The sequence below is a fragment of the Phyllostomus hastatus genome, unplaced genomic scaffold (assembly GCF_019186645.2).
Source record: "Phyllostomus hastatus isolate PE091 unplaced genomic scaffold, TTU_PhHast_1.1 phas_contig_1, whole genome shotgun sequence".
Taxonomy (NCBI): domain Eukaryota; kingdom Metazoa; phylum Chordata; class Mammalia; order Chiroptera; family Phyllostomidae; genus Phyllostomus; species Phyllostomus hastatus.
The window spans coordinates 4,142,763-4,431,120 of record NW_025333498.1 but is presented as its reverse complement, the minus strand read 5'-3'; the positions used below and the strand labels follow the sequence as shown (position 1 = coordinate 4,431,120).

General features: G+C 37.6%; 2 protein-coding genes and 3 pseudogenes across 6 annotated transcripts; 3 read left to right on the top strand and 2 right to left on the bottom strand.

Annotated features, from left to right (window-relative positions):
* The first annotated feature begins 10,249 nt into the window (after nt 1-10,249).
* On the top strand, nt 10,250-10,696 carry LOC123813571 (annotated as a pseudogene).
* A 1,864-nt stretch (nt 10,697-12,560) lies between these two features.
* LOC123813413 lies at nt 12,561-12,979 on the top strand (annotated as a pseudogene).
* Nucleotides 12,980-106,232: 93,253 nt separating this feature from the next.
* On the bottom strand, nt 106,233-106,877 carry LOC123813460 (annotated as a pseudogene).
* Nucleotides 106,878-152,284: 45,407 nt separating this feature from the next.
* Nucleotides 152,285-233,765, top strand: GLS (glutaminase). 3 transcript variants are annotated; one of them, XM_045820550.1, is made up of 18 exons: nt 152,285-152,954; nt 166,195-166,291; nt 166,647-166,768; nt 171,473-171,602; nt 172,325-172,404; nt 175,010-175,173; nt 183,677-183,735; nt 191,453-191,485; nt 191,569-191,627; nt 195,083-195,149; nt 195,710-195,760; nt 198,121-198,297; nt 200,332-200,463; nt 201,997-202,089; nt 226,720-226,781; nt 227,887-227,963; nt 228,052-228,115; nt 231,075-233,765. In XM_045820550.1, exons 1-18 carry the CDS (start codon nt 152,545-152,547, stop codon nt 231,229-231,231), a joined length of 2,034 nt encoding a protein of 677 aa, XP_045676506.1. In that variant the 5' UTR covers nt 152,285-152,544; the 3' UTR covers nt 231,232-233,765. The 3 variants fall into 3 exon arrangements, with proteins under 3 accessions (XP_045676506.1, XP_045676669.1, XP_045676597.1); XM_045820713.1 differs by lacking the exons at nt 226,720-226,781; nt 227,887-227,963; nt 228,052-228,115; nt 231,075-233,765 and adding an exon at nt 203,070-203,207 and having other exon boundaries at nt 152,286-152,954; XM_045820641.1 differs by lacking the exons at nt 226,720-226,781; nt 227,887-227,963; nt 228,052-228,115; nt 231,075-233,765 and adding an exon at nt 203,129-205,772 and having other exon boundaries at nt 152,287-152,954.
* Nucleotides 233,766-237,247: 3,482 nt separating this feature from the next.
* On the bottom strand, nt 237,248-277,092 carry STAT1 (signal transducer and activator of transcription 1). 3 transcript variants are annotated; one of them, XM_045835565.1, is made up of 24 exons: nt 276,936-277,092; nt 273,575-273,703; nt 272,521-272,665; nt 271,038-271,136; nt 264,357-264,446; nt 263,232-263,310; nt 261,984-262,075; nt 261,620-261,771; nt 259,161-259,319; nt 257,466-257,558; nt 255,931-255,990; nt 253,846-253,875; nt 253,660-253,753; nt 252,401-252,442; nt 251,115-251,198; nt 250,572-250,670; nt 249,292-249,427; nt 247,842-247,891; nt 247,052-247,146; nt 246,159-246,304; nt 244,484-244,669; nt 243,430-243,505; nt 242,435-242,537; nt 237,248-239,025 (listed from the first exon to the last, which is right to left on the bottom strand). In XM_045835565.1, the coding sequence occupies exons 2-24, from the start codon at nt 273,700-273,702 to the stop codon at nt 239,011-239,013; spliced, it is 2,253 nt and encodes a 750-aa protein (XP_045691521.1). In that variant the 5' UTR covers nt 273,703; nt 276,936-277,092; the 3' UTR covers nt 237,248-239,010. The 3 variants fall into 3 exon arrangements, with proteins under 3 accessions (XP_045691521.1, XP_045691578.1, XP_045691657.1); XM_045835622.1 differs by having other exon boundaries at nt 243,430-243,502; XM_045835701.1 differs by lacking the exons at nt 237,248-239,025; nt 242,435-242,537 and having other exon boundaries at nt 243,138-243,502.
* Between the last annotated feature and the right edge of the window lie 11,266 nt (nt 277,093-288,358).

Genomic DNA, 288,358 nt, shown 5'->3' with positions numbered 1-288,358 from the left:
ATGTTTCAAGTCCAATCACTAGTCCACTGCTAGGAATGGACAGTTTGGGGTTTAAAGCAAAATGCTGCTTTCCCTGGGGAAATTTCAAGGAAGGTCAAAATAAATGGGGCAGAAAAGGTATATAATGAATTGCTTTCTTCTCCTCAGCCATCCTGGTATATTCTTTGTCTACCTGGGTGCCAGGGCATAGCCTTTGCCTTGTACACAACTCACATTCTCAGGGGAGGTAAGGCAAAGAAGAAGGGGAGAAAAGTCTGCCATACTCTTTAACAATCACTCCAGTGCATTATGAAGCAGATGTAGATCATAAGGGTGCAGTATGAGGATGCTGGGTTGTGGTGTTCTTACACAGCAAAGCCTACTTGCACATCGGCAAATGTACATCAAGTTGCACAAGTAATTAATATCGGTGCATTTACTTTTTCTGCATATATTTGAGGAATTTAAGAAATATGATTAACATGATATTTTATCAATAGTTAACATTTCTGAAAATGCTACAGATATCTTGAAATGTAACTAGTTAACACAGAAAGAGTCTAAAAGAGAAGTGATTTTTATGTCTCTCTAGAGTATAGTTACAGTGTGCATTTTGAGGTCTTTTGTTCTGTTGATCTTAGATCAAATAAGAATGAAGAAAACACCTCATTATTCAACAGTTGGTGAGCACAGAGAAGAAATATACCAAGATTTAGAAGTTTTTCTCCAATTCTAGAGCAATAGTAATATTTGATATTTGTAATTCAGGCTATCAGGATAAATGAATACAATGTGCTATTTAGATGTAGTAATTTTCTAATAGGATGCAAAGCTGCTAATAATACCAAGTAAGGAAACACCAAAGAGAAGTATAGAATGTAACCAAGAGGTCAGATTGCAACTAGGAGAGATGAGCAATATGGGAATATTATTTCTGACACCAGGATAATTTTGAAGGAGAAGTCCTTATTGAGCCAATCAAGACTTGCCAGTGGCTTTTAAGCCCTGCTCAGTGGACCTGTAAGCCATTTGTTGCTACCATGGTTTTTTCTTTGTCCACTGTCCATCCTCAATGTCCTCTCCATGCTCTAGGAATGACAGGACAACCTGGAGAGACACTTCTTCAAATACTTCCCATGGACCTAGACTGACTGAACCAAACCTTCACATCTCCTTTCCGAGGTGACAAATAACCAAACAAATGCAGTCTTAAAAAATACACAAAAACCTCATATTGGTTTGCTGAAAAAAGATAGCCTGATTTTATTTAGAATATTACCTTATTGAAGGAGCTGATAAATTTAAAATACAGTTTAAGGCATTTGCTTACTCAAAACAAAAGTAATGTTTATTATTAAAACAGGGGAAAATACAGAATAGTCCCCTCCCCCCAAATTAAAATATCCTATTATCCCTACCTCCTAAAGATAATTCACTATCAAGATAGCAAATTTGGGCCCTGACCAATGTAGTTCAGTTGCCCGGGCATTGTCCCAATGAGTGAAAGGTTGTTCGTTTGATTCCCCATGAGGGCACAGGCCTGTGTTGCAGGCCAGTCCCTGGTTGAGGTGCATGCAAGAGGAAACCAATTGATGTTTCTCCCCCTCTCTTTCTCCCTCCCTTCCCCCCTCTCTAAAAATAAACAAAATTTTTTAAACAAAGATTTTGTGTACACTTCCAATAATTTTTCCTATGTATATGTGTGTGTGTATATAAAACACCTTTATAACATATACAATATACATTTGTAACATTTTTTGAATTAAGATTATGTTTGGGAGCTCATTTTTTCACTTAATATAAGATGAATATTATATGTCATTAAATGTATTTTTCCAAATTTCTCTGGCTACATAATATTCTATTTTACAGATAAAATATGATTTATTTATCTGCTTCTAATGTCCATTACATTCTATTAATTTTTATATATTATGAAAGTGAGAGAGAAAATGCATAGTTCCTTCTTATTTCTCATGGGTAAAAAGCAAGTATAGGGATGACTAAGTTGTAGTTAGCTGTGAGAATAAACAAAAGTGGTCCCCAGTAGAGACTGATTTTTACTCACTATCACTTCCAGAACCTTGATTTTATTGAGACAGAAATGCTCCCAGCTTAAAAAGAAAAAACCACATGAGCAAAACCCCTTTTGTTTCCCATATAAGTAAGGTGATGTGATCCAATTCTAAGCAGTGAGAAATCAGCAGAGTAGTTGGTAGAGATACACAGAAGGGCACCTTTTTGGGAAGAAGGGCAACATCAGTTTGGAGGTGCCTATTTTTCTTTGCTTTTTTTCCTTGGTCCTGGCTGAAAAGTATGCAGATCTGATGATTAGAGGTCTGGCAACCATTTCAAGAACAAAGAGGCACACTGGTGTTGTCACAAGAATTTTTAAGGCATGCCAATACACCTGACTATTTAATCAAAGGCACTGATCTCTTTCCCCTTAAACTGTCTTAAAATAAAAAAATGACAATAGCTAATACAATAGCCATCTGGTGTGAATGAATCAAAATTATACATTTTTTTTGTCAGATAAGCAAAAAAAATATTTTTGTGTGTGTGAGCTGCAGAATTCTAGTAATTAATTTATGTGTGCCATAAGATGAAAAAGGTGGAAAGTCTCTGCCCTAAATACTTCACTGAGCACCTCTAAAAAAACCAAGAGCATTTTCCTCTATAGTCAAGACTGGTAGGAGAGGCAGAGACACAGAGCAGGCCGGTCCCACACCCATGTGTAGTGGATCAAAATTGGGAGGGATATCTCAACAGCAAGGATTTCCAGCCCCACAACAGACTCCCCAGCCCAGGGTTCCAGTGCCAGGAAGATAAGTCCCCATAACTTCTGGCTGCAAAAACCAGAGGGTGGTGGGTAAGGCTGTGTAAGACAGAAACTGCTAGAGACTCAGGCTGTTCCTCTTAACATATCCATGCACAGAATTACTCAGACTCACTTCTTCTGAATTTCAGCAACAGGGCAGCAGTTTGAAAGGCACCAGAGACATAGGAAGAGGAAGTGAATTGTCTGGCATCAGGATGAGAGTTAGGTGACAGCTTTCTCCCAGATAGAACTGCTGGCAGAGGCCAATGTTCCTTTTCTGAGCCCTCCCCCTACAGAGCTGGAAGGTGGTGCCATGTATGATATTCCATCAACCTGGCTCACACAGGTTGCCCCACCCTGGTGACCCCCTGAGTCTCCTCCCTACCTAAATTTTGGGCCTACCCAAGCTGTTTCCAAAGGCTTTTCCATGCAAATGTCTTGTCTTGGCTCATGCTTCAGATTTTCCTAAATCCTCTTAAACAAGCAGCATTTGGCCTCAGAAAGCCCCATACCTCTTGCTAAGTGGCCCCTAGCCTGGCAATAGCAGCAACAGATCTTGGTTCACAGCTTGTCCTCCCTTGGACTCCTCCAAGCCTAGCACGCAGAGCAGCCATCTTCAGATCACTTTGTAGCTTATGCCTGGTGGCCTCAGACAGAACAAAGGTGGTGGATGACCTTAGTCTGTACCTCCCAGGATGCCCCACAGTCTGCATACCCAGTGGATGACTACAAACCATGTTGGAGGACAACCACCAAACCAACTCCAAAAGTGACACACTCAAGGGGCAGACTCAATAGGCACCAAAGCCCTGCTGAAGTGAGTTCTGCTCTGTGGAGTGGGCCCCTGCATAGCCGATCCTCTGCAGTGGTTGGAGGTTGGTGGTCAGTGGTCATAGCAGTTCATTGAAGGTGATCAGCCTGGGTAAATTTATTCTATTGACCTGTCCACAGCAATCAAGGCTCAACTATAAGAGGAAGATGTACACAACCCACATGGTGGGCACACCTTGAATACCCAGCTTGGGTGATAAGGGAGGCTGTGCTACTGGACCCTATAGGACATCTACTATATACCAAGCCCAGGAGTCATAGCAGCTCTACCTAATATATAGAAACAATCACAGGGAGGCTTCCAAAATGAGGAGACAAAGAAACATGGCCCAAATGAAAGAAAAGAACAATTTTCCAGAAAAAGAACTAAACAAAATGGAAAGAAACAGTATCTCAGATACAGAGTTCAAAGCACTGGTTATAAAGATGCTCAATGAACTTAGGGGAAGAGCAGATGAACTCAGAGAGAACTTCAACAGTGTAAAAAAGGGCATGGAAAGCATAAAAAAGAACCAGTCAGAAATGAAGGGTACACTAACTGAAATAAAGAACAATTTGCAAGGAATCAACAGTAGAATGGATGAAGCTGAGAATCAAATCAGTGATTTGAAATATAAGAAAGGCCCCACTAAGCAATAGCAATCCTGAGAAAGAAGACCAAAGTTGGAGGACTTATGCTACCTAATATCAAACTATAAGACTGTAGTAACCAAAACAGCACAGTACTGGCATAAAACAGACATATAGATCAATGGAACAGAATAGAGAGCCCAGAAATAAACCCACAGCTTTATAGTCAATAATATTCAACAGAGGAAGCAAGCACTTACAATGGGTTAAAGATAGCTTATTCAATAAATGGTGTTGTGAAAATTGGACAGATATGAGCAGAAAAATAAAACTAGACCACCTTCTTATACCATGTACAAGAATAAATTTAAAATGGATCAAAGACTTAAATGTTAGACCTGAAACCAGAAAACTCTAAAGAAAACATAGGTAGCAAAATTTTAGACATTGCTTGTAGCAATATTTTATTGGACATATCTTCCCAGAAAAGGGACACAAAAGAAAAAAATAAACAAATGGGACTACATCAGACTAAAGAGTTTTTGCACAGCAAAAGAAATCATCAACAAAATAAAAAGACAACCCACAGAATGGGAGAACATATTCTCCAATACATCTGATAAGGGGTTAATATCCAAAATTTATAAAGTACTTACAAAACTCCATATCAAAAAAAACACAAACCACCCAATTAAAAAAATGGGCAAAGGACCTGAATAAACACTTCTCCAAAGAGTACATACGGATGGCCAATAGAAATATGAAAGGATGCTCAATGTCACTAATCATCAGAGAAGTGCAAAGTAAAACCACAATGAGATACCATCTCACACTTGGCAGAATGGCTACCATCAATAAATCAATAAACAACAAGTGTTGGCAAGAATATGGAGAAAGGGGAACCTTTTTTGCACTGTTGTTGGTAATGCAGATTGATGTAGCCACTGTGGAAAGCAGTATGGAAGTACCTAAAAACATTAAAAATGGATCTGCCTTTTGACTAGCAATCTCACTCCTAGGAATATATATGAAGGAACCCAAAAAAACTAATTTGAAAGAACATAAGTACCCCTATGTTCATTGTAGCATTATTTACAATTGCCCAGGAAGCAGCTCAAGTATCCATTAATAGATGAGTGGATAAAACAACAATGGGACATTTACACAATGGAATACTACTAGGCCATAAAAAGAAGAAAATTTTATCCTTTGTGACAATATGGGTGGACCTGGAAAACATTATGCTAAGTGAAATAAACCAGTCAGAGAAAGACAAATACCATATGATTTTACTTATATGTGGCATCTAATGAACAAATTGAACTAGCAAGCAAAACAGAGACAGACTCATAGGTGGAGATCAGATGACAGCTATTTGATGGGGGGAGGTGAGTAAAAGGTGACTAAATGGTAATAGGAAAAATATAATAAATATTTTTTAAAATAATGAATTCGGGGAAAAAAACACCCAATCAGAACAGCAAGAAGGAAAAAGAACCCCCCAAAATGAAGATAGCGTAAAGAGCCTCTGGGACAACTATAAGCATACCAACATTCACGTCATGGTGGTACCAGAAAGAGAAGAGAGTGAGCAAGAAATTGAAAACCTATTTTAAAAAGTAATGACAGAAAACTTCCCTAACCCAGTGAAGGAAATAGGCATACAAGTCCAGGAAACACAGAGAGTCCCAAATAAGATGGTTGCAAAGAGGCCCACTCCAAGACACATCATAATTAAAATGCCAAAGGTTAAGGACAAAGAGGGAATCTTAAAAGCAGCAAGAGAAAAACAGTTAGTTACCTACAAGGAAGTTCCCATAATACCATCAGCTGATTTCTCAAAAAACACTTTGCAGCCTAGAAGGGATTTGCAAGAAATATTCAAAGTGATGAAAAAAAAGGACCTACAATTAAAACTACTCTACCCAGCAAAATGATCATATAAACTTGTAGGGCAGATAAAGAGATTCCCAGACAAGAAAAAGCCAAAGGAGTTCATCATCACCAAACCATTATTATATAAAATGTTAAAGAGACTTATTTAAGAAGATCAAAACTATGAATAATAAAATGGCAATAAATACATGTCTATTAACAATTGAATCTAAAAAACAAAATAAGGAAACAAGTGAAACAGACACAGAATCATAGATACAGAGAATATTCTGATGGTTGCCAAATACGAGGGGGATCAAGGGGATGGGAGAAAATGGTGAAGGTATTAAGAAGTACAAATTAGTAGTTACAGAATAGTCATAGGGATGATACAATATGGCATAGGAAATAGAGTAGCTAAAGAACGTGTATGTGTGATCTATGGATATTAACAATGGGGTGGGGATTGCCTGAGGGAGTGGGGGGCTGGGTGGAGGGGGCAAAGAATAATTGGGACAATTGCAATAGCATAAGTAGTAAAATATAATTTAAAAAAACAGCTAAATTATACCTATTTTTGTCAGATCAGCAAAAAAATTTTTTTTGGTGTTTAGCCTTAGAATATTAGTAATTAATTTATGTGTGCTATGAGATGAAAAAGATTGAAAATCGCTGTTTAGGGGATAAAGTACTCTCAAAAATATGTGGGCCTCTTGTGAATTTCATTGTAGTTCACTCCATTAGATAAAAGCCACACCTGCCAAAACCTTTCTCTACTTTGTACCCCTGCAGAGCCTACTGAGGGACAAGAAACTACCAGGAGGCTCTAGTGTTTGCTTTAGAAGATCTGTGAGGCGTACTCTGAGTCTTTTTAAAGGACCGAATGTGTGATTGAATAGTACTCTGAGGAACCACTTTTGATCTTTGAAAATCTCAGCAAAAGGTTTTACAGTCACACTGCTTTGTCTTTAGATTTTTATCTCCCAGCGGTGCCTTGGATTTGAACTTTACTCGCAATCATTTCTTTCTTTTTATCTTTTATTTTTTTCCTCACCTGATGACATTTTTCCATTGCTTTAAGAGAAAGAGAGAGGGAGGGAGGGGAGAGAGAGACACACACACACACATACACACAGACACACGCATGGGAGAAACATTGACTGGTTGCCTCCTGTATGTACCCTGACCAAACAAAGATCAAATTCACAATCCAGGTATGTGCCAAACCAGGAATTGAACCCACTACCTTTTGGTGTACATTACAATGCTCCAGTTGACAGAGAAACACTAGCCAGGTATGATTTCTAAATTTTAAAAACTTTTGCTGTCTCAAGAGGCTGAGCATTTTCAAAATCATAAGTTTAACAGCTCTCAATTTATCTCTTTCCTTTGATACCTTGCTATAAGCAGGTTGTACCTTTAACACTTTGTGTGGAAAGCCGCTTAGCTAGATCATCAAGTCTATTAGGTATATCCTCTGCTCTCCACATAACTGAAGACAGCAGTATTGCTGAGATTTCTGCCACTGCTAACAATAATCTTTCTCCTTGTGTTCCTCACTTCTTTTTGAATCTTTACCACCAGCTTTCTCAAAGTTCAGATTTCCACTAACAGTCTATTCAAAGAAATTTTGGTTTTCTCTAACACACTTCTCAAAATCCTTCTAGCTTTCACCCACCGCTTGGTTTCAAGGTTACTCACAAATTTTTAGGCATTTGTTATGGCAAAACTACTGGGTTTCATCAGAGAAGAACTACTAGGATGGAGATATGTATACAGAGAATTTGATGTTCCTGAATTGTAGGAGCTGGTTATTGTGGAAACAGTTTCTGTAAAGCTATTGTATTCATATCTGAACCTAGAGCTTGAAGTACAACAGGCAGGCAGAGTCTGAAAAGGATGCTGGAGATCAATAACAAGCCAAAACCCATGAGCATGCTGTTTGAGTGCCATGAGTACACATTGAAATCCATGCCAATTTTTATTGCCTCTACCTTTTGGCAGGGTGAGTATCCTGCAGAAGTGATATCTCATTGTCACAGAGCTTAAACTAATACCTGGCTCAAAAGTAAGATGCTGAAGAAAAATCTCAGGGAAGATGGAGCAACTGCTGCCTCACATCGATGAGGTGAATCCTCAGGTCAACAACAAGGTGTGAGAGCTACAAAATGGCTGCAGCTCTCGAGATCTCCCACGATAATCTATCGTAGGATGTCCTAAATGGAAACATACAGGAAAGGAATTCTAGGGAAAGTGGTTCAGAGTGGCTAAAATGACACATTCTAAATCACTATAATCCATCATATCTGTAATCCAGCCAGTGGAAGAAGGAAGAAAATGAAGATCTTACACTCCTTTATTTAAGGACATTCCATCAAAGGAATTCCTAACCCGATGGGCTAAAACCTAGCCTCTCAATTAAGCTGCAAGGGAAGTGTGAAATGTAATCTTTATTGCAGTGCTCACAGGCCCAGGAATTCTGTTCTTGGGGAAGAAGGGTGGATATTGAAAACAACTCACAGTTTCTGCCACAACCCGCTTGGCTCCACCTCTGGAATGTCTTTTCCTCCTTCTCTCTTGGCAAACTCTAGTTCACCCTTAGAGACTCAATTATTATCCTTCCTGCAAAGCCTTTACTCTATTTTCATATTGGGTTTTATAAATTCCCCCATCTTGACACTATCTTGTTTACTCCTTTAGAAAATTTTAAGATCATTGTTCTGGGAACTGAGGATTTGGCAGGGACCAAAACAAAATATTTTCATTTGCAAAATTTATTACACCATAATTACTTAGTATCCTTTGTACTCTAAGGCTGCCACCAACTGAGATAAGAAGGGTAAGTAAGATTCATGGATAACTTCAAGCATTTCTATTCCTAACTAAATTCGTAAATCTGTTAACCATGATTAAGATGAAATAATTGGGTAAGGCTTTGAAGTACTTCATGTTCTTTTCTATTAACCACAAAGGTAATGTTTATGATTTATAAATTATGTCTCTTCTAAAGAGTCATGAACCTTAAAAGGACCTGACCTAAAAAGGAGCTGATCTAAATTTAGAAAAGAAATTTAAGTCTTCAATCAAAAGATTATTTGCTCCAAATTATGTGCCAAGTTAGTGTCAGGGCTAAAAGTGGAATCCAAGAGTATTGATTCTTAAACATGTGCCCTTGACACATTGTATTTTTGTGAAAAAAGTCACAGTGAAAATATATGTCAATTATGTTTATAGAGCCAATCTTTTAAAAAATTATGGCATCAAAATTTAGGTTAAAAAAAGCCTGTTGCCAAATTCATTTATTAGTTCTAATAGTTTTTTGGTGGAATCTTTCGAGTTTTCTATAAATAGTATTGTGCCATTTGCAAAATAGTGACAATTTTACTTTTTTCTTTCCAGTTTGGATAACTTTATTTCTTTTTCTTGTCTGACTGCTGTGGCTGGGACTTCCAATACTATGCTGAATAAAAGTGGTGAGAGTGGACATCCTTGCCTTGTTCTTGATCTTAGAGAAAAAGCTTTCAGCTTTTTACCATTGAGTTTTATGTTAGCTGTGGGTTTATCATATGTGGCCTTTATTGTGTTGAGATATGTTCCTTATATACACACTTTGCTGAGAGTTTTTGTCATAAATGAGTGTTGAGTTTTGTCAAATGTGTCTGTGTCATCAATTAAGAGTATCATGATTTTTATCCTCCATTTTGTTTATGTGGTATATTATGTTTATTGATTTGCAGATATTGAGCCATCCTTGCATTCCTGCACTAAATCCCACTTAGTCCTGGTGTATGATCTTTTCAATGTATTGATAAATTTGGTTTGCTAATATTCTCTTGATAATTTCTACGTCTATGTTCATTGAGGATATTGGCTTGTAATTTTTTTTAGTAGTGTCTTTGGTTTTGGTATCAGGGTAATACTGGACTCATAGAAAGAGTTTGGAAGCTTTTGCTTCTCTTCAGTTTTTTGGAATAGTTTAAGAAGGACAGGTATTAATGCTTCTTTGAATGCTTAGTAGAATTCACCTGTGAACACGTCTGGTCCTGGGATTTTGTTTGTTGAAAGTCTTTTGATTACTGATTCAATTTTGTTTCTAGTAAATCAGTCTGATTGTCAGATTGTCACATAGTTTTAAGAATTTATCCATTTAGCTTTTGTGTCTCGGCCACCAACATGCCATCCAGACTTAGGAAGACCAGGAATCTTCGGGGCCATGTGAGCCATAGCCACGGCCGCATCAGCAAGCACAGGAAGCACCCGGGAGGCCGAGGTAATGCTGGTGGCTTGCATCATCACAGGATCAACTTCCACAAATATCACCCAGGTTACTTTGGAAAAGTTGGTATGAGGCACTACCACTTAAAGAGGAGCCAGAGCTTCTGCCCCACTGTCAACCTGGATAAACTGTGGACTTTGGTCAGTGAGCAGATGCGGGTCAATGCTGCCAAAAACAAGACCGGAGCCGCTCCCGTCATTGATGTGGTGTGATCAGGCTACTACAAAGTTTTGGGGAAGGGAAAGCTCCCAAAGCAAGCTGCCATTGTGAAGGCCAAATTCTTCAGCAGAAGAGCTGAGGAGAAGATTAAGAGTGTTGGTGGGGCTTGAGTGTTGGTAGCTTGAAGCCACATGGACGGGAAATCATTAAATGTTCACAAGTGCTTTTGTCTTCTGGTCTGGGTGTAGGTTCTTGGCACCTCTACCTGTGTGTTAGAAACCTGCAGGTTCTAGGAGTTAAAGGTATGAGTGCCTGGGCTCCTCTGCCAACTCCCCTGAGAAAGAAAGTATGTAAGAGTTAGCACCAGAGCTTAGAGGCCTTGGTCTGTTACCTGACTTGAACTTCTTGTTTATAAAGTGAAAATGATGGCTGTTGGTGGTGTGTGTGTGATAAATATAAAAGAGTTGAAAGGCCAAAAAAAAAAAAGAATTTATCCATTTATTCAAGGTTGTCCAAGCTGTAGGCATATAATTGTTTGTAGTGTTCTCTTAAAATGCTTTGTATTTCTTTGATGTCAGTTGTCACTTCTCCTCCTTCATTTTCAATTTTATGTATTTTGGCCCCCTTTATTATTTATTTATTTTTCTTTGGTGAGCCTGGCTCATGTTTTAACTATTTCACTTATTTTTCAAAGAACTAGCTCTTAGTTTCATTGACCTTTTTGTTTTCTCCTACTGTTTTGAGTCTCTAATTTATTTGTGCTCTGATCTTTATTATTTCCTTCCTTCTACTCCCTTAGGGGTTTGTTTATTCTTTTTCTAGTTCCTATAAGTGTATGTTTAGATTTTTTATTTGAGATTTTACTTGTTTCTTGAGGTAGGCCTGTAGCACTATGAATTTCTCTGTTAGAACTGCTTTTGCTATGTCCCAAAGATTTTGAGTCATTTTGTTTCCATTTTAATTTGTCTCAAGATGTTTTTCAACTTTCTCCTTGATTTCTTCATTAACTCATTGGTTGTGTAGCACTATGTTGAATAGTGTTTAATAAATGAATTCAATAAAATTATAGGATACAAAATTAATATTCAGAAATCTGTTGCATTTATATAAACAAATAACAAACTGTCAGAAAGAGAAATTAAGAAAGCAATTCCATGTACAATCGCACCAGAAAGAATAAAATATCTAGAAGTAAATTTAACTAAGGGGATAAAAAACCTGTAACCTGAAAACTAGACATTGATGACAGAAATTGAAGAACACACAAATAAATGGACGGTTATACTGTGCTAATAGCTTGAAATAATTAATGTTGTTAAAATGTCCATATTGCCCAAAGAAAACTACAGATTCAATGCAATTCCTATACCAATAGTATTTTTCACAGAACAAATAATCCTAAAATTTATATGGAACCACAAAATATCCCAAATAGCCAAAGAAACCTTGAGAAAGAAGAAAAACTGAAGGTATGCTCTCTGATTTCAAACTATACTACAAAGCTATAGTAATCAAAACAGTGTAGTACTGAAACAAAAACAGATACATAGATCAAGAACAGAATAGAAAGGCCAGAAATAAACTCATGCTTATATGGTCAATTAATCTACAACAAAGGAGGCAAAAATATACAATGGGGAAAAGACAGTTTCTTCAATAAATGTCATTGAAAACTGGACAGATATATGCAAAAAATGAAATTAGACCATTTTCTTATACCATATATAAAAATAAACTCAAAATGAATTAAAGATTTAAATGTAAGACCTGAAACCACAACAATCCTAGAAGAAAACATGGGCAGTAAAGTTTCTTTAATACATCTCTTAGCAATATCTTTTTGGATATTTCTATGGCAAAGGTAACAAAAGCAAAACTAAGCACATGGGACTACATCAAACTATAAAGCCTTTGCACAGCAAAGGGAACCACCAAGACAAAAAATCAACCTACTCAATGGGAGAAGAAATTTGCAGATGATATATCTGATAGGGGTCAATATCTAGAATATGTAATAAAACTCATATACATCCCTTTCTGGCATTCAAGATGTCAAAGCCAGGATGTGGCGAGTCTTCTGGTGGGAAATTCCAGATTTCCCTTGGTTTTCCAGTAGGAACTGTGATCAACTGTGCCTACAACACAGGAGCCAAAAATCTGTATATCATCTCTGTGAAGCAGATCAAGGGATGACTGAACAGGCTTCCTGCTGCTGGTGTGGGTGACACAGTGATGGCTACCATCAAAAAAGGCAGACCAGAGCTCAGAAAGAAGGTACATCCAGCAGCAGTAATTCAACAATGAAAGTCATACCGGAGAAAAGATGGTGTGTTTATTTTGAAGATAATGCGGGGGTCATAGTAAATAATAAAGGTGAAATGAAAGATTCTGCCATCACAGGACCAGTTGCAAAGCAGTGTGCAAATTTGTGGCCCAGGATTGCATCTAACACTGGCAGCATTGCATAATTCTCTAGTGCATTTGTAAAGAAAAAAAATTAAAAATTATTTCCTCCTCCCCCCAAAAATCATACAACTCAATATCAAAAAATAAACAAAAAACAAAATAATCCAATTAAAAAATAGACAGAGGACCTTAATAAATATTTCTCCAAAGAAGACACACAAATGGCCAACAGACACATGAAAATATACTCAACAACATTAATCATTAAGGAAATGCAAATCAAAACTGCAATGAGTTATCACCTCACACTGTCATAATGGCTATTATCAAATAAGACAAGAAATTACAAGTGTTGGTGAAGATGTGGAGAAAACAGAAGCTTTGTGCATTGTTGATGGGATTGTAAATCAGGGCAGCCATACAGAAAACAGTAGGAAAATTCCTCAAAAAGTTAAAAATGGAACTACTGTATACCCAAGCAATTCCACTTCTGGATATTTAGTCAAAGAAAACAATAACAATAATTCAAAAAGATACTTGTACACTTATGTTCATTATAGAATTGCTTACAATAGCCAAGCAATGGAAACAACCTAGGTGTCCATCAATAGATGAATGAATAAAGAAGAGGTAGTACATATAAACAATGGAATATTAACCACAACAAAATATAAAATCTTGCCATTTGTAACAACATAGATGGACCTACATAGTATTATACTAAGTAAAATAAATTGGACAGATAGACAAATTAAAAGACAAATATAGTGTGACTTTACTTGTATGTGGAATTAGAAAATAAAACAATGAGCAAACAAAATAAAACAGAAACAAACTCATAGTTACAGAGAATGAACTGATGGTTGCCAGGAGGAAGTAGGGGGCTGGGGGCTTGGTAGAAAAGGGGAAGAGAATTAGGAAGTACAAATTCCAGTCATAAGATTTTTTTAAAAAAGGGAACTGTTACCTGAATAGTAGTATGTTGGTACACATATGTGTATGTGATAGTGTTATGAACATTTTCTTGTTCAAATGTGAAAAAAGGTATAGGTAATTTGAATATAAACATATTAGGTAATATAGTGGTAATATAGACTTGTAAAATGTCAAGTTAAATTTTAAGGATGACACATGACTCTTCTTATCAAGGTCTATGTAGCCCTTTCCTAAAATTACATGGATTCTATTAGAGATCTGCTTTATGTTAATTTGAGATCTATAATAGTGCACACACACACTCAAAAACTGAAAATCAAAGTTTTAATTAAAACTGATATAAAAATTAAAGCTATTATGCACAATTTTGAGCAGCCACAGAATTCTAACAGACATCCTTTCTCTTTGAACCTTTGCTCCCTCACACCAACAGATGTAGTCTAAAGCACATGACCCACGTTCACACCTACGCATTCAGCTGCTCACCTGCCCCTCTCCACAGTTCTGACACATTTGTTCCACTTCTTTCATCACCATAGGAGATAGTGTGAAGGAGAAATGAAAGTCAGGAGCACAGATGCAGATCATATAAATATGTGTACTACACAAAACCTATTGGAAAAAATCTTTCAATGAAATAACATTCATTTATTTCAGAAAAATTAGCTTTCAATAGAATCAATGAAAACAGCCAGCTCCTTCAGGCCAAGTTCATGAGACTAAAAGGGAAGATTGTGATTCAGGGTTTAATCCAATCTATTTTTCAAAACAATATATCTGAGCAAATACAATAAATGGATGATTTCTTGAGAAAAAGGGTTTAAAACAGTACTATTAAATTAGATCTCAAAGTCCTAAAAAAAAAGAAAAGAATTTAATTTTGTTCTCATGGTACAAGAAGACTCTAAATTTAACTCAAGAGAGGTTTTGTCCTGGAGCCTGAAGTCTTTCTCATTGTGGACTATATTTAGGTCGAGGGTACAATTAGATCAAATATCAGATTTCTAAAGTACATAAGTATAAATCATCATCAACGCTACTGCTAAAAATACATAAGCCAGGAACTGTGGCAAATCTGAAATACCAAGTAAGATAGATGTTATGAAGTCTCTCTGAAAGTAGTGGCCATTGACTGTTACTGTTACTGACAAAGCATTTTGTATTTTATGTAATAAGTGCTCATTTATCAAGAATCTTGGAGGTCCTGGCAAGCAATAAACTTATTAACAATGAATAGAAAGATTCACACTTTCTCCACTGATGCATAGAAATAGCTCATCTTTGTTGCAGGCTAAGACTATAGGAAGTGAGTGGGACTCTTTTCATTACAAGTGTCAGAAAACCTGACCCAAACTTGTTAAAAGTAAATTTGTTGTCTTGTGTAACTGAAAAGCCCAAGTATAAGGCCCATGCTTCGAGCATAGCTGAGTTCAGGCTAAACAAGTCACTAGTGCTTGGTTGCTCTATATTCTTTAACTCTACTTTCTGCCAGGTTTCAGTATCAGGTTCCCTACAGTCGTTCTTCAGTCCTTCCAACCTTTCAGGTTCAAGGTCAAAAAGGAAGAGCAAGTTGGATTCCAATCACAATGGCTAAGGGAATATGATTCAATGACTGCGTTAGGCCTAAGGAGAACGTTTCACCTCTGAATAATGACAGAGGTGTAGTCTTGCTTAATTAAGTACATGGACTAAAGAGTAAGGAAAGAATAAAACTCAATATAAAAATTGGGAGCTGTTATTAGAAGATGAAGTGGATGGCATGCCTGTTATAGGGGGAACAATTGTGGCCATGGAGATAATGTTTTACTGCCTCTGTGAGGACCAATTAACAAGTAATCTTAGATCTAAGGTGATGATAAAAATGCATGGTGAATCCACTGTTTATAAGGCAGATATGCCACTAGATCATCAGTTTCTTTGGCTGTATGACAATTATACCACTTACAACTCAAGTTTTTTTGGTGAGGACTTGTAAACCAGTATATGTAAAAACATACCTGGTTAATAAATGTCAATTATCTTCCCATTTCCCTTTGAGTCAAATTTTCCTTTCTTATGTTGGGAGCTTTTCAGAATAGAAAGTATGTCTGATTCATTTTTTTAATCTCTAGAACCTAAGAGAGCACCTAATGCATAGTAGAAATTTAATGTGTGCTGAGCAAACAGATGTTGGATATATTTTTTACTTTTTTTAAAAAACACTCGCTTTTTTTTTTTAAAGTGACTTTATTTATTTATTTATTTATTTTTAGTGAGAGGAGAAGGGAAGGAGAAAGAGAGGGAGAGAAACATCAATGTGTGGTTGCCTTTTGCATGGACCCTAGTAGGGAACTGGTCTACAACCCAGGCATGTGCCCTGACTGGGAATTGAACCAGTGACCCTTTGGTTCACAGGCCCACACTCAATCCACTGAGCTACACCAGCCAGGGCTATTTTCTACTTTTAAAGGACTTTCATAATTAGGCCTGAAAAAATTTAAGATTAGGTTGTAGGATTAGCTCCTGCAACAAAGAAACCCCAATACGTAATGGCTTAAAGAAGACATGTGTTCATTTTTATCTTGCAAAGCAGTCTAGAGCTTCTGGACTGTTGTTTGTAGGAAGACATCTCTGCTCCCATAGGTTATGCAGCTTCCTTCTGTTATTTCCCCTGTTTTCCTCATCGGCACGTTGAAGCTAGCTGACCACCATCAAAACTGTGTTCCAGCTCATGGGAAGCGGGAAGAAGATGTGAAGGGCAAACAGTTTCCTTTTATTATTTCTTCTTTAAAAAATATTTTATTGATTATGCTGTTACAGTTGTCCCATTTTCCCCCCTTTATTCCCCTCTGCCCTCTACACCCCCTCCCACCCACATTCCCCCAGTTTAGTTCATGTCCATGGGTCATACATATAAGTTCTTTGGCTTCTACATTTCCCATACTATTCTTAACCTCCCCCTGTCTATTTTCTACCTACCATTTATGCTACTTATTCTCTATACCTTTTCCCCTTCTCTCCACCTCCGACTCCCGCACTGGTAACCCTCCATGTGATCTCCATTTCTGTTCTGTTCTAGTTGTTTGCTTAGTTTTTGGTTTTGTTTTAGGTGTGGTTTTAATAACTGTGAGTTTGCTGTCATTTTACTGTTCATATTTTTTAGCTTCTTTTTCTTAGATAAGTCCCTTTAACATTTCATGAAATAAGGGCTTGGTGATGAACTCCTTTAACTTGACCTTATCTGAGAAGCACTTTATCTGCCCTTCCATTCTAAATGAAAGCTTTGCTGGACAGAGTAATCTTGGATCAGGTCCTTGCCTTTCATGACTTGGAATACTTCTCTCCAGCCCCTTCTTGCCTATAAGATCTCTTTTGAGAAATCAGTTGACAGTCTTATGGGAACTACTTTGTAAGTAACTGTCTCCTTTTCTCTTGCTGCTTTTAAGATTCTCTCCTTCTCTTTAATCTTAGGTAATGTAATTATGATGTGCCTTGGTGTGTTCCTCCTTGGGTCCAACTTCTTTGGGACTCTGAGATTCTTGGACTTCCTGGAAGTCTATTTCCTTTGCCAGATTGGGGAAGTCCTCCTTCACTATTTGTTCGAATAAGTTTTCAATTTCTTGGTCTTCCTCTTCTCCTTCTATACCCCTAAATTTGGGTGTTGGAATGTTTAAAGATGTCCTGGGGGTTCCTAAGCCTCTCCTCATTTTTTTGAATTCTTGTTTCTTCTTGTTCTGTTTAAATATTTCTTTCTTCCTTCTGGTCCACACCATTGATTTGAGTCCCAGTTTTCTTTCCATCACTCTTTTCCTTTATTTCACTTAGCATAGCCTTCATTTTTTCATCTAATTTGTGAGGAAATTCAACCAATTCTGTGAACATCCTGATTACCAGTGTTTTGAATTGTGTATCTGATAGGCTGGCTATCTCTTCATTGCTTAGTTATATTTTTTCTGGAGCTTTAATCTGTTCTTTCATTGGGGCCATTCTTTTTTGTCTCAGCATGCCTGTTATGTAGTAAGGGGTGGGGCCTTAGGTGTTCACTGGTGTGGGGCAGCCCACATGGCTGCTTTGTGATGCTGTATGTGGGGAAGGGGTCTGAGAAGCAACAGTGGCGCTTGCTCCACTCTCTGCCAGATTTCAGTCAATTCTCCTGCTACCCACAAGCAAATTGGGCCCTTCTGGTGCTGATTCCTGTGTGGGTGAGTTTGTATATGTTTTAGGACTCTGTGGGTCTCTCCAACAGACTCTCCTGTGAGGATGGGAGTTTCTCCCACTGCCACCTCAACCCCCACAGGTATTTTCAGTCAGTGGTTTGAGGCTTTATTTCCCCAAGGTGGAACACTGGGTTGTGCAGCCTATCTCACTCCCCAGTTGTTCCTCCTAGTTTATCTGCACTGGAATGTGGGACCACCTGGTCCTCTAGCCACTGCCTTGCCAGCCAGCTGCAGCCTTGCCCACCCCAGTCCTCCAGCCACCGCCTTGCCGCAAGTGTTTTCCTCCTGCCTGCCCGTCTGCCCATCTCTGCCCCTCCTACCTGTCTAGATGAATGTTTCTTCTTTAACTCCTTGGTTGTCACACTTCCATACAGTTCAATTTTCTGGTTGTTTTTTTGTTTTTAAATAGTTGTTGTCCTTTTGGTTGTGCGAGGAGGCACAGTGTGTCTACCTATGCCTCCATCTTGGCTGGAAGTCTCCTTTGCCCATTTTTTAATTGGGTTGCTTATCTTCTTAGAGTGGAGTTGTGTGAATTCTTTATATGTTTTGGAAATCACACCCTTTAAAAGTAAAAAGTTTTCTTTGTCTGGTAGTAGAAGGGGAAGTCAGAGAGACTCAAAGCATAAGAAGAATTTGACATGAAGGTGGTTTTCTGTTGTTAAGATGAAGGATCCATAAGGCAAGGACCTGAGAATGACCTCCAGGAGCAAAGCATAATTGCTAGCTGACAGCCTGCAAGACACAGGAATCTGTCTTACAACTTAAAGAATATGAATTCTGCCAACAATGTGAAGGAATTGGAAGTGGGTCTTTCCCTAGTTGAAACTCTAGGTGAGGAAGTAGCTGGCCAATAGCTTGATTTTAGCCTTATCAGACCCTGAGCTGCGAGACTTTTGTTATGAGATACTAGAGATATAAATTTGTACTGTTTTAAGTCACTAAATTATTGGGTATTTGCTTGTTTTTGAGACAAACACTATGAAAAAGACATGCATTTTTCCACTTCTATGGTACTCCAATAGTGGAGTTGTTTGGTGGAACTCTGACTTCCACCTGTATTAGTTGCTTGTTGCTGTTGTAATAAATTTTCACAAAATTAGTAGTTTAAAATAACACAAATTTATTCCCTTATAGTTCTGGAGATCAGAAGGCCTAAATGGGTCTTATAGGACTAAAATAAAGGTGTTCATAAAGTTGCATTCTTTCTGGAGGCTCTAGGGAGAATCTGGTTTCTTGCCTTTTCCAGTTTCTAAAGGCTACCTGCATGCCTTGGCTCACTGGCCCTCCCTTTACCTTTAAAGCACATCATTCCAATCTCTACTTCTGTGATCATACCTCCTTTTTTTGACCTTTTTGTCTTCCTGCTATAAAGACATTTGTGATTACATTGGCCCCCACCTAGATAATTCAGGAGGCTCTTCCCATATCAAAATCCTTAACTTGCCTTGACCAGTGTAGCTCAGTTGGTTGGGCATTGTCCCACAAAGTGAAAGGTCGCCAGTTCAATTTTCGGACAGGGCTCATGCCTGGGTTGGGTTGCAGGTTCAGACCCCAGTCAGAGTGCACATGGGAAGCAACTGATTGATGTTCCTCTCTAACATTGATGTTTCTCTCCCTCTTTTTCTCCCTCCATTCCCCTCTCTCTAAAATGAATAAATAACCTTTTAAAATAAAAGATCATTAACTTAATCACATTTACAAAATTTCTTTTATGATATAAGGTAATATATTCATAGGTTCTGAGGATTAGGGTGTGGACACCAGGGGCAGGGGTTGCTGGGGGGAGCATCATTCTGTCTATCACAACCTCCTGCAGCAGAGCACTGTAGAGGCTTTATAAACGAAATTGACATTTGAATTATAGCCCACAAAATTGGGACAGCACATACATCCTGAACATAAGAAGTTTATCTATATGCTAAATTAAGAGATCTAAAGAAGGAACCAGAATCTTAAAATATAATATCCAAATTTCTAGGATATAGTACAAAATCACTCACCATGTCATGAAAATTTCAACTCAGGAAAAAACAATCGACAGATGCCAACACCAAGATGATGCAGATGTTGGAATTATGAGATGGGGATTTTAAGCAGTTATTATATAAATGTTTTAATATAGAATTACAAATATCTTAAATCAAATGAGAAAATGGAAAATCTTAGCAAAGATTTATGGAAGATACAAAGAAGAGCCAAATGGAAATTTTAGAGTTAAAAAATATAAGAACTGAAATTAAAATCTCATTAGATGTATATTTTGACTGTACTCAGGATTTAAGTTATAGAGGTGGCTGACTGAGGACACTGAGAGGTGAATGTAATTGAAAACAGTCTATTAAGGGGCATGCCATGCCATACAGAGCTACATGAGGAAGTGCCAGGGTCAGTCAGGAGGCAGGAGGAGTGAGGAGAAAGCACAGGCACAAGCCTTTACTGTGGTTTGGGTAGGAAAGTTTAGGAATGAATGGTTTGAATCATTCCAGTGGGCTCTGGGTATAGCAGTAGTCTCTAGTTGTCTAATGCCTGGTCCTGGAGTGATCTAGAGCAGGGGAAATACTGACTTGGTGTGTACAAGTTAGATGAAAGAGGTGGTTGGGAGCATGGACTCTGGGTTGGTTGGTTGGCATAGGAAAAGCACCTGGTTGTGGGGGGGGGGTCATTTATTATCTCTAGGAATTTGTTAGCTCTGAGAGGGAAAGCATTTCCCTATGGAAAATAAAAAGCATACTTAAAACAAAGGCTCAATAGCAAAATGAGGGTGTCAGAAGAGTCAGTGAACTTGAAGATAGAGTGACAGAAAATCAATATGAATAAGAGAGTGAAAAGAAATTTAAAAAAAATGAATGAATCCCTAGGGACCTGTGTGATAGTAGTAGAAGACCTAACATTCATGTTATCAAAGTTTCAGAAGAAGAAAAAGAACACCAAGCTGAAAAATATTTGAAGAAATAACTCCTCAAATTTGGTGAAAGATGTAAACCTAGAGAATCAAGAAACTGAGTATACCCCAAACAGACAAACTAAGGAATTGACACCCAGACACATAATCAAAGTTCTAAAAATGAAAAACAAAGAAAAACTTTTAAAAACAAAGAAAGACAATGACCAATCAGGGAATAATGATTCAAATGACAGCAAATTTCTTCTCAGAAACTTGAGGGACAGAAGAAAGAGGCAAATATTCCCCAGGTCCTGGAAGAGAAAGCACTACCAACTCAGAATTCTTTATTCAGTAAAAATTATTTTTTCAGGAAAGAAAGTGAAGAAATGCTAAGAGAATTTGTCACCAACAGATCTTCTCTAAGAAAATGGCCAAATGAAGTTCTTCAGACAGAAATAAAATGATAATGAAAGGATATTTGGAATATCCTCACAAATGCAAAAAAAAGCAGTAAAATTATATGGACTGCATATTGTATAATATTATCAGAGTGACAAAATTATAGTAATGGAGAATAGATCAGTGGTTGGAAGGGGGTTAGGATTGGGAGTGAGTATGATTATTAAAATATAGCACAAAGGGATTTCTTTTTGGTGATGGAGCAGTTCTGGGTTCTGATTGTAGTGACAGTTACAGAAATCCACAAATGAGATAAGATTTCAAATTTCACCCTCTAAAAAAATGTATGCAAAGAAAGACTGGTGAAATCCAGATGGCAATTGGCACAGGAAGAAATTTAGTTAGTTCAGTGAGATCATTCTGTGCATATCCCCCTCCAATCTACACACATATGTGCATATGCACACTTACACACAGGCACACATAGTTGCCCGAGTTTCAGTATTTCCCTGGTGTTTTTCTAGTATTGTCTTTCTAGCCAGCTTAGATTTTTCCGTGCTTAGCATTCAGAAAGATCTCTCAAATTATCCCTCTTTTCCTGTTGGTAGTCTAACCCATTTAACTCCTCTTCCCATTCCCTCATCTCCTACCCCTTTTTGAAACCCTCATGCTTTCACAAAATTATAGCCTCTGTTTTTAATAATTATATTGCTAGCAGCCTATTTAACATTCCGTCATTTTCTGAAGTCTTATTAGATGTGATGGGTAAGAGGACACAGGCTGAAGCCTGACCAAAGACTAAGTGATGTCAGACAAAAGGAGTCACCACAGTGGTGCCCACAATCTCACTGCTATATTCCTGAGCCCATATGTCCTCTGGAGAGGCATGGGGGAAGAACAGTTCCAGAAAAATCTGAGGATACCATGGCAGGATAAGTGGAAGTTGGAGGAGAGAAGGGAATGATAAGAAGTTATCCCATTTATGAGAATAGTATACAGCTTAAATCCTTTGACAATCATTCAAACTAGGACTGAGAAAGGATAAGAGAAGTCAAGATAACAGAATAAACAGAAAACTTCTTACAGCCAGACTATTCCCATCTTGTTCTGAGGCTTGAAGGAAAGGAAGGATCAAGGATGGCAGACCAAGTTCCAAGGCTGCTGGGAGAGGGAATAAAGAGAGCTTAGTTGCTGTGGATGACTCTGCGAATCCAGTCTGTATAGTGAGACACCTTGGTGTAGTAGCCAATATCACCTCTCAGAATACACCCATCTGACCAGGAGAGGATCCCTTGGAGCTGATTTTGGCACAGAATCGGGGCAGCAGCTATTTCCTGTTAGAAAGAGGAGAAATGGGTCAGGCAGAATAGCCAAAACAAAGATAATCTATTACCAAGTCCCTATCTGAGGGGCCCAAAATAGAAAGACTTAGGTAATGAAGACTGGAAAAAATGTGTGGTGGCTGCCTTGGGCCCATCCCACCCCTCACCTTAGGCCACATCAGAGGAAGCCATAAAGAAATAAGAACATTTTGTGATGTTTCTGTCCTGACATCTAAGTTCATTTATGATTGGAAGGAGGACACTTATTCCTTCCTGGACCCCCATTTACCTTGATCTTTTCTTAGATGTAAAGACAAAAAATTGGATTGGGTTTTGAGAGATACATGGGCCCCAAAACCATCTCAGACAAAACTTAGGAAGAAAGGGACAGAGGGGAAAGAGTTACCTTACATGAGTGCATGCTCTCCAGAGAAGATCCCGCACAGAACATGTTCTCTGTGATTTTAACAGGAATTTTCCTTTTAGGGGACTCTTGACAGTTCTCATTAGAGAACCAAAAGACAGTCTGGTTTATCTGGATATCAGGGTCTGTGTCTGATTGCACATGTGCATGCAGAGAGAGAGAGAGAGAGAGAGAGAGAGAGAGAGAATGAATTTGTTTCTCTTTGATGCTTCACATATCCATCTCCTTTTCTTCTGTCCTTACCTCCCTCTTTTCTGTTATTAACCTCTCCATTGTTCAATTAAAGAAAAAAACAAAATTAAAAGGAACCAGAGAAGAAGAAAAGAGATAATGGAATGAGAAAACCAAGGTCTGATTCCAGTATTGTAAACTGCATTCCTTGGGTTTACACATGCATGCTTTTCTTTGTGAATGTTTATAAGTTTCTAATAAATGAACTGCACGCAGCATTTACCAGCAAGATTGCTCTCCAACCCCTTCTCCACCCAGACATCCTTTCACCTTCACCTGGGTGATGAATGAGGCAAGAACACCGGATTCCAGAGACCTCCAGCCATAAATAGCCATGCTAACCCTGGGTGTATCATGTCAACAATTTGGGTCTCAGTTGCCACATTAATAAAATTAGAGGTTAAGATATGTAAGTTTTCAGGCCCCTTCCAGCTCTCACATTATATGATAGCTAATAGTTATATGATAATCCTCACTGAGTGGTTACTCAAGGAACACTAAGGGTCTGTCTTCAGGGCCACTCACAGAAATTCTCCCATGTCCAGCCCCAGCCAGAAACAGTGCACATGTCCCCTCTTCTGACATCCACAGGATTGGGCAGATCCACAAGCTTCACATGATTTAGAGGATGTATCAGCTTGATGAGCATGAGGTCATGCTCAGCAGAATCCCGGGTGAAATTTGGGTGTTGGATAGTAAACCTGGATTTTAAGTTCCCCATTGTGTTTAGGAAACCCTCCTCTTTTGAAGCAGCAATGTCTATCTCAAGAAATCTGAAACAGGCCATGAAAGATTAGTAGATGAAGGAGACATTCTATTGTTCATCTCGCATCCTTTCTTCCCCTAACTTGCTTTGTGACTTGGCATGAGTTCCATAACTTGCCAAGACCCCTGTCTCCTTGCTGCAAAATAAGCAATTTCCATTGCAGTTCCATAATTCTTTGATGTGCACCACATTGGTTTATCACCTTGTCCTCGGCTTCCCCAATTCCCCCTGTCTATATCATCTCACTCAAGAATCTAACTCATAACTACATAGATCTATTTTCTGCCTCCTTCCAACCATTTCTCAGGTTTCAGAGTCCCCAGATGCATGTTTCTTAAGGGCTGAGCCTCAGTCCCCTCTGAGCAATCCCAGTGACTAAAGGGAAAAACCCTCCCTCCAGGACCCCCATCACTCACGGTAAGAAGCAGTGGGCTGCAGTGAGAGCCCACTGTTCGTGGATCATGGTCCCCAAACAAGGCTCATATTCTGAATTCAGGAAAATCAAAAATGTTGGTGCAGGTTTCGTGTTCATTTGATTGAATTGCTGAACTAATTTTTCTTGTGCTGGTATTAGTGTTGTAGTTTCTGTTGTTATTGCTGCCAGATAGGAGAAAGGAGAGGAGAATCTTAGAGACAGGGGTTTAGATTCCAGAGGACGGTTCTGAGATGGTTTAAGTGGAAGTACTCTGAAATTGTCAGTGGGTTATTGATATCTAAGGTATTATTGAACCACTTCAGGATCCTTCTGTTATTTTTCCCTTTGAGTTCCCTCTGTATTTGTGTCCTCCCTCCTATTCCTTTCCTTCCTTCCTTCTTCTTGGTTCTTCTCTTCAAGCTTCCTTCTTAGCTATATATAGCAAAATCATACTTTTTTACTAGCACCTACCATACATTGTATCAATTCTCACAATCTCATTTCAAATCCTCTCTTGCTCCCAGGGAGCCAGAGGAAAACCAGTGGGCTCTAGATATTTTTGAGTGTTCTAGGAAACTTCCAGTCACTGAGGCCCTGAATTCTTTTTCTTTCTAATTGCTAATCTCTCCACCCCTCTTACCTAGACCCATTTCCTCCAGTTCCCTCCAATGTGACCTTTTCAGAATTTTAAGACAAAAATAGGAACCTGCACTCACCAGTCACTGTCAGAAAGGTGAATACTAGAAAGAGGTAGTTCATATCTGTTGTCTTCATACCCTCTTCCAGTGAGAAGACCTGGGGAGTGAAATGATAACCAACCTGATCAGCTGGAAACTTTGTAAAGGGGGAAATTACAAGGATGGCTGGCAAGTTTAAAGGGAGCAAGGTGCTGTTAACTAAGGGTGGAAAGACATCAAAAGGAAGAAAGACAACCAGACTGTATATCTTGAGTGTCTACCCTCTTATTGTAGTCTAGGCGATTTCTCCAAGGTGAGATTCCTGACCCCTCCCCTCAGAGGGATATATTATAAGCTAAGAGCTTTGCTCTTCTTTATTAGCAAAGAAAAATCTCCACTGGCCGATCCTGTCTGCCTTAATCCACTGTTTCTAGTAATAATTCAGCCCCCTGGTTCCATTAGGCTTACTTAGCTGTCCTCACCTAGTGTGGCTGATCTCCACCTTTCTGCTTAACACTTACCAGCCCTCAACTTAAAAATAAACTCCCTCCTCTATGAACTACAGACCCCTTCACCTAACACACTGAACCCCACCCCTATGTCACATTGCCCCTTGTCCTCATGTCACACTGGCTGTACCCCCATGTCATCCTCTCCTCATGTCACACTGTCTCTATTTTATGTCATCCTCCTCCTACTCCTTAGATACCACTGACCTCTCCCTGAAAATTTGCAGTAGTCAGTGACAAAAAGGGTATGCTCAGCATAGATCTCCCTTGGAACGGAATCAAAGGAGTATTGAGTAAAATGGCTTTTGTCACATAGCAAATTTCCTCAAATCTTAGTGGCTTAAAATAGTAGCCCAGTGGCTTAAAATAGTAGCCCACTATTTACTCATAATTCTGTGGATTGCCAATTTGGTATGGGCTCAGCTGGATGGTTCTGCTGTCAGTAGGATTCAGTCATGCGTCTGTGATCAGCTGACAATCAGTGGTCCCATGAATATGACTACTGGTTGTATAGTTGTTGCTTGGAGTGATGGGGGTAAATGGGCTATGTGTCTATATCATCATCCAACAGGCTAGCCAAGATAATTTGTATGATAGTAATTGCAAGGTCCCCAAGATCAGAAAAATGGTAAGTCCCAATGCCCAAGACTTTTCAAACATCTGAATATATCAGGCCAAATCAAGTTGCATGGCTAACCCAGATTCACAGGTGGAAAAGAATCTACTACTTTTTTTTTTAAAATGTGTTTATTGATTTTAGAGGGAAAGGAAAGGGGGGAGAGAGAGAAAGAAACATCAATTGAGAAAAAGTATAAAATAATATTGCAGGATAACAGACGTAAGAAAAAATAATCTTGGAAGAAAAGAATTTCTTCTTGTCATTTTATTGTATTAATTTTCAAATATAAAAATTTTTTTATAAGTCTGGTTCGATTCCCAGTCAGGGCACATGCCTGGGTTGCGCGAGCCAGGTCTCCAGTAGGGGGTGCATGAGAGGCAACCACACTTTGATATTTTTCTTTCTCTTTCCCTTCCCCTCTGTCTAAAAATAAATAAATGAAATCTTTAAAAAAAATTTTAAGTATTTTACAGTGAACACTGCCATACCCACCACCAATTTTCTTCAACCAGCAATTTACTATATTTGCCACTCTTAGCTATCCAGCTATTCTACCATACAAATTGTACTCAATCTCATCCCCTTCTTAATCTCCTGCAATTTGGCCTTCTCTCCTACTTCTCTGAGAGCTCCTCCTTTTTCTACTACCATCACCATATAACTCCTGAGTGGCTGCAATAGCAGCTTTCAAGTTGACCTTCCTTGACAGCCCATCTCTTGATCCAATTGATCCTTGATCCTTGCTTCATTTATTGTGCTCTTGCTTAAAAGCTTGCAGTGGTTTCTAGGGCCTATCGCTTCATGTCTTACCTCCTTAATAATCTAGTACAATGATTATATACTAGATAATGATGCCTGACTCTGTAGAGATATAACACAATGAGAAGAGTCAGAGTTCCTGGGCAATCTCAAAATCAGCCCATGTCCTTGGGAGATCAGATGGTATACTTCTTATCTCTCTCTGACCAACTCTAGTCCTTGTGTGTCCTAACCTCTTTTTGTAAATTGACTGTAATCTTCGGCTTTTAACTCTCTTAACTTGGCATCCCCATAACACACAGTCGAGCATCTCCCAACTGCACTCCATAGGCACCAGTTTCCACCTGGACCTGAATACCTTCTTTTCCTGGGTTCCTTGTCAAAAACCCCTTAATTTTAATTTCTCTAAGGTCATCTGTGTTCTTGCATTTGAACAAGGACTGTCTCCTCCCCCTGCCATTTGGTCAAATAGTGGTCCTCACTGTTTTCAATACATTCCTCTGACTGGCTGTGAATCCTTGCCTATATTACTTCCTGGTTCATAGCCACAAGAAAGGATTCCCAACCATTTTTTGATTTGGCTTCACCCCTCACTACACCAAGGAAGACCCTTCTCCTCTTCCTATCTGTGCCAATCCCTGTCTGGCACCCACTGCACTCCACTTGTCCAGAGTGGGTTTTAAGAGCCCCTCAAATTCCAGTTTGAGTTCACTCTCTTAAAAACTGTTCCTTAGTGCATTATTTTTCTCTTCTTTACTATGGACTTTCCACTCTAGGCTAGCCAGTTTCTTTGGTATATTTCAAATTGGCCATTTCCATACATGCTTCCTTTCATTCTTTGGCTCACTGTACTGACAAATCTGGAAGCACCTAACTTACCCACTCTTAGTCAGAGATTCTGCCTCTGCCCATAACCCTTGCTAAGTGGCTCAAGTTTAGATGTCTAAGGGTAGAACCTGGATCCTCAGAGATATCTCCAAGATCAGTGAAGCTCAATGCCCAGCCACAGTTCTGTCTGATCTGGATCTGACGCTTCTACACACATAGCTCATCCTATTAGACAGAACTTCATATGACTCTGGATGGCCTCAGACTTAAGAAGCTCCATTTACCTGGCTATGACCTTGACTTCCCTAATGGCATGATTTATATCTGATTCAGTTCTGTATCTCTAGATCCTAGCGTAAAACCTAGAACCACACAGATTTCATACACACACATATACACAATTTTTTTTTGATGAATGAGGAGATAGCACCTGTGTATCTTCTAACTTAAAACTCTCCACAACCTGCCACATTGACCTGACCTCCAGGTAATCCAAACTTACTAGCTTAACCCAGGTCACTTTCTTGTGAGGTACAGTGGAAATAGGATTCTCAGAGTATGGTCTTTGATCCCAAGGGCAGGTATTGGACATTACTGGCATAGATTTAATATTTTTTTCTTTTAACAGTCTCATTAAAGTATAATGACATATAATAAACTGCACATATTTAAAATGTACAATTTGGTAAATTAATGAGCACATTCCCAAGATTCCTTATGACTCTTTTTAATTCCTCCTTCTTTCTCTCCCACCCACCACCATGTCACCAGGCAACCACTAATCTGCTGTCTGTTGCTATAAGTTAATTTAAATATTGTAGGATTTTATTTTTTTTATTGTAACCCTCATTTGAGGATATGTTTTTTAATTGATTTTAGAGAGAAAGGAAGGGGAAGAAACAGAGAGAGAGAGACAAACATCGATGTGAGAGGAGAGTGAGACAATGATCAGTTGCCTTCTATGTGAGCCCAATTGGGGATAGAACCTGCAACCTAGGTTTGTGCCCTGCCTGGGACAACACTGCAACTGAGTCACCCAGTCATGGAAAATATTGTAAAAGTTTAGATAAAAAGTTTAGATAGAGTCATACAGTATGTTCTCTCTCTCACTTTTTGGTCTGGTTACTTTAACTCAGCATAATTTGAGATTCATACATGTTGTTGAGTGACTTTAGAGTTCCTTTATTTTCACTGCTGACTAGTATTCCACTGTACTGATATATAAAATGTATTTATTTACCTGTCAATAAACATGAGTTATTTCCAGTTTCAGGTTGTTGCAAATAAAGCTTCTATGAATATTATATATGTGGGTCATTATTAAATATATAAGTACATATATGTCTTTATGTAGGCATGTTTCCCTTTCTTTTGGGTAAATAATGAGATGTGAAATGGCTGGATCATATATAATAGGTATATGTTTAACTTTTAAAGAAACTACCAAATTGTTTTCCAAAGGCCTTTTCATTCTCATCTGAAGTGTATGAGAGTTTCATGTCCTCTATATTTTCACCAACACTTGATGTACTCACTTTTTTTTTTTAGGTATAATTGACATATAACATTGTATTAGTTTTAGGTATAGAATGTGATCAATCTTAATTTTAGCTAAAGATTTAATTAAATCTTTCAATTTAATTAATCTTTTAAAAACCCTCACAATTGAGATGTGAGGGTTTTTTGTATATTTTGGATAGGAGTCCTGCAATGTGCCTAGCAGCTGGAGGAATGGAACTCATAGTCCATCCATCTACTTCTTCTCCTAGGCCTGCTTGTTATTTTATTTTCTTTTTCTTTTTCTTTTTCTTTTCTTTTATTTTAATTGTTCAAGTACAGGACCTACTTGTTCTTAATTTTCTATCCTTTCCCCTTCCAACTCCCTGACCAAACATCCATAATATTTATTACTGATGAGTCCTTTATATTTTTATTTCAGGATACTTTCTACACAAAGTAGATAACCAGGTATACTACCAAAGCTCTTCACATTAGGAGAGTTTCCTTTCACTGCTGTCTTGTAGGGGCTATCTTTGAATGGGGCTATAATGTAGTGATCCATTTCTAGCTTTACCATATACCAAGCTGACATATCTGTGTACCAAGCACAGGTTTTTCTTTTCTATGAGTTGATCATTATTATATCCCCCTGTCCTCTCCTCTTTCCCCTTCTCACAAACAATCATAAGTTGAAGGAGAGACAATGGTGCCATAGTAGTGGATGACTATGGAGTGTGTGACATCTATTCATACAGCTTACTTGTCTACTGGCCCTGCTCAGGACCAATACTACTGTGTTCACATGACCCTATGACTTAGTGGATCTGACAGAACATGTCTTATGATGAACAGTTCTCACTGCATGATCACTGGATGTCCCAAGATCAGGTGTTCCTTCTCTACCAGGGCCCAGCAGTATATGGGAAACTATTTTTTGGATGGTTTCTTCTGCTGATTGGCATAACATTGCTCCAGAACTCTACAGTCTGCATGGTGATTCTCTTACTAGGGCTTGCTATAAATCCCACAAAATGTCTTTCCCTACCATAGATACCTCTCATAGCATAGATAGCCAAGTAACAAGGCTGCTTGTGTTATAGCCTGAGGCTTCTTCAGAGCTTTTTCCTGTTCTGGACTCCACTCAGAGCCAGCAGCCTTACATGTCACTCAGCAAGTGGTTTAGTGCAGTATTTCCAAGTGTTGAATATACTGACTCCAGAACCCAAAAAGCCCAGTAGGCAGAATGAATCTTTTTAATGGTGGGGTATGTGGCATGTACCAGACTACTAGATATTTATGTGGTGAATCTTAGAATTTATCTTTTACCCTTTAGAGCACATGTATCTTACCAAGGTCACCAATATTCTTGCCACTTCTTAATCATCTTCTCTGATTAATCTGATGTAGTAATTATCTGTTGCTCTGTTACTTGGCTATCTATGCTATGAGAGGTAACAAGCAGCCTTGTTACTTGGCTATCTATGCTATGAGAAGTAAATTACCTTAAAATGTAGCATATTAAAACAGTGTTTATCTCATAGTTTCTATAGGTCAGGAATTCAGGAGTGGCTTAGCTGAGTGATTGTGGCTCAACGACTCCCATGAGGTTTCAGGTAAGATGTTGTCCAGGGCTACAGTCATATGAAGGCTTGACTGGGGCTAGAGGATCTGCTTCCAAGATGGCTCACTTAAATGGAGTTTGGCAGGAGGCCTCTCAGTTCCTTTTCATATGAATTTCCCTGTAGGGCTACTTCAGTGTCCTTATCACATGGTACCTGACTTTCCTCACAGCAAGTGGTCTAAGAGAGAGCAAGGAATGAAGGTGTATCTTGGAAGTCATACATCTTCATTTGTGCAAAATTCTATTTGTTAGAAGCAAGTTTCTAAGTCTGGCCCACATGCAAGTATAGAGGAATTAAGCTCCTCCTCCTGAAGAAAGTAATATGAAAAAATCTGTGGTCATACTTGAAAACCACCACATATAGCATCAATTAGTGGATCACTCTGATGATATGCAAAATGTCCAGGCAATCCAGATTTTGGGGTGTTATTATGATAGAGGGCAGAAGAATTAACCCCAGGCAAGACTGTAAATATCTGAGTCATGCACCTGCATTTGTTTCCCTTTCTTGATAGGAATTAAAATGAATGTGTTAATATTTGCCAATCAATGCAAGGTACCCAAGGCCATATTAATCTGTTCCAGTAGAGATGTTATATGTGACATAGGAGCTAGCAGTTAGGGCAGCTATTTGGTTGTTTATGATTCCTCAGGATGAGACATTTTTATAAGGGCCAGACTGGTGAATTAAATGGGGATAAAAGAGGGCCATCCCCATGCATCCGTAGGATAACACTAATCTCTGCCACTAGGTGAAAGGCAGACCATGAGCAACACCATGCCAAGGTTCTCAGCGCTTTCTATGTCTCTCGTCTCCCCCAGTGTGGGATGAAGTACACATACTTAATCTTTCACATTTTCCAGTAGTAATTATTGGTGTTTTGGGCCTCCATGCATGGAATTGTTTATTTTTAAACATTAAATTAGTCATGAAATATTTAAATACTTTCAGGTTTTCTCTTGAAAAATTGAAAGATCTGGCTATTGTCATTTTTCCTGGTGTTTAGAAATGAATGCTCAGTTCAGAAGGGGTATGTGCTTTTCAATTGTATTAGGTTCTCACCACTCCTAATTATCTTCTACACTAAAGCTAAGGTACAGTTATCATTCATCAATGTATAAATAGGACCATTATTCTTAAAGCTTAAAACAAAGTAATAGAGTTTTTATATCCAATTCCATATAAAAAGTGGGAAGAATGAAATGTAGACAGAGTAGTAAACATTTCAATAAAAATGAAAAGAGTGATGTGGAGAGGCAAGAGAGAACAAAGATTATTCCTAAGCATTTAATATGTAATACACAAACAAATTATGACTGGGGACACAGAGTGTGACTCAAGATATAAGTGCCCTAAGTTTGCACTCCTTCCTCTAATTCAGTAAAGAGGAATACATAGTATACTCAACTTACTGCTTAATTTGCAAAATACTTATTTCTTTTATAAAAATCTCTATTTTGCACTACTGTGCATCACAATTTTAGTTTTTGTTTTTTTTTTCTCCATAGACATCATACCCCCAAAATACATAGTCTCACTTCAACTTCCAAATTTTGCCCTTTGGGAATGGAAATACAGAGGGACTCATTGCTAGTTCATATGTTTTGTAACTGTTGCTTCCTTATTTGCATAAAGAAGAGTTTTACAATTCTAGCTCAGGAAACAATGAAAATCTTAGCTAAGGACCCTCATTCTCTTTAATTTTGATATAGGAAGTGATTTATTGTTCCAGTTGCTTTCAGTTGATGGTTTTGTAACTATAATTACAACAGTAATAGTAAAATTTCATATTAGTAGTTTGAATTCTGGGATGTCCTAAGCTAGTAAATATACATGATGCCTAGAAAAATGTAGTATCATCAGGTAAAAGTATCCAGATATTTTTTTAGGAGACCAAATTTCCATCATAGTCTTTCATTAAGCTAAGCTTAAGTGGCAGTTACAGTGCTGGTGTATTTGTCAAACTCTTGCGATGAAACAAGGATGTTCTTATATTTATCTGAGTCTGGGGCATATTTGTCTTTTTCTATCCATCACCTTTTTCCATCTGCATTCAAGCCAGCTATAAAAATAAGGCAGTTTTTGAGCCCATCATCCACTGATAGCCAAGCAGGAAGCTTTTGGGTATGAACCAGACTGGGGATGACTCATTGGAAGCCAAATGTTTGTATTAAAAGCTACCCCTAAAATGTCACAAAAGCAAATATTTATAAACATGTTTAAAAAGCATTGTAGAACTCTTGGGAGGAGGTGATAAAATATTGCCACCAATTCCTAATTGCATAATTTTGATAAAATATTGCTTTATTACCAGGAAGCCTGGCCCAGGCTCTAAGCCTACAGAAATGGAGTTGCTGTGATTGGTAAAAGTATACTGACTCACAGTACCTCTTATTTTGAAATATGGCTCTATTTTGATAATCTCAGCCCAATCTGTATTTTGAGCACATTAAAAATTTATATACTGCTTGTGAAAATTTTAAATTTTCTATTGATATATCTTAATTGTAATTTATACAAATAGAGGTTGCAAGAAAAGAGGGGGTAAAAATGCAAATTTATTTTTTACTGAGCAAACTTTCACCTCAAATGGTGTAAGTGTTTATTTAAATTCTGTACCTTGACATTACCTATTGTTTTAAATACTCTTCTTTAGCCCTGATGCAAATAAAACTGGTTTTCATTCAGACAGATATTTTTGGCACACATCAGGTTTCTGCCTAGACTTATCAGGCCCTCATTTGAGAACCTAGAGCCCACCATGACTCAGGCTGATTTGAGGCCTATGGGAAGTCAGTTCCTGGTAGAAGTCTGAAAATGAGGTGATGGTAGTGTTGGAAAGTTGATGTTTTTCCATCTGATCGCAATTTGAAAGGGAACCAGGCGGGCAGGAGGCGTTCAGGCCAAGAGGCCAGCCTCCTGCTAAACCAAGCTGCCTGCCCTTTTTTTGTGACTCCCCACAGGGTTCTTTGCAATGTTGACATATTTTTTAAAAGGACATTGAATCATTCAGGCATTGATGATTGAACTCATTATTGAACTAAGCAGCAAAAGTCTTTCAGAATTTTGTCTTGTATCCAAAACAAAACAAAACCAAACCAGACAAAAAAAAACAATATGAAGCACTTAGAACTGTGGCTATAAAGAGGTGCAAATTCAAAGGCTGGTGTCAAGGAGAGATAATGTAATCTTCAATCTCCATATTTGGGGCTGGTGTTATCTATCTGTAGCAAAAACATCTTGACCAGATGAGTGTTTGGGAACTATGGTTATAGATATAGCCCTGCTTCCTTTAGCCAAGATCATAAGAAAATATGCTAAGTGAAATAAGCCAGGCAGTCAAAAACAAATACCATATGATCTCACCTATACATGGAACATAATCAACACAACAAAAAAGTGAGCAAAATAGAACCAGGGACATGGAAATAAAGAACAAACTGACAATAACCAGAGGGGAGCGGGGAGGGAGATAACAGGGAAAGAAGGGGAAGGGTCATCAAGGAACGTGTATAAAGGACTCAGGGACAAAGACAATGGGGGTTGGGGGACTGAATATGGGAGGTGGGGGGCAGGGCAGGGGAGAGTAATGGGGGGAAGGGGACAACTATAACTGAACAATAGAAAAAAGAAAATGGGTTCTCCAGATAAATACATTTCCTAGATTTCCAGGTTTCCCCTATTAAATACCAAAATGGACATGTAGCATGAGCAAAAATTAAACCTTTCTTGTGTTGAGTCACTGGGATTTCAGATGATTGGGTAACTGCTACAATACATACACCTATCTTTTCCTCACATATTCTATTTTGTTCATCCTCCACATTAATAGCTCCAAACCTCATGAAGGCTCAAAGCCACCATTAGTCATCTTCAGACCCTTACATCATTTCTTCCTTCCCTCATAAAGTTGCTCAATGGCAGTCCAGGTAGACAGATGCATGTGATATTAAACTGGAGTTATTTTCATCCTTCAGGCTAATTGAAATGGTAGGACATTTTGTCAGTGTTAGAATAATATTTTAAATTAGAAATAATTAGCAGCATTTGGATAACAAGGAATTCACTTATAGTAAATGTTCCCAAGTGTGATTAATATATTTGATCTCTGTCCCTAGTTCCTGACACAGTTTCTAAAACTCTTAGAATTTCCTAACAGGGGTGATAGGACAGTCTTTTGTATTAATAACAAGCATCTTTCAACCCTTCCTTAGTTGTGTATGTGAATGACGTGACTCTTGGAGGGCCTCTAGATAGCTTCAGGATGAGGGATGTTTGCCAGAGGAACCACCCATGTGATTAGAAAGTTAGAACTTTCAACCCTACTCCTATGACCTTGAAGGGAGGGAAGGCGGGCTGAAGATTGAATTAATCATCAATGGTCAATGATTTAATCAATAATGCCTATGTAATAAAACCTCTTTATAAGCCCCTAACCAATAAGCTTTAGAGAACCCCCTGGTTGGTGAACACATAGAGGTATTGGGAAAATGGTATGTGCCTGGAGAAGGCATAGAAGCCCTGCGGCTCCCCACCCCACTCCACCCCATCCCACCTTATACCTTGCCAAATGACTGTTCCATTTGACTGTTTCTGACTTGTATTCTTTGTAATAAACTGGTAATAGCAAGTAAACTCTTTCTGAGTTATGTTAGCCATTTAACAAATTATGAAACCTGAGAAGGGTGTCATGGGAACCCCCAATTTATAGCCTGTCAATCAGAAGTATGGGTGTCCTGGGACTTGTAATTTTCATTTGAGGAGGGGGCAGTCTTGTGGGAATGGACCCTTAACCTGTGGGGTCTATACTAACTCTGGCACTTAGAGACAGAATTGAATTGTAGGAAAAGCAAATGGCATTTGGGGAGTTGGAAAATTGGTTGGTGTAAAGAAAAAACCTACACATTGGGTGTTAGAAGCATTGTGAGTAAAAAACAGCTCACCAGGTTTTTAAGACTGCAGTACACTTGAATATCTATCAGGTTGCCAAATCCATGTAAAAAAACATACATATAGGCTCTAGTCTACTGGATAGATCAGACAAGACTCAGCTTACTCACAGATACATGGAAACAGATCAAACAAGTAGCATGTGTTTGAAAGGAACACTTTAGTTAGATAGGGAGTGGGGATTTTTTTGACAATCGTTCTGAATATGAGTCAGAGTGTGGGTTTGCATGGGTGAGTGTGTGGGTGGATACATCTGTGGGTGTCGGAGACAGACAGAGATAGATGGCTGCAGTTCTCTAGCTAGTAAAATTATTATAACAGTAAAATAAAATTAAAGGCACAGAGCTTCATGGAGCCCTTTAAAATAGTTTTAAACTAACAGTGTCTACAAACAGGTTTATTTAAAATACCAATTGCTTCCCACGAAGGATTTAAATTATCCCTCCTCACACTATACCAGCCAATTTTCATTTACCACTTACTTGAAATTTGGTAATTATCACAAATGAAGCCCTATACTAAATCCTGGTAGTCAAAAGTTTTTTAAAATGTGAAAATTGAGGTAAATTGGCTGCATTTCTCATCTAGAAAATGACCTTCAGCTTTTCGCAGACCAGGAAATAACAGCAAATAGCTTGCCTAGGAAGAAGGAACTAAAACAGATAAATAGGATAAGAAGAATTTTATCTAAAGCCATACAAGATGAATTCTGACATGTTTACATACATTAAGTAATTGGGCAATACAAAGATGTCAAAGCAGAGGTAACTGGTGATAAAATTGTTCATCTGGTGTTACCTGGGAGGGTAATGATGCTGGCATCTGCATAGAAACTCCGTTTAACCAAAAACTCACAGCTTCTTACTGCATTTGTCAATCTCATGATTCCATCCCTGGACCCTAGCAAGTGTGCATTAAAGGGCAAGTCCAGGGTCTACAAAGGTACTAAGAATATCACTTGAAACTAAAGCAAATAATACCTGAATGAAAGAGATGATGGAACAATATGCACAGGGTATATAGCGTCATTCAAAGTGCAATTCACATAGCTGAGCCTCCATGATATACCCTCCTGCTGTGCTTGCTTCTAGAGTTACAACCCTGCATCTGCCCTCAAGGAACTCAGCCTTTGAGTTAAACAGTTTAGGAAACTGATAAGCACTGTTTGTGCCAGGTGCTATTACATGCCAAAGGAGGAAATAGTTATTAATTCTTCATTGACCAAGTGATTTTTTCCCAAAAGAGAATAACTTTTTCTAATTTTAAAATAATACATGCTCAATATAAAAAACTCAAATACAATAGAATATCTGTTGACTTAAGGAGAATTCATTTACAACCATTAGACACTAAAGGAGCAAAGGATCTGTACTTCATTTCACACTCCCTCTTTGTAAACTAACTTCTCCACTCTGTCATTCATCACTTGTCATTATTAACTGGTAGAGAATAAGTGATACAATGTACTGGCCTAGCAGGGCAAGAGACCCAATTCAGTCTTTGTCATTATTACCTTTTTATGTCTATATACAATTAATTATACCATTAATGATTCTCACATATTGCAAGCATAATATAAATTTATTTCATAAGCTACTTGGGCTTGGAAAAATTTTCAGAAACTACAGTTGCCTTTTTTTTTTGCATTAGTAAGATTACTCCTGAACTCATAAGAAGGGAGTTCTTACCTCTCTCTATTCTAAAGTCCTGATTCTTTACCTCACCCTTTCCCTTAATAGCTAGGAACTCATTCCATACAACCGGTCTGAGGATGACTAATGGTGGCTTTGGGCCTTCATGAGGTTTGGAGCTGTTGATGTGAAGGATGAACAAAATAACAAAGAGTATGTGAGGAAAAAATAGGCGCATGTATTGTAGCAGTTACCCAGTTCACCTGAAATCCCAGTGACTTAACATACGAAGGTTCAATTCTTGCTCATGCTACATATCTATTACAGGTAGGGAGGCAGTTTTACTCAACAACCAGGATGATGGGGCCTCTGCCATCTTGTGGCTTCCCTGGCTCCTTGGCCACTGCAGCTGGGAAGGAGAAATGGGAGAATGTCAGATGGGCTTTCCATTACCTCTGCCCAAAAGGAACACCTGTGACTTCTGCTCACATTTTATTGGCCACGGCTAATCCTAAGGTCTTCTAATTTCAGAGCTGAGGAATTTAGAGAACAGATGGAAGGATTGGTTAGAACTATCTCTCCTTTAAACCTAAGTGTGCATTTCTGACCATAGGCTGACATCTTTCAAAATCAAGTGATAAATTGTTTACTTATGTCAATTTTCTACTCTATTGACATGAATATTTCAGTGTGAGATGTACGCAGAGAAGAATGTACCTTACACATAAACACAATTTTCCATATATATAAGGTAATTACTATATATATAATAGCTTACTATTTTTCATAATAGGTATTGAAGAAGGAGGAAGATGATTATGGAAGAGAAAATAATACCTGGCCCTGATTCCTTACCACTAATTCTGATTTAGGTTGACTAAAAGCAGCAACATGCCTGCATTTGTCAGGGTAGACTAATTTCTATAATAGTTATCCCTGGTCTTTGGAATTCTGGCTAATTTTTTTGTTTATCTGAATTTTATAGTTTTTGTATAATCTTGGTGATTTAAGACAATAGATTTTAATTGTGCAATAGTTCAGTGTGGGTATTTGACAAGAGACTTTCCATGAAGTGATTCAGGGACCTCAGCTTCTCCTTCCTGAAACGCTGTCACCTTCAACAGTCTCAGAGTCCTCTGCAGATCCCTCTGCATCAGCCAGAAAGACAAAGGAAGAGAATAATGGGGAGGATTAGGGTCCAGGCTTGGAAACAGCATATGTCATTTCCACCCACTTTCTGTTGGCCAGAACTCATGGTCACAGTTACCTTCCAGGGAGCCTGGGGAATGTACTCTGGCTCTGTGCACAAGAGGAAAAGAAATAGGTTTGGTGACTGTCTCTACAACAATGTCCCTCACATGACAAACACATATACATATATACATCCATACATACATAGAAAAAATCTAAGGAATCTGACGAGTTGGATGTGTCTAGGAAAAAAACCATTTTTTTCTGTTGCTATGTTCTTAATATTTTCTTAATTTATACTTATATGTTGGTTTTCTTCAGGTTCTTCATTTTGCTTTCTTTAAAAACCAGTTTTCAAGAATTATACCCTGCTTTGCTGAGAATACACAGAAATAAACATGATGACACTCAGCTGGTTGGAATGTAAATTGATATAACCTTACTGGAATGAAATTTGTCTATATGAATCAAAAACCTTAAAAGGAGTACAGTCAATAATTCTTCTTCTAAAAGCATTTCATAATGTACAGCACCCATTTATGATAAAAACACTCAGCAAGGTGGAATAGAGGGAGCATACCTCAACATAATAAAGGCCATATATAAGAGACCTACTGCCAACATCATACTCAATGGACAAAAACTTAGAGCTTTCCCACTAAGATTAGGAACAAGACAAGGATGCCCACTTTCACCACTCCTATTCAACATAGTACTGGAAGTCCTAGCCACAGCAATCAGACAAGAAAAATAAATAAAAGGCATCCAAATTGGAAAGGAAGAAACAAAACTGTCACTGCTTGCAGATGACATGATAGTGTACATAGAAAATTCTATAGACTCCACCAAAAAACTACTTGACCTAATAAGTGAATTTGTCAAAACAGCTCGTTACAAAGTCAATACTCAGAAATCAAAGGCATTTTTGTATACCTACAATGAAATATCAGAAACAGAAATCAGGAAAAAAAATCCCATTTGATACAGCAACAAGAAAAATAAAATACTTAGTAATAAACCTAACCAAGGAGGTAAAATACCTGTACTCAGAAAACTATACAACACTGAAGGAAGAAATTAAGGAAGACACAAACAAATGGAAACATTTATCATGCTCATGGATCAGAAGAATTAACATCATCAAAATGGCCATACTACCCAAAGCAATTTATAGATTCAATGCAATCCCTATTAAAGTACCCATGACATATTTCACAGATATAGAACCAACGTTTAATAAATTTATATGGAACCATAAACGACACCAAAGAGCTGCAGCACTTTTGAGAAAGAAGAACTAAGCAGGAGGAATCACAATACCTGATAGCAAACTATATTACAAGGCTGCAGTAATCAAAACAGCCTGGTACTGGCATAAAAACAGGCACATAGACCAATGGAACAAAACAGAGAGCCCAGAAATAAATTCAAGTCTCTATGGTCAATTAATATTTGACAAAAGGGCAAGAAGCATAAAATGGAGCAAAAATAACCTCTTCAACAAATGGTGTTGGGAGATTTGGACAGGTACATGCAAAAAAATGAAACTTGATCACCAACTTACACCATACACAAAAATAAATTCAAGGTGGATAAAAGACTTAAATATAAGTTGTAACACCATAAAAGTCCTAGAGGAAAACACTGGCAGGAAAATCTCAGACATTCCATACAGCAACATCTTCATGGGTATGTCCCCTAAAGCAAGGGACATAAAGGAAAGAATAAACAAATGGGACCTCATCAAATTAAAAAGCTTCTGCATGGCTAAAGAAAACAGCATTACAATGAAAGGAGAGCCAGCTGTGTAGGAAAACATATTTGCCAATGACACTTTGGACAAGGGCTTGATCTCCAAAATATATGAAGAACTCACACGACTCCACTCCAGGAAGACAAAAAACCCAATTATAAAATGGTCAAAAGATTTGAACAGACACTTCTCCAAGGAGGACATACAGAGGGCCCAGAGACACATGAAAAGATGCTCAATATTGCTAGCTATCAGAGAGATGCAAATTAAAACCACAATGAGATACCACCTCATACCAGTCAGAATGGCCAACATAAACAAATCAACAAACAAGTGTTGGAGAGGATGTGGAGAAAAGGGAACCCTAATGCACTGTTGGTGGGAATGTAGACTGGTGCAGCCACTGTGGAAAACAGTATGGAATTTCCTCAGAAAACTAAAAATGAAACTGCCCTTTTGACCCAGCAATTCCACTGCTAGGATTATATCCTAAGAGCCCTGAAACACCAATTTGAAAGAACTTATGCACCCCAATGTTCATAAAGCAGAATTTACAATAGCCAAGTGCTGGAAACAACCTAAGTGCCCATCAGCAAATGAGTGGATCAAAAAACTATGGTACATTTACACAATGGAATTCTACGCAGCAGAGAGAAAGAAGGAGCTTATACCCTTTATGACAGCATGAAAGCAACTGGAGAGCATGATGCAAGTGAAATAAGCCAGGTGGTGAGGGACAAATACCACATGATCTCACCTTTAACTGGAACGTAATCAACAAAAGAAAAAAGCAAACAAAATATAACTGGAGTCATTGAAATGAACAACAATTTAATAATAGCCAGAGGGAAGGTGGAAAGAAGGGTTTTCAGGAACTACTATAAAGGACACATGGACAAAACCAAGGGGGAGGGTAGAAGCAAGGGAGGGAGGTGGGTTTGGAGGGGGGGAGAGGTTGGAAAAAAATATGGACAACTGTAATTGAAAAACAGTAAACTAATTTAAATAAAAAATAAAAAATAAAATAAAATCGTCTAAAAAAATTCTTCTTCTAGAATTTCATCCTAGGGAAATAAGCAGATAATGTAAACAGATGCATGTATAATTATGAAATACTTCCATGACATAAACATCCAGGAATTGAAGGTAAATTAATAATGCTACTTCTAATAAAATATTATGTAGCCATGAATAATGCCATAGATGTTTATTTAGTAATATCAAATAATGTTCCTTATATATTAAGTAAAAATATCAATTTATAAATCTGTCTACAACATTCTCATTTTGATTTTTTTAAAAATTATATATATACACACAGTATATATTAAATCAAAATAGGATATTCTAGACAGAAGATTTATAACTTGATATTATATATGTACTATATATACATAGTTTTGCTTATCTGTGTTTTCTAATTTTTCTATATAAACAAGTATATTTTTCTAAAAAAGAAACTTTAATTTTAGATAAAAAAATGAAAACCCCTAATGTTAAAACAAAAACAAAGTTTTAATCCATAAGCATCTCAAAAAAAAGACAACAAAACACCACCTGGTTATTCATACTGGCTTTATTTTCCAGATGGCGACCTTACCTGAGCACCTGGAGGAGTCCCAGCCACTGGATGGGGGCAGGGGAGCCAAGTTCTTGGTAGGACCTTTCCTCAGTGCCAGGCTTGAACAAATTATAGAGTCCAGGCATAGCTGCTGCTCTTCATTCTTCACCTCCCTCACTCTGACAATGGTCTGCTTTCTTTTCTTTGAGTAGGAAACAGGCAGAGGCAGCTGGCTTGTGATATTTTGTGTAGGCACGTGAGTTATATGCAAATCACATGCAAAGACACTCAGAATCCTTTCTCAGATGGTCCAAGTTAAGAATATTTGTCTCGAGTTTGTATTATACTTAAAAGAAGGCATATACATCTCTTAGTTAATTTCTTCCAGAGTAAGTCAAGCTGCTGTCAGAAGAGGTTTCAGCTATTTAAATTCACTCTTCATTTTGGAGTCATCCATGCATGCATACTTACAAAAATTAAATGATTTTCAAAGATAGAATTTTTCCAGAGCAATTGAATTCAAAGTAAGTAAAGAGCCAGAACATAATATTTTTATCTAAGAATCAACATCCTTTATAGTTCAAATAACATGTAATATGGATTTATAACAACTGAATGATAAAAACTTCTAATTGCTTTTAGTATTAATGTGATTTTATGAACTGTAGACTTCACTGAGCAAAACCAGACATGTCTGTCACTCACACACACATATACACACCTCCCAAACTTTATTAATTCCTGTTAATATTATACCAAGTATATTCATTTAAAATTAATTCAAAATAGCATGCTTTTAAAAAGATATTACCTACAGTAAAAAATCAAAACTAATCTTGGTTCTCTATTAAAAAGTCCACTTTTAGTCAATAAGTATACTGTCTTCAGAAAACTATTGTGAAACTCAGCGGGAAAAGAAACACAGAGTACACTAAGGCATTATTTTATTTGCTAAATTATAACACCCTATACTAGCCCAGGCTGCTACTTGGTTTTTCAAAGCAGGTTGAAAAGAGGAAATATCAGTAATGATTTGTAACTCATTCTGATTGTATGGATTAGCAGTCAGCTGAGAATTCTCTCACTGACAGGAAAGATGTTAGCTCTCATAATATTCTGACTAGGATCCCCTGCTACTGCCAGTGGGCATGGCACTTTTCCACCGCTGAAATCAATGTGTGAGGGGGGTTTACTGTATTGGGCAGAAAAAAAAAAGAAAGGTCACCAATCTCACCTGTGAATTACCCTATAATAGTGTTAGGCTAGTGGGAGGGGCTAGTACAATTATAAAGGTAACTGAGTGTACAGCTTGTTCTCTGATAACCAGAGGTCAGATAGTAACAGGTAAGATAAAAGTAAAATTTGGCATCTCAAGTTTATTTTGTTTTGAATCTCTTTGACAAAGAAGCTGTTTGATGGTTTCTGTATGGCAGTAACACCCACTCATCTTCCCACTTACCCATGTCACCCATCCTCCGATCCCCTCCCTTCACTCCAACACTTACCTTTTTGCTCACTACCACAATTCCCCCACCTACCAATCAGTGAATCCGTTATGTGCTCTTGAACCCTTTTACCGTTACATCATGCATCATGGTTGTGTGTGTTGTGTAAGCATCTGTTTCCTTTCATCTCTTGAACATGCTTTTCTTTAGGTAAACAGGTTCTTTGGTTAACCTGTGTGCCTATATTGTTACATAATGTAATGAGTAGGTGTGTGTACCGTAGAGAAAGATGGGTGAATCTTGAAGGTGGTTTAAATCAACCATCTTTATATACAAAGTACAGACTGTATGTATGTAGATATGTACACACCAAAAAGTATGTAACTCTTATGTTTATCTGTGTTTAGGTTCCTGGGTTGTACTTATGTGTGCATAAGTCTGCATCTATATACATCTGTTGTGTGTCTCAAGGCATAGCCAATAGCTTCCTATAAAATATGACCATCTGTTTCCAAATCTCCCTACCTCACAGTATTATTCTCTTTTGGGGGGGAAATTTTAAAAATTTTTATTGTTGATATTGTTACAGATATCCCCACTCCCCCACCCCTTTTGCCTACCTCCACCCATTTTAAACAATTTTAACTGTACAGTTCAGATGCATTAACTACAATCACAGTGTTGGACAATCACCACTACCTATTCCCCAAAATTTTCTACACTGCAATGGAAACTCTGCAACCATGAAACAATAACTCCCTATTCCCCTCTTCTTGCAACTCTTGATAACCTCTAATATACTTACTGTCTCTAAGAATTTGCCTATTTTAGATACTTAATATAAGTGGAGTCATATAGTAATTGTCCTTTCTGTGTCTGGATTATTATGCTTAGCATGTTTTTACTATTCATACATGTTGGAACACATAAGAGAACTTCATTTTTTTATGGCTGAATAATATTCTCTTACATCTATATGACACATTTTATTTCTCCACTCATTTGTTGATGGACACTTGAGTTGTTTCCACTTTTAAGATATTGTGAATGATGCTGCAATATATATTGGCATACAAATATCTATTCAAGTCCATGTTTTAAATTCTTCTGGGTATATACCTAGAAGTAGAATTGCTGAGTCAAATAGTCATTTTATGTTTAGCTTTTGGAAGAATCACCAAATTGTTTCCATAGTTACCACATCATTTTTACATTACCATCAGCAATGGATGAGGGTTCTAATTTCTCCACATCTTCACCAGCATTTGTTATTTTCTTTTTTTTTTAAATAATAGGCACGCTAACAGGTGTGAAATGGTATCTTATTATACTTTGGATTTGTGTTTCCCTAATGATCAGTGATGCTGAACAACTTTTCATGCTTATTGGCACCTGTATATCTTCTTTGAAGAAATGTCTGTTCAAGTTCTTTACCCATTTTTAATTGGGTTGTTAATTTTTTTGTTGTTAAATTGTAGAAGTTCTTTATATATTCTGGATTCTTTATCAGATCTATGCTTTGCAAATACATTCCCCTATTCTTTAGGTTGTGTTTTCACTTTCTTGATAATGTCCCTAGGTACACAAAAGTTTTTAATTTTGATGAAATCCAATTTATTTTTTTCTTTTGTTGCTCATGCTTTGGTGTCATATCTAAGAATCCATTGCCAAATCCAATGAAGATTTACTGCTATATTTTCTTATAAGTGTTTTATGGTTTGAGCTCTTATATTTAGGTCACTGACTCACTTTGAGTTTATTTTTGTATATTATGTGAGAAAGGGGTTCAACTTATTTCTTTTGCATGTGGAAATCCAGTTGCCCCAGCACTATTTGTTGAAGATACTTCTTTTTGCATTAAATTGACTTGGCACCCTCGTCAAAAATCAATTGGAGTTTATTTCTGAACTCTCAATTCTATTCCACTGGTTCATATGTCTATCTTTACTCCAAAACCACTCTTTTTTTTTTCCATTACCACTCTGTTTTGATTACTGTAGCTTTGTAGTGAGTTTTGAAATCAGGAAATTTGAGTTCTCTGCTTTTTGTTCTTCTTTTAAAGATTGTTTTGACTAGCCGTGGCCACATTGCTCAGTTGGCTGGAGCACCATCCTGTACACCAAAAGGTTGGAGCTTCAATCCTCTGTCAGAGCATGTACCTAGGCTGTGTGTTCAATCCTCAATTAGAGCACGTACAAGAAGCAACTGATCAATGTTTCTCTTTCACATTGATGTTTCTCTCTCCCTTCCTCTCTCTAAAATCAATAAACATATCCTCAGGTGAGCATTAAAAAAATAAAAGATTGTTTTGGCTATTCAGAACCCCATGCAATTCCATTTGAATTTGAATATTAGCTTTTCTGGGAAAAGGGCTATTGCAGTTTTGATAAAGATTTTGTCCCTGTAGATTGCTTTGAGTACTACTGCCATCGTAACAATGTTGAGTCCTGCTATCCATGAACATGGCATGTCTAGTCATTTAGGTCTTTAATTTCTTTAGGTAATGTTTTATAGTTTTCAGTGTAGATGTCTTTTATCTTTTTGGTTAAATTCATCTCTAGGTATTTTATTTACCATCTCCTTTTAAGTGACTGAATCCTCCCCCATTGTAATTATTAGGTTATAATGTGTTCATAGTGCATAGAAGAGTTCCTGGCACATAGCAGACATTGAATAAGTGCTACTTGAATATAAGAATCTCTAAAATCATAGGAACTTAGAACTTTGAGGAAACACTCATACCAATCCCATTCTTCTAAAGATGAGGAATGATGTTCAGAGAGGCTAAGTGAATTGCTCTTATTAGCTAGTGGTAAAATCAGAAGTTCATATCTCCTGAGAGTTTTCTGTAGATCAAAATGTAAATATTAAATTACAAGATTCTGTCTGCTGGAGTAAATAAATGGGAATGTTTATAAACTTGGATGCCTGTCTTTGGGTATGGAGATTTTTCAGTATCTGGTTCCCATTTCTCTGAAATGAATCTGAAAGAATTGGTATAGCTACACAAGTAGCTTGCATTTAAGACCAAAGAATAGTGCACATATTTCAGCAAATGAGGTTATTCAAGTGGACACACAGCTGAGTTAACAATGATCTGGAGATATGTATCCATGAGAGCATCATATATAAAGTCTCTCTGAGTGTGTGTGTATGTGCGTTAGATGAGATAACTGAGTGTCATTTTGGAAATCAATTTAACCCATTAGATCTTTCCATGCTGAGAGCAGATGTCCCTCCACTAGATTTTAACTCCTAAACAACTTTTTTCATTTAGAATTACTTCCATTTATATAAAGAGTGGAGAAAAAAGAAGAGAATGGTGTTCTTTCTTACAACTGGAGTATTCTTTAATGTACTTTAAGAAAAAAAGAATTGTTTATTGACTTTCTGGATCCTTTACAAGGTAAGGGCAAGTCAACCCAGAACAATGTTTAGTCTTGCTTTATTTTGGTCTTTTTCCATAGCTGGTCAATCCCTCTGTCATTCTCTTACCTCTTCTGATATAGGTTTCTCCCAAAGATGGGTCTGTAAATTGTCTGAGTCAATAGTGCTACATCAGCAACTCTGAAATTTGGGAGCTATAGGAAAGAATTGCTAGCTGTCTACTCAATATCCATTTCTCTTCTTTTCTTTACTAATAGCTCCTCAATTTCACTGTAGGCAATAATGTAGGCAAAAACAAGACAAGAAAACAAATGAACAAAAACTATATTTCCCATTAGCCTTTGCAGCTAGAAGTTGTCATTAACTCAGCTCTGGATAATCAATCACGAACAAAAGTTTTTGTATGGGGCTTTCAGGAATAATCTTTGCAGTGGAGCTGACAAATGCCTTTTGCCCTTTGTGCTCTGCCCTTCTTCATAGCTGGATTCTAGATGTAATTCTGGAGGTGGGGCAGCCTGTTATAACCATGATAACCATGACAGAGAGGTTCAAATGTCACAGAGATATGAACACTGACATCACTATGCTGCTAAACCAATGCCTAATACCACCTACCTCTTGTTATATAAGAAAAACCCCTAATTTGTTTAAACCATTGTTTGGAGGATATCCTTAACCAGTAGCTTGACTTAATTCTTAACTGATACAGGAGCTTCAAATACAAGATGAGATAATTTGAGTCAATAGAGTCCTATGTACCTGTTGGCAAATTAGACAGATTTACAGTAAACATTAGGGAGGGATTCTAGGTAGTCACGATAAGAGTAGAGGCATAAATCTGAATCTTCCAACATATCCTCCCCGTCAAAGAAACAATGACAGCCACAACAACAAATGAAACTACATAAATCTATATCTTCAGCATAACTAGAAAATAGAGAATGTCCAAATTTCAAATTAAATGTAATAGAAAAACACTAAACTCCAGCAAGCTGCTTCCCATATTCCTGACACAAGCCTCTCAGGAAAACAGTCAGTTTGGAGAAAACTGCAGAGAATAGAAAAGGGAAGCTTGTGGTGAACTTAAATTAACACCAGAAAAAGAAAGTCCACCCTAAGTTTGAAGATACTTAAAAAGCATACTGGTAGATTGAAATACTTACTATAGGGAAGGCACTTAACCATGTGTGCAGGGTGCAAAAGTAAAGCTTCTGGGTGAAAAGGGTCAAAAGGAACATTAGAGGATTCCTCCAAAAATCATGTGAGGTGGGGGAAAAACTTGGGAAGGATATTTACAAACCTGCCAGATTCTCTCTCCTTCTGAGATGGAAGGAGATCCAATTCCTTCTCCTATCATTCCTCTTCTATACAAAAAATTATAATAAACTTTAATTTTAAAAAATTATACTTTGCTACACTGACAGGAGAGGGTGCTCTTGAACTAAGAATCTTGCAACTACCTCAAACCTCCAGTCCCGTTGAAAGAAATGCAGATCACTCTCCATTTAAGCAAAATTACTAATATAAAATAAAAAGAATATAACCAATTCAATTAATAAAACTTCCTCCCCCAAATAATGGCAAAGTGGAAGAAAACTATAACACAATTCTCCAAACTGAATTATATATCCTCAAACAAGCATTTAGGAATATGAAAAACACCTTGAAGAACAAATTCAAAACCTAAGTAGAGAAATAGGCAAAAAAAACCCCCCACAAACCAAAACAAAACAAAAACAAAAAACAAAAAACAAAAAGAAATGAGAGTTGATTGAACTCAGAGAAGAAATAAAAGGAAAAAACAGAATATTCATTATGATGCATTACCTGTAATATTTTACATAACATGTACTAAGACATGATGGTGGAAAAGCTACATGGTAGAGAAATCATTTGAATGTACCTTGAATGATGGCATATATAGTATGTACATTCAAATGATTTCTCCATCATGTAGCTTTTGGGGATTTGTCTTAATTGGATATGACCTTTGAGGTATGCAATAAATGGTGTCTATTATTTTTGTTATTATCACCATTACTAGCAATTGGTTGAATAGAGCAAAAGCGTGGAGGAACACCCATGTAAATGTCTGGAGCAAAAATCACGGAGTTTAGCATCCTGAAGTACCCACCTAGTCCAATGAGGAAACAGATTCAGAGAGGTAACTTGGTGGCTCAAGGCTCCTTAAAGTCAGTTGGTGACAGAAGAAAACGACAAAAGCCTTTCTTTTTGTCTGTCTCCTCTTTTCTTCCTCTTGCTTCAAAAGACTAGAGGCACTTCCTCCTCTCTGAATCCACCCTCCATCAGCTCCCATGCTATGACCTCCCCGCTGAGCAGGATCTCTCCTTTATATTTACTCTCCTCTTTTCCTCTGACCCATTTCCCCAGACACAAGCTGTGCCCAAGTCACTCTCATTCTAAAAAGCAAATAAGCCAAACCACGTTCCCTTGATTCTGTCACCTGGGATTTCCCTCTTATTATTAAACTTCTAAAAGTACATTATACTAGCTCTCAGCTCTTCCTCCCTATTATTCCTGGAACACTTGCAATCTATTTCTCCCTTCATTCTCTCAGAAAGCCACTTGTTCAGAAACTGTTGGCTACCATCTTTTAGACACTCTTATTCCATATTTTTTTGAATCCACAAGCTTTTTTCTCCAGTCAGTTCTACAGCTATTCATTCTCTTGTTCTGGTTTATATTCCTTCCTCTTAAATGTGGTTGTTCCCCACTCCTTCTCTGTCTGCCCTCACAGCTGCCAATTGTAAATATCTGCTGCTTGAGTGGCTCTCCTGCATGACCTGCTAGACATCACCCCTAGGTTCAGGAGGCACTCACAGCTCAGCATAACATGAAACTGAATTCCTCACCCTCTTTTCAATTCTGTACCTCTTCCCAATCTCCAACTCAGCCTCAGATGGTCCTTGATACCATCCTTTCTCTTATCTTCTGTCCAAAATCATTCATAAATTCAACTCAAAGCATTTACTGAGTACCTAGTATGTGTAGGCAGTGGCCATAGGACTAGGGATAGGAGGTGAATAAGACCCACTTTCTACATTTGCACTTATGAACCCAGTGAAAAGTCCTGTCCCATCGGCATATAAAATTTTCCTTCCATCACCACTGTCATCCTTTTTATTCCCACTGTCACTTTTCAAGTTCAAGTCAGCATTATCTGTTTTCTAGAGTAATAAATCAGTCCATTAAGAGACTTCTTTGAAACTAGCTTGGTCAAACTGAGTTGATCTGTTCTCCTTGTACATTTTGTAGTTTAACCCATTTGATACTACTTCTGTGTTTCCCTCTATGTGGAATACCACATACATGGATGTTTTCCCTGATTTCAATATTCTCCCTGACTTCCTGAGCCAGAAATGTTTCTTGCTCTGAATTTGTGCAGATTTGCCCTCCGTAGATTTATTTTACCAGTCACCTCTACTGTCCAAGCTAGGAGCTCCACTAGCTATTAGAATGTACAAACCAGTTTTACGTGATAGGAAAGTGGATCAGTGATCAACTTCAAAAAAAATTATTCTATCATTAGCTTATTTATATAATATCTTTTTTTCTAAAGGTTTGGGAAACTAAACTTCTGGAAAAGCTGAATATGCTAGGGTTGCTAAATTGGTTCAGTGCTTTAAATGAAATAATAAGTTACTTCAAGAAAGTTACAAGTCCTCCAGACAACAAGTTTCATTACCTAGAAAATAGAAAAGTTGTACTAAAGGTTCTTCAGTCCTCTCCCAGATCTGACATCCTAAAATTAAGGTTTCTAGGTGATTTGACTGGGTGGCACAGCCTGTTCATAGACTAGTCCAGCACCCATCCCCAGCCTCTTTCCTTTACCTGCCTTCTCTATAGAAGTTGGAAAAGCTAGATATCCCCTTTACCAGTCTTCCTTGTAGCTAGTAGTGGCTGTGTGATATAGTTCTGGCCAGTGAGATGTAAGCAGATCTCTATTAATGGGAATCCTGGGAAGCCATCTGCTTTCTAGATGAAAGAGAAAGGCTCAGATGATATCACTCCTATGGTAGGCAGACTTCTCAGATGGCCTCCTGGTGTATACATGCCCCATATAATCCCTTCCTTCTGAGTATGGGTGGAACCATGGGATATCCCCCCCATGATTAGGCTACCTATCAACTTTTTTTTAATTTTGCCTTTTTATTAGTAAATCAAAAGGGAGATTATCCTGCGTAGGCCTGGCATAATCAGGCGAGCCTTTCAAAAGAGACTTTCTCCTGTTGTTCCCTTAGAAGAAAGCTAAGAACTATGTAGTGAACTGCTTTGAAGCAGCCTCTAGAAACTGAAGGCCTCACCCTTAGAAACTGAATTCTACAAAGAACCAGTGAATTTGAAGTAGGATCCTGAGCCTCAGCTGACATGCAGCCCAGTCAACACCTTGATTGCAGCCAGCTGATTTCATGAACAGAGAACTTAGTTAACCAGTGGCCATACTTTTCACCTACAGAAACTGTGAGATAATACATTTGTGTTGGTTTAAGCTGCTGTGTTTGTGATAATTTGTTACACAGCAGTAGAAAACAAGTACAATCCTTTCCACCTATCATGAAGGCTTGGCACTTTAAAAAGCTATCTGTGATCATGAAGGAAAGAAAGGTCAAGCAAATCACAAAACCCCTCACTCTGACCTCTTGTACCTCTAAACCAAGGTTAGCAGATGCTTTCCTCCAAACATTTTTTTACACCAGAAAAAGAAATGTCTATTTTTATAAGGCAATATAAATTAGTATGCTCTTCTTTTACTTGAAGTTGAAAGCATTTCTAACTGATAAAGCAACTTCCAAAAGCAGCACGAACAAATTCTTATTTATTCATTGGCAAACATTTATAAGGAATCTATAATGTTCCAAATATGGAAAAAATACCAGATATAAAAAAAATTGTTGCCTTCAACAGGCTCATACCCTAGTGATTGAAGAGGGGCAGAGGGAAATGGGAGAGGGAAAAGGCAAAGAAATCAGGATACAATTAAAATAGAGAGTGGTTAAGCTATGATAGGTATAAGCAAAAGGCTTTAGGGAAGCTCAGAGGAGGAATACCAAAGCAGACCTGGCCAGGAGGTAAGAAGGGCTGGATATGGAGGTTTAGGATGTGAAACAAAATTATGAGGATGTATGAGTCACTTAGGAGCAGGAGATGAGGCTCAGGGGAGCCTTGGCACAGAGAGTAGAGGTCAATCAGTCAAATAATCAACAACAACCAAAGCACCTAGTGTGAGGTGTGGAAATGTACCAGATGCTACAGGGAGACAGATGTGGATTACTTGATGCTGGCCCCAGGTTCTTATAATCATCCCACATTCCCCACCCCCAATGGAGTATTGCCAGTGCTCTTCCTTGTCAACTAGGGAAGTGCAAATGGCACCTGCCATTCTGTTCTGCTTCCTGCTTCCCAGATTAGTGCCTTTGGCAGCAGTCCCAGATGTAACCACATCCAGATAGCGGCTTACCCATGGGAGAATCTAGGTCAGAATCCTTCAGGAATGTGCTGTGCACAGGAATTCAAAAAAAAGGAGAAATGGATCTGACAGGGAAGACAAGACTTTCAGCCTTTGAAGTAGAACCTTCAGGCCTTCAGGCTCTGTCAAACCATGTCATCTCTCCTCTTGACTTATGAATCTTATAGCCTTGGATTTCCCTTGAAAATTAGAGAACTCCTGTGAATCTCTTTTAAATAAATAAATAAATATGGCAAAATAACAAAATGTAAATTCCGAAGTAGAGCCCAGAGAAAAACACTGGAGGTAAAAGACTAAGGCAGGTAGGGTTGCAGGAAGTTGAAGGCAACAACAAAACAAATCTTACCTCATCCATTGACCTGTTTTTTCATATTTGAGGAATAAAGAATGTTTGAAATGCTAAAAAAAAGGAGGTAGCTTAGAGACAGGGGAAACTATACATTCTTCTCATCACAGAGGACACCTTATCCAACCACCCCTGGTTTTCCCAGGATGCTGGGGAACCTTTCTTCACAGCAACTTGTGAAGAGCTTGCCCAAAGCTTAGGAGGTTTTTTTCCCCCAACTTAAAATTGTCAGATTTACTGAGGTTGAATAAATAATACAGTAAAATTCACCCATTTTTAGTGTACAATTTGATGGGATTTGACAAATAATTATATATATAGTAGTGTATATATTTATGGCCTCTAGATCCTTATTAGTCACAAAATTCTACACCACAGGGAAGACTCAGGACACTTCTATCACTCCTCAAAGCTCCCTACTTCCCCTTTCTAGTCAACTCTGTCCCAATCCCCATTGTAAGTACTGACTAATTTCTAGCCCTAAAGTTTTGCCTTTCCAGAGTGCCATATAAATGGAATCATGCAGTATATAGCCTTGTGTGCCTGACTTCTTGCACTTAGCATAATGCAAGGCCAATATTTAAAAGCTTTAATGTTGTCTGCCAAGGCCATCTTTCCTTGTGATCCAAGGCTAAGTGATTGAGTATCAATGTCCATGTTTGTCTTAGCAAATGCACTGGAGTATGACTATGGACCCTAAATCAACCCCCCTGAATACCAAGCAGTTTCTCTTTGTAATCTATTCTGATATGTTGGCTCAAGCTACACAGGTACAGTGCAAACACTATGGCAGTGACCGTCAAAATTATCCAGAGCTGCCTATCATCTTAGATTTAAATTTCCTCCAGGGGTGGCAAACTTCAAGAACAATGAGTAATGTAAATGTGTAAAGCTTACCAGTAGACAGGGATGGAAGCTGAGGCAAACTAGAATGAGCATGGTAGTACCTATGGTCATTTAAGATCAATTTAAAAAAGCAAACACTTAAAAACCAATGAATATACATATCCTTGAGATTGATTCAATCCTTGGGTCATTATATTGCAATTTCTTTTATATAATAGCCTTCCAAAGTTTTCAGCTAGTATAACAGATACCCCAGGGACCCTGACCCATATCCTTTCACTCTTACCAGTTCAGTGTGCCAATCTGGCTTTCTACTGCCATCATGGCATTTATTTTCTGTAGGATTTCTTGAAACTCCAGCACCTGATTTGCCCCTGTGGGCCCTAAGAAGAAAGATGCATTTGATGTGAACCCCAAGAAGGAATTTATCTGCTGAGATGGATGCCCCATGGTCAACTGAGAGCCTGAATTTTGTGACTAATAAGGATCTAGAGGCCATTTGCTGACAGAGTCTCCTCATGCACTCTGCATACTGGGAAGAATCTCAGGCTAAATTCTCAGCTTCCCACATTATGCTCTGCTTGTTTTCTCTGTCTGAGTCAACCACGGCAGGGAAACCCTGGTTTTATATTTCTACCAATGGACTGAAACCTGCTCCTTCTAAACAGAACTCCATAATGATCAGTCATGAAGCATAATACCGACCAATCAGGACTGTGTGGATCAGGTCAATCAGGAGCGTAAAAATTTAGATAACTCATTTACATAGAATAGAGCTAATTGGGAACCTGAACTGGAAATTTTACTATAAAAGGTGGCCTCTTCTTTGTCTTGGCAGAACTCAATTTAAGTAGCTACCTAAAGCTGTGTCTCCTGGACTATAGCTCCTTTTGTTCAAGTAATACTTTTTATCTTTTATTATAGTCTAAAATTAATTTTAGTTTATAATCCCCTCCCACTTGGCAAGCAGAAGGTAGCAGGAGACTCATGCCCTTCTAGAACAGCTTTCAACCTCCACTGATGGAAATTTGTGTGTTAATATCCCAATTTCCTCAGCTTGCTGGGTGGATAATTGAGGTGAGTATTTTACACTGTCATACAGAATTCCCAAGTGGGATCAGAGTTTCTATTACCACAATGGACTCTTATGTGACAATATATCCAGCATAAATTTCCTTTACTTCCAGAATAATTTCCTTGTCTTACTTCTCCATTTCCTACCACTCTTTTCTGAAATCACCTGCCAGAAAAACCACTTGTATGTGCATTGTCATTTCAGGGTCTACTTCTGGAAGGAACACTCAAGTTACTGTAGCCAGTGAATACTTGAGTATCTTCAAGGATGAGGGACTTACTGACTCACAGAACCCTTGAGATTGTTTTGATAAATCTCTAATCCATAAAAATATCTTCCAATTACTGAGATGAAAGTGTCTTTCTATGACTGGTACCTAGAAGTTCCCTCTATGGGACCATATACTATTGCCTGAATTTGTTTAGAAAAAGTGTCACTCCAACAAATTCAATAAAAAGGAAAAAAAGAAAGAACCATTTAGCCCAATTCTGAAATTGCTTAATTATTCTTAAATATATCAGATATCTCACTTATTTATGCAAAAAAAATTGTTAGTTTGTACAAATAGCCAGTAGTGACAGTCTGGAATAAAAAATGCCCAGGAGAAGGAAAACCCCAAGAAATGTGGGGGTTGGCAGATGATATGGAAGTTTCCTCATTATGTGAGATGGAAATTAGATACACTTTGAGTTACATGTTAAAAAAGAAGGCTCAATTCAGAAGACTATAGAATATAGGGTCATCTTGTTTACATATATAATACATATATTATCTATAATTTATAGTCCTTATTTTTTCACTTTGGGAAAGGATATGAAAAAATGTAATATGTCTCATTTTTAGCTTGACAGTTTTCAGGCATTTTTGTTTTCCAGTCAAGTGTATAATACTTGTTCTACTACCCAACAGGGCATCAAACACTTTGTAAGGGTACTGGTAGGGTATCAATTTCTCAGCTTCTTTCCAAGACGTATGTTTTGGGCATACTGTATACTATCTATATTAAATATTAAAAAGAAAAAAGGAAAGAAAGGTTCTGAATTGTCTGATTTGTATCCTGATAACATCTCTTACCTATTCCTTCCCATCTTAAGAAGGGTTTCAGGAGACCAAAAAGTTGAGTAAAATTAAGTGCAAAATAGCTCAAGAAATAGATTTCCAAGCCCTTATGAACATTCCTCCTGACATTATGCTTGAAATAAAGTACTTATTAGAGAATTAGATGTACTACTTTCTAAATTTTGTGAGTACCTGAGGACATCTATGGCCATTTTTTTCACCACCTATTCCTGGGAAACATTGAAAGGACTGATTACTTGCTAATGTCTTTTATTATACAAAATTACTCAGTGAGTATGCATTCCAGAGTATTTATGAATAGTTTTAAATGTTTCTTAAAGAGAGATAAACAAGTGATTATTGAATTCAAGTCTACACCTCTTCTTCCCACTTCTCTATCTGATATGATTACAATAAGTCTGAGTCGTGCATATCTGATCATCTTCTGGTTTTGATTGTCAAGCAATTAAACAGCATTTCCTACCCCTACTCAGACCATAATTTAGAAGATTCTTTGCAGTGACACTTGGTACAGTTTAATTATAATGTTCTTCAATCCACAAAGCTATTTAAAGAATGATGAAAGCTGTGCATTTTCAGTCTTTTCTTTTAAAAACATTCAGAAATTTATATTTGTTCCTGATCCTGCACTGAAACATGATAACTTGCATTGTGCATGACTTCAAACAGTAACATTTTTTCCTTTACAGAATGACTGATAGTTTAAAATAAACATTTTTTTCCAAGAAAGAGTGTCCAGCACAATTACACTATTTTGAAACTGCTCTTCATTACAACACTAGAAGAAAGCATGTAAAATTTCACAATCGTCTATATTCTGTTTATAGAAAATATTTTTTAATTTCAAGATGAAATTCTCGTAGGTGTTTTAATTCAGCATTGAAATAAAGAACTGTTTTTTCTGGACATATTCTCCTCCCTTCCCTGGCAGTTACTGGTACCAACTTGCTCTTAATTATCTCTCATTCAATGCTAGTCATAACCACCCGCCTACTTCACACTTAGGCAGGCCAGCCCACAGTACTCACCCCAGCCCCCTCTGGCTGAATCATCTTCTTCCACCCACATCCTTTCCCACTGTCGTTTCCTTTTTCACTTCAGTGCTCTTTTTAGAAGGACATTCTTGCTTTTCCAAAGCTTTTTTCTTCGTTCTATATTATGTTCCTTTTATATTTTAGAAAACCACAACTCTTAGGAAATTTTCTTCCCATCACTGAAAAGAGCTTGTGCATAATACACCATAGAATAATTTCATTAGCTATTCGTTAATTCTTGTGTACCTTAGGGTGAAATAAGATTTAGGAAACTGGAAATTTACCACTTACACTCTAATGTAGAAAAGGTGAAGTCATTTTTGGAAGTTTCTACCTTGGCAGGGACAAAGGTAATCCCAGGCCTGAGCAATTTAAATAGTCAATCTACAGTATGACATACTTGTTTTCAACATTCTGCTCTCACTGATGCCTTTTTTTTAATACTAAAGTTAAGTCCTTTCAAATTGTTAACTCTCAAGTCTCCATTTTTACTTAGGCATAATTGCTAACCAAATGGCTCTTACAAAGTATGAGAAGCGAGAGCTCTAGGATTTGATACCTAAAGGTATCAGAGTATTGACCAACCAACAGAAACACTGTGCTATGTGCTAATTCCAGCCTAGGCCATGAAAACACAATTAAACATTTTATCCCTGCATTGTTTAAATTAAACTAATTTCAACATTTTCAGGAGCTATCCATGCATGAAGATAAATTTCTGGGCATGTACAGGATAATGATTCCTAACACAGTGCTCTCAGGGACCCCAACAAGCAAAGGGAGAAAGGAGGAAGCCAAGTTCAAATGATCACTAATGGCCCCACTGGGAGGGGGCCCTTCTTTTGTTAGAAGTTTACAGTTAAAGAGATACACTTGTTCCAACTCCTCATTTTATATGAGAAAAAATGAGCTCCAAAGCCCTACATGACTTGCCCAAAGTCATTAATAAATGAGTTTTAAAAAAGGAGCAGAACTCAAGTATGTCCACTAGACAAAAGGAAACCTATCTTTATTATTTCAACATATCTTCACAACCCCACACAAAGTCATCATGATCCTTATTTGACAGATAAGAAAACCAAGGGTCACAAAGATAAGTAATGATCCCAAGTTTACACACCTAGAAATTGATGCTGCCACATGGACCTTCTTGCCAATGTTTACAGCTAACATTGTATAGCTTTGTGAGCTATACAAGGAAGCTATACCACACAGGAAGAGCCAGGCATTGAACTAAGCTCTTTACTAGATCATCTGACTAAAGTCTACAACAACCCGTGATGGTGTTATTTATGTATTGATAATGTTATCATTATCTTTATAATAAAAATATGAAATTTTAGGCTTCTTTTGTGCCTTTTCTGCTGTTTTGTTATTTTTTGTTTTGTTTGTATCTTTAGACACAAAGACCAGTCATAAAACAGGAGGTAAATGGGTCCTTTCACATAACATTTTCTGGAGACTAAATTGTCAATATGCTTTAGAAGACAAGAGAGTAATTATATTTTCACAACCCTTAGCATTTTCCCTCTATGGACTGAATGAAAAGCATTTCTGAGGGAAGATAGATGAGGGGCCAAAGGTGGTAGACCCACCTATCTTCAGAAGTTTGTCAGGAAAAATAAACTGTAAGGTGCTTTGCTTTTACTCAATGTTTGATTGAGTAGTAATACTGAAATGAAAAGGGAGGTGTATTTTTATTATTTTAACTTATCTGCAGTTATCAGACCATACATGCAGCACAATTCTCACTGCTTTACTCAGAAAATAAAGAACTCCATTTAAATGAGTCGCTCACTTGTCTTTCTAACAACCTATGCATCAAAAAATAGGTAGAGAAAATTGGGAAATATAAGTAAAAATAATAAAAGGTAATGTATAGTTTCTTTGTAGATTTGCAAATAGTCCTTCCAAATCATAGTAAACCACATTTTTGACATGCACACATTAGCTCAGTACTCACTTTATTCAGCCATCCACCTGAAGGGGTTCAGAATAGGCCTCCCAAGATGTGCCACTATGTCAAGCTGTAGGCAATAGAGACCTGTGCACTCCTGAGATACTTTTATCACTCCCTTGAAGTTAAATTATGGGCCTTGCCCATATATACATACAGGACATACATGCAGCACAGGCCTTGCCCATAATGAGCTATCATCAGAAATAACTTTTTAAGACCTACCTACAGGGCAGGGCAAACTTCTAATTACTGCACCTTTGCTCTTCTTATTGTCCTGCAAATGACCTTCCTCTCCCCTGAAGCCCCAAGGTACATTACCTCATCTTTGGCTCAGGACATCATACATATCTCATTTTCCCTTTCTGTCTCTGAACTGCTCAGCCCATGTATGTGTGATTTCCATGTATACATATGTAATTAAATTCGGTCATTTTCTTTTGTTAATATGATTCATGTCTATTTTAGTTATAAAATCAGCTGGAAGAACCTAGAAGAGTACAGAAAAGTTGCTTCCTCCCCCACATACCTCTGTCTCCAAACCTCAAATGCATCACCCAATGTCTGGAACACATTCCCCTTCTAAGTGCTATGAGCTCATGCCTTTTCAATTGTTTGATCATCCCCTAAAATTATTACCTTTCAAGATGCTTTTTTTGTGCTAAATAGAAGTGAGGGTGATTTCCTTTGGAATATCTGTCTGAAACAACCTTTTCAGACTGTATTTTCTCCACTTGTAAAAGAGAGTCTGGATTAGATCATCATTAAGGTGTCTTCCAGGTCTTAAATTTTATGCATTTCTAGTGTGCTGTATTAAATCCACAAACGTGTATTGAATACCTGCTAAATGTTAGTCACTGTGCCAAAAACTGGAGGAAACCAGGATATTGTAGTCCCTCCCCTCGAACACCTATTCTATTGCAAGTGTTGAGGGACTCAGAGATGGCTAATTATCATTCAATATTAAAAATGACAAAAATCAAGGGATGTGCATAAGGATGGAGTGATTAACTCTGCCTGGGTGGTGGGTAAGTAAAACACAGAAGGTGACATCTGAGCTGAGCCTCGCAGAGTGAGTTAATAGGCAGAGACAAGGAGGAAAGAATTGTCTAGGTAGAAGGAACAGCATAAGCAATGACATAGAAAGTGAATATCTGGTGGAATAAGGAGAACATAGGTGAGAATAATAGTGGAGCAGTAGGACTAAGACCATAGTCTCTGAAATGTTAATTATCTAGTCCATTAGTCATCTACAGTGACCATACAAAATACCACAATGTGGGTGGTTTAAACAACAAAGTTTATTTTCTCATAGCTCTGGAGGCTGTAAGTCCAAGGTAACATTGTTGGCAGGTTTGCTTTCTCCTGAGGCCTGTCTCCCTGGCTTGCAAACAGCCATCTCCTCACTGTATCCTCTCAGGGTCTTTCCTCTGTGTGTGTGCTTCTGTTGTCTCTTCCTTTTCTTATAAGAATACCAGTCTGGTTAAATGAGAATCCCACCCTTATGACCTCATTTAACCTTAATTACCTCAGTCACATTGGGGGTTAAGGATCCAACATATGAATTTAGGGGTGGAGGTCACCATCAGTCCATAATATTGAACAACTGTACTATTTGAAAAATAGTGACAGAAAGCCCCAGGGAAGCCAGGGTGGCTCCCATAAGGTCAGGGTATTTAAACTCAGTCAACTCATTCACAAGAGAACCCTTACAATGACTGTGTATCTGATTGTACATTTAATTTTTGAAAGCTACTTTGTTTATTTTGTTATTTAAGAACTGAAATATATTGTATTTAGAACAAAAATCTATTGTATGGGAAACCTACAGGGGGAAGACATCAATAGCAATAAGAAATAATTGCTGACATTGTATTTTTCAAAGGTGGTCTCAATAATCTTTTGTATCCCTTATGCCCTACTCCATTGTAACCTTGTACTGTCCCCCCCAAAAATGAGATCTAAATTTCATCCCATTGAATCTGAGGCTGACCTAATGACTTGTTTGTTACTGATAGAATAGTGCTGTATGATTCAGAAGCCCCTCTTTGGGGCTTTTCCTCTCAGAACCCAGTCACCATGTTGTGAAAATCTCAAGCCATGTGAAGACACCATGTGGAGGTGGTCTGGTCAATAGTCCCGGCTGAGCCCAGCCTTTAGCTATTCCAGCCCAGGTGTGAGAGAGGTAAATAAGATGTCCTCATGGAACTAAATTCTCCAATCCCAGCTGTTCCACGCTCTAGTATTAAAGTCACTCCTGACCATTTAAGTCTTCCTCGCTGAGGTGCCAGGAATCATAGAGGCAGGGAACAGTTCTCTCCACATGCACTCTCTGATCCTTAAGAACATAGTAAAATGATTTTTATTTTTGCCACTAAGTTTGGGGTGGCCTATCACATAGCAACAGCAGTAAACTCATACCATTAAAACACTGAGAAAATAGATTTTTAAGTAGTTATAATAAATACATAGGCAAACCAAAAATATATTGTAGGTCCTGTTACATAGCCCTACACACCTCAATATTGTTAACACTGAAAAATTCCATATTTACAGTACAGCATACTATTTGATGCTCACAATGATATTACAGTCTCATTAAGAAAATGTTAAAGTCAGTTCAGAATACATAATTTTAAAATGCAGGGGAAATATACCATACATTTTAGAAAGACATATCTCAAATTGGTTAATATTTAAAAATGCTTTAGTGCTTTGAAGGGAATATAAGTTTCCATTATCAAGAAAATTAAAAAAACATAAATGTTTTTATTCTTTGATAATACTGGATAAATTTGGTTTCACTGTAATTTTTAATTTAATGTACTTCATATTTATTGGTGCTTGTGTTGCCTGCCAAGAGTAAGACTTGGGCCCTGGCTAGTGTGGCTCGGTGGACTGAGTGCCGGCTGGTAAACCAAAGGGTCATCGTTTTGATTTCCAGTCAGAGCACGAGCCTGGGTTGCGGGCCAGGTCCCCAGGAGTGGGTGTGTGAGAGGCAACCACACATTGATGTTTCTCTTCCTCTCATTCTTCCTCCCTTCCCTTCTCCCTAAAAATAAATAAATAAAATTTAAAAAAAAGAGAGAGAGACTAAGACTTGGGAACCAGCACATTATTACTTATGTATGACTTTCTCTTTTCAAAAGAGGATTTGAGGAGGTTTTGATGTTTGCTTGACCAGCTTTATATTCACCTCATCCATCATACTGTGTATGATGGAATCATTAAGAAATACAATGGTAATGATGTTAAACTATGACCTCCCTAGATCAGGGAGTAGGCCCTATTACTTATGTGTGAATCCCTGATATTTCCTGGTTCAGTGCTTTGTGTGTTACAGACATTCAAAAGAGATCTGGTGCAATGAATTGAATTGACAGGATGTGATCAGATCTTTAAATAACTCATGCCTAAAATTTCTCTCCAGAACTCTCCAGAAAAATCAGCAAAAAGATCTGAAAAAATTGTTATCTTCAATACAAAAAAGCCATGTAAAATACCACCCACTTCTAAAGTGGATATACCTGTGCATTAAAATACACACTTCACACTTTTAAATTTTATTTCCATGGAGTTTCATACCATTAAAGTGGTATTATAAAGAGCCCAATCACAGTTCAGGGCAGGACTAACACTGAATGAGGAGGATTGTGCATGTGGTTACATGTGGTTGTGTGGGCTTGTACATGTATGTATATTTACAAAGGAAGGAGAAATTAGCAGAAATAGGACTTCAGTTCTCACAATCCCATCACAAATATCCTTTGTGAAGAGCAGACAGTGACTGGTGCAGGCTGATGACTGGCCCTAAAGAGACACAGGGCTCTGGCAACCATGTTAACATCACGAGTCCCTGCTATCCCTTTTTTCATGGAGACCAGCAAGGCCAAAGTCCTCATCCTACCCCTCAAAGGCTCTCACTATGAAGTCCCTGCAGCTCCATATAAGAACCCCATTCATCTTAGAATGGCTGGGCCCCCAACTAGAGACAGGTCAGGTAGATGGTCCCTCCCAGTTGTTCTGTTCTGCAACTCAATAGCTTGTCTAAGGATGAACTGTTGAGTGAAATTTTATCTTTGATGATAATTGACTATATTCAGATAGTGAAATCATAGCTGGAATGCAATTTAAATTCAATTCAAAATGTACAATCCTCCTCCCCCCACCCCCCCCCCCCAAATATATATAGTCTGTCTGGAAAAAGTTCAGCCTTTATTGATATAATGAGAGCAGTCTGCACAACATTGATGTATCCTGGCAGCCAAGCAGAGTGGACTAGAATGCACATGCATGAACAATGTATACTGTGTGGTCATCACATTCTAAAGGACTGAGCAAGAAAGAAACAAATCTGCATCAAATTTTGTGTTAAATTTGAACATTCCTCCACAAAAACTATTGGGATGATTCAGAAGGCTGAAGCTATGGGCAACTGGTGATTGACAGCTTCATCATAATCACAACATCACACCTGCTCATGCATCTCTGCTCATCCATCCTGTCTCATGAAGAATTTCTTGGTGAAACACCAAATCACCCTGGTGACTCAGTCCCACTACAGCCCAGGTTTGGTACCCTGTGACTTCTGGCTTCTCTAAAAATTAAAATCACCTTTGAAAGGGAAGAGATTTCAGAACAGTGAGATTCAGGAAAATACAATGGAGTAGCTGATGGCAATTGGGAAAACTGTGTGAGGTCCCAAGGTGCCTGCTTTGAAGGGGACTGAGGTGTTATTGTCCAGTGTTTCTTGTATCTTGTGCCTTCTTCAATAAATGTCTCTATTTTTCATATTACATGGCTGGATACCTCTGACCAAGGAAGATAGAGAATATATATATATATATATATATATATATATATATATATATATATATATAATTTCTACCTCCTGTACTTTATAATCCAGTGGGAAAGACTAGCTAGCCATAGTAATTTTTAACTATAGAAGTCAGATGCTATTCAATAAGTATGAGTAAAGTGCTAGGTAGAAAATCTAAGGAGGGAGGCCATTACTTCTGATATTGTGGAGGAAGATACAGATCTCACTTTTGATAAATGGCCCTTATCAGAACAATTAGCCCTATTAATTTGTAAAATGCTTTTAATAAAATTATTTATTGAATGTATATAATTTCTGAGGTACTAACACTATGCTATGGACTTAACTAATTGTACTTCTCATTTTACCCTTAAAAGAGCCCTAATAGTAGGTGCTATTTTTATCCTTGTTTTATAGATAAATAAACTAATGTTTAGAGAAATGACTTACCCAAACTCATACAGTTAGAAAATGGCAAAGCCAGGATACCAGCCCACAACAGTCCAACTCCATAGTTCAAGACTTAATTATGAAATGTATCCACCTCCTCTCTCTCTCTCTCTCTCTCTCTCTCTCTCTCTCTCTCTCTCTCTCTCTCTCTCTCCCCCTTCCCCCTCTCTTGCTCTGAATTCCATTTTATACATGAAGAAACTGAGATAGAAAGAAGTCAAATGACTTTCCTACTTCCTTATCATTGGAATTTTTGACAAAGAAAGTCAAAAGATTTTAAAGCAAAACTCCCACATCGAACACTATCTTCAAAGAGTATATCCCCCAAGTTCAGAGGATTTCAAACCAGAATTTTCATTGCTCAATGTCAGGAAAATATCTGTATTTTTTTGCCTCTCTAATATATGATTCTAATATTTAAAAATATTTCTGTGTTCTAATTTCCCTCTACTACCAAGAAAGAAAAGAAACTTAACATAAGACTTACTTTGTAACTCAAGATTTATCAGCCTTTATCTATACAACAAAGCATTAGTTGTCAGCAGCTTTTCTAGTTAATTGCTAATTAATTATATATTTCAAATTGCTTGTAATATGTTTCTGAAAAAAAGACTAGAAAGCTTTATTGGTAGGTTACAATTATAAGATTATACAGTTACCACCAGTAATTTAAAAATAATTAATGAAAGCTCAAGTTTCAAAATGACAAGAACATTATTTGAAAAATGTTAATTTCTAGCTCACTGGAGACAGCAAGAACCTCTTCAAATATTTTATCTTCAAAAGTTTCCAAATTTCCTATACTAAAAAACTCACTGATCACAATTTTCGAACGAGATTTCTTTGGCACATCAGTGGCACTATGAGTTACATACCATGCATACCAACCATTCCACTCACCTGTAGTAGGAACAAGGAAGCTTCTGTAGCTTATATTACTTTTGAAGCCCAGGAGACATCACCTCTCTCCATTTGAGAACAGTTATAGCCCTCATCTGGAAGACCAGTTTATCAATTTACTCTGGGTTTCCAATTTAATCAATAAATATACAAGCACAGCAAAATGCCCCCCCCCAAAAAAAATGTACAAATGGGTATCTGGAATCCCAAATTGGATTAAGCACAAGAAAAAGGTAAAGGAATTTGTTACCACCAAACCAGTATTACAAGAAATGTTAAAGGGTCTTCTAGAAGAAGGAGCAGGAGGAGGAAGAGAAGAAGATATATACCTCAAAGAATAAAATGGCAATAAACACATACCTATCAATAATCACTTTAAATATAAATAGCTTAAATGCTACAATAAAAAGACATATAGTTGCTAAGTGGATAAGAAAACAAGACCCATATATATGCTGTCTATCACAGATACAACAGAGAAGGTAACATTTTGGTCTACAACAGATATACATATATACCTATTGTAGACCAACTGATACATACATACAACTGATACATATATATCTGTCTCAAAACAAAAGATACACACAGACTAAAAGTAAAGGGATGAAAAAGATACTTCATGAAAATGGAAAAGAAAAAAAAAGCTGGGGTAGCAATACTTATAGCTGACAAAATAGACTTTAAAACAAAGGGCACTACACACTGATAAAGGGAGTAATCGAATAAGTGGATATAAGCCTTGTAAACATTTATGCACCCAACATAGGAGCACCTAAATATGTAAAGCAAATCTTGATGGACATAAGAGAGATTGATAGAAATACAGTTATAGTAGGGAATTTTAACACCCCATTGACATCAATGGACAGATCTTCCAGAGAGAAAATCAGCAAGGAAATAGCAGTCCTAAGTGACAGTAAATCAGATGGATTTAATTGATATCTTCAGCTCATTTCACCCCAAAGCAGCAGAATATACATTCTTTTCAAATGCATATGAAACATTTTCTAAGAGATACCGTATGTTAGGACACAAAACAAGTTTCAATAAATTTAAGAAGACTGAAATCATATCAAACATCTTCTCTGACCATAATGGTATGAAACTAGAAATCAATCACAAGAAAAAAAACTGGAAAAAACAAGACATGGAGGTTAAACAACATGTTACTAAACAATTAATGGGTTAGCAATGAAATCAAGGAAGAAATCAAAAGATACCTTGAAAAAAATGAAAATGAGAATACAACCCAAAATCTATGGGACACAAGGAAAGCAGTCCTAAGAGGGAAATTTATAGAATTACAGGCCTAACTCAAGAAACAAGAAAAATCTCAAACAATCTAACTTTACACTTAAAGGAACTAGAAAATGAACAACAAACAAAACCCAGATTGGATTAAGCAAAGAGCAAAGAGGAAATTTATGTATATGCTTAGGGCACCCTCCACAAAAAGCCAAAAACAGCATATAAGTAGTCATTAGAGGAAAAAATAGACTTCAATGAATTATATTATACTTATTTTATAAACCAGATTACTTATTTTTTTGAAATACATATGGGGCAGTCATTATAACCTTTTCAGTGGTTGAGGTACAGTATTAAGCAGAAAGAAGATTTCATGAGAAAGCCTTAGAAATAGTATGTTTTCTTTCTTTTAAGGTAGTCAATGAACTGTAATCTTTGATATAATCTATAATAATTCATTATACTTTAAACCTAACTATCCCCTCCCTGGAACCCTCTTCACCTTTAAGGATAAAATAAAGACTAAGAGTGTGCTTTACAAATTACTTAGTGATTTTTTAAAAATCAAAGTTTAATGGGTTTTTTTTTAGACTCATGGTGCAAGTACTAAAACTGCCCAACCAAAATGTCACCCCTCCATGACCTTGAAACCAAAATGTTACCTTCTTTTGAAGGCACCCTTCTTCTGTCTGGTCTCTAAGATTTCACAAAAGCTGCTTCATCTGCCTGGATCCTTCTCTCCTGACCTTCCCGTACCAATTCACTTGGCTTTTACCCAACTTCCAGCATTCTCTTCAGTCATTCCCCATCCAGGACGGCTTCTCTGTCCTCATTCCCTCCTGCCCCCAGTCTGGATGTGGACCTTTATCACCCCTAGAGTAGAGCATTAAATGAAATTAAGTTTGTTTTTTCTTAACTTGAAAGCCACCGTTTAAAATGTGTTAGTAGTAGAAACACTAACTTACCTTTGGAGCAGATTCTTTGGCTTCAGGAAAATCACCAGAATACCTTTAACAACATGATAATAACCTATTGTTCTAGTAGAAAAATGTAAGTCACCATTATTCTGAAAGGTAATATTTCAGACAGAAATGTTATATGTGCAAATGACCAATGTACACTTTGCTGTCCTTAGCATAAATACACCTTGCAGAGACAGAGACGGATCATATTATTTTTTTCCTAAATATAGATTTAGTCATGCCCCTGAGAATCGCCCTCCTCTGGATTTTATACAAAAATTTTCTCATGAACTAGTTCAGAACAGTCCACATCAGGATCCGGGTCTGGGCCTTCTCTTAACGTTATGCTAAAGTAAAGACTTGAAATGGCCTCGGAACACCTTTACCCTGGCTGAACCGTTGGCAATCCATCCATCGGTTTTTCAATTGAATAATCCAGACTTTGAAGTATCTCTGTTAAACTGTTACCATTGCCCTGTCTGTTCCTCTGAGGCTAAAGACTATCTGGTGGGTGAGTGTAAAGAAAATGAATGTTTTCTCTGTCAGTCATCCTAGGATGGGAGATGAGGCCAGTCTGGGAATGAACTGGGTGAAGGGGGACATCTTAGTTATAGGCATAGGAGAGGTAAGCATAACAACTGTACTTTGAGACTTTATAGTTTGTGCACCTGGAGTTTTGGGGGATGATTGTGATGGCCTGAAAAATACTCAAGAGGCAGGTGCTGTCAGTGGACAGACATACCCCTGCCCATCTGTGAACATAGAAGTTTGCATTAAAAGTCATTAAAGAGATACATCAACCCAGAAGCTGTCATTGTCTGGGTCACTTTTTTGGATAGAATGACTGAAGAGCTGGCCACAATCAGGTGCCTGAGAATCAAAACTGTGGATCTTAATATGCACTTGTTACTGTAAATGAAAAGATAAAAAAAATACCCCCAAATTCCAACTATAGTCTGTGACAGGAAGATCATTCCTATAGCCAAATCTCTGGAGGTCATTATGTCAGTTCCCAATGACTAATATTTGACTTCAGAGCCAGAGGACCCTGCATAGGACCATGATACATGAGCTATGTTTGTCAAAACCAAAATCCAATACTCTTTCTACTGTTAGTTTACAGTTAAAACTATTTACTTAAAAGCTTTTTTCATTACAAGGCTTCTAACATTTGAATGTATAACCTTTAAAGGTAATTTAGAATCTATAAACTCACTTCCATGAAATCCATAGTATTTTCTTTATTCTACTCAAGTCTATGAGGCAGGCAGTGATATTTTTACAGTACAAATGAGGACCATATAGGCAGAGAGATGTTATGTGATTTGTCTAATTTGCATCCTGGTGTGTGGCAGAGTGGGGACTCAAACACAATAAACAGTTGCGCATTTTACCATGATGCTCTACCAAGAAAGCTAATTATCTGTTTTTCAAATAATCCAGATGTATTTCATTTATTTTTTATACATCACTTTCTTTTAGATTGGTGGTATTTTATTTCCTAGTTTTGGTGGTAAAATGTTTTCATGTATGTGTAACCCTTATTCCATAAACCAGTATCAATTGGTAATAAAGATTTATAGGCCACAAAAGCTCCACAATGGGAAGATGACTGGAGTTACCTGCCACATAGAATAGTCTCTGACATACAATAACAATTTATTTATATTTAATATTGATGGGAGATCCTAAGACTAACAAGTCACTTTTAGTGGCAGCTGAGTTACAAGCTATTTTTTGCCTTTCACTTGGATTATCCCTAAGCTTTCAGTTAAGTGTTAGAGTGGGCTTGGCTATGCTACAGGGAATTAAGAGACTATGTACAAACATCTAGTGTGAAGAAAAAAAGAGACAGAGAGAGAGAGAGAGAGAGAGAGAGAGAGCACACAGAAGCAGCATGGGAAGGAATTTGCAAGCCATCAAGAAATAAATTGTGAGACATGGAGCTATAACTTCTAGATAAGGATGGCTAGACAATTGGTCAGTGACTATCTGGATAGATTGTAGAACATGGAAGTGTTCCTTGGAGATTTATAGAAATTATTCAGGAAGTAAATCCAGTAAAAGAACAGATTTTTCAATTGTTCCTGAGGAGTATTTCATTATTTTGGGGAGTATTTATGGAAAAGTATGTGCCTTTTATACTCTAAGGGAACTTGGATTCCATTCTTCAAACTCACTTTGTCTTTTTTATAAAACCATGAGCTTGCTGATAGTAAAGACTATGTCTTCTTATCTCTGCACCATCTCAGTTTCTAGCACAGTGTCTGGAACATAAAAGATGTCAAAAAAAAAATGGTTGCTGAGGTACACATGCATGGAGTCTTTCATGATATTGTCTTCAACATGATGGAGTTTACTTGTCAATAGTCTTATTTAAAATTAGTTATGAGAAAGACACTGAAATAGAATTAGTAAAATGCTTTGGTCCTCTTTGATGTAAGGATATTGCTGTAACTTTCAAATTGGAAAGTGTTTTAATCACAGATCCCTGCAAAAAGGTGCAAAATCATCACAAATTGCTAGAGAATCAGGAAACTAGAAGGGACCAGATGGCCATGTAGTTCCCTCTCTTTTGGTATGAAGAAATTGAAGACCAGAGTGATAAAAGTAACTTGCACAGTGTCACACACCTCACCAATGATGAAGCGCAGGCTAGAAAGGATCTGTTCTGATTCATTATTCTTCCTAGTACATCATATGCTTCTGTTGGATTCTATTCCTTGCATGAGTTCATGGGTAGATGGACAGTTGACAAAGTTTATTTGTGTCTTATGTTCAAAAAATACTCTGAAACAATAGTTGCTGTAGAGATTTTTTTAAATCATCATACTCTTATCAATGTGAGAATGTCTAGACTGTAGAAAATTTTTATGAGTTTATTTGAGCCAAACAGAGGATACACCTGGAAGCAAGATCTCAACAGATTGAGAAAAATGCTTCCAAGAAATGACAGTTTGCAGCTTCTCTTATACATTTGGAATTAAGGAGGGAATTTAAGGAAGATTGCAGGAAGGCAGGAGAAAGCAAGGCAGGGATCAGATTACAGGATAGTTAAAAAGATTATTTGTTCTCTTGAGGGTGGTCCTGCTTTTGAAGGAGGGCTTGGAGAGGGTGGTCATGTTTTAAAAGGAGGGGTCTGAAAAGAGGTGTTTCAAAGGTGCGTAACCTACATGCACAGAAACAATGAACACGGCTTGCTTAAGGCAGAGATAGACCTTTTACTAAAGAAGCTGTATGCCTAAGGTGTGACTAACCCACCATGACTGGCCCAGTTAGGAATTTATGATAGATCACCCTGGGTAATTACTTTCCATGGAACCCACCCCTCTTTTTTGGTCACACTACAAAGTCCTATAATAGTGGTTCTCAAAACTGGTTGCAAAAAATATCTGTGTAGGGGCCCCACCCCAGCCCAGTGGGGCTCGGGCATTGATACTTTTTTTTATGTTTTCCCAAATGATTCTAATTGTAGCCAGGACTGATAATCATGACCCTAAAATAATTTTATTAATTGTCCTTACCCATTTTCCAATCCTTTCTTTCACATTTTCACAACTTCTCCCTCACACTCTACAATTAACTAGGAGACGCTGAGAAAGTAATGTCTTCATTTGAGTTTCACTAATAAAAAGTGGCAACTGCCTACATTAGTGAAGTTCTATGCTAAAAATATTTAATTTACATTAAACACGAGAGACACCACTACCTGCTGGGACAACACAGTATTGCATTATTTTACAGAATAGGTTTCCATAGAATCTCATAATCAGTGAGAAGCATATAATTCATACCTCAGACACCAGAGAAATCTTTACCTATAGATGTATGTCCTCTCTGTTCATAGTCTCCAGGGAGAAGTATTTCATATTTTCTTTTGTTATTAGCCACACTACTAAGAATGTTCTTCATTTAACCTATTTAATTTTAGCTGCTGTCTTCAGTAGAAATGGAGAACAATGAAGAGATTGCTTATTTACTTATCTTATGTTTAAATGTGAAGACTTACAAATTTTCCTTTGTTTCTTCAGGCTAATAATAAATAACTAGTCATTATGGCCTATATTTTACAGCTTTTTATATTTTTCATTCCTCTTCTCTGAACATAATTAGACAACTGTATAATAAAATAGTTATTTGCTTTAACATGTCATCCAAAAATAAAAAATGCAGTGAGGTCATCATTTTTAAGTATCATTGCATTTACACTCAAGTACTTCCCATTTTTCCCTTGTTTTTCAATTTTAAAATGTAAAATACAGTCACTGGGTCATAAATTATAATTATCTTGCCTTGTATTTGAAGTCAGAATGCAAACATAAAGCTTTCTTCTTTTGATAATTTCTGTATTTTACACACAGCATTAATAAGGCTCTGGGTATAACTGAAATGCACAGATTGTACCCATAATACCATAACTGTGCAGAAACCTTATTTCCTTTAATCTGACCTTTTCTTTTTGTTTTTGTTTCCTTTGATTCAAACTAGCTTCACCCAGCACCCTGACTCACCCACCTCCCTCTCCCTTCCTTAATCATTAAGCCCTCAGGACAACAAGGTTCTGGTCAGCATCCAATAGTCTTAGAACAAGGTCTTGGGTCTACTGACCATAGAGACAGAGTTTTCGATTAAACTTAGGATAACATCTTGGCCTTGGTTGTGTTTCAGTTCCAGACCCAGGAAAGTGGGACAATTCCACTGAACAAATCTTTCAGACAGAATTGCACCATGGCTGACATCAGGATCAACCAATCAATAGAGACCATGACACTAACTCCTTTGGTTACCATGATTAATGACATTTTCCTCTCTATAATCCATTCTCTAGAAGCCATCAGGAAGCCAAGTCTTTGAGCTTTAGCTCACCTGTGACTCAGGGCAGGGCACCAGATAACCCTTACTTTTTGGGCTGCAAACTCCTGTTTGTGTCTTATTGGACTTTGGTGACCACAAGGCAAATGGACCCCTTCAGTTTGATAACAATACCCTAAACATAACAATTTTCTCAGAGTATGTTGTCACTGAAGCACCAACTCAGATAAAATTAGTCATTAACTTTTCAGGCAGCCTTTACATATTCTTTACGTAGTGTTTTTCTATACCCATAGTAATATTGTACCATTTTTATCAACTAGTTAAAATTTCATTGTATAAATAGAAGCTGAATATATTCATGTCAAAGATAATCATTCCTTTAAAATGTTTCTTTGTCAGGTATTCATTAAAGTAGGTTTTACATCATAATGACAGTCACTAATATAGGGCAAACATCTTATCCATTTGGCAGGTTTTTTTAAAAAATTAATTTTATTAACACTGTATCAGCCTATATTATGTTTCCTTAACAGTACAAAGATCTGCTTTATGAATGCACACAATTAGTGGGCATACAACATGGAATAATCTTTGTATCATATAAATATAAGAAGCCACAAGAAAGATTATATTGTTCATGGATGCAGCAGAAATTATTTATTAGATGTATCCTCTGGCACTAATTCTATACTTTGTAAACAATGCTTTCACTTTCTTAATATTGGTCTTCAGGAATTCATTTTGTGATTAATTTCCTAAAAAAAAGTCTTCTTCCAGTTGCTGTTTACCACTCAGGGCTGCATGAAGCACTGGTGTCCTGCTTCAAGACAAGAGGTAACAGGAATAAATAAAGCTCCAGCTACATTTCCTCCAGATCAGATATGTGAATGTTTGTGAGCATTGTAATGGGTAGCGTGGGTGACACAGAATTTCGCCAAAGCGCCTACACAACTAGCAGCCCTTCTTCAGAAGGCACAGCAGACAGCATTTTGTCTCATTTCAAAGCAGTTCACAACCTCCTCCAATTTACCAGTTGAAGTTTTCAGACACAACGTTTTTAATCTAAAACTGATGGAATATGATGAATTTTTAGGAGGGCAATATGACTTTTAGACAGTTGAGGGGGAAATATAAAAGGACACAAATGAGGTTATAGCTGTAAATATCTCTGAGTTCTCTGAAGGAGTAAATTAAATTAGAAATAGCCTTTATATATAGTTACATAAACACTGATAGTCATTAATTTGCACTTTTTTGTTTTTGTTTTGGCAAGTCAAAGCATATATGAAAGTGAGAGCTGGCTTTCAATGTTGTAAGCTGACATTTTTCCAAATTTACTGTCATTGCTTAAAACATATTGGGGTGTATCTTTTAGAATTGCTTTTAATTCCAGTGGCATATTCTTTTCTATATCCAGAGAATTATCAATCTGCATTCTTTGAGAGGAGATTTTATTTTATTCTATTTTATGTATGTATTTGTTTTTATTGTGGTAAAATATAACACACATAACATAAAATATGCCATTTTAAGATGAACAACTCAGTTGTGTTTAGCACATTCACAATTACCACCACCTAGTTCCAGAATATTTTCCTCACCCTAAAAGGAAACTCCCCACTCATTAAGCAGTCACTCCACAATTACCTCCTCCCCTAGTCCCTGACAACCATTAATCTGCTTTCTGTCTCTATAGATTTGCTTATTCTGGATATTTCACATAAATGGAACCATGCATATGTGTCATTTTGTATCTGGCTTCTTTCACTTCACAATGTTTTCAAGAATCATCCATGTTATATCTGTATTTCTCTGAAGCAACAGGAACTCACATGGAGCCTAGTCTGGTCATTTGGCTGGATGTGCACTCTTTGAAAAAAGTTTAAGTGATATTATATAGCAATAAGATGAATTTTCCTATATGTCTCAGGTTTTAGATTTATGCCCTTAAATATATAGATTCTATTTACAATAAAATACTCATCAAATAAATACCACAGTAGATGATTACCTACTACTCAGAATACGAGTATTGTTTGATTACTACCATGTAGACTTATAAGGTTCTCTTTGGCAGGGGTAGGAGTTGGCAAAAGGATGTTACACTGAAGATATTATACTTGTTAACGAAATTCAGCCAAGCAAATTTTAGATCTAGTTGGCTTTATTAAAAGATTTATGAACTGGGTAGCATCCACCTACAAATTAGAAGGGTCCTCTTGATACAGGGGCATGTGGCTAGATCACTGGGCGGGGGGAGGAGGGACGGGGGGCCGGGCGGAGGGGGGGGGACAGTCTGAGGAGGAGCAGGAGAAGCCAGGCCCCAGATTGGAGGCAGAGGTTGTTGCAGCAAACACCAGAGGTGGTGGGACTGAAACTGCAGCACAGCACATGATAAATTTTCCCTACCCCCAGGTAAAGGGTAAACAAACTTGAGCTAGCCCAAGGTGACACCGCACCCCAGGAAGACACACTGTACATGGCTAGTGAGAGTGATTGACAGAGGCTAGCTCTCCTACCTTCTTCTAGTTCCTGATTGAAGGGGAAACCAGAGGTCACAGCAACATGGGTACTGTGGAGTTTATCAAACAGGGGGAAGGACAGACCTGTCATTCTAGTCTGAAAAAGGATGAATTGCCTGGGAAGCAGGATGCTTTTGGAGCACATGGAATTTGGGACTGGGAAATTTAAACAAAGGTTAGGAGGAGACTTGCCCCTTCTCCTTCCCCTCACTGGCCCTGCAGGGGGCTGGAGTGTTCCTGGGCTAGTGCACTGGGAGACCATGTGGTCTGGCAGTGGCCCCAGGTCCCAGAAATAAAGAAAAGCTGCAGCAAGATGATGGTGGTGCTGGACCGCACATGTGCACTCCAGGGATGGAGCCTGAAACCTGAGAGCAGTCTGCTCAGCAGCTTTGTGCTCTGGCAGGACAGATAATAATGGAGGGGGATCTCTGGGCATGGATTTGGATTTCAGTCTTTTTGGGAACAAGGGGATTTCTGTGTTTTGTGGAAGAGAGGAGCCCAGAGTTGGAGAGCCCCTTGCTCCTCCAAATTGTGCAACATTTTAATAAAGACCTTTTTCCTTCCTCACCAACTTTTGTTTTATGCCTGTGTTTGGCAGTGGGCAGCTAAATCCCACTTTTGTTTGGTAACACTCTGACCAGGTATAAAAATGGAAGGTTTTTATAGGTAGAAAAAAATTGGATTATAAAAGTTAGAAGAGTGAATATTTCAAGCAAGGACACCTTCCCTTAGGGCAGCAATTTTCAACTGGTGTGCTGCAAGAATTTTTAGAACATGCAATACCTGACTATTTAGTCAGGGGTACTGGCCTGTTTTCCCTTAGAATGTCAAATTTGAAAAATGACAACAGCCAACACAACAATAGCCATCTGGTGTGAATAAATCAAAATTATACATACTTTTTTATCAGATTGGCAAAAATATACAATATCTGTTTTGGTGAGTCAAAGAACTTTAGTAATTAGTTTATGTGTGCCCTGAAAGGAAAAAGGTTGAAAATAGCTGCCTCAAGGGAAAGCAGGAGGTATTATCGGGTAGATTATCTCACAACGTTTATCAGATAATCCCAGATAGATTGGTTTAAAATTCCATTCCAAAGACGTGCTAACACTGCAATTAGGTTAGTTATTAAGTTTTGGGTTAGTGGTGTGGCTTAGCAAAAATACCTCCATTTGGCCTGTTGTTCCTTTTCTTTTCTTTTTTAACATGCTGAAACTATGACATCGCCTTAATGAACAGTATGAGGTATCTGTAAATGAGATCTGTAAGGCAAATGATTCAAATTAGATTTGGGTAGTCTCTTTGTAATACCCCTCCCTTTTAATTCTTTACTTTCTAAGTTCTCTTATGATGGTGAAATACCTAGTTAATAAAATAAATTCACTCTAAAATATTTATGATTTAATGAACTTAGAAACTAATGAAGAATCCTTGCTTAATTTTACAAAATTAATTGACTTTTGATGTAGAAGTGGACAGAAATGTGAAGAGAATTTTAAGCCATTTCCATTTCTTTAACATGATTTTTTCTCCTTTCTGTCTGTCCACTTACTTCCTTAATCATTAAACCCATAGGACATCAGATTCTGGTCAGCATCAAACTGTCTTAAGAACAAAACCGCAGGTGTGTTGGCCACAGAAACAGAGTTCCAGTCAAGCTAAAGTTAACGTCTTGACTTAGATTGTGTTTCAGCCACAGGTCCATGAAAGTGGAGAGTCCTACAGACCACACCCTCATGAAACCAGATAGAACAATGCCATGACTGACATCAGGATGTGACACAATGATCCACTACACTCTACTCTGGCCCCAACCAATCAGTAGAGCCCATGACCCCAATTCCTTTAGCCACCATGATTAATGATTTTCCTCCATTATAACCCATCCCCTGGAAGCCATTGGAGAGCCAGGTCTTTGAGCACTAGCTTACCTGTGATTTTGGGCTTGGTACCATTTTCTCAACTCACAAACCTTTACTTTCTCGACTGCAAACTCCTGTTCACGTTAGATTAAGCTTTGATGTACGCAGGCAAACAGACCCCTTTAGTCTGTTAACAGAAGGATCCTTCCTTGTCCCTTCAAATACCACTACATAGACCAGTATGTTTCTCTAACTTCTATGTGTCTAAGTATCAATGGGATATTTTTAAAACATATAAATTCTTAGACCCCAGAGATTCTGATTCAATTTGGGGAGGATCAGAAATCTAAACTTTTAAGAATTATTGCCAGTTGGTGGTACTCAAACTTTAGTGGGCCTCAAAATTCCCCTGAGGGCTTCTTAAAACATACTTTTCTGGACTCTGTTTCCAGAGTTTTTAATTTGGTAATGTAACCTCTGTTATCTATATATAGCCTAGCAGGTAGCCTAGCAAATACTTTTATTTAGAATTCATAACTTTGCTTAGGTTAACTTGTAAATTTGCTTATTCACCCTAGATTTTATAGGGTTTGTGTAACCATATCCTGTAATTTGCTTAGAGTTTAACAGAGAGTCTTAGACTTAATTAGTTAAACTTCCTTTTGTGTCTATGCCATCCCTGACATTGATGATTGTCAGAGTTATTTTTCAGGAACAAGTCTAGGATGAATTGCAGGACCAGGGAGCTGATCAGGTTGAAATTGCCTGAGGACAGCCAAAGAGAGGAACCTCTAGTGACCTCCTCATGAACTTATCTCCTTATACCTTCACTGTAATACTGAAATCTCCTTAGTGTTCTGTCATTTTTGAACATGCAATGTATGTGTAGGGTATGTTTTCTAACTTCGCATGCACAGGAATGTCCCTGCATATACATGGGATGATGAAGTTCACTTTAATGTTTATTTAAGATTTCCTTGAATAAAGACAAATCCAATCCTTTGTTGGGGGACATGCTGCTTTGGGAAGTGAACCCTGGTGTGCCCTTGATTACCACTCGTGATAAAGTCCCTTCTTATAATATTATCGTGTAGATGTCTTTGGGCAGGCAACTATGGAGTAGTTGAACCTGGTTTGGTCTGGTAACAGTAGGTCTGAACTGGGGGATGAGGATTTACCTAACAAGATCTCAGGATCATGTTGATGTTGCTGGTTATAGAACATACTTTAAGAACCGTTTTCTTAGGTTATTTTAAAATAACTGTGCCTTGGCACATTTGGAGACAAGCTGATAAACTAATACTTCTGAAAATCAGACTACAGTCTGTGTGGCAGCTTCTGATGAAAGAACAAGGCTTTCACAATGGTGGGGTAACATAAAGCTCTGTTCCTAGCTGTGGAAGCATCAATAATTTTTATAAACAATTTTAATAGGGTACTATTTTTTTATATTTTATTGTTTACTTTATTACAGTTGTCCCTGTTTTTTTTCCCTTTGCCCACCTCCACCCAGCCCCCCTCCCCTCCCTCTGGCAATCCCCTCACTGTTGTCCATGCCCATGGGTCATGCATTAGAAACAGAAGCAGTTACATGGAACAGACTGTCAGCTGCCAGAAGGAAGAGGGGAGGTGCAGGATAAAAGAAGGTGCAGGGAATAGGGTATTGTCTTAATTTTAAAAATCATTTAAGGATGGAAACTAATGTATAAAAACAATATTTCTTTTGATTTTCAAATATCCATATCAAAATTTGTAAATTATAATTGTAGATTTCATGTGAAATAATATATCAAAAAACCTACTGAAGCACTAAGAATATAATTGTCTAATGGCTTGGGGTTTCTATTAGAAAACTGATTCAGGAGTACAGCCTACTGGATGATTCTGATATTGCAAAGGAAAAAATTGTCACTGAAGTTTTAGCATTTAATATCTTTCTTTTATGTAGTAATTTCTTTCTTTTTTTAAAATTCTAGTTTTTTTAATGTGATTTATTTATTTATTTATTTTTAGAGAGGAAAGGGAGAGAGAGAGAGAGAGAAACATCAATGTGCAGTTGCTGGTGGTCATGGCCTGCAACCTAGGCATGTACCCTGACTGGGAATCGAACCTGCGATGCCTGGGTCGCAGCCTGAGCTCAATCCACTGAGCTACACCAGCCAGGGTGTAATTTCTTTCCATGTTTCTTTCCAAGTATAGTATAATGGAAACATAAGCTTTGAAGGTTCAAGATATTTCTTTGCCTTTTGACCTTCCTTGCTTGCTATGTGACCTTGGGGGAGTTACTTAAGCTTCAGGTTCCTACTCTGTATAATGGGTAACACAATAATTACTACCCAGCAGTACTGTTGTGATAACTAGGGAATAAAACATTTAAATTCCCAGCACAATATTGGATTTATTGTAGAACCTACATCCTTTACACGCATGTACACACACACACACCCATATGTATGAAGGGAGGGATCCCCAAAATGGAATTATCTTCTAGAGGGTGGGCCCCTTGTACTATAAGTTTCCCCTGCTAGGTGAGTGTTCTAGGAACCCACCTGTATCAGTGTACCAGTTGGCATTGTTGTGAGAGGTTGCATTAGCTTTCAGTGCATTTTTTTAAGACTCTTTCTATGTGTTTGCCCATTTCATGATGGGTGATTTATAAGCACACCTGCCCACACTGTGCAGAGTGTTCAGCACTTTTTGACCAAAAACAATATGACCCATATTCACCACTCTCCCTGTTCACCTCATCTCACCCCGAGTGACTTTTCTGTTCTCAAGGATGAAAAAAAAAGTTCTCAAAGAAAAATGTTTTGTCACTGTGGAAGAGGTAAAACAAAAAACAGCAGAAGCACTAAAAGACATCAAAATTGACAAGTTCAAAAACTGTTTTAAGCAGTGGAAAAAATGTCTTGATAGATGTATTGCATCAAATAGAGAGTATTTTGAAGGTGACTGAAGTTTAAACATGTAAGAATAAATACATAATTTTTTATTTAATAAATTCTGTTTTTTTTTGGGGGGGGTCCCCCTTCATGTATATACCAACAAATAGACAAGAAAAAAATCACCTTCTGACCTTTTTTTACACAAGTTCCCCAAAATTTAATTCTACTTCGAAGCAACACCATTTACCAGGACATGTGCAGACTCCAGGTTGGTGCTTCTCTGTATTTTGACTTCTGATAGTTCTAGGTGACAACAGAGAAATTCTATGTCTTTAATTAAATTACAGTAGGCTGGAGGGTGGGAGGAAGAGGTCAGATGTTAATCAGCTAACAGAATCAAGGGCCAAAACTAACATAAAGATGTTCATATTCCTGTATGTATGTTGAAACTTTGAGTCAACTTCCAGATGGCTATGTAAAGAGAAATAGCTGACTGTCAAACACCACTGCATCCTGCTTATTAATGAACTTTCTGGACTGTTGTCCACAACCAATCAAAGAGTAGTAAAAATATCTTCCTTACAGCCTATGCACTTATTCTATAATTGTCCCCACTTCACCTTTTCCTGCCACCCCCTTATTTTTAGCCAATGTAAATTCTTTCAAAACAACTTACATCTTTAAAAGATCAGCTCCAGGACAGTAGGCACATTTATCTTTTCCTTCTAGCCCTGCTGCTGGTGGTTCAGACTGTATGTCTCAGGACCTGGTCCTTTTTTTGGCTAGCATAGGTCTCAATGAACCCTTTATTTCAGAAAAGCTTTTGGCCATGAAGGTTTTTGCTTAATGTATGCTTTAATGAATTATAGAAGATGAGGCACTGGAAGAGTAATATTTTTGCTGGTAAAAATAAAGTAAAGCATTCCAGTGAAATAATTTCCTGTAAATATGTAATTTAAGTAGAATCCATACTTGGTGCCTGACTCAATTAATTCCTTGTTGTTTAAACTGGGAGAGGACATTTGTAAACTGGTCTTTACCTAAGATAGGTAACAGAAAATGAGACTGTGTTAATGTCAAGGACCCCAGATATACGTAGGAACTCACAACTTGAGGCCCCCAAATCTCTCTTGTGATTCACGGAGTGTGCATGGTGGTCTCATGTGTGGTTGGGAACAGGCCAACTCATGTTTTCTGCTCTGGCTTCTTGATCAAGCAATTCAGAGGTGTGATTCAGTCATCTATAATAGAACCCAAGAATGTACATTAAAAGAAGTACTCTGGGAGATTCTGATGGAGGCATCCAAGAGTCACACAAGGTAGGAAAAATCCTGCAGTGGGAACGTTGCCCCAAGATCCAGTAGGAATTGGTTTTTCTGCTCCTACTAGCTGTAATGATTGGAACAGAATTGAGCTGTACTTCTACGTTCAATGATAACTCTCATTGGTAAAACAGAGTATCAGTTATAATTGCTAGGGGGCACTGTGGTTCAAGGCAAGTGTTCTTTTGATTCTAGTATTGCAAAGTACACCTGAACTGTGGATTGAACCCACAACCTAGGTATGGGCCCTGACCAGGAATCAAACCCACAACCTTTTGGTTACAGGACAATGCTCCAACCAACTGTGCCACACAGGTCAGGGCTCTATCAACATTCTTAAAACAGAGTTAGACTAGGGCTTTGGGAAGGTTCACATGAAGAGGAAACTAATAAGAACTTGATGTTTTGAATAGTTAAATGGGGATTAGACAGATGCTGTTATTAATGGCCAAGTGATAGAGAGCAGTGCTAAGGATTTCTTTTTACCTTGGGCAATACTAGCTAGTGTTCTTAAAGTAATGTGAACTTACTTATACAGACCATATAATAGTTCCCTTTTCTAATCACAAAAAAATCAATTACTTCTCTTTGATTGTTCTGTGAAATCTGTAGGTGTTGTATGACCGTGCCTTGTCTTCCAGGGCACAATAACACCAATTTATTAACTTTTATTTTCTTTCCCATGTCAGGAATCTGTGAGATTGTTGTCACTCTAAATCCTGGCTTGGGCTCACCAACAACCCATTTGGGAAAATGTTAGCCTAGAAAAATTAAAAATGAATGAAAAAAATAGTTTGATAAAATAAAGAATGTTTTTAATCTGTTTAAAAGAGTCTGACAAATGCTCCTGATATTCTCCTATTTATTGTCAATTATAAATCACTATGAATTTTATCATCTTCTAAAATAACTCAGTGTTTTAAAGCAGACATAATTACAGAGATAGTATTATTTCTAGAGTTGCTTTTAAGAGAAACTATTTAGAATCATGCAACCATAGAAATAGAAAACTTCTTTTTAATAAGCCTGGTGAGAATTATGCTATTTTAGGTTCTTATGCCATCTAGTGGGAGACTAAATGGTTTTGTCTGAGTTTTTTGTATATTTTTTACCATTAAATTTTCCAACTTCTCAATTGTAGCCAATTATACCTAGTAAATGGTGCATGTCAAGTTATAGGTTAAAAATTAAACCAGAGGACATCCGATAAGATGGCAATGTAGGCAGACATGACTCACCCCCTCCCACAAAAACATCAAAGTTACAACTAAGATATAGAACAACCATCACTTAGAACCATTCGAAATCGAGTTGAATGGAAGTCTGACAACTACAGAATTAAAGAAACTACATCCATCCAGATTGGTAGGAGGGGCACATATGTGGAACGGACTGGTTCCATATGTACATGTGGTGGATAAAAATTCGGGAAGGATATCTTAGGAGCAAGGAGTCCCAGCCCCACACCAGGCCCCCCAGCCCAGGGTTCCAGTGCCAGGAAGGTAAGTCCCCACAACTTCTGGCTACAAAAACCAGCAGGGTTCAAATCAGTGGAAGAAACTTCTGGAGCCCCAAGCAGTTCCTCTTAAAGAACCTACACATGGACTCACCTACTCAGACTCACTCCCTTTAAGCTCCAGCACTGGGGTAGCAGCTTGAAAGGTACCAGTGGCATATAGGGAGAAACTGAACTGTCTGTCATCAAGGCGAGTAGAGACCATTGTCTGTTTTCTGAACCCTCCCCCAACAAAGCTGGCAAGATGATGCCATATCTGAGAGTCCATCAACTACATCATCCTAGCTAACACTCTTTGCCCCACCCTGGAGATCCCTTGAGACTCCCCCTGACCCAACTTACAAGCCCACCCAAGCTCCTTTTCCATATGAATGGTTGGTCTTGGCTCCTGCTTCACAACTTCTTAAGTCCTCTCAAAAAAGCAACAGCTGGCCTCAGTGAGCCACAGGCCCAGCAGCAGCAGCAGCCATCTCAGACTGCTTTATAGCTCAGGCAGGGTGGCCCCAGGCAAAACACAGGTGGGGGATGACCTTGGCCTGCACCACCCAGTAAACCCTAGGGCCTGCACATCCAGTGGACAGCTACAGAGCACATCAGAGTACCACCACCCTGCCCCTGCACAGTTGATCCTCCACAGAGGGAAAAGGGTGGTGGTTAGTGGTCACAGACAGTGCTTGCAGCTGATTGGCCTTCATAAATCCCTCCCATTGATCTGCCAACAGCAGTCAAGGCTCAACTGCAAGAAGAGAACATACTCAGCCTACACAAAGGGTGCACCCTGAGTACCCAGCTTGAGCAATAGAGAAGGTTACGCCACTGGACCCTATTGGACACCTACTACATTAGGCCACACTACCAAGACATGGAGTGAAAGCAGTTCTACCTAATACACAGAAACAAACACAGAGAGGCTTCCAAAATGAGGAGACAAAGAAACATGGAAGAACAGATGAAAGAACAGATCAAAACTCCAGAAAAAGAGCTAAAGAAAATGGAGATGAATCACATGCAGAGTTCCAAACACTGGTTATAAGGACATTCAAGCAACTTAGTGAGGGCCTTAACAGCATAAAAAATATCCAGTCAGAAATGAAAGATGCATTAATTGAAATAAAGAACAATTTACAGGGAAACAATAGTAGAGTGGATGAAGCCAAGAATCCAATCAATGATTTGGAACATAAGGAAGCAAAAAACAACAAATCAGAACAACAAGAAGCAAAAAGAATAAAAAAAAATGAGGATAGTGTAAACAGCCTCTGGGACAATTCCAAGAGGTCCAACATTTGCATCACAGGAGTGCCAGGAGAAGAGGAACAGCAAGAAATTGGAAATCTATTTGAAAAAATAATGAAAGAAAACTTTCCTAATTTGGTGAAGAAAATACACATGCAAGTCCAGGAAGCACAGAGACTCCCAAACAAGAAGGATTACAAAGATGCCCACTCCAAGACACATCATAATAAAATGCCAAAGATTAAAGATAAAGATAGAATCTTAAGCAGCAGGAGAAAAGAAGTTAGTTGCCTACAGGGGAGTACCCATTAGACTGTCAGCTGATTTCTCAAAAGAAACTTTGTAGGCTAGAAGGGATTGGCAAGAAATACTCAAAGTCATGAAAAGCAGGGGTCTACATCCAAGATTGCTCTACCCAACAAAGCTATCATTTAGAATCAAAGGGCAGTTGAAGAGTTTCCAAAACAAGAAAAACTAAAGGAGTTCATCATCACCAAACCATTATTATGTGAAATATTAAGGGGCTTATTTAAGAAAAAGAAGATCAAAATGATGAACAATAAAATGGCAATAAATACATATCTATCAACAATTGCATTGAAAAATCAAACTAAGCACAAACAAGAAGAATTGAGACAGTATCATGGACACAGAGAGCATTTTGATGGTTGGCAGATGGGAAGGGGGTGTGGGGGAATGGGTGAAGAGGTGAGGGGATTAAGAATAGTCATAGAATAGCCATGGGGATGTAAAGTACAGTATAGGAAATGGAGCAGCCAAAGAACTCATACTCATGACCCATGGACATGAACAATGGTAGGGGGATTGCCTGAGGGAATCAGGGGTGCTGAGTGAAGGGGGAAAAGGGATAAAATTCAGGACAACTATAATAGCATAACCAATAAAATGTAATTTAAAAAATTTAAAAACTAAAAAAAACAACTGTGTGCACGAATATTCAGAGTAGCTCTGTTCAAAAATTCCAAAGTGGAAACAACCCAAAATTCCAGCAATGGATGAATGGATAAGCAAAATGTGGTCCAACCATGCAATGGATTATTTATTCAGCCGTGAAAGGCAGTGAAGCACTGACATTCTCTACATCGTGGATGGACCTTGAAAATGTGATGCTCAGTATGAGAAGCCAGAAACAAAAGGCCACATGGTGTGTGCTTCCATATATGTGAAATGTCCAAAGTCTAAAGAGGGGAAATGGGAGAGGAGTGATTGCTAAAGGGGGCAGGGCTTCTTTCTGGGGTGGTGGAACGTTCTAGAACGAGATAGAAGTGATGGTTGCATAACATTGTGATATACTTAATGCCACTGAATTGCATCTTAAGATTATTAAAATGGTAAATTTTACCTTATGTGAATTTTACCACAATTTAAAAATATCCAGACCAATTACAGCACAATCAGGGGCTCTGGCTTCTGGTGTTTCTAAAGGCCCTCATTTACTCTGAGGAGCAGTCAAGTTTGGGAACCACTGGGTTAGATCACACAGATGAAGACACAGCAACCAAATGCCATGGGGGCATGCGTTCAGATGGAGCGTGAAACAAACCAGCTGTAAATAATAACACAGTGCAACTGAGGCCATATAAATGCCAACCAGATTCTTGCCATTAATCAATTAATGTTGTAAGTCAAATCATTATTGTGTACAACTTAAAAGTGCTATGTGTTGATTATATCTCAGTAAAATGGGGGGAGGAAGCAGAAACCAAAAATAAAACCAAAGCAGATAAAACAAAGTATAAACCCTGCCTTATGATACAAATAACTTAATGACAGGATATGCTCAAGTTTCCAGTTCACGTCACCAATGAGAGATTTTATGATTAAAATATAGGCCATTACCACTAGTAGTAAATTATTATATTATGGTATGATGCCACATACTGATTTATTCAATCAAGAATGTCCTAAGGACAGAATCCCTAGCTTTAAGTAGAATGCAAGGCCTTTCCTCATGCTGTTTCCAATCTTTCTTCTCCTGTCCTTTACTCTTCTCTGATGGTAAAATTTTACTCATCTTTCCAGAATCCTCTAATATCATGTTGATGGTGAACCTTGCCTTTTGTCAAAGTCTGCCTGCATGCAACACCCCCCCCCACACACACACACAACTAATTGGCCCCTTCTTGTTGCATCTAGAGTGCTTTGCTCTCATACTCCATTACTACATTAACTCATATCATGGTTTTTATAGAGGTTTTTATTTATGCTGGAGGACAAGAGTCATGTCACCTTCATTTTTGGATTAGACACCGTGAATGATTGAATGAATGAACGAAACTTTTTATAGAGTCATCACTACTGCTCATTTCTCTCACTCAGTTGACTGTAGAAGCTATTTATACCAAATTCCCAGTAACTGGGCTAGAAACAGATGGAGAAATATAAAGTGTGTGTGACATGAAGAGACAAGGCATGGGTGAGAGAGTAGGCAGTGACAGATCAGCAGGAATAGCTGGGATATACTGGGTTGGCCAAAAAGTCCATTATGTTTTCTCTATACAATGGCTCTAGCTGCACTTAGTTGTCTTTAACATCTTTTGAAATATTAGTTTTCTTAGACTGTATTGTGATAGCTGTCACATCAGCATGCATTTATTAAAAATTTATCAAAATTTGGTGAATTTTTGTGCAAACATTTTAATATTGAAGATGGAATAAAATATGCAATGTTTTTGGTATATTATACTTTATTATTTCAAGAAAGGTAAAAATGCAACTGAAACGCAAAAAAAGATTTGTGCAGTATATGGAGAAGGTACTGTGACTGATCAAATGTGTTAAAAGTGGTTCATGAGGTTTCTTTTTTTTAAAGTATGTTTTATTGATTATGTTATTACAGTTTTCCCAATTTCCCCCTCTTTATCCTCCCTCTGCCCTGCACCCCCAACTCTCCAGCATTCCCCCTCCCTTAGTGCATATACACGTAAGTTGTAAGTTTGTCTTCTCTGTTTCCTATACCATTCTCAACTTCTGCCCATCTACTTTTTGCCTACCAATTATGCTTCTTATTCCCTATACCTTTCTCCTCCCATTCTTCCCCTCCCCTTACTCACTGAAAAATCTCCATGTGATGTCCATTTTTCTGATTCTGTTCCTATTCCAGTTGTTTGCTTAGTTTTTGTTTTCATTTTTTTTTTAGGTTCAGTTGTTAATAGTTTTGAGTTTGTTGTCATTTTACTGTTCACAGTTTTTTATCTTCTTCTATTCCTTAGGTAAGTCCCTTCAACATTTCATATAATAAGGGCTTGGTGATAATGAACTCCTTTAACTTGACCTTCTCTGGGAAGCACTTTATCTGCCCTTCCATTCTAAATGATAGCTTTGCTAGGTAGAGTAATTTTGGATGTAGGTCCTTGCCTTTTATGACTTCAAATACTTTCTAGCCCCTTCTTGCCTACAGGGTTTCTCTTGAGAAATCAGATGATTGTCTTATGGGCTCTCCTTTGTAGGTAACTTTCCTTTCCTCTTTCTGCTTTTAAGATTCTCTCTTTATCTTTAATCTTGGGTAGCTTAATGATGATGTGCCTTGGTGTGTTCCTCCTTGGGTCCAATTTCTTTGGGACTCTCTGGGCTTCCTGGACATCCTGGAAGTTATTTCCTTGGCCAGACCGGGGAAGATTTTCTTCATTATTTGTTCAAATAAGTTTTCAACTTCTTGCTCTTCCTCTTCTCCTGGCACCTCTATAATTCTGATGTTAGAGCATTTAAAGTTGTCCCAGAGTTTCCTAAGCCTCTTCTCATTTTTTTGAATTCTTGTTTCTTCATTTTGTTCTGGTTGGATGTTTATTTCTTCCTTTTGTTCCAAATGGTTGATTTGAGTCCCAGTTTCCTTCGTTTCACTGTTGGTTCCCTGTATTTTTGCTTTATTTCACTTTGGGTAGTCTTCATTTGTTCCTTCATTTTGGGACTGAATTCAATCAGTTCTGTGAGTACCCTGATTACCTGTGTTTCAAACTCTGTATCAGATAGGTTGGCCATCTCCTCATTACTTAGCTCTTTTTCTGGAGTTTTGATCTGTTCTTTTATTTGGGCCATATTTCTTTGTCTCAGGGCACCTGTTATGTTGTAGGGGGTGGGGCCTTAGGTATTCACCCTGTCAAGGTGATGCTCTTATGCTGCCTTGTGAGGTTGTCTGTGGAGAAGGGGTCAGAAAGGGAAAAATATGACTCGCTTGCTCCCTTCTAGCCCCACTTGCCAACTCTCTGGTGTGAGACTAGGAATTTCTCCCACTGTGGCAACCCCCACAGTAGTTTACAGATAGCTTGAATCTTTAGTTTCCCATTAAGCCAGTCCCCTCCTCGCCCCCATGGTATGCTACCTTGCCAGGCATCCTCTCTGGTGAGCTGCTCACCTCTGCCCCTCCTAGCCTCCTACCAGCCTGGGTGAATGTTTCTTTAATGCCTTGGTTATTGCAATTCCATGTGGTTTGCTTTTTTGGCACTTCTGGTTGTTTATTGTTTTTAGATTAGTTGTATCCTTCTTTTGGTTGTGCAAGGAAGCAAAGTGTTTCTACCTATGCCTCCATCTTGGCTGAAACCTATTAAATGAACTCTAATTCCAAGAGAAGCTGCAGTCTGGCAGAGGCAAGGGCAGAGTGGGCTAGAGACAGAAGCTTTGGGGAGAGAGCTGAGAGAATAGCAGCTAGGATCCAGGTGCTGAGTCATCCCCCATACAGCAGCAGGAGTTTCTTGTGACTATTGACATTTTGGCCAAATAATTCTTTGCTATAGAGCTGTCTTATGCATTGGAAGATGTTTAGCAGCACCCCTGGCCTCTACCCACTAGAAGCCAATAGGAGGAGATAGCCAACATACTCAAAATATCCAAATCATACTATGAGGGACACATGGACAAAATTGGGTGCGGGGGGGGGGGGATGGAAGCAAGGTGGGTAGGAGGGTTTGGCTGGGGTGGGGTAGGGGAGTGATTGGGGGAAAATGCAGATAACTGTAATTGAACAGCAATAAAATAATTATTTAAAAATCAATTAAAAATATCCAAATCAATAACATTATTAGTAAAAATGAAAAAAAAAGTGTCTTATTTTATGGAAAAAATGTAAATTGACTTTTTGGCCAACCCAATTTAATAAGCTTTCCCTTTCTGTACTTTCTCCCTTTATTCTCAGTACGCTTCTTCCCTATCACTGACATGACTGTCTCAGAGCTGGGGACTTGGCTTAGTTCCACTTGTGCATGCATGGATGGTGGTGATGGTCAAGAGGACTCAAGTGTTTATAGTGACAGTTCAGTTGGAAGCAAAGAAAAAAAACTATAGGACTTCCCCTAAACCATAATGCATACTCATATGCAAAGCCTGACTCTTGAGTCCAGCTCCAAGTACCTGTCCTTTCTTGTGGTTCTTTTTTACTGGTCTCAGGTAGACAGACCCTAGGGCTCCTCTCATGATCATGTTCTACAAGAAATAACCACAGTTGTTTTATCTACTCATCTACTGATGGACACTTAGGTTTCTTCCATATTATTTATGGCTATAAATAATGCTGCAATGAACATTGTGGTGCTTATGTTCTTTCAAATTAGTGTCTTTGGTTCTTCAGATATATTCCCAGGAGTGGGATCACTGACTCAAAAGGCAGATCCATTTTTAATTTTTTGAGGTATTTCCATACTGCTTTCCACATCAGTCTGCATTCCCACCAACAGCAAAAGGGTTCTCCTTTCTCCACATCTTTGCTGGCAATTGTTGTTTGCTGATTTATTGATGATAGCCATTCTGACACATGTGAGATGGCATGTCATTGTGGCTTTAATTTGCATTTTTCTGATGATTAGTGATATTGAGCATCTTTTCATATGTCTATTAGCCATTCCTATGTCCTCTTTGAAGAAGCATCTATTCAGGCCTTTGCCCCTTTTTTAAGTGGGTTGTTTGTATTTTGGGTATTGAGTTTTGTAAGTTCTTTATAGCTTTTAAATATTAACCCCTTACCAGATGTATTGGTGAATATGTTCTCCCATTCTGTGGGTTGTCTTTTTATCTTTTGATGATGTCCTTCATGTGCAAAAACATTTTACTTTGATATAATCTCATTTGCTTATTTTTTTCTTTTGTTTCCCTTGCCTGGGGGGATATATCCAATAAAATATTGCTACAAGCAAGACTTTGCTGCCTATGTTTTCTTCCATGATTTTTATGGTTTCTGGTCTACCATTTAAGTCTTTAATCTATTTTGAATTTATTCTTGTGTGTGGTGTAAGAAGGTGGTCTAGAATACTACTTGGCCATGAAAGAGAAGAAAAATTTTACCCTTTGTGACAATATGATGGACCTGCAGAATATTATGCTAAGTGAAACAAGCCAGTCAGAGAAAGACAAATAACATATGATTTCACTCGTATGAGGAATCAAAGGAACAAACTAAACTAAGAAGCAAAATAGAGACAGACTCAGAGAGCAAAATGACTGCTAAGCAGGGGTGGAGGGATTTAGCAAAAAGTAAAAGGAACTCATGGACATGGACAACAGTGTGGTGACTGCTGGAGGTAAAGGGGTTTAAGGGTCTAAATGGTAATAGAAAAAATACAATAAAATTTTTTTAAAAAATAAAATACTATTAAAATGGTACTAAGTTTATATAAAACTATCCTGATAGAATCATCATTCAAGTATGTATATTTATTGAAATAGCACAAAAGAAAATTATTAGTGTCCTAAAATGAATCTTGCTATCAATGTTAACAGTAATTTTTAAGCATTTTAAAGGGAATTCTTAAGCATTTTTAAGCATTTTAAAAGACTGTGAAATGGCCAAAAATGATTTTATTCTTATATTAAATTTTCTAGTAAAAATATGATAAACATCATGGATAATTGATAAAATGGAATGCTATTATCTAGATGTCTTTTTTTAAAATATATTTTTATTGATTATGCTATTATGATTGTTCCATTTTCCCCCCTTTATTCTCCACCGCCCTGCACCCCCTCCTACCCACACTCCCCCACCCCCGCCGTTAAGTTCATCTCTATGGGTCAAACATATAAGTTCTTTGGCTTCTGCTTTACCCATACTGTTCTTAACCCCCCTCATCTATTTTGTACCTACCATTTATGCTACTTATTCCCTGTACCTTCCCCCCATTTCCCTCCATCCCCTCCCCACTCATAACCCTCTATATGGTCTCCATTTCTGTGATTCTGTTCCTGTTCTGTTTGTTTAGTTTGGTTTTGTTTTTGATTTTTTAGGTTCAGTTATTGATAGTTACAAGTTTGTTGTCATTTTACTGTTTGTATTTTTGATCTTCTTTTTCTTAGATAAGTCCCTTTAACATTTCATATAATAAGGGCTTGGTGATGATGAGTTCAGGATAAATAAAATGCCAATAAATGTTTTTTCCCCTGAAAATCATATATTCAAATAAATAATATATTTAAAACATACCATATGATTTAAATATACATTTACATTTAATATAAAGTAATATATGATTTAAATATACATTTAAATGTACATACTTTCCTCAGTTTTAAAGTGTATACATCTACTTTTTGAAAAAAGAAATAGCCACTTCCCCTGGGGACTGTGGTGAGAACCATCATCAACTGACCACTCCAGCCTGACAGAGTAGCTTATCTTTAACCCTTATAGCATTTACATTGTGGTCTAGTCCTGTTGGAGAGCATCGTGGATCATTGTTCCATTTGTATTTGGGTCTCCTTGATTGGACTGAAACCCCTCTGAGGAAAAGGGCCATATCTAATACTTCCCTCCTAAGCTCCTAGAACTATAACATAAGGGTTTTAAACTAAGACTCTAATACATACTCTATTCTTTTGTTAACTAAAAAATAAATGCTCAATTACCTTATCATGTTCTCCTCTTCTTTCACATCTGCTCACATCTCTCTCTTTCATCCATATTACCTCTCTGTATATCCTGTCCCTCTTTCACAGGGTATTAACTTTCAAATGTCCTAATTACCCAGCTCTGCTAGAAGTACCATGGTAAGTGAAGTCCAATGCAGAATGTTGTAAACAGACAGAACCTTTCCTGGAGACACTGTAACACAGGGTGGACTCACATTTAGAGAACACAGAGAGGAAAAGAAGCAATAAACATGAACCCCGTCAGAGCTGTATGGTCATAAAGTGTGTTGTAACCATACTCCAAGTCAAGGTCAGCCCAAAAATAATAGAAACTTGATAACACCATTGTATAACTTGATAACTTGATTAACACCATTACCTTTATTTCCTAATTGCGTTCATATAAGACACAGTCCTCCTCTATCTGTCTGCTCCAGCCTGGTAAGAATGAGAAAAGCAACTTAACCCCATTTGAGGTTAAAATTGCCATTGCTCACATTTATAAGTTTCATTTTACTAATTTGTCAGTTTTTCAGGCTGAGAGAATGTAAACCAAAGTTTTCTTTGAGTGTCAGCTTGTCACATACATGTGGGGTCTGTAGTACAAGGATGAGGCCACAGGTGATGAATAATGTGGTCTGAGGGCCACAGCCAGGAGATTGTTCAAACTGAGCTGACTGGAGAACTGCAAGCAAGGGAGAGTTTTGAGAGTTCTCTATCTCAGAAAATGGCATCTCTGTTTTGTTTTGTTTTGTTTGTTTTGTTTTGTTTTGTTTTGTTTTCAGTGAGCATAGCTGAAAACCTTGTAGTCCTTGGTTTCTTTCTCCTGCCATATTCAACATCCAGTCCATCCATATCTTGCTGGTTTGGGGACAAATTCTTTCATGGAGTATAAACCTTTATGGGAAACTTTCTACAGCAGATATTCAAGCACATCACTTCCCTTCTTGAAATGCTTCCTTTGACTTTTGGGATAGATAAAGTCCAAAATTTTTAGCATGGAACACAGTTTCACCCTTTGGCCCTGCCAACTTCTCCACCTTATCTCTCTGCCTTACATGCACCCTATCCCAGGCACCATTGTCCTCATATTCATATTCATCACCAAACCAGCTACCAGATACTGGGTGTGGCTCTCTGCTAATTACATACTAACAGTCCTATACGGGGCAGCCTTTATGAATGTAAAACTGGGGCTTATAGATACACAACAGTTCGCTCCTGTGCATGTAGCTAATAAACACAGGAGCTAGAATCTAACCCTAGGCTAATCTGATATCAAATCATAATCATTAGGATACCTGCATCCCTACTGAACTGCTTGCAAGTTTTTTGAACCGGATATGCTTTTTTCAAGTTTCTGTACCATTGCATACATCACCATCTCTCTGAGGTGCCTTTTAACTCCTTTTTCACCTAGATAATGCCTCCTTGTCCTTTAGGATAAAGCTCAAGCCTTCATATTAGGGTAGCTGTCCCTCTTCTGTGTCTCCAGGGCACCTTATGTTGTCTTCAGTCGTGGGATCTACTGCACTCAACTGCAGTTACCCTCTTACATATCAAGTGTCCCCTCATCCTCTTTCCCCTCACTGTGAGTGCCACAAGGGGGCAAATGTGTATTAATCTCTATATCTCTCCTGCCCACTCTCTAAAACAGGGATTGGAAAAAACAAAAACAAAAACACGAAAGTATATCTGGTATCTCCACTTCCTACCACTGCAGTACCACCAGCCTAACCTAAGCCATTATCAGTCCCATTAGAACTACCTAACTAGTCTCCCTGTTCCCACCTTTGCTGCCACCCCCTACCACCTCCAGGCTATTCTCCATATAGCAGCCAACCAATGTTAGTAAAGCATAACTCATGTGATTTGTATCATTTAAGGCATCAGTAGCTACTGAAACAAGAAAACCACCAAAATTGAGTAATATGAATTTTATTTCTCACACACTTAATAGTCCCCCTATAGGAGTTCTTGTCAGTGCCAGGTTGGGACAGGGAAAAGCCCAATTATTTTGGATACATGAAGTTAATATCCATCTAGCTGGTAGAAGGGGGAAGGAAGAGTGATGCATAAATCACTCCTGCTCACATTCCAATGGCAAGAAATCACCCATGGCCTCTCTCAATGTAAGGAGATGCCCAGCTGGGAGCTGATTCCCTGCAACAACTCCACAACTCTACAATTCCTTGGTGGGCAGCAGCCATCTGTTCAAATGTAAGGCAGGGCTTATTATTCATCTGCTTGCAAATGTCCTAGAACTTCCAGTCCAACTAAATGAAATATCCAAAGCCTCAGCATGTTCCTGGTCTGGCCCCCTCAAACTCTCTGGTCTCATTGTGTTCTAGCCCAATTGGTCTCCATTCTGATCCTTGCTTATTCCCATGTTAGCAGTTTGTTGTTCTCTCTGCCAAGAATATTCCTTTACTAGATCTTTATATAACTGACTCCTTTTCATCATTTGAGTAGATATGGGATGAGACCCAAGAATTGCACTTTAAACAGGCAGCCCAGGTGACCCTGATGATGAAAAACACTGGCATAGTGATGAAGAGCATGGACTCTGAGATCAGAGACATCTAGGTTCAAATACTACTGAAATCCTTACCAAGTCCATAACCTTGGGCAATTTACTTGCCCTCTTTAAGGATAGATTTCCTCATCCATGAAATAGAGATAATAACACTTCATATAGTTGTTATAAATTAATTGAGGTCAAATTAAATTCATTGTATGAGGCACACAGTGACACAAAGGAGCAGCTATAGATACAGCTTTAGAAAGAGTAGGGATGAAATTGGACAAAAGCATTTTTGAGCAAATGAATTTAAATGAGGAAGCAATAGTACTCTTGGAAAACAGTTTGGATGTGTTTCATGGGGTTGTAGAAGGCTACCACAGAGTCTTAGGGATTGGAGGGGTATGTCAGATGAATGGTTTGAGATGCTTCTGTTTATTGTCATTCTGAATAGTGATTAAAGGTTAGATCAGGAGGGGAGAACCTGGACAAGATCTTGTTCCAACACCTCAGATGGAAAAAGATTCAGCTGTATGGACTAAACAAAGAGATGGGATAGAAGAAGAAGAAAGCAGAATAAAACAGCAAAAGAGGTCAGCAACATGAAAACTGACCTGAAGAGAAAAACTGAAGAGAAATACATATTACTGCAGTAGGGGCAGGAACTAATCTGATGGGGGGGCACTGATTCCTGGATTATAACCCCCCCAAATGATTAAGGAACTCCAATAGACACAGGAAAATGGTAAAACAGAATCCCAAAGCAAATGATCCCAGGGAAGACAGAATTTGATGCCTAATTTTTGAGGAAGTCATGCTACTCATAGCTGAAAGGAGAACTGGTGGACTGGTGAGGCATCATGACAAAGGTTATAATGACATCATTGGAAATCGTCCTTTGAATTTTCTATGAAGTTGCTATTAATATCCTAGTTGAGGGTGGTAGTTTCTAAGGATATGAGGGGTATAAGGGAAAGGGGAACAAAGTTGATTAAAGCGAGTCAAAGCCCTGCATGTGGTTAAGAGGTGGGTGTGTCTCACATAAAATATGTGTTCAAGGAACATTAATGTAGAAGATAGAGATGGAGCAGCAGCCAGTTAAACTTGGTAAACTTTGATTCCTTCATGCGTCTTTACTAGTAGATAGAAGCCATTCTTTTATCCACAGATAACACCTGCATGTGTGCTTATTCTCATACATAAACTTTCCCCATGCTGCCACACAAAGTTCATTTGACTCTCCATATCGAAGTATCCACACCCCTACATTATAAACTGACTGCTCACCTAGTTTTAGTTTAATTAAAAATTTCACATAGGTGGGGTGGATCCAGATTTTGTGGGAGTTAAAGCTTATATTATTTGGTTTATCTTTTTAAAGAAAAAGAATATAAATTACAAATACAAATTTAGATACAAAAGTAAGTATTTGTTAAGGATGAAAAAAAGAATTCATGACAAAGTACTAGAGCGTTCGAAGTCCAAATCCTCTTCTTCTGACACATTGCTAGGCAATTTACTAGAAATGCTTACATAGAAATACAGTGGGATTTCCCTCCCTACTTGAGAATGTTCTACAGCAACTTCCAAAGCTTATAGGGATCCAAGCAAATATGGGGACCAAGCTTAAGCTTCAATTACTTCACAGTAAAACTGCCTTTCTGTCTGGATGTTCCTCTTCTGCTCCAAGGTAGTAAAACTTTAATAACTGAATAAAGTGAAGGACTTCTACATGTTCTCCTTTCTATAAAATTACTGTCCCCCGCCCCTTGCCCTTGTAGGTGGATGGGACTAAACACTGACCATCAGGGAAAAACCCTGCAGAGAGCTGTGACCCTAGCAAGTATGAGCTCAGTGTGGCTAGCAGAGGGTTAAGGCCCTGAGCTCTTCCAAGAAACATTGTCACATTCCTAACAGTACCACTACTGTCTAACACCAACTATACCTTCAGGCAGGGGTTGGAGGGCATTGGAGGGGGAATTCACTTTCTTTGGTTTCTTCCATTAACCTCTCCAGATTCACTGTCTCCTCAGCTCCAACCTGCTCTGTGCCCCAGGAGGCTGGCTCGTACAGATGTCACCTGACTCCCTTCGTGCCCAGCTCACAGTCGGGTTTGGCAGTGAGAGGCACCAGCAGAAGAAGAGTGAGACTGGGTTATTTCTTCCCCTGGCTCTCTTGCTGTGCATTGGCTACTAACTCTCCTTTCAGGCAATCCTCTTTCCATAACCATCCTCTCTGGGGTCTAGAAACAGCTCTAGCCCCTCTATCCTCATCCCTGGAGTACTAATGACTCCCCCTAACACAAATCCTGGGGGATCTACACTGTCCCTTACTGGTTCCCATAAACACTGTCCACACCTTTGTAAATAGTTCCTTTATTAAACTCTTCTCAAATACTCAGTTTGACTGCTTTTCTGTTTTCTGCTTAGACCCCTTTTGATATCATGTTATAATTAACAAGAAAGGGGGAAAAAGTCTTCAGAAACTTTGTTTGGGAACCCAAAATTAATAACAACTAAGGAAAAGTAAAAAGCAGTAGCTGACACTGAATGCACAGCCAATGGATAGTGCCAAAAGGATGGTCATAACAAGCATGACTGGCTCCCTTTCCTCTGACAAGTGAGGATGCTGGGAAAGAAGCCCCCAAGTAAAAAATTAGAGTTAGCGTCATGCCTATGAAGACCTGAGTGTACTGTCTACATGTTCCTCCAGTCAGAAAGGACCTTATAGAGTAAAAGAAACCATTTGATTATTTAGCTGGGTTATTCAATATTCTCTGCTTGAGAATGCTTGCAAAGATGGGAAAAATTACAATAGCCCATTCTGTTACAAGGGCACATCTAATTGTTAGAACATAATGTTAAGCAAAATCTGTCTTCCTCTAACTTCCCTTGGGTCTATTACTTTTTTTTTTTTGAACAATGTAGAGCCATGTGTAATCTTCCTTCCTTATGACAGATCTACAGATATCTGAGGAGAGTAGCCATTTCTTACCACCCCAGTGTCCTGAACAGCACTGCTCTGGTACATCAATGCTCCTATGAGAGTACAATGACCAAAAGTGGACATAACACTCTAGGTAGACTCTTGTTTGACATAGCCATACAACACTCTACTGTGTTTTACTCATTATTCTTCCTCTTACTTCTGGGATACATTTAAAATTAATCCTCTCAGTTCACACCCATTGCAGCCACCTCCTTGCACTGTACTAAAATTATCTTCTCTCACATCATTTCCTATTTCAAATTGCCCCTTTTATAGCTACCTGTGATTTTTTCAATCAAAGTTTTTGATTTTACCATTACCACCTGACCCAATCATTATTTTCACTGCTTCCTGATTTTCTTATTCACCTCTCTCCTCAACATTGTTTCCTGCCACCTATACTGAATATACTGCTGATTTCACACTGAACATTGAAATATTCAGTTCATTTTCATTGTTTCCTCTTTTAGAAGTCCCTTTTATATAACCACTTTATCTTTAAAACTTAAAGGAAATACATACACACATAAACACAAAATCCAAAGGATCTTTTCTCCTTAAAAGTTTACAAGCATCCTAATTTTACTGCTTTGATTTCATTCTCTGAATTTCTCTGAATTAAATATTAGTGTCAAGGATAAACTGTTCATACCAAACTTATATCTTACAATGTTTCATGAAAATGCTATGCCTTTTATGATTGTGTAAAATCTATATAGCACTTGAAGTAAGATGGAAATAACACATGAAATAATATTGGTTGACAATCATTTCACTGCAAAATGTATCATATCAATCATTCAAATTAGGTATAATGTTCTCAGAATATTTGTCACATAGGACTCACACTTGGCTCTATTTCTCATTGTGAGGGAAGCCTACAATTCGGGTCCCTCAGATTTGATGAAAATCTATTCCATGCCCTTATTTTAAAAGATTGGATTAAGTTGAATATGTAGTACTAAGCATTTTCTATCTATATCTATATATATATATATGTCTGGACACAAGCCAAGTTAAAAAAAATCACAATGTTGATTCGCCAGAATTCCTTTGGTTATATTTACACAACATTTATATTGAAGGAGCTTAAAGTCCTCCATAGATATTATCTTTAGAATCCTCATAACATTCTCTTTAATCTTGTAGAAACCCAGAAGGGATAGTATTGTTTATTGAAGAACAATCCTTTAAGTGGAGCCAGCAGGGCCTTTCCCTTGTGTCATTCCTCTTGACATGTGATGATTTGCCTTAGGTCAAGGTCTCACAGAAGGTACTAGTGTGCCAAGAAAAGAATTCAAGTTTAATGATCCACCCATGATATCTGGCTGACTTCCATAAGTACAAAGTCAGCCCTAAGACACTGCAGAGTAGGTTATAAACTGTATGCATAAACTCACTGCTTTCAATAAAACATTCCTGGAGGAAGGAACAAACATACAAGTAAAATTGAATGCTATTCACATAGTCATGATCCTTTAGGCCCCATCCTCCCTTAATATCATGATAAAACACTGGCTTGGCCAGCAAACCCTAACAGATGTACTTCCCCCTGGTCCTACCTCCCTCTGTTTTTCAGATAACAGTATTTTAGTTAATAGGTCAAATAGCATTACATTTCATCAGTTAAACCTTAAGCTCTTTTCATTAAAGACAAATTTGCACGGTATTATCCTGCTGTGGTTAAAGATTTTGCTAATCCAGGTATGGGAAGCACATTGTATTTTTTTTGCATAGTTAACTAGTGAACAAGGCTAAAATTCAGTGTTTAAGCCTCATGAACTCTTGTGCCCTGTTGCCTGGATTCAGATCCTGTTCCTCGGTCTTTTGTAACCTAGTTAATTTCTCTGACTCAATTTCCTTGTGTTTAAAATAGAGATAATAATGGCCTGTCACATGCACTAAAGATTTAGTTTATGTAGCCTAAGTTCTTGGAGTGCCTGGAGGATAGTAAACACCATGTGAGCTATTGTTAAGGTAGGTACGTGGCAGTTGGCAAAACTTACACCTTTTTCTGATGTCTGAACAAAGGCCTGAAAGCTATTTGAGTCATTGGAAGTTATCACTGCTATATCTCCCTATTTCCTTTTAATCTTTTCTATGACACTTTTGTTCAAAGTGCTGTGCTCCTCCCCCACCCCCCATCAAATTTCTGTCCAGAGGGAACATAACTGCAATCTCAAATAACAGACCATAAACCTATGTGGCCTATCACCTCTCCAATCTCCTGGTACTTCCCATTCAAAGGTGAAAAGTGAAATTGTAGCTATTTCTTGGTTAGTAATATCCATATGGTTTAAGTGTAATCAGCTGGGTCTTTTAATACCTCAACCATCTACTCTATGTGTTTGGCATATAAAGAGAAGCAAATTAATGGTGATATTAACTAACTGCTAAACAATTAAATGGAGAAAGATATTTAGTCTAAGATTTGGAGAAAGTTAACATATGGCAACCAAAGTGTCTATCTTAGCTTATTAGGCACAGGAGGGAAAGAGAACCCCTGATTTGTAGAGACTAGTTTCTAGAGACACCTGCCAGTGTTTCTCAATGAGTTGGCATGCTTCTGTAAAATGTTGATTCCTAGGGCTCATCCACACAAACAGGATTTCTGGGGATGGGACCTAGCATCTGCTTTCTAACATGTTTCCCCCATGTGATTCTAATGCCCCCAGCTCACTTGCTGCTGCCTCATTTCTCAGAGTAAAAAATAGGACATAAAATACTGTATAGGAAACTGATCTGCCTGGCAATGGCAAATGTAGCCCAGCCCTACTGGAAGGCCCATAGGAGCATGGCAGCACACAGGACGCCAAACCCATGGACCAGCTCTCCTGTGGGAAACCGGGCCTGCATTATACCTACGCTGCTTTGAAACTTGCTCTTGCTAAAACTCCCTCACCCTGAGTTGAAGCAGCAAATGCTTACTGCATATCTTTAAAGTAACTTCCAAAAGTCTGTGCTAATTCTCCCAAAGATGGAGTGTAGCCAGATCAATCACTTTTATCGTTCCCTTGCATTTGCAACATTTTTCCTTATTAATCTGTAGGAAGTAATCAGTAACATCCTTTCCTTTGTTACCTGTAAAAAGTAATCACCTAAAGCAAATATGAGCATAATGAATGAAAACCTTCTTTGATGTACATTATAGAAAACCAATAAAAACCTGTCAAGGCAAGGGTCGAGACACTCTCCTCTTGAGAGAGTGGCCATGCCATCCCTTTTTCTCCATAAGACTTCAGTAATTTGTGTGAATCTGTTTTGTCTCATCCACAACACTGCAGACACTGCTGGCCAGAGTCTGCATCAGTGCTGGTCACAGAAGTTTGGGATGAAAGGAGGCCTTAGAGGTTATCTAGGATGCTTCCCCTGCATACACAGGACAAGAAGGTCCACAGAAGCCAAAGGACTGGCCCAGAGTCACTCAGACTGGATAATATTATTACTTCTGAGAGGTCCCAGATCTAAAGAATTGCTTACCCACAAAACCTGCTTTAAGTATAAATTATTTCTTTTGCTACCACACAGAATTTCCAAAAAATATCAAGGCAAGACAATAATGTTCTAACAGACTGCTATCCCCACACACGTATCTACATAATTCAGATATCTGTAATTAGTATATCAGGAGTTTTCTAATTAGCTTTCTCTCTTTTTTTTCTTTTTAAAAATTAACATCACAGCCCTGGCTGGCGTAGCTCAGTGGATTGAGCGCGGGCTGGGAACCAAAGTGTCCCAGGTTCGATTCCCAGCCAGGGTATATTCCTGGGTTGCAGGCCATAACCCCCAGCAACCGCACATTGATGTTTCTCTCTCTCTCTCTCTCTTTCGCTCTCTCTCTCCCTCCCTCCCTTCCTTCCCTCTATAAAAATAAATAAATAAAATCTTTTAAAAAATCAACATCGTTTTATACTTCTTTGGTTTCTGAAAATCAGGATTTTGGGAGGACTTAGGTAAGTAGGTCAGGATTAGGGGTCTGTCTTTCAAAAAATTTTCTATACTGAAATATAATTTACATATAAAATTCACCCATGTAAAGTGCACAGTTCAATGATTTATAGCGTATCCACCAAGTTGTGCAATAATCACAATATAAATTTACAACATTTGTAACATCTCAAAAGGCAGCCCCATATCCATTAAGACACACTCATTCCTCCCCAACTTATCCCATGCTCCCAACTCTACCAGCTACTACTATGTCCTAGGAAACCACAAACCTACTTCCTGTTTCTATGGATTGCCTTTTCTGGGCATGTCATATAAATAAAATTGTACATTATGTGGCCTTTTTTAAATGGCTTCTTTCACTTAGCATAATGTTCTCAAGGTTTATCTATGTTGTAGCATGTATCAATATATCACTTCTACTCTTGGATAATATTCCATTATATGGATATAGCATATTTTGTTCATTCACCTATCATTTGATGAATATTTGTGTTGTTATCACCTTTTAGCTATTTTGAATAATGCTGCTATGAAGTACAAAGACAAAGCACAACTATTGGTTTAAACACTTGTTTTTCAATTCTCCTAGGTATAGACACAAGGGTGGAAATGTCAAGTCATATGGCAATAATATGTTTAACATTTTGAGGAACAGCTGAACTATTTTTTAAAGGACTGCACTTTATATTTCCATCATGCTCTGCATTCTCACCAATGCTCACTCTCACTTATTGTCCATCTTTTTTATTAAACCCATCTGTATTGTTTTGCCAGGGCTGCTATAACAAAGGGCCATAAACTGAGTGGTTTAAACAACAGAAATTTATTGTCTGACAGTTCTGAAGGGTAAAAGTTCAAGATCAAGGTATCTTCAGGACCATGCCCTTCTGAAAATCCTAGGGAATTTTCTGTTTCACATCTTTCTTCTAGCTTCTGGTAGTTCATTGGTTTGTGGCAGCATAACTCCAGTCTTCACTCTGTTCTCCCTGTGTGCATGTTTGTGTCCAAATTTCCCCTTTTTATAAGGATATCAGCTATACTGGATTAGGGACTCACCTTATTCTACTATGATCTCATCTTAACTAATTACATATACAACAACCCTATTTCAAATAAGGTCACATTCTGGGGTTAGGACTTCAACATAGGAATTTTGGAAGGATACAATTCAACCCATAACATATTAGTGGGTCTAAAAGGTTATTTTGTTCTAGTTTTAATTTGCAATTCCATATGACTAATAATATTGAACATCTTTTCATATGCTTATTGGTCATTTATATATCTGCACTTGAGAAATGTCTATTCAAGTCCTTTGTTCAATTTTTAAATTGGATTATTTGCCTTCTTATTGTTAAATATTAAGAGTTCTTTATATGTTCTTGATATAAGACCCTTATCAGGTACATGATTTGCAAAGATTTTCTCCCATTCTGTGAGTTGTCATTTTACTTTGTTGATAGTATTCTTTCATACACAAAATATTTTAGTTTTGATAAAATTCAATTTATCTATTTTATTTTTTATTGCTTGTGCTTTGGGGTCATACTTAAGACATCATTGCCAAATCTTAAGTTTACTTCTATGTTTTCTTCTGAGAGTTTTATAGTTTTAGCACTTACTTTTAGTTTTCTGATTCATTTTGAATTGATTTTTGTTTGTGGTATGAAGTAAGAGTTGAACTTCTTTTGTTTGTGGATGTCCAGCTGCCCCAGCACCATTTATTGAAAAGTCGATTCTTTCCCCCATTGAATAATAGTCTTGGCATGTTTGTCAAAAATGAATTGACCATTAATATGGGTTAATTTCTGGATTCTCCCTTATACTTCTGTCTTTATTACTTCAGCTTTGTAGCATGTTCTCTAACTCTGCTCTTCTTTCTCAAAATTGCTTTGGCTATTTTGGGTCTCCTAAATTTCAATATAAATCTTAGAGTCAGCTTGTCAATTCCTGCATAAAATCTAGTTGGGATTTTGATGGGGATTTCATTTAATCTGTAGAAAATTTGAAGAGTAGTGACATTTTAACAATAATAAATTTTACAATCCACAAAAATGACATGTCTACATTTATTTTGATCTTATTTAATTTCTCTCAATGTTTTGCAGTTTTCAGTGTATAGCCTTGCAATAAATTTTGTTAAATTTATAACTTTTATTATTTTTGTAATATTTTTGTAAATAAAATCATTTTGATAATTTGATTTTCAAATTATTACTATATAGAAATGTAATTGATTTTTAATATTAATCTTGTATCCTATAACTTTATTAAACTTGTCTATTAATGCTAATAGTCTTTTAAGGGATGCCTTATCTGTAATATTTATATATATCTGATCTTTGCCCCTGGTTCCTGACACAGAGCTGAAAAACACTTGGAATTTCTTGAGTGATAGGAGTATCTTTTGCTATTCATAAACATATCTGAGTTTTTGATAACAAGGTGACTCATGGTGGACCTTAATATAGTTTCAAGGAAGGAGCTAGACTCTCACATGATTAGAGGGTTGGATCTTTCAGCCTCACCCCCAATCACTGAAGAGGGGCAGGGGCCTAGGGACTGAGTTCAATTATATGGTCAATGATTCAATCAATCATATCTGCATAATAAAGCCTCAATAAAAAAATGTTTGAACAATGAGGTCTGGACAGCTTCTGCATTGATGAACATGTCGATGTGCTGTGCAGGTGGTGCTCTTAAAGATGGCATGTATCCTTACCCCCCTACTTTGTCCAAATCATCTTCTCTATATGTCTGATCCTGAGTTATACCCCTTATAATAAAAGTTAGTAGTAAGTATAGAACTTTTTTGAGTTATATTAATTGTTCTAGCAAATTATTGAATCTGAACAGTGGTGATGGTAACTCCAAATTTGTAGTCTGTGTGGCAGAAAAAGTGTGAGTAGTCTGGCAAGCCCACTTGGGGCTGGTGTCTAAAGTGGGGGCAGTCTTGTGGGAGTAAACTGTTAACTCTGTTAAGTTGTAGGTGTGCACTAACTGTGGGTAGTTAGTGTCAGTATTGAATTGAATTGTTAGACACCTGTTCATGTCAGGGAATAGCTGTAAACTTGTTTGTTAATTCTAATAATCTTTTAATGGATTCTGTATGATTTTCTACACTCATTATCTGCAAATATAGTTTTAGTTATCCTTTTCCAATCAGTATGTTTTTTATTTTGTATTTTTTCCTAATTGCTTTGTCTAGAACCCCCAGTACAATGTTGAATTAAGTGGCAAGAGTGGACATTCTTATCTATTTCCTAATCTTAGCATGATGTTAGCTGTGGGTTTTTTGTAGAAGTCCTTTATTAGGTTGAGGAACTTTCCTTCTATTCCTAGTTTGTTGAGTGTTTTTATCATTAAAAGATCTTGATTTTGTCAAATGCTTTATCTGTGACTATCGAGATGATTGTATAATTTTTGTCCTTTATTCTATTGTATTGCATTAATTGATATTCAGATGTTAAATAAACCATTCCTGAAGTAAATAAATCTCACTTGGCCATGGAGTGTAATCTCTTTTATATGTCACTGGATTTGGTTTACTAGTACTTTGTTGAGGATTTTGTGTTTATATTCATAAGGTATTGATATATAGTTTTCTTTTTATGTACCACCTTCTTTTGGATTTGGTATCATACTAATGCTGACCTCATAGAATAATTTGGCATGTGTTCCCTCATCTTTTATTTTTTAGAAGAATATATGAGAGATTGACATTAATTTTTCTGTAAATGTTTGGTAGGATTCACCAGTGAAGCTATCTGGTTCTGGACTCTGTAAAAAGTTTTTTGATAATTAGTGCAATCTCTTTACTTGTTATAGATCTATTCAGATTTTCAATTTCTATTTGAGTCAGTTTCAGTAGTTTTTATCTTTCTAGGAATTTGTCCATTTCATCTAAATTATCTAATTTGTTGGCATATACTTGTTCATAGTTTTCATTTTCATTCTTCTCAAATTATTTTCTAACTGCTCTTGTTGGCTTATTTTTTTGATCCATTGGTTATTTAGGAGTGTGTTATTTAGTTTCTTCATATTTGTGAGTTTCTAAATCTCATAATTATTGATTTTTAATTTTATTCCATTTTAGTTGAAGAACATACTTTGTATTATTTTAATCCTTTTAAATTTATTGAGCTTTGTTTTATGGCCAAACATATGATCTATCCTGGAAAATGTTTCATGTGCATATGGGGAAAAAATGTTCTGTTGTTGGGTGGAGTATTCTATAGATATCTGTTAGGTTTAGCTGGTTTGTAGTGCTGTTCAAATCTTCTGTTTCCTTATTGATCTTCTGATTCGTTCTATAGGTTATTGAGAGTGTAGTATTGAAGTCTACAACTATTATTGTTGATTACTTATTTCTTCCTTCAATTCTGTCAATTTTGCATTATGTATTTTGTGAATCTACTAGGGACATATATGTTTATAATTGTCATATATTCCTGGTGGCTTGACTCTTTTATTATTATAGGTGTCCCTCTTTTTTTTCTTTTTAATTGTTGTTCAAGTATGGTTTTCTGCCTGTTACTCCCATCCCAGCTCGCCCTCCCAGCCCTCCCCACCTCCCTCCTGTTGCTACCCCCCACTCCTCGTTTTTGTCCATATGTCCTTTATACTTGTTCCTGTAAACCCTTCCCCTTTCCCCTTGAAATTCCCTCCCCTCTGGTCACTGTCCCTGTTTATGTCTACTAACATTACTTCTTTTAAAGTCTATTTCTTCTGATATTAGAATAGCCACTCCAGCACTCTATGGTTGCAGTTTGCATGGTCTATTTCTCTATCTATCTATGTATAGATGTATCCTCCTGTAGACAGTGTGTAGACAGTGTATAGTTAAATCTTGTTTCTTTAGCCAATCTAACAATTTATTTTAATTGGATTGCTTAATCCATTTGCATTTAACATATTCACATTTGCATCTATATGCTTATAGTTTGTTAGATATGTTTAGATTTACATCTGTCATTTTGCTTTTTATTTTCTGTATTTCTCATATCTTTCTGTTTATTTCTTCTCACTATCATCTTCTGTATTAAATGGATAGATTTTTCAAATTATACTTTTTAGTTATTTTATGAGTTACTTTTTAAATTATATTTTTGTATAGGGCTTACAAGGTACTGCTTAAAATCAACTTCAGATTTATACTAACTAAATTCTAGTGCAGTATAGAAATATATGCTGTCATTACTCCCCTATAGCTTCATGCCTTATCACTTTTATGTGCTATTATTGTTATAGATATTATATCAATATATGTTATAAATTCAATAATACATTATCATAATTATTAATTTATATAATTTTATGTCTTTTAAAGAAGCTGTGAGAATAATTGAAAGCAAGTATAAATTTACAGAGTTTGTTGTAGTATTTATGTAAACTTTATTTGTTCCTGTGGATTCAAATTACCATCAACTGGTAGTGACTTTTCACATATTGTACTTCTCAACTACAGAATTTCCATTTGGTTCTTTCCTATAATTTTCATTTTTATATTACCTCTTTGATGAGACAAGGTCATCGTGGCTTCCTTCTTTCTCTCTCTCTCAGAAGTTTTATTGGTCAGGGGAAAAGGGAGGTAGGCAACCCCTGCCTCCTCCTGAGGGTACCAAAAGCCCTCACTGTTTCTCATTGCCATTGATGGGGAGGTTCATATGTTCAGTGGAGGCTGGGAAAGCCTTGAGCTTGGGCCCAGTGCTGAGGAATGTCACATAGGCCTAGAGCAGGGGAAAGGAGTCCAGGTAGGCGGTAGCCGGATTTGGTGATTCAACAGCAAGTCCAGCAGGTTTCTAGTTCACAAAGGATAGCTGGTGTCTCATAATGAAGGTCTGGCCACCTGCTTCTGGGACTGTAGGGTCTCAAAAGTCTTCAGGTGCCCAGGCAGTTCTTTCACATAGCCCTCCTTGCCTGCCTCATAGTTGGTGTAGATGAGAGTCATGTATTTGCAGTGGAGATCCTGTATGCCATCATTCACCATATCTACCAGGGCTGCCTCTTGCTGGTCCTTCCCATACAGCCCAAGGGAGTGTCCTAGGTGATACAGGATGACATTAGACTGGTATAGGGTGAGGTCTTCATCCTGAACCTGGGCAGCTGCCCACACAGACAGGAGGACTTGAGTAAGCCTGTACTCACCACTAAGACTCACTGAATCTCCTTAGTCACCACCTCCTCCTTCCAGCTCTGGCCCGGTCAGCCAGCACCATGTTCATGGCCTCACAGTGCCCTCAAACAAGGGAGTAGACAATGGTGTAGAATGGCATGGCTGGAGTGTACACAAAGACAGTGGAAGCAGCAGACCTCCCATCATAGCTTCCTTTAATAGATTAAGCATGCTTTCCTTTAGTTCCTGAACATGTTCATAAAAACTGCTTTAAAGTGTTTGCTAAGTTCAAGATCTAGGCCCCCTGAGAGGCAGTTTATGTTGCCTTCTTTTGTCCTGTGTATTGATCACATTTTTCCTATTTCTTTGCATGTCTCATCTTTTTTTTTTAATATGGAAATTTTAGATAATATGTTCTAACAACTCTAGATTCTTATTTTCCTTGGGGCCTAGGGATTGGTGTTTAGTTTCTTTTTTTCTTGGTGATTAGTTTATTTGTTTGATGACTTAACTTTGTGAAGTCTATTTTCCCTGTAGTGTGCTATCTCTGATATCCCTGATTGGATTTTTTGCTCTCATTTCCATATTTTATCCTTGCTTTTTATCTTGTATATCTATCAGTTATTCCTGGGTCATCACAAATCACTTATTGTTTAAATGCTGTGCTTTAACACTCTGAGCAAGTTAGATTTTTACCCCTTACTATTTATCAGGTGTGTGTGTGTGTGTGTGTGTGGCTTGTAGGTTGCAAAGATAGTTTGAGAAGTTTACAGTTTTTTACCCAAATTCAGCCAGGCACTAGTGCCTGAAGAGTTCCCTTTCATATCATTCTTGGGATGGTGTAACCTTGGATAGGCACACAGTCTTTCAGATTGCCAGAGATGTCATTTTAATTTTAATTCTGGCTTTACAGGAGTTGCCTGAGTCAGAGCAGCTTATTTTTCAATGTTTCTACAGAGTTTGTGATTAAGTCCTTTGTGCCAATGGTGCTTCTGCCCTTTGTTGGTGGATCTTTGTATAGCTGTGTAATGCTTTTATTTCTGTCCCTCATCCTGCTCTGATTGTTCCTGAATAGGTGCAGCTCAGTGTGCTTGCACAGCCTTATTGATCTCCTCTAGCTATCTCTTTCTCTGGCTATCTCTGTTAAATAACTGGCTGCTCTGGCTTGTTGATATCAGTGTCATGGAGCTAACAGCACCCTCTCAATTGTTCTCTACTACAATCTTCATTGTTTTGGACAACACTCTTAAATGTGGAATTGCCACATATTATCCCAAATAAAGTCAGTCTGCTCAGGCAGAGATGTAAAGCTCTTTGTCCTTATTGCATGTCTCTCTTCCTGAACAGAATCTCTGAACTACTGCTGCACAGGAGCTAGGGGCAGGGACAGTATCCTGTTTCTTCTAGGATGACACCCCAGGAATATATGTGGATGCTGGGAGTGGAGGATGGTAAACCTCTGGTCTTTTCAGTTTGCCCTTCCCAGTGGAGAACCTCTGCTCTATGAGTAAGGTCAGGCATGGGCAATCAAGGTCCCTTGCCAAGCCTGCAGTAAAGCTTCTGCCCTATAACTAGGGGCTGTGTGAGAAAAGGAAGACTTTTAGTTTCACCTGTCCAAAATAGAGCTTCTACAACATGGTGTATGGGGTATGAGAAAGCTAGTAGCTTGTCACTGCTGGGGTAAAATTATAGCCCTAGACTGGGAGCTGTGGGGATAAGGAGCTGCCATCCTTTTGTCCACACCAGGCAGGAGAAGATCACCCAAAGTAAAGTTTCCATAACATGGACCTAAGGCAGAGGACAGAGCAGGTCATGGCTCAAATGCCATAGACTCTCACTGCTCAAACTGAGATGTAGTAGATTTTCTTAAATGAACATCTCTTCATTTTTTATATGCCCTTAGGACAATTTTCAAAGGTATAAAATGATTTTTTAATTTTATTTATTTATTTTTAACCCTTGCTGGGGTATATGTTTATTGACTTGAGAGACAGAGAGAGAGAGAGAGAGAGAGAGAGAGAGAGAGACATTGATATGAGAGAGAAACAATGATTGCACCCGACTGGGGATTAAATAACAACCTAGGTACATGCCCTGACTGGGAATCGAACCTGCAACCTTTTGTCATACAGGACAATGCTCCAACAAACTGAGTCACTGGGCCAGGACCCATTGGTGAATATTTTAATGGGATATACTATCTGTTCTCTAACATTTGTTTTGTCCTCCTCTTCTATCATCATGCTGCTCATGAGGCTGATATGCTAACAGCCTCAGTTAGAGAGTTTCATATAGTAATATCATGGCACTAAACATTTGTGACACCAAGTCCAACCTCTGAAGAAATGTGAAAAGCTGTTTTTTTACATATGTCAGCATTATGACTGAGAGATTTTGTCAGGAGTTTCCTGAAGGCTTGGGAATTTTTTGAGAAAAGAAGAATGCAGAAGACTAAGGAGATACTAATTGCTGTTATCGAAGAATCTAAAAGGCTCAGACCTAGACCTGAGGAAACGGAGCTAGTCCTTGCAGAATGAAGACCAATGGATGGAATAGAAGGGCAAGCAGATTCTGGGTCAATGTAAAGAAGCTCTTTCTAAAATCCAGGCTGTCCAGGATGAAGCAAACTGTCTGCTTTGTGAAGCAGACAGTTCCCACCCTGAAAGGGTCTCAAGAGAGGCTACTGGGCCACCATTTGAGAATGCTATGGACAATACTCCTGCATTTGGTCAAAAGTGGGACTAAATAATATCTAAGGCTCTTTCTACACCTAGAGACCTAGAAGACATCTTTGCCTTCTTCTTCCACATTGTTGAACTCTACCTGTCATTCTGCCTCCTCAACATCTCTCATAATTATCCATTCTCATTTTTAGCTCTGCTGCTGCTAGGGCAAAAATCTCCTACTAACCCTCTTCATGAATTCCACACTCAAGGAAAACTTAATTAGAGCCATTGCTCTTGCCTCTCTCTTCATTCTGAATGCCATTATTTCTCACCACTCAGCCCAAAGGCTCAGGAAAGTCTTTTCTTGTCCAGCCCTTTCTTGCCCAGCCCAGACTATTGACTATCTTCATTGAAGAACAAAAAATACTTTGTACATACTTCCATTATGCATTTATCATTCTGTATTCCAATTTTGTATTTACACATTTTGCTCCCCTACTAGATGATAACCTCCACGAGGGCAAGGATCATGCCTTCTCTTTGCATTATCAGCACCTAGGAAAGTGTTTCCTAGAGAAATTGCTCAACAAATATTTGGTGAGTAAATAAATCAATGAATGAATCACTGGGATTTCATACTTCTATTAAGAGTTCTTTCCATAGCTTTGGGTATGAGACTGGGATGTTTGCTGACTGCTACCACTATTTTGATATCTAGAGTGGCACTTTTAGCTTTAAATTTTTTTTATTTATTTTATTGAATTTAATGGGGTGACATTGATTAATAAAATAATGTAGGATTCAAGTGTACATTTCAATAATACATCATCCGTATATTGTATTGTGTTCACCTCCCAAAGTCAAGCCTCCTTCTGTCAACATTTATCTCTCTTTCACCCTCTTCCACCTTCTCCCACCCTCCTGAGCTTTAAAATTCTTACATTCCCCACATTTTCCTCTGAGGGAATGTATTTGCTACAGATGACTAAAAGTGTTGACCACAAAAGTAAAGGGAAAGTGAAAAGTTATTGCAATGAGATTTGGCTTTGAGAAGATCCCACCTGAAGACTTCATTAATATTGATAAGAAAGAAGATAAATCAGGAGATATAAAGGATACCATCTTCTTGACAGGAGGAATAGTGGGGCACTAAGAACACACATGAGCAGGAGGATGTAAACATCAGAGGAAAAAGTAAATGGACCACAATTTTGGATTATATATATTAGTGCCATTTTATGCCAATCTGTTTAGAAAGTGATGTTTAGAAGATCCTAGAAGTTTTCAATCTCTGGTCAAGAACAGAGTACAAAGGGGTACAGCATTGCTTCCAGAAAAGCTTTTACAAAGATCAGCAGATAAAGATTAGCCTAAAGATGTATGCTGAAGAAGGATGCTCAAACTACATACTGGAGGTTTCTTCCCCCTCCTGGTATAAACAGATTCTCTTCATCCCTGTTCCATGGGAGGTAATTCTTGGCTCTCTTAGGTAACACTAGCCTGAGGTAAATATGAGAAGTAGACAAAATTTAACATTTATCCATCCCTTTGTACAGCCCCTTCCATTATTTCCTTTTCTCTAATTTCCTATTGCCTCTTAATTTCACTTGTTTGCCCAGACCTCTTCACAAATTGTGATAGCCCAGGGCATTCCAGCCTCCATTCTCTGGCATTATTCTCTTTTAATCCTCCCTAGTGGCCACAGCACCATGTCCATTCTTTCTGGCAAAACTGCTTGGCTGGTGTCAGCTAAATTGTTAATAAATGATTATGGCTTTGGTTCCCAATGTGTTATTTTTCCTACATGCCTTCTGCTAGAGATTTTCAGTAGCTTAAGAAAAATGTGAAATAAATATTAAATACTAAGTAAAGGAAACCATTTGTAAAGCTAATGGAAGTCTCATCTTTAAGGAGCTTAAGCTCCTTAAGAAATAGTTTCATATTTCATATTTCTAAAAGAAATCAAACACATACAAGTTCAGATTTTTGTTTCACTCTAATAACTTTGATAGCAGCTGTTGTTAACTGGGGAGGAGTATATTTGTCAAAGCAGCTAATTAAAAAAAAAAAAAACAGAATGTAACAGGAATCTGGAATCTGCCCAGGATGCTTTTAGAGAAATGGATAGCAATGGTTAACATCTCTTTTTTTGTGCCTCCTAACATTCCCTCACAGGGGCACAAGTCTGCCCAGTCTCTGAGAGAATCTAAAAACAGATGTTGTCTAATACTTTAATGACACAGAAATGTGTTATCTTCAAACTACACTGAAGGAGAATCAAATGAGGCAACTATAAATTATTAACATCTGCTCTTATGAACCTCTCTTCAAGAATATAATAGTGGTTGCTTTTAACAGTGTCTGGAAAGTCTTTCCTCTGTGTTAAGAGGGAAAAAGGGAAGCAAACAGAAAGAGAGGGAGAAAAAATGAGGAAGGAATATCCCATCTTCTTACTGTTAAATAGTTCTATATCTTTGAGATGCCAACATTTTAAGATGAAAGCTTCTTGGAATATTATTTTTTTCCTAAGGCTTAGCCAAGGGCCTCAATTGGCAGTACTGCTCACTGTATTTCCCATGTATTTTTAAAAATAATTATGTACATATTTTCATGTTTAATTTTATCCCTCTGGGTGACTCTGTGTTGGGCATCTGAAATCACTGTTCCAGGCATTTTTTTTTCCTCTTTCTAATGAAGGATATCTCCAATTCTTTTGCCTTTTCTTACATTCTTTTGACATTAGTAAAAAATAGATCTGATAATGAGCTTTGATGGGGATGAGTCTTGAAATGGATTCAGTGGGCAACATATTATGGCCCACAAATCACAGTATGTTTGTAGCCTTTTTAAAAAATAGTTTTGTTGGAAAACAGTTACAACCATTTGCTTATATATTGTCTAAAGCTGCTTCCTTGCTATAATGAAAAAGTTGACGGAGACTGTGTGGCCCTAAAATTTTTATTATCTGGTTCTTTACAGAAAAAAAAAAACTTGTACCTCTAAACCTTAGGTCATTGCTACCAAAAGTATGGTTTACAGACTGTAATTCGTCTATGCACTACTTATTAACAATTTGTAGTAATATGAGGAGCTTTTATAACTACAAATAGAAACCAACTATGTCATTATGCACACTATTGAATTCAGCTGATTTTTTTGTAGCAAGTCCTTCCTGATGCAGGAAGCAGTGTACAGATTTACATTCTTTGGCAAAGTCTTTATTTCTCTGTGCATCAGCAGTTTGAGTGGCACTGGCTTAAGTGACTCCATAAAACTTTATCTTACACTAAAGAAAGTATTATAACATTTCTTCAGTTAGCTTTTGCTATGTAATATAGTCCCCCCCAAAACTCTGTGACTTAAACAAATTGCAGTTTGGCAATTTGGGTAGGGCTTAGATTGATTGTTCTGGCCTTGACCAGATTCAGCCAATCACTGTGCTGGGCATGCTCCTGTTTCTGTGCTCAGTTGGCAGGTCACCTGGGGCTGGTTGGTCTAAGATGGTTCAACTAGATTAGCCTTCTGATCTACAAGATCTCTCATGATGCTCAGACTATTCTGGGTAGGAGTCTCAAGAGCAGAAAAGAAGAAGCTGATATAGGTCTCCTGAGGCTTATGTTCAAAACTGACAAAATATCACTTCCATCCAATTCTTGGCCAAACTAAGTTATAAGAGCTGCCTATCTGATTTTGAGGATAGGGAAATAGACTCCTCTTTTTAATGTAGGAGCCACAATGTATTATAGTCATGTCTACAATCAACCACAAGGAGTGAAGTAGAAAGAAAAATATTGCTGCTATTCACTCCCTCCTCACTTTTTTTCCAGACTTTGGTCAAATTTCATGATTTTAGTGAAATTGGACTGATTCAATTTCAGAGTTATATGTGGCCTTTATAAAAGACTCTTGTATCTGAAACCAGATATCTGGATGGGAGGGGGGTGGAAATGGGAGGGAGGTGGGGAGGACTGAGGGGGTGGGCTGAGATGGGAGCAAAAGACAGAAAACTGTACTTGAACAACAATTAAAATAAAAAATAATAAAACTACACACAGAAAAAAAAGATGTCTGTATTATAATAAGAGTAACAGAAACAGAGCATAAGTCTAGGGTCCAGACCCCTCTGTTGCAAAATTTAGGCTTTATAATGAGTAAGATTATAATATTATAAGCTTTGTCTGAAGCATTTCTATAGCATATTGATGTACTTATTGATCTATAATATATAGCCCTCAGGGTAGTCCCCTATATTTTACATTTCACATTGTGGAAGCATCAAACTTTAATGATATAAACAGAAAATGTTAAATTATAGTACACTTAAGTATTTCAATGAGTTTCCCACTCCTATCACTTGGCATATATACTTTGCATAGTGTATGTGACTCTAAATGTTTGGTGTAGTTATTTCTGTGGTAATATGTATGTGGGTATATCAGTATTTTCATAAATATCTGAGAGGGAAGAAAGAATGAATGAGGGTTGTACATTGTACTGTTTAGTTTTTCTCACTGTTTTCATATTTGGGAATCTTTCCTAAGATCAATATGTTTCTTCAGGGAAATTACATAAACTCGTAAGATGATCTGAATTATTGGCTGCTTTTACCACAAGACAATCAATAGAAATACTGAGTTACACATATCAGTTATTAATTAAAATATGTCTAGATATATTTATACATGGAATTCTTAAATGGCCTTAATGTAAAACTTTATTCACCATGTCCATGTTGAAAACTTTGACCCACACCCTATTCTGTGGTATAGGCTCTGACTTTCCTTAAAACTGTCATATAAACACTATCTCTTTAATGCTTCCTAAAGTCCTCTTGGACTATCTAACCCACAGGTGACAGTCCTTTCCAACCTAGAAGTCACACTTCTCTTTAGGTTATTGGCCAGTAGTCTAACCCTCTATCCTGCTTGATTGCAGGAAGACCGGTTTTTACCAGCTTCTGCTTCTCCAGTATCCCTTTAAATTTCTGGGAAGGGCTTTCTTGTTACACAAATACACCCTGACATGCCACCCTAGCAGAGCAACTGACTCTGGACTGCTGCTCTGTTTTCCTGAGGCTCAAAATTCATTACTCTCACCACTAAAACGTGCTCTTATACCACATTACTACCATTGAGATAACAGGCCCTTCATTTAATCCCCACAGTGGCATTTAAGACCAGGCTGTTATCTTTAACCAGACTTGCCTGGGAGGTGTACTGAGTAATAGAAGAGAACTTGCTTGAAAGCTTAAAACCTCACGCTACTTATAGCAGTTTTCAGAGTACACAAGCTGAGGACCCTTCACAGGAATCCTCTGGGGGACCTCTCTCACTTTGTCCCTTAGCCTACTAGCATGTTATAGGGCCTGCTAACCCTGCCCCTCACCCCACTGAGAGTTTTCTTTAGTACACTGTTCATTCTCAGAGCTGAAGTTGTAAGACTCAAGGCCAATAGGAAGGCAATTATTTATTCTGTCCTATTTCCTACTCCAAAATTCCCTTTTCCAGTAATAGAACATCCAGGAGAGATGTATTAGCTTCAGAGGACAGGGGCCTTTTTTTAATGTGTTTTGTCATTGACATATGCCAAGTGTCTGAAATAATACCTTGGCATACTAGGCCTTCAATAATAATTGGAAGATTAAATAAAATTCATTTTTCTAAAAAAACTAAGAATTAATCAAGACTCAATAATGGCTACATTTCCAGAGTTCAGTTATTTCAGTACACCACAGGAAAAGCCTGGTCTAATATGAGAATTTGCAAGACCAGGCTAAATCCTCCTTAGGATCTCTTCTTGAAAAGAAGGTAACTGTATATCTCCAAATCCTTCCTACCAAAGTTGCTCTCCACTCCTGATATCCTCTCTGAATGCTAGCCTAGGATGATATAAAAACATCACTCAAGAATAGTTTTCAAAGAAGTATCACTCTTCCTCACTATTCTCTAATTGTTACGCTCTGTACTGGCCATAAAAATGTGTCGATCAGATCCCTGACTGTGGGCACCTTTGCTAATGTACTCTGAAAGCCTTCATTGTAACAGAGCCAAAATCATGCCTCCTAAGGGCTGCTTCCAGCCAATGACAGTAAGGTAGGGATACTAAGGCAGGCCTGTTCCTGATAAACACAGGACCCCTCTGACGGAGAAATTAGACTCCAGGATTTCCCAATGACTGTACCAAACTTCCTTAGAACTAAATTGAGGTCTAAGATACTCTTCCCAGCTTTCTTCTTTTCTTCTTATTGACTCAGGATCAGATGTAGGAGACCATTCTGCATGGCATGGGCCCAGCTCCCACTCAGAGATGCACAGGACCCACGCACATGGATAGGGCCTCCCTTAGGGAATTAGGCCTTCAATGTGCCAGGCTTTGAGTCTTGCTATTGCTAAAAAACTCCCTCACTCTGAATTGAGGACATTTACTGCAAAGTAACTTCCTAAAATCCACGCTAAACCTTCCAAGGATGAGTGTAACCGGTTCAACCACTTTTGCCTTTTCATTTGCAAATATCCCTCTTCTGTGGTATGATTAGTGGCATTGGCTCCTTTGTTTTCTGTAAAAGGTAACCACCTAAAGCGAACCTGTGCATAGTAAATGAGGACCATCTTGTAATGTGCTGAAAAACCCAATAAAGGCCTATCATGGCGGAGGCTGTGGCTTTTGCTCCCCTTGAGAGAAAAGCCATGCTGTCCCTTTTCCTCTACCGAACTCGGTAGTCCGTGTGAATGTCTCATTTCATCCATAATGATGTGGACACTGTGGGCCAGTGTCTGCATCAATCAGACCTGCATTGCAGTCTGATGGCTCTTCTGCTCTTCATTCTGTTCCACCCCTCCTGCCTTATTTTCCCCTCACAGGCATTGCCCTTAATAAATCTCTTCCTCCTCTAATTTCATCTTTGAATATTACTCATGGAGGACCCAAATTAACACAAGTGATTCAGAGAATAGACTGAAAAAATGTGATCAAGTGGGAGTTTGGGATTGTTTTACTCACCACCTGGGGAATAAGGAGAGTAACCTCTTGGTTGACAGATGGGACATGGAAAGTCCCTTGCACAAAGTGGTACAGTGGCTCAAGATTGCTAAAGATTTCATACTTGGTGTCCTGAAAAAATATTCTGGTGAAGGGGAATGCTGTGGCAAGTACAATATTGCAGACATGTGAAATTTATGGGGGAGGAGGTTGTAGGGGAAGAATGAAGCCTACAAATAACCAAACAAATTTAGAACTCTTAGACAAAACCATAGTTAACTCTGATATTCAGAGACCCAGAGCATCATTATGGCCACCTGGCTAATGTGGGGGCTGAAGGGCCAGGTAATAAATGAGTGGGCTAAAATGTGGCCCACAGTTGGTACACTGGATCCAGGAATCCACCCAGTAGTCATTTAACCAGCTCCTGACAATATTATTGAAATTGGCCTGGCAATTGGATTAACCCTCACATTGTATCCTTTGGGCTGTAAGTAAAAGCTATTACAGTGGGAAAAACTAAGTGGAAACCTCTAAAACTGTCCCTAGTCCCCAACCAAGATAGTAAAAAAAAAACAAAAACAAACATCATATCCCATCTATTTAGTAGAAATTATTGTTACCATTAAATCACTAAATGATACAGAAGTGGTGATTCCTCCATTTCTGTTAAACTCACCAGTGTGGCCTCTGCAGGAAAACATAATAGATCCTAAAAAATGACTGTGGATTATTGCAAACTTAATCAAATAATAAACCTGATTGTAATTGCTATGCCAGACATTATATTATGCTAAGATTAGTAGGGCTTCAGCTATATGGTATGTAGCCATTAATATGGACAAGGTATTCTTTTCCATCCCACTTAGAAAAGATCAGAAATGATATGTAACTTTTTTGGTGTTGATTTTTATAAGTTCTTCATAAATTCTGGAGATTAACACCTTATCAGATGGATCATTGGCAAATATGTTCTCCCATTCAGTGGGCTGTCTTTTCATTTTGTTGGTTTCCTTTGCTGTGCAAAGACTTCTTAGTTTGATGTCGATTCATTTGTTTATTTTTTCTTTTATTTCCTTTGTCTGAGGCAATATATCAGAAAAAATATTGCTATGAGAAATATCTAAGATTTTACTGCTTATGAACCTGGAGAGTATTATGCTAAGTGAAATAAGCCAGTCAGATAAAGACAAGTACCGTATGATTTCACTTGCATGTGGAATCTAAAGAACAAAATAAACTAAAAAACAAAATAGAAGCAGATTCATAGAGAACAGACTGACAGCTGTCAGAAGGGAGGGGGTTACAGACCTGGGTAAAAAAGGTGAAAATATTAAGAAAAAAACCATACAGACAACAGTATGGTGATTACCAAAGAGACAGAGGTAGAGGAAAGTAGAAGAGGGAATAAGTGGTGATGTAAGGAGACCTGCCTTGGGGTGGTGAACACACTATACAATATACAGATGATGTATTATAGAATTGTACACCTGAAACCTATATAATTTTGTTAACCAATGACACCCCAATAAATTCAATAAAAAATAAAAAAATAATCTGAATTCATATGAAATAGATAATAACATTAATTTTCAATTTTGTCTCAAGGTTATTCTGAGCCTCTACCATAATTTTGCTTGAGTAGACCTTAATTACCTGAACATCCTCCAGAACATTGCATTGATTCATTACATCAATGATATCATGATTTGGAAAGAGAGGATGAGGTGGAAGTGACAGTGGTGGGAAAAGATGCAGGATGATGTTTATGACAAGCTCCATGTGAGTTTCACAAAGTGAGATCCTGGAAAATGGAACAAGGCCATCATCAGGTGGTTTATAAACTTTGTTACCTACCACAGCTACACTATGCCCCTTCCGTAGCATGACAGCATTATGGAAGATTCTGTTTGATCAGCTCAAAGGATAAAGCCTGACACTATTTAAGACTGGATTGGCTTGATACATGAGATCAAGCCAAAAATAGATTTCAGCCATATTGGGGGTGTCCCTGAAAGATAGTGGAGAAGAAAAAAAAAATCTTCCCAATAGGCACAGCTGTGAGCCGTTGACCTGGCATTTACTTTGTGTAGAATGAGAAGCAACCAATGTCATAGATCTGGGAAGAAAAGCTTTGGAAGATTAGAGACAAGGGAGTAGAGATAGAGGAATGTGGGAGAACATGTGGAGGGGACATGAAGTGTGAAGATTTTATTGTATTCTACATTGATGTCCATCAAATAGCATCTGCTATGAAAAAAATTCAGAACAGCTACATAGACAAAATTACTAGCTAGTTGATGTTAGCCAGTCTTTGTCATCAGTAATCCCACAACTTTCTCATGAGTACATGAACGAAGTAACCATGGTGGATGATATGGCGGCTATATATGGCCACCACAGCATGGCCTATCACATATGAAGGCTGATCTGTCAGCTGTGTCTCTGCATGTCCAGCCTCTCAGCAACAGAGAGCAATGCTGAGCCCCTGAGAAGGCAATATTTATTTCTCAAGGAAACTAGTTGGCCACATGGTGGTTAATGTTGACTACATTGGGCCCCTTTTAGTCTGGATGGACCAAATGTTCATCTTCATGGGGTAGATAGCTATTCTAGATTCAGGTTTGCCTTTTCTGCTCACAGAGCCTCTGCCAATACCACCATCCAGAAAAGCAAGAGGATGAGTACCAGTGGCCAGTCTGTGATCTACTGCAGCTGTAGGGTCTGTAGTTCATCTCACTAATCTCCCTCTTTTTTTTTTTGCTTTTTTTAAGATTTTATTTATTTATTTTTTAGAGAGGGAAGGGAGGGAGAAAGAGAGAGAGAGAGAGAAACATCAATGTGCGGTTGCTGGGGGTCATGGCCTGCAACCCAGGTCTGTGCCCTGACTGGGAATCGAACCTGCGACACTTTGGTTCATAGCCCGCGCTCAATCCACTGAGCTACACCAGCCAGGGCACCTCCCTCTTTTTTGTTTCCCCTGAGTAAGTTGGATCCATGGTAACCATGGAGTTGCTGCTCCATGAACTTTTCTGGAAAAATGAATCTTTGTGGTTAACAGGATGGACAATACCAGCCATGAAAATTTGCTTCTCAGATTTCTACCCTGGGGAAGCATAATTGACTAACAGTCCTGGCTGCTGTGCTCTGAAATTGCTCCATTTGTGTTGAGGCCACACTTCTCATGTGCTGTGCCCAGGCAATGATTGAGTGAGGCAGGTCCATTCCTAGAAGGACACAGGAGTCTTCTGAAAGTGACTTTGGCTTAAGGGCTGCTAACAGCCTTGCCTAACTTTCTTAGAACTTCATTGCAGTCTAAGATGCTTCTTCCCACTTCTCTTCCTTCTCTTTCTCATTTATCTGGAGTCAGACCTGCATCATGGACTGATGGCTCTCTTGGCCTTTCCCATCTCCCTATATTTTCATTATAAGGCTTTCCCTTAATACATTTTTTTCCATATAATCTTGTCTGTTTCTCAACAAAACCCAGACTAACATACCCAAATTTTCTTCCCAACAACCAAGTTAGAATGATTAGGTTAAATTGTGAGGCTGCTAATATCTTCTACAACTATCCAAACATTTGGAGGATAATGCCTTAGACACAGGTATTTTTCCAAGATTTCACCACTATTATTAAAGCTCTTACCAAATGCTGTAGATAGTCTTTATGGTGTCTTTGAGAGAATTAGAAAAAGGCATCCTCCTGGGAATTTCAGCTTCCACTGTCCCTTGTGACAGACACAACTTTACTCACACACTCACTTAGCAGATGAACTTACCAGCTACATCACAAAATTGAGACCAAGAGTTGTGAACTTTTTCCACTTCTGTCTTTTCCAGTTCAGATTTAACTCTATGTTTGCATGTTCCCTGGTGTCTGGGGAACACACTCTTTTCAGACTTGCTGCATCCACCTGAACATTTCCTACTCTCCCCTTTCCAGGGTCTAGTTATAACTTTTACATGCTCACACCTTTACAAACTGTACTTTCTACAGCTTGTTTCCTCAGCCATCACGTAGGTTCAAGTGTCCTGACTTAAATATAAAATCTTTCTCTTCACTTGGTGCTTTGATGCCAAACTTCTTGAAAAAAGCACTATAATTCTTTACCCTCACTTCTTTACCCCTATTAGTTCCTCAGCCTTCTCACTATTGTAGCTCATCTCATCACTCTATTCAAAGATGTTCAAAAAAAGGTTACTCTTGGTGTCTCTGCATCATCTGACTCTATTGATCTTTTCCTTCAAACTTTCTTTGCCATTGGCTTCTAGGAGACTTCTTCCTCTCTGACTTTGTTTCTTAGCTTACTATTATTTCTTTTATTAATTTAAAAAAGGTGAGGAAAGCAGCAGTCTCATCTCTAGCTATGCTTTAATGATGGAATTTACCATGGAATGTAAGATCATTGAAAACTTGCACAAATTTGACATATTGATAGAAAAATATATTTTATTTCACTAAGAGGAAATTATATCTAATAATGTATTGGACTTGTTTGAGAGCAAAATTAATTATCTTAATGAGAGAGCACAGCAATAAATGTAATGTTTTCTGAAGTCTTTGATATGATTCTAGACTAAAAACACTAAAAAAGTCATCATGGAAAATATTCTGTGAAAGAACTGCTGTAAAAGCACTAAACAAAGAATGAGAGTAAATGGGCATGTGCATGATCAGTGCACTGAACAAGCACTAAGTTGTGGAATGTACTCAGAAAAACAACTTTGTCTTTTCTCTTTCACTGTCCACTTACATTTATTCAGTGGGTCTTGTCCCTCCCATGCTTCTCTGTAGAAACTTGGCTCTTCTTCTTGTCCTTAAATAAGAAAAGTTTACTTTGCTTGTTCATTTTAAGATTTACTCTTGACTTGAGTTATAGTGGGAGGTGATATTTTACAACTCATTCATTAAAAAAAAGACACTTTATGAATGCCCAGCAGAACCAACTTTTATGCCCTTGATGCCCAAAATTCATAAATTCACAGTTTACTGAGGCCTCTGATACTTCAGGATCTCAGCAGAAACTTCCACTCTAAAAGTACATTCCATTTGGATAGGGATTGGCTCTAAGGCATTCTTATGAAACAGTTTGGTAAATGACTCAGAAGTGAGTATGTGTGTGAAATATCCAAAGTGGCATATGACGTGAAACTTTCAGTTAGCAAAATGCCAAGTGCAGGGTAAACTTCAGGAAGATGGCATCAGGCTGGATGAGTGGGCAGAGAAATGGCAGATGAGTGTTCAAGGATAAGACAGAAGACACTTTCAGGACGAATAATCTCCATTCGCAGGGTAATGGTCTCCAGGGTATCAGCCATGAATGACCCTCTGAAAAGATGGGCTTCAGAAAGGTTGTATACAATGTTGTACACAAAATGAGGTTCCTATTTATAGTTCTTATGTTATTGGAGTTTTCTGTGCTTTTGAACTAAGTTTCTTTATATTCATTAACATTATTCTTTTTTTCAGTGAAGGACAGGGTGCTTGAATTCCAAAACCAAATTTCAGACTGCATTTTATAGCAGAAATTTAACTTCAGTCAATATTTTTATATATATTTATCATTGAGATAAGGTTTTTAAACCTAAATTTACTCTTCTTCCCAGAGAACTGCTTAGGTCTTTATTATGAATGTGCTAATAAATTCTATTTTCTGTTTCTATAAAGATGTGTGTATATCTTTTTCATGTATTTTCTCTCTATTGTACATATGTGTGTATACATTTAATAGTGCAAATATGTAATCACTTATGGTATAATTAAAAGTGTTCAGGAGATCCTCAAGATCCTTTACCCTACATTGAAAAGACGAGGCATTAGATAGCTGGTACAATTCCTACTAATAAAAATGAATGTCTTTCAGAGAAGAACTAGAAATGCAGCTTGTTTCTGCATAAGTTGAACTGTAGCCAGCCTTATACAAATTCATTTCAAAAATATTTTCCTCTTCCAAAGAGAGAGAGAGAGACAAGATAAATGGATTCAAAAATTTCCAGGAAGGTATTAAGGATTCTGCTCAGGATTCTCTCAGGGGGAAGGTTCCATCTATTCTCTCTAGTAATTTAACTTGCTCTACTCTGTTCATTATTTTTTCATCAGAATTTTGGAGTTTCTGCATAAGATCAGATATTTTTCTCATTTCCCCCTTTATAAATTATTAAAATACCAAAATTATCTGAAAAATTATTACCTTGATCTATTATTTTAGGGGAGAAAAACTATTTTGACACAAAAAAAGATTTCATGACATCTCTCTGGCTATACAAATATTTATGTATCTTTTTAAATGCCTTGATTGGTTTTAGATTGTCTCAAATTCCATCTGATTTCAATCCCTGAATAACTTCCTACTTAATCCTGCTTTCTGACCCATTAAAGTCACCTTCAAAATATTATGACTTTTATGTAATGAAGACACAATACCTAACCCTGACTTCAATGACTTCAATATGAAGCATGACTAAAACCCAATGTGAGTAATTTTCAGAATAAACAGAATTTAAATAATTCAAAAAGGGGAACTCCACAATTCCTAGCATTGAAACAAGCCTATAACTTTTTCTGCCAAATCCTTTGAAATATGTGCTGTAATATTTATTTACAAAATCATTCACACTTTTATGCTCTCACTTCATATTTGGTATTAATATATTATAGTATATCTTGTATTTATAGTAAACACTTTCTTGTTTTAATGTATTAATGTTAATATCTCTCATAACAAAAGTGGGTAGATTTTAATTTTTATTAGTGCCTGTTTTTCTTTTATACAGTCTCACATTTAATAATAAAAGATATAAAAGTGAATGTCTATGAGATTTTTTAGAGGAATTTCTTGTATTGTATTTATTTCTTTGAGAACCCCTGAGCCCAGTAAGTAATTCATGATTTTAAAGTGTCTGTAACCTTAGGGACTTTTCTATAGCTCCATCTCCCAATTAAAAAAAAAGTAAGCAAAGTCTGTGTGAGGGCAATTTAACTCCCCTGTGAAAAGTAATACTTTATAATGATTCATTTCTAACAGGCTCCTGTAATTTTCCATCACAAATTATATTCAAGCTTCTTTCAAGCAGACACATCTTCCATGTGTTGTAAATACATGGTTGACCTTGAGGTGGAAGTGGAAACCAGCCCAAATCACATTCAATTCTTTCATTTTCTGCTCTAAACATTTTAATGTGGGAACATCAGGTAAAAGATATCAACCCCAAAACAGAGAATGAGGAAGTCCCAGAAGAGCCACACCCAGTCTGGGCAGAAGGTGTGTATAGAAGAGAACCCAGTTTTACCTGTTTGCCTTGCTGACCAAGGTTATGATAGTAGGTCGGGCATTCACACGCAAGAAATTTTCCTCCTAAGGTATGTTCAGGACATTGAGTTTTTATTGACCTATGAGACAGGTAATATTGTTATCCCTATATTTTTCAGATGAGAAAACTATATTTCAGTCATTTTTAGCACCAGTTGGGGAATCAGCCAAATGTCTGAGTGAGTCATGGTCCAGATGCTCAATCCTACAGCCACAAAGGCCCAAGACAATTACCCAATGTTTTTGTCGCTCTTTGCTTCAGCTGTACCCAGCACACCCCTGACTATTTGATAATATATGCCTTAAAAATAACTCCCTATTGTACTGATTATCATACAAATATCTGTGTTAGTGAATATTTTCAGTATTTGAATCACTAACCCCCATTTCAGTGCAATTTTCATTTTGGCCATTTGTGCCAATATAAGGAAGCATTGGCATTGATAATGGAAGTAGGCAATCTGCCCACCCTGCAGGACCATGCTCCTCACACAAATGAACCAAACACTGAAATTTGTAGTCACCTCATTCCTCTATAATTAAAGCTAGAATTGAGGAAAACTACCACCAGGGGGCAATAATTATCTTATCAGATGGTCAGAACAGACAATAAATTGGTGGCCCGCAGCCATTTTTTTTAACTCAAGTGGTTTATTGGCTTGTTCATTTTAAATTTAAGTCAATATTTAATAATGAGTATTCACATAAAAATACAGATTTTCAGTTTTCCTTGAAAAATCAGAAGATCTAGCAATTACTGGCTCTGTGTTTCTTCATGGTAACAATTGCTTCTAGCTGAGTCCAACCTGCCTATTTGTAGAGTTTGGCTATCTCCAGCCCTCCATCATTCACCATATATATATACCAAGCCTGCTATAGGTTACTTATCTGACCTCTGTGGCATTTGAGTTTGTGAACTTCTTATCCAAATAATTAGGCTAAAGCAGGAAGTATGGTTATAAGAAAGATTATATTTATTTATCTTCTAGGCTTCTTTAAGTAAAATTTTAACTTTGTTTTTTTAAAAAATCACATTGCATTATCAGGACTTCAATAATTAAAAATTAATACAGGGATCAACATGTTTAAAAATGACCAAATTTTTGGTATAATTGGATATGTTTTTCACAATGTTTAACTACTTTAAGTTAGTTTATTCTAACTCTTTTCTTAATCTCTGACTGAAAAGAAATTTGAACAGCCATTCTAAAACCACATTCTGAAGGAATCAGGACCGTCCTAGAGAGGCTATACATTTTGTTTCTTCAAACTAGTTTGGCATGTGGGCATTCTCTTAGTTTTAGTCAAAAGCAAGAATTGGACAGCTGCTATAGGGAACTTGCTTAGATACAGTCTTCCAACTTCTTACCTATTTCACTCTCTCTCTCTGGCAGGTGAAAGAAGCTGCTGGAGAGAATAAGAAAGTAGCATCCTCTTCCTATTTGCTTTCTCGTCACTCTTCTGTGAATTTACTCACCATCAGAATAGGCAGAGAGAGCAAGTGACAGACTCCAAGGTCAAGGATATTTCTATTTCTAGCCTCCTAAATTGTCCTCACTGTTTAGGGTCAAACTTTCTGGTTGCATAGAGAAATTATTGGTGCTCTATAGAGGTAGTTTGGGTATAGGACTAGCTTTGAAAAAAGCTTGGTTTGAGTTGTTAATCTATCACTTACTAAGTATCTACTAGTATTATATCCTAGGCCCATTTTCCTTGGCTATAAGATAAGGATAATATTATTTGCCCTTACAATTTTCCCATGTTATTGTTAAAAATAAAATAAAATAATATAATGAAAACAAAGTACAAAACACAGTATAATAGAATGTATTACAATTTGAAAAATGCCCAAGAGGCAAATTGACCTGAGATGACTATTTTTTCTTATCTGAAAAGTTTAGTAATTAGAATGCAGATGAACAAGATCCTTATAGTGAATGAGACTTTTAGGCTAGAGTGAGTCCTTGGGGGTAGATGGCAGAATAGGAAGCACTAGGAATCTGTCTCCCAACCTAGGCAACAATTATACTCAAATCTGCCTGATACAACAATTTGGAACTCCGGAGTCTATTAAAGACTTGCAACTCCCAGAGAAGGCTTGAAGGGTAAATTGCAGTTACTTTTCAACAATTTATTAGCATAGTAGCAACTACCCATTCCTCAACCTTCTAGACCCATTGCAGACAGCTATGCACATGTTCCTGGGGCAGCTTGCATGCAGCTTGCCAGAGCCAGGGTCAGGGGGAAAAAAAAAAGGAATGCTGCCCTGCAAATGTCAACAATCTATTCTCTGATTGCTGATTGCTATTTATGACCACAGAGATGCAAACAGGCAGCTACCACTGTTGTATACTTTCTACCACTGTTGCAAACCCCTCTCCTTTAGGCTGAAGGGACTTCCAGGGATTTAAACATTTGACCCCCTTTCTTTTTCCCTTTTGGGGGTCACATACTAAAGACTAAGGCAACCAAAAGCAACCACATATACAGGGGAAATTAGAAAGTCACCACACATACCTAGGCAAAGACATAGGCTCAGAAAAGTCCCGAGAAGACCTTAGGTTTTCACCTCAGCCTGATTCTCAGCACAGAGACAGCATACAACAATCTAAAAACCAAACCCCCAAACCAACCCTAGGGAAAGGTGACAATCTTATTTACAGAATTATGAAATTAATAGATTTGAAAATCCAGAAAAATAAATTACAAGGCATGCAAAGAAACAGGAAAGTATGGTCCATTCAAGGGAAAAACTAAAACAACAGAAACTGTTCAGATGGTGAATCTACTTGACAAAGTCATTAAAACAGCTGTCTTAAAGATGGTCAAAGAACTAATGGGCGATGTGGAGAAAATCAAGAAAATAATGTATGAAATAATGGAAATATCAATTAAGAGAAAACATAAAAAGAAACCATAGAGAAATTTTGGAGTTTAAAAGTAAAATAACTAAAATAAAAAATTCACTAGAGAGTCAGGGGCAAAGCAGTTGTACAGTCCTTAGTTCATCCTAGCTTGTTACCTATGTTGGTGGCCAGAGCTGGTTCATGCCTGGGGCACATAAAATTATTTTAAAAAAAAGAGAATCAGCAAAACTGAAGATAGGACTATGAAAATTATCAAGCCTGAGGAACATAAAATAAAAAGAATGAAAAAAAAAAGTGAACAGAGGGTACAGGACCTATGGGATACCATTAAGATAGTGGGAGCCCCAGAAGGAGAAGAGAAAGGGGTAGAGAGAATATTTGAAAGAATAATGGCTGAAAACTTCCCAAATTTGATGAAACACATGAACATGAACATCTGAGAAGCTCAATAAAACCCAATCAGGATGAACTCAAAGAAACACACACTGAGACACATTATAATCAAACTGTAAAAAGCCAAAGAAAGATAGAATCTTAAAAGCAGCAAGAAAGAAGCATCTTATGACATATAAGGGATCCTCATCAGATTGCCAGATTTCTCATCAGAAATTTTGGAGGTCACCTGTCAAACAAGAATCCTATGGCTGGTAAAACTGTCCTTCAAAAATGAGGAAGAAATTAAGACATTCCTTGATTTAAAAAAAAAAAAAGCTGAGGGATTTGCTACTAATCAAATGATGTGAACTTGGATTGCATAATTAGTGAGACAATCTCATGCAATTCTAAAATGTACTCATTCATTTATCAAATATGAGCAGAGTTCCCCTATATATCAGGTGCTGGGAATCAACCAGTAAAATACCATGGTTCCTGTCATGAAGTGCTATCAGTCTCCTCTGGTTGTCTGGAAGTCTCTCTGTAAAGAAAGCAGGAGAGGGTGAAAGAGAGTATAAGGAGGAATTAAGGTGAGGGGGGGCGGTGTGCAGAAAAAGAATGCTAAGGGGATAACAAAGAAAGCAGACAAATACAAAGATTAACAGGCCCTAGCTAGTGTGGCTCAGTTGGTTGGGCTTTATTTCACAAAGCAAAAGGTCGCTGTTTCAGTTTCTGGTCAAGGCACTTGCCTGGGTTGCAGGTTTGGTTCCCAGTTGGGGCACATGCAAGAAGCAACTGATCGATGTTCCTTCTCTCTCACATCAATGTTTCTCTTCCTCTCATTCTCCCTCCCTTCCCCTCTCTCTAAAATTAAATAAATAAAAATCTTTAAAAAAAGATGAACAGATAATGAAGATGGGCCTTAGATGTGAAAAGTCTTAAGATGTAGGGCTGCCACCCACAGATTTTTAGTCTGAGCATTATGCAGATATTGTACTTGATGAAGCAGCCAGGGGGAACTGAAATTCAGACCCATTTTCACTTGTTAAACTTCACACCCTGGGCAGGGAAGAGGAGGGACTTTACCCCTAAAAACAGGTACTTTTTTTCTAATTCACAGAAAGACACTGCATAGGCTATCTGTGCCCCTAAATCCAAAGGTGTGTCCTTAAAACTAAAATTATTAAGGAAAGCAACAAATGATGGTGCTGATACTCTGTGCTCAATAAAAGTTCTTCTTAACAATTTTCTCACATATTCAGAATTCTAGAATATACTCAGAATTCTAGAATATATTTTCAACACTTTCAGGTATATATCCTGAACTTATAATAATATATAATAACAGATTTTTAAGCATGGTGCTTAAGTCTTCATCTACTGGACTTCGGACCAAGATGGAGGAATAGGTAGATACACTCTGCCTCCTCACACAAACAAAAGAAGGACAACAACAAATTTAAAAACAAAAAATATCCAGTAACCATAATACCTGCCAGAAAACTGAACTGCATGGAAGTTCGACAACCAAAGAGTTAAAGAAGAAATATTCATCCAAACCAGTAGGAGGCACGGATATGGGCAACTTGTGGCAAAGTAGCAGCTGGTGGATTGGGTGGTCCCACATTTGTGTGCAGATAAACCAGGAGGAAGAATTGGGGAGTAAGACAGACCACGCAACCTAGGGCTCCGGTGTGGGAAAATAAAACCTTAAAACCTCTGACTAAAAAATCTGTGGGGTTGAGGCAGCAGGAGAAACTCTCAGCCTCACAGGAGAGTTCCTTGGAGAGACCTACAGGGTCCTGGAAGGTACACAAAACCACCCACCCAAGAATCAGCACCAGAAGGGCCCAATTTGTTTTGGGGTAACAGAGGAAGTTAATGAAAGCCAGCAAGCAGAGAGCTGAGCAAGTGGTATTGTTCCGTCTCAGACACCTTCCCCACATACAGTGCCATAACACAGCTAGGAAAGTTGCCCCACCCTGGCGAATACCTCCTAAGGCTCTGCTCCTTACTACGTAACAGGTGGGCCAAGACAAAAGAATATGACCCAAATGAAAGAACATATCAAAGATCCAGAAAAAATACAACCAAGTGCTGAAGAGATAACCAATCTATCAGATGCAGAGTTCCAAACACTGGTAATCAGGATGTTCACAGAAATGGTTGAGTATGGTTGAAAAACAGAGGGAAAAGTGAAGTCTATGAAAAGTGAAATACAAGGAACTAACAGTGAAGGGAAGGAAATTGGGACTCAAAGTAATGGTTTGGAGCAGAAGGAAGAAATAAGCATTTGACCAGAACAGAATGAAGAATGAAGAATTTAAAAAAATGAGGAAAGGCTTAGGAACCTCTGGGACAACTTTGAACATTTCAACATCTTAATCATAGGGGTGCCAGAAGGAGAAGAGGAAGAGCAAGAAACTGAAAACTTGTAACTTGAACAAATAATGAAGGAGAACTTCCCTAATCTGCCAAAGGAAATAGACTTCCAGGAAGTCCAGGAAGCCCAGAGAGTCCCAAAGAAGTTGGACCCAAGGAGGAACACACCAAGGCACATCATAATTACATTACCCGAGATAAAAGAGAAGGAGAGAATCTTAAAAGCAGCAAGAGAAAAGGAGACAGGTACCATAAGACTGATAGCTGATTTTTCAAAAGAAACCTTGCAGGGAAGAAAGGGCTGGAAAGAAGTATTCAAAGTCATGAAAGTCAAGGGCCTACATCCAAAATTACTCTATCCAGCAAAGCTATCATTTAGGATGGAAAGGCAGATAAGTGCTTCCCAGATAAGGTCAAGTTAAAGGAGTTCATTATCACCAAGCCCTTATTATATGAAATGTTAAAGGGACTTATCAAAGAAAAAAAAGGAGATCAAGAACTCTGAACAGTAAAATGACAACAAACTCACAACTATCCATAGTTGAACCTAAAAGAAATAAAAGCAAAAACAAAAATGAACTAAGCAAACAACTAGAACAGAAACAGATTCACAGAAATATAGATCACATGGAGGGTTATCAGTGGGGAGGGGAGGGAGGAGAATGGGGAACAAGGTACAGGGAATAAGAAGTATAGTTGGTAGGTACAAAATAGACAGGGAGAGGTTAAGAATAGTATAGGAAATGGAGAAGCCAAAGTACTTATATGCATGCCCCATGGACATGAACTAAGGTGGATGAATGATGAGGAGGGTACAGAGTGGAGGGGAATAAAGGGGAGAAAAAAATGGGACAACTGTAATAGCATAATCAATGAAATATATTTTAAACAGTTCATCTATTTTAAGAGCATACTTTAAGAGTATATGAGATGTGTTAAATAAACCAATACTAACGTCTTATTTATCTTTGTATTATAATATTTTAAGAATCATCTTATTATTACTATTATCATATTACTTGAGAAAATCACCAGGTTCCAGTATAAACTTGGTCATTTATTATTTGAACAAGATTATTTTCATTTACATTGTTTCAAATATTAAAGTTTGTGGCTCTACATAAAATAAGAGAAAGTGGCCTAATCTTTTCAAAATAGAGTGCTGATGTGGAGTTTAAAGTCCACTTCATTTTTATCTAGTTTCATTTTACTCTAAAATACCTGGAGGCATTCCTTATGCTAAAAGAAAACAGCTTGTGTACTCATGTTCATACCAATTGTACTGTGAACCTAAAACACAAAACAAGATGCTGTGTATGTGTGTATCTTATTAAACCTAAAATTTTATAGCTTTTTGGTATGCCTATCTAAGACATAGTATTTTTCACTCCTTAAGTGTCAAAATTCATTGAATGTGTATTGTGCAAACCATTGCAAAATTAGGCAGCAAAAACACTATCTCTGCCTTAAAAGATAGGTTATTTTGGCATTAAAATATTTCTTTTTTTAAATAATCATTTTTATTATTATTCTATTACAGTTGTCCCAACTTTCCCCCTTTGCCCTCCTCCACCCATCCCACCCACTGCTCCTTTTAATAAAGCTTATAGCAGCAGCAAAATGGATAGAATGTGGGCAAAATTGTACAGCTGCCTTCTTCTGTTTTGGTCTTTGAGGAACCCATTAGCCTCTCCTGGCCTGTCAGAGTTCTTCATGGTTCTCCTTTGGAAATTCTCCCCATTCCAATTGCTTCTTTTATTAAGCCCATATCAAAATTACTATCTTATAATTTATTTTCTTACAGATTAGTTGCCAAAGTGACAGCTAGCTAATCTGGGAAACTAATCTATGCTAAGGTACATTCTAGTTTTATTCCTTCAAACAATATGTTTATATGTTACTATTTTTTAAGAGACCATGTCTTAATGCACAGAAGTGATTCTGATGGTAGAGATTTCCACATGCATGATGAGTCCACATTTAGTGTCCCTCAAATAAATCATTCGAGGGACTGCTAACATTGTTTCCCTGTCCTGTGATCTGGGGAGAAAAAAATGGGTAAGCCATTGCATTGCAAGGAAGAGTTCTTATTAGCATCCTTGCCAAAGCCCATGAGGGGCTGGTGGTTTCATCTATACCTTTCTAAGATCCTGTTTCAATAAGACAAGACAAGCCCAGTTTTCCACAATTTCTATTGGAAGAAAATATATTTCTTTAAAAGGAGTATGAGTGTCATTTAGGGCAGGATCATTTTTGTTTTGTAGAATGGTATTATACATGGCAGGAATTTTAACATCCCTGATCTCAACCAAATAAATTCCAATAGCATCTCCCCTGACCAGTCACTGTGACAACCAACATGCCTTCCACATTTCCAAATGTATGAAACAGCTGTGGAGATGATGACTAGCCAACCCTTTTAGAGCCAGTTAGAACCTTCTCTATAGAGGCACAGCATTCCCCCATCAGAATCAAAGGGATTGAGTGACCTTGGACCTCCAGGGACTATATCTCCACTCAGGAATAGTGTATGAACAGGAAAAGGCAGACGTGCACTTTCCCCTTCAACACCCTCAAACTAGCTCCAGTCAACTATCTTACCATGAGCCAGGAATTCAAACTAAAAGGATTCAAATTTTTTCTGAAAGTAAAGGCTCTCTCCAGATGGTAGAATAGTGAGGGATAGTTTAGCAGTTTGACATTGATCTTTCTAATACTGTGACAGCATTCCTGAAAAAAAAAAAAAAAGCTATTTCATTTGGGGATAACATAAATGCAGAATTTCATCTAACTACAGTTGGAGTCACATTTTGTCTCTTTCAAAAGGTCACTTTTAGAGTCAGTAAGAAAAGAAAAATGAGAATGGAAGTACCATGTCTCAAATGCCATGATAACACACTAAAATATTAGTGTTAAAAATTGCCAGCTTGACACAAGTCAATTTCTATTAATTTCATTAATTTTCCCACAATCCTATAATTAAATGGTTCGAAGATGTGGGTGAAAATAAGATCACAGCAATATGCATTTGCAGTTATGGTGAGTTAGTAAAAATTTCAGAGGCCATATAGAGCTGCATTGGGAAAGAAAAGTCCTTTCATTGTCCTTTAGAAAAGTCCTTCCATTAAGCTAAATGTGTACAAGGCTCATGAATGGCAAAAGTGCTGTTGTATTAATGCTAAAAGTACATGACTGACAAGAAAATTATATGGAAAATATATTTTAAAACAACTTATTTAAAGTAAAATATATAGATGAGCCTGCACCCACAACTGTACTGCTCAGAGCTAATATTATAAGCAGAGGAATGAGACTATAAAAGTTACTAAATTCAGCTGTTCAAAAAAAAATAGAACTTTAGGGGGATCTGAGATGGCAACAGAGTAAGTGGAAATTACATTCACCTCATCACAGGATCAAACAGGAAGTATTACTAAATTATAGAACAATCAACTAGAATAACCAATTAAGACTAGATAAACAGAAGTCTAATAACCAGGGATTTACAAAAGAAGCCACATTAAGACTTACAGGAAGGGGAGAGCTGCTAACAGGGTTGGCCCTGCACTAGTGTGCAACAGTTAAGAATCTGGAAGGATAGCTTAGCTGCAAAGGTCTCCCCTTAAAGGTGAGGGGTCTCAACCCTATCTTAGGCTCCCCAGCCCAGAGCACCAGTGTTGGGAAGAGCCCATATGAAATCTGGCTGTGAAAATCAGTAGGGATTTCATCTATGAGGGAGAGACAGGAGTCTGTTAAAAAACTAAGTGCCCTCTTAAAGGGCCAACACATAAAACCTTGTTCATGACCACTTACCTTGGGCTCTGGCAGGTGAAAGCAACTCAGAGTGGATCAGAGTTACAGAGGGAGAGGCTGGGTTGTGTGGCTTCAGACAGAGGGTGAAGGGAGAGATGCCAAGGTCCCTGTGCTGAGTCCCTTTTCCACACTACCCACAGATACCATCTTTCCTGGGTCAAGCACTCCCCTCCATTTGGCATCAGCCTGGGGCCATAAACTAGACTCACCTTCCCAACTCCCTGTGGCTGCACCTTTCCAAGCTGGTGCCCTGTGGAAGAGTGTGCTGGCTGTAACCAGATTGGGCCATCAGTGCAGAATTTCTCTGAGGGCTCTTGAGAGGATCTAAACAGACACAGGTGGTATTAGAAATGCACAGGGAGAGACTGACTTATGTAACCCTAGGACGACAGTCATTCCCCACCCCACCTCCCAAGCCTCATGGCTAACCAGTTCTGCCCCATCATGGAAACTGGACTAGCCCTGTCCTCCTACCTGTGGCCTCACCCTGCTGAGCTTGTGCCCTATCGGCATGTTGATATTGCTCTAAATCTAGTGATAGACAGATAGAGCATAGTGTCTACAACACAGAAGGCCCTCATAGTAGTGGACGAGCTAAAAAACATTCACTTCTTTATTCTACTGTGACAGTCACAGCCCTTGATGATTCTTCCCCTGAACCATATTCAATTCAACAACTCTGATTTCTATTAATAATTCTTATCATTATGCATTTATTATGTGCCAGGCACATGATGACCAGTATGTCAATTAATTAGTAAATCAACCTCATGGCATAAGCATTATTATCAAATTTTCAGATAAAAAAAGCTGGATCTTAGAGAGATCAATAGTTTGGTTAGGATAACATGGCACAGAAATGCAAACTCAGGTCTCTTAAGATCTGGGTCTGTTTTGAGTGCTTGGTATGAGCATGGTACTATACTAGGAGATAGGGTTAGAGACTTCCACATCTCTGTCCTCTAGTTAGGGCCAGAAAAAGAAGTCATTGCATTCATTATTTAATGAACTATAATAGAGGAAGTAACAAGGCAGCAGGGTAGAAATTAAGGAGAGAGGGTAACTACTAAAATTCAGAGATATTGCTAATCCTATGTTGATAGGAGAATGACAGGATTTATAAGCTCACTCTCCAGATTCCCAGAGGCAAGCAGTAGCAGAAGGTAAGCAAATTGTTGCATCTAGGTGTCAAACAATCCTGTTCCCAGGTCCTAGTTTTCTTAAGGCAGCTCTGCACAGTGTATATTGAGTAGTGCTACTGAGACTATACAATGCTTACCTCAAACACTACCAATACAATTTCTGTATGATAACTGTACTTTGTACATCATTCCTACGAACTTGAAGATCTTCTTGTTATTTCTGAGAGTCAACGAAAGGGTGCACATGTAGAGAAAAACTGAGTCCTTCCTCTCCTACTTGGGTACCCTCTTGCCAGTGTCCACTGTAACCAACACTTCCTTAAGACACCTGCTTCCACCACTACTAAGGACTGTTAAGCAGCCCATGATTCTGCCTTTACCCAGCACAGCCTCAGAAGAGGGGATGAAGCCCCTCTTTGCAGTCAGCTGGCTTCCAGGGAACCAATGCTAGCACCCAGTGTCTTTCACAATAGAATTTCTGCCCCTCTTTACACTTTTAAGCAAAAGCTTGTCTCATCAAGAAGTGAAACCGTAAAAGTTGGCATTTGTGCTGCCTGTCACTACCAGAACCAGTAAATAGAGACAAGGATTGAAACTTTATGGGTGTTATATACAGATGCTGGCAATCTGAGAAGATGGTGGGTTATGTACACTCAAAAACAGTCATCACATTCCATCTCAAGCCAACTATCTGACCAGGAGAAGAAAGAGTAGGGTTGGCGGGGGGGGGGCGGGGGGGGGCGGGGGAGGTTAATTGGATAAGAGATGCAGTCCAGTGGGGTTTTTCTAGTACTTCTTTATCTGGCAGTCAACCATTCTTTATCTGGGTCACAGACATTCCCTTCCTGGAACACAATGGCTCAGATACTATCTCCATCACTTGCAGACCCCTTGGAACACAAAGGCTGGATTCCTTGCCGAACTTCTGGAGTGACAGGTCATGTATTCCAGTTCCTGAAATAACAGCTTTCCATATGCATTAATCCCTTAAGCCTATCAACTATGAGTGAAGCTAAAATCTTTAACTCTTGAGTTCCCCTCTCGGAAGCAGCAATAGTTCTCTATGTGTTCCCTCTCCTGCTTATATACATCCAGGAAAAATGTTTTCTTTCACTACTACTGAAATACAAGTAAAGACACATACATATGTAGTCAATATGTAGACTTGGAGATAGAAACCTAGCCCAAAGCTACACAGTGGCCATTTCCCTTACCAAACCAGAATGCTTAATACCCTATTCAGGTTAATGGTACTTGTCTTATATATGTGTAATTCTGGGCATCTTTTTTAAAAACAAAGGAAGAGTTTAAAGGCAAATGAATATTTACTTTTGGAGACCAAAAACAACAACAAAACATTCCAGAAATTTTGAAGTTCAGTCTCAGCCAAGATACTCTCTTACACACAAGTGAAGAAATCAAGAGTCAAAAAAATTCACTTTGGGGGTTGAAATCATATAAGTAGTAGCAGAGCCAGGGTTAGAATTAGGTTTTCTGATCCCAATCTAATGCTCTTTCTTGGGAGAAAGAGGTTAAGAGAGGTGTAGTTTGATATTTCTTCCTGTTTAGGAGAAAGAAGAATGAATTTCTCTGTTCTCCTTTGCTTAGTTTTTTGGTCATCTGCTTGGTATGTGTCATTTCTGGCTCCTGCATTTTTAACACAGCCGACTCTTGTATACTGAGCTTAGCAGCTCTGTGGTTTTCTGGAAAGCTCAACATGAGCCTCCTCCAAAGGGAGAGTGGGCACAACCCTCCTCATTCTAAAAATATGCTGTTTTGGTTGAAATTGTTATTAAGGCTCATTTTATTATAGCTTGAATTGTGTCTAAATTCCTTTCACTGTTTTTTTTTCTTTCAACTTCCCATGTTTTGGTTCACCTTTCCATTTTTATATTTTTATCTTTTGAATAAATTCATTATGCTATGGTCCATGTAGCCTAGAGTCACTTATTTATACTTCCTAATAAATCAGTTTCTCAAGATTGTCATTAATATTCAAACCTTTTCCTTAGGTGTGGTTGTGTAGGTATATTGTCAGGTCTAAAACATGGTTTTACCAGTATGAAGTACAGCATTAATGTTCCATTAGGTCTCCTTCTCCCTGGTCCAGAGAGTGGTTCCTTACCTCATCTTCATCAGCAAGTAGAAATTCATGCATCTTCCAGCTTCATAACTCTCTTAGCCACTCACTGTGATGTGGAAAAAAAATGTTGGGGGCAGGTTTATAGCAGCTGTTTTACCACATTCCTATGAAAATGCCTGCAGACAGATTGCTCCACCCAAGAGCCAAAAAGGCTTTCTCAGCCCTGATAATCTGCCTTGGCTGATCCCTGTTAGAATGCAGGGTCTCAGATTTGGTATGTATAAGAAATACCTGGGGAGTAAGATTCCTGTGATGTATCCCCAGGCCCTAGGATTCTAGGCTTTGTGGGGAAAGCCCAAGGACCCTTCAGCAGTATCCACATGATTCTGATGCAGGCCATCTACAGAGCATTCTTTAAGCAATACTGATTAGAATTTCAGAATTAGGTTCATTATTTTTAAAAAATTATTTTCTTTAAACTGTGGCTGGATGGTCAGTTTTGAGGAATGCTAAAGGAGATTAACAAACAGCTGTGAGATTGGGCAAGATTTCTCAAGTCCCTTCCTTCCTACCTTTACAAATATATTATTCTGAACTTATTTGGACTGTATACAATACTTTGGAATTCATGAAATTTAGGCTCAATATGGAAAGATATCTTGGCATCTTTTTCTCCCTCACTGCAGATCTTGAAAGATGAAGGCTTATGTTAAACTGCAGAAAATGTTATCTACAGAAGCTTTGGTACTTTTCTGTAGTTATTCCTTGCTAATTAAATAAATAAAACCACAGACTGTAGTCTATGGTCTGTTCCTATTCTCACCTTCCGGGCACAGTTTGCTTCGTTTTACAAGAGTAGGACTAAAGTGAATAGTTTTTGTAAATATGAGCAGAGGAGTAATGTGCCCTGAGAATTAAGATGAGCCTTAGAACCTGAAGAAGAGGGTTTGGGACATCAGAACAGAGCAAGACTCACTTATGGATGGAGGAGACAGGTCTTCAGTGGTGTGATTTTAGAGGAGATAAAGACATTTCCGTATGTAATTTCTTTACAGGGTGGCTGAGTGCCAAAGCCTCAAACTCTGTAAGGATAAAACTTCAAAGTAAGTGCCTGGAAGGTGATTTCTTAAATTCATTCTATTACATATAAAGGATTTCCATTAAAGTTTCCAGAAAGCTGGTTTCCAGCAGAGGGAACAGCATGTGCAGAAGCAGGGACAGTTTCCAAATTGCAATTTAGAAGGGTCTTAGAATCAGCAATTTGACTCTTGAGTGGGAAACTCCAAAGCTGTTTTTGCATTGCATTTTACATAAGATGTATAAAATATCAATTGTGTGTATTAAATGAGTGGGTTTGATGTAGATTATAAGATAAGGAACAAATCCCCCAAATTTCCCCTTGTGCTACTACCATGCAGGAGTCATGAGATAGGTCTGGTCCGTCTGAAGACCTGAAAGAAGGCCATGTGGCCAGAGCATGAACATCAGTAGGAAACTGGCTGAAGCTGTAGCTACAATTTAGGCAGAGCCAAGGAGGCCTTGTAGGGAATGTTAAAAATTTTTTATTTTATCCTAATTGCAATGGGAAGCCATTTATGGTTTTAAGCTGGAGAGTAATATGATTTGATTTACAGCTTAAGATCATTCCCTCCACCAAAAAACTGCTTGACCTAATAAATGAATTTGGCAAAACAGAGGGATACAAAGTCAATATCCAGAAATCAAAGGCATTTCTGTACACCAACAATGAAACAGCAGAAGCAGAAATCAAGAAAAAAAATCCCATTTGAAATAGCAAAAAGAAAAATAAAATACCTAGGAATAAACCTAACCAAAGAGGTAAAAGACCTGTATTCAGAAAACTACATAACCCTGAGGAGAGAAATCAAGGAAGACACAAACAAATGGAAACATATACCGTGTTCATGGATTGGAAGAATTAATATCATCAAAATGTCCATACTACCAAAAGCAATTTACACATTCAATGCAAAACCTATTAAAGTACCAATGGCTTATTTCACAGACATAGAACAAACACTTCAACAATTTATATGGAATTATAAACGACCCCGAATAGCTGCTGCAATTTTGAGAAAGAAGAGTAAAGTAGGAGGGATCACAATACCTGACACTAAACTATACTAGAAGGCCACTGTAATCAAAACAACCTGGTACTGGCATAAAAACAGGCACATGGACCAATGGAACAGAACAGAGAGCCCAGAAATAAACCCGTCTCTACAGTCAATTAATATTTGACAAAGGAAGCAGCAACATAAAATGGAATAAAAATAGCCTCTTCAACAAATGGTGTTGGGAGAACTGGACAGCTACGTGCAAAAAAATGGAACTCGAGCACCAACTTACACCTTATACAAAAAATAAATTCAAGGTGGATAAAAGACTTAAATATAAACTGTGACACCATTAAAGTCCTAGAAGAGAACGTAGGCAGGAAAATCTCAGATATTTCACGCAGAAACTTTTTTACTGACATGTCTCCTAGAGCAAGGGACATAAAGGAAAGAATAAACAAATGGGACCTCATCAAAATTAAAAGCTTTGGCACAGCTAAAGAAAACAGTATCAAAATGAAAAGAGAACCAACTGTATGGGAAAACATATTTGCCAATGATACCTCAGACAAGGGTTTAATCTCCAAAATATATAAAGAACTTACACGACTCCACTCTAAGAAGACAAGTAACCCAATTTAAAAATGGGCAAAGGACTTGAACAGACACTTCTCCAAGGAGGGCATACAGAAAATCCAAAGACACATGAAATGATGTTCAATATCACTAGCTATCAGAGAGATACAGATTAAAACCACAATGAGATACCACTTCACACCAGACAGAATGGCCATCATAAACAAAGCAACAAACAACAAGTGTTGGAGAGGTTGTGGAGAAAAGGGGACCCTAGTGCACTGCTGGTGGGACTGCAGACTGGTACAACCACTATGGAAAGCATTATGGAACTTCCTCAGAAAACTAAAAATGGATGTGCCTTTTGACCCTGCAATTCCACTGCTGGGACTCTGTCCTAAGAACACTGAAACACCAATACAAAAGAACCTTTGCACCTTGATGTTCATAGCAGCACAATTTACAATAGCTAGGTGCGGAAGCAACCTAGATGCCCATCAGTAAATGAATGGATCAAAAAACTATGGTATATTTACACAATGGAATTCTATGCAGCAGAAAGAAAGAAGGAGCTCCTACCCTTTGCAACAGCGTGGATGGAGCTGGAAAGCATTATGCTAAGCGAAACAAGCCAGGCAGTGAAAGACAAATACCACATGATATCACCTTTAACAGGAACCTAAACAACAAAACAAAGAAACAAGCAAAATATAACCAAAGACACTGAAATAGGGGGCAGACCAACAGTGACCAGAGGGGAGAGAAGAGGGAATTTCAGGGGGGAATGGGTAGGATTTACAGGAACAAATTTAAAGGACACATGGACAAAAATTAGGGGTGGGGGGTAATGGGAGGGAAGTAGGGAGGGTTCGGTGGGTGGGCTGGAATGGGAGTAAATGGGAGAAAACTGTACTTGAACAATGATTAAAATAAAATTTAAAAAATGATCATTCCAACTTTTTGATAGAAATGGACTATAGAAAACAAGGAGCTAACATCTGCTGAGTTTCTCCATGTGCCTGCCCTAAACAATACACATGCGTTGCTCACTTAATTCTCACAACCCTCTTTTTACATAAAGTTTAGTTTTGTTAAACACATGCGTTGTTCACTTAATTCTCAAAGCCCCCCAAAGTGTGTGCTATTATGTTCATTTTACAAGTGAGGAAACTGAGGCCCTCTGAGGTTTTATAAATTGTCCAGTGCAACACAGAGAGAAGTAAGGTAAGTGCACTGCAATTTATTTTATTACTGTGCAGTTAATGCATGGAGCAAACCACACACACAATAAAAACTTAATGATTGTTTTCTTGTAAAATTTTGTAGGTGGGTGATTGTCATATCCCATCATGGAGGGTTAATATGTGTTTTTGCAGCAAGGAAGTTTCTGACCTAACTGCTGATCTGATAGTGGATATAGCCATGTATGATTGAAGCTATCATAGGATTTTTGCTCTTAAAGCATCTCTTATCATTGTTAAATGTGCAAAAGACCTTTTTTCACTGTTTTGATCTTTTTGCCAAATTGTTTTCCAGGAAGTGGTTGCTAGGAGTGAAAGAGTTTTATTATTTAGAGATAAGTGGAGCCTAGGTACCCCATATCCTTAAAAAGTATTAAAAAAACACAACCACCTATAGTAATTGACTTGAAAATTATTTTCGTGACACTATTTGCACCAGTCCAGCTGCTTTTTATTTACACTTGTGGTTATCTCTTTTTGCTAATGACTCTGTAAAAGCACACACTAAGGTTTGCACCAAAACACTCTCCTGGAGACTGTTAGAGGAGTCTAACTGCTGTGGCTTTTTAGAGCCAACAGCTGCTTCTAATGACAGTGAACATGTGCATACTGAGTGACTACAGATTCAGCCAGCTACACAGTGTATGAATTACCCTCAAATATTGCTGCCTTTATATTCTGATAATGTCTACCACTGGGGGAAAACCCCACTGAGACTGAAGTGGTACCAACCAGGTTACAGAGACACTGTTCCCCACGCTGGGACAAATTCCCACCCATGCCCTGAGGCTCTTGGCTGTGTATGTTCCATTGTCCCTTCTCCTACCATCCCTTAACAGTATCTTTAATTATTAACCTAAAGTTGTGTGTACCCTGTATTCCTCTTGCAAAACTGCCATATGTTAGGCATTTATAGTTTTTGTCTAGTCACTGGATTTAAAACATTCTTAAACCTTGTTTGATATTTATAGTGTGTCACCTTGAAACTCCCATAGTATCTCTTGGAAGAAAAATAGACATGAGAATTCTTCAGTAAGTGTCTAATATTCTCCAAATAAAAGCCACAACTGCATAAAACCAGTGCCCAGAATCACATTTGGGACTCAGACAGCACCTTTGAGGTCACTTAGTCTAAGCTTCCATTTTATTTTACTATTTTTGTTTTTGTCACCAGATTTTAAAATTTTTTTATTGTTGTTCATGTATGGTTATCTCCATTTTTCCTCCACTACTCCCCCCCACCTCCCACCCTTAATCCTTCCCCACTTGGGCTTTGTCCATGGGTCCTGTGTCCCTTGATGACCTTTTTCCTTCTTTCCCCCAGTACCCTCCTTCCCCTTCCCCTCTGGTTACTGTCAGTTTGTTCTTTATTTCAATGTCCGTGGTTATATTACATTTGCTTACTTGTTTTGTTGATTAGGTTCCACTTATAGATGAGATCATATGGAATTTGTCTTTTACCACCTGGCTCATTTTACTTAGCATAATGCTCTCCAGTTCCATCCATGCTGTCCCAAAGGGTGGAGCTCCTTCTTCTTTCTTCCTGCTGTGTAGTATTCCATTGTGTAAATGTACCATAGTTTTTTGATCCACTCATTTACTGATGGGCACCTAGGATGCTTCCTGCACTTGGCTATTGTAAATTGTATTGCTATGAACATTGGGGTACATAGGTTCTTTTGGATTAGTGTTTCAGGATTCTTGGGGTATAATCCCAGCAGCAGAATTGCTGGATCAAAAGGCAGTTCCACTTTTAGTTTTTTGAGGAAATTCCATTTTCCACAATGGGTGTACCAGTCTGTATTCCTACGAACAGTGTACTAAGGTTCTCTTTCTCTACAACCTTGCCAGCACTTTTCATTTGTTGATTTGTTTATCATGGTAATTTTGACCAGTGTGAAGTGGTGTCTCATTGTGGTTTTAATTTGCATCTCTCTGATGGCTAGTGATGCTGGGCATCCTTTTCTATGTCTCTGGCCCTCTGTATGTCCTCCTTGGTGAAGTGTCTGTTCCTTTCCTTTGGCCATTTTTTTAATTGGATTGTTTGTCTTCCTGGAGTGGAGTCATTTGAGTTCTGTATATATTTTGGAGATCAAACCCTTGTTCAAGATATCTTTGGCAAATATATTTTCCTATAAGCTTCTATTTTAAAGGTAAGGGAACTGAGGCATTGATGGGTCAAGGGATTTGCCCAGGGCAACCAGCTAGGAAATGGCCAGGCTGGAGCTAGAACTCCAGTTGCCTGACTCTCAGTTCAGAAAGGCCGTAGAGATCTACATACATTATTAAACTTTAAATAAACATATCTAGTCTTCAGAATTGGACTAAAATTTATTTATTGGATTTCTCACTGTGCAAGGACTTGATTTTCCTGTCAACATTTGTGCAGACCCTAGCAAGTTACAACACATGAGGAATTTACCTTAGCCTACTTTACAAATTATTGAGAAAAAAACCTACAATTATGAAAGTGACTAAGTTTATCTCTGTCTTTGTTTCTTATCCTCTCTTCTTCCTTTGGTATTTATCTCAGTGTTTCAAGTACTTTAGAATATGTATTTTAACTTGTCCATAAATGCTTGGCCTTACATGGTTACAATTTAGGACAACCCTTTATGTCTAGACTTTTTCCTATCTTATTTTCTCTTCTGCCTACATAAACTTACCTATACAGTATATACTATCTCTGAGCTCCTCCTTTCAGATAGGATGTTAGTAAAACTCATGTGCGAATCAACACAAATGTTCTCCTGTTTTTTCCTATAATGAGATGTCAAGTTCTCACTATTTCAGTCATTTTCTTGGATTAAAACATTATTTCTAGAAACCCCTGTTAAAGTGCATTGTTAGCTGGGAGGCAAAAATCCATGAGTGAAGGCAGTACAACCTGCTGGAATTAAAATCTATGCCTGTCTCTCTCCAAACTGTAAGCATTTTCCTTTGTATTATGCCTCTTTCAGTAGAAATATTGAATACCTAGTGTTCAATACCAACTATAGGTAATATATACCAAGGCTTCAGATGTCTCTAGATACTTTTTTCTACCTGGAACACAGACGTCAGTGATTATATAACTGTAAGATTAAATAAAGGATGAATTATGAAGATATATTTTTTCGACTCACACTACATTTGTCAACTTTAGAGTTAATTGTGGAAATAAGAACAGCTAGTCAGAAATGGCATTCAATCGAAAAAGCATAGCATTAGTTTACTTAAATTCACTGATTCAAATATTTTGAACACACACTTTAGGGTAAATTGTCATTTTATAAACCAACCTTTATATATGCTGCCCACAGGACTGGCTTCCCTATGATTCAGTGATCTTTCTCCTACCATCCTCTCATATTAGGTGGAAAAATCAGAATAGAGTAAGTGTTGTTGTGGTAACAAACAGTCCCCAAATCACAGAAGCTTGAACTGACCGGTTTCTTTCTCTGAACTTAAATAGCCTGGTAGATAAGCAGCTGACAGCTTTAAGCATCAACAGTTATAGGGGCATAAGAAAAGAGGAAGTAGAAAATTATGCATTAGGCTTTTAAGCTTATAATCACATTTCCCTGGCCAGAGCAAGTTGCCTAGATACATCCAACTTCAAGGGAGTATGGGTATGCAATCATACACATAAAGAGACTGGACATATTTAGTGGAAAGTGCTAATAAAACCTTACCAGATTATTTGTAGTTTCCTGAACCTACTATTTAACATCACCCTCTTTTGTTCTTGAAAGAATACCCTTATCAGTCTTACCCTTGGATTCCTACCTACCAAATGTCACCTCCTTTCTAGAATATTCCATAATCTCCATTGATAGACTTTATTTCTGTATCATCTTTACCCATTGAAAATAAAATATATGTAAGATTTATAGCATTCAGAATACTGTATTTTAATTAGGATACATGTATATGTATGTAAAATATATATGTAAGGTTTATAGCATCCAGAATATTGTATTGTATGTATTTATGTTTCATCTATCTCCTCAACCCAAAAGACCACGTTTTATTAATCTATGTAATCTGTGTGATTGACGGTCACTAAAAACAATACATCCATAAAGTCCTTTTGCAGTTTGATTTTTAAAAAATTTCCTCTTCTTTGTAAAATATAAATTTATTCAAGATTCAAAAATATGTGCAAGATTGATTTGTTCTAATATATTTGTTTTATTTTCTAGTTAATAAACTGTTACATTAAACAGTCTCAATTATGTGATTGAAAATGATGTTATTAAAAAATAATGGTGAATATGTGACGTGATCACTGTCAGTGACCTCGGAACACTGTGGATGGCTCATCAACACGCAAGAAAAACATACACAGAGACAACCAGGTCCTGTGGGGAAATAGGAATGGAATGGCCACTCTCTCTAGTGGGGAGCACCCCATTCCCCCCCCCCCCCCCGCCAGAGAGGCTTTTTATTGGTTTTGTTTGCATAAGAATTCAGGTAAAGCTCATTACTCATTGCTAGGAAGTAAGGATCAAACAATAGATAATAAAAAAGTCTGAGGGCCTATTTTGAGTCAGGGTCAAAGAGCTGTCAAACTCTGAGGAACAAACTTACATCTTCCTTGGACCCTCATCATTCAACTGAGAGCATTCTAAACAAAGCAGGTTTCACAGGATTTTACATATTTTTTCTTAGGCCTGATCACCTGGGGAACCTGCCCTTTCCAGCACAGGGCAGCACCACCCTGTCATTGTTTCAGGCTTAGGTGGAGCAAGGGAAGTAAGGCAGCCAAGAGATTAGGAGATTTTTCTCACAGACAATGAGGACTCAGGCTATGCCAAAGCCAAGGGCCAAGGGTCCATCACCCCCCTTTTTTTAAATTAAGATTTTATTTATTTATTTTTAGAGAGGGGAGGGGGGGAGAGAGAGAGAGAGAGAGAGAGAGAGAGAGAGGCAGACAGACAGACAGACAGACAGACATCAATGTGTGGTTGCTGGGGGTTATAGCCTGCAACCCAGGCATGTACCCTGGCTGGGAATCGAACCTGCGACACTTTGGTTCACAGCCCGCGCTCAATCCACTGAGCTACGCCAGCCAGGGCTTAATCACCCCCTTTTGCTGTAGCCCCCAAAGTCCTTCCTTGGGGGCCTCCCAAGTGATTGTGGCTGTCTTAGGTCGTTCCCCCCTTGGGGAATCTTACTCGCCATTGGCTAACTGACCAAGCATTGGGGGCCAGGTAGGGTGAAGTAAAAGGAGCAGAAGCGGTGCTCCTGCCAGGGAGATAAGCTTTTGTCTCCTTGCTGGCTAACGGTCCAAAGTCATTCCCTCAGGCTTAGCCTTGGTAGGAGTTACAGCTTCTGATACCAGGCAGGGTGGTTCCCAACAGATATGTTAAAAGTTTAGGAAAAAACAAATTCCTCTTGTCTAGTTTGAAGAGAGATGCACACAAACAATTAGAGTAATGCAATAAATGAGGATTTTACCAAGTGAACACTGATATAAAGAGAAAGAACCCCTCAATTCTGCCTGGAGAGGTCAGGGAGGGCTTCCCAGAGAAGTCACATTTGAGTTGAGTTCTTAGGAAAGAGAAAGTATATTGAGATGGGAATGGTAAGGGGCAATCATAGGGGTAAAAGCCATAGAGTCAAATATTTAGTACTTTTAAGGCAAGCTACTAAAATGTTGGACAGATTATTTAACATTCTGTGTCAATCTTCATGCTTGCAAAATGAGATTGTACTTACTTGTCCATCTCAAATGGCTGTTATGAGGTAACAGCTGTTGTGAGGGCAAAAAGGACTGTTATATAAGAAACTGGAGAGCACCATGAAGATATAAGATGGGGCCCTTGAAAGGTCAGTGGAATTTTGATGGGTAGAGAAAGGGGCTTAGGACATATAAGGTGATAAGAATAGTACAAGCAAAGACCCCCAGGAGGAAAGTTGGTTAGGTAATGGAAAATCTATCATTTGGGCAAGAATGATAACCAACAAGTTAAAATTCAAACACTAACCAATCTGGCACAAGTATAGAAGTCTGGTTTAACAGACGGGCAAAGCTGGTTGCCTTAATATGGACATAAATATCCACAAATATGGATATATGGCCTCTAGTTAGAGAAATTACTCCCAAAGATTTTTCTGAGCCTTGTGGTGTTTTTACACCCATAAGTATGTCTCTTGTAGGCATTTGTCCAATGCTCCAAAAGAAATGAGGGCAAGGGTCACATTTAGCTTGAGGATGTGTCTTTGCCAACTTTATTATTAATTACTTGCATGACCTTACAACTTATAATTTCTACAGCCACAAAATGTAGCAAAAGATATCTGTCCCTAACAGCAATATTATGAAGATATATATCTTCTTTAACTTCAAAGGAAGGAAGGATATATTTTTTATTCATATATAATTAGTGAAAGAATTATTTTCATATTTATGTTTGAGATAGCTGAGAACCAAATAGTTTTTTCCTCTAAGTTTCATTTAAATACGTCATTCTTACATTTTGTAAAGTCTTTAGTTCAAGGATCTTGTCTTTGGGTGCACTCTTGAAAAATATTTACAGGGTAACTATACTGCTTACTGGTTTCATCACTCAGCATCGATTAGGCAAAATTAAATAAAGTTTAAAGGGAACCATTAAAAATTGAATAGTGGATTTGTAATATTTTCTACACTTACAATTATTAGAGAAAAATAATGACTTTCAACATAATAAAGCTTCTTAAAACACAAAGAAAAAGAGAAAACATAACAAATAACTGTCATCAACTATCCAAGTGCCATATTGACTTCAGAATTTTTTTTAAAAAATCAATCAGTACAGATACAGTTGAAGCTTTCTGTGCACATCTCTTTAATCCCATTCCCTACTATATATACCCAGAAATAATAACCACTACACTGAATTTGATATTTATCATTTCTATGTACATTTGAAACTTTTAAACATATATAAAAATCTATAAATAATATTTTGTTTTGCATGTTTTATAATTTTATAACTATGGTATCATAATATATATATCTGTTTTCTTTTTCTCAACATTGTTTTTTGAGACACCCATTTTAATACATGATAATGGGGACCATTGATTTTAAATAATTTGTTACCTCATTATATGGAAGTATAACATTATTTTAATCTATTCTCCTACAAATAACCATTTAGGATGTTTCTACAGAGATGTTTTATACATCACACTGTCTTATTACCTGTGGTGCATATAAATAAAATTCTACCTTAGAACACACCACATACTGTTGTCACTAAGAGAAGCAGCTCTACCATGCACCAACATTTCTTCAACAAATGTCAGATGCTTTCAAAGTAAAGATATAGTCTGAGTGAACCCATGCTATACACAAGAAGAATATTGATTCTTTCAACATCAAAATATATTACTGTGGACTCTGATTTTTTTCAGATGTCTGAATTTATTTTTATAAATAATTTAAGTAGAGTTTAGTAATTGGTTTCTGAATTGATAATATGATCTTACCATTGGATGAGTATAAATAGGCAAAAGTCAGGCTCATTTTTCTTTTCCAGGGTTTATATATGTAACAAATTTCAGATGTTAAAACATTAGATTTCATATCATAAAAGCAACATAACATAATTGATTTAGAACCTATACTTGAAACCAAAGCTAATTTTCTCCAATTAAAGTGTCCAAATAGGTATGGCATGTTGAAATATCAATCATCTCCTACCTAAAATTTGGTTTTAATTGACCCTAAAAGAGAATGCCTATTCTGACTGTTCTCTCTGTGGTGTTATATTTCAAATGCTCTGGAGGTCTACTGCCCATCTTTTAGAGTTCTCAAATACTCTTTGTAATCCATACTAGTCTCATGGCTGCCAAATTTTCTTCATTTAAGTTGTATGATATATTGGTCAAGCAAAGTTAAGCTATTTGATGGTAATAGCTCCCAAACTGAAATTACTTACAGTAAGGTTTATTTCTCTTCACATTATTTGTCAGGCACAGTCATCTTCAGCTTTGTTCCATCATTCTGGGATCCAAATGAAGAAGCATCACCTTTGTGGAACATGCTGTTCTTGTTGCAAAAGGAAAAAAGAGGTGACAGGGTGAAGCAATCACTCTTAAAGTTTCTCTTTGGCAATGGTTTACATCACTTTCTTTCTCATTTCATTGAACAAATGAAGGCATAAGGCCAAGCCTGCTACTCAACAAGGTAAGGAGGTAAAGTCATATCATTGGGAGGGACAACAATATTTGGGAACAGTAATAAAATACACCACAGATGTTGTTTTCCTTCTCAGACAGATATGATTTTGACTGACTTTTGGATTATTTGTAAAATCAAATTTGTTTTAAGTTTTGCTAATATACAAATAAGACTTGCTTATCTCTGGGATGGGGGTTAATTCAATTTAGTGCCTTCTGTGAATGTACAAAAAACCTTAGAATTAAAATCACTTTGAAAAATCAATAAATATCTGGATGCTCTGTGCATATCATTGTGCTCTAAGTATAAACAATATTAACTTATAAACTGAGTCAATTGGAATCTTTACTATTTCATTCTGAATCAAGGAAAAATAACTGGTTTCCATCCTACTCCTATTTCATCTATGAGTGGATCCTCAAAAAGAATTTCATACAGTTGGTATTTTAAATGAGACTATTCATATAGTTTCTTCAAATTTGATGAAAAATTTTCTATTTTTATGTGATATCATAAGGAACAGACGTTTAATTTAATTTATATAGGTAACAAATGAAAGATTTAAAAAACTTAATAGTATATAATATGTACATTCAGGCCAGTTTTTTGTTGCTATTTTGTTTTTTGCTGGCAATTCTTTCTTTAATGCTTTTTAAAAAGTTACTTGTCAATAGCTGGTACTTTGGGCACTGAGTCCAGTTTTGCTTAATCTGACTCTTTTTTGTAACAGTCTCTTCCTATTTCAAGATACTTTGAAAATTCTTGGTTTACTTTCTAAACATAAAGTAAACAATCTCATTTTTGGAAGCTAGCTTCTTTTTAAATGATATTTTATGATTAGATGGTTTAAAACAATTACCTGTTTGGCTTCTCAACAATAGACATGACAACTAATCACACTGCACAACAAAATGTATTCACTCATAGAAAAATAATAGTAATTATTATTGCTATTCATAATAATTATTATTATAGATAACACAGAGTGCTACTGCCATTGCTTTAAGTGCTTTACATGTATTGATTAATCTTCACAAGAACCCTATGAGGTAAGATAACAATATCATCCCCATTTTACAGATGAGGGATTTATAATACTTTAACACAAATCTAAATTCAGCTTTGGAGAAAATAAGTCAAGTTTGGCAGGTTTATCAGCAAGGCTAGGAAGTTGGCCAGTTAAAGCAGGAAACGAACAGAAGAAAGAGAAGTATTAACAGAGCTTGTTTACAGGTTTCCCAAATCTTACTCTATTCTCTAAATAAAAGAATTTCAAACAAACAAAAAAAAACTTAGGCAATTCTTATAAATTGTTAGTAAAAATAGAATTACTTTCTATTTAGTTCAACAAATAGCCTTTTAGTTTTTGTGATGGGCAAGATCTGGAACTCATACATAGGTTACATTAAGATCTTCTAACATTAGCCTTCTCTAATCTTCAAAACAACATAGAAACACAGGAAACTGTGCTTCTAGTTAGAATAGAAATAAAGTGCATACATTATTATTTCTCCTTTCATGATTGATTACCTTCTTTTTCAATGGCAGTGAGACCACAACCCATTGTAGAATAGCTGCACTTAATCTAGTAGCCAAAGAGGAAGGGTAAGCAGTTTTGACATCCCAGTTACATGTTAATCTGGAAAGCCCTTTTCTACTTGTAGATATTTTGGTGGACTCTTGCATATGTATAAAATGTTTTTATAGGGATATATTTTGTTTTACGTGATGATTGAATAGGTGGATAATTAACCTAAAGGGAATAGTAATTAACTAAAATTCATAGTTCCAAAGCTGTATTTGATTAAAAAACATTAACAATTTAAAAAATTATATAAAATGAATAGAAGAATCAAATGAAAGCATTGATGAATCACATTTTTATTCTATTTATGGTAGTTTCAATATGCTGTCTATAACTTTTTCATTGATCTTCTTAATAAAGGGGTTACATTTCAGCAGACTCTTAAGTTTTTCTAAATGTTAGGAGTAACATCTGTCTATTCTTAGCAGCTCATTTCTGAAAGGAGAAACTCTAGAAAATAATCTATTACTTAGTTTGCTTTTTATATTCAAGTATACTATAAAGTACTTAAACCTTTAATCATTGGAAAGAATTTTCATAGAAAAATTAGAGAAACTAAGGAAAATAATAACTAGATTTACCAATAACTTGAATGTGGTTGAGGGAAAAGCAGCAATCAAAATTGGTAACTAGTTAAATCTAAGAGATGAGAGAATATTCAGGTTCATGTCATTGATAAGTCAGAGTGCAGAGATTAGGCGCAGGTAGTAGTTGTTCTCTTACAAAACTTGATGTTCCCTTTCCTGAATATATTATCACTTTAATTCCTGTCAAATTTTAGTGACAGCTAACATGAAGCAGTAATAAAAGTCCTCTAAGTAATTCACAATTCTCTTAATATATTTTTTAAAGATTTTATTTATTTATTTATTTTAGAGAGGGAAGGGAGGGAGAGAGAGAGAGAAACATCAATGTGTGGTTGCTGGGGGCAGGGGCCTGCAACCCAGGCATGTGCCCTGACTGGGAATAGAACCTGTGATGCTTTGGTTGGCAGCCACGCTCAATACACTGAGAGCTATGCCAGCCAGAGCTTCTCTTAATATTTTTAAAATATGATTAAGTGCTTTACACAATAGCATTTTCCATGTTCTTCTGGTTAAAGGGCAGAAAGAACTTAAACATGGCAAGACTGTAACATGCCAAAGGTCATGTAACCTGTAGTCAACCGGATTTCCTAATTATTAATCTAGTGCGATATTTTAAGATTCATTAGATGACTAAACCTGATTAGTTAACGACTCACCTGACACACATCCTGTTTCATAAAAATCATCCCATTAACCTTTGTGGATCTATGCATTTAAACCTACTGGATCTAGGAAATCATCTAAAAACATTTTTTTTTTTAAATGGTGGAGTGGAGTGTATGTATAGGCTCAGAGGAAAACTGAAGACTTTATCAGACTCTAGGCTCTTTTTCTACAGGTTCAAAAGGATAGAAAGATAAAATGATACCAGGCTGAAACAATTCAGAAAACCAGTATTCGGATGCTTCTATTTTAAAGGACGCTTCTATTTTTAAATGATAAAGCAGCTTTTAAAATAGAAAAAAATATATTTTTCTTTCAAGCAAACTGATGTTGAGAGAATCACTGCTGTTCAAAAATATTTTTGAGATACTGTTGTACGTTAATAAAATAATTTTTAAAAAGGAAAGCAACTGTAGTCTGGAACTTCTCTCTTCGCCTTCCTCCAAACTCCAGCTCTCCACATAGCTAAGTCGCATAGCTGAAAGGATTTTGCTCATTTTTTCCAAAACAGTTCACATCTGGGTAGTCGCCAACCATGGAAAGTTTCAAGTAAATGTAACTTTTGGGAGAGGGACGAGGCTCGTCTGGGGCTGCCTTCGCGGGACCGCAGCCCTCAGGGGCGTAGCCACACGCCCTTACCCGACAGCCGGCGTCCAGCTGCAAGTCTGGACCAGCCGAGCTCTCGTCAGCCCCGCTGACCCCCGGTCCCTCAGCAGCAGGGGCTAGTGCCCATCAGCCTCCCTAACAGTTTGAGGACCCAGAGTCTAGGAGCTCATCCGCTTCGTAAATGACAAGACTCCGGAGTTCCTGGTTCCCAAATAGGGCGGCCTCAGCATTGTAAAGAGAGAAGAAGGGGCTATTCTGCAGTCCCGCCTGGCTCCGCCGCCTCACACGTCAGTTTGCTTCCTCTCCCCGCCTCCAGCCAATCCCTCGCCAACCTCGTCGCGCAGTGAGCGCCGAGAGACATTTGACTGCTCCAGTCCCCAATCAGAAGAGAGGTTGAAAATCTGAGCCAATAGGAGTAGGCGAAGTGGGCAGAGCGCAGGAGTCTTTCCTCCTACATAGGAGGGTGAGCGCGGAATGTCTACGGCCCTCCCCTGCACTTCAGCCTTAGTGCGGAGCCCTTCGCGGTGAGAGAAGCAGAGGCAGAGGCGGCGGCCACGGGAGGCGGAACCACACCCACACCCACGTCGCTGCCCCTGTCCTTGCTTGTCCTCGCTTGCCCTTTCGCCGTCCCGCGGGATAACGCATCCTGGTAGGAGAGCGGCCGCCCACGCCCTTAGCATCCTTCTCTGTCCAGCCGACACTGACTGACCCGGCGGCATGATGCGGCTTCGAGGTTCGGCGAAGCTGCGGGACCTTCTCCTGCGGCCGTCCTCTGTCCCCAGCGCGGCTCTGAGGCGGGCGCAGCCTCTCGTCACGCTGTGCCAGCGCGCCCGCGGCGGGGGACCGGAGGCCTCCGGGTCTGCGGCCGCCGCGCGGCTGTACCCGTGGTGGGGCGGGGGCGGCCGGCCGGCAGGGCTCCTTGCCCGGGGCTTGTCCAGCTCCCCCTCAGAGATACTCCAGGAATTGGGCAAGGGGGGCACCCAGCAGCAGCAGCAACAGCAGCCGCCGCCGCAGCCAGGGGCGTCGCCGCCTGCGGCCCCGCCAGCGCCCGGCCCCAAGGACGGCCCCGGGGAGACGGAAGTGATCGGCAACCGCGAGGGCAAGGAGCTGGTGGCCTCAGGAGAAAAGTGAGTGTCTCCGCGCGGCGGCGGAGGCCTCGTTACGCGCGTGGGGCCTGGCCCGGGCGGGGCCTTCTGTGGGGCGGGATGGGAGCGGAGGTTCCAGGAGAAAGAAAGAGATGCCGGGCGGCCTGCGCTGTCTACGCCAAGTGATTAGGCCCAGCCGCGCCCGAGCCTTCCCGGCGCGCGCCCCTCCGCTGGGCCCTACTTTGCCCCGGCCGCCCGGGTGCTTCACCCCTCGCCTTGGAGTTGTGGCTGCCTGACCCACGCCGCGTGCGCCGCGCCCTGGCTCCGGGCTGCAGTAGCTGGGCACGCGCCCAGCCCTTCGTGGGTGATGCCACAGGAACATCTACATAGAGTGACATTTAGGAGTCGGGCGTTAAGCAAAGCCTGTCCTTTCCTGACTCGTCGTTTTTCCAGGCTCGAGTTTCCTCGCAGTCTGCCATTCTTCGCTCTCTGCCACCATCTCTTTGGAAGCCTAGTGTGAGAGTATTCTTAGTATTAACAAGGTGGCTCTTTCAGGCCTGTGTTGGGCCATCGGGGGCACCGGAAATAATGTTTCCGAAGCAAGATTAGGAGGAAAAAGGTCACGTGGAGGAGAAGATGGGGCACGCACTACAGACCACCTGTGTGCGGTGTGGCTTTGGCCTGTCTGATGTCCTGCGTGAGGTGGGCGATTTTTTAAAAATAAAAGCCAGAATTCCGAAGATGAAATGTGACGGGTAAAACACTAACTGAAACATTGGAGTTAACTTAACTGATAGGATGTTATTTCACTTGTACCACACAGCAGTTTAGTCATAGAACAAAATGGGTTTTTCTTACACAGCATGTGAAGCAGTTTCCTGGATATTTTGTCTCGTGTGCTATAAATGAACACAAATTTACCTGCCTGCTTGCTTTATACTTTACTATTTTTCTGATACTGTGCTAACATTACATGGTTTCGTCTCCTTTTTATTTATGTTACTACCTCCAGCTCCATAGTACCTTAAGCCACATCGAAAGAGTGATTCTTAATACTTTCAATATCAGGTCTGTTTAATATTTCCTGTAAGAAGTTGGTACCTTCCTAAAACATTCCAAACTAAAGTTGTTTTCCCAGACTGAAAAAATATTTTTTAAAAAATTGCTTGATGGGCAAAATTTGTGGTATTATGTGATAATGATTACGTGCTACAGAGTAGGTAACCTTATGACCATAGGCACGTATTTAACATCTTCAGTTAAATAACTCAAATCTCTTCAAGACCTAAAAAGCTAGACTTTTGTGAAATTTCTACCTCTCTAATGTTTTTTAGAGACTATAATATGTACGGTTAATCTCATATGGTACTCATTTTTATTTAACATCATCTGTTTTATCAGACATGTAACTAGTTTAAATACCTGTGCCCAAAATTACAGAATTGCAAAATGCAGTAGCTGGCATTTAAAAGTTGTCCTTCAAGGCTATAGGGTAGGAACTGCTTTTTATTGAAAATGCCTTCCAGTCTGTTTCTCTTCAGGGGCTCTAGTGTCCCCCTTTTATTTCCCTTGTCAGGAAGCTGAGCCCCTTTTGTGATTTACATGTTTTCCAGAAGCTTGAACCTTTATTGCCTTCTAAATAACATCTCTTTTTAGCAATAACTTTGAAACACTGTTTTGGCTAATAATAATTACTTACTGACTTATACTTAACTGACAATCCTACATTAAAAAAGGGTCCTGTCCTGCCTCCCCAGCCCCCAGAGAGAATCAGTCTAGGCCAGGGAATCCTTCAAGAATATTTGCTCAGATGTCCTGGCAGTTTGAGTGGCTAATAAGATAATTTTGTTTACCTTAGTTCAAAAGAGATTTTTGGGGTTTTTTTGCCACCAAAGTTGAAGTAATAGCTGGACTGGTTCAAACAAGTATACCTTGCATATTTTGTGGGTTCACTTACACACTGTTGTAATAAAGTGAGTATTGCAATAACAAGCAAGTTGTACTCTTTTTGCTGGTCTTGCCTTCAGTTTGGGAAAAAAAAACCCCAAAAATGCCATACCTGTGAAGTACATTAAAGCTGAATGCAACAAAATGAGGCATGCCTATATACCATAATCCTGAGAGCTTTCAGTCAAGGATTTCATGAGTGAACCCCAGCTGTCTCCAGTTTATGTATAAAGTAAAGAATACTGGTCTTAAGATTGTGAAAATTTTTTTAATCTGGTTAAAGATCCTGTTTTCTGAATAATCTGCTCTTCTGTAGCTTTCCTACTTTGACTTCTTTCATTTTGCATTTATGTAATAAACATTTTTCTTGTGCTGGGAGGTAAGCTTCAGTTGATCCTGTTATCCTTTGTAATGCTCAGCTTCCAAAGCATCGTCATCCCTCAATCAGCAAGCCACCTGGAATGCCAGCACTCACTCAGGACTCTGCTAGGTTTTATAGAGGATTACTAAAAGAAATAGCCAGGTGAAAAATGAGTTAATATTTTGTAAAGGGCTTACTTAGAACAGTATTTGGCATATGTTAAGTACACCGTAACTGTTTATTAAATAAATAAGAATAAAATTGCTTTGCTATTGTAAAACCTGACAAGGACATTGGTCTTTGAATTTTAGGCTCACACATGAGAAACTTTTTTAGTTTCCAGAAAAAAAGTTATGTTATGAAAGTGTGTTTCTTATAGGAAACTATGTGACTTGCACTATTTACCCTTTTGCCCTGCTTACCAGTAAGCTCGGAGTGAATTTAATATTTAAATATAGCAATTTTATTAGTTCACATAGCTGGGTATTTGCTTTTCCTTCTTACCTTGGTCTAACTATATTTTACCAACCTTTTCGTATTATGGAAAGCAGTGGGATATAAACAAGTCACCTACTTATCTTTTTCCCATGGTCAAACACTTTGAGTCATTGTCATTCTAGTATTTGTCATCTCCTTCAACCAACTTCAATTCTGGTTTAGGTTAAGATTTTAATACTATCTCTAATATTTTATGGAAAAATGTAATGATCTGTGTCCAGTTTTTCATGTAGTTCTCTTATTTAATTTTGTTACTGTCATTCTGTCATTTTGAAAACCACTTTGCTGAGCTTTCTCAGTTTTTAAGTTGTCTCTCTTCTTTCCTGACTCTTTGAGTTTGTTCACTGGTTAAACCCTGAGGCTGAGGCCTTTGCTTCTTTTCCATTTGTCTGCCTTCTCAAGAGCATATCCCTTCTCTCAGTCTTGACTCTTGTCTTCGTGTAGGTAATATTATCTCCCCTCCAAGTTCTGTTTTGTCATTTACCTCCATATATCTGATGACTTCAAATTTAAAATCTGTACCCCCATATCAATTCTTTTTTTTTAAATCCTCACCCAAAGATATTTTTTAAATTGATTTTAGGGGAGAGGAAGGGGGGAGGAATGGGGAAAGACAGAGAGACAAAAACACCAATGTGAGAAAGAAGCATCATTTGGGTGTCTCCTGTACTCACCCTGACCAGGAATTGAACCCACAACCTTTGGTGTATGGGACAAGGCTCCAACCATCTGAACCACCTGGCAAGGGTCCCATATCCATTCTGTTGTCTCTCATCAATCTATTTTGCATATTGTTTTGAGATTAATTGTAGACTTTTAATTTCAAAATATCACTGGAGTATTATAAAAAAGTCTCAGACCATGCTATAGCATTGAAGTTTTTTTCTTTTTTTTTTTTTTGCTTATTTATTTATTTTTAGACAGAGGGGAAGGGAGAAAGAGAGGGAGAGAAACCTCAATGTATGGTTGCTTCTTACATGCCCCCACTGGGCACCTGGCCTGCAACCCAGGCATGTACTCTGACTGGGAATTGAACCAGCAACCCTTTCGTTTGCAGGCCAGTGTTTAGTCCACTGAGCCACACAAGCCAGAGCAGCATTGAAGATTCTTGATTAACCTTTATACCAATGCTTATCTTAACATAGCCATTTTTACCATAGTATCTTTTTCTCTGTCAAGCATGCCATGCTTCATTTCTGTAAAGCCCAGAAGTATATTCTAGGGTCCCTGCGAAGGATTGGCATGTGGGGACAAGGGGGCATTTTACTATTTAATTAGAAAGGAAAAGTGACCAAACAGAAGGACCAGGCTGGGAAAGTAGCAGTATTTGTAATGCTCTTTAGAAAATAGGTAATCATGCCTATCTTCTACAACATTGAAAGTATTCCATTAAAACAACATCATTTTTTCTCTATCAGATTGGCATATGTTAAGTTAAAGCAAGTAATGCAAAGGTTATGGGAAATGGAACTCTTACATTGTTAGTAGAAGTATAAATTAGTTCAGCTGTTTGGGAGGGCAGTTTGGTAGTATCTGTTGAAAACTGCATATTCACATGCAATAATTGTGTGTTTGCTCACCTATTTAAAGTTACAGCATTTCAAAAATATTTTTAATTAAAATAGAATAATTATTATACTAAAAGTGAAAGTGCACACAAAAGTGATTTCAGCTACCTTCAGATACTATGACTTTGTTTCACGAGTTTATATTCTTAAGAAATGGAAAGCAAGGGCCAGAGAATCATTACATTCTGTCGAGAATTGAATTTCAAAGTAAGATTAAATACTTATGCACTTCAGCAAACATTGAATTAGGCCTATAGAATAGTACTGATAATAAAATTGAGATAGTGTTTGGCAGGTATAGGTAACACATTTTGGAATCAAAAGACAATCTGTTGAAATAGATGACATTCTGTTATAATCATTTAATAATGCATATGTTTTTAATTTGTAAAAGCATATTTTTAGTTCACTTAAGCTAAAATCAAAATTGAAAGTATAATTAATTTTGATAAGTGTTTTCTCAGTGAACCTCCTCAGTCATTTTGTGATTTCCTCAATATTAAAATTGTTTTTATTATCAGTGAGGTTTTAATGAGATCATAACACATATACCACTTTTGCTGCCTAATGTTTACATTAAACCACACATCTATTTAGCTGTCAATACATCTATATATGATCTGTAATTAACAAACTGCATGCTACTAATAAATATTCAGATGAGGGTCACTGAAAGAGCATGTGTTAGATCCAGAAATTTAGTCTCCTTGAGTTTTAGCTTGTTTTCAGGTTTTACTGTTTTACAAAGAAGTCTGTCTACCTCCGAATCAACTAGTTCAGGGTATGACAATCAAATAAAGTTTAGTCATTTTTTTTAGAGACAGTATGTAGGGAGAAGTTATTGGGGACAGAGAGGCAAGGGTGTAGGACACTATTTTAGTGTGGAAAAAATGTCACCTTGAAGAGAAATGTGTTGAAGATATTTGTGGGTTTCTTTGAGTTTAAAGAAAAATCATTTGAAATCAATAAAAAGCTGTATACTAGTACCTTCTTGTAGTACTAAGGTAAAGAAAAATTATGTCTGTAGAAACTGAAAGTCTAATTGTAGGATTTGTATTGGTTAAGGATCTCAATCTTTAAATTCTATATAAACTAAGGAGTTGCTTGTCTGTGCACTTTTCCACTTTTTAAGTCATTTGCTGCTAAGAGGAATGCTTGCCCTGACTGGTGTGGCTCAGTTGCTTGGGCATCCTTTGGCAAAGTGAAAGATTGCTGGTTTGATTCCTGGTCAGGGCACATACTTGTTGCGGGTTCAGTCCCCTGTTGGGCCACGTACTGGAGGCAACCAATCAATGTTTCTTACATGGATGTATTCTCTCCCTCTTTTTCCCTCCCTAAACAAACAAATAAATAATCTTTTTTTTAAAGGAGGAATGCTTAAGAAAGCCTAGTGAACTTTATAAAAATAGTTACCATGTAATCATTGATATCTCTAAGTGAGGTAAATAGCTTTCAAGTAGAGATGCTATTAGTATGATTTTATTCTGGAATCTACTCAGATGTGAAATTGCTTTGGTTATGAAACAGTGCATATGACTGATTACTGGGTGATTTTTCTGACCACCTACGATGTAGTAGAAACGAAACGTTAATGTGTCTTGGCTTCCTTTGGGACGTATCCCTGGTAGGTAAGTAACATTACTGCTTACTAAAGAAATGTTTATGGTGAAAACACTAATTTTAAAACACAGAACTACTGATATTGCATGATGAACAAAAGTTGATAGCTTTCAAGATTTAGAAATACATTTTTTGCATACTGCGTTTTGGTACACACCTCTAAAGAAGATTTTTAAATTGTCATATTGATGAGGATGTTGAGTGACATAGGTACTTCCTTAGATTCATGGTAGGGGTTATTAAAAGAGTACAGACTTTCTGAAGAACAATTTTTAAATTGTATGAAGAACTGTAAATATATTCTCTAGAGTAACAAAGTAATCTAGGTATAGAAAAGATTTATTTACTAATATTTTGTCACAGTATTATGCATATTAGAGAAGAGTGGGGGAAAACTTGTGTTCAGCATTAGTGGAATGGTTAAATTATGGTACATCTACATGAAAGTCTCTTATTTGGTTATTTAAAATATATACAGATTCTTTTTATGGATATAAGGAAAATATAAGGTGGGTCAAAAGTTAGAATGCAGATTTTTAAATATCTCGAATGATCTTAAGTTTTTGAAAAAAAAATGCTTTAAAAAGTGATAGAGGGAAATATGCTGCAATGATAATACCAGTTGTGGTTTGTGAGACTGAACATTATTTTTCTTGTCTCCTTGAAGTTACTTTTAAGACTTCCCTTTGTAAGTATATATAATGGTTATATATAACCTCAATAACCAAAAGAACGACACTATTAAGTTTTATTTATTTTTTAAAAGGTTCTATTTTTTTTTTGAGAGAGAGAGAGAGGAAAGAAGGGAGTGAAACAGATCAGTTGCCTCTTGCATGCCCCCAACTGGGGACCTGGCCAGAATCTAACTGGCAAATTTTCAGCCCACAGGCAAGCACTCAATCCATTGAGCTCAAGCACCCAACACCAGCCAGGGCCACACTGTTAAATTTTAAATTGTTAATCTCTGCTATTCTCTTCTGGTCTGCTTTTCTAATATGTGTAATAGTAAGCACTATTTACAGTAAAAAATAGTAAGCACCACTTACATGAAAAAAAGATTATGAATAGGTTTGTGCTGTTGCTATTTATCAATATTATTCAGTTATAGTCACTACAATTTTTTATTTCTAAACTATTCTTGGTATAAGTCTCCTTAGAAAATGTTGCATATTTTTCTGCCATTTTAAAACATTATAATGAATGGAGTCGAACATTTCCCATTAAGTTATCTTTAGTATAAGTGAGCATTACTACACAGTGTTAAAACAGTGATGCTCTAAGCCAAGTGTCGGCAAACTTTCTTTGAAGGGCAAAATAATACATAATCTTGGCTTTGCAGTCTATCTAATCCCTGTTAAAACTTTTCAAATCAGCTGTTGTATCAAAACAGCCATAGACAATAGGTAAATAAACAAGACATGGCTGTCTTAAAATAAAACTTTATTTATAAAAACAGGTGGTCCCCTGCTATAGTTTGCTGTTAGTGGCCCCTGCACTAAACTGTGTTTAGTTATATAAGGTAGTCTTTCATACTGTTTGATTCTGCTTTGAATGAGTTCTGTGGATTTTTGTGTCTTTTTATCAGTTGCTACATCTTGTTCCTGTCCTTCATGTCTCTACTGTAGCTATTTTCACTCTCACCTTCTATACCCATTGCCCTTAGCTTTAAGAGAAATGTGGCAAAATAAATATAAAATTTATCGGTTTAACATTTTGTAAGTATACAATTCAGTGACATTAAGTACTCCCCTTATTTAAAAGAACCCAGGTAATTGAGCTTTATGTATAAAATGTGTGTACATAAGTCCTTTACGTGCACATAGGTCCCGAGTCAATAAAATTTATGGTTTTTAGTGTAGGAATTTAGGAGATCTATTTTTAGCAATCCAAAAACTGAGAATCAAAGTTGGAAATGATTATAAAGACATCTTAATTCCCCCTCATTTTACATATTTTATAAACTGGCCACAGATATTAAAAGACCTAATCAAGTTCATACATTATTAGGATTTCTTAAAAAAATCTAATACTAGCAGATTAATAAAACACTGTGTTGAATTGATTACTTTTTGAGGTTCAGGATTGGAAGAGACCTTAACATCCCATCTCCTCAGCTGATGCACTTCTTTTTTCTTTTATAAAAATTCCCCTGTAGGCTGTTACTCATTTTTTGCCTGAATACTTCCTGACAAGAGAATTCACTTCCTTAGCAGGCAGCCCATTCCATTTTCAGAGCTGTTTTGTACTATGAGTAGTTTAAGTTTGCCTTTTATTAATATCTACCCATGTATTTTAGTTATTTTAAAGTAAACATCTCTGCTGTGGTATCAAAGTGGCTGAAGTGACAATTCACATAATACCAGTATTTTTGCAACTAGAATGATTTGTTAAAGGATACTTGACTAAAGGAATACCTGGGTGAAAGGACTAACAGAGTTGGACATTGGAGGCTTGATCTGCTATGTCCTCATCCCCCCATCAGAGACAGGCAGATTGCCACCCCTGCTCCACCATCACCCGTTAGACTTCTGAAGCTGTGCATGTGGACAAATTACCATTAGCTGATATGAATAGCCCAGCCATTTCTTCACATAAAGCTAGCTTTTGTGCTTCCTTCTTTGGCTTGATCTTCAATAAATTTCAATAAAGTCCAATCAAAACAGCAGCCCTAATTTAATATAATCTCATCCTTGCTTTTTCAGGATGCAGTTTTAACAAGGCAGAACAAAAATTTAATCACCTTAACATTTTCAAGGATAAAAATTGACCTTTGTCAAGAAAGCTGTAAGCTTAGGGTGACCATCCAGCATAGCCTGCTTTTAGTTAGGCCACCACATGTGGTTACTTTCCATTTCTGGGTTTGTAAGGCCCACCATGTGGGCCTCCCCTCAGCTTTTCAGGTTTAGTATGTGGCCCCTTTTTCATCGACACAGCAGGAAGTACCTAGGAGTGGAAACCAAGAACCAGCTCTCTTAAACTAATTCTGGTCCAGTGACTCAAGAGTTGTGTGACATTGGACATGCTGCTTGATTTTGAGACTGTCCTTATCTGTAAATTGGGAACTGTTTACCCACCTTGCTTTACTGCCTAGGATTTTGAGATAAAACAACAAAGTTGTTTTTTTTTTTTAACAGTAAATCTTCAAAATATGTAAGACCTTTCTTTTATATTCCACCAACAATAACTCTTGGGGTGAAGTAACTTAGAGCGTAAGTAGAATTTGTCACTTTGTCAGACATAAAATGGTTAGCTCTAGATAGTTAGCTACCTTCAATTCAACTTTCAACCTCACAGGTTTAATCTGCTATTTGCTGGTGATGGTGGACACAGTAAGATCACTCAAATTCAAAACGATAGATAACATTTAGAAAGAAAAAATTGTTTTTAAAGATCATTTTTGGGGTGGTAGTTCATCATTTATTGGTTGACTTAACATAGATTTCTTTCAGCCATGAAAATTAGGTATTTTAATAGCTTGTAGGTAGAAAAAGACACGTTAATTCATATATCCTAAGTTCTGGTTGTTTGCTGTTCTTTACAAACATCTAGTGAATGCTTAACTTCGTTGCTTTGGTAGTTCTATTTCCTTTGCCTGAAATCCCCATTTGTTGCCATGTTTCCAGCTCCTACCCAGCTTTCAAGTCTAATTCAAATTCTACCTATTCTAAAAAAGCTTGACCTTATTAGTCCACAGTAATTTTCAGTGATTGGATCCCATAAATCTTTTCCCATAATTCTGCCTTACATATATTATTCTATTTCCCTTTTAGGTTGTAAGCAACAACTAACAGTATTGTATATGTCATAGATGGCAGTTAAATGCATGGGGATTTTTTTAAAGAAATCATGTTTTTTTAGGCAGATATTTTATGAGGATAAAGGAGGGGAAGGAATGGGTAAAAGAAGGAACAAAGTGATGGTGAATGGATCTTAAAGGCAGAAATTAGAAAGGAAATGAGGGAGAATAAAAGGAAAGGAATAAAAGTACAAAACAAGGATTTTTCTTTGGATTTACTAATCTATGCATGTTCTGTTTTAATTGTTGAGTGTCATTACCATTTATGTTTTTCTTTAGGGTATCTGCAGGAATCACTTGGGTTTATTAATATTGAATTAATATTAATAAATATTACTATTGAATTAATATTAATAAACAACAAATATTTATTGAATTATAAATTGGCTTAATATCAATAAATTAATAAATATTGAGTTGATATTGATAACATTAAAATATTAATGTTAGGGTTTGAAAGCTTGCTATAATCTTTTTTTGTTGTTCATTAAAACTTAAATACTTCTCAAGGATTTTCTACTTACTGTATAGTTATTGAAAACTGAGTTTTTAGCTTTTGAATTTTAATAGCTAAATATGTTATTATGAAGTGTTGTCAGAAAGCCATACTCAATTTGAGGAGGAAAAGGGGACAAGAAAGATGTTTGGAGTAATTTCTACCTGTGTGAAATTTGGGGAGAACCTGTATATTTGTTCACCAGATTGTTGAAGATAACTCCTTCTCAGATCAGAGTCTGAGCTTTTGAATGCTAAGATAGGTAGTATTTTATTTTTGTTAATTTTGACCATTTATTTTGTGAGAATAGTTTTAGAGATGGCTTAAATCTCTCTCTTGTGGATAAAAATTAGTCTCATCCAAAAACAAATAAATATTCATCTTTTTTGCTAGCCATGGCAATAATTCAATCACTTCAATTTTTCTTTTTTTTTTTTTGCACTATGTTCCATAAGCTAAAGAAGTCTATATGTATTTTATGTTATTTATATAGCTTTTAAGCAAAGCAAAAACTGTTTACTGGTGCAATAAATACATAGAAATGTTATCCTGCAGTTTTTTTAAAGTGATAAAGTACCACTGTCTGAAGTTTATTTGACAAACCATTTTCTGTTAATAATTGGTATGTTTGAATTTTTCACTGATTTTCTGGCTCAGTTTTTCTTTAAATAACTAACTTATTAGTATTGTTGAACACTTTAATGGTTTTAGATATGGGTAAGGCCAAGAAAAACTATATTATAACAGTAATAACAATTAATAACTACCTAGTAAATTTGAAACCTAGTATACTATAGTGATAAATGGCTTGGACTCTGGATTAACAGAAATCCGTCTCTGCCTCTATACAGTCTTGGGAAGTTTCATGTGTCTGACCCTCTGTTTCCTCATTTATGAAATGGGGATGGAGTTACACATTTTTTCAGCAAATAGTAAACCAGGAACCATACTGTATTTTGGGTAATAATAATACCTTATGTCAGAAGGTCATTGGAGGGATTACATTAGAATGCATGCTCTAAGAGTATTTAGAATGTAAGTTACTCATTAATTTTAGGTCTTATTTTTACAATATTTCAAATACATTTTTTTAATCCTCACTCGGGGCTATTTTCAGAGAGAAACAGACAGACACACAGACATCGATGTGAGAGAGAAACATGAATTGGCTGCCTCCCACACACACCCCAACTGGGGACCGAACCCACAGCCTTTTACCATATGGGACAACACTTCAACCAATTGAGCCATCAAGCCAGAGCCAGAAATACATTTTAAAAAGTTTTCTAGGAGCCAAAATTGTTTCAGGGAATAATTATATATCCAGGATATATCACTAAATTATGCTATGTGTGAAGTTTATTTAAAATCTTGGCCTGAAATTCATATATATTAAGGTTAACTTTAAAAACTGAAAGTTATAATAGCTTTGAACACACATAAATTATATTAATGTCAACATTAATATTTTAGGAGAAATTATATATTTGCATGTATAAATGTACATGCTCTGTGAACCAACTCTATTTTCTATTGTTTTTTTAAGATAGAAGATCACTAACAATAGGGAAGTAATTATATTAAGTAATTACTAAATACATGTGGTCAGTCTTAACTAAAGTATGGAACTATTAAATAATCTTTCGGTAATCTAGTACATATTTGGACACCTAGAAAAGCTTTTTTAACAGTATAAAAACACAATTTTAAAAAGACTTAGGCTGTGGAACAGTTTATTTTACAGGAGTAATTACAGAGTTTTCCTTTTAAAGTTGCCATTATACTAATGGCTAGTCCAGCATTGACTTAAGGTCTGACTGAATTTAAGAAAACAAGTATTCCCTCCTTCTTTTCTCTCATAATTTTCTCTCTTGCTACCTTGAAATACAGGTAAAGTCCTTTCCAGAATATTTTATACATACAGATATATATATGTGTGTGTGTGTGTATACACAGATGTATATATTTCTCCCCCATTTTAATAAAAATGGGTGGGGAACAGATTAATCTGTCTTAGATCTGTAGTCCTTATAACATGTCTGTAATGCTTATTAACAGTATTGGTGGACAGGATAATGAAATGTGTTAATTTCAGTTTCTTATCCCTCCAAAAGAAGACATTTAATATGTTTATTGTAGTTTGTTTACTTGAAAGATTTTCAATGTATAGGAAAAAGTTCCTTTCTTGTTTAAAAGTTTGGTTAATCATAGTATTTTACTAATTAGTTAGTTAAGATTTTAATGATAAAAATTTTTATTTTAACAGGCTTTCTGATTTGTGGCATTTGATCTGTATATGTAAACCTAGAACATTTAGAAATAGTAACTGTAGGTACCATCAGTTGAGTATTTACTCTCTGCCAGGCAGTGTTCTTAAGGTATTGAATGTGTAAGTCAGCTGTTCCTCACAATAACCCTGTGAGGTAGGTGCTATTATCTCCCTTTCTCAGATGAAGAAACTGAATCACAGGTCAATTTACACAAGGTGACTCAGTTTAAGTATTATAGCCAGGATTTAGAGAACTTGTATGCTAATCTTTACCGCCTAGTACTTAATTGCTGTCTCCCTCAGATTTTGCAGTCAGGTTAACTATTTGAATAATACGTAAATATAGTCATTTAAAAAAAAAGCGAAGTTTTGACTCTTACCTGAACTTTTGCTGAGCTCTGTAATTAATATCAGGTGATTGTATTAATCTGTGCAGGAAGGTACTGCTGTATCAGATGGCTAGGCATTAGCACAGCAACAAATGGTAATCAAGATTTTAAAACCTGGAATTTAAAAATACCTGTACTCATTAATGAATCATTATTTTCTTGTTTTTCAGTGCAGTTTCAGTAATACTGGTTTGATTTTGATAAATCTACGTAATATGTATACTTAATGAGATCAATTCAGTTATAATCTGGTTTAGTGAATATTTAATAATAAATGGAGGTAAATCTATTAGAATCTTCACATAAGGATTAATTTTGTCTTCTTTTCTCCCCTTTAGTAAAATAAAACAGGGTCTGTTACCTAGCTTGGAAGATTTGCTGTTCTATACAATTGCAGAAGGACAAGAGAAAATACCCGTTCATAAATTTATTACAGTAAGTTTCTGCATTTATCTGTCTTAAACTCTTTAAAGGTAGTACTGAATCAGTAATACAGATATATTGAAATGTAGTCTTAAAGGTCATTTGACATACAGATTCTGACTGACTATTTCTCTTACTGTGTTTTCAAATTTTTATTATGCTCATTTCAAGGTAATCAGTGAAAGAAAATGAAAGAAAGAATTGAGAAACTTGTCCAGAAAGTGGGTAATAGTGACACTAAAATGTCATATACATATTCAGGTCTTGGGTAGAAGTTTTTATGTACAGGAATAAAAACTTTTAGTTGGAATAAGCATAAACATTATTTGCACTATGTATTTACAAACTCTTATTTTTTTAAAAACAGGCACTCAAATCTACAGGATTGCGAACGTCTGATCCCAGGTTGAAAGAGTGTATGGATATGTTAAGATTAACTCTTCAAACAACATCAGATGGTGTCATGCTAGACAAAGATCTTTTTAAAAAGTAAAAATTTCTGACAAACATTTAATGGTGATTGCTATGCTATATGGTGGTTTTTATTTTAAAACAAAATTGCATCTTTTACGGCCAGTGTTTCCTGTGTAACTGAAACAAAAACTGGGTTTTATAAACATCAATTGTTTGAAGAACTTGGTGCACATTAAGGTTCTGTAATACATTGGGGTGATTGTATACTTTAAAACTGCTCTAAGGAAATGTAGCTATGGATATTTACAGTGTACAGTACTTAGAGATTGCATTCAGTTTAAATAGAGAATACTCTTTGTCCTGTAATGGCTGAAATTGAGCACCAGTTCATCTGAATGTCTTGCAGGCTTTCTCACCATGTTCTCAGTTTCTTTCTTTCAAGGTGATTTAGATGACATTATAAAAAAAGAGTTTCAGACAGCCTGTATTTCTTAGATTTACAATTCTTCATTGTTTGCTTCTCTCCTCTCTTTAGATGTATTAACAGATAGGCTTTTGACTATTTTAATTTTCTTCAAATATTTAAAAACTAAAGATAACTTTGGACATTAATGCCTTGATTTGGTTGATTGAGAATATTTATTTTTTATTTTCGTATTTGCATGTTTATTATTGTTTTCATTAATGTGTTCCTACTAGTCTGAATTAATGATTTAATGAACAGCATGTTTGTAATGGATCCCAAAGAGGTCAGTTGTATTTTAAACTACTAATAAAGTGAAAACTAGTATAAAATTGTAAATGCTAGTATAAGACATTGGCTTTTTTCAGACTGTAGGCTTAGGTTGAAATATCCAAAGAATTCCAGCATCAGCCTTGAAAATTTATTTGTATGTATATATGTAATTTTATTTATTTTTCTTTTATTTTCTTTGGGGGGGGGGGCTGGATGATATTTGTTTTAGATGTCTCCTGGGAATGTCCTGGAATTTTAAGTCATTTGAGGTATAAGTGCTTAACTGAGGTCCTTCAAATTTTCTTGGCATGCTCTGCAGCACTGCTGACAGAGCATGGGTTTATCTTTTCACCACAAGGGTTCTTAATTCTGTTAACTCAACTGACCTTGTAAAGTGTAGATTTTAGTTCCATGTTGGAATAAGCATTAGGAATTTTGAGTCTTCAGAACTGCTTTATTTGTATAGAGTAGGAAATAATTTCTAACTAACTGTACCTTTTTACAATAAAGATTATTTTATTTTTTAGTGTTTATGAGCTTTCTTTGCAAAGGACTTTTTGATAATGGTGCCTTCTGAGGTGTTATTTTGGCATATCTGATAGTGAATTGTCAGAGAGATGGTAGGTAGATCTATTGGTAATAGATATGAGGTCTTGCTTTGGAATTTAAAGTGAAAGCAGCATCTCACACTTTTATACACTTTTTTAGTACTGTTTAAATTTTTTGTGCTTTATAAACATGTTTCTATGTTTAAATCTGAAACTAAAAGTAATTTAAATATATGATTATGAATCCAGGAAATATAATCACAAAATTTTCTACCCATGATTATATAAAAAACAACCACGTTATTTTAAACACCAATCCAATCTTTTTTTAAAAAAAATTGATGACTGTAATATAGACAGTTCCCAACTTGACAAATGCTTTGTTGTGTATATAAGCAGATAGTGGAAAAGTCTAAGTCTGTAGACATAAGGATTGCTCTTTTCATCCCTAGAATGAGGTGATTTAAAACCTCTGAATATTAACCTTTTCAGGTTACCTGGAAAGGTGATTGCTGTAGAGAAGTTCTTCCTCTGTTTTCAAAATAATTTTTCTAGCTAGTGTTGCCAGAAATAAAACTATTTCACCTCCGTGTGGGCAGGAAGGAGATGTTATAGTGGAATTCATTTTCCCAGAGAAATAATTTATAAAGGTGGACAGATTTGAAGTCAATATATTGATATTTTACCTAAAATACATTGTTGGTTAATATTTGAGGATAATCTGAGAAAGCTATTATGTATGACTTTTTTTTTTTTAACGGGAAAATGAGTTCTGAGCATACTGTTTGGGGCATAATCTGTTTGAAAGTTGGAGACGGCTTGTACCCATCTAGATAGTCAATTGTTTTTAATGCCAATTTATCCTTAGAACTAATAGAAGTAGAAAATTTGTGTTGAAAATGAATACTATGTTTATTCATGCATTTTTAATCATATGAGTATTAGAACTATTTTTATGTGATCATAATTTTTTGGTCTAACCAAATGGAAGTCTTTACATTTGTATGTTTGATTTTGTTTAAAAATTCAGGGTTATTTTACTACTGAAAAATTATATGCAAGATATTTTGTAAAATATTGACATACATTACAGTTGTTAATCATAGACTAACATGGGAAAAAAATCTAAAGAAAACTCTAACATAGACTAATCAAGGGGAAAAAGTGATTATTCCTAGTTTGCAGATGAGAAGACTGACCAAAGCATGAGAAAGATGTGACTTACTGAAATGAATAAGCACTTCCTCCTCAGAGTTCATTTTGTATGACTTCTGACTTCCTAGATTCATGCTATCTAGATTCATATTAAAATAACTCCAAGAAAAAACATTTACTACCTGGAATGCTCATCATTACCCAATTAAACACTTTTCTTAGTTTTAAGATTACTTTTCTTGGCCACAGTAATTCACCAGTTAAGACTGTTACCACAGCTTTATCAGCACCTTCTGATTAAAAAAAAAAAAAAAAGCAAAACTCGACTTTCACTGACTACAGCTTTGTTAATTATAAAGCCTACTTTAAAAAGTGCTGATAATTTTAAATAGTTAAATAGTTAGTAGTAAGTTAATAATTTAAATTTGACTGGCAGCCTCATATTTTCTCATGTGTTATTTCTTAAATAAGGATGTATATTTGATTTGATACAGATACAGTGACTTAAGATCAGGAATTGTCTTAACTTTTTTTTGCTGAGAAGTATATTTTCAGTATATATTTCTTTAAACTCTCATGTACAAATTGAATTGCTATTTGAAATATATTAAATACTAAATGAATAACAAAACTTAATACTTTTTAGATTAACATTGTGAAGCTATCACAAAACAGTTTATCAAAGTTTATTGAAGTAAATACTTGGTATCTCTGGGGTGTCAGTTATGTCTACATGTATAGGTTAATGAAATTAGGACTATAATTTTTTATGTTTGTTGGGTCACATTCTTGTCACTGGAAACAACATATTTTATTTTAAATCATTTTTTAAATTTTATGTTGACTAAGTGAGTATATATTCTGAATTTTCATTAATAGTTAAAAAGTATGAAATCTGTCTTTTAAATTTAATTTGATGCTGTTTTATTATGTTTTATTAGAACAGCTGTAATTAAAGTATTGAGATACAAAACTTTCTCATTTACCATGGACTAAAAAAAGCAAATACTGCGTGTCTACTTCATTTCTCCATTTATAATTAGTGCAAGTTATTCAAGTTAGAGTTTTCTCATCTGTGAAGTGGGGAAATTATCCCTCTCAAAGTGTTTATGTTTTGAGGATTAAACAGGATGAATAATACTTGAAACTAAGTATAATTTTTCAGATGCCAATTTGGAGTGTTTTTCTTTTTCTTTCCCCCAAAGAAGCTGCTAATATAGTGTCATATCACTTATCTGTGAGAAATCTGTTACACAAATGACTTCCCATAGTTAATGCTTTGACTCTAATACTTCATCTATAAACATTTGGGGTTCTTTTTGTCTCTTAAAGGCTAGTCCTAAATTGGTATTATAGCCTGATGCTCATGTCTAGCAAGTTTTCCTTTAGCAATTAAATATTTTATTTCTGAGTTACTGAAACTTTAAAAAAGATGAACCTCAAGTATATGGTTGGCTGTAACCTTCTTTAAGGTTACATTAATATATTGATTTTCTGGCTTAAATCTTGTTGAGGACAAAGCAGAATATTAGTCCACATCCTTAGATTTCATCCCCTCCAATCACTTGATTTACCATCTTTTAAATAGTTTTAAACAATGAAACACTTTTATTCTACAATGTATTACATATCTTACAGTCAGTAAAATAATGTAATTAAACATTTTTGGTGATTCAAATAATATAAATTTGATTCTACGTTATATATCTCATGTAGAATTACTCATTATTTTTATAAGCATCTTAACAAGTATGTTATTTATGAGACAGATTAATGTCACTAAACATTGATTTTATATCCATTTTTTAGTTTAGAAATGCAAGTTTTTGAAATATAATTCAGGAAAACTATGTTAAAACACAAACTGTAGCTTTTTGTAAAACACTAGTAATAGTTTTATAGAAATAAGGGATATATGTCTGAGGTTACTTAATGTAAAAAAGAAATAGAATCCCAACTATGACATATTCAAGTCTGATTTTTGTTAACTATATGTCATACTGAGTACCTGTCAACTCTTATAGGCTAAGAAACTTGTTTTTAGATGGTCTTGATACTTAACCTGATGAAATGCTCTGTTGCTTTAATCTTTGATATAATTCTTAGGCAGTCTAATTTATTTCTTTAACTTGTTCAACAGATTACAAACAACTACATGAGAGCCTGTTTGAAGGAAATAAAAATAATGTAGAAAGAGTATAATTTATAGGATTTAATTTGTTATATAAAATCATGAATTTCTCTATTATTTAAATATTCTCCTGATTAACATTGTTATTTCCAAGTACTCATATTTGAAGGACATTCAGTCTTTTTATATATTTTTTTCACATTCTACAGATGTGTTCAAAGCAACATTGTTTTGTTGACACAAGCATTTAGAAGAAAGTTTGTCATTCCTGACTTTATGTCTTTTACCTCTCATATCGATGAGTTATATGAAAGTGCTAAAAAGCAGTCTGGCGGAAAGGTAACATTTTTAATGTGAATATTTTCCTAAACTAATCACTTAAATTTATCTCAACTTGAGGTATAGAGAGTGTGTAGTTTTCTTGTGTTTTGCTAATTAAGAAATTTAAGTTAAATGAGGCCATTGAATTAAAGTGCTTTTAAAATATTTTAAATATCAACTTGGTTCCTTTAGGTAAAAAGAAATCTAAGTTTACAAATTTCTTTTGATTTTCAAATGATTGAGATGGCCTTGAAATCTTTAATAAAATAGTAACTTTACTGGGAATTTCTGCAGATATGTTCTTGAACATTGAATGAAATGTTTTCAGTTTAAAAAATCCTCTAAGTGATAATAAAGGCTATTTTATTTCTTCTTCCTATTGAAAGATTTTAGATAGTGAAACCCCACCAATATGACCCTGATTAAAGAAATTCTCTATTTCTTTCCCTTATAAAAAAAATTTCAAGTCCCAGTTTTTCTTTTAGACTCTTTTCCTAGAAAGAGAGAATGCATTGGAAAACAGGTGATGATGGAGACTGATAAATCACTTAGATCTCACCTGTAATCTTCAAGTCTGTTGTGCCCTTAGTTTTTATGAATATTATTATAAAAGACTATAAAGCCACTGAGTGCTATAAAATAACTATTCATTGGTGGAAGCTAAAGTGAGATAAATTTTTGGTAAAAGAAAGTATTATTTTCTTGTATTATATCTGTTAATTTTCAGTATGTTTGTTAAGGTTGCAGATTATATTCCTCAGCTGGCCAAGTTTAGTCCTGATTTGTGGGGTGTATCTGTTTGCACAGTAGACGGACAGAGGTAAGTTTATTTCAAATCCATGAAAACCATCAGTCATTTGTAAAGTAAGAAGTCAGTTGCAAAACATGCAGGAGTTCATGAAGTCCATGAAAGCCATCTTCGGGAAGTGCTTACACTAACAAGCACAGCCACTGACAAATGAGGATCTAGCAGAATTATGAAAAGGATAATGAGGGTACTTCAAAGAGAAAGATTTGACTTTAAAAACCTTAAAAAATGATGAGGGTACTTAAAGAGAAAGATTTGAATTAAGGAGAGGTCCTTGGAAAAATGTATAAAATTCTAGAATATTTCTTTAAGAATGGTTTTTAATTATTCTGTGAATTAGATGTAAAGATTTAGTATTGTGTTGTAATTTGTTTTTTTTAGTCAAAAAAAAAGAAAATATTTTTTTACTCAAGGATTTAGCTCAGAGGTGTAATCTTTCTGTTTTTTTTTGTTTTGTTTTTCAATGAGATAATTTTTTAATTAAAATATAACATTTAAAATAAGATATACAACTTTTGAGTATATACAGATTGATGAATTTATAGCATAGATATAAATTTTGTTTAACCTACAGATCATTTATTTAGTCTTATAATTTAAGGTTTATTTTTCAAGACAATGTCCAAATAAAGCCTTCTCCTTCCCCCACACATTTTTAAGAAAATTTGTTAAATTTGATCTCTTAAATGCCTTTATTCTAATTGATCTTTTTGGTTTTTTTTTTCTCTAATTATCTCCCTTACATATTTATAGTTAAAAACACAAAAAGACACAGTTTACTCCATTCATTCTTGAGATAAGGAATCTGGGGCCCAGAGGTTGTATAATACTGGAAGAGGCTAAATTAACACCTTGTAGTGCATTTTCACTAAACGTTAATCTAATCCATGAACACCTAGTAATGATGATAGGCTTTTATCCTCTTCTGGGCTTGTAAAATATGCTAAGCATGCATTGTGTGTGTGTTGAATTAAATGTTGAATGCTATGAAAGGACACAAATACATGAGATGTGGCTTTATTTTAATGGAGCACATTCCAGTAGGCAGTGATATTCCTGTTTTTGTATTTGGAGGAAATGGTTTATCATGTAATGGGAAATTTTACATTTGGAGAGAATTATTATCATGTAATGCTTGCACATGGCTTTTAAACTTTTTTTGTGTATAGAGATAATTCTTTTTATTTTTCTTATCTAGAAAATTTAAAAAGTTGACTTTGAGCTAAGGATGTCTAACCTTTTGGTGTCTCTGGGCCACACTGGAAGAAGGGTTATCTTGTGTATTACATACACAAACACTGTTTTCAGTAAATTTATGATTTTGTGTTAGGCCGAATTCACAGCCATCCTGGGCTGCATGCAGCCTGTTGGGCTGCAGGTTGGACACCCTTGGGAGCATATGTATTTTTAAATCTAAAGGTAGTAGGAAGGCAGGCTTTCTTTCTTTTTCTTCTCTTTTTTTTTTTTTTTTAAATTCTCATCCAAGGACTTTTTTTTCCCTTCATTGCTTTTAGAGAGGAAAGGAGAGAGAAAAACATCGATTGGTTGCCTCCCATATGCACCCAAACCAGGGAGCAAACCTGCTACCTAGGCATGTGCCCTAACCTTTTGGCTAGGAGATGACGTTTCAACCAACTGAGCCACACTGGCCAGGGCAGGGATTCAGGCTTTTTGTCTGGTTTTAGAATGATTGTCAAGTTGAAGTTATAGTCTGAATTAGAAATTTTTTATAAAGATTATAGGGAAAATATACTTTTCCTATATATACATATGTATTTACCTTCCTAATAAGAAGTGAGGTTGTCCTCTGACACCTCTCTCTCTGTTAACCACTATTTCCCCAGGGGTAGTTATTAATAGTGCTTAGTTTCACTGTGAGTTTCATTCTGAATAAATGAGTGCCAGTAATGTGTGGGGTACTGTTGTGAGCATCTGGGATACTTCAGCCACACAAAGATCTCTCCCCTTGTGAGGCTTATGTTATAATGGGGTCAGTGAAGGTGTTCTTTTATTTTTAAACCTATGCTCTACTTCACGTGCATTCCAATTTGCTATCATGAAGCTTTTTGTTTTGTTCATCTGCATGGTGATAATGATTACTGTTAGTACCAGCTATAGTGGTTGCCAATTAATATAATGGGGCTGGAATTGTAAGTAGATATGGTTGACAAGATGATACATTTATAGATAGGGTCTCAGAGAATGATACTGAATCTAAATTGTGTTCTGTTTAAAAATTAACCATGGTTTAGCCATGGTTAAGGCTATCAGTAAAAAAAAAAGTGACTAATTTCTAAAAGGACCAGTTCATTTTATATGATTGAATACAGGTAGGAGTAAGGAGGGCCATACTCCCTCGCCCTGAGGAAATTTTTCACATTACTTAATTATTTAATTTGGAATTATTTTAGTACCTGAGTATTTTTAAGCTTTTGCCTTCATTTACTCTTAAAGTAAACATACTTATATTTATTTTTTAATATCTAAGTAAATCTGTGGTTAAATTATGGGGAAACCTTTGTAATTAGAATTAACATGTGAAAACAACTCTAGTGAGTGATTCAGTTACTTTTTTTTCCAGTTTATCTTAATTAATTTTTAATCTGCTTTTAAATAGGCATTCTATTGGAGATACCAAAGTTCCATTTTGTCTTCAGTCCTGTGTAAAACCTTTGAAATATGCCATTGCTGTTAATGATCTTGGAACAGAATATGTACATCGATATGTTGGGAAAGAGCCAAGTGGATTAAGATTCAACAAACTGTTTTTAAATGAAGATGGTAAGAATTACATAAAAGTTGGTCAGAAAAAGAAATACTTGCTTTCCTGTGTAAACCTACATAGTTATTTTTTGCATTTTTAAAGAAAATTAAAAGCATTCATACTTTTATTTTTCACGGGATTCTGTGAAACTTACAGAAATGGTTTAACCACCCACTTTTAGAAATGGTTATTTTAGGCATTCCGTACGTCTAGAAAGTGCGATAAGGAGAAGATGGGGTCAGGGAGTAGATTTTCACTTTATGATCACCTGTATGGGGCAGTATCTTATAGTAAAACCTCACAATGTCTGATATTTGCTTTAAGATAATTCAGTGGAGTGTTGCTAGAAGTGCTAGATGTGATTATTACTATATGTTGGTAATTTTTGAAGCTAAAGGATAGATACATGAGTGTTTATATGCTATTCTTTCTGCTTTTGTGTGTGGCATATATTTGAAAACTTCCATAACAAGTTTTTCATGGTCGCCCTGGTTGAGATAGTGGTTTGCTTTTTCTGTTTCATAACACTTAATATTTGAAAGAAACATCTTCCATTAAATGGTTGGACAGCTAATAAGTCTTATTACTTTATAGTGATCTATAAGAAAAGGGGAGGGCAAAGGTAGTTAGTACTTTTAATTTGATAGTTGGTGTTTTGAATCTACATGCCAACCTATGGATTTGTTTTTATTTTTTAATCTTTCAGGCATATGCTAGGTTCCTCATTTTGTGATAAGTTAAGATAGAATTGAAGAAAGCAAGAGTGAAGGAATTCAGTAGTTGCAGTAATGGTTTTAAGAAATATACTTTTGTATTTTTTCTTACTGCTGGATAAAAAATGAAATTGATTTACAGTCATTTGTTAGTGAAGTTGTAAGGTATTTTCTTACGTTTCTTTTCCTATTTATTTGAAAGCAATTATATTTTATTCTTTTATCTTAATATTTCTGTCCTGATGCTACTAATGCTACATTTGTCTTTATGAAGATTACCATAAAGTAGCAACTTCAGTAAGCATATTACATGCAGAAGTACTTTATTTTTTTAATTTACTGATATCAAGTTTTAATATGGAAAGAATAAATATTTTTGTTCTAACAAGATTAAACATTGTATAAGAAAAATTAGCATTTGCCTGCATAAGGTAAAATAGAATAATCTGGGTGGTTTTGGTGAATTGATTGATTTTGAGAATGATATTTTAAGAATAAAAATTAAGAAATGTAAGACTTTGAATATGAAGAAGTATTTTAGAAACAAATAAATTAGGCTTGGGGTAAATAAACTTAACCATTGTAATATATTTTTTACCATGGGCATTTATGATTTTAGAAATTATAATTTACTGACACGGTATCTATAAGAAAAAATCATGATAAGAACTCAAGGAACTTAGCACTGGTTTATAATATCTGAAATAAAAAATGTAACATGAGATTTTGGCTTTATTCTTTGGCCTTTTCAGTCCTGAGCCAGGAATTTTGAGGTAATTAAAAAATTGGAGGCCTCACTATACCATTCCTGAGTTCTGCTTAGGTTCTGTGCTCTAGAGTCTGGTTTTAGACATGCTCCAGCAAAAAAAAACAGTTTATAGGGTTTTTTTTTTCATATTTAAAATGTCAAGGGTAGATTTATCATGAAACTGTACACTTTGTGTATGTGCTTGTGTGCCTATGTATCTAGCACTATAAAATTTTTAAAAACATATATTGTCCTAGCTTTATAAAATTATAAGATTAATATCAATATAATGACTAGATAAATTATAGTAGCTACTCTTAATATCAGTAGTTTTAAAATACTTTATAGCATATAAAATTTTAATCCTGTGGCAGATAGTTGGCTGATATTTTTCTATTATAAATGAAGAAATAACTTACTTTGATGGAGGTGCAGTTTGGAAGCCACCAATCTCCTAAAGTCTTTTTCTACCTTGTAATGGAAATTAGGTTAACAGTTTTTATAACCTTCTTCCCTTGCATTGTTAACAGGTATGGAGGGTGTATATGGGCCTTGATTCTTGGAGTAACTTACCTTGCTAATACAATGATACATGGAAAAAGAGACAAACTCAAGTATTGCATACTGCTAAATTATAAGTGTGCAAATGACAGAAACCAAGATACATGTGTTATTTTATAAGTGTGGCAGGTTAGAAAATGAAGAGCTAAATTAATATACACGAGGATGATAGGACTGAATTTTATAGAAATAATGAAGTTTGGGTGGTTGTAAGTGGGCATTGCAGGATTAAACTAAATAGAGAATTGTATTTTAATTTTTATACGGTTGTATAAAATTCTAGTATAATACCAAAAACAAACATCCATATTAAACTGAACATTAATGCTTTTTAATATTTAGTATATGTTTAGCTTTGACATAGCCTGAATATGAACCACATCTTTTTAAAGTTCATATTCTTAGCAGTTTGAAAATATAACATGGAAGAACTTTGTGCATGTTACTGCCTTGGAGCAAGAATAAATGTGTAGCATTAGTTTTGTGTATTTTAGTTTAAAATATGCCCATAAAATTTAAATGTTGCCCATGTCCATTTTGTCATTATTCTAAGCTAATATTTGTCATTAAATAATAGCCTTTATTATTTAGATTAAGTGTTACTGCTGCTGTCAAAAAGATTTTTTTTAAGATTTTATTTATTTATTTTTAGAGAGGGAAGAGAGGGAGAAAGAGAGAGAGAGAGAAACATCAATGTGTGGTTGCTGGGGGCCGTGGCCTGCAACTCAGGCATATGCCCTGACTGGGAATCGAACCTGCGACACTTTGGTTCACAGCCTGTGCTCAATCCACTGAGCTGTGCCAGCCAGGTGTCACAAATATTTTTAATTAAAAATTCTAAATCAAACTCTTCATTTTTCCCTTCCTTATGGCAGAGCAGGAAAAAAGGTAGATTTTACAGTCATAAGTTCTAGTATGAGGTTTTATACTTCATTAAATGCTGGTGTTGTGTTATAATATCTCTCGTGTATTTCTAGGCATTCAGCTATCTGGCTTTTGAGCCAAAGGTAGAGTGAGCAGTCTCTTAGGTCTGAAATTGATCTGTCATGCCATGAAATGTTTTAGTGTTCTTTGAAAGATCTTGAATGTAGCTTCTGTAGTAATTACTGACTATTTATGATTTAGAAAATACTAAATGTCTACATTTATGTGATACCATTTGAAATATACATATTAGCTGCCTCCTAGGCCCATAGAGCAGTGATTTTCAACCTTTTCATCTTATGGCATATGTAAACTAATTAGTAAAATTCTGTGGCACAGCAAAAAATATATTTTTTGCTTATCTGACTAAAAAATAGGTATAATTTTGATTCATTTCTATTGGGCGGCTGTTGTTGTGTTGGCTGTTGTCATTTTTTTTTATTTGACAGTCTAAGGGGAAAAGAGATCAGTGCCCCTGACTAAATAGGCAGGTATCGCATGTTCTAAAAATTCTTGTGGCACACACATTGAAAATCACTGCACTAGAGTATAAACCTGATAATGTCAAAAAAAAAAAAAAAAAAGGAAAGGAAAGGACAGATACATGAATATCTACACAATAACAAGTATAAACTAATTTAGCATAGCTGGATTTCCATATCCTACTCTCTGTCTGCATGTGGTTTTTCTTTTCAGTGGGTAAAATTTTTTTTAGAAAATGTTTGTTTCTTGGCTTACTCTTGCCATGTACTATTTTTATGTGACAGTAATTGCTCTCATTGCATGTAATCCCAGAGAAAGCAAACTTTTCTTAGTATAATTTGGAATGGGAGAAATCTTGATTGCAACACTCAGATATTATACTAAGTTTTATTTTAACTTTGGTAACTAGTTATTATAATGGGTAACCCAAAATGTACAGGGTTCAAAGCATAGCTATTGAGGGAAACTGTTAGACTGTCAGTTACCCAATTTTTTTGTCTTGATTGATTTTTTTATTAAAGATTTTTTTGTTTTATTTTTTTAGAGAGAGGGTAGGGGAGGGAAAAAGAGAAAGAGAGAAACATCAGTGTGTGGTTGCTTCTTGTGTGCCCCCCACTGGGGACCTGGCCTGCAATCCAGGCAAGTGCTCTGACTGGGAATCAAACCGGCATCCCTTTGGTTTGCTGCCTGGCACTCAATCTGCTATGCCACACCATCCAGGACTGATTTTTTTAAAAGATTTTATTTATTTATTTTTAGAGAAGGAAGGGAGGGAGATAGAGAGAGAGAGAAACATCAGTGTGTGGTTGCTGGGGGTCATGGCCTGCAACTCAGGCATGTACCCTGACTGGGAATCGAACCTGCAACACTTTGGTTTACAGCCCGCACTCAATCCACTGAGCTAGGCCAGCCAGGGCTTGATTTTTTTTTTTTTTAATTAAAAATTTTAACAGCTTTTTTGAGATACATATTTTGGGATAGTCCCATAGCATATAATTTAACCATTTAAAGTGTTAAATTCAGTAGCTTTTATTATATTCATAGAGTTGGGCAACCATCACCACAATCAATTTTGGGACATTTTTATTACCCCCAAAAGATACCCTGCACCAATCAGCAGTCAGTACCCATTTCTCTTCTACTCCTAGCAACTAATAATCTAGTTTTTGTCTCTATAGATTTACCTATTCTAGACATCTTGTATAAATGGAATCATATAATTTGTCTTTTATGGCCAGTCTGTTTCACTTAGCATGTTTTTAAGGTGCTTTCAAATTATAGCATGTATCAGTCCTTCATTTTTTTCCATTGTTGATGAGTATTCCATTGTATGGATAATAGTACATTTTGTTTATCCATTTTATCAGCATGTTTGGATTTTTCACTTTTTGGCTATTACCAATAATGCTCTTGTGAACATTTGTGTACAAGTGTTTGTGTGCCTATATATTTTTATTTCTCTTAATTATATACCTGGCAGAGGAATTGGTGGGTCATATGGTAACTATTTAACAGTTGGAAAATCTGCCAGGCTGTTTTCCAGAGCTCAGAGTTGTTTAGCCATAAGCTCATATCTCATAAGGTTACTTGCTTAAAACTCAAAGAGAAGACTAATGTAGCAATAACTTAAGTCTTCTGGATTTGTCAAGTTAGGTAAGACTTTCTTTTCCCCCAAAGAAATTAATCACTACCACAAACAGATAAATTAGGAATTAAGTTCAAATAAATTTTTTTGGTACCCTCAGTTTTTTTGTTTAGCATTTGTGCCATATCATGAGTAAAAATGTAATCAATTGAGCCAAAAAGTCCATATGGTTTTTTCCATAAAATAAAAAACACATTTTTTTCATTTTCACCAATAACTTTATTGGATTGGATATTTTGAGTATGTAGGCTGTCTTCAGCCATGGTAGAACTTTGTTCTCAATTATTATCTCGATTTGATCACTATCAACTTCAAGAAGTCTTTGTTTTAAAGTCTGTTTTGTGTAGTGAAAGTATTGCTATGCTATTCAGGCTTTTTTTCCTTTCATTTCCTTTCTCACAAAATAATCTTTTTTCACCCTTTCAGTCAGTGTGAGTCCTTTGACTGAAATGAGTCTCTTGTAGATAGTATCTATAAGGGTCTTGTTTTGTTATCCTTTTAGCCACCCTGTTTTTTCATTGGAGTATTTAATTCATTTGCATTTAAAATAATTGTTAATAGATATATATTTATTGCCATTTTATTATTCATATTTTTTTCTTTTTAAAGAAGACCCTTTACCATTTCTTGTAATGCTCATTTGGTGGTGATGAACACCTTTACTTTTTATCTGGGAAGCTTTTTATGTGTTTTTAGATTTTAAATGATAGCTTTGATGGGTAAAGTAATCTTTGTTGTAGGTCCTTTATTTCATCACTTTGAATATTTTTTATTTTATTTTATTTTATTTATTTTTTTATTTTACATTTTATTTATTTATTTTAGAGATGGGAAGGGAGGGAGAAAGAGAGAGAGAAAGAAACATCAATGTGTGGTTGCCTCTCATGTGGCCCCCACTGGGGACCTGGCCCTCAACCCAGGCATGTGCCCTGACTGGGAATTGAACCTGCGATGCTTTGGTTTGAAGCCGTGCTCAATCCACTGAGCTACGACAGTCAGAACCCCGCTTTGAATATTTCTTTCCACTCACTTTTGGCCTTCAAAGTTTCTGTTGAGAAATCAGCTGACAGGCTTATAGAGGCTCACTTGTAGGTAACTGTCTTTCTCTTGGTGCTTTTAAGATTCTCTCTTTGTCTTTAACCTTTGCATTTTAATTAAGATGTGCCTTGTTGGAGGTCAGTTTGGGTTCATCATCACCAGGTTAGGAAAGTTTTCAGTCATTATTACTTCAAATAGGTTCTCAATCTCTTGCTGTGTCTCTTCTTCTGGTACTCTTCACACTTGTTACAGTTACTACATTTCATGTTGTCCTAAGGGTCCCTTAAACTATCCTTATTTAATTTTTTTTTCTTTTTGCTGCTCTTACTTGGTGTGTTCTCCTATCTTCTCTTCCAAATCTCTGATTTGATCCTCTGATTCATCTAATCTGTTGATTCCTTCTAGTATATTCTTCATTTCAGTTATTATAGTCATTTCTTACTGCTTTTCTGTGGTTTCTGTGTACTTTTTTAATGCTGTTGAAGTTCTCATCAAGTTCCTTGGGCATTCTTAAAGCTATTGTTTTGAACTCTGTACCTGGTTGTTTCTTTGCCTTCATTTCATTCAGTTCTTTTTTCAAAGATTTCTCCTATTGTTTCATTTGGAGCATATTTTATATCTCTCAGTCTTGCTAGGGTGTCTTTATGTGGTAGGTGTCCTGTAGGGCCCAGTAGCTCATCTTCCCTGGCCACTCAAGCCAGGCAATCCAGACTCACCCCCCTCCCCCACCTTAATGTGGGCTGTGTGCACCCTCCTGTTGTAATTGAGTCTTGATTGCAGTTGGCATGTCAATGGGAAGGATTGACCCCCAGGCCAATTGGCTAAGGGGATGACCAGTTATAGTGAACTTGCTGCTGTGCAGGAGCCAGCCCCACAGAGCAGAACTTGCTTCATTTGGGTCTCCTGGCACTGGCCTGGTCTACTCCTTGAGTGTGTTGCTCGTGGAGGTGGTTGGGTGGTTCTCTGGCATGGTCTGATGCTGGCTACTGGGTGTTCTAGCTTTGAGGCCTCATGGGATGAGGCCTCTAGCTTTGCCTTGCCTTGCCTCATGCCTATGCCTTGCCTGGGGCCATCTGTCACGAGCTACAAAGTGATGGGCTACCACTTGTGCTGCACTTGGAGGTGTCCGTGAGTAGCCAAGCAGCGAATGTACCACTAGTTGTGCACCTGGGCTACTTAGTTAGAGGTATGTGGCATGCTGAAGCCAGATGCTGCTTCTTTGGGGTTTGTGAACCTTTGAGAGAATTCAGGAAAATCCACAATATGAGTCAAGAGAGGCCATTTGTATGGAAAAGCAGTAGCGACCTGGAATTGACTTGGGTGGGCCTGCAAGTTGGGTGGGACTGAGTCTCAGGGAATCACCAACATGGGGTTGAATGGTGATAATCAGGTTGACTGAGACTCGGACATGGTGCCTGCCAGTACCTGTAGTGGAGGGCTCAGCAAAGGAATAGTGGCTTCTTCCAGCACTGTTGTTGGTGAGAAAGGTGCCCTTCTAGCCCTTGCCCCAAAGCCAGACAATTCAGTTCTTCCCTGTATTGAGCTGCTGCCTTTTGAGCTGCTGCCCCAGTGCTGGAGCTCCAAGTGAGTGAGTCTAAGTAAGCCCGAGTGCAGGTTCTTTAAGAAGAATTGCCTGGCATTCCAGCAGCCCTCCATTTTAGCTATAATCTCCACTGGTTTCACAGCCAGAAGTTATACGGATTTCTCTTCCTGGGGCTGGGACCCTTCGATTTTTGGAGTCACCTCTGAAGCTGAAATAGCCCTCCTGATTTTTAACCTCTACACCTGGGTGTGGGGACCAGCCAGTTCAAGTCTCCACCCCTCCTAGCAGTCTTGATTTGGCTTCTTGAACTGTGTACCCTGAGTTACAGGACTTCTCTTCAGCTAGATTTCAGGCGGTTCTCAGTAATGGTTGTGCTGTAGTTCAGTTTTAATTTTGATTTGATCATTGGAGGATGCCAGTACTGTTTACCTACTCTGCCATCTTGACTGAATCCTCTATTTAAGGATTATGACTGACTTGAGGTGTTGGTGCTATTATTACTCCTAGTTTACAGATGGGAAAATTGAGGCTTGGTGAAGATTAATTATTTGTCCATGGTCAAATAGCTAAAAAGAAAGCAGAATTAGAAAATTTGGATATGCTCTTACACTACTAATTACTGCCTTTCTGTACACGAATCTTCGTTTGCCTGTATAATTATTATAGCAGCTTCCTGGAGGTGTATTACTGGTTTGATATGCAAGTGAGTTTAAATGTTTTCTTCCACACTCCTTCCCACACTCCCAAAGGAACTGTAACAATGGCTTACATAAAGAAATAAATATATCTTCATGGAAAGAACCTATGTGTCACAGAAAATGCTATCAGGTATTTGAAATAATGCTATTGCTTTTATATGTTACAGATAAGCCACATAATCCTATGGTAAATGCTGGAGCAATTGTTGTGACTTCATTAATAAAGGTAAAATGTTGACATTTCTCTTTAACCTAGTAAATTTTTTAATAACTAAGGCATAAAGGTGGATTTTGAATTATGTAGAACTATAAAAAGTTTTCTTTTGGTGTTAAAAAAATTAATCTTATGGTATAAGATTAAGATTTATTTATATAAAAATAAATGATGTAATTTTAAGGGCAAAATTAAAAACAGATGACTCATTGTAAATTTCAACAGTTAACTCTTGGCCTGAAGATCTGGTAAAAATTCAAAAAGAAGTCTCTACTAAACAATAGGCACAGACGTTTTTCTTTTTAAAGTTCTGATTTTTGTTTCTCTTCCTTTTGGCTCTCTTAGAATAAATGTAAACAGAGTTAAAAACATTTACTGTTTAATGTTTGTCATCAACATATATAGGAACAAGTTCTGGTACTTTGTGTTAAGACAAAGTACATTTACCCTTGAATATTTCAAGCCTTTTTTTATATTTTCATAAACTTTAATTATAATTTTCACTTGAATTTGTTTTATTTGTTTTACTTCAGTCATATAATAACTAAAATAAGAAGGACTTACTCCAATTATTAAGTTATATTATTTTTCTTATGCTTTGGTTTGCATTGTATGTTTTGGATTTTTTTTAAGTACCTGGTTTGCCTTAATAATTGGAAGCTCTAATGTTTGAAATAAGTATTTGAAAATGGTTTTGTTGTATGGTGCTATTTAGGTTTTAATTTCTAATTATTAATTTTAGTTATATTCAAGTAAATTTTATTTGCATTTGGAACATTTATTTACTTTCCTTAGTAAACCCGTGCCTGTTTATTCCAAGCTTGGGAAAAAAATCCATGGCTTTGTAGATGCATTACTGAGAATGGGATATCCTGATTAGACAAAGAATGTTTGAATATAAATTATGCCCTTGGCCCAATTAATAAAAATTCATTTGCTTTAAATACTATAAATCTGCTGCTAATTTTCATGAAATTTGTATGTTCATAAGAAACTGCCTTTAAAGTAGAAGACTGCTATCTTAAGAATATATATGTCTAGCTGTTATTTTAGGGAAAATGCTTCAAAGCTATTGGCCCATTTAATCCTTGTAACTCTGATGAGGTAGATATTATATTATAGCCAAATATTATTTTTTAATGTAACTGATTTTAATAAGCTATAGAAATTTTCATTTTTTCCATTATACTATCTAGTTTTTATGACTGTTACATAAAAGTCATCATTTGAGGTGAAAATAAACTAATTGTTTATGGTAGAAAATTGGAATATGAGTATGTGCTAGGCACAGTCCTGCCTTCAAGTGGCTTACATGATAGTATGGAGTATATACCAAGTAAACGGGCCCTTACAATGAAATGCAATAAATACTGCAATAAAAAATTTTTTATTAATAATTGTTAGATTTGAACAAGTAACTTAAAATAGAGATAAGCAAAGCTATACTAATACAATGTATGTGTTAATAATGCTTGATGAGAAAACAGCAAGAATGTTTCTGAACCATTTTTAGATTTTCCCAGAAAAAAATGTTCACATACCATGATTTTATATAAATTTTTGGGATTTCCCAAACCCTTTGAAGTCAATCCATGGATACTAGTTTAAGAACTCTTACACTGGAGAAAGATTTACATGGCACAATAGTATTTTCAAGAAAGGGCATATGTAAATGATTAATAGAAGCCTTCTTCAACTGCATGCAGTTAAAATCATCTTCTGTTTAATGATTTATGGGTGTAATATACCACACTGAAATACTGCATGTGGGAAATGCATGTCTGGTCATATCATACTGTCACTTCATTGGTTTTACTTACCATCTTCATTCACAGTCTATAACTGTACATTGAGCCATATTAATGTGAGCACTTAGAAACTTCAAAAAAAACACATACACAAATGTGGTTCAGTATCCAACAGTGCAAAAATTTAACTGAGTCATCTTTGTATTTATAAATTTGATCAGTGATTTTAAATTTACTGGAAATGAGTCTTTGGGGTATGGTTCATATTTAATGTCACTTTCTTTGCATTTTTATTTTGATTTGTTTTTAGAAGGTGTTTCATAGGGTTTCTGTGTATGTGTGTGTGTTTTTATCTAAATCTTAGAGGGGTAAGCCTGATATATACCTCTGTAGAACTGACTGCCCCAGTGTATCAATACAATACTGTTCTTACACATTTAAAAAAGAATTCACAACTTTTATAATTAATTGTATGTGATATTTAGAAGTTATTCGATCATATCATATTTATGAATTGGTACTTTAAATTGAGGTAATCTGCAGCTGAAAGGGTCTTCAAGCCCAGCCCTCTCACTTTATATAGATGCAGTGAGGAAACTAAGACTGAATAGGTTCTAACTGCAACAGAATTGGGCTTGAGGTAAATCACCTGATTTTTCTGTTTGCTGTTTCTCTTAATTACATCTTTAACTTTACCTGGCATGGTTATATTGTCCAAGAAGCAGAAATTTTATTTTCTGAAAATTAATGTATACAAACATACAAATTTATTGACATAAAAGTCACATCTAATTTTTGGTGGTGCATATAGACATTCTTGAGACTTAGTCAGTACTTAGTATCCATAAGACCCAAGCCTTTTCTCGAGGAGCTTGCATTGAGTACCCAGAGTTTTGGTATTTTACCATGGCTACTGGATATGAATTCTTTTTTTTAGCTCTTTTAGTTAATGATCTTAAAGCTATATTTTTCTTTCAAAATTCAAGATTTTATTATGGTGCTATTAAAATATTCTCTCCATGTTACTTCCCCTCCCACACACAAAAAAATTAAGTAGAGTCTTTAGTAAGACTCTTTATATTATAATTTTGTAGTATTGATATTTTCTCCTTGTAGGATTGGTGGTGATCCTCAGGAAATGGGGGAAGAGGCAGAGCAAATGTTCAAAAGGATTAGCAGATTGTGGAAAAAAGGAGGATTTGGACAGAAGGAACCTGTTGCATAAATTCTTAACTACTAATCTTATAGGAAACCACCAATATTTAAAAATTTAAACAAAGCTACATAGGTAAATACATTAATAAAAGAAATGTCATTTTGTACATAAAATGCACATAATTTAAAAAAAATGAAGGTACTATACTTTTTTTCTATGGTAGCTACTAAATTTAAGGGAATACTTTTCAATGCAGTTTGTTTTATTTGATGATGATAATGTGGTTGTTTGATTTAAAGGAAAGAGGAAAAGTAAATTTGAAAGGAGCACAGTTATTCTGGATAAAATAGCAGTATCCTTGTGTAATTTTTTTCTTTCTAATAGTAAAAATTCCACTAGTTTAAGTTTAAAAGTTAGGTCTGGTGATAACTCAAGCGTTAGGATATGAAAATGAGGACAACATATTACAAGATTGTTGCCATACTTCTGCTATTTTATTTTATTTTATTTTTAAGATTTTATTTTATTTTTTATAGACAGAGGGGAAGGGAGGAGAGAAACATCCATGTATGGTTGCCTCTCACACAACCCCTACTGGAGATCCTATACTAGGCATGTGCCCTGACTGGGAATCAAACCAGCTACTCTTTGGTTCACAGGCCTGTGCTCAATCCATGGAGCCACACCAACCAGGGGTTTTGCTTTTTTATTTTAAAAGTAAAAAAGTTACATTGTCCTCATTTATGTGTATCTATTCTAGTGGTAGTTTCCAGTTTTTGTCACTTGAAGAAGTTCAGTTTTTTAAAATCAAAAGTATTTTTTAATTTAAAAAAGTCATAGTTTTTTCCTTCTGTCTCTTAAAACAGTTTAATCATGCTCCATGAAAATCAAGACAAATTTAATATGTATGTAATGCTCAGTTTGGTTATGTTAGCAATAACCTGTTGGACTTGCTTGTAAGCCACATTTTTAGGGTAGTTTGTGGCTCTGGGGAGCAATGGATGATGCCTTGGACTTGCTGGTATTCCTAAGAAAGGATTACATTGGTTTATTCACTTCATGTTTGTATCAGTTGGTGTATTTGAGGTTTCTTTTAAATGAAATTAGATAATTTCTTGGCAACAGAATTTACTTTTCTGTTGCTTTATTTTTTGGCTAATCACCTGTAATATTTATTGTAATCCTCCAGGTATTTACTTTCAGTTTTAAAGCATTTTGTATGTCAAGATTAAACTGAGAGTATTTTATAAAATTTTCAGTTCTTTTTGCCTCTTACGCTTCTTTTCTCTACCATCTCTAATTGTCAATTGGCTTTTACATCTCCATACTATATGAATGGAGTTGTGATTTGCATACAAAAACTGATTAATATGGTGACTTTAAGTTTTTTTATATTAAATTTATCCCTGTTAACTGTGATATTTTCACCTGTTAAAATGTGTAATACATGGTTCAATTTATGAGTGTGTTGTAAAAGCAGGTATAAAGATATTTTGTCTTTTATTTTTTAAAAGTTTTTCTGCTATTTCTACTGTAACTTTTTCAAGATAAAAATAACCCTATATATAGATATTAATGCTGCACAGTGATTTAAAGCTGGGATAAACATATATCCAGAGGTGTAGAATTTTTTTTTCCAGGAGAAAAAGTGGCATTAATAGTTTTAGACTATCAGTTTCCAAATCTCAGTTTTCATATATGCATTTTTTTTAAAAAGTTAACCTGCCTTTGGTCCAGACTTCCTCCCATTTTCCAGAAAAAAGCTATACTTCTCACATGTCCCAAATTTTACTGTAGTACACTGTTTTGGGTGCTAAAAACATCTTGGGTACCATCAAAAGAGAACATTTTGAAATAGTGGAGTCAGTGATATTGAGGGTGTGAGTCACTGTAATGACTGGGAACAGGTCCTCTTGTATACCAGGTTGTTTCTAGTTCTCTGGTTTCAGCAAAATGGAAAGAGGATTTAATCAAGTTGCTACTTTTAGTGGCAGCCTTAAGCATAGTTTTTGAGGATTACTGTGACTTTTGTATGAGGTAGATGTGGAAAATACTGAGTGACTGTTGATAAGACCTTTTCTATTTCCATCTATTCATCAACTGTCAGCAGTGTTTCTCAACTTTTACATCTGTAAAAATTTAATGTAGTGAGAGAACTATACTCATTCTAGTGATAGAAAATACCTCTTGATACATGAACTAATTAAAAATCAATTACTGTTTTAAGAAGGAAAAAAATATTCTTAAGGAACAATTTTGTAAATTAGCCTGAGAAATCATTAGCAAGTAAACTTTTTTACTTTAATGTTTCATGAAAATTTTCAAATGTACACAAAATAGAGTAGTATAACCAGCCCCCATGTACCTAATCCCATCTTTAATTTTGACATTTGTTTCTTTCTTTTTTTGTTTTAAAAGATTTTATTTATTTATTTTTAGAGAGGGAAGGGAGGGAGAGAGAGAGAGAAACATCAATGTGCGGTTGCTGGGGGTCATGGCCTGCAACCCAGGTATGTACCCTGAGTGGGAATCGAATCTGCGACACTTTGGTTCGCAGCCCGCGCTCAATCCACTGAGCTACGCCAGCCAGGGCTGACATTTGTTTCTTCACACTGCTGCAACTTGCTACTTGATAATTATGATGGATTTTTTTTTTAACGTTTCATATTTTTGCTTTTTTTTTGTTTGGAGGGTATTTATTCTAGTTTATTTTGTATGTGTATTTTTTCTCTAATATCTTTGCAAATAAACTTTATACAGTAACTTTTTCAAAATTAAAATAACATGACTTATTATAATGATTGTTAGATTCCATGTATCCCTGAGGTACATGAAATCTTTCCAAGAAATACCGGAGCATATATATTTATAGACTTAAGTTAAATGCTATTTCCAGGATAGGTAATAAGAACAACAAACATTAATCAAGTGCTTTTACATTTAAATGGGGAAGTTTTGGAGAGACTTGAGTCAACATAATCATTCAAATAATTTTGTTTTGCCTAGAACATTTCAAGTAGCTTACCCAAATTTGTATGATAGGCATTGGTAAATATCAATGGTTTCTTTAAAAATAGCATAGAAGCAAAAGCAAAACTTACTCATACTGGAATTTAGTAAGCTACAAAAAACATGAATGTGACCATAGTCTAGAATTGAAACAGTTTTTTTGTTTTTTATCAAACTCGACAGCTAAATAGAGAAAGCTTGTATTAATTTTAGGGCACAGTTTAGGTCAGAGAATGAAAGTTCAGTATAACTTGTTTTACATTGATTAATTGTATAACCAGTAATTATTCATGTGACCTCACAATGCAAATGCTGACATCCTTTTCCAAAAGAGTTGTTTTTTTTTTCTTTTGTGCTTTTTCAAAGGTTGAAAAGGTTTTTGTGGTTTAAATGTTGTTACATATTTTACAGCATTAGGATCTATGGAATATTTTGACAACTGCAACAGTTCAATGAAGTTGGTAATTTCTTCTTTTAATTATTTTTCATTGAACAGCTTTGGAGTTACATTTCTACATTTTTATTTCTGGTGTATTATAAGGAAAGAAAACATAAAATATGTCCAAGGATGCTTTAGAGAAAATATATAATGATTACAATATGGCTGTAGCTAAATTGTCCTTACTTTGTTTAAGCTTTGTTAATACCTAATTTTGATGAAACAGTGTGGTATTCTTTCCAGCAACTGATTGTGTGATTGCACATCCTTTCCTTAAATAAGTTGATTTGTAAGGTTTCACAGATTATCAGCCACATTCTAATTCACTTACAAAGTGGAGAATGAACCTGGCTTTATTCAGTCAAATAATATTCTGATAGAGGTTTTGCCTCATAATAAAATTTTAAATGTAATGTTTTTGATTTTTTTGAGGGTAAAGTTGAAATTTTTCATTTTTAAAACTATAATTTTGAATTTTATTTTAAACCTGTTTTAAAAATTAGAGATGTATTGTTTCTCTTGGGTGCATATCACCAATTAATACGTTTGATTTCAGATCTACACCTTACTGCTTTGTAAACTTCACTGAGGTAAAATGAAACCATTTGGCTACTTGAACTGATCTACATTACATAGGTTTTGCCTACTGACATTTGCAGTAGCTAACATGTCAGAAATAGAAGTGATGAAACAATACATCTTCCATGTTCTGAATTGGAATAATGCTAAATACAAATGTAGCTATTTTTAGAGACTATGAAATGTAGGGTTTTTTTTTTTTAGTTTAAGTTGTGTTATATAACAAGTGATATATTAAAACTAGAGCTTTCTCTATACTAGAGAAATCTATCCAAGAATATTTGCATATACTAGAATTATAAAAAATTAATTTTGTAACATAACTCATTTTTCTAACTCTAATATTGGTTTAAGGTTATTTTAAAAATACAAGTAAATTGTTTTTAATTTAAACCATAATATATATATTAATTTTTTCTAAGGGTAAAACTTTATTTTAAGTTTTTTTAAACTATGAAATTAAATAAATAACATTTTCTAGCAGATTATCTGTTGTCATGAAAGATAAGGGGATTTGGAGTAACTTGTATTTAAAATTCTGTAACTTTGGATTGGGTAAATTTATACTTAAAATAAAGCATTCCCTTTATAATTCAGATCCATTCTCAACATATGGGTATTAATGAAAAATATGTATATAGTTTATGTAAATATTGTTACTTTAGAAGTATTTCCTAGATTTTAAAGTACTAATGTGCAGTATATTAATTGTAATGATAGTTTGAAATTTTGATGTTCATTTAAAACTTAACTGTGATGGTGCCTTTATTAATGTTTTTATGTCTCATTTCTTTACAGCAAGGAGTGAATAATGCTGAAAAATTTGACTATGTAAGTGCAATTTAGAATTCAGTTTTCACACTAAATTATGTCTTTGTTATTTGATACTGATACTTTTTTATTTTGTTTTATAGGTGATGCAGTTTTTGAATAAGATGGCTGGTAATGAATATGTTGGATTCAGTAATGCAACGTGAGTCTGCTTTATGACTTAGATTTTTATAATGGGTCATTTCTCTTTTAAAAATCTATATTGTAGAATTTTATTTTAAACATTGCTTTGTTACTCCATTTATATGCATATATTGTATTTAGAATTAACTTATTCTCCCTTGTTAGTTCTAGGTCTTACTTCAGTGCATAAATTCTTACCTAATATTTGGTCATTAGAAGAAAATGATTTCTAAATTACCTGGGGTGGGAGGTGGGCACACTTAAAATGCTTTATGTATTTTTGATAAACTTCTTGTGGGTAATCATAGAATTAGAGGGGGCCCCCAGGTTTACTTCAAGTTATTAGCACTAATTTTATGTCCATCTATAATACCTGTCTTGCCTCTCATCTTAATCTCTCTATGCCTGGGTAACTTGATTTTTACACCAATTTTTTACTTTGAAATTTTGAAGTCTACAGGAAAGTTACAAGAATAAACAAGTATCTGGATATCTTTCACTTATTTTCCTGATTAATATTTTGTCTCATTTGCCTTTTATCCACCTGTCTAGATAGACAGTTAAAAGTATATGTATCTCTACATGCACATATATACATGTATGTGTGGTTTTTTTTTTCTGAACTGTTTGAAATTAAGTTGTAGAAATCATGGCACTTCACTCTTAAATAACTCAGCACAGGTATCCTAAGAATAAGGGCATGCTCCTACATAACTATTAGTATAATACCAGCAATGCTTTTTTTTTTTTTTGAGGGAAATTTGTCTTTATTTGAACATTATGTGATTATCTACAGAGATAACACAGAAGTCTATAGTCATTTGAAAAAATAGGACTTTAAGAAGGTAGCTGGATATAAAATTGACATAAAAAGTTAATATTTAAAAATATATACTAGAAAAAATCCATAAGTTACTTTGGAACAAATTATTTGTAAAACCATACACAGAAGTCGTGCTCACACAAAAACCTTGAAGAAAGACAAAATACATGAATGGATATCTGATGTTCATAAATAGGGAAACTTAATCGCATGAAAGTATAAATCCTTTCCAAATAGATCTCTAGGTTTAATGTAATTCCCTTCAGAATTACAACAGGGTTTTCATGAACTTGACCTGAATTCTAACATACATAGAGAAAAATCAAAGGACTGAGAAGATCTGTGAATATTCTAAAGGCAAATAAGGCAGAGGAAGATTTGCCTGCAGGTGTCCAGCCTTATCATGATCTGTAGTAATTAATTAAGACTGTGTGATGATGGCAGGAGACTTGACTTGGGTGGTGAACACAGTTCAATATACAGGTGATGTTTTACAGAATTTTGTACCTCTGAAACCTATAATTTTATTAACCAATGTTAATCTCTGTGGAATAGCTTAAAGAACCCAGAAATCAAACCACAGTTGAATGACTAGTTGATGAGTGACAGAGGTGAGATGATACATCATTAGTTGGAGGAGGGACTATTCAATAAATAGAACTAGAAAAGCTGGTCATCCGTTTTACTTTCTTCTCTATGGGAAATGGAAGACCAGCTTTTCCAGTTCCAGCAACACTCTTAAGAACATTAATTTAAAAATATGATGTTAATCAATACATAAATATCCCCAAATTACCTCTAAATATGTATTATGGCCTTTTTTTCCTCTAGGGACTAATCAAGGTTTCTTTTGTCTTTCAAAGTACAACAGTCCCCCTGCCTCAGTCTCTTGCTTTTAAGAATATTTATTAAATGACTTCTTGTGAAGTATGCCAACTAGTTGTTTTCTAGAGCAGGAATTAATTAACTTTTTCTGTAAAGGACCGGAGAGTAAATATTTTGGTCTTGTATTCTCTATTACAACTACTTAGTTCTGTTTTAGTAGGAAAGTAGCCATAGACAATATGAGGCTGTGTTCCAAAAACCTTATTTATAAAACCAGGCAGCAGGTTGGATCTGGCCCAGGAGCTGTAATGGATATTCCTATTTTTAATAGGTTTAGTTGTTTCCTTTTGATTAGATAAAGCTTAAACACTTTTGGAATGAATACTAATTAGATGATGCTTTGTATGTTTCAGACAGCAAAAATTTTTAGGTTTCTACCTTATCGACTTTTATTCGTCAGCCTAAGTATCTTTCCCAGAAAGGTTTTCAATAATCTCATCTTGCCCCTCTTCTGTGCTCTCATCTTACCATATTTTATTGAACTTACTCTATATCTGTCTTTGCCCCATCATCACCATCAGACTCTGACCTTCTTAAGGCCTAGATAGAGTATCTTCCAATTCATTTCTGTAATCCTGTTACTTGGCAGATATTAGGCAGTTGATAGAGTGTTTAGTAAACAGAACTATGTGTTAGGGACTGATAATTGTTCAATGGTTAGTCCTTTATTTATACAGTTCCTTTTTTCAGTAGCCTTCTAGACACTTGTAGGTTGAGCTCTCAAATAATATTCAAATTTATGGAATTAAATCTAAGTCAAAACTCACTCTCTTTCTTCCAAAACTGTTCTTTGTTCTAGGGATCTTCTTGTCAGTTGATAACACCATTCTTTCTGTAGACTTTGTTAGATACCTAGGCTTTGTAACAGAGTTCACACTGTTTTCTCTTTTTTCCCCTCTTGTCTGAAGACTTGCCCAGCTGTTCTCATGTTTGATAATACTTCTTCCATTTCTATCACTAGTACCTAAGTTCAGGCTTTCTGTAATTCTTATTACAGTAGTCACCTAATAACATCATTCTTCCTATCTTTTCCCCCTTTCCCAAGCTAATGTCAGAGCTAACCTTCTAAAATGTAGAGCTGAAAAGGTAATTTGTTTGAAAGCCTTTAAGCTTTCATTTTATTGGTAATTTGGAGCTATTACGTTTTTTAGCATTTATCCGTCTTGATAATTTGGTTGTAGTCTCCTTTGTTAGTTTGATGATTCTCCACTCTTCTCCATGAATCCCATTTCCCAGGTATGTTAGAGTACTTGCTAATCTTGAGTGAAATCCTGTATTTTATACTTTTATAACTTTATTCATGATGCTGTGTAAGCTTCCACCTGAAATCTGTTAATCCAATGAATGCTGTAAGGCCCATTTCATGTATCCCTTTCTCAGTGAAATTTCCATGGAATCTTTAGTTGGAATTGACTGTTTATTGTACTTTTGAGGTAGCCAGAAGATTCTGCATTTTTTAGTATATTTTAATGGTGGAATATTTGGTGATTTATTATTATTTTCTTTATTTACAAAATATGAAGATTAGTAAAGGTCCTGGTTCATTTTAACCCTTTTATTGCTGAGAAAATTAAGATGGAAAGAATTATCACCTAAATTACTTGCCCAAGGCCACATAGCCAGCAGGCCTACTGACAGAACTGGGACTGGAACGAACAATCTTTTTGACTATTAACTCAGTGTTCCTTATACTGCACTTTAATATACAAATTAAACTGTAGAACCATACTTTTATAGAAAATAAAGCAAATTTTCTTTTCTTCTAGGTTTCAGTCTGAAAGAGAAAGTGGAGATCGAAATTTTGCAATAGGATATTACTTAAAAGAAAAAAAGGTTTTTAAATGTTGTTTCTTTTTCTTTACTTAAAAAAAAATACATGGACATATATACTAAGAACTCAACAATGGATTTTAAGCAACTACCTATTACTATTTAAGGTTCACAAGTTTTTGCTAAACAACCTTGAGTTAATGCTATCAAATGTTAATATTAAACTGATTTGTATCTGGCAGTATTCAAATATTTGGCTAGTTATATTAATACAGATTTTGCAGAAGGACCCACCTATTTACTCAAAAGTGTAATGCCTGACTGTTGATTATATTTGATTGTTTTGAAAGTTTAAGTGGCTGGTCCAGTAACTTGGTTTATAAATTTGAATCAGTTTATTTTTATCAATTAAACTAGTGTCTAGAAATCTATATATGATGTAGTTTTGCTTTATTGTTCTTTATTATTTCATGCTTATACCCTTTTATAGGTTATGTGCTATTTTGCTCTTGATTAAAATAAAACACATTTATGTGCATTTTAAATTTAATCTTGTATCTTTTACTTGTGTGTATATATTTTTTCCTGTGTTTCTGTTTATAATTGCCTTTCTATTTTTTCAGTGTTTTCCAGAAGGCACAGACATGGTTGGTATATTAGACTTCTATTTCCAGGTAATTTACTTTAAATGTATGAAATATGTGTATAAATAAATATGTGTATCTTATTTTGCAGAATATAGGTATCTCAGAAATCTTAGCCCTAGGCAAAGAGAATATGCATTACCCATTGACTTCCAAAAAAACATACTTATGAAAGAAAATCTCGTGTCTGTATCTCCTAAAAAGTTATGACTCAATATAATAGGGAGAATTTTTATTTCTGTAAACATATTATATGTAAAAAGTGTCAAAAATAATGTACAGTTCCAGAAATTGGCTTCTTCTTACTGTAAAATGAACTCTCTTTTCGTAGCTTTTACATTTTGTTTGGAGGAGTTATTTATCAGAGGGTTCATAGTATTTTAAAGCTGCAGTTTCTCAGTTTATTTCTGCAGCATCACATAGTGGTTCTCTTTGAAGTTAAAGTTGCAAGCTATACTCTCTACATATTTCTGGAGGAGGGGACCACTTATAATCTGCTGTGGTATAGAATTCAGTTTAAGATAGTCTTCCTGAACTTCCCTCCCCTCTTACCCCATACTTTTCAGTTCAGTTCATTTTTACAGCTTGAGTGTCATTAGTGCCTCTGATGGGTCTGTAATGTGAAGCTACATAGTAACAAATTGTTAATTTCTAGTTTAGTTTATATTTGCCTATCTTTATTTTTGAAGGTGTTTTAATTTCACCCTTTTTGTAATCTTAAAGAATACGTAACAGCGGTTGTTATGAAGTAGATTTGATAGAAGTCCAGGTCTCAGTTTGTCACCTGTCCAATGTGAAGAGCTATAAATTGTGAATCTGGATTATCAATGTAAAAACCTAACCTGGCCACTTTTGAGCTATCTGACCTAATTTCAGTTACTGAGCTCCAGTTTCATTTTCTGTGGCATATTCTTGACCTAACTTCCTGCACTGAAAAGAACATAAAATAATTTGTGTGAAATTTCTTTGAAACGGTATAGTGTCATATTTACTTCTATCCAGTAGTCCTTATTATTTCCCCTAACCCATATGAATTTCTTCAATATGTTAAAGTTCTTTTGCTTTGATATACATACATATTTAACTTGGGCTATTACAGCTTACTTGTTACTAAATCTGCGAAATTTCTACACTTCAGTGCATAAATCAAGAAACAGCCATAGAAGCTTTACTTTTTTGTAGAGGGTTTGCATCTAATTGAATGTTCATCAAAGTTTCAGGAAAGTACTCAAACTGGGATTTGTCAAACTAGGAGTGTATTGCCTTATGACAAACAAAATCCCAATTAACTAAGTATAAATTAAGAAATGATTGTTGGAATTTAAATCTCATTTCTTTTACAAAGCTTTTTATGATTAAATCAACTTTAAGTCTTTGTTGTATGGGTCAGTATAGTAAGTAGATTCTGTAGTTTTGGGGAAATTGGAAAGAGGTTTTAAAATAAATAGACAAAAGTGAAAGTCAGTAAAAATGTGGCATCCAATCATTTTTCTAGTTCACTGTGGCTGATTAGTTTTTCTCCTTGCTGACTTCAAACCCCTTTGTGCCTCTTGTATGTAGACCTTGAATTGTGAATGAGGAAAGTTTGTAAGTTGAGACCTCAGTCTTTTCTCTCTCTTCCCCATTCCCACATTCTCTTTCTCCTCTACTTTTCCCCCATTTTGGTTGCTGTTAATGAATAATAAAATAGACCATAATTATTATTTTAGTTTTATGGGAAAATTTGGGTTTGGAGTAGTAAACTATTTCCATCATTTTGATTATATTTAAATATAAAAATTTCATTCTACATTGTAATTGAACTTTGCTTTTTTTCATTCATTATAGTATATCAAGCACCCATAGTCTATATCAAATAAATATTTGAATGTTAATAGATGGTTTAAAAGGGAACATTTTGCTTTAGGCCCACAGAATATCCGAGCTTGAGCTGTCTTCGATTTTCTTTCACCTAGTTCTTTGCCAATATGGGGACGCTGAGCTTTGTTATAGGTGAAATGTCAGGCAATTAAATTTTTTTTTTTTGAAGTGGCAATTTCTCACATTGATCCTATTTATTGTACTGATGTTAATGTTGCCTTATCTAAAAAATATATGATGGTTCCTTTTTCCTTGTTGAATTAATAATTACATTTGTGTATCTTACAGAAAGCATTAAATATTAAGCAACTTTGAATATCACATGGGACATTTACAAATATTAGTGCTTAGGGCCTGGCTTTTCCTATCCTAGTTCTGCCATTAAAAGACTGAATAACTGGGCAAATCAGGATAAACCTTAAAGGGGCTAGAACTTTGTTCAAATAAAAAATCTTGATTATCTTAAAATTTAGTGATACTAAAAATAATGTGAGGCTAAATTTTCAGAATTGGTTTTTGCTTCCTTTTAGCTATGTTCCATTGAAGTAACTTGTGAATCAGCTAGTGTGATGGCTGCAACACTGGCGAATGGTGGTTTCTGCCCTATTACTGGTGAAAGAGTACTCAGCCCTGAAGCAGTTCGAAATACATTGAGTTTGATGCATTCCTGTGGCATGTATGATTTCTCAGGGCAGTTTGCTTTCCATGTAAGTTATTGTTTAATCTTAATTTTCTCTGGCAAGAAACTAGTCTGGACTAGTTTTTATTTTTTTTAATGTGGTTTGAACTTTGCTTTTACAATTGTACACTAATTTTTGAGAGAGAGGCTTGTTTTCAAGATTAATTTGTTACCAGCAGATGTTCTTAACAACTTGAAGTTTTGTTTATAGAACCTCATCACTTTTAAGGCATTCCAGTGCACAAGGTTAGTATAGACTTTACTTTTACTCATTAATGCTTAGTATTATGCAGTGTACCTCAAGAATTCCTTAAGCTTAGAAAGAGTGCATAATTGTAATGTTTAACATTTATGGTTAAAGCCATAGGTCAGATGTCAAACTGATTTTCACCTGGGGCCACATCACCCTTCTGGTTACTTTCAAAGGACCAAAGTAATTTTAGGACTATATAAATGTAACTACTCCTTAAGTGTTAAGGAGTTGCAGTTACATTCGGCCATTTGAGGGCAACCCCAAGGCTGTTGTGGCCCCTGGTGAAAATGCGTGTGACACCCCTGCCATAGATGTTTTAAAGGACTTAAAGTATATTAAAGTTAAAAATATATTGCTTTAAGTTCTGTTGTGCATTTGCCACTTGTAAAATGTATAGACTTATTTTATTCTGCTTATGTCAATAAGCAAATGCCCTAATATTTTTATTTTGAAAATTTTAAAACAGAAAACAGATTTAATGTTATGTATCATTCAACTTTAATAATTATCAGTACATAACTAGTTTTGTTTCACCTGTATATACACCTACTTCCCCCACCCCTGCCATAGTTAAGTATATAATTCTAAGTGATAAGGGCTCTTGAACCCATAGTACCATTCTTACATTTAAAAAAAATTTAACTTTAATATCATCATACTATTTAGCTAATGTTCAGATCATCTGGATTGTCTTATAAATTATTATTTTACACTTTGACTTGGGCTGCAAATAGTGCCTTACATTATGATTGGTTGTATCTTCCCTTATTTTTCTTCTTTAATCTATGGTCTTTCCCCCTTGACCTCTTTTTCTTACTTTTAATTGAAAAAAACTGGGCTGTTTATTGTATATAGTTTCTCATAGTCTAGATTTTGCTTATACATTCCACTGTCCCTTGTATTCCCTATAGATTGGTAGGTCCCATTCAGGTGAGTTTTTTTTGTTTTGCTTAGTTTTGTGCGTGGTCACTTCTAGCAAGAGAAACTCAATGTCTGAATGTTAATTAAGCCACTAAAAAACATTCCCATAATAATAATTTTGTATTTTATCATAATTATTGTCAAATTTTGTATAATATAAAGGTAAATGTTTTGAAGAGATTTAATTTGAGTTACTATCTTATCTCTGTTCCTCAGAATTTCTCTGTGACATATATCTCAGAATCTTTTAAGAAGATAAAATTTCTCATTGTATTTTAGCCATAAAATATTGTTGAAAATAATGTTTCTACTTAAAAGCAATGTATGTGTATTATAAAACAATTAGAAAATATAGTGAAAAAGAATAAAATAAGAACATAGTCTCATGAATTAGATGCAGTCTACTTAATTCCTTAAAATATGTCTTTCAGAGTTTTTCTGTATTTAAATATATCCCAACTGGTTTTTTTTGGTTTTGTTTTGTTTTTCCTTTTGGGTTTTTTTTTTTAGATTTTATTTATTTATTTTTAGAGAGGGAAGGGAGGGAGGGAGAGAGAGAAACATCAATGTGCGGTTGCTGGGGGCCGTGGCCTGCATCCCAGCTATGTCCCCTGACTGGGAATCGAACCTGCGACACTTTGGTTCGCAGCCCGAGTTCAATCCACTGAGCTGTGCCAGCTGGGTCCAACTGTTTTATAACTGTTTTTCATTTACTGTATTATGAACATGTTGGTAAATACTTACCTATGACATTTTTAAAGTTGGAATTCTGTATAGGTGTATACCATAATTTTTTAACCTGTTACTTTATTGTTGGTCATAACTTTTCTCATTTTAAAATGTTAACATAAATGTCCTTTCTTTTTTTTTCCTTCAAATTATTTTCAGGTTGGTCTTCCTGCAAAATCTGGAGTTGCTGGGGGCATTCTTTTAGTTGTCCCGAATGTCATGGGCATGATGTGCTGGTCCCCACCTCTGGACAAGATGGGCAACAGTGTTAAGGGAATTCATTTTTGTCATGTAAGCATGTTTTCTTAATGAAAATAATGATCATATAAATTGAGCCATCCAATGATTCTATTTTTATTTATTTATTTATATATTTTACTCATTTTCATAGTTGGTTAATTGTTGGCACTCTTGCCTGCCAGTTACTGGGAGCCATGGAAGTGCTCATAGAGGACTTCAAAGTACCTCTACCAAGACAACTCTCATATAATCATTCTCACAGAAAGTTACATTTGTTCAAAGCTTATATTTAAATATTTATGATTATAATTACTTGTCAGTTTCTAAAAGTTCAGCAAAAGATACTGACTTGGAGATGTAACTTGAAATACAACATAAATTATAGATTATTATAGTTTACTGTATCATCTTTAAACTTGCATGGTGGAATATCTTTCTCTGTAAGCTACCTTTAAAACTCCGGGGTTGTGTGTTTTTTTTGTTTTTGTTTTTGTTTTTGAGGGGGTGGGGGTGTATGTGTATTTTGTTTGTTTGTTTTGTTTATTTGGAAATAAGCACTGCAATATTTTCTTATTTTTTATTTTTAAAGATTTTATTATTTTTAGGGATGGGGAGAGAAACATCAATGTGTGGTTGCCTCTTGTGCATTCACAATTGGGACTTGGCCTGCAACCCAGGCATGTGCCCTGACTGGGAATTGAACCAGCGACCCTTGGTTTCACAGACCCATGCTCAATCCACTGAGCTGCACCAGCCAGGGCAGCACTGTAGTTTAAAATTGTTATTATACAAGCCCTGGCTGGCGTAGCTCAGTGGACTGAGCGCAGGCTGCGAACCAAAGTGTCACAGATTCGATTCCCAATCAGGTTACATGCCTGGGTTGCAGGCCACGACCCCTAGCAACCGCACATTGATGTTTCTCTCTCTCTCTTCTCTCTTCTCTCTTCTCTCTTCTCTCTCTCTCTCTCTCCTCTCTCTCTCTATCTCCTTCCCTTCCCTCTCTAAAAATAAATAAATAAAATCTGTTTAAAAAATTATTATTATACTTGACTAGTTCAGTATTTTATGTTGTGACCCAGCTCTTGCTAATATTTGTTTCTGGTTTATTTACATTTATTACTTAACAGGATCTTCTGCAGAGTTTCTTAATTAAAATTCTGATTTATTTTTCAGTTATATTCTGTAACACCTAAAGAATAAGATTAGATTGCTTATAGATTATAATAGACTATAACTACAATGTTTATATATATATATATTTCTGTGGTATTTTATAGTTGTTTGGAAAAATTCTTTCATATGACCTGTTATTATAATGCCCATTTTATTGGAAATGAAAGTTATGCAATTTGACTTGCCGAGTCCTATGATCATGCTCGTAAGCAGTGATCTTATAATTTGCATTCATATCTTACTCTGATTTCATTCTTCTTCTAGATGTACCATGCTGCTATATTAACATGCGGTAGTGCTTTGCATGAAATAATAGTTTAAGTTGGGTAGTATTAGTATAATTTGTTAAATTATGAAAAAGCAATAGACAATGAATAGCTAACTTCTTATACCTGTTATGTTTATTTACAGGATCTAGTTTCTCTGTGTAATTTCCATAACTATGATAATTTGAGACACTTTGCAAAAAAACTTGATCCTCGAAGAGAAGGTGGTGATCAAAGGGTAAGCAAAATTCTTAGATTATTATGAAATATTTTTTAAGAGAGAGAAAACGAGATTCACCTGTTTAAATAAAATTTAGTTTAATTGGTAGTGGCTTCATATCCTTGCCAGTAACAAGTGAGTGTAAACAAGTGGTTGACATTTTCATCCTGGACCAGTAATTTATAGATACTAAATATTGATGTTTTATTTAAATTGAAACTTGTTAGTCTAGCAGCAGGGTTTCCCCTCCTCCCATTTTTTTGCTATTTTAAGCAATATTTTAAAGAATTGATTTTATTAAGACACATTAGAAAGTGCCACATGGTATAAAAAGAAAGCCTGTTTTTAATCTTAATATCTGTCAGTTATAGGCTTGAAGATTATTTTGACATGGATGGATATGTAAATAGGAAAGGGATTATAGTGCTAGGAGAGACCTTACAAAGCCTCATGATAAATTTTATAAACCACTGTTGATGAAATATTTTTCTATAAAGTGTTGAATGAAGTATTCCTGATGCTCTTAACATAGTATTTTTCTTATCAGTGTGCTTGGCTTCATATTGTTACACATATATACTATTTTTTTAAAGCTAGCATCAAGAGTCAGGACTTAAATTTCAGGAACAAGATTTTTTTTTTGTCTTTATTATTCACTGGATCAAGGGACTTGTTTTAAGATTTAATTAAATTCCTTTACATCCCATATGGAAAATGTGTATAATAAAGTTACCTAATTAGACCTGAAGCTCATATAAAGCACTTACAGGTAGAAAGAAAATATCTTAGTACAAAAAAAGTGAAATTAAACTAAGTAAATTTTTGTCATTAGCTCCAATCAAAGTAACTTCTAATAGTATATGAGAATTATGCAAAGCCAACAAAGTAGAAAATTATATGGGAGTCAACAGGAGTAACATGGAGCAAAACATCAAATGGTGGTGGGTGAAAATGTTAACCAATTCTAATAACATTCATTGAAAAATATGGTTTTGTAGCTTGGACCTTTCTTCACTCAAGTGCACTAATAAATTATGTATGTTGCTTGAACAACTAGCATTCCTTTGGACCATTGGACTATGAAAGTCTCCAACAAGAACTTGCTTTAAAAGAGACAGTGTGGAAAAAAGTGTCACCTGAGTCAAATGAGGACATCTCTACAACTGTAGTATATAGGATGGAAAGTCTGGGAGAGAAAAGCTAAAGAAATGGGGTTTAGTTTCACAATGTTCTCCATTTAACCTTTCAATAATCTTTAGCTTTTTTGCGTACTACAAATATTTATTTGAGGTTTTTGTGTTCTCAACTTTGAGTGCTGGAGCCAGAAAGCTGTCTTTTTTTTTTTTATCTTTGTGTAAAACCAATAGATTAAAAGTGGATTTGTCAATTTTTAAAAAGTATTTATAAATAAATAAAGCAAATTTGCTTTATTTTAAAAAATGCAAAAGAAAAAATTTTAAAAATTTAAAAAATTTTTTCTTGGTGTAGTTAAAAATTTAACTCTAGAGTTAAAATAGTAACAGAAATTTAAAATAGTAACAAAAATTTAAAATAGAACAGAAATGTGTAATTTCTTGGTTCTAAAACCCACACATTGAATTTGTAAGTTTCATTACATTTTGTTTTTTCTCTTCCTATTTTAAAACTGATAAGATGTCTGTAGTGGCAATAGAAAGTATTTTTATGCTAAATAACAAAACTTTTAAAAAGGTAAAATAATGAATCCTAAATTATTTAATATAACAGTAGATTATAAAATTAGCTCAAGTTTACATTTTATGCCATTTTTATTAAGTCATGTCTTATCCCACTTTGTAAGTCATGTCTTTGCTTTTTTACTTTGCAACTCCTATGTTCTGTCAGAATTGTCATGTACAGGAATGTCTTATGTTACTAAAACATTCCAGCCAAAGAATTACAGATACAAGGTAATGACATGTTTCACTGTTAAAAAGCTTTGGTTACTCAGGAGCAGTATTGAGTATCTTCAAGTGAAATGTTTACCTGAGCAATTTTATCTTCATATTATTCACTTAACTTTTCCTGTTATATTTAAATATAAATGGTGAATCTTGGTTTTTAGCTTTTAATGATTTTATTCTAATAATTTCAAAAATGTTAATGAATCTTTCATGATAAAATATAGTAACATCTCATAAACTGTTCTGTTTGAACTCTTATAAATTACTTAGAAAATGAATTAAGTCTGAAGGTAGTAATAATTCTACTAAAGTATCTATTAGGTCTGAATCCTTTCATTTGGTTATAAAAATAGAATATTGAGAATCAAAACTTATTTGTAAAAGGACTGTAGGTTCTATACAACCTGATTTCAAATAATTCACAATATTTGAAGTCTGTTTGGCAAAGAGATTATAAAATTCTACAGGACCTATTCACACTTCTTCCGTACTCCATATACCTCTCGACTTCTCACAGTTTCCCAAAGCTTGAAGGTGTTTTTTGTTTTATTTTTTTGTTAATTCACTTTTAAACTTGTAGATTTTGGAGGGGCAGGGTGAGGTCTAGAATGAGAAATTGATAGTTTCTTAGTATCACAGCATATATGTGCTAAGGCAAAGTCTGTAAACGTAAATACAATATAGCAAAAAAAGATTTCATTGGATCATTTAGATACTAGTGCAAATATAGATATAGAAAATCTTGATCATATGATATCTTGAGTTTGGGAACTAGGATATTAGGAAAAAATTTCCTCTCAAAGGTGTTGTTCAAAAGCCTTTGGAGCTAACATAAGTATTAAAACTTAGAATAGTTAAATAATTGTATGTTAAGTTTTAGAGGATTTTACCAAGGATTTTATGATTGTTTGAATGGTCCTCTAATGTACAGATGCATATCCTAACTGGATGCTTTGGTTGTGCTGTTTATACCTCATCTCTGCTATACCTTTGGACACTAAGTTTCACCAGGGCCATTTGTGGTTTGGGGAACTGAATGCCTTCACTGATAGCTTGCCAAAAAGGCTTTAGTCACTGTCCCTCCCCCACCTCCTTCCCCATATGCTATAAATTGTTACATTTTACTATTTTATTTGTAAATTAGTTTTACTTTATAAAATAAAAATTTAATGTTTAATACTGTATCCACAGATTTCATAACTGTTGTTAATTTGTGGCACTTTTATTATGTTGGTAAAGCTTAAATGTACACTCACCAGTAAAGGAGGGTTATCTAAGTTATTATGTTTATAAAATCTTATTAAGGACGAGCATCCCAAAATTTTGTAGGACAGTATAAATGGAAGATGACGGAAGATAATTGTGAATAGGTCCTTAAACTTTACAGTAAAAAAGAAAGAAAAGTCTTTGCCAGATCAACGACATTATTTTAATTCCTTCAGTGTTTTTTAACACATTTTCAAATACAGTTCTTGAAAAGTACCCAGTTATTGTAGGATTTAATGTTTCATGCCATTACTGATTCTTGATATTCAAGCATTTAGAAGTTAGCATATTTGTTTTTCTTTTTATTCATCATTAACATTTCATTTGAAATGCATATCCTTCTTGAAATACTTTATTTTTAGCATAAATGTTGTGCATTTTAATCTTCGTGTTTGGATTAAAACATTTGTGTTATTTAGCTTTCTTTCATTTGCTTTGTATATTTAATAATGTATCTTTTATTTTCTAGTATGCATATTTTTTGTATTGTACAATAAATTTATTTTAAGCTGATTTTATTGTTTTTTTTTTATAAAAGCATCTACAGCATTCCTAAGTACAACAAACAGTTGGAATTTTAACTTTTAAAAAGTTATCCTTTATGAAGATACTGTTAAAGTGCTTTATGTTTTTAATTACTTCTGAGGCTGTGGTGAAGAGAAAACTAGAAATACTCAAAAGGGCTTCATCCTTTGATTTTTTTTTTTTTTTAATGCAGTGTACCGTTGGTGGGATTTGGTTGGGGTGGGTGAGTGAGAGTTTTCCTATTGGTTGTAGTAAGAGTATTTGAATAAAGACTTTCTTACTAATTTTTTTTTCTATTTGACAACCTAAAACACAAAACACTATTTGCAGGTTCTTTCTGCTTTCTGAGGAAGAGTATCATTGATGTTATGGACTATGTAATCTGTTACCTAGAGTAGGAAAAACATATTGCTAAATCAAATGAAGAGTATCATAATCTCAGTAGAATTTATATTGAGTGGGGTAATTATAATACAGAAATTTACCTTAGTTATTTTTAAGGGATTTAAATTTTGGAAGAAACTAAAATTAATTTAAATTAAATTTTGGTATATTTCCACAGCATGGTCCAAATTATACCTAGTCTTCATGAACTGTAGATCAAATATAGTACTTAAAATTTTTTTGTTTGATGAAATCTGCCAATCATATCCAGAAAAGACATCCCAAATATACTGTAGATGTTTTAAAACTGTTTGAAAGGGAAATACTGTTGTTTGCAGGAATTGTATTTATCTGTAGGATTTTTTTTTCATAAAGTTCTTTTGGGGCTAGTAAATAAAGACTGTGTCATGGTATATTCAGTGTGTAATAGTTTATGATGATTTGCTTTAAAAGATACATTGGGTTTTGTCGTATGGTGGCGGTGGTGGTATTTTTTAACCATTTAATGCAAAGGGAGAGGTGACCCAAAGAGCTGAATTATCTTGGACTCACTGTAGAGTCTCATAATCATGTATATGTGGGGAAAGAACCACTCATATGTACTGATATGTCAGTCTGTATCATGAAAATCCATATAATGTACATGTTATATGTCCATATGTTTATGTGTATATCTATATATGGGTGTCTGTTTTTCCATCCATCCACCCATCCTTCCATATTCTGAAAATCAGCAGTTCTTTCCATACAGTATGAATAAGTGATTCATCAATCTATTTCTATTCTACATTTTGTAGTAAAAGAACTTCTAACATTTTTGCTGCCCCAGAATTTATAAAACATTTATTTGTTTAATTTAACTTTAATGATACATGGTTTCTGTTGTTGCTCCTGTTCACTACTAGCACTATCAGGGTAAGACAGTAACAGTATTACAAACAGTATCCATAAAAGAGAAAGCAAATACATCAGATTTCATTTGGAATTTGAGTGTAAAAACAGCTTTCAGAATTTATTATGTAGAAAGATTGTATTCAACCTAAAATAATGTACTTGGAACAGTTAATGGAATAGTTTATTCTAAAAATTGTGCACAATTTTTAAAAGTCTACTGTTTGTATAAAAATTTTGGGTTTTCTCCATTTTCAAGACATTTTCTTGAAAATGCTAGAATGCAAATTATAAAAAGTAATGTGATTTCTGCTTAATTTCTTTGTTAGTATTTTATATTAAATTTAGTATTTATATTGTGTAATAAAGACCAGCTAGCTGTTGGAGGTACATGCATCTTGTTATGATGCATCATGGCACATCCCTCAGATTCTCACTGAGGTTTATTCAGAATAGACTTTACTGTAAACCATTTTCATGGAGTGCAAGGACAAAATTATACCTGAACATACATCCAGGTATATGAAGTCCAACCACTTTTATTTCAAATTGTAACACAGTTAAAATATTTGTTTCTTACACTGCTTAGAAATGGAAGAAATTTAATTGAACAGGGAGAGGTTCTTTCCCACTGCTCCTGCAAGTAGTTTATTAATGTGAGTACCATAAATTGCACATGACTTGAAGAAATTTAGAAATTATACAGTCTTAGTCTGGACTTCCTTTTTTAAAACTATAGGGCATCGAGGGCAAAATCTATCCACAAAAAAACAGCTGGTAAGATTTGGTGTTTCTTAAAGTCCTCAACTACTTAAATAGTAATAGAAAAAGATACATTTTAAACAGAAGATGTTAAGTAGACTGATCACCCATCTTTTTATTTATTTAATAAGGTGATTGTGTTAACTATGATCTTAAAATGTTCTTTTTGGTTTATATTTTCTGAGTACATGGAAGGAATATTTTAAGGTTGACTTAGTTTATCATTTGTTTTGTAGATTGTAGGTACACTTTAGTAATTTTTCTAACTCGTAGCTATAGAGGTTTTCAAATTATACAAAATGTGTAAAGCCTGTGTTGATTAAAACTTTTATAATGGCTTCCTAATCCATTAACTTTAGTTGCATTGCTTTTTTTGGTAGTGTTTGTGGTATTTGGCATAAATTACAAAATACTTAGAACTGTTATGTATTGGTTAAATTTAAAAATGAACAAATCATGATCCTTGGTGCCGATTACTGTGATGAACTCTATAAGCAGTTCAAGATGTAGGCTCATGGGAAAAACTAACAAAATGACAAATTCTGGCAATTGATCTCAGAATGCTGTTTTTAACTTTAAAAATGCTAGATTTTTAGCTAAAATCTTAATGGTAACAATTTTGTGTACTTATTTTTAAGCCAAATTGTAACATCTGGGGACATGATTTTTCTCGGCACTGTATAATTAAAAACAATGATTTTTTCATTAAGTATATACCTGCTGAAATACTTTCAACCCTAATACCTCAGGTGATTAACATTATCTTGGAAAGCTTAGCTTTTGAAGGGCAAAATTCTTACCTGAAGTAGTTTCAAATATATGTTTTCATGTAACATTCTTGTTGATTTTTTAAACTATATCATCTTTATTATATTTTTTATTTTTTATGTATTTTATTATATATTTTAAATATATTTTTCCATTACCATTTAGTCTGATTTTTGTATATAGAATGAAAACCTTCTCTGACCAGCAGTTTGACTTGGAACCCTTAGTTATAATTTTAATTCATATTCTGTAAACATCTGAAGCGCTTGTTTTATTTTTGCAGTTTATAACTTTATTTTTTTATTGTTGTTCAGTTACAGTTGTCCCCATTTTTCCCCCATTACCTAGCGCTACCCACCCTTCCACCTTCCACATTAAGTCCTACCCACTGTTGTCTTATTTCTAAAATACAGTTCAACCTCTCTAGATCTTTGATGTTCTTTGATTTACCATAATCTTGTAATTTATTAGAATCACATAATGGAGCTTGAAAGTAATCTTAAAAGTTATCTGGTGTAAACTCCCACTCGACCCACACTCCTTTTACAAGTTTCTTAACACCTTGCTTTCTCAATTAATATCTTTATAAATTTTTTTCCTCTCTTTTGATGGGTTGGTCTGTTTTGTGTTTTGTTGGGTCAGGCTTTTGTTTGTTGTTTGTTTTTAACAAGACGTGTAATTTGCAGTAGGTAATATAAGTTATTTGGGAGACTGTCCCATCAATGTTTATTTGAACTACTTAATTGTATTTTTCTAGTAAGCAGTCATATGTCAACAGTCTATAAAGACCAGTGAAGTTAGAAGTGAATATTACAATTACACAGTAGTTCTAAAAATAAACATTACCCTGGAAACCTTTGAAAGAAAGTATAGCAGAAATGTGACTCTAAAAATAAATGTCGCAATATTGGCTTTTAAAAATAAATTCCATTGGTGTTAGGTTAAATATATATGTAAAAAGATTTTAAACAAGCTAAAGATTATGAGTTGTAAACAAGTATTTTCTAAGAAAACTTATTTTTTTTGCAAGTTAGCTTTCCCAGCATATGCTATGCAAAATATATAGCTACTACCCATTTTTATTTTAGATATTTGGATCTGTGTCTTCAGAGCAAGAGTCCTAATTTGTCTGTTTATTACTCTACTGTGTTTGTTGTCCTCAATACCGATGTATTTCGTAATTCTGGGATTTTTATTTTTTACTTGTGAAGGAAATTTATATCGCTATTTTTAAAATGCATTTTTTAAAACCTTTGTTGACTTAGAAATGTTAAAATTTAAATATTGTTAATCTAAAAACACTGATTTCCTAATTTTCAAAATTTATACTGGCTAGTTAGCTCTTGCAAGTTTATGTAGGTAAGAAACTAAACTTTTAAGAGGCTGGCTTTTATTCAGTCTCTTATTTCACATTGCACCTATGAAAATTAGAATGATGAAACATTAGCATCAATTATGAAAGTATTAACTACTCTTATTTGAACAATTCCATTGTAAAATCAAAATTAAAATTATGATCTTTAGCCTCTTATTAAATTTTTCTTTAGGTTAAAATTAGTAGTTTTCATTCTTTTGTGTGTGCTTTTCAGGAGTCATCACTTAGGGGCAATTGTAGATTATCCCTTGAGGGGATAGCATAAAACTTAAATCTTGGTTTTCTTCCATTAAATGAGATTAATGGTGTTGTATGAAACCATAGTATAAATTATTAATTGAACTTCATTCAAGATCTGTTGTTTTTTCTGACAGCATTCAAAATCCTAAAGATTAAGGATTAATTTTAGGATTAATCCTAAGGATTAAAGATCCTAATTGAAAAACTCAAAATATATTAATTTCAAGTATTCTTTTTCATCCTTTTCTATCATAAATCATTTTTGGCTAAAAATCAGGTACTTAAAAATTATCTCAAAAGTTGCTCATAAAATGGGGGGTTTTTTTGTTTCCTTTTTTAAAAAATTTTCCAAGTCTTTTTTTTTTAAGATTTTATTTATTTATTTTTTTAGAGAGGCAAGGGAGAGAGAAAGAGAGAGAGAGAGACATCAATGTGCGGTTGCTGGGGGTCATGGCCTGTAACCCAGGCATGTACCCTGGCTGGGAATCGAAGCTGCGACACTTTGGTTCACAGCCCGTGCTCAATCCACTGAGCTATGCCAGCCAGGGCCATAAAATGGGTTTTTATTTTCAAATCTTTATATTGCTGATATGTTTGTTACCAAATCTTTTAATACTGACATTTGCCATTCTAGTTTTCTTTCAAGTGTTAAAAAAAAACGTGTTAAAGTCCAACCTTCTTTTTTTAATATAATATAGCTTATTGTTGATAATTTATTATTTCAACATTCAACTTCAGATACATCCATCTGTGGGTCCAGTTATGTGCACAAGATTTATGATTTAAAAGAAGAAATGACCTAAATAATATTGTTTCTACTTTGGATCGAGATAAATCTTACATTCTCTGCACAGTGAAACTTTATTGACATCTCTCGATAAAATGACAGAACAAGTGATTTTGTTAAAGTTCTTTGGTGACTAATATTATTAACCCTCTTAATCATGCCAATAAAATATTCCTGCCTTAATATGTCTCTCTTTTTTTTTTTTTACCTGAAAGAGAACTTTAGAGAATGACTGGTTTTGAGAAGGAGGGGAAGAAGAGCTTACTTAACTTTCTATTTACTTGTTTGTGAAATGTTTCAACTAAAATATACTATTACAACAGAACTTAGAGAATGTATGACATTTCTTTTTCACCTAAAGGAGAAACAAAACTAACTTGCTATGTTTTGGGTCAAGAAATAAAAACTTGAGAAACTAATTTTTATTTTGTCACTGTCGTGCAATTTTACTTTACATCCACCATATATATCTGCCACGAAATCAGCACTGTTGTTTATTGGTGTCCCTTATGCGTTGGGCTTTGTCATGTAATGGTCTGCTTACTCATGTGTTAGTTCATTACCTTGTATTTAGGAACTCTGGATAGAGGCCTGCTGCTATGTTTGCGTATTGAGTTTTGAAGTTTTTACTTTTCAAAACTTATTATTTAGTACTATTATGAGGCTTAGAACTTTGTGTTCAGAATTTGGGGTATTTTGCAAAAGTTCTTAATAGTTTGAAACTGATTTACCTAGTGCTTTTTGGATATAAATAGCATCAATGAATGCTGGGTGTTCAGGCATAATATCTGGATAGATAGCCCAATGTGATAGACCATAGACAGGAAATTTTGAGGTTTGTTTTCTACCTCAAAAATCCATGTAATTTTTTTATTTCATAACATCTATTTTAATGTTTTTAAAATATAGTATTTATCAGTTCTTTGAGTAACTTTTCCTTCAGAGGTGGAGTAGATAAAATTGGCTTCAGGAAGATGTACCATTCTAATGCATCCTGACATAGGACAGTAAACCATAAGAGTTGATCCCTTAAAAACCTTAAATAATAGGTTTGAAGTTACCATACATATCTAAATTGACAATGATGTAAAATGGAAAAGGATGTCCCATCCATGCCTGTTGCCTGTACCCAAAAGCCTTGGAAGTCTAGAACTTCCTTTGTCAGTCCCTTAACACAGGAAGCTTAGCAGGGTGCAGACTAGAACTGAATGAACAGTGATTAGTCCTCAAAAGCGTGGACTTAAACCCAGGTAAGGTGGGTTTTCCCAGGCAGTCCAGTTTGTTAACAGAAAATCATGTAGTTTTTTGTAGATTTCCACTTTTACTTCCAATGTCAAGAATTTCAGTCAACTCTAGCAACAAGGCATGCCCTGTACACCATCAGGAGAAACTTAATAATATCAAAATTTGAATAGTATGGCTTTTAGGCTTTTTGATAATGACTAGCACTTATTGTGGGTTAGCCATAAGTGCAAAGCATGTTTTTGAGGATTTTTTAATCTTCAAGAAGTCTATGAAGTATATACTATAATAATTACCTGTATAGATTTATGTAGGTCTTCAAAGTTCCCTAAGGTCATTTAGCTTTTAGGTGTATAGAACTAGGATTTGCACCCAGGTAGTCTGGTTCCAGAGCCCATCCTCTTGACCACATGCAACTACAGCCAATATGTCCTTGCTAATAAAAGTGGGATACTCCATGAAGATACAATGATACAACTTCAGAGTGCCTTGATAGACTAAGAATTTGGAATTTTTATATTAAAAAGGTTATTCTGTGATAATTTCATTTTTCACTATATGTATGATGCAGGTAGTGCCTTCATCCCGTATTACCAATATTCTATGATTTTAATATATGCATATATGTATTTCACTCATAGAAAAGAGATTCTTATCTCCAGAGATCTTTTCACAAATTAGGTGTGATGGGAAACTATTGAGGGACTTAACTGACATGATCTGACATAATCACATTTATTTTCTGAAGTGTTGATCCAATCAGGAAAGGCCAGTATTACTTAACTGCGAGTGAAGTGCAAACATCCAGCAGTACTTAACAATAAGATACACAGTCAGCCCTAAATCTTACTATTAAAGTTATTCCTTAGCTCTATTGTAGATATAAGTGCTTTTTATTGCTTAAAATATCTTCCTTGTATGTTCCTACAGCATTAAGTATAAATTAGTATGTTAGTACTAAAGACGTGTTTATTTTATTGTAGTTCTTAAGATTTTAGAAGATGCATTTTTAAAAATCCTTTTGTTTGCTTTCTCTAAATGTCTATCAGCTAAACTCAAATTCATTAAAATATTTGTAAACCCTACCTTTTTAGGGTTTGAGCTCTACTTTTCCTAGAGCTCAAAGGGGCTTTTATAAGCCCTACTTATATATGACAGTTTTATGGATTAGAATGTCCAAAAAATGATTGCATTTTTTTCAGATCTGCACTTGTTTTTAGTATAAAATTTCTTCTTGGAAATCAACAAAACTAGAATGATTCAGTGATGAAAAGATGACATCTTTTATCATGTAGAGCCATTTACAGTCATCCTTGTATATATGCTTGAGTTCAAGTTTACTGACTTAAATACAGTACAAGCAAAATCACAAAAAATATGCCATGTATACTAGACAGTGAAGAAACACAACTGCAATTAAACTGTATCTAAAGTTAACTTCTACCTATCCCAGCGCCCTTACTCTGGCAAGTTGGGGGCAAATGTACCCATTTCCAATTAAATTGTTCTCCTTCGAGTATTGCTTTTGCAGCAAAGTGCAATGGTACTAGAGTAGTCAAATACCTCATTCTTTTTACGAAGTTGCTTTCCCATTTATGTTGCTGTAAGCAAGTGGCCAGGACTCTTCTGGTTTCTAGGTTAATATTGTCAGTCCTTGTTTTACTTAACTTGCCAAACAATTTTTCGTCTCAATCTACCAGGAATTTTGTGTTCTTTGGTGTGTTTTTTCTTCATTTCTGGTACTATAGTGTAGATCTCCCACCAGTGCCCAAGATTAGATCCCTCTACATAAATTAAAATTTATAACCTTTAAAATTACTTTTTTCCATCTACTGAAAACCAGTTACACTCACTATTTCATTAGTTTTTGTTTAAACAGTATACAACCAGAATTAGTTCAAAATACTTAGCCCATTTAATGTAATGGAGTAGTTCAGATTTTATATAAATTAACTTTAGCATTACCCTGTTCATTATTTGTCCACTAATTAGTTCTTCATTCCCCCAATATTTATTTCTTGCCTTTAATGTGCCAGAACTTGTGATGTGCTTAGGATATGCAGTAGTTAATGAGACAATTATGATCCATCTCTTGGTGTTTGCAATGCAGAAGGGGATGCAGACACTGAATAAATAATTACTAAAGTAATTTAAATGGTGGTAAATGATTTATTAACATTGATACATATAGATCTAGTTTATTTTAATTTGTAAAGGAAGCAAAATGGTATATACCATATGACACCATTTTTATGCACCAAAGTAGACTTTATGAGACACTGTTCAATGTAGTTCAACTATAAGAATGTGCACACCCATCTTCAATAAAGCTTACTTCTGGGAGGAAGGGGAACAGTTGAGGAAGCGAGGTTAGTTAGCTCTATCTTTAACATTTTATTTTAAAAATACTTAAGCAAATATGATGGTGATAAAAGAAGTGTGGAGTGCTAGGAGAGAGTATAGCAAGAAAACAGCCCTGGATGGTGTAACAGTGGAATGAGTGTGGGCTGCGAACCAAAGTGTCGCAGGTTCAATTCCCAGTCAGAGCACATGCCTGGGTTGCAGGCCATGACCCCCAGCAACCGCACATTGATGTTTCTCTCTCTCTCTTTCTCCCTCCCTTCTCTCTCTAGAGATAAATGAATAAAATCTTAAAAAAAAAAAAAAAGAAAACCTCATTTTATCTGGAGGAGTAGGTATGGTTGGTTTTCCCTGAAAGATGATGGTTAAGTTTTGAGTGAGTTAAAGGAGGATGGAGTAGGATTAATAGAATAGTCTGTCTTGAAGGCCCCAGGGCAGGAAGGAGTTTAGGACATTTGGAGAAGGTGGAAGAAAGCAAATGTGATGAGGAAGGGAGGCAAGGTGAGTTAGAATTGCCCTGAATGAATCTTAAGAGATAAGACCACATAGGGTAGGCCTCACTTTAATGTGCATTTGAATTGTCTGTGTGTCCTAATTTTAAAATGCAGATTCCTAAGGCCCAGCCCTAGAGATTGATTTTAAAACTTTCATTTTTAATCATCACTATAGGTGTTTCTGCTATAGGTAGCCCTCTGAACACAGTTTGGGAAACATTTGTATAGGGTTTTACATCCCATATTAAGACTTTTGGACTATTCAAAGTGCAGTGGGGAACTTAAAGGCTTTTAAGAAGGGGAATGACATGATGGGTTTTTAAACATTTATGGAGAGTGGATTAGAGGAAGACAGAAGTTGAAGTTCTGAGCCTGAGATGTGGTGTGATGTGATGTGATGTGATGTGATGGTGGCTCAGAATAGGGAAGCAAGAGATGAGGGAGGTAGTTAGATGTGGTTTTTTAATATGACAGTAGGACAGCCATTGCTGTATTTACTAAGATGGCAAATACTGGAGGAGCAAACCTTGGGGTACAGAAAAAAATTAGTTTTGGTGATTGTAACAAGGGTGTGTTTGACTAGACATATCAGGAGATGGATTAACAGTGGTTTAGACAAATGGAGTTATTCTTTTTAACATAACAAGAAGTCTGGGGGTAGATAATCCAGGACTAGTGTTACCAGTGAAGAGTACTTCTGCTCTGACCAAACATGGTATGTCGGCATGAGACCTCATACCTGTCACCTTATAGCCACAAGGCAGCTCTTCCACCTTCGGCCTCACTTGTATGGTCACAGTGGAGGAAGAAAGGAGAGAATGACTCCTAAATCAGATAAAAGAAGTTTTACAAAAACCTATCTTGACACACTGGCCAGACTGGCTGCAAGGGAATTTAGGGAAGTATTTTTAGTTGAACACATTGCTACCCCCTAACAAATAAGAGATTCTGTTTGTATGGATGGGATAGCAGATGGACAATGGTAGGCAGTTAGCAGTGTGTGAAAGCTAACTTCTGTTTGACGTGTCTATGCGAGGTATCCAAGTAGTTGTCAGATACAGGCCTCAAATTTAGAGTGGTCAAAGCTGGAGATTGAGTTTTGTGAGTGGTCAGCATGGAGAGAGTAGCTTCAAAGCTGTTGGAAGTGTGTGCGATTGCTAAGGAGACCATACAGAATGAGAAGAAACTTGAATGAACTCCCATTTTCAAAGTAGGAGAGTAGTAGGAGCCCCACTAGGGAACACTGTTGGCCAGAAGAAAAAGCCCTGCATAGTGTAGTATCAGAAGTCAGGAAAAAAGTATCTCAAGAAGTAGGATAAGTATTAAAAGTAAGATGAGGGGTGTCTGTTTACATGATGTTCTTAATTTTCTTTATATTGGTGTTAAAATGTCCTTTAATTTAGTAACTGATAATAGTATATGGTAAGGTGGTTTTTATTGTTTGCCATTGGAAAATAAAAAATTGATAGCCCATATTGGTACCCTCCTCCCCCAGTTTTAAGTAAATTATATTGGCTTTGAGATTCAAATGTCATTCAAAGAACAACTGGAGGAGGGTAGGTTTGGCTGTTGAATAGAAATGATGGAGTAAAGAAGTCGTTCACTAGCTGCTTAATGTAGATAAGAGAGAGGAAATGGCCAATAACATGAGTCTCTGGAAAGAGATGGAGTTCTCAGCACAAGTAGAGGACTGGGTTTGGTGGAAAAGCATCTTCAATAAAGTAGGACTTTGGAAGGCATGTAGGTAGATTTGCAGACATGTGGGGGAGGCTGAGGAAGTTTCTGTCCACTGGCTTCCATTTTCCTGCAGAGTATGAAAGACTTTCTGGTGAGAAGGAGCTGTGAGGTTGGAGGGATGCTGTGAGGTTTCAGGGCATAGAGAAGATAGGAAATGTTTGATCTTAGAGAAGAGGAGAGGGTGCTGAGGGCAATGTGGCAATGTCATCAGAATACTGTTGAGGTTGGTCATTGTGGACTTACAGGGTTAGCCAACTTCTTTGTTGCTTCCAAACCCTCCCCTGCCCAATCCAATGGCTGCATCCTAAATTTGAGTTTAGAAACTGCAGAAAATCAGGCAAGGGATTTTAGAGCATTTACCAGTAACATTTTAACAATAGGCTTTGGGATCTACTTCAGAGCCAGCCTACATAGAAGACATCCTATTAGGGTTTTTTCCTTTTAGAATTTGGTTCTACTTAAAGAATGTTCATCTCTGTTAATAGAGATTACACTGACAAGTGAGTCTTGTGTATGATTTTGCCACATCCATTCTTTTTGATTCACAGAATAAAATAGTATTGATAAGAATTATAAAGGTTAAAGATGAGTGCTAAGCATGATAAGACCCAGAGAATAATGCTGATTTTTTTGGCATATATATGTGTGTGTGTGTGTGTGTCCCCCTCAAACATTACATTGCTTTATTTTTAAGGGTCTTAAAAATATCCTATTCTCCAACAGCTTCTTATATTATATGCTGGTGGAACATGTCATTAAAACTTGAAAAGTAATCAAATGTCTGTAAGCACTTTGTAAAGTACATAGCACTGGAGAAACGTCACTGTGCCTGTTCTGTGTGTCTTGTGCATAAAGCACACACATGGGACTTTCCACAATACAATTGTGAATAAACATTAAGGAATGTAGAGAATTAAGTATGGCTCTCTGAAGACCAATGAAAATGAGGGATTTATTTCCAAAATCAAAGCAGCCAGGATGTATTGTGCTCGGAATAACTATGGGATACTTGTGTCCCTGTGCCTTGCTTTGTTGTACTGTGCAGGTGTGTCCCAGCTGGCTTGCAGCCCAGGTTGACTGTGAATTTGGCCCAATACAAAATCGTAAATTTACTTAAAACATATGAGATTTTTTTATGATTATGTATCACAATGTATTTAATGTGTGGCCCAAGACAACTCTTCTTCCAGTGTGGCTCAGAGATGCCAAAAGGTTGGACATCCCTGATAGGGTGTGCAGAGGGGAGAGAGGCCCTTTAAGTTGAAACCATGATTCTGCCTCTGTCACTGCCAAAACCTTGTTTTGTTTCCCAGCAGGAGAACCCCTTCTTTCAGGAACCTCTTTGTATTTATTTAAGTTTTTACCAGACTCTGAGAATCTTTTGGTTCCTGTGGCCCTGTTCCTGAAGCAATACATGTAGGCTTTTGCTGAATTTCTTCTCTTATTTTTCTTTGCTTTTAGTTTCTTTGACTCTTTGGAGTTTCATGTACTTGGTTTTTATTAGTTAATAATTGTAAACACACATGACACTTCATCATGACAGAAGTGTGGCACCTTGTCCTCTATCTGAACACTAATATAATAACTAATCTTCATGGAGTTTTACAAATATTTGTATAAGAGAGGAGAAAACCAGGAAGATAGTAAGAAACTTGGATGGTTGTCAGTGGAGTACAGACACTCCGGCCTGCACATGGAAAATCTCCTTGGATTCAGAGCAATAGCTAGCTGCCTTTGCCCTTGCTCATTTTTGTCTCCTATTGGCTGCTTACATCTTAATTAGGACTGCTGTTTGTCAGACCACACAAAGATATAATTGTTAGCTACTTTTATACTCAGATATAAAAGGAGAATTGCTTATGAGCCCATTGGTATCTTTTTAGACTTTTCATTGGCGTTTGCCAGAATCATGTGAGCCACTGAGATAAGAAGTCGTTCACTTGCTGCCAGTGCTTTAGCAGAGCTCTGCTCACATTAACCCAAAACACACGTTCCATCTTAGAAACTGCAACACAAAGAATGAAGATACATTTCTCCATTGTGGCATCAATATACCAAATTGAGTAATTTGTTTTGTTCCTTTTATTTTTTTTCTTCAATTAAAAAAAAGACTGGTTAGCATCTCAATAGAAAAATAGTATCCAATTTCCCTATAAATTGTTTCTTAGTTGCTATTTTCTGATTTCCCATCACAACCTATTTTAGTCTTGGTATTGTATTGGTGAGGAAATCTCGTCTCAGGTTTTCTTAGGAAATCTCTTGGCCTAGTAGATACTGAATACTGGCGTCAGGCAGGCTGCGCAGAAGCCCGCCCTCGGCCACTTAACATTGTCATCTTGCTCAGGTTTTAAACATGCTAGCCTTCAGTTTCCTGGCCTTTGAATAATAGTAATAGGGATTATTATACTTACAGCACTCAGCTTAGTTCAGAGAGAGTAGGTGTTTCATGTTAGCCATTTTGTTGGAAACAAAATACAATCCGAACTTTTTGTCTACATGGGTTGTCAGATTCCTTTGATATAATTATGACTTAGTTTAAGAAATAGTACTTCACTGAGAAGTTTTGAAAATGGTATGCACAAGACATTAATTCACTAATCATGAGCAGAGTACGGTGTGTGGAGCTGACATTTTTAATGAAATATATTTTGTAAATGAAATTTCTATACTTTCACTTAGAGTAAAATTTACTGTTTGACTTACCACTCTATTAAAATTACTGTATGAGAACCTTCTGTATTTGAGTAAAAAATTTGAAATGTGGTCATGAAATTGCTAAACTGCTATTCATAAAGGGCTTTCTCTAATCCTCTGATCCTGTCAGTTTGGATTAGTTTTGTCTATATATAGTATGTTAATTGTGTCTGAACAAATCACTAGAAAGCTTAGTAAATGTGGCCCCATACTGATCTTGAACTCTCTAATCATGAAAATACTGATGCTTTATTTTACACATCCATATGGATGTTAAATCAGCTCAGTAATAAGGGAAAGAGAAAATATCCTTGATCACATACACATTGTACAGGTTTATATTTATACCCTTGTCATAAAGCAATTAATTGACATTTACTGACAACTCTAAATTTTTCTTTAGTTATACTGTAGTAAGTGTGTATTTTTAACCTGGCCTTATGAAAACTCTTTATGAAAGAAGGCTGTAAAAGCCGAGCTGTAGTGAAGCTTTTAAAACAAAATTGGATCTGGAGTGATGATGGTTTATTTAACAGATCACAAAGAGTATCTATTCCACAGCAACAGATACTGTCGTGAGCTGGAAACAAGAGAGCAGCTTACGTCAAACTGGAAAAAAGTCTGGTTTTGATACTCCAAACATGCCAGTGTTAAATGAACTTGTGAACTGGAACATTTTTGTCCTCCTGTTAGATGACTTTGTACAAATAAACTAAGATAAGGTTAGTTGGTTCTGGCAGGTTCTGATAAAAAGGCCTGATAAGGGAAAATGCAGTAGTACTGGAAAACCTGCAATATGAAAGGAAAACTGTTAATGTTTAATTTATAAATATTTAGTGGCCACTTGCCCAAATGAAGTTTGTCTTTGCTATGGGGAGGCACAGGTTAAACATAAGGGCACTTAATTCACACAGGGCACTGTTCTGCCAGGTAGGCCCTGCTGCTTTGTACTGAGGAACGATTCACCTAAACACAGGTTCCATGCTCCTGGCAGTTACTGTTAACTCACTGTTTTCCAGACCCCAGCCTTCCTGACAGGTATTTTAAAATTAACGTAACTCAAGGATCCACTGGGAAATTAGGGCAAAGGGCCTTGATCAATGATTAACACACCCACATTCTTTGCAAGAGTTGGCTTGAATTTGGATGAGTCATCTTTTAGGGGTCCTCCTCCTTCAGTCTGGTTTGCCTTGGTGGTCCTTCCAGAGGGTGTACCAGTGGCGCTGGGAATATTTGTGGAACCCTTGTAACTGAGCAGGGACTGGACTGACCCAAATGAGATAACAATCCACTTGCCATCTCAAAGTTGTTAAACTGCTCAATTTTCTTTCTTAGCATTCTACTTATAGCTCATTTCTTGATTTATGCAAACCTTAAAAATGTATGTGGCTATTGCTGGTGTAAAGAGGCATTGGGGCTTTATATCTTTTTAAGATTTTATTTCTTTATTTTTAGACAGAGGGGAAGGGAGGGAGAAAGAGGGACAGAAACATCAATATGTGATTGCCTCTCACTGCCTCCCCCCGCCCCCCGGGACCTAGCTCATAACCCAGGCATGTGCCCTAACTGGGAATCATACCGTGACCCTTTGGTTTGCAGTCCGGAGCTCAGTCCACTGAGCCACACCAGCCAGGGCTGGGACTTCAATTTTAAATGGTGCTGTGCACGTGCTGCCTCCTAGTGTTTTTCTGTGTTGGAGTGGATGACCCTCGTTTTGCAGTGAAGCTTCTGTCTTCTGATTTGGGCTAAATTCAGCCCTGCAACTAGCTTTTTGTTTTCATGGAAAGAATACTAAGCCCCAATGTTAACCTTTTAATAATTTTTTAAGGCAAACTAATGTCCCCCACCAAGTTCGTCACAAAGCCTTTTAAAGTACATTAAAGTTTTCTGACTTATTTTATATCTATCTCTTTGAACTGAAACATGCTTCTGAAAAAATATTAGTATACTCTCAATAAACTGGTTATATTCTAAAATCAGCCTTTCATGAGCCTTATTAATAAGAAATTTACCCTTAGAACTTTAGAAACATTGAATAATTGATACACCCACACCGTATAGCTCTTCAAACTAGCTTGGTCTAAATTCAGAACTTGTTAAAGGTGTAGTTCATGCATACAGGCACAAGGAATCGAGGACTCACTGCTAGTATACTGTAAAGAATAAGAACTATAGGTAGTTAACATCAATGCTGTGCATATCAGAATTCTGGATTTCTCTTGAGTAGTCGGGGAGATAAGGGACACAAGTCAATGTATCGTGTGTGCTGGTGAAGCCAAGGTCAGAGGAAGAGATGACTTCCAATTTGAGATTAGAGTTCACAGAGGAAGGGTTGAGAATGACATTGCAGTGAAAAATGGGTGCAGAAAAGACGTTTTCAGGGAATAAATAGTATGTGCTATGGCTTGGGAGGAGCAGCAGGTACGTTTAGGGTTGTGGTGGGAAAGAAGGTGTGTAACTGAGGACTCCTCACCACGTGCTGTCACAGAGCACCACATGGGCAGCTGGCAGCAAGCTACGTGGATGCTGCTGCTGGAGGAGATGCATGAGGAAGTGTGGCCACCAAGAAGGGCTTTCTGAGGCACACACACTAGCCATTGAGGGAATGGAGAGAGTTGATTAGGAATCGGTGTGTACCCAGGAGAGACAGGAGCGTAGACACTAAGATAAAAATAAGGGTAGTGGTAAGACCAGTTTTCCTCTGTTGAGGTTGAGAGAGAAAACAGTGAGTTGGTAGACTCAAGAGCCTTGAGTGCCAGGCTAAAGAATTTAAATTTTATCAGGAATTATTTGGGGATTTTTTTTTTTTTGATACTCTTGCTGAGGAACCTTTAGTGATCAGAGCAATGTTTTGTGAAGGTGGAAGGAAGACTAGAAGCAGGGCACCAGTTAGGGGAATTGAATAAATTTGTAACACTATTTGAAGAAGTAAAATGAAGGGAAATAGAAGAATAAATAATTATTATAATTTAATCCCCAAATGGTGGTAACAATTTGAATGTTTGATGCTTTGGGAGAAAATACTCATTTAGTGAACACTTAAAAAATTGAGATGTAATCAACATAACCAAGTTTAAGGGGTACAGTGTGTTCATTTGAGTCAACACATTTTTTGTATCATTTTGAGTCAACACATTTAATGAGCACCTATTATGTGTGGGAGGCACGGGGCTTATTGTTGGGAAGAAAAAGGCAGTCTCTGCCCAAATGAAGCTTACATTTCATGGGGAAAGAGACAAGAAACAAATAGGCAATGATAAGTGCTCTAAAGAGAAAAAGCAAGGTAGGCGATCAGGAGTGATGAAAAAGAGGGCCGTGTTTCAGTCTTGTGAGATAACATCTGAGTAAAGACCTGAATGAAGTGAGCAAGAGAGGCCCTTCACTACCTGGGAAAGCATCCCCAGCAGCAGCGCAGCAGGTGCAGCCTCAGTTGCCCAGTGGCTGCCTGGCTGGGGTAGAGCAAGGGGCAGAGTGGTAGGAAATGAGAGAGACAGTGTAACCAGGGAGTAGAGCATGTAGTGTCCCGAAAGCTGTGGTAGAGAGTTCGAATTTTATTCTAGGTATGTTGGAAAGTCACTGGGAGTGCCAAGATCTGTATTTTCAAAAGATCACTACGGAGCAGAGTTAAACAAGAGGAATACAGTCACATGCCACTGAATGATGGGATATGTTCTGAGATATGTGTCATTGGCACAAGTATCATCAAGTGCACTTACATAGCCCTAGGTGGTATGGTCTACTACACACCTCGGCTCTGTGGTACACCACCGTGGTATATATACGAAGTCTGTTGGTTAACCAAAACATCAGGCAGTGCATGACTGTAGTTAGGAGTCTGTTGCCATCCCTGAGGTGACATAAATCTGTAGCTCTGAGCCTAGGGCAGCAGTATTGGAGAGGGTGAGAAGTGGTGGGATTCTAAATGTCTTTGGGAGGTAGAACACATTTGTTGATGAGCTAGGTGTGGGTTGTGAGAAATAGAATTGAGGAATACCTCCAGGGTCTATATGGTGGGTTTGCGACTAAGAAAAAAGAATTCTGGCCCCCCACCCCCACCCCGAATAAGCAGACCCTCTCAGCACATTTGTGTGGAGGCTCCCTTTCTCCCATCAGAGGGACCTGGGTTCCGGACCACACAGCAGGGAACCAGCAGCCTGGGTTGGGCACGTCTCCTTGTGCAGGGCTCAGCCTGTGCAGTCGAGTGCAGCAGCCTTGGATGGTAACTCAGTTATTGCCCTGGGCTACTGGGTGAATTGTAGTGTCATTCCAAAGTGAGGGGGACAGGGAGAGGAGCTAAGGTTGGGTGGGGAATGGAGGGAAATTGGTGGAATTGAGTTCTCATTTGGGCATAAGTTTGAGATGCCTGTTAAACATCCCAGAGGCAACGTGAAGTAGGCAGACTGATTAGGATTTTTGGAACCCAGGTGGGGAGCCATCAGGGCTGCAGAGAAGTTTGCTATTTTTTAAGTTTGAAATGACAGCATGACAAGCAAGTGGAGCTGTAGGGTTAAAATTTACAAACAAAGATTTAAAGATGTAGAGTGCAGTCATTCTGCACAAAGGAATGTATAAAATCATGGAAGGAATTATGTTGGAAAACACGAAGGATGGAGACTACCTTCGGAGTATTACCAGGCGTGGAAAGTGGGAAATGACTGTAAAGCAACGGACAGGAGGAGGATCCAGTTGACCAGCATCACGGAAGACTAGGAGTGAGAGGTCAGAAATAATCAGGCTTTAGGACAGCTGCCAGAGCTTTTGAAGGTACTATTTAGAGGTGATAGTGGGTATGAAGTTAATATTCAGGGAATTAAAAATACAAACTACTTTCAGAAAACAGGTACTGGAAGTGGTAACAACAGGATTGTGTGTTGTTTTTCAAAATAGGATGAAGTTGTGACGTCAAGGCAGAGATGAGGGAACCAGTGGAGGAGGGAAAAGTCGAAGGTACTAGAAACAAGGGGTAAATGAAGGAGCAGATTTCGGGGGTCTGGGGGACACAGGTCTGAGGAAATAGGAAAGAAGTATGTCTCAGAAGTGAGGAAAGATAGATAATTTTTGCTTTGAGGTTTGTGGGGAAGGAAGGGAAAGTAGGTCTAAGAAGCAGGTATTTAGCATAGCAGGAGGGAGAGGTGAGAACAGTTTGTTATCAGTAAAACTGTGGGCAGGGTCACCTGTTCTAGGTGTCAGCCTGGGTATTAACTTTCTGAGAAAAGTGTGAAAGGGAACCAAGAAAAAATTGTCAAGCACTTGGAATAGGAGAATAATGTGTAATGGCCCATCAGTTTTTTTTTTAAAGGGGGGTGTAAGAATATAAAGGGAATTGAGAGTTGCAAATTGATCCCATTTAAAAAAAGTTAAGGGCACCTGGACCAGTGGTCCGTAACCCAGCAGAGTGCATTTCAAAATCACTTGGAGACTTTTCAAAAAACTGGTTTCTTGTAAATGTAGAAATGGGCGGGGAGATGCATATGTATACTTTCAGAACATTCTGGTTCATTCCATTAAGCTCCCCTCCACACACCTCCACCCACCCCCCCCCAAGAAAACTGTCAGGGTTTGCAGGACATTGACTGGCTACAGAGACGTAGTACCGGGTAGCCAGGAGGAAAGTTAATGGACTGAAGGAATAAAAAGGGTTTTTTTTTGTTTGTTTTTAGTGATATCAATAATAATAGTAAGCAGTAGTAAAATTAAAAATTTGGAGGTGTGCTCAGGTAGCTAGGTTCCTAAACTGCAGAACTTTACAGAGTCTTTCATATGCTCATGAATCCCCAAGAAGGGGGACTTAATATTTTAAAAACACCTGACCACAGGACCCTGTTCCCCCCTTATTTTTACTGTTGACACTAATGCAGATGCCCCCATTCCCCCCCTCCTTTGCCCACCTCTCCCCATCCTCCGTCCCCCAGGACCCTTTTGCTTGTGGAGTGTTTGTGGTCTCCTTTCCGTAGAACACGTTTTGAAAATGCTGAAGTAGAGAAGCCCAGCGGTGGTTAGTTTCAGTTTGGTTTAAAAGTTCACAGGTGGTGGGAAAGGGAAGCCATAGTGGAAAAGGAGGAACGTCCGGGTTAAAATCTCAAAAGCAGCTCCCAGGGCTGTGGCTTTGTTTGTGGATCGCTGGGTTCTGGTTTGTTTTTGTTTTGTTTTTTTTTTTGGAGAGGGAGAGGAAGTGGGAGGGGAAGAGTAACATCTACCCCTTGCTCCATTTATGCATTCATTGCTTGATTCTTGCATGTGCCCTGACCAGGGATCAAACCCACAACCTTGGTGTATTAGGATGACATTAACCAACTGAACTACCCAGCCAGGCTAGCTGGGTTACTTTGCACCCCTCCAATTAAACTTCCCCTTTCTTCTATTAAGTGCAATATCAATTGTTGAAGTTGCAAAGTATAAGATAAAAGTGGGAATTTATGAAGGATTCATGAACAGTGTATGCTCAATAATTTAGTTTCTCAAAAATTACTGGATAAAAAGTCTTTATGAAAGCAGACCAAAATTCAGTGGCTTTAGGATAAACTCGCTTTTTCCTTGTTATAAGGATAACAGAGTAGATAATTGTGAAAAGATACATGTTGAAGTCTTGGAGCGCTCAATAGCAGTGCCGTAGTATTTCAGGAGGTTACTCACCTTCTAAGCAGAGGCAGTGCCTTGGGCTCTGAGAATGCCCCAACTCATGCTGCCTGGGCTTAGGAGAGAAGACTGTCTTCCCGGTGAAATACAGCCCTCCTCTCAAGTTTGAGATGGTTAATACTGAATGTTGTCTCTCAAGATTTCCAAGGCCAGAGATTGGGGAGGACGGTGATGGCGGATAGGGATCAGATGTTTATGTAGCATGATTTAGTTTTTAATAGTAACATCACAGCACTGAAACACACTGGATGAGAAAGGTTCTAAACAAACTTTAGTTGCCCCAACTGTGTGTGTCACAGGTTACAACTTTCCATTCTTTTGGACAAATTGGTATCATTTCATTCCTTCCCTTGTGCGTCTTATCTTTATTGTTGAATTTCCCTTCATAATCTTCTGTTGGAAAAAGAAAAATAACACATATATGCCTTCAATTTGTGCACTTGTGATAACCTTCTGTGTAACCAGCTGAAACGTTCAAAGCACATGGAATTGCTTATCAGTGAGGATTTACATTCTATGTATTTATTTTCTACTATGGAAGCCTGAACTTTCTTTTCTTTACAGGTAAAGTCAGTGATAAACCTTTTGTTTGCTGCGTATACTGGAGATGTGTCTGCACTTCGAAGGTATGTTAACGGGGTGGAATAGCGTATGGTTTAAAGATGTTTATGAAGTTGCTTCTGGGCAAATGACCATGTTAAAGCTAAAATCTCACTCACATTTCCCTCTGACAGAATGACTCAGACAAATTTATATTAAATTTCCACTTCCAGTGTGGTAGGCTTGCCATGCAGTCCTATTCTTTTCTACTTCCTATCAAAGCCCAGCCCCCCTCCTCCCTGTTTTCCTAAGTGATAACTGTTCAGATGCCTTCTCAACCCCCATCTCCCCTCCCCTCCCCATCTCTGGGGCAGGGGGGTGATGTGCAAATAGGGCATTTGGTGTTCTACAAATCACCAGTTAGAAAGATCGCGTAGTACCGTGTATTTAACATGAAGTCTTTTGTAAAGACTTGCAACTGAACTTTAATGTGAAAAAATGTCTGTGCTTCATTTCCTCCTTTGTTTTAAAGTCTGATTAGTACTTGTATTAACAATACTGTGTTACAAACTTCAAAGTTGCTAAGAGACCTTAATTGTTCTCACCACAAAAAGAAAACCCAGTGGTAATTATGTGGTTGATAGAAGTGTCAGCTAACACTTTGTCGATAATCACATTGTAATATATAAATGTATCAAATCAACACATCATACACCTTAAACTTACATGTTATATATCAGTTATATCTCAATAAAAATTTGCTCTCAAAGACATTTTACAAAAATAAAGTCTGATTAGTACTTGTGAACTGTAGACTGTAAAACATTCAAGAATGGGAGTCTTAGTGAAAACACAGCTTCAGTATAGGTATTAGTTACGTGCCCTGCTGAAGCACAAACTTTGATACAGTTGTAGCACTATTCTTGAGTTTTGAACAATAATATAATGAAGCTTAATTCTGTGAGATGGCGAACATGCCCTCTTACCCAAAGAGAGCAAAGCTGAGGAAGAGAAGGGAAGTGTGTGCCCGAGATGCTGTGTGCTGGTGGAACAGGGGCTGCAGTTTCCGTCAGTGAGCCTTGTGAAGGGCGGCACCTGTCTCACTTAGCCTGAACTGATGGTTTAAACGTTATGCATATGAATTTTGTGTGCGTACATATAAAATGAATAGCTATGCTTCCAAATTTTCAGATTTGCTTTGTCAGCCATGGACATGGAACAGCGAGACTATGATTCTAGAACAGCACTCCACGTAGCTGCTGCAGAGGGTAATTACACGAACCACTCATCTATTTCTTTTTTTCAGACTTAATTTCTACTCGGTACTAAAATCTGCTCGTTTTGTTTTGGACATAGGTCATGTTGAAGTTGTTAAATTTTTGCTGGAAGCCTGCAAAGTAAATCCTTTCCCCAAGGATAGGTGAGCACCAATGTTACCTTCTAACATATCACTGGCAAGCCAGGGTTTTATTATTCAGGGGTGTGATAGTTAAGTGATGGTGTATTGAAATCCACTGTGTATATATTGGAGACATTCTTGAATTTGGTGTGGTTCCTCACAAAGGCAACAACAAAACCTTGTTTTTGCTAGGGAAGCTGTTCTCTCTCCCATATCCTATTTCTCGTCTAAGGATGGTGTTTTATCCAGAATTCTTCAAGTTAGTGTGACTGTCAGTCAGTACACTATGAAGAAAACAATTTGCATTTGGAAAGAATCAGAATTTTGTTTTCATGGGACTTTTAACTACACAGGGTAGACAAGATTGACAGTTATAGGACCATATGTAAAGTGTACGTGAATATGACCGTTATAGAACTCTGAAGTGAATGAATATACTGGATTTTCTTGAAATTCCTGGATTTGGTTGGCGTCACTTTTAGAAGGCCTCACGGAAGTTAGGTTTTAATCAGTGCTTTGGGGAGGAGACGCGGTTTGAAGGTGTGGAAGAAAGGGCTCTTGGTCTTTAGTGGGAGATCCTGGCCTGGAATATATTTTGCTCTGCTTTCCCTCTTGGTCCAGGTGGCAAACTGCCATTCATCCTGCAGTAAATGCTGTCCACACAGTGGACAAGGGAAGGGTAAGAGTGAGGCTTATGTATGTAGTGGAAATCTATACTCACATACTTGCACATGGCGGATTATCTCTATATATTTATGGGCTCCAGTGCTGGGTGCATAAGTGTTTACAGGGGTTATATTCTCTCGTTAAATTTCTCACATTATTTAGTGTCCTTTTTGTCTTTTATTTTAGCCTTTGTTTTAAAGTCTACTTTGTCTGATGGAAGTACTGCTTCCCCAGCTTTTGTCTGTCCTTTCCATTTGCATAAAGTATCTTCTTCCATCCCTTTACTTTCAGTCTGTGTTTTTGGGTTTGAGGTGGGTCCCTTGTAGACAGCATATATATAGGTCTTGTTTTCTTGTCCATTCAGCTACCCTATGTCTTTTAATTGGAGCATTTAATCCATGAATGCATGAGAATAAAAGTTTAGGAAGAACAGAAGGAAAGAAATACTTGGAGAAATTTGATATTAATAAGTTTGGATTGGATAATTGAGGACTGTGTTAAGTTTGGAGCATGCTGATTATTTTTTTAGTTTTTTTTTTAACTAGAGGTTTGACTTTTATTAGTTCAGATTGCAAGAAAAGCAGACAAGCTATGTCAGTGTCTAAAAATTGTTAGCAGTTTTATAAGTGTGGTGACACTTTAGTTATCTAAGATCATAACTTTTGTTGGCAGTATTCTAAACCTCGTGTTAGGGTAACAGCCCTCCGCCCTTGCATCCCCAAATGTAATGCCCATACCAGCTCTTTCCAGAGCAAGAAACTGAAGTGTTTTTTCCTCACCTGTGTTTATAATCCCGCCTCAAACATTATTTCACACATGTGGAAGTATTTACTGTATTTTGAATATTTAATGATTGAAACATTTTGTTTTTACCCTAACTAGCCACTTGGAATGTGGAAGTAGAAGTACCCATCTGATAGAAAAAGTTAGTAAAGTAAATAACTAGACATTCACCTATTCAAGAACGTAAGTTAGACCAAGACAGTTCTTTCCTCTATTGCATCGAATCAGTGTCACCTCAAATTGTAAAATACGCTTGAGTGAATTTAGTGTATTCTAGTTAGTATTTTGCATTATTTCACAGAAAAAAAGAGTTGCAAAGAAGGTAACTTGGAGTTAACATTCAATATTTTTTTCCAGAAAGACGTAAGTGTGTGCTGGATTGAAAAGTCCCCCCACCTCCCCATTTAAGGCCACTGACTCCCTAAATTAAAGGCTGATTCACAGAAGTAAAAAGCAACTTAATTCGGCTTTTTAAAAAAGTACATGTGAAATGTTACTTACCTGATTTAAAAAATTAAGAACAGGTTACCAAAGTTTATCCAAAAGTATTTTTCAAATGAAACGGTGTATAAAACCTTCTGGATCCATACTGTGGCCTCTTTAAGAAGGTAGAAGGGTAACGACAGAAATGGAAATACCAAAAGGAAAACCAGAAGGTGGTGAGTGGCCCATGAGAGTCAGAGCACCCAGTAGCCAAGGAGAAGTGACAGAAGTAAAGAGGATGGGAAGAGAGGCTTAATAGTTTGGGAAGTATTTGGGAACTAATTATCATACTCTTGTCATTTACTTGGGTTGGGTTTTGTAGTCTCATCTCCTTTTTCAAGAGGCTAATCAGCCGATTAACCACTGCTGGCAACTCTTCATGTCTTCTGTCTTCGTCTATATCGGCTGAAGGAATACAGCCCAGAAGCACAGGATGGAAAGGGTAGCTGTGCTTCTGCTTGGGCAGCTGAGCCCCTGGATTCCCCTCTTTACCAGAGATGATGCAAGTGTCCGTTCCTCTGGGCTTGAGCTGGCTCCTGCAATGCGTATTTGAGCTCTGATGAGGTTGTAGTTATTTCCAGACCCCTGAGATTTACTGTGATAGGAGCACAAATTTTCTGTCAAAGGCTAGGGTGGTGAATGGTATATACCTGAATTTTCTTCAGCCATTTTATTTAAAGAGAGGTTCTTCCAGCTCTTCATGAAGTCACAATTCAGGAATCTGGAGGAGTCTATTTATCTGCCAACACTAGAACTTCCCTTCCATAAGCACTTAGGCATGTGAACAAGATCCTCCTGTAGAACATATTTTTCTCTTCCTCCTCATATCTCAAAGTCAGCTGAGATCACTTTCTGAATTATAAATCCCTTTCTGTATTTCAATTAATTTTTACTTACATCGCTGATAAAATGGCTAAATTTGAATGGCCCTTCAGCCTGCATTGGGAACCCAAGAATGCTGGGTTACATCTTTACCTAATTACCTACTGCTCCAGGGATTGCACAGAAATTACCTAATGACCCCGTCCGTGCTGTGCTACCTGTGCAGGTGGAACAACACTCCCATGGATGAAGCGCTGCACTTTGGACACCACGACGTGTTTAAAATCCTCCAGGAATACCAAGTCCAGTATACCCCTCAAGGAGACTCTGACGATGGAAAGGAAAACCAGACCGTCCATAAGAATCTTGATGGACTCTTGTAATGATCTTAACCCCCCAGATTTAAATCGCTTACCTATTTAATTGTGGAAAATGATTACGAAGAATGTGTGTATTTCTTTCTGGTAGTGATGTATATTTTACATTTGTCATTTCAGTGTTACTGGAGTTTTGCTTCATTGTACGCACAGGACAAATCTGATCTCTTTGGGAAAAATAGAAATAAAACAATCTCCCTCCATAATGTGAGCGATATTTACCTCGTGCATTGTATAATTTGATGTAAATGAAATAGTTACCAGTGCTAGCCGAACTGTGAGGTTTTCATGATTTCCTTTTGTGTTTTGTGAGTTTTCAGTTCACGGTGGTGAGCTGCTGATACGCCTCTGTAAATTAAGCTCTGTCACGCAGCCTGTCCAAGTGGGTCAAGGCTGCCTTTAGAAGCAAAGTAGCGTGATTTTCATGACTTCAAATATAGATTTAGTTTGAGTGTTTGAACAACTATATGCACTTATGGTTGTGTGCTTAAAATGCCTCCCATCACTCTAGCTTCATGATGTGACTTTAAAACTTATAATAGTTAACAGCTGTTAGCAGGATAGACCAATTCTGATTAGACTTTATCAGGGAATCTGTTTAAGATATATTTGGTGACCAAAACATATTTGTGAATGTAGTTATAATACTTTTGAAGAAATTTTCTTTTTCTATGTCCCCTTTGTCCAGCCTCTCTTCCCAGACACTGAGCTGTTTGCCTCTTTCCTTTAGCTGGGAAAATGGATGCTGGCATCTATGCAGTTTTCATGTTTCCCATAGTAAGTCAGAAAATTCCTCATGTATTTGGCATCTAAGCTGTAACTATGCCATTTCTCTATAGGAGATGAAACAGAGACAAATTACTAAGTACAAAGTAGCCAAATTTATCAGCCTAAAGAAGGGATGTGCTACTACAGCTCTTTAAAAAGGTATTTTTCAGCTTCCAGGATCAATTCAGAAGTGCTCTAAGTTACCAAAGTTATTATAATGGTATTGGAACTGCTACAAGTAACATTTGTTTTTTTAAACCTGTCATTAAACTGCATCAATATATTTGTTGTATTTGGGGACCACTAGATCACTCCAGTTTTCTCCTGATTCTCTAGTGTATGATTTTTGGTGGACTCGATCATTTAATAATAAGAAAATGCCATTCATTTCATTTTAAATTGAGACCCAGTGTTTGTTTTGAGGAGGAACTGCACATACACTTTATCATACCTCAGAGGTAAAAGGGTATGTTAATGAGAATTTCTGATGTTAAGTGTGCACATGTGCGTGCACACACAACACACACACAAATGAGCTTCTTTGAAGCTGTGTTTAGTGAAATGAGCAGAAACCTCAACCCCATGAATGTTATGTTACATTAATACAGCAAATCCTTTTTTTTTCCCTCACACTGCTGCTTCCGAGCTTTATTGTGCCTCATGGCCCCTTTCCCAGTCTAGCAGCCTTCAAGTGTCGATTTTTGCTTCTAGTCTAAGTCAGCCGCTCGGCCGTTGCCCTCCTATTCCACAGACAGTACCTCCTTTACTGGAGCCATGGCCAGTGTTCCTTACCTGGGCTGCATCAGGCCCGAAGCCGCTCCTGTGTGTGCTTCTGTGGGAATAAGGTGGGTGGGCGTCCAGCCCAGCTGCTGTGCTCCTGCCCCATGAATCTATGCCAAGCCATGTAGATAGGTAGCATTTGCAAAATACTGCAGAAGAACAAAGATATCCCCCAAGGTATTATGGGGTAGATACACTTGAATTGAAATCAACTGAAATAACTTGGCTCAACTAGCAGCTTACTTTGTGTGATTAAAATGTAACATTAAGATGGTTCAATTGTGCAGCTTAATCATTACCAATGATTTTGAAGCTTTTCTATAATAAAATGAGGTTCTGACTATAATTTTGGAACTATGCTAGTTTTCATCTTTTCTCAGATTAAGACTGTTTTGTAAAATCTTTGTAGTTTAGTTAAATGTGCCCTTATTCACCCAGAAGGTTATTTGTGATTGTACACTGGTTCCAGCTCTGGCCGTTCGCTGTTGGCTGACGATAATGAACACATTTGTTTAAATGCTTTTGACTGTGCTGTTAACTGCTGCCATCTGTATACTCCAAAGATCTTTTTGTTTTGGCTTTAGTGCTTTTTTTCTGTATCATGAAAGCTGTATGTGGTCATGTTTATTTCAAGTTTCATACACATTGCTGTTTTCGCTGCTCTCAGTTCCAACGATCTCATCTTTGGGTGTAACGTGCTGTATCTCATGCTGCCCCTCTGCCCTCGGCCTGCAGAGCTGGATGAGCTGTCCCTATTGACCATTTGATGATGTCGTATGTCTGGCAGGGATTGAATGACCCAATGTTGGATTTAGATTCTTCCTGGGGATTGTACAGCTATGAATGTATTTGCCACCAGAACATCCCAAAGTGAATCTAATCTTAAAACTCTAAGTTGTAAGTATTTTGAAACCAGGAAATATTTATTTTAAATGAAATCATGTAGTGTTGCTTTTTATGGCATAATAAATACATGTATCAAAAAAACAAAACCTGTGAAAATGAAATTTTTGAAAAACAGCTAAGGTTTTCTTTTATATCATGGGGCTGGGAACTTCACTGAACATGGGGACCATGTTCAGTTGGTTCAGATCCACTTCTAATGCCTACTGTGAGCCAGGCATCACGCATGGTGTTGGGTGTGGTTACCATAGTGATTCAGGTGAGAATCCTGTGTGAGCTTAATCCTTGAATCCTTGAAGGTGAGAGGATGGGCAGGCATGTATTTCCCTACAAGCTGACACTATCCCTTTACAGTTAGGAAGTACTCAGTACATATCAGTTGAATTGAATCATTAAACATGTCCTTTGCTAGGAGTGGTTCTAAAACCTCCTTTAAAGAGAGGTCCTTTCCACAAAGCCTTGACATTTGTTTAGGGAGCTGAACCTACTACTGCCACATTAGGGTCTGAGTAGGACCAGCTGGTACACTGCAGCCCCAGATTGGTTCATGGGTGTGGGAGTGGCATTTGCTTCCAATGTGCGAAACCCCTGGTCCCCAAGTTTAGGGTTAGGGTCTGGTTTTCTCACCACAGAGAAGGTACACGAACACCACAGCTGTCCAGTTCCAACTACCAAAACTATTTGTCACAAAGTAATTTTCTTTGTTGTAGCAGGCCATCAGTGCTAATCTGTCTGCATTGCTGACATTTTGGAACTGAAAGAGACAGCAGAAATTTTGAATCTAATCCAGTTCTTTCACAGATGAAGCTGAGACCCAAGAGTGGGCTGTAATACGAACTTAGTCCCACGTCCTTTCCTTCCTAACTACCACACGGTGCACACTGTGGATTGGATATCCAGTTACCTGCATATTAGCTCAGATCTTGTCTCTGGTGAAGCATAAATGACTTACACTGTTAAGTCTTGCAAGTAGTCAGCTTGAGCTGTGCATATGCACACACTTACACTGTTAAGTCTTGCAAGTAGTCAGCTTGAGCTGTGCATATGCACACACTCAGATAAAGCCTGACATCAGTGCAGGGCAACCACATGGATGAATAATCCCAAATGGTGAAAAACTGAATTATATTTGTGATATAACGTGATTGTTTTATTTTTGTGGGATTTGGGGAGCTGGGGTAATCATCCTAATGTCACCTGCTAATCCTCATAGTAAAATGAGTAAATATGTAAATCATAGACCAGGTGGTATAAGAAATTACCCCATTAATGTGTTAGGTGGCATTTAAAACAAAGGCTTTGGAGGAAAGGTATGTTTTATAGTTACACATGAAAAGGGTGTGATTTACTAGAAGACCAGGGAAGGTATGTGTGTTTTCAGATGAGAAGGATTAGAAATCGTCAGTTATTAAAAAGGGGCAAAGGTTGGGTCTTTTGTTTCTACTCTGGATCCTGAACCCGACCCCAGGCCTCCGTGAGCCCTAGACTTGCCCCTTGCTGCCTCTCCAAAAAGTCAGTGAAGAGTCTACTAGGAAGTGAGTCCAACAAGCAGTCATAATAGCAAAAGAATATCAAGAACTACTTCATTCAGGTACAAGAAATGGAGAAAGGCTGTAAACCGACTCTAACACCAGGGTAATAAGGTGTTATAACAGCACTAAGAAATACAGAATAGGTATTTGACAGCTTTCTGTCAAAGGTACATTTTAGGTACATTTATAGATTCTTTGTATGCTGAATATAAACTTAAAACATAAGTTTAAAACTGTTTAAGTATGGTTCTTTTCTTCAACTGGTCGTATTAGATGTTTAATTGCTCAGTATGAGAAACACAACCTGAAGTTAACTCACCAGAACTCGGAAGCGGAGTCAGTTTCATTTAAGAGCTATATAAACTCATCTTAGAAGGTCCTAAAAAATAATACCTTTAGCCCTCCCAAAACTGCTTTAAATGCCATTTCTTTGAAATCGTGTATATTTTATATAACATCTAAATTTTTGTTGCTTTTGGCTATATGTTTGCTTCACAAAATCATTCTTAATTAAAAAACTTTTTTAAAATCTCACTTGAGAACATTTTTTATTGCTTTTTAGAGCAAATGGGAGTGAGGAAGGGAGAGAGAATTATCAATTAGGCAGTTGCATCCCATACTCACCCAGAACAGGGATCAAGCTCACAATGTAGGTAGGTGCCCTGATCGGGAATCAAACCCGCAACCGTTTGGATACGGGATGATGCTCCAACCAAATGAGCCACTCTGGCCAAGAGCTCTTAAGTTTTAATAAGTAAGATGACTGTACTAGAACATATGATCCAGTATCTCAGAACATCTTAAAATTCCACAAAATCAAAGGCCTTTCTCTGATTTTGTTTACCAACATTTCCCAAACATCTAGTATAGTGCTTGGCTCATTGCAGGTACTTGATGTATATTTGATTAACTAATAAATGAGTGAATAACATTCAAAAGAAGCCATTCAAGTAAATTACCCCTTACTTTGGGAATAGCATCTCAGTTCAAACGGTAGCTTGAATGAACCAGAGTTTTCAAAACAATTTCTAGTTTTTTCTTGTTTTCCCTGGGACAGTCAAATGTGAAAATGTGAAAGAAGTGCTTTGCTCCTTGAGACTTAATATTCCACTTTAGCTTACAGTCAATAAACAGATTTTGCTCATTTAATGCTAGATAAATAGCAAAATCTATTTACTGCCATCTCAGAAAACTCTCTTTCCTTAGTAAGGAGAAATTTCTCCCAACTATTACATATACAAGCTCTATGCTTATGAAACACCCCACAGACTCCATACCAGAAATAGTCTTAATACATCCCTAAGCCAGGATCTACTTAGCGACTTCTTATTATCAGAATACAAACTTACACTAGTTAGCAGGGCATTATCTTTCTTACTCCCTGGAGAAAAATAACTCTCAATGTTTCTTATGAAGAAACACTGTATTTCTGAGATGTAAGTACAGCAGACATGGAGATGAGAATATTTGTTATGCCAGAATTCAAGCTCATTCTGGCTTCATAATACCACTATTCCCTGATAACTCTTCACACAATAGTTAAGTCTAACCTGCCAGATTTATGTCTAACTTGGTGATTATCTTTTCTTACACTATTTTTTTTCCCAGCACATGGTGTCTTGTCTTTAAGAAGGTCATGGCTTTCTAGCTTATAACATCTTTGGAGAAAAATGGCTCCTTTTTGTATGATAACTTCCCAGTGATAACTCATCTAATCACAGAGGTGTAGATTTTAGATGGCTGCTTTGGAGACAAGACAGAGTCCCATTTTACATATATCTTAAAATTAGAAACTTATATTAGCAGTACTGAAATTTATTTTAAAATAAGCGCCAGATTATTTGTGTATTTGGAGGCAGCTGTGGTCGCCAAAGCCAAAGTACTTTTTTTCTGTTGCTTTCTGTGGCACCCATTACAACTTGTTCTAATGCTGTTTCCTCTCTGATCTCTTTACTGTCTGTCGTCATGCACCACAGCGATTCTGATCACAAGCAAGGTAAGTAAGAACAACACTTTAAAAAATGGCATTAACAATCGTATTTGAAAGACTGAGATATTTCTGTGTTTAATCGTAAGTTTAAAAAAATAAGAAAACACCAAACCTACATATAACTCCAGTAACTTTTAAAATCTTTACACCAAATGCTATTGATAAGAGACTAACACTAGCATTTTAACACTTCTGAAAAGGAAACAGTCTCTTGGCTAGTGCAGTACAATGAAACCATGCCAAATCATTCTCAAAGGACAAAAAAATGCCAAATAGTTAAACACCAGCAACTAGAAACAGTATTTTGTTAATGTCTTTGTTTCTCCATCACTTCAATTCAATAAGTCAAGGCAAACCCAGCCAGGTTTATGTCATTTTATGTAAGAACTGGGAGGCAGCTTTAATTTGTGTTCAGTAAAAGTACCATGGTGCATATTATATTTAGTGCAGTACATGTACTTTAGCTTTAATTTCAGAATAGACATCAATAAAATCTTACCCCAGCACAAAAACACACATTCACAGGGTGACAGTGGGATCCGAGACTCGGTCACAAAGGCAGTCCGTGCACAGAGTCTGGAAGAACCGTGGCAGACCACCCCCGCCCCCGCCACCCCCATCCTCCGCACCACTTTTCTGTGTCAGTACTGAGGAGGGAAGAAGGTACGTAACATAGCACACTTCACAAATACTGTTCAGTAAAAAGAGATTTAGAAAAAGCACAGGACAGATAATGGAACCATTTGCAAATGTATTTTTCAGAGACACACATGTAAGAGTGAAAAGCATGAGAAGAATGCAGTTACACAGGACGAGTTTTCAGGTTATTTGATCCTCATATTATTTCTTGCTAATGACTTGTTGCTTACTATTCTTTCTTCCCAATTTGAAAATTTTATGACATAGTAAATACCAGCTAATAGCAATAAAGACAAGTTAACCCATTTAAGAAACATCAATTACATTTCTGAGTTCATCTAGGATTAATTTCAACTTTTGAAAAAAAAATACGAATATTTGCCTTGAGAGAGTTGTTTGTAATAGCCTGGCTGCCTTGATGGAACTGTGAAGGAGATTTCATGTACTAGTGATCGTGGTGTCTTCATGATGATCACTGGTACTTCCTTCTATTGATACTAGCTGATTCCATAAAGCCGTATACTCAGGAAAACTAATTCTCCCAAGCGAGAAAATTTATCTTTACCTTTCAATGGCTAGTGTGGAAGATATAATAAAATACATAATACAACTTTTCTCTCCCGCCCAGATACAGGACGGCTACCTTTGTTAAGAGTTGATGTAAGTCTAGATAAACTTAACTTTGAACTATGTCGTATGTAACCAATGGAAAATTTACATCCATATGTCAAGCAGAGAAAACAAATAAGAATTCTCCAGAATGTGCCAATCCTACTTTAAGAAGTTCCCTAAATAACCATGTGATCTATCCTACAACAGCTGGGCACTGACTTTATGTATAGCATAAACATCTCATCTTTCCCAAAGCACTGTCATTCCATTTGTCCTGAGTTACTATTTTGGGTGTATCTGCATGTTTTTCATTTGTAAAACCCACTCTGTGAGAGGGCCTTTCACTTTTACCTTTAATTAGATGCATGAAGCCCTTCAGAGTAACAGATGTTTCTGAATTAAGGAAAAATCCACTTGCTATCAACAGGTTGCAGCAAATTTGTAGGACTTTCTTTCATTTTCCTAGAAACGTGGGATGTGAAGGAACTGAAGAATATCATCAGGAGGGAATGCCAGGTGGAAAGGAAAGATGTCGCCAGAGAAGATGAGAAAGTTCATGCTCTATACGGTATTCATCTGTAAAAAGATAAAATGTCATTAAGTTTATTATAATGATCTTGTAAAATGCAGATCATATACTTAACGTTGCTTGTCTGTTCAATGATGTAGTAAGAAGACACTTCCAACAGCACATAGCCATGGGATTAGAGGGTTTTTAGCATGTGCTATCATTTTTTCCTGGACTAAAGGAGACCTTTTATATCCTCTAAGCTGATGGATTATTCTCTGCAGCCTGCTGGCTTAATTCTGTTAATCCACCCAGGCTGCACAAAGCTTTTTGCTGTTATGCAAGTCTGGGGACAGAGCAACGAGGCAAATGTGCTCATGCAGAACAACGGTGAGGCAATGCTGAGCTGTATGCCAGACAGAGGGATGTGGGAGGAGTGATGAATCTTCCTGAAAGGCCACTCAGCAGGAATAACAAACGAATGTCTTTTAGATGGAGCTAGAGAAGTAGAACTGTTAGGAGCCCCTTCACCTCCCCTAGCAGTACCTCCTGCTCAGCTGCCCGTGGAGCTGCTGGCATCAGTGAGTGGAGGCCAGGGACGCTGCTGAACATTCTACAATGTGTAGGACAGCTGCGTACAGCAGAGAATTATTCAGCCCAAAATACCAAAAGAAATAGCACTAGACTATAAGCCTCTTGAGAACTGAGTCCTTTTTTAAAAAAATCTCAAGTGCTCAATTGTGGGTGGCACATAGCTCTTAGAAAAATCAGTTTGGGTTAAAAGCACATGAAGGTTTTGGCCCTGTTTCAGTGTGGCTAACACCAAAAAATGTGTAGTTAAGATGGGAGGCTTTGGAGAAAGGGAGAGAAAGCCTGGATTCAAATCCTGTTGCTCTCTCTTATTAGCTGTGTAATAGAGCATATTAACTAACCTCTCCAAATCTCAACGTCCTTATATATGCAAAGAAGGCTAACAATAATAGATAGCAGATAGATTTGTTCAAAGGATTAAACTGGATAGCATATATAGAATGCTTAGTATGTAGATGAGAAACACTCAAGTAATAAATGTTCCTGTTATTATTATCATTAGCTTTGACCAAGGCCTCTAGGAGAGGTGACTGGCTTTCAAGTCATTGCAGAGGAAATGTTCATTGTACAGGAAATCCAGACTACACAAATACTCAAGTCACGCTGTAGAGAACACTGGTGCTCTGTCTCTCTTGGACAGTCTCCCCAGCAGCATGTGGTCCTCCTGCTCCGGAGCTGGTACGGGCACCTGCCCCACCAGTGCCACCCAAGTCCAGAGCTGCAACCTTCAGATGTGGCTGAAACCGGCCAGCTCTGTGAGAGGTTATTCTATTTCGGAGCATATGCCCTAATTCCAAGACTGGGTGCTGAATGGAAACCATGGCCGAGGTTACAACTAGACACAGAAAAGGGGGAGTCTATTCAATTTGGAGATGAATCCAACTTTTGTCCAACAAGTGCTGGGCCCACATTATAGCCTCTTTTTAGCTCTTTAAGTCTTTTGTGGCTTTAATCTGGAGATTTGGGGGCATGTGTTGCTGTGTGTATATAAAACAGGTTTATTTTATTCTATAATTGAAATGAATAAAATCATTTGGAATGGAATGAGATGGCTCCAGGGGGCGTCCAGAGACCAAAACCCACTTCCTAGGATTTATTTAAATTGCTCTCACAGTGTCATTCTGAGAGCACAGAGAAAGCAATCACGCTGCTGGCACAGATGGAGGAAACTAGTCCATCATATTTTCTCAAGGTCACAGGAAATAATAGTGATGACAGAGTTAGAACTCTGATGTCCAAATCCCAACACCAGCCTCTCACCCAAAGGCCACAAAGCCTTTGTCATAATACACCAGAATAAAACACACTGAGTCCTGTGCAAACAGCTCTTCCAAGGGAGCATGTTGGAAAGGAAGCACAGATGAGCTTTTTGAGGCAGGCACTCCAGAGACACACTGGGTAGGTTCACTATTTGTTCCACCACTTCCTGCTGGAGCTTAGTCAAGTTACCTAATTTTGGGGGTGTTCTTTTTCCACACCCATAAAAATGGGAATAATGATAATACCTAAATCAGAAGGTGGTTGTGAGGACTGAGTAAGTTATTTCCCTGGGGGGTGCCTGGTATACGCTAAATGCTTAATAAGTGTCTCCTATTAATGGTAGTGCGGATCCTGGTGATGTGGTAATTTGCTCAGGAACAAAGGAGGTGTAAAAGGAAAGCAGCCTGTTTTTTGGTTCCATCATTCTGTCTTACATATTCTGAAAAGGCTTTACATTTACACCACTTTTGTGTCAGGCTTATAAAGAACTTTAGAGCAGAGTTGGGGGTGACATTCTAACAGAGGATGAACCTCTTACATGTAAGAGATGCAATTTACACTTGTTAGTAAGAATGGAACTATTTTACTATTACACTCTCTAAGCATTTTTCTAAGTAACTTTTTTTCCTCCTCAACAATAGGAAAGGCATAAAAAAGGATAGTCTAAAAATTTCAGCCTGCACTTCTTCAGGTGAGGAAAAAGAACGAAGAAAAAAGTTACATGCCAGAAACTTAACTGGAAGCAGGTATTACCGATGTTATACAAACACACTCCCTGAACACACGGTCTGTGACCCCTGACGTGTGAAGAGCGGACCCTCTCCCCACCCCTCCTTCCCTTCCCTGCCATCCTCCCTCGTTACTGATCACCTGGGCTGTGCCAGGCACCAGGTGCACAGAGATGAAGGATGGCCAGGAATGACACAAACAGGATTTTTTAGAAGTATGAAACAATTTTTTCAAAATGAACTGAAATACCTTCGTGTAGAAAAGAGCTTCAACAGCATCAGCAAAAATCCGGCTAACCAAAAAAATCTTTAAGAGGATGAATTTTAGGCTGACAAGCAAACACTCCTATTGGCTATACTGGAAAACTCTGGAAGGAAGACTCGCTGTCACCCTGACACTCATTAACTGTTTCACTCCTGGAACCTTTTGCTCCTAGCAAGCCCTTCAGGGCTGTAGGCGTTAATGGTGCAAATTAGTTTTCAAACACAGAATGGGGGAAATTGTTTCACTACTGCCAGCTGAAGTCTCTATCATTACTGTAATTACCAAACATTAGTCCCTCCCTTCCTAAAAATAACACTCCTCAGACACGGCACTGAAATAACAGGCCAAAGGAAAACATTTTCTTATCAGAGAAATCTTAGTTCCTTAATGGTAAGAAATTTCACTTGGTTTTTGGAAGGTGCTGAATGCCAGGTATAAAAATCCTGGTGATGGTGCAGCTTTTTTAAGCACAGCAGGCTCCAACTCATCATAGCCCATCTAAGAAACACCCTTCTTGGCTCTGCCAGAGGCTCCCTCTGACATCCTGCAACCGGGCCCCAGGGCGCCCAGCGCCCTCCCAGTCTCAGACAGCACACATCCGCAGGAGCAAAGAACATCCCCGCCTGCACTCACCATAGTGTCGAATCCTACAACGTCCACGAACCGAGACACCTCATCAAACTCCTCGGGAGACATGGGAAGAAGGTTGTCTGTGGTCTGAAGTCGAGAAGGGTGACTAAAATGGGGAGAAATGAAAAGGGAATGTTAACACCTAGACTATGAATCAGTGGTGTCAACTCACACATTTCATCTTTGGCCTGCGATTAAATCATCGCTTTATATTTTCATTTCAGGTAAATGGGTACTCTTGTAAAATGCATTTTAAAAAGTACAGATCACAGGAGGTTCCTGTCCCCAGCCCGGCCCCTTCAGGAACGTATCAGACTCTAGAGATGTGAGCGAGAAATAGCCAGACTGGAACCTGCGCCGCTTCTGCCTGGTTAACTCTGGGTGCGAGCCGTGTGCGGTGTGTCACCCTGTGATGCCAACGCCTCGGGCTGACCCTGGCCCGAGAAGCACCAGAGACAGTCTGGGGAGTCCCTCATCCCTACCTTGAAGTGTGTATGCAGATAAGGCTGCTCCAGAGTGTTTTTACATGAAGGCTACATCCATTCACCCCAAGACAGTGCTGCAGGCCAAATTACTGACAATGACTTTTCCAAAATTTTTTCTACCTTTTATAAAATGAAACAACAAAATAAAAGCAAGCGGAAAAATGTATCTCAATCATTACTTTGGCCTTTTCTAGATTGAAAGAACTACTTTCCCACTCTGATCAAGTTTTGTTCATTTTATTCACACTTTTTCAAAGTATCAGTTTGGGGAGAATTTATAGACCTTAAATACAACTTTGGCTTTTGGTTATTTTTTTTTTTAATCAAGGCAGTAAAATGCTGACAGGCATTGACACCAGTATCTCTAATTAGTATGTTTCCAACAAGTCCAACTGTGATGGCGGTGGCAGCAATTGCAATGGAAAAGCAAAATACCAGCATCTTCAACAGGCCCCAGCCAGGAGCAGGGCTGGCTTGAGGCTTTAAATATGGCATTCTTCCGTGTTCACTTACACTTCAGACACAGAAATCAATTCAGTCTTGATGTATCCTGTTCCTTTAGGGCCATCAAGTTCCATTGGTTCTGCTGCTAGAAGCAAACACACCGTACACACTTTCCATTAGCAGAAATCACACAAAACAGTCAACTTCCTCTTTGATCAAAATTTTACTATTTTTCTTGACAGTCAGGTTAGAGTCCTATAACTTGAAGGGGTTATGACCTCCCTGACTAAGTAACCTGAAATTCTGGATGGAATGTGGAAACAACTGGAAGAAAAGGTGAGGCAAGTTTAGAAAAGAAGTCAAGCTGAGTGGTTTCTCTTTCCACAGCTGAAATCCTCCAGAAGTTGGATCCCAAAATTTGCGAAGTTATACCTGGTTTTACGGTCCTAACCTGGTTGCTGTAATATACACAGTTGTCAAGATAAGCTGGGGGCGACTCTCCCCCAAAGTGATTGTGCTAATGTTGAGATTTCTGATTCTAAAAAATAATTAGTTTTGTTGGCATGTTCCAAACCGTATTCGTCTAAGTTGAACTTTCTCAAATTCAATTCAGCAATGACAGAAAAGCAAGAGGCCTGTGTTCTAAGCTTAGGTCCGCTTTTAACAATAATGGCTATTAACAATATGACCTAATAATATATTGGGTCACTCTAAACGAACTACTGTACTTCTTCTAGACCTCAGTTTCCTCAATTTTATAGGAGCAGGCTGGCATAAATCAGTTGGCTATAGGGGTCCTACCTTTTACTTCTTTCTCTGTGGAAAAGGTAATAATGTAACAAATACACAAAACCAGAAGTGAACTTTTCCAACACCTCTAAAATAAGAAATCATTCGCTCATTTCTTACTAGATATTTCAGGACAAATAATCCATTAGGTTTCAACTGCACTGTCTTTATGCTTTTACCAATTCGAAAGAAAGTGGTGGGTCAGTAACACAGCATGGGTGGGGTGGGTGCTGGCCCCCTGCACTACAGGAAGGCAAGAGCAGGGTGTGTCACTGGAGCCTGTCTCCAGCAAATCTTTGGACACTGACAAGATGAGAATGCAATCACCACTTACCTTCCTTTGGCCTGGAGTAGTATTTTCCAAAGGCATGGTCTTTATCAATATTTGGGTAAAGATACTTCAGAGGATTCTCTGGAATATTTTCCGCAGCCATGACTTTGTAATTGCGAATGATATCAGGGAAAGTAACTGCAGAAAGTTCTTTCTTTGTGTAGGGTTCAACCGCATGGAAATAAGGTTCTAAAAAAAAGGAAAGTGAAGTGAGTCCCCTGGAACATCCTAAAACAATAGCGGGAGGAACAAAACACAGCAGAGTTTATGGATTTGAGAGAAACGGCTAAGAATTAATCATAATCTAGGAGCTGGAACACAGATAGTGTACTGCTTTATTTCGAAATGAATTATAATCCTTTCTTAAAAACAGGAAAAATAAAGGCAGTCATTACTATCAATAACATTGCATTTATCATTATTTGCTTAGATTTATAAATACAGCCAAAAGAAGTCTACTAAACACCTTTAAAAGCATGCATCTTCAATGGCATGCTGCCCACTGGCAGGTAAATAACTAATGGCTAACTGGGTCTTCTTGACGTAAGCCGTAAATTGCTAAAAGATAAGCTCACTTTGTCTTTTCATATTGAAAAGCATAACTTTTTATTAAAATAAACAATGACAATACATGGACAACAACTTTTAAAACAAACAAAAGATCCTATTTGCTAGTTTTTTCTCTAACCCTTACTGAAAGAAACCACAATTTAAGCCACTCCTTGTCTTATTCCCAGGCTAATTCTAATCATGCTCCCTAAGTGGTCCAGGATCTCAACATCCCTGAGGTCACTGTGTAAGGCCCTGAGAACTCTGCCCTAGAACCTCAGACTACGCCGGCATCCTAAAGCTTTGTGGCTGGCAGTGCTTAAACGTTCAGGTTGCCAATGGTTTTCTTCATCGTTACCTGGTTTGCCAGCTCCACCTCTCAGCCAGTTCAGGCAAGAACCAGGAGCAAAAATGAAGAGAGCAGTCTCTAGCACCTCCTCTTTCCTTTGTGTGTTTTTAACCAGAAGGAAAAAACAAATAGAACAAGAAAAGTATCGCATCTCTTTCCATCTTCTCACTGAAAGGATCAACTTCAGGAAACACATCAGCTTTTCCTCCAGTCCTTCAAACAGAGCAAACTACAGGCCACACTGAAAAGTAACCAGCTTGTCTCTGCCGTTCAGCTTATCCCCCAAACCGGTATTTTTCAGTCATGGATTCATTTGGTTAAATAGAATCCCAAGACATAACAAGGATGAACCTGCGACTGCTCTGTTTGACAGCAGGGTGGAGGGCTGCACCCTGGCCGCAGGACCTCTCTTGGAGAGCCTGCCTGCATCTGTGTCCTTCAGGAGGCCTCGCCCTCAGTGAGGCTGGAAGCTTATGCCTGTGCAAAATGGGTTTCCTCCCAAGAATAGGTAGTCAGTCGTACTGACTTGCATCTTTCATCTACAGGTAACAAACCAGAAAAAAAAGAATTTGGTCTTGTCATTTAAAAACCATCATCTGCAGAAAATGTCCCAGGTAATGAATCACAAATATTCATGGTGATGTATTAAACCCTATCTGAGAGGCTCAGCTGGGGATAAGGATAGGATCTATGATTTTATGTCAAAGCCCAGTATTTGTACAAGTTAATTTGCAGAGATAAAGAAGAACTTTGCGGGGGGCGTGCAGCGCCTTCGCTCACCGCCTCCATTCTGGGACCGCTCCACCCACGTGAACGTGATGGCCCCTTCCCGGCAGCTCTCACTGAAGCGCAGCAGGAACGTCCCAGGCTGCTGGTCCTTCAGGAGAGCACGTTCTCGCTCCTTGCTGATGAAGCCCATAATGCACCTTGATGTGAGAGGGATGGAGGTATTTTGAGGTTCAGTTACGATTTTCATTTTCATGTTAACTTTCATATCAAGATCACTAGAACTTGACAGAAGAACAAAGGCTAAAAATGGATAGACTATTTTAGTTGCTTTAAAATCCAATTGACACTTCAGGAAGGATTTCACTTATACATATATATGCTCATTAATATGGTATCAATAGAATGCTATGGACGATCAATAAATACTTGCTGGATGAATGAGCCTTTTATTTTGGCCAGGAAAATGTCTGAATGTATGCATCTTTTACACTGGAGAAGACGACTCAAACAACACATACTCATATTCTAGCACTTCCGATCCAGTTAAAGCTTTTGTTGAAATATCAACTAACGTGGGGACTAAGTTTGATAGAAATAATTTACTGAGCTAGAAAAGTGTTTTCTTCCTTCCTTGGGGCAATAGATTAGGTGCTCAAGACATTTTTGTGGAATGAATGAATGCATAAAAGGTATTCAGAGTTTTTCAAATTTAGCTTTGAAAATACATATACTATCAAAGTATAAGTTCAATCTTATGGGGTTCCACTATCTGGAGCCCTGAGGACAGACTGTAAGCATCGTTTCTGTCTTCAGAAACATGCACACAAGAGATGCACACAAGTCTTGGCAACAGTGAAGTCTGGGTGAGGCAGGTGTCAGCCATACAACAAGGGGAGTGTGTGCTGAAAGTACGTTTCAAAATCACATCTGTCAATGGCCCTTACCCATCATTCCAGAGAGAGAGCAGGTGTTTTTTAATGAGTTCAAGGATGCTTTCAATCCAAAGCCAGAAAGGAAAATTTTTATCATTTATATTTTCCTGCAAGTAAACATGAACACATTAGGAACAAGGAAATCCAAAATAATAGTGACTTACCCTGCCTCCTCCCACCACTGGATTTTAATGTGCAAAGACTGCCTAGCTGCCAAAGCAGCGCACTGTCCTGTACTGAGCATCCCTTCCCTCTTCCTGGTACCCAGACACCAAGCTCTCCATTTCCTTGGCCGCTTCCCTCTCCAAACAGTAGCAAGGGCAGCTGGGAAATGGCCTCTAGGGTGAATCTCAGAACAAAACCTGCTCTCGGACTAGTAAAATCCAGTAGCACAAGCAAGCCTGTCAGGAATCACCGTCTAGGGATTCCTTCCGACTGGTTCCTCTGCTTGAACTGGCTGGGGGAACTCATCTGGCTGCCAAACTGTCTATCCCAGCACAGAGCACACATTTCTCATGGACAGGGCAAAAATGCTGCCAAAGGGGGCCCGTGTGAGCAAACAGAAGGCTCATTTCGGATGTGAAAGAATGTTATCACCCAGGCAGGCACTTCCTGTCAGACTCACACTTGGAGACCAACCTTCTGTGCTGAAGGAAAGCAAACAACTTGCCCTAGGGGTTCCACGGGTGAGGAAAATAGGCCAAAATAAGCAAGTAGTTAAGGAACTGCCATGCTGAGAAATACAAGAACCTTAGCAAAGGCAAAACGGACTCAGAGAGAATAAAACCCACATAGTGCCCACCTTACAGAACCTTGTCCACGGAATAAGACCATCGGGGCCAGCATTAGGACCTAAACAAATAAAAATAAGGTTTTTCAGGAAACAGAAATCAATTCTGAAGCTTTGGCTGGACTGATTGCTTAGCTCTTGTGTTTGTTCTCAAAGAACAGAGCCAGCACCCAACAAAGGCAGGTTGTATGTACATGGTTGATATTCTCAGATACACTAGTGCTAATTAATTACACCTTCTGGAAAAGTCTCAGCTTGGTCCCTCCCTGTGCAATGTCCTTTCTCACTTCCTCCCTCTCCTTCAATAGGGTCTCCTCCACCAGTGATCCTACAGCTTTTTTTTTTAATTCAAACTAAGACCAAGATCATCCCTAGGTAATCTATTTAACTAACATTTGATTTTATAAACTTGTTTTAGATACTAATTAGGCATTTCCCTCACTCCTTTTCTAAACAGGACAAGGGCCCAGAAAGGTCGATGAAAATCAAAAGCTGAGTGAGGGAAATGAGAGAGGGGAGAAAGCCTAGCGGGTATGAGCTACACAAATGAAAGCAGCCCAGGCCATCAGAGGTGGTGAGCCATCTCTCTATAAAGAGACCCACAAATAAGCCGATACAGACAGAAAAGATGTCTTTCTTAATTCTCACCAAATAAGGAGATAAAATATGGCAATTTTTACTTTTTATTAAATAGTACATGACATCACGGTAACAGCTACCATTCAAGAGGAAGCACTGCTGTGAGCTATCGGTTAGGGAGAGCCTACTGGCTTGCAATACAAGCAGCTCTGCTGTGCAAAGAGCAAATCTGAAAAAAGGCTGCCTGTGAATTTTTAAAGAAATAGTGTAAATACTCCCATTTATCAATGACCTTGAGACTAGTAGGTCTTTTATTTGCTTAGGGTGGAAGACTAATGGATCCATGACATTTGCCACTGAAAAGGAATTACCTACTATGGCCGGGACCTCCCCAATCAAGTAAAACTGCTGGTCAAGGCACGCCCTGATGTGCATAGTGTCTCCTACCTGGGCCACCTGAGGCAGAGCCTTTGGTGTGTGCTGTGCCGTGGGTGCTCCAGGACCTTATTCCTCCCACGCTGGGGACTTACTTTTTTCTCTCCAAGGTTACAAAGACTTCAACTTTCTCATCAAGGGACTTAGTTTAGACACAAATAATATATTTTACACAATGCAAACATTGTTCTCTTAGGAACCCTGCTCAGAAATATTAACTGAGATAATGGGAAGTGATTCATTTCAATCTTTTATCAGGTCTATATCTCTTTCCAAGGTAAGACACAATGCCCACTCAGCTATAATAAGCGGTAGCTAGAAAAGCCAACAGAGTTTATAACATTCTTCTTCTTTGAACAAAATAGGGAGCAAAGAGGAGAAGGGAGCAAGTAGAGATCTTTCCGTAAGTTTCCATTGTTACATACATAGAAAGTGAATATGCTCATACCAAGAAGCTTCTCTCCCAGCATGTTGAGCTGGTCTACGTTGAGACCTCTTTTGGTGACAGAAGAAAACTGCCAACTCAGCACCTCTGAAAGCTGAGCCCATCGTGCACAAGGCGGGTTCAGGAAGAAGGACAGATTCTAGAGAGAAAACCCCCAAAAGTTAATGGCTCCTGAGAACCACCAGTCACAAGTGAGGCACTAAAACATGGACCTGTCCCAAAGCTCAGTTCCAGTTTCTGTGACACACAAAAGTTTTCACAGTAGGTGAGAGAAATATAGTTGATTCTCATTATTTGCAGATTCACACCTATGAATTCATCTACTCCTTAAAATTTACTTGTCACTCCAAAATCAACACTCATGGCACTTTCGCACTCATCTGCGGTTGTGCCTATGCACAAATGGTGAAAAATTTGAATCAACCAACAGTTTCCAGCTGAGATCAAAGTGGTACTCTGCCTTCTTGTTTCATCTCTCATAGGATAAACAGTGTCCTTTCTGCGGTCTATTTAAATGGTGCCATTGTTTTACATTTTTGTGTTGTCTTGTTGGTGATTTCGTTGCTTACAATGGACCCCAAGTGCAGAAGGCTCTCCAATGTTTTTGAGCACAAGAAGGCCATGATGTGCCTTAAGAAGAAAATGCATGTACTAGATGAGCTGTGTTCAGGCATAAGTTACAGTGCTGCTTGCTGGTCACGAGTTTGATGTTAATGAACCAACACATATGTCAGATTGGGTATCTTTAAATAGCTGCTCACATACACAAAGGGTATGTATTAACTGGTTGACAAAAGGTTGCGAACAGGGGCTTGCAGGAACCTACCCCCATATTTAGGGTTCAGTATTTGCTAAACCAGTGTTCACAGTGACTAAGCGACTTAAGCACAGTGAATAATGAGAATCGACTGTAATTAATCAACAGTGTGTATGCACACTCTAAAAATGAGCATGTTTGTTTAGTGAATGTATACATTTTAAAGAAATAACAATAAAGTTTTATTAAATCACAATAAGTTATATTAAATCATCTATTGCCTGTGTTTATTCACACAGAAGGAAAATTATAATTCTCATATGAAACACATACCCACATTTCACTTTTCCAGAATTACTCAAGATCCTTGGCAATGCACTTGAATTATGCCACTTGTCCCTCAACATCTGGCCCTTAGGGACTCTCTTAAATATGCAAAAGCTAGAGTCATTTCATATGCAAAAGCAGGGGGTCATTGGTTACCTCCCCCCTCCCCGGAGTACAAAAGTCGATGTGTTGTCCATACCCTGGGCTCTGTCATCAGCATGTTGTACCACAAGATAGAGGCCCAACCACTCGGGAGCTGGCTGACGTTGGAGATAACCACGACGGGCAGAGAGGTAGTCTAAAAGATAAGAAAGACCTTGAAATCCTCTGAATCACAGATATATCACCTTGAGATCACTGTGCAGCCTCAAAACTAAGCAAGGGACTATTTGTGAATGTGCATATATTTTATACTTGAAAATTAAAAATGTAAAGTTATGTTCTTTTGTTCATTGTTTAATTTGTTTTTGATACATCTTTCAGTTAAGAAATGTCTCAATGCTTCATATAAAAACTAACATAGGATAGCTCAACCGAAACACTTAAGAGTATAGGATTTGAAGGTTAATTCAATTATCTAGCTTCATGAATCATTAAATTAAGATAATATTAGCTGGGAAAGATCATCTGTTTACCAATTAGGCAAATATCTCTAAAGCAAAAATTAAGAAATAAAAATACATGTAACAGTTAAAAGTAAAAATAAATAAAGTTTTCCACATCTGGATCATGTAAGTCTTACCTCAAGGTCAATGACCAAACCAGGCTGGCATAACTGGGTTTCAAAACTAAGGGAGTGAAGTTCTTCAGTCACAATGAGAGGGCCCTTAAAAGAAAAAAAAGGAGGAAAGGAACAGAACGGTTCATTCACGAATCCTGTAACTTTCAAGAGTCTAATAAGCACTACAACAGGCTACAGAAAGTCTGGGCCCAACCAGCTGAATGAAGTTCAGAAAAAGACTTCAATTTTTCATCATCTATCCCAAATTTGATTTGATTATTGCAAATATCTCGGTGTTCTCTCAAAAATAAGATTTCTGAAATTATGACAAGGATTACAGATTAAGGGAGAGAAATGTCGATAAGGAAAGAGCAACTCCTAAATGGTTTATCTGTGTGACCTAAGCCTTCCTGGCCCTCAGCTCCGCTCTGCCTCCAGGGCTCCCCCAGGTGTTGGCTGCACACCTCTGGCTGCTGCAAATTCGATTTGCATAAGCCCGGAGGATCATAAAGTACCTTGTCTAGGGTGGAACTGTTACTGTTTTCCAAGTGCCTTCCCACACATAAGCTCATGCGAGCATCATAGCAACTTAAAACTAGAGAAGTGCAGCCACTGCCCCTGCTTACAGGAGAGGATACTAAATGAGGTCACAAAAGCAGTAAATGTCCGAACCAGGGCCAGACAGTGGCATGTTGACACGGCCCAGGCCAGTGCCTGTGCCCCTGTTCCCCATGACCTCCGCTGGTTGTGGTGAGGAAGGATGGCACACTATACCATTCCAAACCAAAACAACTGCAGACTCTATTCTGTCCCTGTCCATAGTTCATTTCTGAATGCATCTCAGACATAACTCCTCAGGGATCTAGCTGTAAAAAAGAAACGAACAGAAAAACCACGTCCCGGGGTAGGGAGTGCAAGGGCAGGACAACCTTCTCGGTACATTTGGTTTTCTGCATGGCAGTCAGAAAAACTAGCCTCTAGTTCCTCTGACAGTAATCCCTCTGCACCCCTAGCTAAATCCTGCAGACTTCCTGTGATTCAATGTCTTCACCTGTGAGCCATGAGTAACTCGCAGAAGCACAACACCTTACCCACTCCACTGAGCTGTCTGTGAGGCTCTAGTCAATTTGTGTGCAAAACCATAAAGCACAAGTGAAGAGTGTTTTTACTGCTATTACAAACACACCAAGTCCCCTGTTCACTGCTCTCTGCTGCTGGGTCTGAATGCCTGTGTGAGGAGTCCTGAGACACTGGGGTACTGAGCCAACCACACTGGACACACTTCCTGATTAGAGACAGACTCTCACCTCATTGGTTCTGTTGCCAGCATTCTTCTGTTCCTTCAGTTGCTATAAAACAAGAAACCATCTCAGTAAACCACACAATCTTCAAAGTTGCTATTTTCATTTACAAATGAAACAAAAGTCAGGACTTAGCAAGCGTGAAGAATGTGAAATTATTTTCAGAATGCAGAACAAATGATAAGATGACCCTTGTGTGGGTTCACCTGCGTAAGCACCTTTCCCCAGCAGCCTGACATCACTCGAACACCTTGGAGTTTAGAAGGATCCCCCGAATTGCATCTTGCTCCCTTCCCATGTGCAAACTTTTCCTGAATGATCCCCCATCTCCTTCCTTAGCTGTTTTATGCTCCCCAAGCTCAGGGCACAGCTTCTCCTGTGCCCCCACCTTCCACTGGCAGTCTTCCAGGCTAGGCCCAGCAAGTCCAGGCCAACTAAGACTACCCTCAAAAGGACCTTGGTGATGTCAACCCTTGAGTTTTCAAGGGAACAACTTAGAGTCCCGAGAGCAGCTCTGGACAGCCTCAGACTCCAGAGTTTGGACTGAGGCTCTCACACAAGGTCTAACTTCCTGGCTGGGCTTGCTAGTTCACAGGATGGCTGCCACTGTAAAGGGTGCCTTGAACCTCCCTGCAGGCTCCAGCCCTGAGAACACACAGGGCTTAGCACCAACACATCCTCAGAACTGGCATCCAGGCTTTTCACAGAGGCAGGCAAGGCATCGCCCTCCTCAACTCCCCTGCTCGGTGTCTACCGCCCAGTGGGGTGGGCCCTATTCCCATGGAGACAAAATGGTAGTGGCAGTAGTTGTGGAGACCACCAGGAAGATGAATGTGAGGAAGGGGTTGAGAAGAGACCCTGGGCTCTGCCATCCGTGGACTGGGAAGAAGGAACAACCAGGACACGGGAGCAATAACAACCTTTGAGGAAATTGCAAGCGCCTAGAGCGAGTGATCATTGAGGTCATGGAGACATCAAGTGCAGATAATTTACACGTGCACTGATTTGCGGAATACTGTGCTGAGATCACTGCACCCCGGAAGAGTATCTCTGGGAGAGAAACAGCAGAAAACGGAGTGAACAGTCCTGGGATAAGGAAGAACTGAGGTTCCCCAAGTGCTGGCGAAGTCACCAGCCACACACATTCACGGTGACAGTTTCCTCCTGGGACACCCTCCACATCCCACAGTGCACAGAGTGCCACTCTATCGTCAAAGGTCCTAATGAACCAGACACAGCTTAAAGGAGGAAACTGGTCTCCCTACCAAGTGTCGAAATTCTGCCGCCAAACTTCCATTGGTGGACTCTTCCATGTTCATCACTTTCGTGTGTGTGCCCAAAATATTGAATTTTCTGAACCTAGGCAAAAAAGGGCAGAAACACTTAAAAGGTTTGAAACTATTAAACAAACAAAGATGACAGTAAAATATAGTACAAAATACTCTACATACCCTTTTACTGTATTTCTCTCATTCACATCTCTGCAAAAAAAACATATGTATATATAAAATCATATACATGCATTTAAATTTTGAAATGAGCCTTTTAACAACAGTATAAAAGTACAAGTATAAATCAAGGTCAATAAAAAAACAAATCTGTAGCTGTGGGTTTTCTGCCCTTTCATTTACTCATTCATTCCCAACACCCGCTCTGCCAAGTACTGCTGGGTAATAAATTATCTGGGCCTCACATTTCTCATTTGTACAACGTGCAAACAGCACCAGACACACAAGATATTGTGAGGAGTAAACTAGCGAATGCGTAAAAAGAGTACCTGGCACACCCTACCCTCAAAAAATGTAAGCTTCCATTATCACTACTTACGGTGCGCTTACTTTGCACGAAGCACTGTGCCAAGTACTGAGGATTCAGCAGAAGCCCTGCTCAGCTCTTACAAAACTGAGAGGAACTTCCAATGTGACAGCTTAATCCTTATTTTTATTCTCTATTTTTTTTGATGCTTTCATGAAAGTAACAGAATAGTCAATTATTTGGGAAAACTGTCAAGTTAAAATTTTAAATCTGAGGTTAAAATCTTGAGAGACCGGGCATCCTATATAAATTCAGTGACTACTTTGTCACATTCCAAGCAGATGAAGTATCTGTTAGGTGTAGGCACAGATTAGAAATCATTAGTGCTCACAGTGAAATGAGTGAAATTAGTGCTCACAGCTTTCTTTCCTGTCTAAACTAGAAATTCAACATTTTTGTGAATGACAATCACCATTAGCTAGGAGAGTGACCCATTTTCCCCTGGGTGAAAAAAAAAAGAATTTAAAATCAAAGGAACAGTATGATGCAAAGCTGCCTTGTCAAAACTAAGAAGAAAAGTCAGGGCTGGAAGAACCAAAAAAGACAAAGAGCACAGCCAAACTGAGAGACACTGAGCTAGAGCAGAGTGCAGTAAACTGCAGGGGCCCCAGAGTCTTTGCAGCTCCTCCCTTAAAGAGACAGGTGTACTGCGCTTGTTCCCTGAACCTAAGGTGACTTCGACTTGCTTTCACCAACAGAATAGATGGGAGTGGTGCTGTACAAGTTCCAAGTCTAGCCCAGCAGGCTTAGCACGCAGCTGCTCTTACCCACCTGGAACGTGTCACTATGTGGAAATGCCCAGCCTTTGAGAGGCCCCTGGAGATCCCAGTTATCCCAGCTGAGACCTCAGATATGTATGAGACCACACCAGACAACCTGGGCAACAACTAAGCTAGCCCAGAGCAAAACCACCTACAGCCCACAGATCATAAGAAAAATAAGTTTTTGAGTTTTAAGTCACTAAATTTGGGGGCAATTTTTTATGCAGCAAAAGTTTATGGAGAAACCAAAGATGATGGCAGGAAAAGACAAAGGCACAAACTGTGCTATGAGGAAGACTATTGTTACAGGAGTGAGAACAGGAAAAAGCCAGAGGAAAATTATTTGGATTATCGTGAATGGTTTTGAAAATCCAGTGTGCTATACACACCAACAAAAGCATTAAATATATCAAGGAAGCGGGGAGCCATCTTGTTCCTAACGTAAGTGGCCAGGTCAGTGCTATTCCAGGGTCTAAGGGCACAAGGGGATGGCTGCACCACTTAGACCCCATGAGAGATCCTGCCTGCCCTTTTCTGGGTCCCTACTGCCCAGAAGAGACAAGGGTGAATCCAGCGGACTCCACACAGGTCCCCCAAAATGATGTCAACTTCATTCCAAAAACAACATCACAAGTGGCTGCAGAATTGCAGCTTCCCATGGGATCAAGGAAGGGCCCCTCCTCTGGGGCTGGCCTAGGAGGCAGGGCGGTGCTTTGAGACTTGATCACTACAACCTCATATACATAAAATACACTCATTCTTTTGTTCCTGTATAGCTTAAAAAGGCAGGGATTATTATTACCAGTTCTAGAGGAAGTGCCCAAGATTTAGAACAGGAGCTACCAATTAAAACCTGCTGGGATCCCTTGCAAATAGGCCTGTTGCTTCAGTCTGTGATTGGTTAACAAAACCAGCATTTGAACAGCACATGTATCTTAGATAATATTAAAGATAACTTACTTATCAAATAAAACTTTGACTTTCAAATTGTAATTCAGCTCTTGCAGTTTCACCAACAGTCTGGAAAGAAAAATAAAAATCATCATTACTTTTAAAAACTATGTATTACAATTTATTTATTATGTCAATTTCCTGTCAGTAAACATTTCAATAACCCCCATCTTCTCTAGTTTTGGGTTATTACAAACAATGGACTTGACCTCCTTACATTACTACTTGGATGTTTTAGAAGTGTATTTGTAGGGTAAATTCTTAGCTGTGTAATTACCAAGGCAAAACTATAGCTTGAAATTCTGGTAGAGAACAGCACTGAATTTACATTCCCACCTCCCTACATTGGGCTGTACCAAAATTTCTATTTTGGGCCAGTTATATGGGTAACTGGGTAAAATATAGCAAACATTACTTCTACTAAAACTTGTATTAATGTTTTATCTTGTTGGGAGAAAATGAAAACTATCACCCATAATCAGGAAAATGCGGGTCTCATCTATAATCATTCCAGGGCAGTCTGGAAAAACAGGAAGGAGTGCTGGGCTGGGACTGAAGGTGTGTTTGCTCTGCTGAGCTGGAGGCCTTGGGAAGGAGCTCAGGTCTCGGTCCGCCCCATTTGGTGGATGGGACCCATGGGATTAGATTTCTGGTGCCCCTTCCAGCTGTGGCTGTGAGTGCTGGACCCCGAGCTGCTGGAGTGTGGCACTCTAACACCGGTAGCCAGGAAGCAGCACCCACGGACCTAACTGAGCAGCACCCCGAATATAGGACCAATGCCAACTCGGAAGGCAGGTGCCACCCTTCAAGGTCCAGCTGCTCATCTGTGAAGGAACAGCGAGAGGAATATGGCCACATGTTCTCACGTGGAAACATTTCTACAGTTTATTACCAAGGAGAAAAACAGGCTGCAAAACAACATAACTAGCAGAATCCTAGTTCTTAAAAATAAAATATGGCATGTCATATATATTTGTGTGTATGTATAAACACACACACAAATATATTCACTCATATATTTATATAGACATGGATAAAACTCTGGGAGAACTGACACAGGCTGTCTACCACAGTGGTCCGCAGATGTCTGTTTAGGTCACAGATAACTTTGAAAATCTGATGAAAGCAATGAACCCACTCACCAGAAAAATGTATGTGTCGTAGGCCCACATGCACACACACTGCCTATAGTTTTGGGGGCATAGAAAGCTCAGGCCACAAGCTTACGCTCAAAAGGAAATGAAGCTGCTGGGAACTTTTACTCACTATTATATGCAGCTCTGCAATACTGAATTCCTTTTATAATGAACATGCATCACATTTACAACTGGAAAAAAAAGCAGGTGCATGTGTGTACGCATGTATCTAATAGAGTTCTAGTGTGAAAAGACTGACTTTTAGATATTCTAAATAAGAATTCATAATAAAATGCCTACTACAAAATTCCTTCCTCTTATGTGCCCTACATAACAGTGCTGTGAAAGAAGTTCGGGGTGCAAACTCCGTGATAGGAGGCATAGGGGTTAACGGCTTTTCTTTCTTACCTCAACTTCACGGTGAACTGGACCCCAGTCTTCAAGACCAATGGCCTCTGAGGATGAGTTGGCATGCAAGGCTGTCTCTCCACCACAAATGAGCTATAAATTCCCAGCAAAGTGTAAATAAGCATTTCCAATAAGGTTGAGGCAGCAAAAAATTATTCCCACTAAACAGGAAAGGGGGTTATAGGGCACAAGCTAAAAAAATAGTTTTGAAAGATTCTAACAAGTTGGATAAAGTGAGGTTTTCCAGTCAGTAAAGAAAACCTCACTAAATTTGTACCCAACAAAATCAGAGTAATTACAGTGGCCTATGAAACTCTCCCACAGTGAAAACCTGTCGTTGCTTTGTGTTCATTCACAAATCTACGTTAAGAGCCAAATTTGGTGACAAGACTTACTGTCATCGTCATCTCCCAATGTACACAAGCATCGAGTCATTGTGTTGTACCTCTAAACAAATACGATGCTACATGCTCATTCTACCTCAATTTAAAAATAAAACAAAAAATGTTATTAAAGTTGAAAATAAGCCATGCTTTCTACCATAATTTGGAACTAAAATTTTAATATCCTTTGGAAAATTTTTTCTAGTGAAATTGTTCAGTAATATTTATTATCTAATAATCATTTCCAGACATTTTCATTAAAAAAGTCAAATTTGCATTCTAAAACCTAAGTAAATGTCCTTGATATTTCAAAATCCAACACCTAGGCATTCTGGATGGACATCAGCTATGGGGAATTAGAGACATTTTTATTATGTCAAGTTAGCATAAAAAATAATAACCGTTGCAATATGAACTCCCCTCTTCTACTTGGTGCCATCTCTCAACTCCGCATATTTGGGACACCTACCATTGGCAAGGCCCTGGCAGGGGAGAATGGATGACAAAAGCATGCCACTGTCTTCCAGGACTTTCTGATTTACAACACACAGAAATAGGCAGACAACTACATAACAGAACCCAGAATGGGAGAGGAATAAAGAATGAACTGTGCAGATCTGGGGAGGGGATAGCATCTGTCTGGGAACTGTGGGAAGATTTCATAATGAAATAAAAGCGGAAACTTTCAGGATGATACAATTTTGAAAACAGGGACAAGAGAAGAAGGCTCTCGGGTGGAGGATGTATTGTTAGAAGAGGCATGGAGAAGTGAACGCACAGAGTGGGCAGGAGGTCAAGACTGCCTGGACATGGGGTGTGGAAGTCACCCCTGCAGTGGCCTCTGAGGACAAGGCATTGGGAGTGCGGCATAGTGTCCAGCTGAGGGACTCCACTTGGATTAGCAGGTGACAAAAAACCAGGCTGAACGCAGCACCAGGTCATAGGGATTAGGGAGGGAGGGCTGAGAAGGGGACCATGGGGGAGGCTACTATGTAAGAGTTCGGGAAAGAAGATTTGAGAGCCTGAAAAAAGGAGAGGCCATGGAGGGAGAGGACAAATATGAGATTAGATGTCACTGTCTCACCATAGACCAGCTATGAAGGGACAGAAAAGGAGTAAAATTTCCTAGCTCCCACTCTAGGTGCCACAAAATGAAGGGCCCTCAGCATAAACAAAGAATTTGGGAAGAGCTGATTGGCCACAAAAAAGTTTATATAACCCATTAAACCCTTCTTAACTATCGGAATTACCACACAATTTTCCTTTGGGTACAATAGTTGCAGAAGGTGCAAATAAATTTCCCTTAAGTTACCTCTGAATGAGCTGTTGGAAAAGGTTGAAGGTGCGGTCCCATAATGCTTGCTTGTTTTTCGTGATGGGGTCATGGTCATAGGTATACTTCTGTTCCAATTCTTCAAGCTTTTTAAGCTGCTGACGAACCTGTTGCAGACTCTCTGCAACTATGGTGAACCTGGGAAGGTACAAGACACAGGGGTCTCAAACAGAAACAGTCCCAAAGCAGCCTGGATTAAAGGGAATCACAGAAGCCAGCGACACGCTCCGTTATCTACGCAGGTGCACTCCACACTGCGGGCAGAGATGGAGAACGAGGCTTGCCTTGGTATTAAGAAGTTGTTATTTGGGGAGAAAAAATTAACACATGCTGTCCAATTAGAACTGCAATTACACAGCCCAGATCACAAACATCTTCTAAGAAGGACTTACATAACAAGATGGGTTGGGGTGGGGGCTTCTAGGGAGATCTGTGACTTCGACTGACCTATAGGATAATTGGGATTTAAAAACAGAGGACCAAGAGGAGGGGAGAGAGGTAGGGGATGCGACAAGGTAGATGCCATCAGAGGTGATGCAGGAGACAGTAAGGAGGCCGCTGTAGATTTTACGTCAGGACAGTGAGGACAGGGCAGCCTGGAGGCCATGGAAGCCATGCATAAGGGCTGCAAGGCCCAGGTTAAGAGGAGAGGAGGAAACAAAGGTTCTCATTTCACTGAACTGGAAGAAGGCAATATGCTCCATCTACACACTCAAAATACAAACCAAGGAGGAAACAGCAATTGATTCCAGTTTCCTCCTTCCTCACAGTGAACTAACTGCCAAAGGTGATGTAGCCTCTGTGCCAAGTCAGGATATGAAAGTCTCGTTTTAGTTGCCTGGAGTAATGACAGAAGAAAAGCTCCCCATGGAAAACATCTTCGCTTTGTGGACTCATTCCCTGAGTCCAGTTCCAAGCATGGAGAGTGCAGCCTTAGCCACGAAATGAGAAGGTGGGATGGTGTCGGGTAGGCGAGTTCCAGAGGGGTTCAAACCCAGTGCTTCCTGATTTTACTTTGTATTGGCACATCAGAAAACGACAATCCTTGTACAGCACATTGGGGCCTTCTGGAGGGCAGTTGTGTCTCTGGGAGAGGCTCCTTATGTCCTAAAGCCATCACTAGTGGGTTTCAGACATCCCCGGGCCTCCCTGGGCTCTGGAGGGAGCAGCTCAAGGCACACGGGGTGCGCTCGGTTGGGCAGCTCTGTTCTGACCCACAACAAGTTTAATGATATGGACAGGCAATTCACAGAATAAAAATAAATGACTGAATATGAATTGTGATAAAACAAATAGCAATGCAGAAAATCATCTTACAAGATCTCTCGTCCTTGGGCCCCTGGGAACTGCTCCAGGCCACCATCCCCTCAAATCCACTAGGATTCTCCCTCTTCTATCCCACGTGCTCTGGCCGCCCTCCCCTGGGCCACATGAATGTACTTACAGTAGCCCCGCTGGCCTCTTTGTCTCTATTCTATCTTTACTAATGCCAGAATGACCTCTCTAAATAAAAAATCAGAGAAATGAGCCTCTACTTAATTAAGAAGTGTGCCTGGCCCACCGGTGCCCACTGAATAAAGCCCGTTCCTGGTATGGTGTGAGAACCTCCACAACCAGGCTCCAGCCTCTTGCCAGCTCTGAGTTCCTTCTGCTCCCTGGGTACCCTATTTTCCAGCCACCCAATGTGCAGTGCTGCAGGCCCCGCTCATGCCCTGCGGCTCCTCACTCTGTGCCTCTGTCAACGCTGTTCTCCTCTCTGGTAGACATGAACTCCTATCTGTTCTCAAGAGCCCTGTACCAGTCTGTTCCCTCTTGGAAACCTTTCCTGGTGACCCCTTCCTTTGTCCTCCTCAGACAAAACTCTGGACAGATGTTTTTTAGAATGCTGGCAACATTTTGCTGCACAGAATTATTAGCATGTCTATCTCCTATCTCCACACTGAGAGCTCCTTACTGGCAAGGCCCAAGAAGCACTCATCCTTGTGTCCCCACGTCCTAGCCCAGCACCTGGCACACAGCATTTCATAAGTATTTACTGAACGGATGACTGAATGAATGACTCATGACAAAATGTTATTTCATGTAATCCTGGAAAATGCTTCCAGCTATTTTGTTTTTAATAAAACATTAGGATTCAAGTTGCTAAATGTGTTACGTGACAACCGTGACACTGGTGTTTTGGCACAAATGACATATCCCTTGGTACAGGTATAGCAGGGAGAGGAATGCTCTTAATCATGTAGAACATGGCTGAACACAACCACAGCCATGAATAACACTGGGCTTTCCAAATGAGTGTTTCCAGGGCAAGAAGAAGCTGGGCTGCGTCAAATTCCAAGCCAACCTTCTGACAGATCCATTCAACTAATGTAGCTCAAATGTGCACTTTTATATGGTCATCCAGTCAACTGCCGATTTTCCACTTTGGAGAGCCTTACCAGTTCTGCAGCTGATCGAGGCAAGCGTTGGGTGGTCCCCCAATACAGGCGCTCTGCTGTCTCCGCTTCCATTCCACCAGTTCATCATTAATCAGGGCTTTCTGGGTGAGTTCAGAGGCATTCAACAAGTCTATTATTTTGTGAACTACTTCCTAAAGGGAGAGGCGGAAATAAAGTAAAATAAATTGACATTGAATCAGTGAATTTTAAAGGATTATTTTAAAGTAAGACAAATATCCTTTCAACTCAACTGAAGCTCAAAGTCAAGTGGTTGTGATAATTTTTCCCCTATTCTAAACTTCAAGTCCATTATTTACAGTCTGTGACAAAAGCAAATATGTTTTTCTGAAAAGTGAATCACTACCTTTCTCTTATTGTCAAGCATTAAATACATCTTCTGGAGTAACATCTGTTCTTGTTTCTGATCATTCTTTGCCACACCATTGGTTTCATGTTCTGTTGGGAGAGACGATGGATAAACATAAAAGTGAAAGAAGACAAGATGAACGAAGGCCAAGATTCACATGCATTTAGGAGACGTATGATCCAGACATTATCTGGTGATAGCTCAAAGTTGGGTCTTCTTCAGCCTTTCTTGAACAAAGCAAGAAAAAAGTCCTAAGTATAAAAACTGGACACACTAAAACAAAGCACCCGTTTTCAATGACCCACGTAAACTGGAAACAGTACTGTGTGGTTCTCAAGTCATTGTCAAAATATGATCTCAATGAATCTAAGTGGCAAATTCAAAATGTCAGATAAAAAAGCAAAGCAAATCCGCAGCTTTAAAAGAGAAGGAGACAAGTAAAAAATAATAGTAATTGAGGTTCCTTTCTCTCATAGTTTTAACCCAAGTAATACCAATAATCTCCTCAATATTCTTATTGAATTTATTGGGGCGACATTGGTTAATAAAATTATAAGGGTTTCAGGGGTACAATTCAATAATACATTATCTGTATACTGTACTGTATGTTCACTACCCCAAGTCGAGTCTCCATCCATCACCATTTATCTCCCCTTTATTCTCCAATATTAACCACACTATCATCCAAATGACTGATAGGGCTACAGCAGTACCCTACATGTTCTAAACAATGTGCACCTGTAGGTTATTTTCAGTTGCTATAATCACTAAGAACAAGCAACACCAGACTAGAGCTAAACTGCTTTAAAACATGAGAAAAATGTTGAATGCCACTTTCAAAGTGTACACACGGAGCTGGAATGTTTGAAGGAGCTTTAAGCACTAGGGCATAGGAAATCCACATTCCTATCAGTCTCTGTCAAGCCAGGGGCTACACACAATAGGTAAAGTGAGTAACACAAAACATGCCACCCAGGGCACCACTGAGGATAAGGGGATAGTTCTACTGCCATCTGGTGGGCAGAAGTCAGAGATGCTGTTAAACATCCCACAGTGCATAGCAAATTACCTGGCCCAAAATGTTAATAGTACGGAAGTTAAGAAACCCTGGGTCTGCAAGAAGCCAAGACTAGCAATTCAGTGTCAAAATATCTGCCAAGTATGAAAACATATTGGTCTTTGTTTTCTAATGTAGACAGAAAAAAATTATAGCCAATGAGCACTGCATTAAACATTAACTCTTACCTCTGTTCTGCGAGGTTTTGCATTTAAAGTCATATTCATCTTGTAAATCTTCTAGGGTCTTGATTTCATGCTCTATACACTACAAATAAAGACATAAAAAGGTTTGCAACTGATCAGCTTCCAAAACTTTAAGAAAAAAATTACCGTAAGAAAAACCACGGTAATAATCCTGTTCCTTCAAAGATGGACTAGACTTGCATAATCCTAGTCATATGCATTAAATAATTTCTATTTCACTAATAAATATATAATAACTTTATTTAGAAAAGAAATCCATATGGCTATTTCTGGACTGGGCCCACTGATTTCTACTTTAATGAAGTGGTTCCCTCAGAAGCTGCAAGATAAAGTTGCTCCAAAGAATCTGGAGTCTGGAAAGATGCTGCCTGAAGCATCAAGTCAAGGCCATGCTGGTGTGACCCAGAGACCCATGGGAGGTCGCAGCCCTCACCTGGGCCTTTTCCACAGACACTGGCCTGGTATAAAGCAAATTTCCTCATCTTTCCCCCCCAAATAGCTCTACCAGTGGAGGGGGGTGAACGAATTCCACCAAAGGCACTAAAGCAGCCCTCTGCTTCCATAAACTGTCTTGCAAGTTTATCTTAAAATTACTGTGGATGTTTTATTCTAATTGGAACTGTATCCGAGTTTCTTTCAATGAAATGATTTTATTCCCCCTCCAAGTCTTAGAAAAAAAAAACAGGTGCTTGAGGAGGACGGATCACGTTTTTCCTGCGGCTCTGTGTAATCCCAGGAACACTGCAGTTTGAGAGGCGGAGACATAAAGGGCTACTTAGAGGAGCAACATCTAGTTTACTGAGTGATGGGACAAAGTCAACAGTTACAACATGATACCATACGGAGGAAACAAACATTGCTCAATTGAGCAATGAACACTGAGCTTATGCTCAATGATTGGAAGTTACAACAGGAAGTTACAAAAGTCTGTCTACTCATTGGTTTTACCAATTTGTTTCCTTAAGGTCTGGGACGACTTCAGCTAATGTTTCTTCTCAACTATTTAGAGAACTGAAAAGAGTTGCTACATTTACACTGGATCACCTGAAACTATTTTTCTTCTATAAAAAATTACAGAATAAATGTATACATTCACTCAGTACTCACCATAACTTTGTCCTTCACATTTCTGACTCTGCTGTCAAGTTCCTTCTGTTTGTCTAACATCACAGTGCTCTGAATATTCCCCGACTCAGCCTGTCAGGGGAGGTGAATGGTTAACAGTCATCTTTTCCTCTGATGTATTTACCTGCTGGTAACACTCCAAAGTCAAGTCTGTACCCTGTGTCCCCCACTACCTCTGAGCCCTCCCAAAACCTCCCTACACAGGCTTCCCACATGAGTGTAAGAAACAACTGCGTTCTCAAGGCCTTGGAAAATGTTGGCAAACTGTTAATGCTACAGAAAGACTAGGCTCAGTTCATGTCTAAAATAAACAAACAGTACTTCTGAAATTTTCCATTAATTCACACAGCTGCATAGCGCCACATAGGAATTTATTTCAGGGTTCCTCAAATTCTGTAGACAAGATTCTTATTAACCTGTACTTATTTGTCTAAAGCCTTGCGATTCAGTGTGGTCCCCAGACTAGCAGCATCTCACCTGAGAGTTTGTTGGAAATGCAGAAGCCTGGGCCCTAATCTGATGACTAAATCAGAAACCCCATTTTGACAAGGTCCCAGGTGGTTCAGAAGCTAACAGCCCTGATGTAAAGGACTTCGATGAATATCTGCTGTAATGAATATCAGCCCAGACTCACTAGGAGTATTTAGTCCTCAATTCTTGTTTCAGAAGACTTAAACACAGCAGTACCTATTTGTTTATTACATATGGCGTTCCTTAACTTATTCATGTAGCATACACTTATAGGTACTAAGTCAAGGTCAGGCAATGTCCTAGGCCCAAGTGGCAGAGTGGAAAACAAGACAGGCCCTGTTCTCCTAGAGATTAGACTCCAGAACATTTTAATTTTGTTTACAGTTGAAGCCTCTCATGTCAAAAACTGTGCCCATCAACCTATCTTACCTGATGCCCAGCACAGATTCTATCTGGGTGGGTATTTTTATACATTCAGATTCATCAGTCTTTTCTCTTTTTATACCTGGGTTTTCCTTCATATTAGAAAGCCTTTCTCTACCAACAGATTATTAAAAAGTTCACCCATTTTCTCCCAAGCACTTGCATGGTTTCATTATTTTTACATTTAGCAATCTTAATGGCTAAAATTTATTTATTTATTTTTAAAAGATTTTATTTATTTATTTTTAGAGGGAAGGGAGGGAGAGAGAGAGAGAGAGAGAGAGAGAGAGAGAGAGAGAGAGAAAGAAATATCAATGTGCGGTTGCTGGAGGCCGTGGCCTGCAACCCAGGCATGTGCCCTGACTGGGAATCGAACCTGTGATGCTTTGGTTCGCAGCCCGCGCTCAATCCACTGAGCTACGCCAGCCAGGGCCTAAAATTTATTTTTACGTTTAATGTGAAGTATGGGTCCAATTTCAACTTTTTTCCAATTGGCTATCCATTTGTATTAATATTTAATGAAAAGTTCTTATTTTCCCCAGTGCTTTGAGTTTCTAGCTTTATCAAATTAATTTCCACATGTACCTAGGTTTTCTCTTTTTCTACTGGTCTTTCCATAAGCTTGAACCCCGTAAACAATGTCTAATTATGGAGTGTTGATAGTATATCTAGTGGGGGTAGTCCCATCTCATCACTCTGCTTTTTCACAAGTTTCCTTGTTATTCTTACATGTTTATTTCTCATATGAATCTCAATCAATTTGTATAACTCCAGAAGACAATTTGTTATTTTTATTGGGATCGCATTAAAATATGAATTAACTCAGGTAGAACCAATGTTCATGATGTTGAGATTTTTGTTTGTGTATTTGTTTTTAATCCTCACCAAAGGATACATTTATTGATTTGAGAGAAAGAGAGAGAGACAAACGTCTATGTGAGAGAAAAATGTTCATCAGTTGCCTCTATACATGCCCTGACAGGGATTGAACCCACAACCTGTTGGTATATGGGACCCAACAGAGCCACCTGGCCAGGGCTGATGTTTTTAATTCTTCTGCTTCTAACGGTTTTCTTTTGTCTAACTGCATTGGCCAATACCACCAATATAGTGCTAAATAGCAGTGGCAATAGTGGACATCTTTGTGGTGGTTCTATGACGTTTTCCCAATTAAGTAAGGTACTATATCTAGAACTGAGACATATATATTTTTTAATGGGTTAAAAAGCTATCCATCAGTTCCTATTTTACTGCTGTTGGTTTTTTTTTAATCAGAGATGGGTACTGGATTGTGTCAAACCTTTTTGGCATCGATGGAGATAAATATATGCTTTTATGCTTTTTCTCTCTATATCTTTTTAAATAATGAAATACATTAACGAATTACCCAATTACAATCTATCCTTGTAGTCTCAAGATCAAATTATACTTGGTCATGATGTATTATTTTTAAAATATGGTATTTAATTATGATTCTTATTTTTACATTGATATTTATAAGTAAAATTGGTCTATAATTTTCTTTTTTTGTTCTACCTTTATTAGGTTTAAGTAAATCAAAGTTATTCTTTGTTTATAGAAAACATTTATAGTTTTCCTTCATTTTATACACTCTGCAATAGCACAAACTCAAATCTGTAATACAACGTAAAGTGTATATTAGAAATAATGAAAAGGACTGGTATCCCTGGGTGCCACATGTCACTCAGCGACAAATGGAGCTGCTCTGGGACTTCAGAATGAGCCATCACCTTAGCAGCTCCAATAAGGCTTCCTGCCTCTGCAGGGAAATCTTTGAAGTTGTCCATTTCTAAGCCGGCTGGACGTGGACACTGTGTCCTGTGGTCCCTGCTAACAGCTGGGACACTTCACCCGTTAGAGGATCCCGACTTCCTCACCCTCCTCCCTAAACTATCAAAGGTTAGTTCAGTGAACAGGGGTATAAACAATCATGGCTGTAAGAATGCAGCTGTATTTCATCGACTGCATTCCCTTCCTGCTGTCACAAGAGGAGATGCTTGGTGGAAAAGTCTGGCGACTGAAGCAGAGGTATAAAAAACTTCCTGCTTCAAATTTAAGCAATAGTCCGTCCAAGTTACTAAAACCCTTCAGTATTCTTACTCCTTCCTGTCACTGCCCACTCCGTCCCTCCACCCCCATTCCCACCTGTTAAGTGGCTGCTTACCATCATGCACTTAAAAAATAACAATAGTATCACTACGACTACTCTATACTTTTTACTCTGATACTACTTCTAGGCCGAGTCTTTAACTTTTCAACTCACTGACAAACCAGGAAACATCAGGAAACCACAGAAACATCAAACGTTAAAGTTGGAAGGGACCTTAGCCATCCTCTGCTCTTATTTTCTCATTTCACACTTACACCTTCAGAGACCTTGTTTGGAGGGTTTTGATTAGAACTCGGTTACTTACACACCCCTGGCAAAAGAAAACTCTTCTACTCAAGGAGGCTGTGCTTTTCAACTGAACAAGCAGCTCTCCAGGTCAGGGGATATGAGACAGGCACCTAATGCTGTTGGACGTCCCAGTCAGAATGCCCTCCTGTCCCATCTCATAGATCAGAAAACTGGAAAGAGGTTTTAGTGACTTCTCCAATGAATGGCCTTTAGAGTCAGACAATTCCAGGTTTAAATTCCAAACCACATTAATTCTGTGGTCTTGAGCAAAGTATCTGACCTCTAAACCTTGGTTTTCTCATCTTAAAACAGGAATAAGAGTATCTACCTTCAACAATAGTTTTGAAAACATTTATTCAAATGAAATGTATATAAAGAACTAGCACAGGGCCTAAAACATAAGTACTCAGCATACGATAATTCTATTGTTACCCACGGCCACAAAGATGGAATGGCGAAGGGAAGCCTAGATCCACTTTACCTGAAAGAAATGATCACCACCCCTTTTGGTAAACCCTATGGACCTAGATTTTGTTTATACATATAACTAGCTCTTTCACCACAAGAAAGAGGGGGAAAAAGAATGCTTAGTGTGTAATAATGACAGCAGACAAAGCATTTATTCCCTGATAAGAAGCACCTGTATATAATGTAATATGGGGCTGGGCAAAGGTAGATTAATAATAAGAATAAAAAATACATGCCCTGGCTGGCGTAGCTCAGTGGATTGAGCTCGGGCTGTGAACCAAAGTGTCAAGGTTCGATTCCCAGTCAGGGCACGTGCCTGGGTTGCAGGCCATGACCCCCAGCAACCGCACATTGATGCTTCTCTCTCTCTCTCTTTCTCCCTCCCTTCCCTCTGTAAAAATAAATAAATAAAAATCTTAAAAAAAAAGAATAAAAAATACAATAATAAATAACAATACAAGAATAAACTGTTCACAACTATAGACCTACTTTTGCCCACACTTGTATTCTCTTAAACGTATTTTCCAAGAGTTCTTCTATTAAAATCAAAATAATGGAAATAGTACTTCCTATCCCAACATTTCTATACAATTCTATGCTCTTTAAATGCTCTAAACTGGCTATGAATTTTTCATGTTTTCACTTGAATTTATTGAATTCCTATATATTGAATTTCTTGAATCCCTATATATTATACACATGGTTTTAATAATTATCAATTTATGGACACTCCTGTTTCATCTATAGTCTCATTACTCCTCTGGTCCCTAAACTAGATTTGGAAGAAAATACATCACATCATTCACTGTATACATATAATCAGTATACATAGAAGATATATTATTAAAATGTAATCAGTTCAACAAGAGGGGAAATGGCAAGGAAATAATTCTAAATTTCTCAGACAATAGTCAGTTGAGTACTTTGGAAAGAAGGCACCTATTGTGCTTTTCCCACACTTCCCAGACACCCCTAGACATCCAGAACCTTCCCTCAAACCTTAAGATGGCCTTGCTTCTCTTGTTCTCAGCTGGGAAGTCAACTAAACTTCCTCAAAGGTATTCACTGATAATTCAGGTGTCCTCTGAGAGGCTTAAAAGGAACCTCTCCAAAGCTAACATGCATTTAAGACCCAAAGCACATCCGGCAGATGGGGCTAATCTGCGAGAGGAGTCATCTACTCTGCCTCTCGATGCCAACTCTGGGCCTCAGGACCAAACATGAGGAGAGAAACACCTGGGTGCCAAGGTGGACAGTTGATTCATCACACAGTGCTATTAAGATGAAAATCCCACATAATAAAAATTTCCTGCCCTGGTTGGTGTGGCTCAGGGGATTGAGTGAATCAAAGGGTCACCAGTTCAATTGCCAGTCAGCATATGCCTAGGTTGCCAGCCAGGTCCTCATTAGAGGGTGTGCAAGAGGCAACCACACATTGATGTTTCTCTCACTCTCTTTCTCCCTCCCTTCACCTCTCTAAAAATAAATAAATAAATAAAATCTTTTAAAAAGTAAATTTTTTAAAAATCTGTTTAAAAAAATAAAATCTCTTGCTGTAAATCTCTCAGGTGCCTGCCAAGGCAGGCATACCGCCTCTCTCAAAGGAGACAATATGGTCAGTTTTTCCTCCAACACCGATACACACTTTTGTTCACTAGGCTAGGTACCAGTCAGATAAGTCAGCTTGAGTTTAGAAAAAATAACACCTATCTTTAAATGCTTCGTGCAGCAAGGTGTGTTCTGTGTGACAGAGAGACAGGAACAAAATGTCTGGCAAGCAGGCAGATTCACAAAGACTAGGCACATGCTCAGGAAGTGCAGATAGAATGGCATTCACTATTGCTTAAATTCTCTCTCTTACTGTCTCTCCCTCCCACCTCACAGTCCCCTTTGTTAGTCATTTGTTAGTGAACTGCACACAGGACAGACTCCACTGTGTACTCTAGCATGCTCCCCTGCTTACTGGAAGTGTCTCAGCCAGAATGACCCATACCACAGTGGTTTTACAACTGTCTGACTGCTAGATTGTTCCCACTACCCCAGCACTCAAGAAGGGAATGAGTAAGTACCATGCCAACTTCAAAAAACTGCTAGAACCTGATCACCAGGAAGATCTGTATTAGATTTAGCAAATCATGATAAAAAAATCTTGGGTCAGTACAACTGCCTCATTCACTGTTTGGATGTCTTCGAAATTTAGGAAGTACTACAATCCTATTTAAAACAAGCTCTTGATTTTCCCATCAACCTGTTCTCCTCCAAAAACCTGCTGTACCCTGCAAAAACGCTGCCTCTTTCCCCTCCTTGTCTTCTGCAGCCCAGTAAACAATATCTCCAAGTAACCCACGTTACAAATTAGAGCCATCCTTGATCTTACAGTTCCCCTCACTCTCACGTCTGATCCTTCAGAATAAGGCCTACTGGCAGCATGTCCAAAACATAACCTGAATCCATCCACTTCTGCCTACCTCCACAGTGCGCACTCCCACCTCCCAGCCCTTGGTCTGCGGCGAGGGCCCACTGCCTCCTTTCCTGCTCCAGCACCTCATAGAAGTTTCTGACCCTGATGTAAAGAAAGAACCCCACCCCCCAGATGCTCCATGACTCTCCACACAGTATTCTGCTTCATAGCAATTATTACTATTGGAAAAAATCGTGTTTATTCATTGTCTCCATTAGATTGATTTCCATTATATTAGCGTCCTTTCATGAAACCTGGGTCTATAAAATCTCTATTTCTGATTTTCTCCACTTCTTGGGACTATAAAATCAGAGGACTCCTCACCATTGCCTTGAACAGGACCTCAATAACATTTGTTGGATAAATAAACACATTTTTATTTTATTTTTATCTTCAGTGTTCAATTAGAAAACAAAAATACCTGACTGAATCTCCTGGCATTTTCCAGAATTTTTCTTTCCTCCTTCAGACATTTATAGATGATCATAGACATCAGTATGGGGTCTTCTTGAAAATTATCCTATATATGGGTTGTTAGAACAAAACTAGATTAACTATCAGAAAGTTTAAACCATTACGTATTATAAATTGAAATGAACTTGTTCATATTTACTGAGAAACTCTGCCTCACATTTATTAAATTCTACCTACATTATTTTTAGTAAAATCAAAATATGCTTTTCACAAATTATGATCAAAACTGCTCTAACTGCCCAATTAAGTTCAGGTACCTCAATTACTTCTTGATTTTAAAACCAAGTATTTTTATATGTGGTTTCTATAATATTTTTCTTTAATTCCTATTGTTCTTGAGTCCAATTATTTCTTTTTTTTTTTTGGTAATCAACAGATAACTTATTTTAAGTGTTTTTTATAGTATATTTTCAGAGAACGAAATACTAATTATCTTTTGTTAGGATACTGAGTCCATACAAATGATACAAAAATTATTCATGATATTTCTCAACTTAACTTCTAGTCTCTGTTTTGGATTAGACCAAAGATATTCTCAGTTTTTCTGTGTTCTTGGAAAACCTAGTTTGCAAAACACTGGCAATCATGGCTTTTTATAATAGGTATATTCAAGCAAAGTCTATAGGAGAACAAATTTTTGTCAAGTTAATCTGACTTCCCCATTCATTGGTATTATAAAATCCTAGATACCTTCACAGAGAAAAAATAAGCTTCTAATTCCTAAGTCAAACAGTTTGGTTGTGTTATATGAAACAAAACAACAGTGTTCACCTCCACTAAAACAAGAAAGTTCCATTAATACCAGAATAAATATGGTGGCCAGACTTAAAGAACACTGGGAGTACTTTTGAAGTAATCCCAAAACTTTGCAGCACATTCTTTCCTGCCTGGAACTCCCTTTGACCTTCTCTTGCATGGCAACTCTACCAGAAGCAAGGCAAGAAGTTGGGGACTGGTTGCGGGGGCAGGTTCACATTCCAGTTCACCAATGCCCTATTGGGCTTTAGGGATGTCAAAGCTTTCTGGACTTATTCTCCATCTGTACACCAAAGACTTAAGTTGGACTCATCACTAAAGTTTCTTTGAGCTTTGACATGTTACTACAGCTCACTGCTCTTAAAATATAACCTGTTTTCTTTGTTTTAAATATTGACAACTTTTAGTAAAACAAGTTTATAACATCACATTTTCCTCAGAATTACTGATGCCTAAGCAGTGATACACTTGAACCTAAAAATCCCTTATGTGTTCACAATATGAAATGACATTTTATTTATGTTATAAAATATTCGCCACATAAAGGGAGTTTGTTTATAGTCTCTAACTTTTCTAAATATCAGTGAGTGTGTGCTCAATACTATTTGTTGAATAAAAAACTCTTATGCAAACATGGGAACATTCCAACTAAAACACAAAGAAGCAGACCATACCTGAAGATTACGCTTGCTTTTCCTTATGTTATGCTGCAACAGAAAGTTATTTTCCAAAGAAAAGCGGCTGTATTGATCGTCCAACTGTGACAGGAGGTCATGGAAACGGATGGTAGCAAATGAAACGTCATTGGCGGCATGTTCCCTAGATTTAAAATTGACACATTTCATGTAGCTACTATTTTATTTTTTTAACTTTATTTTTATGTTGTCACTGTTACAGACGTCCCCATTTCCCCACCTTTGCCCACCTCCACCCAATCTCCATAGCCCCCTTCCCTTTGGCCACTGCCACACTGTGGTCTGTGTCTGGGGATTATGCATATGTGTTCTTTGGCTAATCCCTTCACCTTCTTAGGTACTATTTTAAACAGACAAAATAATCATTGTTTTCCATGCTGAAATTATTAAAAGAAATTTCAAGTGTTTTTGTAGATTTTATTTCCTTCTTTTGAAATTGACATTGCTTTTAGCAGCAGTTTGTACAGTATTTCTATTACATATAGTTGCGTGAAAAATTCTATAATGCCAACACTGTGCACAAAACTGTTAATGGTGATTATCTCTGGAAGGGAAAGGTCAATAGGGGACTTCGTGTTTTATGTCAAATACTTTCAGAACATTAAACATATTGCAATTAGCAAACAGTAAACTTAAAATAGCACATATATCAGTTTTAAGAGCTAGTTCCCGTATATTATTACCTCTTCATCTTTGTAATCAATATTTTACCATAACTTAGCTTTAATTATTTCTTTTAACCTATTTCTTTCTCTTGCCTGGATCCTAACTGGAAAAATAATTGGCGGTAGCATTATCTAACTTATCCAAAGAGTACGTATCATAATTAAATAAACAAAACTACATAAAAGGGCTTAATGACTAATGTATTTGGCTTTGTAGAGACACATGCCATTTTTTAAATCAACACTCTTCTGTAACAGATAATCCCAATGGCCACTGATCTAGTCAATGTGGCTCCAAGTCACTTAATCAACAAGTTATTTTAAAAGCACAGAAAAACTTCAGCCTCTGTCAAGTGAGTTTTTCTTACCAGTCTTGCTTTTCTAGCCACTGTGCCAGGTACTGTCTGATTTCCATGGGAAAACAGTCATCATAGAGCTGGTGAACCTGCTCCAGGAATTTGGGGTCAAGCTGCTGAAGTTCATACCACTGGGACATCCTGCAGGAAAACAGAACAGAGATCACAAATGGAAATCCACAGCCCCAAAGAAGGCATATTTAGCACTGTGCTACTTTTAAATACCTTGCTTAATCCAAAATATAATTTGTTTCTGAACTGTAGTGTTTAGTGTCTACAGCCTAACACCTGTTTTTTTTAATTGAGTTTTGGATTCAATATTTTTTTCTTTCCCAGGAAACACATCTTCAGGTCTTTGCCTAAAATGAGCTTATCATGGAAGCCTTTTCTGGCTATCTTATTTAAACAGACACCACCTCTCACCTGGAAAATGCTAACCTCTTCCTAATGCATTTTTCTCCATAGTATTTATCACTATCTAGCCTACCACATATTTTGTTTTATATTTTGATTACTGTCTGTTTCCTTCACATGAAAAAAAAAAGGATTTTCGAGGGCAGGGGTGTTGTTCACTGCTATATCTCCAGAACAGTGTTCAATAAACATGTCTTTGAAATAAATCTGCACTTTTATCAAACAAATAAATGGAAAACACTATTTAATTAATTTACTTTAGGATAAAAAGTAAGAATTCTCCCAAACTGCTCTCTTATAAATTATAGTAATTTGTAATTTAACTCCAAAATTTTTAAACTAGTATTTTATTATGATTCATAAGGTAAAATGAATTATTTTTGTTATATACCTTTTAAAAGAGATATAATTTCTTCTTTGCCAACTGCAAACAACAAATCTGGCACGAAAAGCCTTAAATTTCAGTAATAACTTTTAAAGATTGAAACAACATGGTTAAATGTAATTTGAATGGATAAAGTAATACTATCTCTTAGGATAATAGTAAGTCAATTTTTACATAGCAATTCTAAAGTTTAAAAATTAAAACAAAAACCTAATTTAAGGAGGTCCTAACATCCATTAGGAAAACTAAGAGCCTCCCCTCACTGTGGTGTAATTTAGGATTTACATCAGGCATGTCTGACAATATTCAGAGTGAAGATAAGTGAATGTTGTCCTATCAAGGCCTCTGAGGAAGGGGTCTGGAGTTTCAAGCAGGGCTTGTAAGAATGCATGAACACTTGCTGGTGAGCACGTATGTGCATGATGAAGTCACATCTCTACAAATTTCCTTCCAAAGGAAGATAAGGATGTGGTGGGAATACAAAGCAAGTTACCATCACGAATTCCAGTAGAAATGAAACCAAGCCCACTGTTTTGGCACTTTCTGTAGCAATTTGATTTTCACCTCAAATCTATTGCATGTGAGCGGAAGACTCTACATCTGTGATGTCTAATAAAGATGTGCCTAGAGCAAACGGACTGGCTGGGGTGTCTGCCAGATAAGGCTGCAATAGCTCTCTGTTAGGCAAGTGACCTCAGGTGACTCAGTTTCCCAATTGAAAGGTTAAGACTAGATAAAGTAGTTCTAGTGAGGCACCTGGCACAGAGTAGGCAAGAAATAAGTTCACGCTAACAAAACTAGAATCGATCTTAATTTCTTACAAAACGTGTTACTAACACAGGGATTGAGATGACTGTCCCCCAGTTACTTGGCTTAAATCCCAACTTCAGGGTGCCTCCTTCCTCTCTAGTCCCAAGATTTCCTACCTCCCTGTCTCCGATACTATCACCCAATCCAGCCTTCTGCTGCACACAGGTTGGATCACATCACTCTTTTGCTCAAAATTGCTAGTTTGCCCTTCTAATGCTGGTTTCCAGGCTGACCTATTTTGATTTGTTAACAAAGCAACCCCATCACCAGATTATCTCTGGGGTTTTGGCTAAACCCAACATTTCTGCTTTGCTCCAACTGTCATCACCCTTGAAAATAGTCTCCCCACAATTTCTGCCTCTCTAAATCCTACCAATACTTAAAAGGAGATTCAAATGCCCCTTCTTCCATAAAGCTGCCTGCCCCTTACCAAAGACAAATGAGCTTTCCTTGACTTGTACCTCATTGAATTTTGTACCTCTATCAGAACATCAGTCCCCATCTTCCTTATAAAGCTCTGTGATATCTCCCCTGGATGCTATAGGCTCCAGAGTTACAGGGACTATGCCTTTAAAAAAAAATCCTCTGCTCCTTGGACAATGTCCTGCACATATAATGCACTAAATAATAGTCTGTTGAATTGAAAATCTAGTATACGTCAGCCCTGACTGGTGTGGCTCAATGCGTTGGTCGTCGGCGCACAAACCAATTGGTCCTGGACTGGATTCCTGGTCTGGGCACACGCCTGGGTTGCCGGCCAGGTCCGCGGTTGGGGACTGGCAAGAGGCAACCGATCTTTGATTCTTTCACACATTGATTTTTCTTTCCCTCTCTTTCTCTGTCCCTTCCCTTCTCTCTAAAAATAAATAAATAAAATCTTTTTTAAAAAAGAAAATCTAGCATATTTCAGATTGCAATAGAAAGTAAAGGTCAGACCACGATATGGTCCAACAAATTTGAGTCCTGCATCCTCATTAAACAATGGCTGCATTCTGGCTTATGCTGGACGCTCAAGTCTAATTTCTATCCTATAAAAACAACGTATCCAACCTATACAAACAACATTCAAAGAGCAATCAGCCACAACCTATGCATCTCCCCAAACTCTCCGGTACTAGTTGGAAAAGCTTTATTAAGACTAACTGTATCACTGGGCGGGGGGGGGGGGGCTGTTGCAGAAAGGAAATACCACTTTTATATTCTAGGAAGACATTAAGCTCCTCCATCTTTAAACGTAGATACATAATATAGTTCCAAAGTCATGTAATAATTCATTCATTTCCATGAACATTTACTGACCTTATGCCCCAGCAAGGGGCTGGGGATTCAACTTAAACAACAGCTACACACAGCACCTTAGGTGTCAAGACTAGTGGGTGTGCATGCACAGGATCCGAACTAACCTACAAAGTTTTCCAGGGGTGTAACACGGAAAATAAAAACTTTCTGCCAAAACTAGAAAACGTAACTATAGTGGAAAGGGGTGGGAAGGAGGGAATAGTGATATTAATAGGGAAATGCAGTGTTTTCTGGAGGATAATTGTATTTCACAAGATATCTTTACTGCCAGAGCACGACTGGCAGGAGCAACCCTGCCATCACCGAGAACACCCGGGATACTGGGATACTCTAGGAACTTTGCGGGATGACAGATTAACCTGACAGTACTACAAAGCCCACGTTCCCCGGTGTACCGCGGCCCACCTCCAGTGGCGCTGATCAGGCCCATCCCACCCTGGCACCCGGAACCTCAGGGTCACTCACTCTGCGCGCTGGGTGGAGCAGGGAAGGGCGAAGGCGCGGTGGTGCTGCCTATCCCGGGCGCACCAGGTTGCCTGTGTTAGGTCTGGGGTCTGATGGATGTTGTTCCGGGTGCAGCCGCACCTCTCCGCAGACTCAACCCTGGAAAACGAAACCACCAGCAGGAAGAAAAAGTTTGCTGGCAGCTCCGCCTCCTCCGCCTCCACCAATCACTGCTCCAGCACTCAGCCAATCGAAGGCGGCTGTTCCGCATGTGCTGTGCCTCCCCCTCCGGAGCCACTGATTGGCCAATCCTCTGGGTCCTTCCTTAGCCTTTGGGCAGGAACCCCGCCAGAGTGACGCGTGGCTCAGCTCTGAGTTGCAACTGGCCCACTGACAGTTGTGTTTACACATTCTAGAGAGCAACTGAAAAGGAAGTTATGAGTTTGCAGAGGCCCAAACTCGATCTCTGCATTAGTACTCCATATCTGAGAACCTGAGGCTGAGGACATAATTCTAGAAGCTCAGCTTAGCAGCCGGCCTCCGGGTAGCTACACCCAGTGAATGCTTTTCTTGTCCTCACCTACTTGAACGTTCAGAAACCTGCACAGTTGACGCCTCCATTATTTAACACTTGTTTCTTGGCCATAATGACGACACATCATCTTTGCTTCCTCCTACCTCTCAGGCATTCTTTCTCCATCTCTACTATCTCTGCTCCACCTGTACTATCGAACCCGTCAGGTTCCAGATCTTAGTTAGCTTTACCAACACTTCTCCTCATGCTATCCCGAGGACCTCACCCACAGCTTCCCAATTTTCTTCTAGGTGTGGAAGGCTTTCTATATGTGTATCCTGTTCACATTTCTCTCCGAGCTCCACACCCACGTATACAACCCCCAACTTAACTCTACTTGGACTTCTGGTAAGGTCTGCAAACTAGCTGTGTTTAGAACTAACTTGACATCTTTCTCCTCATACCTGCCCTTTTTATACAAATGGCACATGCTGGATAGCTACGGGTCATTTTTTGGCATTGCCTTCTCCCTCAAGTGGCACACTCTGTCCTATTTGGTTCTTCTAAATATTTCTCAAGTTTTACCACTTCTATCACTTATGCCATCTTCCCTTTTCTCTCATTTGAATGACTGTGATAGGTTTCCAAACAGCTGCCTCAATTCACCTTTTAACTTTCTTTTAATCCATACTTCCTACAGCAGTTTGAGTGATTTTTTAAAATCCTGGCCCGAGGATGTTTATTGACTTTAGAGAGAGAGGAAAGGGGTCAGAGGGGGAAAGAGACAGACAGACAGACAGACAGACATCGATGTGATAGAAACATCAATAGGTTGCCTCCCATATGCTCCCAGACCAGGCATAGAATCTGCAGGCTAAAGTATGTGCCTAACTGGAGACTGAATCCACAGCCTTTTCATGTATGGGACAATACTCAATTAACTGAGCCACCTGGCCAGGGCTGGAATGATTTTTTAAATTTTGTAATTGCAAGTACATCCTGTGTTTGTCAACCTAAAATCCTCTGATGGTTTTTCTCATAAAATCCAAATTTCTTAATATATCTTACATAGCAAAGTCCTGGTTCCCCTATCATTTTCTCTAACCCTATCTTGTGCCACTCTTTCCTTTCCTTACTTCAGCATTTTTGTTCTTCGAATATGCCAAGTTCTTTCCCCAAACTCAGGGCCCTCTCACCAGCAGTTCTCCATTTGGAAAGCCCCTTGAGTCAGAGTTCCCCTCCCCCAGCTTCTTGGCTGGCTAGCTTATCTTTTATTCTCAGCTAAAGTCTCAGCTTAAATGCCACTTCTCCTGGTAGGTATCCCTTGAGGCCAGCTTCAATTAGATCTTCTTGGAGTATATGCCCATCAAATCAATTGTTTCCTTCAGGTAGATAGAATTTAAATCAGACTTTGAATAATAAGGCGCCTTGGGTAGGTAAAGGATCAAATAATTTCCCAGTGATCTGCTTATATGTGTATCTATTATAGGTTTTTTCCCATCTTCTCACATCTATATACTCCTTCCTGTCACATATTTAACCTCACAAAGCCAGTACTGAGCTGGTGATAGCAATGGCCCTTGGTACCAAAGTAGCAGCCTTCTGTGAAAAAGAGATGCTAGGCTATCAAAAAGAGCCCTTCCCCTCCTACTCACCTGCACTAAAGGCCCAGACAATGTTTGAGAAAAGCTGACTCCAGGAAGGGTAGATAATATGTTCAAAATATTTTTTTCTGGTACTGTAAAACCTGCACAGAGATTAGCTGCAATATTGATGCGTGAACTAAATAATATTAACATCCACAAACAGGTTGTCTCTCTTTAGCTTTCCACATTCTGATTGTTATCAACTTCTATGGATGCTTGCTTTCCTATGCCTTTATTCTCCTTAGTTCTACCATCGCTGACAATACCCTAGTATAGGCCTTCATCACCTGAGAACTGGAACGCTGCAATAGACACCAGATGGACTACCTACTTCCTGTCCCTTTCCCCTCCATTATATTTTCCAAATTAAATTCTCTAAAACACCACATTTACAGTCATTTCCTGCTCAAAAGCCTTGAAAACTCTCATTGCACTTATGATAAATACAAATTTTGTCTGCTAGTCTGGATCCTCCATAGAATGTCCCTATCTTTATTTCCAGCCTTGTCTCCCATTGTCCCATTACCCAACTAAACTCTATCCCCTGCTCTCCCCTCATGCTTTTAATTTTCCCGTTCCTGCCCCTTTGCCCATACTACTGGCAAGTATCGCGCATACTAAACGACAAGTCCTTATTCCCCTCGCTTATTAAATCCCTACCCAACTCTAAAAACTAAGCCTAAGTCCTACATTCTCCTCTGGTACCACCTCAACCTGTAGTGATCAACCTGGTCTCTGAAATAATATGATACGTAAGTGTCTCTGTGCTGACAGCCATTACATACTCCTTTATATTGTGGTTTCTAAAGCATCTAAGTTGTATATCTCCAAGATTCTAAGTACCTGGAGAATAAACTATATGTATTTTATTAAGTTGATTCTTTAACATATTGGCTGCTTACAAAGTAATCAAATAAAAAAAACAAATTAAAAAATTAAACCAAAAAACCAGAGATCCAAAAATGACAGACCCAAATATGGCCCCCTTCAAAGAGTTAGCTTGGGAAGCCATATCTCTATACCAAATGTGTCAACCTTGCAAAGGCACACACAGATCAAGAAAAAATATGAGGGGGATCCCCAAAATACTGGAATTATCTTTCGGAGGTGGGCCCCTTGTAGTACGGGCTTCCTCCAGGAGGTGAGTGTTCGAGGAATCCATCTGTATCAGCGCACCAGCTGGCATTGTTGTGAGAGGCTGTGTTCAACTTCAAGGAATTTTTTTGAAGACTCTTTCAACGCATTTGCCCATTTCATGATGGGTGATTTGCCAGTGTACCTGTCTACCCCACTCTGAGTGTTCTGAAGTTTTTGACCAAAAGTTTCATGACCCCCAATTTCCCACCCTGCCTATTCACCTGATCTCACCCCAAGAAACTTTTTTTTTGTTTCCCCAGATTAAAAAAAAAGTCTTTAAAGGCATTTTGCCGACATGGAAGAGTGCTTGTTTTCTTGGAAAACAAGAAATGGCAGACGTGCTAGAAAGCATCGAAGTTAACAAATTCAAAAACTGTTTTGAGCAGTGGGAAAAAAAAACATCTTGATAAGTCTATTGCATCAAATGGAGAGTGCTTTGAAGGTGACTGAAGTTTAAACATGTAAGAATAAACACACAATTTAATAAATTCCATTTTTGGCCCCCTGCCTCGTAGCTTATACCATGTCTTGTAGACCATTTTATTTTTCAGATTTTTTCTTTCCCTCTCAGTCCTTGCCATGATTTACTAAGAGTGCAGTATGCCTCCCTTTGCACTGAATGGATATGTGTGACTGGCTGTATGACTTGCTCTGACTAAACGAATGTGAGCCGATGCGATACACCCTCCAGCCTGAGACTTTGTACTGAGTGACCAACTTGTTTTTGTGTGCTTCTTCCCTGCACTAGGATATGGCAGGCTCAGGCATCTGCTGCTCCTCCAGCTGGAGTCCTGGAGAGATGAGTGGAACCCCGCTGAACCTGCCACTTGGAGCAAAACTGCTGCAGCCCATCCGTGCAGACATAAGTGAGATGGTGAAATGTGTTTGCTTGTCATTGTTGTAAATCTCTGTGACCTTTTTATTTTGATACTGAAATAGCTGACCGATTAATTAATGGACAACAGAATTTCTAAATTCTAAATTACCTTAACAGGCTAGAATCCCTCTGGGCTGAAACCAACTGGATACAACTTACAGCTGCAAAGACCTATATTTGGATTAAAAAATAAAGTAGCAAATGACACAATACTCTTTGCTGCCAGTGCCCACCTTCTGAATAGTTTTCAGCACTGCATCTAGTTGATCACTAACAATCAATAGGAAATGGCAGGTAAGATGAAACTTTCCATTTGCCATGTCTCAACTGGTATACAAAGGAGAGTCAAGGGTCATGAGGAGTCTAGAAGCCACATTTTATGATGAATACTTGAAGAAACTGGAGTAACTCATAAATTCTCATGATGTTACAGTGGAAAGACAATCAGAAACCATGCCATCCCTCCCATTTGGAGCAAATTTATTTTTGCTTGAAGAAAAGAAGACAGTGTCATTCTTATTCTTCATTTATCTCTTCTTTTATTCCCAATTACCCAATTGTATCTATGTAATTATATTTACAATCACTAGAAACATAAGTATAAAGAATACAATGCCGCCTACAAACCAGGGCAAAAAAGAGCGATATTATCAGTCACACATTCTCATGAAAAGAAATGAGAAAGGATCTCCTGGCAGATTGTTTTCAATAATGACCCCATTATTTCTTTTCCTGTATCCACACCCATTTGCAATGTGACTTTGCAGTTCCTTCCAGCAAGAAGTGGGGGCTATTTCTCCACTCCTTGAATCTGGGCTGGCTTGTGAGATGCTTTAACCAATATTATACAACAGTTGTGACTTAGTCATTCGGAGCCTAGGCCTCAAGGGGCCTCATGTACTCCACTCCCAGAACCCCGTGCTGTCTCCATGGCATATCAGACAGGCCTGCTGCAGGACAAGATAGCATACTGATCATAATTGAGCCCCGAAGCTGTCAGGGTTTAGGCCTCAGGGATGTGAAAGAGCCTCAGCAAGATCAGGTGGCCTGACCACAATAAGCAGAACTGTCTAGCCTACCCAAGACTCCTAATTAATGATAAATGCTTGTTGTTTTACCCTGAGTTATAGGGCTGGTTTGGTTGTTATGTAGAAGTAGATGACTAATAAGATCTTATTGGGGGAGCAAAGCATCCTACTGTTGAATTCTAAAACAAAATTGTTCAAGTGGTGCAGGCCCACTGCCATTAACCCACCACAAATATTTTCTGTAGGGGTCTCTCATCCCTGAGTAGTGTGCTATCCTGTGTGTCCTTACCACACACCTGACAGACACTAGCTCTGCCTTCCGTCTTCATGGCCATGGTCTATTTCAAAACAGCAGCTACAAATCTGATTGAAAAAACCTATAGCAATATATATTTTAAAATTTCCCCTCTCCTCCCAGAAACCTAAAATTGCATTTTAGACATACTTTTTTTTCTTCCTAATGCTGATAGTAATGCTGATAACCTACATATCTAATAGTAGGAATTACACTTCATCAGTGTAAGCCATATTTGTTAATCTGTAATATAATGAAGTTGAAACAAAGGATTTCTAAAATTCCCTGCAGTTTTCTGGATTTCTAATTCTCATGATAAAATATCAAAGTTATGCTTTTAAAAACTATTTAGTTACATTGGAAAACACCGAAGTATAAAATTAAATTAAAATGCAGGATAGAAAACATAGTATTATTCCAGTACTGCAAAAATATATAGAAATGTAAATACATGAAACCACAGACAGAAAAAGAGTACAAGAAATACAAATATTTTAAAATGTGTTTCTGGTGATAGATTATTTCTTTGTAATTTTCCTTTTTATAAAAAAAAGAGTCTATGAGCACTATTACATTTGTAGTACAAACACCTTCACAAACACTTTAAGTCCTGTGCTTTCTGGAGAGCAGCCAATGCCCGCCCGGAACCAGGTGCCCAGGGGCAGGTGGCAGTGTAGGTCTCTTGGAAAACTTCCCAAAACAGCAGTGCCGGCGCGGCGGGGGGCACCTAGATGCTCAGAAGAGCCGCCCCCACGTGCTTTCTGGGAAACCGCCCAGGAGCAAGAAGGAGCAGGGTTGAGAGGAAATCGAAAAGCGAAAGTCAGAGACTGAGCCAGCAGTACGCAGGCGCGCGCGCGGGCGCGGGAATTTCCGGCTGGGGGCTGGCTGGCCTGCGGTTCCCTCCCGCAGCCTCCCGCGGGCAGGAAACGCACTCTGACTCCCGCTGCGGCCCGACGCGGCCGGCGCCCTCTCAGCTGGGTCAGATCTGAGAGTAGTGATCCTTGGGCAAAATGAAAGGCCGAGGCGGGGTGGGCGCCCTTAACTTTAGGGGGTGGAGGTGCCCCCTAAATTGCTTAAGGTGCTAGGAAACTCACCAATCCCACTTCCACCTTTTCTTCCTTCCCTTGGCCTGGAGTCGTCCCCTTTTCCTAACCTCACTTCTCTAGGTACACAATTTGCATTCGTGCTAACTCAGATCTTACTGTCTTTCAAGCTCTGACCCTCATCCAACTGGGATCCCTGACCTTAAACCACGATGAAGGTGGCGGCTGGCTGTTTTTTCCAGCTGTCCTTTTGTTAGATCTGAGAAGGGGGCTTTCGTCTTTCTCCTGGGGTCTTTCCGTCCCCCGCCCCTCGCCTTGTCCCTTAGGGTGATTAAACCAGAACCGGTGGGGGAGAAGTATAATGGAGAAGAATAATTTCATCACTAGATCATGCTTTCAAAAGTTTGGCAGACCCAGGAAAAAGTAGTTTTGGCCCTGCTTACAATCTGTATTACTTACTGAATCGTTCCAGAAGGCACTGACCTAGTTTCTTTGGGCTTCGTTCAACCACTCTTCAAGGGCCCTACTTAGTTTAGGTGATCTAGGGACCAATCTAGTACCTCCAGTGTGTGAGGAGACCCACCCTGCTGAACCACAGCTGCTCTCCTCTGCTGGGAGTGAGCACCAGTTCCCACGGCTGCACATGCTGGCGAGGGCGCTTCCCATAATTCCCACAAGGCAGATAGATGTGTATCTTCCCCAGTTACAAGGAGAGGACAGGATGGGCTAAATAATTTTAGGCACAAAATGAAAATGTGGGGCCCTTTTTTTCAAAATTTATTAAGAATTTCAAGAAGGCCCTGACCGGTGTGGCTCAGTTAGTTGGGCCTTGTCCCACAAAGCGAAAGGTCCCCACTTCGATTCCCAGTTAGGGCTCTTGCCTGGTTGCAGGTTGGTCTGGGCTGGCACTGGGCACACGTGAGGCAATTGATCATCGTTTCTCTCTCACCTCAATGTTTCTCTCCCTTTCTTCCTCTCTCCCTTCCCCCTCCCTAAAAATAAATTAGTAAAATCTTAAAAAAAAATGAAAAGAATTCCAAGAAGGCAACAGCAAAGCGTTAAACCAAGCATGGGCCCTTCTGAGTGCTTGACCCTGTGCTACTGCCTAGGTTGCACACCCATGAAGTCCCTAGTGTGGGAATCTGGGGAGGAAGATTTCTCCTGTAGAAACATTGTTACATGTTTACTTAAAACACATGAAAACTTAGATACAACGAGGAAACAGGTTATAATGCCACTTCTTCCTGTAGCACTTGGAATGATGACATCTAGAGTGTTCAGCTTCCCTACATGATCAGGCCTTGCCTCCCTTCTAACCCATCTTGTTCCGCTTTCTTCATGCTTCACTGTGCTGTCCTCTCCAGGGCCTCTTCCTGCTCCTCAGGTAACCCAGGCTTTTACCTGCCTAGGTCCTGTGTGTATCATGCTTTGGGGATGCTGTTTTCCTGGCTGTGTTCATGGATTGGCTCCTCATTCTTTAGATCCTCAGCTCAAAGATCCTCTCCTCAGAGAGACCTTCGTTTACCCCTTTTCCCAGTTACTTGATGTCACATTTCTGTTCTTTTTAGCACTTATTAAATCTGTCCTTGATTATGTGCTTGTCTGTTTTTCTCTTCCCTTACAGAAGGAGGAACTTTGTGCTGTTACAGCCTGTCTCACCTTGCTTTGCAGAGGATATTAAGCCCAATGCCCTGAGGTATCTCTGTGTGAATTATCTTCTTTCCTGTACATCTAGAATGATATTCATTATGTACCATCCTTGGGAAACTGAGAAAACAATTAAGCAAATTGCTAATCTGTGTCTGTGGTTCAGATGGGAAACCCTCGTTGAGAAAGGCAATGCCTGATACAAAGCAGTTCTCAACAGTTTTTCGATGAGTGGATAACATCATTGACCCACTGGAATCAGGAATCACAGGTTAATTCAACCATTCAGACCTTAGCACTGGCACTAGGCCTATGGAACTAGAATGGAGGGGGAGGAGAATAAAGAGCATTTGTATTCTGAAAAACTCCCTTAAAGGATTTTAATGAGAGCACCATTCTTCCACCCCCTTTAACCTCTCCCCCTCTCCGCCCTGCCTGGATGTACTTTAAGAGTCTTCCCATCAGAGGCAGTTGGTGAGATGTCTAAGTGGCTGACTGGCAAACCTAATGTAAGAGAGTGTTGTGTAGCGTTTTTATAAGGGGCAGGAGTAGTAAAGACTGTCATTTAATGAGAAGGAGTTAAGGGAAAATTTCAGGAACACTTGACTGGGCAGATGTCTGGATGGCTGGCACTCATGAGATACCTAAATTAAAGGAAAGCTAAAGTAAGATAATAATCAAACATTATCATCCCAGAACATTTCTACAGAGTTTGGAAGTTAGGAGTGAGGTAAAGTAGAGGGGAAGTCCTATGTTGTTCGGGAAGTAGCAAGCAGGTTTTGGTTATTCAGTTTGAAGTATAATACTGGGGGTCATTCCATGATTTTAGAATTTGGAGGAATTGTAAAGGGAATTCTAGCTTAGTCTCACAGGATGACCAAAAAACAAGCGAAAGAAAGGTACCAATTATTGTCATCTATGTGTGCAAACCCAAATCATTAACAAATATTTATTACGGGGCTGGCTGTGCTAGACTCGAGGGATAGAACTAGGACACAGCCTTCTTAGTCTCTGGACATACAGAGCTTGCTTAATGTCTCATGAAGAAGACAGATGATATGTATTTACAAGAAAGGTGATAAGAAACGCGCTGGGGGATCTAAAGGATAGGAAGCAGGTGTTATGTGACCTGAGCCATCTGTGTGTGTGTGTTTCAGAGGAAGGCTTTTCAGAGCCTGAAGGATGAATGACTCTTCTCTGGGGTAGGTGAGATGGCGCTGGTGAGTTAAGAGGCTACAGTAGAGGCGGGTGAGTGCGAGCATGACCATCAAAGAAAACGAAAGTAGTTCAGTCAGTCTCTTGTGTGTATGTTTTGGAGGAAGAGAAGCTTTTTGGGGGGAGAAGTGATGAGAGATGAGATGAGAATTGAGTTGCAGCATAAAAAGAGACTAAAAAATGACTTTGGAAAGATTTATTAAGAAGTATGATCTTTGACTGGAACTGGGATTCTTAACTCTTTTTTGTGCCATGGACCCCTTTGGCGGTTCAATGAAACCTATGAATTCCTTCAAAGAATAATGTTTTTGTCAAATAAAATACATAAGATTGAAAAGGAAACCAAATACACTGAAATGGAGATTCCAAAATATTAAAAAGCAACTGTGTAATATAGCAATATAAGTGCTTCTTTATTAATGGCATTAAATAAAATCTAGCAATGGGTCTGATGAATGCGATTTTCAAGTTGTGCTTAGCAAAAGCAATATTTTGAGCTAAATGTGTAGTATGATAAAAATTATGGTGTAGGTTATGGCCTGTTGCCTGTATGCCTAATTAAAGAAAATTCTGTTTCAGAAAAAGTTTGTAGAAATAAAATTCTAACTATTGCCATCTAAATTCATGAACCTCCACGATTCTGTCCATACTCTCCAAGTAATAACTGCTAAACCAGAGCATCGTGAGCCATTTGAAGATTTCAGTAGGGAGTGAAATGACCCAATTCACTTATTAAGAACCCTCTGTCTACATAAGAAGTCACAGGGAATTGTTTGTTGTATTTACTGGAAGAGTGTTGCAGAGAACATCCTTCTTGTCCGGTTTTTATAGTGTCCTCTTTGTGAGGACCCTGGTTGACATGTTCTAGGGCTCACAGTGGTGGATAAACGACTATGGGTTTGTCAGAAAAGGGTGCATTTTGCTCTCTAAGCTATATATACTTCAGTAAGCCAGACATTATAAAATGCAGTCAGTCAAATCAATCAATGCTCGGGGTCAGTTTGAAAGCAGACTGTGTTGGAAATTGGAGTGTGCGCACAGAGACCAGTGTAGTAAGTCTGGACCACTGTTACCTGCTGGTAGAGCGCAGCGGTAGGATGGTCTGACTCCTAAATCCGCTCCTCCCACCACAGGGAGTGCGTAGGCCTCCCGAACCATGTGAGGTAAAGAAAGTCCCTTGGGGTCGTGGACTTAAATTCTTCTTTATGGGTTTTGGCGGGGAGCGGGGGCTTCCTTGTTATCTTAAGACTTTGAAGAAATCTACTGGCAGCTGTCTTTCTTCAGCATTTATTCCAGATGGAGGCACCAATATCCAGTAAAATTGGCCAAAGCAATTCTTTACATTAAAAAGAATTTGAAAAGGGATTAGCAAAATGGACATCTGTGATTGGTATAGGATGGGTGACAGGAAAAGTGAAAATATGATTAATATGTTGAAAATATACCTTATGTTTTATTAAATGCTGCTTATTTGCTCCTTGTTAGCAGAAAAAAAATATTCTGGGGTATAGAGGAAAAGATTGGTGGGACAGAATCTCCTATTAGGAAGGTAGATTATGTTAAATCTTTTTTTTTGGAACTCTTTTTTAATCAAACATTAGCCTCTTCCTGTTTGTCTTGCCTGGGGGACCAGAAGTGGGTGGAAGAAGTTAGAGAGGAGCCCTCCAGAGGGGACTGTCGCCTCTGACTGCAGTCAGGGCTCACCTTGGGTACCAGCCTCAGCACTTTCCTGCAGTAAGTCATTGCAGATGCCTTGGTGTTGTCTGGCTCAGCCTTTTCCCAGGGGCCTGGCGGACATCAGGAGCACCCCAAATCCTGGCACTTGGGGATCCCACACTATTCCTCAGGGCGTTAATTGGGCAATGTTACCACTAAGCATCCAGTCTGGCCCATAGTATCGGTTCCCTAGATAACCACCAGGAAGGACTTTGGGTCCCTCCCTCTCATAGGAGGTATTCCTGGCAGCAATATCAGCAGCTGTGAACCTCAACGTTGGAATAATGTTGGCACGGCAATCAAGAAGCTTCATAATTCACCCCCGG

Coding starts and splice junctions, on each gene's coding strand:
- GLS (XM_045820550.1), top strand. CDS start 152,545: ATGATGCGGCTTCGAGGTTCGGCGAAGCTGCGGGACCTTCTCCTGCGG. Junction 195,761..198,120: donor TATTAGACTTCTATTTCCAG/GTAATTTACTTT, acceptor GCTTCCTTTTAG/CTATGTTCCATTGAAGTAAC. Junction 226,782..227,886: donor GATGTGTCTGCACTTCGAAG/GTATGTTAACGG, acceptor CCAAATTTTCAG/ATTTGCTTTGTCAGCCATGG.
- STAT1 (XM_045835565.1), bottom strand. CDS start 273,702: ATGTCCCAGTGGTATGAACTTCAGCAGCTTGACCCCAAATTCCTGGAG. Junction 262,076..263,231: donor CAAAACCTCGCAGAACAGAG/GTAAGAGTTAAT, acceptor CTCTCCCAACAG/AACATGAAACCAATGGTGTG. Junction 251,199..252,400: donor CTGGCAACAGAACCAATGAG/GTGAGAGTCTGT, acceptor TTTTCTTTTAAG/GGCCCTCTCATTGTGACTGA.